Source organism: Pipistrellus hanaki (assembly GCF_964339955.1).
Source record: "Pipistrellus hanaki genome assembly, chromosome: 7".
NCBI lineage: Eukaryota > Metazoa > Chordata > Mammalia > Chiroptera > Vespertilionidae > Pipistrellus > Pipistrellus hanaki.
The window spans coordinates 6718693-6985654 of NC_140509.1; the positions used below are offsets into that span (position 1 = coordinate 6718693).

The window sequence follows — 266962 nt, forward strand, 5'->3', positions numbered from 1 at the left end:
AGGGCATCTAAAGAACTTGAACTTGAGCTATCAAACATTTTGCTTCTTTGGTGGGTGAGTTACTTACCAAAGTAGCATTTTAAAACTACTCCCATGCGAAATACTCAAACTAGAAGGGAACTTCCTGAGCTCATAAAGGGGTCTCACATCATGCCCCATGAGAAGGCTGACTGTCTTCTCTCCTAAGGGCAGGACCACGACCAGGGTGTCTGCTCTCACCACTTCAGCTCATTATTGTACTGAAGGTTCTAGCCAGGGTCATTAGCCAAGAAAATGATATGCAATGCATACAAATTGGAAAGAAAATTGACATTTAAAAATAAAAGCGTAACCTCACACTTTTTAATGCCATCCAATGGAATTTAAATATAATAGCAGCTGAAACCGGTTTGGCTCAATGGATAGAGCGTTGGCTTGGGGACTGAAAGGTCCCAGGTTCCATTCCGGTCAAGGGCATGTACCTTGGTTGCGGGCACATCCCCAGTAGGGGTTGTGCAAGAGGCAGCTGATTGATGACTCTCATCGATGTTTCTAACTCTCTATCTCTCTCCCTTCCTCTCTATACAAAATCAATAAAAAATATATATTAAATATAATAGCAACTCTATGCCATCATCCACTTATATATGTAAAACAAGTAATATCACTTTGTTAAGTATAAGAAATTTTATATTACTCCCCTTTCTCCTTGAACTTGTATTTCTATCGCATTTTCCTCCCACAGAAGTTTATCCTCAGGGAATAAAATTTTATGCTTGCAAGTCTATCATACTTCTACATTGAAATTTAATTTGTAGGAACATTTCCTGAGATCATGGTCCTTTAAAAACGCTTTTTTAACCTAACGTTGCAAGTATTATTACTGCACGATGAATCAAAATAGTATCACTTTTTGATAAAGGGAAATCTATTGCAGATATATCTCAGTGCAAGTTCTGCATCCTTCTATTCCTATTTTTTTTGGGGGGGGGGGCAACGGCTAAGAAAACTCATTCACATAAAATAAATGGGAATAGAAAGGCTTTTGCTGTAGCAATATCATTCCATTTTTTTTGGAACTCCTCCGAAATAATGTGCCAAAAATCTCATAGTAATCATCATCATAGCTTATTTTAAGCTGACAACTCCAGGAAGTCCTTATTCAATTTTGTTGAAAGCAAATGATCGGAAACCGTCTGACTTTCAAAAAGATGTGTTCCCCAGTCATTAAAGTTGTTTACTTTCTCGATCCAGATGCCCGCGTTTCTATACGTCCTTTGTTTGGACTCTGAAGAGGTTTCCGTGCTCCCTGGCAGAGCACCTGAGAGTGATCCTTTGGGGAGGGAGAGAGGCTTGGGTTTTTGTCTGTCTGGTGTGCCCACTGCTCATGGGAATGACAGTGAGTTTTGTTCACGACTCTGTCCTCAGGGCCTAGGAGAGTGTCAGACACACAGGAGGCGCTCAGGAACGGCTGTGGGTGCCATGGGAGAATGTCAGGGTGTGTGCAGAGGGGGCAGGGAGAGGATCTGGGTTTCTCCGTTCAGAGGCACCAAAAGGCCACTCTCCCCACGTCAGAGCAGCACTGAGTAGAGGAAAGGCCAAATCTTCAGCATCCAGCCTGGGTTGAATTCTGACATGGACATTAAATGGCTGTGACTCTGAGCAAACTCTGGGGCTTAGCCTCAGCTGGGTGAGAAGGATAATTTGGGGATGGAAAGAGCATTGGAGGAAATGACCAGGAAATGTGACACTGCCGGCACGGGAGCCGCACCTGGCACTCCCGCAGAACTGTGAATTGTCCTCATTCCGGCCCTGCTTGCGTCTTTTGGGGGCACCCCCCTTCCCTCTTACTGGGCCCGAAATTGGACTTGCCCTGAAAACCCACTGCTGCAAGATGTAGGCAAGATGTAGCTCGGGCCTCCGGTGGAATCTAGGCTAGAGGGACTTCCTGTACCAGTTTCCTCATCTGGAAAACAGGAGCGCAGCTCTCCCTCACAGGGCTGCTGCGCAGAAAAGGTGTTAACGTTCCTGAACTGTGTGGCAGAGAGGCTGGCACACAGGAAAGGGTTAATAAATGAGTGTTACTATTGTATTTTGGCCTGCCTGTAGGCCACTGGTAAATACATGTGCCATCTGAAAAGTGGCGTCCCAGGTAAACGGGAGTGGGATCTTCTCAGTTGCTCTGTCTCCCACCCACCATTTATGAGCTGTGTGGAGATGTCACCGAGACCAGCGTCTACCGGAGGAGTGGAGACCGGTGGGCAAGTTTCAGTGTGTGCAGCAGGTTACGGACACCCGGGGTCACTGGGGTCAGAGGAACCACGCATTTCTTTCAAGTCTCTCCCTCCAAAGCCCTGCCTGCTGTTGGCCCCAGCCTTACAATCAATGGATAAAGCAGGGAAAACATGGGCTAACTTCAGATACAGGGGCCAGAATGTCCTCAGCCTGAGGGAGGAAGCCGTGGCGAAAACGTGGACATGAACCCCAACAGGTGTTTGTCCAAGATCACATCAGTAGAGGAGACTCGGCTCCTCAGCAACAAAGCAGTCCGTTACAGACAATGTTCTTTCCTGCTGGGAGTCGGCCCTTCAGAGGATTCTTCAAGGAGACACCCAGATTATGCCACTGAGATTCCTTAGATTGGCGAAATAAGCATTGATTCGTGTGTCAACCCGGAGCAAGACTTACAAGAAGAGATGGCCACCCTGACATGCTCCATGGCGTGGGGAGAACATCATTCCTGTTCTACAGGGACTGAAGCTCTCTGGACGCTGATAAAAGGTTTGGAAGAAAAAAGTGCGTCAAAGGAGAGACCACGTGGCGTCAGCTCCCCAGGTGTGGGCGGCGTTCCCAGCACACCCGCAGGAGGGCGCTCTCTGAGGCAGAGCGGGCAGGAGACTGTGGGCTGTGTTTCCCCACGAGAACGTACAAGCAATCAAAGCCCCGCTTCTAATACAAGGAACACACGCCTTTCTCAATGAATGCTTGAAAAATGTCTTTTTCCTGCCGGCTCAGATTTTGCCCCCAATGGCACTTGGTTAAACAGCACTCAGCTCCTGTGAGCCCACATTCAACATTTCTTGATACATCTGATCCACCCTTGGCTTCTACAGAAGATGAAGATAAGCCGAGAGAGAGAGAAGGCAACGTATAGAATGAAAGGTCTCAATGCAGAAACACATACGTTTGAAGCCACCGCACGGGGTCATCTGTTACAGAAACTGGAACCCGCGTTGGCTCCTGGAGTGACTGTAATACGTGGGACAGTTTCCAATCCCACGCGCTCCCTGTGACTCAGGAGGACACCGCCGGCAGCGCTGGAGTCACGTGGGCAGCAGCCCCTCAGGTGCCTGCAGAGGCCATGCCTGCGCCCGCACACAGGACGCCTGGAAAGCTGCACACAGACTGATCACATACACTTCCTGTGCCCGATTTGCTTCAGATCACAGGCCATTCCTGTAGCTGTGGAGTGAACGTGACGTACACATTTGCTTGGGGACGCTGCAAAAATCCTCTTCTCTGAGCTCCCGCACCACAGCCGGTCCCCGCCAGCCCGAACTGGACAGTAGAATCACAACTTTAGTTCTGATGTCCATCGCCCTGTGCATTTCACTCCTCCACGGTGGCTTTTGGAACGTTATAAAGATCCCGGCTCCTGCACCATCAGTTGCTGTGTCACCCAATAGGACTTTCTCTTTTGGCCCCCAGTCTGTCTGCGGTGGGGTAATCTGCAGAGGCCCTGCGTGTGATGGACGGAGGACTGCCTTTGCCATCTATGTTATAGGACTTTTAAAAAGAGGATCATTATACACAATAAGTGAGTGTTCACAGGTTAGAATGAGAACCAGTTTTAAAAAGTTCAATAACTTTGGGAGGAGAGAATCCCCCAGTTATGACAAAGATCTTGCCTACTAGAAGTATAAGGAAGTACCCAGAATGTTAACAGGATTTATCGCTAGGGAGTAGAAATAGATTCTTTCCCCCCCTGATTTTTTTTTGTGTGGTATTTTATAGATTTTTATTAAGGAACAAGTATTCTTATAATGAAAAGCTTTATTTAAAAAAAATCCATATTAAAACCTCAAAATGTCTCCATTTGCTGATTTATAAAATAATAGAAAATTAATTGAGATTGAGGCTCCTTTGACTATGTTAAGTCCAATTTTCAGAGTACTTTGTGTAGTATTTAGAAATATTTTGTCTTGCCGAAGCCTGTTTGGCTCAGTGGTAGAGCGTCGGTCTGCGGACTGAAAGGTCCCAGGTTCGGTTCCAGTCAAGGGCATGTACATTGGTTGCGGGCACATCCCCGGTAGGGGGTGTGCAGGAGGCAGCTGGTCGATGTTTCTCTCTCGTTGATGTTTCTAGCTCTCTCTCTCCCTTCCTCTCTGTAAAAAATCAATAAAATATATTTAAAAAAAAAAAGAAGAAATATTTTGTCTCAGTTTTGAGGTGGGATTAGCCCTGGATTAAATGCCTCTCTGTCTTCACCTAACAAAGCGTAAAAGTTTTACCTGAAGTGATCAAACTCTTTCCTGGTAATTTAGCCGCATCCCAGAACAAAGTTCAAGAATATTTATAGAAGCCCAGCTGGCATGGCTCAGTGGTTGAGCATTGACCTATGAACCAAGAGGTCACAGTTTGATTCCCGATCAGGCACATGACCAAGTTGTGGGCTCGATCCCGAGTAGGGGGCATGCAGGAGGCATCAGTGATGTTTCCATCTCTCTTTCCATCTCCCTTCCTCTCTGAAATCAATTAAAAAATATGTATTTTTTTTAAAAAAAGAATATTTATAGGAATACACTTGTATCCCATTCTCAAATGTACAATATCTAGCATGATTGGTCAAGTGTCCAATAAAAGTTAACAAGTTTGGCCAAAGCCGGTTTGGTTCAGTGGATAGAGCCTTGGCCTGTGGACTGAAAGGTCCCAGGTTTGATTATGGTCTAGGACATGTACCTTGGTTGCGGGCACATTCCCAGTAGGGGGTGTGCAGGAGGCAGCTGATAGATGTTTCTCTCTCATCGATGTGTCCAACTTCTATCCCTCTCCCTTCCTCTTTGTAAAAAATCAATAATATATATATATATATATATATATATATATATATATATATATATATATATTTAAAGGTAACAAGTTTGCAATGAAGCAGAAAAATATGACTCTTAATGAAAAGAAAAACCAGGCAATTGAAACTGACATAGAATACACATTAATGATATAATTAGTAGAAAAGAAACTAAAACAACTTTAACTGCATTCCATACGTTTAAGAAACTACAGAAAATGTTGAACATGCTAACTAGGGACATGAATAATATTTTAAAAAGGTCAAAATTGAACTTCTAGAAGAGAAAAAAAATGTCTGAGATGAAAAGAATTTACTGTGTGGGTTAACAGCAGATTTAGACATTGTGGAAGAAAAAATTAATGGACTTGAAGATATAACTATAGAAGCTATTCAAAAGGAAACCCCCCCCCAAAAAAGACTAAAGAAAAAACAAAGAAAAGGGGAAAAGAAAAACAGAATGTATCAGCTTGCTAAGGGACAGGTTTAAGTTCATCGCTATACATGTCAGTGGAGTTCTGGAAGAGAAGGGAGAAGGAAAGAAGAAATATTTGAAGAAGAATGGACAAAAATCTTACAAATTTGATGAACACTATAAACCATAACACCTCAATGAAACCCAAGCAGAAGAAGCATGGAAACTACATCAAAGTACAACACAATCAATTTACATAAAACCAGTAAAAATAAATAAATAAATAAAAATAAAAAAAGAGCAATTCTTAATAAGACTGGGGTGGGGGAGGGGGGAAGTTCTGTGATTCTTTAAGAAAATAAAAGAGAGTGAGTCTTGAAAGCAGCCAGAGGTAAAAGACACATTACACACAAAGGACAAGAAAAAGAGGACAGCATCTTTCTCATTAGAAACCATAAAAGCCAGGAGAGTGGAACAACCTCTTTAAAACACTCACACTGACAACCTAGATTTTACTTAATTAAAATACTTTTCAAAAACAAAGGTGAAAATAAGACTGGTTCTGACATAAGAAATCTGAAGGACTTGCACTACAAGAAATGCTCAAGCAGAAGGCAAATGATATCACATGGAAATAGGGGTTGACACATAGAATGAAGCGAAATAAAAATGCAATGTGAGTATATAATAGATTTTTTTAATTTAAATATTCTTGAAAGATAGTTGACTGTTTAAAATAAAAATAATAGCAATGAATTTGGGGGCTCTAATATATGTAGAAGTAAAATGACCAAAATAGCACAAAGTCTAGGAGGGAAGACATGAAGTGTATAGTTGTAATGTTTTTATACCATATATGAAGTCATATAACATCACTTGAAGGTAGATTGTGGTAAGTTAAATATGTATATTATACCTGAAACAACCACTAAAACAATCCCACAAAGAGTCAGAGCCAACAATCCAACAAAAATGATAAAATTGAATCACTAAAAATATTCAGTTAATACAGAAGGCAGCAGAAAAAGAAAAAAAAAAAAAGCCCCAGATGATACAAATAAAAAACAAATAACAAGGTGATAGATTTAAATCTAACCATATCAATAATCACATTAAATGCAAATGGCCTAAATACCCCAATTAAAAGTGAGAGATTTTCAGACAATGAAAAAAAAAAAGCAAGAACCAATTGCATGCCACCTACAAGAAAATCATTTTAAATAGAAATACAAATATGTTAAAAACAAAAAAATAGAAAAAGATTTACTATGGTAACACATTTTTTTAAAAAAAAGTGGAAATAGCAATGAAAATTTCAGGGCAAAAATATCATCAGTCACAAAGAGTATCCTTTCCTTAGGAGTTGAATGGGTCCATTGAAGAAGACGTAACAAAGCTAATGTTAAACACCTAAGAGTAGAGCATCAAAATACATAAGCAGAAGTGACAGAATGCAGAGAAACAGACAAACCTTTAATTATACTTGGAGTTTTTAATACCTCTCTTTCCATAACTGATGGAACAAGCGACTAAGAAATCAATAATGATTTAGAAAATTTGAACAACAATATCAACCAACTTGACTTTATTGGCATTTGTAAAATCATTTTCAAAACCACAGCAGAATACACGTTCTTTTCAAGTGCATGTGGATCATTTGCCAAGATGGACCTTTTCTGGATCATAAAACTAGTCTCAAAAAATGGAAAGGAATAAGTATGTTCTCTCACTATAAAGGAATTAAGTTAGAAATAAATAAGAAAAATATATCTAGACAATCCACAAAATATTTTGAAACTAAATAACACATTTCTAAATCTAGGGTCGAAGACAAAACCAGGAGTGAAATCAGAAAGCAAAGAAGCAAGGTCTCAAGTCAATTACCTCAGCTCCCACTTCAGAAATCTCACAAAAGAAGGGAAAGTAGCGCTAGCCTGTTTGGCTCAGTGGCTGGAGTCTCGGCCTATGGACTGAAGTGTCCTGGGTTTGATTCTGGTTGAGGTAGCCAATCAATGATTCTCTCTTATTGATATTTTCTTTCACTATCTTCTCTCTCTCTCTCTCTTTCTCTCTCTCTCTCTCTCTCTCTCTCTCTTCCTCTCTAAAACCAATAAAAAAGAAGGGCAAATGAAACCTAAAATAAGCAAAAAAAAAAAAAAAAAAAAAAAAAAGGATAAATAAAGATCAGAGAAGAAATCAATGAAACAGAAAATCATAGAGAAAAATCAATAGAACTAAAAGGTAATATGGATATCAAACAAGCATCTGAAGGAATTTTCAACATTATTGATCATTAGAGAAATACAAATTAAAATTACAAAATTACAAAAGTACTACATCTATTAGGAAGTCTCAAATTAAAGAGACTGGACATAAGTGTTGATGAGACTAGAGAGCAACTGAGTTATCATACACTGCTGGTGAAAATATAAAATCATACAAACATTTTGGAAAATTCTTAAAACGTTAATCATATACTCACCTTATGACTCAGCCATTCTGCTCCTAAGAGAAATGAAAGTATATGTTCATACAAAGACTTTCACATCACTCTTTATGGCACCTTTATTTGTAATAGCCCCAAACTGGAAACTACCAATGTGTCCTTAAGCAGATGAAAGGATAAACAGATTGTGCTTTCTATACAACGGAATACTACCTAGCAACAGAAAGGGATGAATTCTTGATACACGCAGCAACATGTATGAATTTTAAAATAATTATGCTGAATGAAATAGCCACCCCTCCCCAAAAGAGCACATACAGTATCATTCCATTCCAAACTCTGGAAAAGGAGAGCCAACTGTAGTGACAGGAAGCAGATCAGTGACTGGGAATGGAGATGTGGTTGGAAGGGCCAGGAGGGGAGATTACAGATGGACGGACACAAGGGAACTTTTGGGGGTGATGGATGTGTCTATGAGAGAGCAACAGCCCTTGGTTGCCTTCCAATGCACCCGACCAAGGATAGAACCCAAAACCTGGGCCTGTGTCCTGAACAGGAATCAAACCAGTGACCTTTGGTGCAGGGAACAATCAACTGAGCCATACCGGCCAGACTGTGTTCATTATGGTGACTGTGGGCATGGTTTCACGGGCACATCAAACCGGGCCCTTTAAAACTGTATTATTTATTATGTGCCATTTATGGCTCAATAAAGCTGTTTTAAAATAAAAAGCAACCTGAAGTCCAGGACAAAAAAAAAAAAAATCAAACAAACAAACAAACAACCCTTTGGATCAGTATTGATATTAGAAATCTCTGAGGTAAGTTCTTTAAAAAAGAAAGTTGTCAAAAATATTTAATAACCATGTGGCCAAGAAAGGGGGAACTTAAGACTCTATGTTCATATATTCATACTTACTTCTAGTTTTACAAAGAAGAAGCCATCACTATTGTCTGAGAATAACCTGGAAGCACACAAAAGAAACTAAGGATAGTGGTTATCTGAGTGGGGTGGGGTCAGGGGAGGAATTAGGGAATGGGATTGTGGAATAGGGCTAGGAGCAAGATTTTTCACTGACTGGCTTTTTAAATAGTTTTTATTTTTATTTTTATTTTTAACTCTAACTACTTTTACTATTTTAAAAGATAATTAAACAATAAAGCAGAACCCAGTTCAGGCTGAGAAATAGAAAAGAACAGGAACTATTGAGGAATATGAGATAATGGAGTGTGTGTGTGTGAGTGTGTGTGTGTGTGTGTGTGTGTGTGAGTGTGTGTGTGTGTGTGTGTGTGTGTGTGTGTGTGTTGTGTTATAAAATGTGGACTAACGTCAAAAAAGAATGCAGTGCACTGTTCAGGAAAACCTGGTCTCTCTCTCTCCCTCCCTCTGTACCTTTTTTTTAATTAAGTTTTGTGCTGTATATATCATATCGTATTGTTTATTCTTCTATCCATCTGTCTTCTCGTCCACATTATGAATATCTTCTGGCAAGGACTATCTTGAATGTTTGACCTATGCATGCATGGAGGATTAAGAGAATAAGTGAATGGGCCGGTGAATGAATGAATGAAAAGATTCAGATACTGCATGTGGAAAGCTGATCCTCACACTCTGCTTGAGTAGAGATGAGAGAGTGGTGGGCTAAAATGATTTTTCAAGGCCTTTTTCTTGGACGATGCTCACAAACAACCCTTTGGAGTCAGTCTGAAACCTCAGAATGAGTGATATGTGTTTGATCTTCAAGCTCAAAGTCATCCTTCAGCAAATGTGTTCTGAGCACCTACCATATGCTAGAAACTTGAGAAGATTGACTCAATGAAAGGATAGTCAGACTCTGGATTTTTCTGACTCCCCAAATGGATATTAGGTCGTCAGCAGATGTGGCTCCCCTGCTCATCCTTGGTCCACTGGGAACCGTGGGTTTATCTGTGCTGGGCTCAGCAGTCCCATTGAGACTTACATTTATCCAAACTAAATAATGTATGAAGCATATTAAGTTTTTCCCCCTTCCTTCCCCCTCCCCTATTTTCCCCGTTAGCGGTTTGGAAATGACATGCTTTGTTTATTTTAGTGGCTACCTTGAAAATATTGCTACACATATTTAATTTGAAATATGGAGTTAATCACCATTTCTATCTTCCTCCTGAAAAATACAAGGAATTTGGAATGTTCTGTTTCTGCACTGAGACAGTTGTGTTAAAAAATCTCCAACCGTGCTCATAGATTTGCCTATTTCTCCTCTTATTTCTGTCACCTTGCTTTATATATTTTGAAACGATGGCAGTAAACGCACGGAGTTAGGATTGCTATGTTCTAACTGACCCCTTCCATCGCTGTGCGGTGTGGCCTCTGACCCTTACGGATATTTCTTCTCTCACCACCTGCTGCATCTGATGTTAATACGGCCACCCCAGCTTTCTCTTAGTAACTATTTGCTTGGCATATGTTCTCCATCCTTCTGCTTCCTGCATCATTGCATACCGGTTATTTATTTTTAATGATTAACAGTAGATTTATTAAACAATAATACATAGAGTCATCATTGTCAGACAATCTGTTAAATGTTCCATCCAATTTTCCTTCTCAGGTAAGCTTTTCTTTCCTAACTCTGTCCGTTTTAAAAACGTAACACCAGAAGGGGAGGGGCCCAATTCCCACCAGAACTCCTAAGAGTGGGTTCTTGGGAGTCGGGTCTGACATTGGGATAGACATTTGCTGACCTTAGGTAGGTCCAACGCGTCAAAGCAAAATCTTCGAGGGGCCTGGCGGCTGCGGTCACTGCACAGACGCAGGCACCTCCTTTAGCTGGGTCTATGGCCAACCTCTGGCTTGTGCTTGCAGGTTTTCAGAGCTGGGTAGGGGCAGGGTGGCCAGGTGCGAGGGATGGCACTGAGGGAAGGACATCTTGGGAACCTGGAGCACAACTGCCTGCGTATTTATATTTACCGTGTGGCTCTCATAAATCGTATACATGCAATTGGATTAAAAAAAACAACCCTTCCTTCAGAAAAATCTCTATCTTTACATTGGAATGCCTAGTCTTTTTAGTTATTGATATAGCTGAGTTTAAGACTGCCATCTTGGTATTTCTTTCCTATTTGTCCCATATGTTCTTTGTTCTTTTATTCAATTTTCTACCACTTTTGAGTTATCGAGGGTTTTTATTATTCCATTAGTTTCCTCTATAACTTTTTTCTCTATTAATTTTTTAATTATGCCATTAAAATATGATTTTAGTAGTTTCCCCAGATATCATAATATGCATCTTTGACTTATTTTAATCTACCTTAAATTAGTTCTTTACACTTGATGAAAAACTTAACTCCATTTACCACTATCTTGTCTTTCATATTTTTGTAGTCGTATAAGATATTTTTACTTATGTTATAAAGTGCCCGAGATAGCTATTATTGTTGCTTTAAGCAATCACAGACAATGTTCTTTTATATGGATCCACACATTTAACCTTTCCAATGTTCTTCATTGCTTTGTGCAGTCCTCAGCTTCCCTCTGGAGGAGTTCTTTAACATTTCTCCTAGAGTGAATCTGTAGGTAATGAATTCTCTCCGTTTCTGTTGGTCTGACATCTTTGTTTTCCGAGGATATTTTCACTGGGTACAGGATTTTAGGTCGGCAGATTATTTTTTCTTTCAGAACCTAAACAATGTCATTCTGTGGTCTTCCGGTTCTCCACAGGTTGCTTAAAGTTAGCAATAGTGTTGTTGTTTCTCTGAAGGTATGTGTATTCGCTCTGGCTGCTTTTAAGATTTTTCTGTTCATCATTGGTTTTCTGCAATTTGACTATGATATGCCTATGCTTGGTTTCCTTTCTATTTATCCTTCTATTTGCTAACCTTCTTGAATCTTTGAATTGTCGCCTTTCGTGTTTTGCAAATTCTCAGTCATTCTCTTTAAATATTGCTTTCCCCCCTCTCTTCATTCTGGGACTCCTAAAACACAGGTACAAGGCCATCTGCCTATGTTTTACATGTCTTGAATGCTCTCTTCTGTTTTACTCCCCTATTTTTTCTGCATGTGCTTCATTTTGGATATTTTCTATTTGCTGCCTTTGAGTTATATAATCCTATCTTTTGCTGTGTCCAGTCTGTTATTAAACCTGTCAAATTAGTTTTTATTTTCCAATATTTTGTACTTCAGTTCTAGAATGTCCATTTGATTCTCTTTCTGTAGATTATAATTCTCTTTTGAAATTATTCATCTTTTCATTCGTTTCATCCATCTTTTACTCTACTTTCTTAAACGTATTTATAATAGCTATTTTGAAGTTCTTGACTGCTAACTCCAACAACTGGATCATCTGTGGGACTGCTTCTTTTGTATACTTTTTCTAATTACCAGACACCTTTCCTGTCTCTTCAAATGTCTTGTACTTTTCTTCTTAATTATATGATGGATATTGTGCAAAAAATAAAGACTGAAGTCAATATTATTTCTTCCCAGATAGTACACACATTTCTCATTAGGCAAATAAGGTGAAGGACTAATCATTTCAATCCTATTAGAAACTGAGCTGTCTTGTGACTTTGGTTAGACGTAGTCCACCTTTAGTTTCAAATGTCTCAAGATCAGGATCCTTTCCCTTCAAGAAATGGAGATTATTTGAATCAAGGCTAGACTTGTTACTTACTTTGATCAACAGAATGTGGTTGGTGACACACTGCCTTGGGTGGCCATGCAAGGTCCAGGCATTCTCCTGGAGAAACCATGGAGAGAGAGAGAGAGAGAGAGAGAGAGAGAGAGAGAGAGAGAGAGAGAGAGAGATGCCTGGCCAGCCTCCAGCTCTTCCTGCCATCCCAGTTGAGGTGTCAGACATGCTGAAAAGCCATTTCAGCTGAAACCAGTTTGGCTCGGTGGATAGAGCATCAGCCTGTGAACTGAAAGGTCCCAGGTTCGATTCCGGTCAAGGGCATGTACCTTAGTTGCGGGCATATCTACAGTAGGGGATGTGCAAGAGGCAGGTGATCCATGATTCTCTCTCATCAATGTTTCTAACTTTTTATTCCTCTCTCTTCCTCTCTGTAAAAAAATCAATAAAATATATATATATTTTTAAAAAGCCATTTCACTCTCTAGCCCCATTGAATCTCTAAATGAATGCAGCCTTATGAATGGGTCCAGCTAAACCCAGCCCAGATTGCAGAACTATGAGCAAATAAATATATGATTACTGTTTTAAGCTGCTAAATTTGGGGGTAGATTGTTATGCAGCAATAGATTATAGAAACACAGAGTATTTGAGATATGCAGAATCTTCCAAGAAGTATTTGTTAAATTGTAAGAGATTAGATGGGTAGTTAGATTAGAAGACCCTCATAGTCCTTCCTCACACTGAGATTCTATGATCCCAAGATCATTAATGACCTTGTATTATGCCATTACTTCCTCTGTTTCTGCTGACAAATGAAGAGTTGAATCTAGATGCAGTATAGTTGAGTTCTTGAGTGTCTTAGTTCATGAAGGCTGCTATAACAAATATCCACACTGGGTAGCTTATACATGGCAGAAATTTATTTCTCACAATTCTGGACACTGAGACGTCTAAGATCAAAGAACTGGCAGATTTGGTATCTGGTGAGAAGCCATTTCTTAGATGGCCATTTTCTTGCTGGGTCCTCATATGGCAGAAGGGAAGAGGGATCTCTCTGAAGAGTTTTTCAAGGGCAATAATTCCATTAATTATTATAAGGGTTCCCTAATCATCTTCCAAAGATCCTCACCTTCTAATATCATCACCTTGAGTGTTAGGATCTCAACATATGGATTTGTGAAGGAAACGAAATTTCAGACAATAGCATTCTACCCCCTCCCAAATTCATGTCCATCTCACATGTCTTCAACTCAAAGGTCTAAGCCCAAAGTCTCATATAAATATCACCTAAATCAGATAGGGGTGAGACTCAAGGTGTGATATATTTAGAGACAGCAACCTAGGGTAACCTATTTGATCTGTCTCCTTTCCAAACTTACTCTTCTGTAGTTCTGTTGATTGTACTTAGTTCTTCACATATAAAAATTATACCCAAAGCCCATTTACTATCCTATATAATAAAAGGGTAATATGCAAATTGATCCTAAGAGTGGAATGACCAGGAGTGACTGGTCGCTATGACGTGCACTGACCACCTGGGGGCAGACACAGAAGCCGGCTCATGGCTGGTCATCATAGCAGCAGTGGCGGGAGCCTCTTCTGCCTCCACAGCAGCGCTAAGGATGTTGGACATCCCCCAAGGGATTCTGGGCTGTTTGAGGAATGTCTGACTGCCAGCTTAGGCCCAATCCCCCAGGGAGTGGGCATAAGCCGTCAGTTGGACATCCCCCGAGGGGTCTCAGTCTGCGAGAGTGCATGAATTTTCATGCACCGGGCCTCTAGTAGAATATAAGCTGCTTTGAGGTTTTTATTCAGTAATGGAGAGAAATTTATACTAAGATGTTTACATTTTCAGATCCAGTCTGTACTAGTTTTTCAGTCTTTAGAATTTTTCTTCCATTTCTCATTAGAGAGATAAAAGTTTCAATGATGACAATGTTATGAAAAGGGAGCTAACCAATCCAATCATGGCATTTTGTAAAGTTTAAAATTTCTTAGAATTTTGGGTGATCTGTAATTTGGAAGAAAACTTGGCCTTTTAATTGTTACTCACTTTACTAGTTACTATTTACAATCAGTTAGCCATTTTTCTTTATTTTATTGCTTTGGAAGAGGCTGGGTGCTATGGGTTTATAGCAGAATATTATTTAAAGATAGACCTTAGTCCAAGCATCAGGTCGGTCTTTCTGAGGTCAAGCACCAAAGCCAGGATTGAGATATGTTGCAGTTGTAGCAGGAAGGGACAAATTCTAAATTCTACCACTTGCTGCCCAAGTGTCAGAAGGCAAGATTCTGTGCTTGAACACCTTCCTCTGACAGCAATGTGGGAATAGAAGGGAGCTGGAATGAGAGGGCAGCAGCCCACAAAACTGGCTCTTCATGCACTTTCTCATATCTTGTTTTAAATATGAAGTGTGTTCTTGGTTTTGACACATTTCTGTGCCTGTCCCTGCCACTCTGACAGTTCATTCGTGGGTTGACCCAGTTCCTGGTTGAGCCCTTTGTAACTACCCTTAGGCTAATTATCCGCAGGCTCCATCTGGTTGTGTCCCTGGGTGACCAGCTTCTGTCTTCACCCATGGTTGCCACTCTTGGTCCACCATTTGGCTCTGCCCTCCTGGCAGTTATTGGAACTTGCTTTAAGCCTAATTCCTACTTATCCTTCAGATGCCAGGTCACGTGTCATTACCATAGGAAGATAGTTTCATGCCTCCTGATGTTTGCCATCACAACTTATCATTATTTTTGCCATCTATTCTGCTCATCTTGCATTTTTGACACCTGTGACATATGTGGCATATAGTAGGAGTTCAAAAAACTTATTAAGCATGGAGAAGCTTGTGACTTAGACCTCCACTTTTTTAAGCATACAAACTTATCTGAGTTTATGTATATATAAAATAGGGATAGTGCTATTTTATCTACCCCACAGTTTGGGGTGCTATGTATGTAGCAGGTGACTAGTACATGTTTGTAGAATGAGTGAATGTATGTTTTCTCTGTGATAAGATATATATTAGAGGCCCGGTCCACCAGTGGGGTCCCTTGTCCTGGCCTGTGGGATTGGGCAAAACTGGCTCTTTGACATCCCCTGAGGGTTCCCCAATTTCAAGAGGGTGTAGGCCAAGCTGAGGGACCCCACTGGTGCACTATAGGGACTGGGGAGGGACCTGGGAGGTTGACCAGTGGGGGAGGGACTGCAGGAGGGCTCCAGGGCATATCCGGCCCAGTCCTGATCAGCCAGACCCCAGTAGCAAGCTAACCTACCAGTTGGAGCGTCTGCCCCCTGGTGGTCAGTGCACATCATAGTGACTGGTCAATCAGTCGACTCTCTGCCCCCTGGTGGTCAGTGCACATCATAGCAAATGGTTGAGCAGCCTTAGCATATCATTAGCATATTACACTTTGAATGATTGAACAGACAACTGGATGACTGGACAATCAGACACATAGCATATTAGGCTTTTATTATATAGGATATGTGTGTGTGTGTGTGTTGTTTATTATTGACAGTATTACAGATGCCCTGAGACACCTATCCTATATAATAAAAGGCTAATATACAAATCAACCAAACTGCAGAATGACAGGTCGCTATGACATGCACTGACCACCAGGGGATAGATGCTCAACGCAGAAGCTGTCTCCCTGGTGGTCAGTGCACTCCCACAGGGGGAGCGCTGCTCAGCCAGAAACTGGGATCATGGCTGGTGAACACAGTGGTGGTGGCAGGAGCCTGTCTTGCCTCTGCTGCAATGCTAAGGACCCCTTGCGGGATGTCCGACTGCTGGCTTGGGCCTGCTCCCCAGGGGATTGGGCCTGAGTTGGACATCCCTGAGAGGTCCTGAACTGTGAGAGGATGCAGGCTGGGCTGGGGGACCCTCTCCCTCCTACCCCCCCAGTGCACGAATGTTGTGCACCGGGCCTCTAGTAAATATATTTTTAATTAATCTTTATTGCTGAGATTCTTACAGATGTCCCTCTTTCCCCCCTAATCCCTCAGTTCCCCTCCACCAGGTTCCCAGCCCATCTCAGGACCTTACCACACCATTGTCTGTGTCAATAGGTAATGCATTCATGCATATAAGATCTTTGTCTAATCTCTTCCTGCACCCTCCCACACCCCCTTCCCTCTGAGAATCATCAGTCTGTTCCATTTCCATGCCCCTGATTCTATTCTGTCACCAGTTTATTCTGTTCATCAGATTTTTTATTCATTTGATCTTTAGATTCAATTGTTGATAGTATGTATCTGTTGTCATTTGTTATGAATTTGTTGTACATATTTTTTATCTTTACCTTTTTCTTCTTCCTCTTCTTAAAGAATACCCTTCAGTATTTCATTATACAATACTGGTTTGGTGGTGGTGAACTCCTTTAGCTTTTTCTTGTCTGTGAAGCTTATTGTCTAACCTTCAATTCTAAATAATAGCTTTGCTGGGTAGAGTAATCTTGATTGTAGGTTCTTGCTATTCATCACTTTGAATATTTTTGCCACTCCCATCTGGCCTGCATAGTTTCTGTTAAGAAATCAGCTGACAATCATATGGACACTCCCTTGTAGGTAACTAAATGTTTTTCTCTTGCTGCTTTTAAGATTCTTTCTGTCTTTTGCCCTTGGCATTTTAATGATGATATGTCTTGGTGTGGTCCTCTTTGGATTCCTCTTGTTTGGGGTTCTCTGCTCTTCCTGGACTTAAAAGTCTATTTCTTTCACCAGGTAGGGAAAGTTTTCTGTCATTATTTCTTCAAATAGGTTTCAATATCTTGCTCTCTCTCTTCTCCTGGCACCCCCATAATTCAGATGTTGGTATGCTTGATGTTGTCCCAGAGGATCCTAACACTATCTTCATATTTTTAAATTCTTTGTTCTTTTTGCTCTCTTGGTTGGGTGTTTTTTGCTACCTTGTATTTAAAATCATTGATTTGACTCTCAGGATCTAGTCTACTGTTGAATCCCTGTATATTACAGTGTATGCTCAATTACGACTGATCCTATCCATTTTTTATTTATTTATTTATTTATTTTTTGGCATTCTCACTAAGATCCTTGAAAGTCTCGCTAAATTCCACTGAGGTTTCTAGAAAGATTCTTGACTAACCTTTTAACTGTGGTTTGAACTCTATATCCAGTAGTTTGCTTTCTTCCATTTCTTTCATTTGTGACATGTTTCTTTGTCTTCACATTTTGGCTGCTTCCCTGTGTTTGTCTCTATGTATTGGGTAGCTGCTAAATCTCCTTGAGTTGATAGAGTGGCCTTGTGTGGTAGGTGTCCTATAGGGCCCAGTGGTTCAGCCTCCCCAATCACCTGAAGTAGACATTCGTAATGTACCCCTTTATGGGCTGTGTGCACAGTTTTTGTTTGTTTGTTTGTTTGTTTTTGTAGTTGAGCTTGATTGCTGTTGGTGTCACTGGGAGGAATTAACCTCCAGGCCAATTGGCTTTGAGGACCAGCTGAGACTACAGTGGGAGATCTGCTGTGCAGGAGACACCCTTATGGAGCAGGACTTGCTTCAATGGGGCTTTGGTACTTATTGAGTCTGTCCCTTGAGTATGTCGCTTATTGATGTGAAGAGTTGTATTCTCACACTGACCATTGCGTATACTGGCTCTTGGATCTCCAGGGAGTTGCAAAGTCAGTCACTGCATGGAGCCATCCAGCAGGAGCTACAGAGAAATTTGCAGATTCCACCTCTTTGTTTGGGGTTTGGAAGTGCCCAGATGATGCCTAGCTATGAAGGCAGGCTGGTGCTGGTGCTGGGTCTTGGGCCTTTTATTGATAGGTTTGGTGCTCCCTGACCCAGCTGCAGTTTGACAGATTTTTAGCCTGAGAAAGAACAGGCCATTCATATGCAAAAGCTACTGTGCATAGCTTGTGTGGAATTATAAACCGGATGAGGCAGGGTCTTAGGGAATCACCAGGTGGAGCAAACAGAAACGGCTGTCAGTCAGCCCTGCACTGAGGAGGTCCCATAACAGGAACAATGACCACTGTGAGTACCTCCATCTGGAAGAAAGCCACCCGAGTTCCTGCCCCAATGCCAGACAGTCCAGTTTCTCTCCATTTGTGTCTGCGTCCCCCAGCGCCTCACCCTGGTGCTGGAGTTCAGAGGAAGCAGGACCTTGTAAGTTCAGTTTGTGGTGCTGGCTTTTTAAGAGGAACAGCTGGGCCTCTAGCAGCCTCTGTGTCACTGAGCCCCAATCCACAAGGTATTTACAGTCTGAAGTTCTTACTGCCCATAGGGACTTCTTTCCCCAGCTCTGGAACCCTGGGCTGGGGGTCTGGTGTGGGGCTGGGACCCCTTGCTCCTCCATGCAGCCTCCACAGAGGTGATCTCCCTCCCAATTAAAAAAGCGGCACACCCAGGTGCCAGCCCAGCCCAGTCCGCGTCTCCGCAGCTCCTACCAGCCTCAGTGTGCCTTCTTCTTTTCTTCTCTAGTTGTAGTACTTCGATTCAGCCAGCTTTCTGGTGGTTCTGGATGACAGTTGTTCTATATTTTAGTTGTAATTTTGATGTTCTTGTGAGAGGCAGCAAGTACAGGAGTTTACCTATGTCACCATCCTGGTTCTCTCTGAGACACCTATATTTTAACAAGGATCTCTTTAATCTAACAGAAGAGAGAAATTGACTGCCTGAGCAAGAGAAATCTTGTTTATTTAGTGTAAAATAAAATTCAGGACTCCATATACCTTTGCCCAGGGATCAATATTTTTCTTCTGGTTATAACTTGATACTAGATTTGTTTTTTGTTAATCCTCACCTGAGGATATTTTTTCATTGATTTTTTGGGAGAGTAAAGAGAGAAGGAAAGACAAAGAGAGAAACATCAATGTGAGAGAAACACATTTACTGGTTGCCTCCTGCATGAGCCCTGACCAGGGCCCAGGCCAGGAAGGAGCTGGCAAACGAGGTATATGCCCTTGAGCAGAATCGAACCCAGGATCCTTCCTTCCACAGGCTGATGCTCTATCTGCTGAGCCAAACCAGTGAGGGCAATACTAGATTTTTTTTTTTTAACAGAGGAAGGGGAATTTGATTTTTGTTTGTTAATCCGTATCAGAGGATATTTTTCCCATTAACTTTTAGAGAGAGTGGACGAGAGGGAGGAAGGGAGAGAGACTGCCTCCTGCACTTGACCCAACTATTGCGGGGGTCAAACCTGCAATCCAGGTACATGCTCTTGACCAGGAATCAAACCTGAGACCCTTTGGTACACAGGCCAAGGCTCGATTCACTGAGCCACACCAGTCAGGGCTTTTGTTTGTTTGTTTATTGGGAGGGGGGGTTTGAATGAATGGGTTTGGACCAAATGTGTAATGATTAACTTTTCCAACTCCTAAGGGGTTTGTATCTGTCAGATTTTAATTTTTTAAAGATCTTTAAAAACTGATTTTTAGAGAGAGAGAGAAGGATAGGAGGAGTGAGAGAAACATCCACGTAAAGGCAAAACATTGATCGCTGCCTCCTGCATGCCCCCTTGCGGGGATCGAACCTACAACCTGGGCATGTGCCCTGACTGGGAATGGAACTGGCAACGTTTTAGTGTGCAGGCAGGACGGAATGCCCAACCAACTGGGCCACACCAGCCAGGCTGTCACAGATTTTAACTACAGTCTACCCAGAGTACAGACTAGATCAGCGCGCCAACCTTTCGGGCCTCACAGACCTACAGTGGCCCACAGACCACCAGCTGGTGACCACTGCTCTAGAGTGCATGTACCTTAAGCACCCGTGGGAAAGAAGCAATGGTGACTCTGAAGCTGAAGACCAGGGAGAGTTCTACAGAGCTCACATTCTCATCAACTGGTGCAGATGCCCGGCCTTCTGAAACAGTGGCAGTATAAGAAGCTGACCTTAGAGAGGTGGCAAAATGCTTTCAGCCTAACAGTTCCTTGTATTGCATGCTTCAGAGGCTGGCCTGGCTTAACCTGCCTCAGTAAAGATACCTTGCATATAAAATACAAATGCTACCCAGTTGTTGTTATTTTCCTAGTTCATCTCTTCTCCACCACATCTACTTACTTCTGGTATTTTTCCTATACCCATTTCCTTAGATGTACAGTATAGAGAGAAAGAAGAAAATGCAGGAAGGGTCCAGAGGTAACTAGAGTTATATATTTTATTTGAGCCTCATTTCTTTGAAGAAAGGAAACAAACTGAGAGGAGTAAGTTAGAGATGATCTGATAAAAACACGAGAAGTGCAGAATGTACAAAGAAGGAAATCTTTCATTAGAATATCTGCTGAAGGTGAAATGAGGTGAGCCTGGATAGGGAATTCAGAGACAATTCTTGGTATTTAGCTTTGTGATCTGGGAGTGAGATCACACTGAGCAAGGAAGAAAGACAGCAGGTGGAGTCCCAAAGCAAGTACTGCTGGTTTGTAACTATTCTAGGGCTTCTGACCAAGCGACCCTATCTGGGTAGGAGGATTTGTCAAGGGAATTTGACCCTTATTCCAAGTTCATCTCCTAGAGATCGTCAGTGTCACTCTCCCGAGATGGATATGGAATCATACTTGGTTGCCTCTTTTCCACTGACCGTGTCCTAGGCTGATTCTGACTTGGGGTGCTGGGAGGCCAGTACTGCTGCCGAGGATAAGTCTGAGGCCTTGGTATGGATTTGGGTATAGGCTTGGGCTTGAACTCCAGGTCCAGCTCATTCTCAGGTTTGGGTTCAAGTTCCAGGTTGGGCTCAAGCTCCGTTTCCGGCTCCAGCTCAGACTCAGCTTCCAGCTCTGACTCACGCTCCTCATCCAGCCCATTGTCTGAGCCCAGTATGGGCTCCAGCTCTAGGTCCAGATCTGAGTCCTCTAGTATGGGCCTTTGTATCCTGGCATAGTTGGGACTTGTATTTTTGGGACCTTCTAGAATACTGCTGCTTATTTTTGGTCTTTCATCTGTATCCTGAAATACATATAAATAGATGGGTTAAAATTTCCAATTAAATTTAACTTTTGAATAGTCAAGGAACTTCAGAATATAACAGAACTCTAGGTCCCAGAAATCATGAATTCCTAGGAAAGTAGAAAATATTTCTGGCCTAACTCTGCTTTTCATCTTCTTTGCACCCTCTGGTTCCTCAGTTACTCACTATTTTTTAGGCTTAATCAATCCGTAACTCCTGATTTCTCTGGATTTTCTAACTAGTCTGGGTTTCACAGTCAACCACTTGAATAGCAATGGTCTTGGCAGCATTATGAAACATCCTGTCTCCCTGATCTTACTTGTCTTTCCAACCCCCTATAATCCTTAGCAGGGCATGTGAGGCCATTGTGACGTGGCCTCTTGTAACCTTCTTTAGCGTTAGCTCCATCTGTAGCCCCAACCTTTGCTCTAGCCATAAAATTAACCAAAGACGCCTGACTCCTGCTTACCTTTGCTCATGTGACTCCCTGTGTCTGCGCTGTCCTTCTCCATCTCAGCCACACACACTTATTCAATGGTCCAGATTCATATCAAAGATCACTAACCAGCATCGTAGCTTTGTGTTCCAACTGTGCCTCACGTACACCTCTATCATGACCAGTGATGTACTGTCCTATTCATTTAAAAATATATCTCTCTTTAGACTCTAAGCTCCCCGAGGCAGGGCAGCGCCTGGTTCCTGATATGCCAGTCCCAGGCACTCTGCCTGTCAAGTAGCAACATTCCACAGAATTAACACCTTTCATCCCTCTCAAAACATTCTTCTCTTCTTCCATATGACACCCTTTCACTTTTCATTCCTTCCTGGCTGCTTCTTCTTGGACTTTCTGTTGTCTTCTCTACTTCTTCTGGACTTCTGAATGTTGACATGCCACAAGGCTTGGCCCTGAGACCCTTCTCTTCTCCATCTACACTGTCTCCATAGCAATTTAATTTAGTCCCATAATTTTTGTTACAGTAAAACCTCGATAATAACAAACTAATTTGGGCAAGGGGGTGCCCATGAAAGCGGGAAGTCCATTATATAATAATATAGGTTTTCCCAATGCACATGCTAAAAATTTGACAAATTGGTCAAATTATTTTTACTTATTTGGTCACATTTGTGTAATTAAAATTACTAAGTATGTATGAAAAGTTTAATTTCATAGAACATTTTTCTATATGTCTTACAAATGCACAGGGCTGGGCTGTGGTTTAGCACATGTGGGAACAGTGCCAACAGCCTTAAACTGCTGCAAGAAGTCACACCAGGAGATAACAGAACCACTCACCGCCCAACACGGTGTGACCACGTGCTTTGTTTATCGGCAAGCAGTGACTCTTGGATTTGAGTCTGTAGGCTATAATTGTAGATACGTCATATTTATGCCAGCAAAATTACTAGTGGTTTTTCCAACATTTGGCTTATTCACTAAAATTTGTTAAAAATAACAAAAAATAACTTTTAATTTAACAATAACCAAATCTTGGTTATATGCATTTTAAAATTAATAGGGTGTTAATGTTCACATAGGACATATGGACTGGAAATTTTATCTGTTAAATCCAAAGTATGTTTATCGAGGTCCACAAAATTGAGAATTTACTGTACTATCTGTCTATGTGCTGTTGACTTTTTGGTTAAAACCATTCCCCTGATCTGCTGGCTCATATATTTATTTCCATTCTTGACATCTCCACTTGGATATTTAATAGACATCTTGAATTTAATACATTAGAATGGAACTTTTCCCCCTTCTAGTTTTCCCTAGTTTAAGTGATAGGAAAAATTTGATATATTCAATACCAAGTCTTAAGTTCTGACAAGCTTGTTAATGAACTAGAAAAATACTTTTAAAAAACATAGCAAATATATAAAGTATGTCTTAAGCCAACTATCATTATCTTTATCCTTTTTTTAATTTTATTTTTTATTAAATTATTATCTGTGTACATATTTTACCATTGCCCCTCCCCCTCCCCCATTATCTTTATTCTTAATAAAGAGACATGAGAAGTTTTTATCATTAAATTCAGGAGTAAGACAAGACTTGCCATTATCACTTAAATTCTTCTGGGAAGGCTAGTTAATACCATAATATGTAAAACTGAAATAATAATTCTAGCAACTGGAAAAGAAGAGATACACACTGAGTGGCCAGATTATTATGAACTCTGAACGCATAATAATCTGGCCACTCAGTGTATATCCTATATAATAAAAGGCTAATATGCAAATTGTCCCCTTGACTAGGAGTTCAAACAGCAGGCAGGCCGACCAACCGCCCATGTCCCCTCCCCCTGGCCAGGTGGCCAGACCCCACCCATGCATGAATTTGTGCACGGGTGGGGTCCCTCAGCCTGGCTGTCTCACCCAGTCCAGAGGGAGGGACCACGGGAGATTGGCTGAATTGGGGGAGAGACCATGGGAGTTTGGCTGTCGGAGCACACTGACTACCGGGGGAAGCTCCTGCATTGTGCATCTGCCCCCTGGTGGTCAGTGTGTGTCATAGCAACCAGTCATCCAGTTGTTCAGTCGACTGGTCATAATGGTTGCTTAGGATTTTATATATATAGTATTTACATACACACACACACACACACACACACACACACACACACACTGAGTGGCCAGATTATTATGTGTTCAGAGATCATAATAATCTGGACACTTGGTGTATATTATTTGTGGAAAATATTTTTTGTCTGGAAAACTCAAGAGAATTAACAATGAAACCTTTTTGGCTTAGTAAAAGATTTACAAAATGGCCAAATAATTTAATAAAAATCAATAGGTTTCCTTTATACCAGCAGTTGCCAGCTAGAAAATATAATGAAGAAGATTATTCCTTTTAAGTAGCAATAAAAATGTAAAAGAGAAACTATAAAGTATCTAGGATTTGTCTATATGAAGAAAGGCACTGTCCTAACTGGTTTGGCTCAGTGGATAGAGCATCGGCTTGCCGACTGAGAGGTCCCGGGTTCGATTCTAGTCAAGGGCATGTACCTTGGTTGTGGGCACATCCCCAGTAGGGGATGTGCAGGAGGCAGCTGATCAATGTTTCTCTCTCATTGATGTTTCTAACTCTCTATCCCTCTCCCTTCCTCTCTGTAAAAAATCAATAAAATATATATTTTTTAAAAAAATGTCAAGGCTGCCCATATAGAGAAATTATGTTCAAATCTAGCTATTGGGGAAAGCTATTCTGGATAGGCAGAGGCACCTAACCTATGAGAATTCTCAGCAATGGTAGAGGAATTCTTGGTAATATGTTACTAAGAGGAAGAAAAGGGTTATGTTTTACAAGCTTGGCTTTTACTTATTAAAATTTTTATAAACACTTGTTACTCCAGTAATTTCTTTTGTCATAAAAAACTCAAGTATTATTGAAATGTAGTAAGTTGACAAATTGAGGATTTAATTAAAAATAATTTCTACTCATTAAGTGAGATTTTGGTGCCCATCTGTGTTTTAATTTTCTTTTTGGGAAAAAACCTTCAAAGATACTGGTCTGAAAACACTGGGGTAAGCCCAGGTCTTTACTTAGTATTAACAAATGGCTAAATGTGTTGACTTGTATGTCATTCTCCTTTGCATTTGGTCAGGTTGAGTAAATTACATTATTCACAATAGAAATATAACCAAACTGTTAGACTGGTAGATCTTTCCCTCTGTAAGTTCATCAGTTTTACTATTCACCCTGAAGGTGGGGTAGGGAGGATTCTAAAGGCCTAGCTAGAGATGTTTAAAATATTTGATATGACATTGGCACTAGCCTAGCTTTCAGTCAAAGGGCTCTTGAAGCCTCAGCAGGTTGGGTAACCATCTCTTCAGTTGGGAAAGGGCCCTGGAGTTACCAATTGATAAGGGAGCATTTCAACTTTGAAAGTCTGGCACAGCCATACTCAGTAAATGTTGAATATACTCACAACCCTTTCCCGAACGTGCTCATCTCTGTCCGATCAGGGGTCTTCCCCTTTCTCTCCCCCCACTTTTCACCCCACTTCTCCCCTCCCCCTAGATGTTTCACAGCATCCAACCTTATCTGTTTCTGAGTAGGTTTCCTGTATCACTGTCTCAGACTCATCCACGCTTAAATCGGAGGAGTCTGTATTCTTCCTTTGCAAGGCAAACAGCACAGCATCATGGAGGGTGAGGAACAGTTGGGTCTTGGTGATGCCAGCATCAAAGAATTCATTCCTCTCCAAGGCCTTGACCACAGAAGCTACAAGCCAAACCCAGAACATACACAGGGTCAGACACTGGGGAGGAGGAGCACCCAGGGTGCAAAGCACAGCCCTCTCGAAGGGTGAAGCATACTCACAGTGAGTCCCTGCAATGAGCACCAGAATGTTGGCATTGTGGAAGGCATTGCACATCTGCAGGGAGGGAGTAAACCAGTGTTAGGAACCCCTATACTCCCCAGGAAAGTTAGCTGGGCTGTAAAGTCCCTTTGGTTATTCCCTTGTCTGGGGTAAATGTACCTTTATGTCCAATTCAGCTCTGTAAACATTTGATGGGTGGACTTAATAAGCTAGGAAGTGTCTAAAGTGCTGAGAATTCAAAAGAGAATCAGACCATCTCATGCGGGGTGGGGAGTGAGGAGGAGGGCAGCCCATGGTCTCAAGGGGAAGACAGTTCACTTAAAGGGAAATGTTAAGGATACTCATCCACAAATGGCACTTGGGCAAATAGTGCTTCTGTGAACCTAGGGATACATATATTCTTTCTGATTGGTGTTTTGGGATTCTTAGGATAAATTCCTAGAAGTAGGATCACTGGGCCTTGGTGATGCCAGCATCAAAGATGTCATTCTTCTCAAAGGACCTGACTACAGTTCCATTTTTTATTGTTTGAGGAAACTCCACACTCTTTTCCATAGTGGTTGTACCAGTCTGCATTCCCTCTAGCAGTGTACTAGGGTTCCTTTTCCTCCACTTCCTCAGTGGTAATTGTTGATGGTAGCCATTCTGGCAGATGGGAGGTGCTACCTCATTGTCATTTTAATGTGCATCTCTCTGATGATTAGTGACTTGAAGCATTTTTTCTTGGTCATCTGTACATACTCTTTGAAGAAGTATCTATTTAAGTCTTCTGTCCATTTTTTAAGTGAGTTGTTTGTCTTCCTTTTGTTAAGTTGCATGAGTTCTTTATCTATTTTGTGGAAATGAACACCTTATCAGATGTATCATTGCCAAATATGTTCTCCCCTACAGTGGGAACCATCATTTTATCGATAGTTTCTTTTGCTGTTCAGGACCTTTTTATTCTAATGTAGTCCCAATCCCCGCCCCCCCCCCCTTTGTTTCCTTTCCCTAGGAGAGGTATCAGCAAAAATATTGCTACAGGAGGAACCAAGATGGTGGCCTAGGTGAGTGCCTGTACCTGTTGCCTCTAACAACCACATCAATACCACAACTGAACGGCAGAAAAACCACCACCCAGAACAGGGGGAAGCCTGGCTTAGTGGAAGTTCCACAATTAGAGAGGTGAAGAAGGTGCACTGAGACTGGTAGGAGGTGCAGAGGTGTGGAAAGTGCTGGCACCTGGGCGTGCTGCTCTTTTAAGCTCCTGCTTTCTCTGAACTCCAGTTCTGGGAGAGACTCTGGGGGACCCAGGCACATATGGGAGAAACTGGACTGTCTAGCATCGGGACAGGAATGTGACGGCCACATTTTCTTTGAGGGGCTCGCCGCGATCACTGTTCTTGCACAGGGGCACAGGACACAGAGAACCAGAGAACCAGGGACTTCTCTGGTTCAGGCCTATTGCAGCCATTGCTGTTTGCTCCGCCCTAGTGATTCCCAGAGACTCTGCCCCACCCAATTTACAACCCCACCCAAGCTGTGCACATCAGTTTTTGCATATGAATGGCCTGTCCTTTCGCCTAAAATCTGTGGAACTGCAACTGGGTCAGAGAGCCCCAGAGCTTCCAAAAGAAGACCCAAGGCCCTGCTGGCCTTGCTTCACAACTAGGCTTCATCTGGGCACTTCCAAACCCCTTATAAAGAGGATAAATATGCAGATGTCTCTCTGGCTCCTGCTGGGCTGCCCCGGACAGTGGCTGACCTTGCACCTCTTGGAGATCTAAGAGCCAGTGTACCCAGTGATCAGAGTGAGACCATACCGAAATACTACTCTTCACATCCATAAGAGACACACTCAAGGGGCAGACTCAGTGAGCACCAAAGCCCCTCTGAAGCAAGTCCTGCAATGTCTCTTGCACAAGAGATCTTCCAGTGTAGACACAGTTGGTCATCACAGCCAATTGGCCTGGAGGTCAATTCCTCCCAACAGCAATCAAGGGTTAAATAAAACAAGACTGTGCACACAGCCCACAAAGGGATGTACCAAGAGCATCCACCTCAGGTGACTGTGGAGGCTGAGCCACTGGGCCCTATAGGACACCTAGCACACAAGGCCACTCTATCAACTCAAGAAGACTTATCAGCTACCCAGTACATGGAAACAAACACAAGGAAGCAGCCCAAATGGGGAGAGAAAGAAACAAGTCACAAATGAAAGAAATGGATGAAAGCAAAATACTAGATATAGAGTTCAAAACCACGGTTATAAGGTTTTTCAAGAATTTTCTAGAAACCTTCAAGAAATTTAGTGAGACTCTCAAGGATATGAAAAAGGACCAATCAGAAATTAAGCATACACTGACTGAATGATAAATAATATAATGAATATTATACAGATATCCAACAGCAGCCTAGAGGATCCCAAGAATCAAGTCAAAGATATGAAATATGAAGAAGAAAAAAAAACAAAACAAAAAAACACCCAACTGGAAAAAAGAAAAAAGAATTAAAAAATATGAAGATAGTGTAAGGAGCCTCTGGGACAACTTTAAGCATACCAACATCTGAATTATGGGGGTTCCAGGAGAAGAGAGAGAGCAAGATATTGAAAACCTATTTGAAGAAATAATGACAGAAAACTTTCCCTACCTGGTGAAAGAAAAAGACTTTTAAGTCCAGGAAGGCAGAGAACCCCAAATAAGAGGTATCCAAAGAGGACCACACCAAGACACATCATCATTAAAATGCCAAGGGCAAAAGACAGAAAGAATCTTAAAAGTAGCAAGATAAAAACAGTTACCTACAAGGGAGTACCCAGATGATTGTCAGCTGATTTCTTAACAGAAACTATGCAGGCCAGACAGGAATGGCCAAGAAATATTCAAATGGATAGCAAGAACTTACAACCAAGGTTACTCTACCCAGCAAAGCTATCATTTAGAATTGAAGGTCAGACAAAGAACTTCACAGATAAGAAAAATCTAAAGGAGTTTATCACCTCCAAACCACTATTATATGAAATGGTGAAGGGTATTCTTTAAGAAGAGGAAGAAGAAAAAGATAAAGATAAAAAATATGCATAATAAAGTGACAACAGATACGTATCTATCAACAAATGAATCTAAAAATCAAGTGAATAAAAAAATCTTATGAATAGAATAAACTGATGAATATAATCAGGGGTATAGAAAAAGAGTGGACTGAATTCTTGGGGGAAATGGGTCTGGGAAGGTGCAGGAAGAGATTGGACAAAAATCTTAAACCTATGGATGAGGACAGTGGTGGGGGAGAGTGAGTAAGGGCATGGGGTGGAATGGGAACCAGGGAGAGGGGAGCTATGGGAGGGAAAAAGAGGAACAATTGTAATAATCTGAACAATAAAGATTTATTTAAAAAATACTGCTATGACAGGCAAAGTGCCTATCAGTAGATGAGTTCATAAAGAGCTGTGATACATTTATACAATGGACTACTATGCAGCTATAAAAAAGGATCTCTTACCCTTTGAGACAGCATGAAAGGACATGGATAATATTATATTAAGTGAAATAAGCCAGTCAGAAAAAGACAAGTATCACATGATCTCACTTATATGTGGAATCTAATGAGCAAAATAAAGTGACCAACAAAATAGATCCAGAGACATGGAAACATGCAACAGAATACTGAATCTCAGAAGGAAAGGTGCGGGGATGGGTGGGATGTGGTTAACCAAAGAACATATATGCATAACTCATGGACATAGACAGTAGTATGGTGAAGGTCTGCGGGGTGGGGAGCCAGGATCAGGGTGCAGGGGGTCAATGTGGAACAAACAGGCGAAATCTGTAATACTTTCAATAATGAAGATAAGCCCGGCCAGGTGGCTCAGTGGTTATCAACCTATGAACCAGGAGGTCACAGTTTGATTCTCAGTAAGGGCATATGCCTGGCTTGCGGGCTTGATCCCCAGTGCAGGGCATGCAGGAAGAGGCCGATCAATGATTCTCTTTCATCATTGTTGTTTCTGTCTCTATCTCTCCCTTCCTCTATGACAGCGTTTTTCAACCGCTGTTCCGCGGCACACTAGTGTGCCGCGAGATGTTGCCTGGTGTGCCGTAGGTGCAGACAAGACAAGAATTTTATAATTTTTCACTATTTTGTTTACTTAATATTTCATAATAAAGTAATTATAAAATACTTTCTTTGTGTTTATTTGATTCCTATTCAAGAGAATTACTTTATATATAGTCAATATAGGCACAGAGTTAAATTTTTTAACATTTTCTAATGGTGGTGTGCCTCGTGATTTTTTTCATGAAACAAGTGTGCCTTTGCCCAAAAAAGGTTGAAAAACACTGCTCTATGAAATCAATAAAAATATATTTTTAAAAATAATAAAGATACATTTCAAAAGAGAGAGAGAGAGAATGTCACATGAGCTCAGTACTGGGATAGGGACACGCCAGAAACCGAACACTGTCACTAGTAGTAAAATGTAAAAAGAGCTGGCCAACCTTAATTGCTCTGAATGGTCGGAGCAATTGTATAGTTGTATAGTTGAGATAGTGGTAGTTAAAGCAACTTTACTTTGTTAATCATATGTAAATTCTTGCTGACTTTCTGTTGTTGGAATTTCTGCCTAAAGGATGTCTTTATCTCAGAACCTCAATAAAAAGGAGGGCAAAAGGCCAGAGCATCAGGTAGTCCTCCCCCTAGAGGACTGCCTGGCCCCCATTTTCCCAAATTAACTTTTCTCCAGTTTTTCTTCATTTAGTGTGCGGCCTCTCCAGAAACCGGACTCTGAGTGGACCCTGAACCATGTGGGTAGTGTTAAGGGATCCCATAGGGACAGGCACAGGTGTGATGGAAACACACTGGTCAGTCCTCAAGGACACAAACTATATCTCTGGTGATTGGTGTTTGCATGTGATCCCCTTCTCCATACAGCTCACTAAACAGGGAAGGCGAAACAAGGCCATAAAGTAACAACATGGCACAACTAGAGACGGCCAAATGATATAGTAGAAAATGGAATTCAAGGAGCCTGAGGGTCATATTCAGAGCTGCTCTGCAAAGTTGCATTTGACTTTAGTAAAACATCAGAAATATAGTGGTATCAGATTAACAAGCACCTGACACTGACCTCAACTTTACTTCAGCCAATATATACGGTTTGCTCTGGGGCAATGAATAAAGTTCAATACAAAGCAAGTCAATTAAACTTAATACTCTAAGATTAAATAGACCAATCCTGAGCACTGATTTAAAGGTGAAACTAAAAAAACAAAAAACAAAACACAAAACAACTGAAACAGACAGACTCTACTTCTTTCACTTCCAAGAGGAAACAAAAAGTCATTCTTGATCACATGGTAAATCATAAAGTCATTTGGCAAAGAGCCACCGTGGGCATAGGATAAGCCAATGAAATCCCATGAATTAGGGAGAAGCTTAAATTGAGTGGTTCCTCTAGTGAGAACTGCTGGGGGGGTTTCTTAAATTTTCAATTATAATGCTCGAAATTATTTCCTGCAATATGGCAGCAGAGAACAATTACAAAAGGAATGAAGAAACCTGTATTTTTAAAATGTATAAGTGCACGGTGAATCTGAAGGCTGTAAAGGCAGAGGTCTGGGGCTGGAGCAGAAAGCCATCAGCACAGGCAGCTGTGGATGGGTCATGCCTAGAACCAGACAGCAAGAGAGGAGGCGGGGGAGGAGAGGACGGAACAGAAGCCCTAAGTTCCAGTGATGGACAGGTCAAATAGTAGCTGTGAGCCCAGACTCTTAGGGAGAAACATGGCTTGTCTCTCAGGGCTGTGTGGGAACTAATGGGATCATGTATATAAATGTACCCACTCAGTGAGGCATACAGTAGGCACTTATTAATGTAAGAAGAATGTACTCTAAAGTAACAACTAGAGCACAAGCCTGCGAGAAGAGAACAGCCCAGTAGGACGACCTAAGATGAAAAAGCCCACAAGATGACATTATCATATACTTGCATCTGAAAATGGAGTGGGAAAAAGGGTCTCATGGATGGGGAGCCCGGAGCATTAGTTTCTCCATGCCTCTCACTTTATAGATGAGGAAACCAAGTCCGGATACAAGTTAGTGAGTTACCCCTGGTCAGATGAGCAGAAACCAGGGCAGAGCACACATCACAGACCACCTACCAGACATTCTTGCTGCTTTTAGAAGCTTCCTGTTGCCTCAGGCCAAGGAGGAGCTGGACTCACTTAAGAGAGAATCGTTTCCTTCAGGAATAAGAAGGTTTGATGATATAGGATCCTGGAATTAAAGGTGGAAAAACTGCCAAACCAACCTATCTCAAGGAAAGGTGGAAGTAGTCAGAGCAAGAAGTGGGCATTCAGGATGTTTAAAAAGGGGCAAAGAGAGAGAGAGGGCTGGAAACTGAGATAAGCTGACTGGAAAAAAGATACTGTACTATGAGACATTGAGCAATAAAACCAGCATGGTTAGTTGTACATCTCCACCGTCCATAGTGTGTAAGAGCGAGAAATGAAAACTGTCAGAGAAACCAGAATGGGAGAGAAGTCAGGACCTAGGGACACAGACCTTTTCTTTTAATTGATTTTTGTTTTTTATTTTTTTTAGAGAGAGGTAGGGAGAGAGAGAAATATCAATCGACAGCCTCCCTCAAGCACCCTGACCGGGGACTAAACTCATACCTGGATATGTGCCCTGACTGGAATTGAACTATCAATCTTTGTTGTACGGGATAACACTTTAACCAACTGAGCCATACTGGCCAGGGACACAGCTTTCCCTGCTCTGATCACCCAAAGATGCTGGTGGAAGAGAGAACTGGGGATGATCCTACAGGAACTGGACCAGACAGCCTCAAGCCCCAGGCTTGGGGCATCTTTTCATCACAACTTCTTCAAATTTGAGTGCCTCTTACAATGAGCAGCTGAAGAGAGGAGAATTCTTGGTGAGCTTTTGTTCTGTAGCATTCAGACCTATTCTTTAAGATGTGCAGCTAACTCCCAGGTACACTACGAGTTGCTGGGTGAGGCACAGATTGCTATTGAGAGGGCAGGGCGGGCGAGGATGGGCTCCTGACTCCACTGTGGGGCAGGGCGGAGCTATCCTCCGTTCTGTAACTGAACCCTAGCCCTCACCCAACCAATCAGGGTTAGCCGAGGCAGTGACATCACCACCGACCGGAGTAAAACCCCTGGACTGGGCGAAATTTGCTCTCTTTTCCGCCATGCTGCCAGCGTGAGTGGGACAGAGCCCATGCTAGCATGGAAAAGGCTCTTTTGTTTATTGCATCGGACTCGGCTCCCTGGTGGTCCTTGGGGATCATGAAGTCTGGGCGTAACACTGTTTCAATGGTTTTAAGAGTTTTCCATTTCTCATCCCTCAAGCAATAATATGCTATGCTTAGGTAGCCACCTCCGGTTCAATAAATCAGAGTTGGTTAATTTTCTATTTACTCTGGTTGACCTTGAACTATCTTCATTGTCCACATTTCTAGTGGCCCAGGAGTCACATAGTAGCTGATCAGTGACTAATAGGACTTGGTCAGGGAGGGGCTGAGAGGGTGGTGGTAGGTGAGGATCAGAGCTCTTGTTAAAGCCTCCTCAGTACCTACCTGTCTTAATATGACCACAGCCTTTGCGTCCACAAAATGTACCATGGAGAAATCCAGGATGATGGTGTGGGTGGCGGGTATAATAGACGACGCATCTGATCTAGTCCTGATCTGACTTCCAGAAGCGTCAGGTGGCCTCGAGCTGCTACTAGAGATTTTAGTAGGAAGCCAAACATTCTCATAGCTTTGCGTTCGATTTTTCTGAAACGTGGGAGACGCCCTGTAGGGTATTTGTTCATCAGGTGAATATGGGCTCATGTTCTCACTGTCTATACGTGTGCAGCGAACCAGGCTCAAAGAGGATGGCTTGGAGTTCTCTTTAGTTTCGTATCGCTCGGTGTAAACAACCTGTGACAAGAGGTAGGGGTGGCTATGAAAAGACTCGAACAAGGGTGGGGAATGCTAGCAACTGTGCTGTCTCTAACTCCCTCCCTCTCCCTCAGGGAACTTCTGCACAGACCAGGCAGCTACAGCTTTTCCTTGGGTACCTCACGTCACTTCGAGCTCCCCGACTGAAAAACAAACGACATTCACCATCCCTTACCCTCACCTCTCACAAGCCCCGCTCCCCCCAACTTCCCTACGCGCACTACTGACGTCATCATGGTCCCGGTGAGCCGGAGTGAAAATCATCTTTGATTTATTCTTTTCCCTCATCCCTGGGTTCTAATTAGCCTCCAGTGCCTTCTCATGCTTTGAAGTATTTCGCCCATCAGTCCCCTTGCTCAACACCACCTTCTTTTATCAGCGAAACGTCTTCTGTCAGACTTCCTTACAAAGACAAAAATGCGCTTCTCCCCGCAGGCCTGGAGCCTGCATGGCCCGGCACCCTGCGCAGCCCGCAGAGCACAATGGCAGGGACCAGTTTTTACCTAGGGAGCGGGCACGCGTCCATTCAAAAGATAAGTAACCGCCGAAACCGGTTTGGCTCAGTGAATAGGGTGTCGGTCTGCGGACTGAAGGGTCCCAGGTTCGATTCCAGTCAAGGGCATGTACCTTAATTGCGGGCACATCCCCAGTGGGGGGTGTGCAAGAGGCAGCTGGTTGATGATTCTCTCTCATCCATGTCTAACTCTCTATCCCTCTCTCTTCCTCTGTAAAATATCAATAAAATTATATATTTTTAAAAAAGATAAATAACTACATATATGAATAAAAACCCTGCAGCCCATTGGGAAAAGGGGAATAATTCATATGCTAATGAGGTATAATTTGGGTTGATGTTTCTTTAAAAATATTGTTCTAATGATGTTGTTCATAAAATAAAATTTAAAAAATAGGAAAAACTGAAAAGATAAAAACTACATAAGGTAGTGGATATTGTACAGCAAAAAAAGAAAAAGTGGCGTGGGTAGATAATAACATTCCAGCTCAAAGGAGAGCTGTTCCCCAAGGCTTCTGGGTCGCCGCGGCCAGGCTGACTCAGTGGCGGGAGGCGCAGGGTCCCTGGCAGAGGAAACCTCAGAGAGCCTTCCTTCTCTCGCCTTCATCTACGCTGCAGCCCTGTCCTTCACGGGCTTTCCTAATCCACTCGTGCTGTGACTGCCTGAACTTACTCCCCAGATCAAGCCTCTTATCCTGAGGCCCCCATACTTAATGTGACCTTGGTGTCTTTGTGCAAGCCTGCCATGGACTGGGAGTCCTTTTTTTTTTTTTTTTTTTTTTTTTTTTTTTTTTTTTTTTTTTTTTACCAGAAAGCCAAATTTCTCTCTCCTGTCCAGCTCAAACTATTGCTACCTAAGTTCCCCTGACTTTTTGAGCTCAAGCTGATCTCTCATTACCTGGAGTCTTGGAGTTGTTAGAATCTAAACACACCATTTCAAACATAATAATATACTGCATAGTATGATTTACTATCCTATTTCATCATTTTTAAGAGGCATCACCACTTTCTGTATTCTCAAGGGGAAAAAAACTGCAAATTAAACTAAGACTTGTCATCAACTTCACAATATATCCAAATTTCAGAGATGTGAAAAAATGTCCATCTTAGGATTGATAAAACACAACAATGGCCTTACATGTCACATTAATAGAATCGTCTCCCTAGTTTGATTTAAATCTCTACGAACTGCTTTAAAGTAACCCTGTGATTTTGGGGAGTGCAGATGGGTGGGGTAAAGATGAAACAAGACTGGCTGTTAGTTGTTGAATCTTTAAGTGGATGCTAGGTGCACAGAGGCTCATCATACTGGTCTCTACTTTGGTGTGTGTTCAAAATTTTCCTTGAAAAAACATTTTTAAAAAGAATAACCTGGATGGACCTTGAGGACATTATGCTAAGTGATATACTCCAGCAACAAAAGGGCAAATACCGGATGATTCCAGGGATATATGAGGTGCCTGGATTAGTCAAATTCATAGAAACAGGAAGGAGAATGGTGGCTGCCAGGGGCTGAGTGGAGGGGGGATGGGGGTGTTACTTAACAGGTACTGAGCTACACTTTTCCAAGATGAAAAAGTTCCAGCGATAGAGGACAGTGTGAATGGATTTAACAATACTGTACACTTAAGTATGCTTAAGATGATATATTTTATGTATTTTATACCACAATGGAAAAGAAAGGGAAAAAAAAAGAAGCAGCCAGGGACCCTTAAAAATTATTTTTCTTTTTCAGAGTGTCATAGTTGTGGGCACATATAGGAGCTTCATAAATACCAGATGATCAAACTCTACTCTCGAGTGCACTTGCTGATGTCCCGTGAATGCCCTCTGCAATACTCAGTGCAGTGTGGATATCACATAAAAATTAAATAGAGAGTTAATTCTGTCCTCTTGGCAAGAAAGCTGGTATTTTCAGGGAGCTCGTGGAACCTACACTCATTAGCAACCAGAGTGGGTGACCAGAGTGAGTGCCTGGTGTGCCTGGTGTTTGCAGGGGCCTGCGTAGGAGGCGGACAGGAGGTGTTGCGTGTGGGCATCCATCTGTGTGTGTGTGTGTGTGTGTGTGTGTGTGTGTGTAGATAGAGCTGCCCCTCCTAAGTGTGGGTGTAGTCTGGGAAGTGAGTAGGGGAAAAGGAATATTTAGATCAAGTCTGAGTTGAAGTAATGAGCACTTAGTTCATCAGCTGAAATAACCTTCAGATGCTGTGAAACCTCCATCTGTGCTTGCCCTCCCCTCACTGCCATCGTCACCGCCCTGGTCCAGGCAGATGGCAGGAGATCCTTGAGAACCCAGCCACCTGGCCCTCCCCTAGTGGGAATTGTAAGACAATCTTCCAGTCCCTTATTTTCAGGAAAATAAGGTCAGGCAGCTAAAGGTCTGGGAAACAGGCACAGCTCAGGAATTACCATTGAGTAGGGACTCAAGAGTCACCATCGCTTCCTACCTGCTTTCAGTTCAAGATCTGACTGACCCTCAAAGGGGAAGCCATGTCTTCATTTCTGAGTAGAACTCTTTTTTAAATATATATATATTTTATTGATTTTTTTTACAGAGAGGAAGAGAGAGGGATAGAGAGTTATAAACATTGATGAGAGAGAATCATCGATCAGCTGCCTCTTGCACGCCCCCCTCCCCACTGGAGATGCGCCCACAACTAAGGTACATGCCCTTGACTGGAATCGAAGCCCGGACCTTTCAGTCCGAAGGCCGATGCTCTATCCACTGGTCAAACCGGTTTCGGCTGAGTAGAACTGTTTAATTTCCAATTACCTGTGGTCCATCTAAGAGTCAAAATCCCTGAGGGGGGTTTCTTTTCTTTTTTTAAGACAACAACAACCAGCTGCTCTTGTACTTCTTTCTGAAACGGAGAGGGAAATGCAGAAGAGAAGAGGTGCTAACCCTGGGCGGCGGCTCCAGTTCGTCACAGTCGCAGTAAAACTGATAGCCCCTTGCTGCCCGCGGGCCTCTACTGCTCGGGAACAGCCTGTGCATCTCCTCTTCCTTCAGAGGCACCCGGGTCATTTCCACCTGAAAGGCAGGAGGAGCCTCAATGAGGGCGGGCAGGTGGCAAGGGGCAGGAGAGAGGGCCCCTTGGGGGGGCGAGGGGAGCAGGTGCAGAAGCGTGGGGCGGGCAGCCCTTACCTCCTCCAACACCCTGCGCTTCAAGTCGTACACGTTGACAAAGGTGATGGAGTTGCAGCACTGGAAGAGTTTCAGCCCAGGAAAGGTCAAGATCTGCAAGACAAAGGTCAAGTTCGGAGAAATTTCTAGCTCCTTCATGGAGGGAGGAAAATTCTTCAGAGCCTCCTGGAGACTATATGCTTCCTTATAAGAGGCGAGAGCCAGCAAGGTCCTTCCTCCCATTTTCACCCCTGCTTTTCCTGCTTTCTTCTTTCCCCCTCCGATTTCCTCACTCCCCTCTTTTGGCCTTCCACCCCCTAGAGCACATTTTAAAATTATCCTTAACTGCCTGCGGGACTCTAGGACCTACCTGCCTCTTTAAGCGCTCGCCCCTACCATTGTGCATCCCTCTCCCCACCTTTGTCCAGCGGTGTCTCCAGTGCAGCAAACAATAGCAAAGGGATTTTGTAAAAAAAAATCTTTTAGGCAAAGAAGTAGGACTAGTTTGGATTCTTACCTCCCGATAGTCGTTGATGCTTCTATAGATGTTGGTGTTAGGGATCTGACCCAGGAGGAGAATCTTAGTTCTGAAAGGAAATGCATTTGCCTGTAGGTCATAGTTGCCCTGCCTGCCATGGCTAAACTTCTCTTACCCGAGACTAAGTACCTGTGTGACTGCACGGTGATTATGAAGAAGGCAAAGGACACTGAAACAAGGAGTCCGACATCCAGTCCCAGCACAATTGCAGCTATGAATGTCATCATCCAAATAATCTTACGGGAAGAAGGGAAGAAGGGAAACGGAAGACAATGTAGCAGGCAGAGATGAGCAAGTCACCAGTCCTATCTCCCAGCTCGCCCTCCCCTCTCCCTCCTGACACCTGGGTTAGCGGACAAATTAAATGCCGCGTGAACTGATGCCATCACAAAGGGCTGGCCCAAGGCTGCCCGCAGTTCTCCCACGCCTCCTTGGTCAGTTCTCTCTTCAATTCTCTCTTGAACCTTTCGTTTCCTCGCTTGTAACACGGGGGTCTTAATATCTCCTTTATAGGCTTTGCTGGGATTAGGGGTGCCATTTGGAAAGCAGCCCCGGACACTCACAAATGGTAGTTGCTGTTTTAAGACCTGTAATAGTTACTGGGAGTCTTTGACATCACTCTGGGCAGGAGACTTGACTTTAACCTTCACAGATGACAGGCTGAACCGCCCTCAAATGTTTACTTCCCCTCCCCCCGCCACTGGTGAGTGAGCTGGAGCTGCTCCTCAACTCCTGGACCACAGACCCTCTCAGCGCCGCAGGGACCCGAGTCCAAAGCGTAGCCCCTTCACATCTCTCTGCCTCTGTCGGGTCCTTCTCCCCTCATCACATCCCCCATCTTCTGTTTCCTGCTGTTTCCCCTCTCTGTCCCCTAGCTCCGTGCTTGAAAGAGGAGGATGGTGCTCCGTCAGTTCCTCTGATAGGACACCTCCCTTTCTTTTCTTTTTAAAAAATATATTTTATTGATTTTAGAGAGGAAGGAAGGGGAAAAGAGAGAAACATCAATGATGAGAGAGAATCATTGATTGGCTGCCTCCACACGCCCTCTACTGGGGATCAAGCCCGTAACCCAGGTATGTGCCCTTGGCCGGAATCAAACCCGGAACCCTTCAGTCTTCTATCCATTTGGCTCAATGGATAGGCTGACAGCTAGGGCGACACCTCCCTTTCTTATTAAAATTTGTATCTCCAGGTTAGAAGTCAATCAAATATGCAAGGCATGACAAAACCTTGTTATTAAATATGTATATAACTATAACCACTTAATTAATTATTTCTTATTTAATTTTGCGTAGTTGGAGTGAGGTTTCAGTATTTCTTTGCATCAATAGCTTTGACTCCTTGTTTGAAGCAAAAGTTAGGTACGAGGCATCAGAGTTGCTAGTGTCCTTCATGTTGATGTCCTTTGTTCTCTTTCCCTCTGTCCAACCTTTCTCTGCCCTTGCCCCTGCCCCTGCCCCTCCCCCTTCCCCTGCCCCGGCCGCAGCCAGTGCATCTACACTCACAAAGTCATATTGGCTCTGCCTCCACAGACTGGGTAGGTAGTAAATATTTTCAAGGAAGGGTAGGACGTTGCTCACAATAATACCAGCCAGCACAGCCTGTGTGGAAAAGGGTGGACGTACAAAATTGCTCATTGTTATGCTATTTATAATGAAAATTCAGACAACCTAATTTTCTTTTTCCCCCCAATAATCTAATGATCAGAAAATAACTAAATAAGTTACAGTATGAGCTATCATGCTATATAGCAAATACAAACAAGAATACAAAGTTGTATGCCCGGTTAGGTTGAAACTATACAAAGTAAATCAATTCATAGAAAATAGTATTGATCAGATATATGCCAAAATGTTAATAGTCGTTCATTTGTAAATGTGGATGACATTTTTATCTCTTAGGATTTTTCAAAAGTTTTAAAAAATAGGCTTGTCTACTTTTCTAATGGAAGGAAGATTTCTTAAATATGAGAAAATGAAAATTTATACTCAGATGTAAAAATCATCAGGGCCTTTAAGTAGAACTAAGCTACTCTAAGAAACACTTTCTTGTGTTTGTGAAGTCCCTGCACTGGCTTAATATTTCTCAGCATTTCCCTTGTCACCCTCTTCTCTGAACGCTCTGCCTAGGGATTAGAACCGACCCCCCACCAGGATGGCAGGACCCAAGCGCAGTCTGGATTTCTGAGGTTACTCAGTGACAGTTGCACTCCACAGCAGAGGAGGGAAGAGCAAAGATAAAGTTAGCAGCAATCACTTCTTCTCCACTTGTATCTTCTTTCCAGTCAGGAATCTCCAAACTTCCTGCAATTTGCAGGGAGATGTGGTGGAAAGGAAAAGAATCTCAACTTCATAGGGTTTTTGCAAAATGTTTGGCTTGAGGGTAGGAGTGTAAAGAGGAAACATATATTTTTATAAAACAATGTACAATAAAAATTACCTTCTGAACATTAAGGTTAGAGATGCTCATGTGTAAAGAAGAATTAATCTCAGATATAATTCCCATCATCCAAGAGATAACAATTATTAACATTTTGGTATGTTCTATTTTTTTCCTCACACAAATCAAAGCAATATTGAATACACTAATTTGTATCACGTTTTCTAAATTTTTGTATTGGTCCCCTTGCTATGTAAATGAGATCCTAGCCAGGAAGTGCCAAAAATTCCTCCAATAAGGGTTTTGCCACGAGCCATTCACAGCCTTTCAAGGAAGGAAGCAAAGTTTAATGCTCATAGAGCCCCATTGGTATAGTACTCAGATGCTCCACTGGACAGATTGTGGTCACATTTTCTTACCCAGAATCACCCTAACCAGATGCTGTAAAAACAATGTGACATAACATGGGAAGCCAAAAGCAGGGGTGTTCTCTCTCTAACATATTTGCAATAAAGGAGTGCTACCTACTTCTAACACTAGCCTTCAGCGAATTCAGACAGACTTTTACATGTTTGGAGTTTTAAAACATTCTGATTCTTCTAGCTATAAAGCCAAAAATAACTCTGTTCAAAGTAAATTAGTGAGTGGCTTTGCTAAAATAGACTCCATAGTGATTGCACCAAAGGTGCTACACAAACTCAGTTCTGGAGATGACTTATGCTGGGAATCGGAGGACAGCTCATGTGATAAGCACAAGCTTAATCCCATCTCCAGGCATAGATTCCTTGGCTGGGGTCTAAGGTCCCAGAATCCCAAGGCAGCCAGAGTCTGGAGGTAGCCTGCTCTGTGGCAACCTGATATTCACCAGGTGCAATGGACATGTTCAAAAAGGATGGAGGTAACGGCCCGGCTGGCGTGGCTCAATGGTTGAGCGTTGACCTATGAACCAGAAGGTCACAGTTCAATTCCTGGTCAGGGTACACGCCTGGGTTGTGGGCTTGATCCCCAGTGTGGGGCATGCAGGAAGCAGCTGATCAGTGACTCTCTCTCATCATTGAGTTTTCTATCTCTCCCTCTCCTCTCCCTTCCTCTCTGAAATCAATAAAAATATATTTTAAAAAAAGATTAAAGGCCGAGACCGGTTTGGCTCAATGGATAGAGCGTCGGCTTGGGGACTGAAAGGTCCCGGGTTCGATTCCGGTCAAGGGCATGTACCTTGGTTGCGGGCACATCCCCAGTAGGGGGTGTGCAAGAGGCAGCTGGTCGATGACTCTCATCGATGTTTCTAGCTCTCTATCTCTCTCCCTTCCTCTCTGTACAAAATCAATAAAATATATTTAAAAAAAAAAGAAAAAAAGAAAAAAGGTGGAGTAACATTTACAACCACTCCAGCTTCAGGACTGCCACTCAGCGTGTAAACAAGCTGCAATACCAGGAAGGAAACCTCCTCCCACTGTCTTAGTACTTATCTAGAAATGGCTAACGGGAACATGAAAGAAATTTAACAGCACGTCATGGTCACTGAGCATTGATCTCTACTGAGATCAATTCTGATTATACCCAGGAATTAATGTGCCTGGAACCTCTCAACACACGGTGGTCAGTCTCACAAAAGGGCAGAAATGGCACATGAGCATATAGGAGCACCCTAGCTGAACACAGTTATAACCCACCTGTCAGGCCTGCCTTCTCGTACTGTAAGCTAACCAGAGCCAGTGGGAAGCAGGCAAGGGGTTGAGTGGGCATGTGTGCAAAGCAAGGCCCTCGGCAAGCGGTTTGGGAAGCCAGATGGCATGCATGCGCACTGAGGGGCTAAGCCTGTGACAGTAATGGGCGTTCTGGCATCCCAACTCTGTGTTGGCCTCTTTAGCTGAATCCTTACTGTAAAGCTTACTTTAGCGCCTATGCGATTAAAAGAAGATTAATGAGAATACTAATAATGGCTAATGTTTCTTGAGTACTAATTATTAGCTCAATGCTGTTCTCTCTATATTATATGTAATATCTTATTTGAATCCCGATCCTGAGAGGTAGATGCTATTATTTTGAAGGAAAGGCACTAGAGAGAGGCCAGGGCAGGCCGTGGGGGCATGCTGAGTGCAGTTCTGCTCAGAGATGCCCACCAAGATGCAATCTGGACACTGGGCTTTCTGGGCTTGGTTGTTCGATCGGTTCCACTTACATTTGGCAGTGCGTAGAAAAAGGACTCCACCTTCTCCATCAGGAGCAGCATCAAGCCTGCACCTACCAGAGATGCAAACTGAGGAGACAGAGCCGGTTAGAGAGAGACCATCAGGATCGTACTGGACCCTGCCTGCAACTGAGGCTTCTGCTTGGTGAGAAGCATGTCAGTTTTTCTTTATTTTTTTTCTTTTTTTAAATATATTTTGATTTTTTTTACAGAGAGGAAGGGAGAGGGGTAAAGAGCTAGAAACATCGATGAGAGAGAGTCATCGATCAGCTGCCTCTTGCACACCCCCTACTGGGGATGTGCCCGCAACCAATGTACATGCCCTTGACCGGAATCGAACCTGGGACCTTTCAGTCCGCAGGCCGGCGCTCTACCACTGAGCCAAACCGGTTTCGGCAGCATGTCAGTTTTTCTTAAGAGGAATTGAGTGAAACCATCCAGCATTAAGTGGATTTTTGTTGACCTGACACTGTCTGGTCTTGTCCAAGTGCCAACCACATGCTAGGTACTCCACACGTACTTGCTGAGTGAACCCATGGGTGCTTTCTAAAGGTCCAAACTGTCCTGGGTGTTTAATCTTTATTGCCTTAGCCTATTGCTGCGAATCCCAGGTCTCCTAAACCCCGGCTTGCACTCCCTCCTCCCCCCTCACTCTAACCCCTCCTTGGACAGTTTATAAAAGCCCTAGTAGAGCCATCACCGTCAGCCCTGAAATCACAATCATTCCTCCTCCCACAGCAATAAACACCCCTCACTCTGGGAGCGTAGGACAAGGCAAGGAGGCCAGGGCGTGGAAAGCAGGGAGTGAGGAGAAGAATCCACACAGGGAGCACAGTGGTCTGTAGGGAGCGGCTATAGGGTTAAGCCTCGGACTGACCTGTTGGCAAAGCCACAAACAAGTCCCAGCTTAGAGGGCAGAGCCCTCTTAGCATAATTAAGCTTGACCTTATGAAGCTCCCTAGTTCCTGCCTGGGTAGCTAATGGGCTGTGGGAGGTGCAGCAAGTGCTGCCAAAACAAGTGAAACTCACAAGAACATTGTAACTGTGGTGACCAATACCTTGTTTACCTCTGGCCATAAAATAAAGTGTCAGCTTGCGGTCTGGATCTTTTCTCTGTGGCCTTAGCCAGGTGTAGGAGCCCACCTAGACCCAGCTTATTCTCTTTGTCTGTCTTTTCTATGTCCTTCGCTGCCCACTCAGGCTCACTGAACCCTTGGCTGTGCTGGCACGCACAGTGGTCAGGACTGAATAAGCAGGAAGACGGACCAGGAACAGCCCAACTGGCCACAAGCCCAGGGCTCTTCACACCCCTCTGCCAGGGGCTTGCCAGCATGTCCGGCCCAGGCCATGGCTGGAGAGCTGGCAGGTTTGGGTGTAACGAGTAAAGACAAGTGGATTCTAGACTGGGAAAAGTAAAGAGAAATCCAAACACTTATACACAGTTGTATTCATGCCAGACAAAAAACAAAGCTGCCTGGTAGGAGGGCATGTGTGAGAGGTTCAGAGCCGGATCTGAGCTGGTCTGCAGGCCTGGGGAGCATTGAAGAAATAGAGGAGCTGGTGGGCAGAGTGAACCAAAAGGCCCCAGAGGAAGTGGTGGAGAGAACACCCTGCTGTGGGATGAAGGGCCTTTGACCGTCCGGATCAGAAGCCAAAGGGGCGGCTCCAAGGGTAGCTCCCAGTGTGTGTGTGTGGGGGGGGGGGGAGGGGGGGGAGGGGGGGGCAGCATTCTCTGCTTGAACCGCTGATGTGCACTGCGCAAGTCAGGGTCTCCGGGAAGTTCACCAGCATCCCCAGGACATGCCCCCACCAGGGTCCCTGCGCCGCCATTGGTAGGAGGGTGTGCTGCGTGGGACAGCAGTGCAGCAGCAGAGAACAGGATGGGACAGGGGCTGCCTTGAGGCAGGCACTTTGTCCAGCAGGCACTGGCAACTCGCAGGCTGAAATGAAGGCCTCCTCCTTCCCTCCATCTGTACATCTCTAACCCCCTGCAGCACTCCACAGAAATCCCGCTTCCTCCATCGTTCTCCTTGCAAAATTGATGGCACTTTTTATTATACTTATTGTACTTATTCTGCACTTAATTTTACTTACACTCTGATTTAGTTTTTTCTAATTGTGTGCATCTTTCTCGCCAAGTTTGTGCTTGTATACTGAATCAACAAAGTGTGTTGTCAAAAATTACTAGAAACTAAAACCTGGAATTGCCATCTCCATTTCTTTTTATCATAAAACCCTCTCATTATGATTTCAAAGTTCTTTTGCCCTTGCATAGAACAACCTTCTTTTTACATAACCCAACTTCCTTATTTCTGGTCAAGAGTGGAAAAGGGCTCCTCCTTCAAGCCAGTGTGTCCGGCAGAGGCTCTATGACCACAAAGCTCAGTCCACACAGACTGATCTGAATGGTCTTACTAGACACACGCTCTTGTCCCTGCCTAATCTTCTGATTTTATGAGCTTTCACCTTATATTCACAAATTTAGCCATGCAATGTGACACTTTACCTTTCCCCACTAAAATTTAGTTTTCGTTCTTCTTTTTTTTAAATATATATTTTATTGATTTTTGTACAGAGAGGAAGGGATAGAGATAGAAAGCTAGAAACATCAATGAGAGGGAGTCATCGATCAGCTGCCTCTTGCACACCCCCTACTGGGGATATGCCCACAACCAAGGTACATGCCCTTGACCGGAATCGAACCCGGGTCCCTTCAGTCCCCAAGCCGACGCTCTATCCATTGAGCCAAACCGGTCTGAGCTAGTGTCCGTTCTTCTGACATTTCTGTTTCTGAGCTGAAGAGGGTCTGCCCTAGATAATTTTCTATCATACAAAGGTAGAATGATCACAAATTCCCAAGGCTCATCTAAACGAAGACCTTACTCCCTATCATGGAAGCCCCTTGCCATACCCTTTGAGGAAGCAGGAAAGTTTCTGGTTTGGCTGCCGGGATAGAGAGAGTTGAATTACTGCTTTCCCAGAGTAGGACTGAGAATACATCTCCCATTAAAAAAAAAAAAGAAAAGAAAAGAAAAAAAAAAAAAAAAGCGGAAACTGGCTTGGCTCAGTGGGTAGAGCATTGGCCTGCGGACGGAAGGGTCCCAGGTTCGATTCCGGTCAAGGGCATGTTCATTGGTTGCGGGTACATCCCCGGTGGAGAGTGTGCAGGAGGCAGCTGGTCGATGTTTCTAACTCTCTATCCCTCTCCCTTCCTCTCTGTGAAAAATCAATAAAAATATATTTAAAAGACAAACAAAAAACAGTTTATAGGTGACTGTTAGTTCACCTGAATTATCTTTTAGCTTACATGGAAACGGTTGCCTGAAATATTATCTTTTAGGTTACATGGAAACGGTTGTTTTTGTTTGTTTTTGTGAACTTCTCATGTAGAATAAGACGTCTATAGAAAATGACTTTCAAGTTCCATATTGACAAATGCCTTTTAAGACAAAAATTTAACAAAAATGAAGGGAAACATGAGATCCTCCCCAATAAGTATAACATTGAAATAGAAATGTGATTAAACTAATGCAACCCCTTTCTATGAAAATGTATGAATTAACATCAATATTTTTAAATGCTAAAGATCAAATTCTATTTCAACATACCTGTTGTCTTCCTCCAGATTTATCCTGGATCACTGTCCTGACAATAGCACCAGTGAACACCCAAGATCTGAAACATGAGCTGATGACATTGCAAATGCCAATGACTATTAAATCCTATAAAGAAATGGCAAACAATTTAGGCCTACTATTTGTTGAAGAAATACTGATTTAAATTTGAAATGAAGGTATTGTGTCTGTTTCTTGTGCATGAGAATAGGTTGTTTATATCATTTCAAATTACACAGAAGTATTCTTAAAAGAACAAAAGGATGGCAAATCTGATTTCTAGATTAGGTTGAAACTTCATTTTAGTTAGTAATCACAAGGAAAGCACTTTTTCAAGTGAGAAAATGAGACTTTTGCCTTATTCTCTCTCTCATGATCACTAGGACTTAGAATGATGGAGAGAACACAGTCCTATTTTTCTCTCTTTCTTCTAAATCAGTGGTTCTCAACCTTCCTAATGCCGTGACCCTTTAATACACTTCCTCATGTTGTGATGACCCCCAACCATAAAATTATTTTCGTTGCTACTTCATAACTGTAATTTTCTACTGTTAATGAATCATAATGTAAATACCTGTGTTTTCTAATGGTCTTAGGTGACTCTGCTAGCAGTTGTCAAGTTATGAAGTAGCAATGAAAATAATTTTATGGTTGGGGGTCATCACAACATGAGGAACTGTATTAAAAGCTCACAGCATTAGCAAGGTTGAGAACCACTGTTATAAACTATCTTAAAGGTAAAAATGGGATACCTCATGCATCCATATTTCCTTTTTGAGTACTAAGGAAAGTACTTAACTCAGAATGGTTGGAGATATTAAAAAAAAAAAAGATAAAAACTAATTCTGGGAGATTAACTTAATTATATTAGTAGCCTGGTTTTGCTATTCCATATCATTTCTTATTGCACCTTAGAATGTGCTTGACTTCTAAAGACTTGGTGGAAAGGAAGATAAAATTAAGAGGATAAGAACTCTACTAGCTCACCAACATGATGCTATATGCTACTTCTTACATCCCTGCACCATATCTGTTCTAGGGAAATATCACTCATGCTAATTCAGATGGGTTCAGAACTAGGTGTGCCACACTTCTCAAAAGGCCTTTGGTAGAATAGAGTTCAAATTATATTCTAAAAGGTTCTCTAGTTACAAAAGAACCCAGGCTTCCTGTTAGCAGGAGGCTCAGATTAGAATACAAATACTTAAGGGTCAGAGAAGGTAATAGAAAGGCCTGTCTGCTCACCTGGTTGGAACTGACACTATAGTTATGGAAACTGGCAATCTTCTTGCCCAGAAATATAAGCAGTGAGGAGCTCACTAAAGCTAAGGAAAAGGCATTTACAACAACGTCCTGAAAATTGCCCAGGTCTGGAAATACAGGAAACAGGAAGCTGGAAAAAAATGGCAGAATTATTCCTGGAGAGCAAGAGTCATTCATTGGCATCTCCCCCACCTTTCATCCTTATTATACAGATCAGACTTCATACTTAAAAAACAAACAAGCAAGCAAACAAACAAAACAAGTAAGATCTATACTAATAAAAGGGTAATATGCAAATTTTTCAGGACACCTTCACAGTAACAACCGGACAGCAAGCTGAGTGGGGCAACCAGGCTAACAAGGGGGTTAGTGAGGGACTACCAAATGATTAAACAGCAGGCTGTGTGGGGTGACCAGGCTGGCAGGGGGGCAGTGAGGGGCAACCATGCCAGCAGAGGGGAGCAGTTAGGGGCAACTAGGCCAGCAGGCAGAGGTGGTTAGGAGTGATCAGGTAGGCAGGCAGGTGAGCAGTTAGGAGCCAGCAATCCCAGATTGTGAGAGGGATGTCCGACTGCCTCTTTAGGCCTGATCTCCAGGATAGGGCCTAATCTGCCAGTCGGACATCCCCCAAGGGGTCTTGGATTGCAGAGGGTGCAGACTGAGCTGAGGGACGCCCCTCCGCCCCCCGCATGAATTTCATGCACCAGGCCTCTAGTATAAAAATAATTGAGGAGCCGGGACCGGTTTGGCTCAATGGATAGAGCATCGGCTTGGGGACTGAAGGGTCCCGGGTTCGATTCCGGTCAAGGGCATGTACCTTGGTTGCGGGCATATCCCCAGTAGGGGGTGTGCAAGAGGCAGCTGATCGATGACCCTCTCTCATCGATGTTTCTAACTCTCTATCTCTCTTCCTTCCTCTCTGTAAAAAATCAATAAAATATATTTAAAAAAAAAAAAAAATAATTGAGGAAAGAGTTTGCCAAAACTGTCAGCAAACTAAGCCAAATTACAAAAGCCAGTAGGAGAACATGCTCTGCTATGTTCTAAGTTCAAGGATTCTGCCATGTAGTAAAGAGAACAGAACAGGTAAAACCAAAAAAGATGGATAAGAAATGGTTTATTTATACTATTGGAGAGCATTAGTAAACAATAGGCAGATATCATATCTAAGATGGTTTATAACTAAACAGCTCAGTGAATTTCCTTCTATTCACATGCAAATCTTTTAGATTTGCAAATCTTTTCTCCTATTGTATGGGTTACCTTTTTACTCTGTTTATCGTGTATTGTGATGCACAAAAATTTTTAATTTTCATTAAGTCTAATTTGTCTATTTTCTTTTGTTGCCTATGCCTTTGGTAACATATCCAAGAAATCACGGCCAAATCTGATATCATGAAGCTTTTGTCCCATGTTTTCTTCTAACAGTTTTATAGTGTTAGGCCTTACATTCAGGTTTTTGATGGATTTTGAGATAAGTTCTGTATATTGTATTAGGTAAGAATCCAACTTCATTTTTTGTGAGAATATCCAGTTTCCCCGGTGCCGTTCATTGAAAAGATTGTCCTCTCCCCATTGAATGGTTTTGGCATCGTTGTCATTTGACCATGTGTGCAAGGGTTTATTTCTAAGCTCTCCATTTCATCTGCATTCTATATATCTGTATTTATGATGGTACCACACTGTTTTTAATTACTGTAGCTTTGTGATAAGTTTTTAAATTAGGAAGTGCGAGTTCTCCATCTTTTCAGGATTAATCTCTTTCAGAATGGCTTTGGCTATTTGGGCTTCTTGTGATTCCATATGAATTTTAGGGTTTTTAAAAGTTTCTGCAATAAACCTGTTTGGGATTTTGACAGTGATTGAATTCAATCTGCAGATTGCTTTGGGTAGCATTGACATCTTAATAACATCTTAACAACATCTGAACATGGGATGTATTTCTACTTATTTCTTTAATTTGTTTCATCGATGTTTGTAGCTTTTATTGTGTAAGACTTTCATCTCCTTGGCTAATTCCTAAGTATTTTATTCATTTTATTAGGAATTTGTTGAGCTTCTTAGGTGTTTATATTCATGTATTTCAAAAATTTTTGGTTTTTTTCAGCTATTATTTCTTCAATATTCTCTCTACCCCTTCTTTTTCTCTTTTGCTTTTGAGACCATGATGTGTATGTTGGTCTTCTTGATGGTCTCCCACAGGCCCCTTAGACCCTGTTCACTTTTCGCTAATCATTCCCACTCCCCCACTGCCCATTCCTCAGATTTAAAAATTTCTATTAAGATACTGTCTTATCTTCAAGTTCATTGATTTTTTTTGACTGCTCAAATTTGCCTATCTCTACAGCCATGTGTTGCTTAATGATGGGGATACATTCTGAGAATGTGTTATTAGGTGATTTCATCGTTGTGCAAACATCATAGAGTGCAGTTACATAAACTTAGGTGGTATACACCTAGGCTATATGGTGTAGACTATTGCTCCTAGGTTACAAATCTGCACAACTGTTACTGTACTGAAGACTGTAGGCAATTCAAAATGGTATTTGTGAATCTAAATATATCTAAACATAGAAAAGGTATAGTAAGAATATGATATAAAAGATAAAATATGGTATATTTTAAAATATCTTATATAGGGCACTTACTATGAATTGAGCTTGCAGGACTGAAAGTTGCTCTAGGTGAGTTGGTGAGTGAGTGGTAAGTGAATACAAAGGCCTGGGACATTTCTGTACACTACTGTATACTTTATGAAACCTGTACACTTAGGTTGCATTAAATTTATAAAAAATCCTTTTTTAAAAAATATATATTTTATTGATTTTGTACAGAGAGGAATGGAGAGAGATAGAGAGTTAGAAACATCGAAGAGAGAGAGTCATCGATCAGCTGCCTCTTGCACACCCCCTACTGGGGATATGCCTGCAACCAAGGTACATGCCTTGACCGGAATCGAACCCGGGACCCTTCAGTCCCCAAGCCGACGCTCTATCCATTGAGCCAAACCGGTCTCGGCAAAATCCTTTTCTTTTTTCAATGACAAATTAACCTTAACTTTTTTACTGCATAAACTTAAAATTTTTTAACTTTTTTACTCTTTGTAATAACCCTTATCTTAAAATACAAACTCATGGTATAACTATAAAATATTTTTTTCTTTATATTATTCTATAACATTTCTGTAATTTTTAAAAATAGTCACCTGAGGATATGTTTTATTGATTTTAGAGAGTGAGGATGGGGGAGAGAGAGGAGGAGGAGAGAGAGAAATATAGATGTAAGAGATGTCGGCTCTCACAAGCACCCCAACTGGGGATCAAACCTGCAACTTTTTGGTGTATGGAACTATGCTCCAGCCAACTGAGCCATCTGGCCAGGGCTATAACATTTTTATTTTTAGATTTTTAAAAATTTTGTAAATGTTTTGGTTAAAAACTAAGACACAAACACACATTAGCCTAGGCCTACATCGGGTAAGATCATTAATATCACTGTTTTCCACCCTTACATCTTGTCCCACCGTAAAGTCTTCAGGGCAGTAACAAGCATTAAGTTGTCCTCTCTTATGAGGACAATGCCTTCTTCTGGAACACTCCCTGAAGGCCCTGCCTGAGGCTGCTCTTGAGGAGGCAGTACTCTTTTCAGAAATATGTCCATGGTAGTTTGCTTGGTGTGTTTCTTTTTCATCATAGTTTGACTGTAAGCAGATAATGCACCATGGATATTTCTCTCTATTAATGAAAACATTTTCGTGTTGAGTCTAGGCCAAGCATGTCAAACTCAAAGGCTAATGGGCCAAATAAGCAAGGTTTAAGTGTATGTGGGCCGCAAAAAAACACACAAAAGCTTCAGTTTTCATAGAAACGTAGGTTTATTTCGATACGAGACATGCTGAATACAAAGGGCTGAAATAGGTGAGTCATCGTTAACATAAAATAATAGAACATTTTATTAAAAATTAATATTTTTTTCTTGAACATTAACTTACCAGACACCGAATAACTGCACAAATTATTAATAATAAGCATAACGCAAATAAACCTATTTTTTTTTGTTCTCTGCAAGTGAAATATTTCCTGTTGTGCACACTAAACAAGTCAGTCCAAGACTAATGACATGGCAATCGGCTGCTAAAATATTCGCTGCTAGTATTAGTGGAGAGAAATGGTGTGCCTTCATGTAAGGTGCATGAGGGAAATGAATGCAACACGATTATAGTACTCAGTCATTAGCGAACACTGCAGTTTGTTATTAATAATTATGTATAACAGGATATTGTAAAAATTAAGTTTTATTAAAATTTTCATTAAAACATTCTTCCATACCATTATATGGGCGAGGCTGCAAAAATATTCGTTGTGGGTTGTGAGTTTGACATGTTTGGACTAGGTTTTCAAACTTTTTAAGGATTTTGTTGAGGTCTTCAAAAGCTTCTTTTAAACTTTTCAGTGCTCATTTTGTTGGGGGGGGTCCTTCTTTTCTCCTGCAGTTTCTTTCACTTTTGCCTATTCTTCCTGTTCCAGTTCCAACAATTCCTCATTAGTCAATTCCTCAGGAATTGTGTCTGCAAGCTCATCAATGTCACCCTCACCCACACCCAGGTTAAAACTGTTTGCCATCTCAACCACAGCCTTGTTGATTTTTACAACCTCCTTATCCTTGGCAAAAACTTTGAAGTCATGGAAAAAAACTCTTTTTTACCCTATTACTTTATCTTGTTTGATTTAAATTTGAAAAAATCTCTGGAGTGTCTTCCAGATGCCATTCATACACTCCTCAGTGACATCACGCCATACACACGCATGGCGCAGGGTTCTTATTGCGGTCATAGATGTTGTAATCTTTCCAGAGTTGCATCAGTGTCTTCTTAGTATCTAGGTGCAGCAATAGCCTGGGCCAAGGTCCTCCTCAGGTCGTAGGCCTTAAATGCTGCTATAACTCATTGATCCACTGGTTGGATGAAAGAGGTGATGTTTGGAGGGAGAGACACCACTTTGATATTGGAATGAAGATCATCAATAAAAGGAGAATATTCAGGAGCATTATCAACAACAAGGAAAATCTTGAAAGATATGCTATTCATTATCAACAACAAGGAAAATCTTGAAAGGTATGCTATCCTCCAAACAATGCTTCCTCATTGTGCTGGCAAAGCAATTCAAGAGGGCATCTTGGAAGAGGAGCTGGGTCACCCGTGGTGTATTGCTCCTGCAGAATACTCAGTGTGTGCTTATGATATGCTTGAAGGGCCTGAGGTTCTCTCTGTACCTGATCACAAAGAATTTCAACTTCCAGCCTGCAACATTGCCCCCAAGCAAGACTGTGATCTTGAAAAGTCCTGAAACATGGAGTTGCTTTGCCTCCTGATGGATGGAAGTCCTTTCCGGCATCCATTTCCAGAATAAGGAGGCTTCATCCATACTGAATATATGTCCTCTCAAGTAATTTTCCTCCACTATCAGCTTATCTAGAATTTATAAAGGTTTGTCAGTTGCCTTTACATCAGCACTCACAGATTCACCACTCACTTCCACATTATGAAATGAATCTTGAATCATTTAAACCACCAAGAGCTAGTAATAAATGCAAAACTATAGTTGGGTCCAGTCTTTTCTTTCAACATCACAAACAAACTTTGTTCTGTGGCTGTGACTGCCATGGTGCTGAGAGGGGTATAATTCTGTCTGGTGTTCAATCCAGATCATTAGAAGTTTCTCCATGTTGGTTATAGCCCTTCTCGAGTTTTTGTTAGTCTTACTGCCTTCAGTGAAGTAGATCCTTTAATACCTTCCATCATTTTGTTCTTGCTTTCCAAGCTGTTGTATAATGGGTCATGTCTGACTTGAGAGCAATTTTTTCATCGTCATCCCCCGAGGACTCCCGGACTGTGAGAGGGTGCAGGCTAGGCTGAGAGACCGCTCCCTCTCCACCTCCCCCCTGCCCTCCCCACCTCAGTGTATGAGTTCCATGCACTGGGCCTCTAGTACTTTCATATGACTGGCAAGCAGTAGGTTTGTTTATACCAGTGTCACCACAAACACATAAGTAATGCATTGCATTATGATGTTAGGAAGCTATGATGTCATTAGGTGATAGGAATTTTTCAGCTCCATTAGAACCTTATATGCAGTCTGCTGTTGAAATGTCATTATGTGGCACATGACTAGTGAATTTTTAATTTCAGTTATTATACTTCACAGCCCCAGAACTACCTCTTCTTTCTTTTTTTTTCTACCTCTCTTTTGATATTTTCATTTTATTCATCATTTTCTAGACTTTCTCCACTTTTTCCTTTAGTTCTTTGAGGATCTTTAAGACAATTATTTTATTTATTTGTTTATTTTTAAATTTCTTTATTGATTAAGGTATTACATATGTGCCCTTATCCCCCCATTACCCTCCCAATCCCCTCCCCCACTAATGCCCTCACTCCTCATTGTCTGTGTCTATTGGTCAGGCTTATATGCATGTATACAAGTCCTTTGGTTATCTCTCCCCTTACCCCCACCCTCCCCTACCTTGCCTCTGAGGTTTGATGGTCTGATTGATGCTTCTCTGTCTCGGATCTGTTTTTATTCATCAGTTTATGTTGTTCATTATATTCCATAAATGAGTGAGATCATGTGATATTTATCGTTCTCTGACTGACTTATTTCACTTAGCATAATGCTCTCCAGTTCCATCCATGCTGTTGCAAATGGTAAGAATTCTTTCTTTTTTACTGCAGCATAGTATTCCATTCTGTAGATGTACCACAGTTTTTTAATCCACCCATCTGCTGATGGGCACGTAGGCTATTTTCAAATCTTAGCCATGGTGAATTGTGCTGCTATGAACATAGGGGTGCATATATCCTTTCTGAATAGTATTTCTAGTTTCTGGGGATATATTCCTAGAAGTGCGATCACTGGGTCAAATGGGAGTTCCACTTTTAGTTTTTTTGAGGAAACTCCCTACTGTTCTCCACAGTGGCTGCACCAGTCTGCATTCCCACCAGCAGTGCACTAGGGCTCCTTTTTCTCCGTATCCTCACCAGCACTTGTTGTTTGTTGATTTGTTGATGATAGCCAATCTGACAGGTGTGAGAGGGTACCAGACTGTCATTTTGATTTGTATCTCTCAGATGATTAGTGACTTTGAGCATGTTTTCATGTCTCTTGGTCTTCCTTCTGTCTTCTTTTGAAAAGTTTCTATTTAGGTCCGTTGCCCATTTTTTTGATTGGGTTGTTTATCTTTCTTTTGTTAAGTTGTATGAGTTCCCTGTAAATATTGGAGATTAAGTCTTTATCAGTGATGATATTGGCAAATATGTTCTCCCATGCAGTGGGATTTCTTGTTTTGTTGATGGTTTCTTTTCTGTGTAAAAGCTTTTTATTTTGATGTAGTTCCATTTTTTTTTCTCTCTCTCTTTAGTTTCTATTGCCGTAGGAGCAGTATGATTGAAGAAATTGCTTTGGCATATGTCTGACATTTTGCTGCCTGTGGATTCCTCTAGTATTTTTATGGTTTCCCATCTTACATTTAAGTCCTTTATCCATTTTGAGTTTATTTTTGTGTATAATGCAAGCTGGTGGTCTAGTTTCTTTTCTTTTTCTTTCCTTTCTTTCTTTCTTTCTTTCTTTCTTTCTTTCTTTCTTTCTTTCTTTCTTTTTTTTTTTTTTTCATGTATCTGTCCAATTTCCCAACACCATTTATTGAAAAGACTGTCTTGACTCCATTGTATGTTCATGCCTCCTTTGTCGAATATTAATTGAGCTTTGGGTTGATTTCTAGTTTCTCTATTCTATTCCATTGATCTTTATGTCTGTTCTTATGCCAGTACCAGGCTATTTTGACAACAGTGGCTTTGTAATATAGCTTGAAATCTGGTATTGAGATCCCACCTACTTTGTTCTTCTTTCTTAGGATTGCTGTGGCTGTTTGGGGTCTTTTTTAATTCCAGATGAATTTTTGGTAAGTTTGTTCTAGGTCTGTGAAATATGCCTTTGGTATTTTAATGGGGAGTGCACTGAATCTATAGATTGCTTTGGGTAGTATGGACATTTTAATGATGTTGATTCTACCAGTCCACGAACATAGTATGTTCCTCCATCTGTTTATGTCTTCCTCTATCTCTTTTTTTTAGTGTTCTGTAGTTTTCCGCATATAGATCTTTTACCTCCTTTGTTTATTCCTAGGTATCTTAATTTTTTTGGTGTGATGATAAATGGGATTGCTTTTTCAGTCTCTCTTTCTGTAAGTTCATTATTGGTGTATAGAAATGTCATACACCAATGTCTATGGCATTAATTTTGTATATTGCTCCATTATTGCATTCATTTATTAAGTCTGATTTTTTATGGAGTCTTTATAGTTTTCTAGGTACAGTATCATGTTATCTGCAAATAAGGACAGTTTTTCTTCTTCTTTTCCAATTTGGATGCCTTTTATTTCTTCTTGTCGTCTGATCACAATGGCTAGTACTTCCAGTACTATGTTGAACAGGAGTGGTGAGAGTGGCCATCCCTGTCTTGTTCATGTTCTTAAGGGAAATGGTTTTAGTTTTTGCCTATTGAGTGTAATGTTAGCTGTGGGTTTGCCATATATGGCTTTTATTATGTTGAGGTATGATCCTTCTATTCCCACCTTGCTGAGAGTTTTTTCAAGAAAGGGTGTTAAATTTTGTCAAATTTTTTTCTGTATCAATTGATATGGCTATGTGGTTTTTATCTCTTAATTTGTTTATGTCATGTATCATGTTTATTGATTTGTGGATATTGTATCATCCTTGCATCCCTGGGATAATTCCTACTTGGACATGGTGTATGATCTTTCTGATGTACTGCTAGATCTGATTTGCTATAAATTTGTTGAGGGTTTTGGCATCTATGTTCATGAGGGATATTGGCCTGTAATTCCCTTTCATAGTGTTGTTTTTATCTGGTTTTGGTATTAGGGTGATGTTGGCTTCATAAAATGAGCTTGGAAATGTCTCTTCCTCTTGAATTTTTTGGAATATTTTGAGGAGGATAGGTTTTAGTTCTTCCTTGAATGTTTGGTAAAACCCCTGTGAAGCCGTCTGGCTCATGCTTTTGTTTGCTGGAAGCTTTTCAATGACTGCTTCAATTTCTTCCATAGTTATCAGCCTATTGAGAAACTTCCTGATTGAGTTTTGGAAGGCTGTATTTTTTCTAGGAATATGTCCATTTCCTTCAGGTTGTCTAGTTTGTTAGAATAGAGTTGTTTATAGTATTATTATTATTATTATTTTTAACAATCCTTTGTATTTCAGTGGTGGTCTGTTGTTATTTTGCCTCTTTCATTTCTGATTTTTTTTTTTTTAAATTTGGGTCCTCTCTTTTGCTCCTTGGTGAGTTGGCTAGAGTTTCATAAATCTTGTTTATCTTTTCAAAGAACCAGCTCGTGGTTTCGTTGATCTTTTGTATTATTTTGTTTAGTCTCAATGTCATTTATTTCTGCTTTGATCTTTATTATCTCCTTCCTTCTGCTCGGTCTGGGGTTTTCTTGTTGCTCTCTTTCTAATTCTTTGAGTTGTAGAGTTAGATGATTTATTACTTTTTTAAAAATATATTTTATTGATTTTTTACAGAGAGAAAGGGAGAGAGATAGAGTCAGAAACATCGATGAGAGAGAGTCATCAATCAGCTGCTCTTGCACACCCCCTACAGGGGATATGCCTGCAACCAAGGTACATGCCCTTGACTGGAATCGAACCTGGGACCCTTCAGTCCCCAGGCTGATGCTCTATCCACTGAGCCAAACCGATTTTGGCTTTTTTTTTTTTTTTTTTTTTTTGAGGTAGGCCTGTAGAGCTATAAAGTTCCCTTTCAGGATTGCTTTCATTGTGTCCAATAGATTTTGGATTGTTGTGCTTTTATTGTCATTAGTTTCCAGGATGTTTTTAATATCTTCTTTGATCTCTTTGGTAACCCAATCATTGTTTAATAGCATGCTATTCAGCTTTTTGGATTGTTTTTATTGTAGTTTATTTCTAATATTATGCCATTGCGGTCTGAGAAGATGCTTGATATGATTTTAATTTTCTTGAATTTGGGGAGACTTTGCTTGTGACCCACAATGTGGTCTATTTTTGAAAATGTCCCATGTGCACTTGAGAAGAACGTATATTCCATGGCTTTGGGGTGAAATGTTCTGAAGGTGTCAATTAAGTCTATCTGATCTAGTAGTCATTTGGGATTGCTGTTTCTTTGTTGATTTCTTTTTTGTCTAGAGGATTTATCCAGTGATGTCAGTAGTGTATTAAAGTCCCCTACTATGATTGTATTGCTATCGATCTTTCTCTTGATATCTTCCAGGAGTTTTTTTGTTTTTTTTTTTAATTTCCATTTGCTTAAAGATGTTTTTTCCATTCCTTAACTTTCAGTCTGTGTGAGTCCCTTGTTCTGAGGTGGGTCTCTAGTAGACAGCATATATATGGATCATGATGGGGTTTTTTTTTGTTTGTTTTTTTTTATCCATTCAGCCACTCGATGTCTTTTGATTGGAGCAGTTAGTCTATTTACGTTTAAAGTTATTATTGAAAGGTACTTGTTTGTAACCATTTTTATTTTTTGTGCCTGTGTTCCTTCTTACTTTTTTTTAAAAAATATATTTTATTGATTTTTTACAGAGAAGAAAAGAGAAGGATAGAGAGTTAGAAACATCGATGAGAGAGAGACATCAATCAGCTGCCTCCTGCACACCTCCTACTGGGGATTTGCCTGCAACCATGGTACATGCCCTTGACTGGAATCGAACCTGGGACCTTTCAGTCCACAGGCTGACGCTCTATCCACTGAGCCAAACCAGTTTCGGCCCTTCTTACTTTTTCATTTCTTCTTTTTATACCAGTCCCTTTAGCATTTCTTATATTGCTGGCTTGGTAGTAATAAACTCCCTTAGCCTTTTTTTTTTTTTTTTTTTTTTGGCTGTGAAGCTCCTTATTTCCCCTTCAATTTTGAATGATAGCCTTGCTGTATAGAGTATTCTTGGATTCAGTTCCTTAATTTGTATCACTTTACAAAATTTTCTTCCATTCTTTTCTGGCCTAATGTGTTTCTGTTGAGATATCACTTGATAATCTAATGGGAGATCCCTTGTATGTAACTTTTTGTCTCTCTCTTGCAGCCTTTAAGATTCTCTCTTTGTCCTGAACATTTGCCATTGTAATTATTATATGGCTTGGTGTGGGTCTTTTCAGGTTCATCTTGTTTGGATTCTCTGTGCTTGTGTAACTTTTTTTCTTCTCACATTAGGGAAGTTTTCTGACTTTATTTCTTCAAATAGGTTTTCTAACCCTTATTCCTCTTCCTATATGGCACCCCTATTATTCATATGTTGCTTCGTTTCATGTCCTATAGGCTCTCCTCCTAAAAAAAGACAATTATTTTAAAGTCTTTGGCTGGTATATCTGTCACTGGGTCTTTTTCAGGACAGTTTCTGTTGATTTCCTTTTTTTCCCCCATTGAATGGGCCATACTTCTCATTTCTTTGTATGCCTTGTGATTTTTGTTGAACACTGGATATTTGAATATATAATGTGGCAACAGTGGAAATCAAATTCTTCCCCTTCCAACAGTTTGCTGTTTTTGTTATTATTGTTGTTATTGTAGGCTGTAACTGTGCCAAGGATTAGCCTGAGTTATAAATTTAAGGTATTTTTTGGTCTTCTCTGAGTCATTTTCTGGGTATGTGTAACTTTCTAATTTTTCCTGTATATGTGGGCTTGTGAGAGGGTATTTTTTTTTTATGTCCAAATCTTTTATGTCTGAATTCCAAAAGGGGGGGGGGGGGGGAGAGGAAAAAAGGGAGTTCTGGCCCGTTAGATCTCATGGAAGTCATTTCAGCCAGAGGGGAAAGGGCTTGCAACAATGCAATTTACCATCCAACCCTTTTTCTAGAAATTGTAAGCCTTCAATAGGCTCCGGATTTCCAAAATATAATTTAGGTGCTTCCCAAACAAATAATTAATATTCATAATCTCCCAAATGTCGGACAGATTCTGCCAGAGCAGTTGTTTAAGTGGAGGGACGGATTCCTGGTGCTTCCTACTCCATCTCCCAGAATCCTCTCTACCATTCTATTGTTTTGAAGTCACTAGAATTTTCAGACTAATTCATTTTGCTGATAGTCCTGGTTACTTAATTCTACTAAGTTAATACATTGTTTTTATTAAGATCATATTGTTACAAAACATTGCCAATCACACATAACCATGATCAGAACTTTCCCCAGGTATATCTCCTACCATACTGTTAACTAGAAAACTCTCCTTGAGACAGCAAGCTTTCTTCTTTGCCGGTACTTCCATCAGGGTGCTAACCAAAGAGTGAATGACCATCCTAATTTTTATAAGAATGATGCTTGTCTGTTTGTGTATGGGTTTAGTAATGTTATCCAGAGTATCTGTTAAGTCAGCTTCTATGTAGTAAATTTTAGGCTATGATTTCTTAGGGGGTCAGAGTCTATGTTTTGGGTTCCTTTTATATGTGAGCAGTACAGTACCACTCATAAATATTTGATCTTTTATTTTAAAAATGTAAAATTTTCAAATATTTTCAAAAGAAAGGATAGTATAATGAACCCTGGTATACCCATCACTCACTTTCAACACAATAATTTATAACTAATCTTATTTTATTTTGAAGCAAATCCCAGATATTATATAGGTTTCATTGTAAATTTTAGCATAACTTTCTAAAAGATGTACACCAAAAATTGTTACAAATCTCTTAATATTATCAAACACATAATACTCAAAATTTCCTAAATGTCTCATAAATATCTATTTTATGTGTTCAAATTTTAGTTCAAATTTTTTCTATACACTAAAATTGGTTTCTAAGTCTCAAATCTCTTTTACATTATAGATTCCTTCTTCATATCTTTGTTTTTCTTCCCTGCAAATTTTTTAAAATATATTTTATTGATATTTCACAGAGAGGAGGAAGGGAGAGAGAGAGAGAGAGAGCTAGAAACGTCGATGAGAGAGAAACATTGACCAGCTGTCTCTTGCACACCCCCTACCGGTGTACATGCCCTTGACTGGAATCGAACCTGGGACCTTTCAGTCTGCATACCAACACTCTACCACTGAGCCAAATCGGCTTCGGCTTCCCTGCAAATTTTTTGTTAAAGAAACGTTAATGAACAAAATAGGTCCAGAGATATGGAAGCATGGAACACACTGACAGATCTCAGAGGGAAGGAGAGGGGGTGGTGAAGAGATTAACCAAAGAACTTATATGCATACTAGAGGCCCAGTGCATGAAATCTGTGCACATTAAAAGGGAATCAACTAGAGGAAATATTTTAATATTGCTAATTTGCCTTTCTCTATAATAGAAGTGTCAGAGATGAAAGAAAATTAGTAAAATGTATATGAAAATCTCCCTCCAGTCAGAGCCTGGGGTGCACCGTGGGACCCAGAGTTAAGTCCCTGCCCACCTGTGCGTGCCTCGAAATAGGGTGGTGAAGGCATGGGGTGGGAACCAGATTGAGTGGAGGGATGGAGGGATGAGGGTAAGGAGGACATCTGAAATACTCTCAACAATAGAGATTTATTTTAAAAAGGAAAAACTAGAATAAAAAAGAATAAAGAAATTATAATTTCCTATCAAAAGCAAGAGTGATGCCCCATAGTCACTGGTAGGAATTATAATGCAAATCAATTGTGAGTCTATAGGAAATTGATATGCCAGACTATTTGAAGAGAGCTTTCTACTCAGAGTAATACCATAATGCTGCTTAAGGACACTGACTCAGTCCAAGTGGCTGAAGATAGGAGGAATGCTCATCTCTTGAGCACGGGGCCTCAGGAGAGGCAATGAGAGCAGAGGCATCTCTCGTCTCATCCTTGAGAGTTAACCAGATAGGTGCAGAGGTTGAAAGGGGCCACAGTGTATTGGGGGGAAATGTGTGAGTCTCTGGTATTCCATATATCCAACAATTCACTTGGGTATGGGGATCAGTTCAACTATGGGAAGACAGTTGGAGGCTGGTCAGAGAAGAAACGGGGGTTGCCTTGTCCTGCTTCTTTCATGAACCTCTCTGTTCTAAAATGAATGTGAACCAGCGACCCAAATGTGGCTGTGGCTACAGACTGCTCGTGGAGAATGTCAATCAAGCTCAAGCTCTATGGTCAAGGGCCGAGAGAAGGCCGCAGAAAGGGCAGAGATGGTCTTGAAAAGTGAGATTACCAACCTGTAGGGAATCATATCCTCGAATGTCTGGCCGCTGTCTGTGGCAATGCTGATCTTGCTTGCAAGTGCGCTGAAGACAACAACCTGTAGGAGTTTACATGAGGCAAACAATCAGCTAAATATTATTTTAAGTATTGCTTCCAGCAGGGGAGGTGCCTTAGACGCCGGCAGCACCGGGGTGATACATGTTGGACTTTGGACGGTTGGAGGGAGAGGTTCAGTGCAGCAAGGAAGGCAGAAGCCCACCCTGACCGAGTCCCCGAAGCTGATTTTAGCACTGGAGCCAGAATGAAAGCAACTCCAGCCTTGCTCTCTGCCACATAATGGGAGCGAATGGATGCACTGGGCTGCTTTTCCTCACCAGCTTTAAACATCCAGAGCAAATATAAACCTGTTTTCAGGTTATATCTGTATCAAGGCCTCCATTTTAAAAGTTTTCAGATCGAGGTACATTGTGCCAATCTGAATAGGTCTGTTGGGGGATTATTGAGGTATATTGAGAATCATATTATTGACTAACCCTATGGAACAACAGTTGATAGCACAAGAAAGCAGGTCTTCAGCAAGGTAATCACTTGCTGTTTTTCCTCCCCATTCATTGATTTCTAAAATGGCAAGTCTCCCTTGCATTACAACTAGAAGGAAAATAGATAACCTGGCAATTGTTATACCTTATAAAGATCTCAAACCAAAGCAAATTAAGCCAGAGACAATAAAACTTAATGCCTAGGTTAAATTTTTTTTTTAATTTATTGATTTGAAAGTGAAAGGAAGGGGTGGGGTGAGGGGAAGGGAGGGAGGGAGGGGGAGAGAGAGAGAGAGAGAGAGAGAGAGAGAGAGAGAGAGAGAGAGAGAGAGAGAGAGAGAAAGAGAGATCCGTTGTTCCGCTTATGTATGCACTCACTGGTTGACTGCTGTAGGTGTGCTGACCCAGGCAAAAATAACTTTTATCTGTTAAGACCTCATGGTTTGTATGCTGCTACAGTATAAGGAGCATATTGTCAGTTTCAATAAGCTTTGGGTATAAATTAAGTCACAACAAGGTTTACTACCTAAATTGCAATGATTCTAAGTCTTCAACTCCTTGCATTGCTGGGCCTCAGATTCTTCTGTTGCTGCACATAATGGTGCATCCTACTTATTTACAGCATTCCCCAAAGGAATGTCTCAACTGTGGCTCACAGACCAACCCTCAGAATCCTCTACACTCTTACTTTCCTGTCTGAATAGCCCTGGCTAATGTTCACTGCCTTTGAGGCTGCTTGAAGGAATAGCACTATGATTCCTGTTGCTGATGTCTCTTAAGGGAGGGTTGGTTTGTGACAACATGGATGGGTTTTGAAGCTATTAGGGTAAGACAGAGTAAAACAAATACTGCCTGACATCACTTACAGTGTGGAACCTAAAAACAAAACCAGTCTCGCTCAAACAAGAAAGTGCAGAAAAGCGGTTGCCAGGGGCTGTGAGGTGGGGAAACAGGAAAAAGTTGATAAAATGGTATAAACTTTGAGCTATAAGATGAATAAGGTCTGAGGAACTAATGTATAACATGGTGACTATAGTTGAGAATTCTGTTGTATAATTGAAATTTGATAAGAGAGCAGAACTTAAATTTTATAAGAATAATGCTTAAAGTATTCTCATCTCCTACCCCCCAGAAAGATAAACGTGTGAGGTGATGGGTGTGTTAATAACTTCACAATGTACATATATGTCAAATCACAGTGATGCACACTTTAAATATCTTGCAATTTTATGTCAATTTTACTCTAAAAAGCTGAAATGAGTTGAGAGAGAGAGAGAGAGAGAGAGAGAGAGAGAGAGAGAGAGAGAGAGGATATGTTTGTCACAGACGCCACCTGCTGGTGGCCCCAAAGCCTGGTTTGCTAAGGTGCCAGGACGGGCGGGTTCCATGGAAAGGATTTGTGTACAGTGTTTTGGAAAGTCTTTTGTAAAAGCAGCCTTTCAGCTCTGCCCTTTGTAAATTAATAGCTTTTCAACTGTTCTAAGGAAGAGAGAACATGCACCTCTATAAGAGATGGACAACAGTGAGAGACAGAGCTTGGTTTCCATTTCCAAAGCAGTTCGCATAGTCTTTTAATCATGAACTCTATAGACCTGAATTAGAAAATGTAGGGTAGATATGCTGTGGCAACATACAAACCATGAGACCTTAACACATAAACGTTATTTTTGCTTGCACAGAGTCCACATCTCTCTAGGGTAGCTTCTTTGCAAAGGGTACTTCAGGGATGCAAACTAGTTCCATCTACTAACTATCGTCTTAGCAGACACTCTATGATTGTTGCAGCAGGGGAAGCAGTACATGGGGACTTATACCTAGTCGTCTACATTTACCTCCAAAGTCACATAGTCTTGCCTAACTACAGGGGTGGCTGGGAAATACAGGGGGACACATGGATATTTGGTGAACTTTAAGTATCTCTGCAACAGAACACCTCTAAAGGGGAAAAGAATTTTCAAAGACATCCAAGAATTCAGCAATCCTAATATGAGAAATGCTGACTTTAAAAACCCTTAAGCTTTATTTATGAAAATGTCTTTATCATTATAAAATGTTAGTTATAACTGCCAAAGATAAATTTTATCAGTGGATTTTTAAAAGAAACAAGAAGTGTTATTATTAGACAGTAGTGAGGCCAGCTCTACCACTAACTAGGTAGTGACATGAATTAGGTAATGCATTTCACAACGCCTCTCCCTCAGTGTCTTCACTGCAGCATGGTGGAAATGAAAGAGGCTGGATCACAGTATGAGTGCAACCATACTAAAGTAGAAACACAACTTCTGCATAGAAGAAGGTGGAAATTTACCAACACTGAGCATAGGCCTCTCATGTGTGTGTTTGGAAGAAAGAGGGAATAACTAACAATCTAGAAGTATCTACCCATTGTAGTTGACTTTGGCTGGGTGCAACTATAGGGGTTTCCTCTCTTCCTTTCATTTTTTCTTCTTTATGTTTTACAAAATTGTTAGGACGAACCTGTATCACTTTCACCAGTGGGGAAAATCTTATTTTTAATGGAATTTATTGGAGTAAAATTGGTTAATAAAATTATACAGGTTTAATTCTATAATACATCATCTGTAATTATTATTAAATAGAATGAAAAAGGCAATAGATGAAAATCATTTGAAAATAAGTATGTTTTTTTGCTAAGTGAAATAAGTCAGTCAGAGAAAGACAACTATCACATTATCTTATTTACATATGGAATCTAAATTAACAAATCAAACTGATGAACAGAGTGGATCCAAAAACATGGAAGCATGGAACAGAGTGGGGAATCTCAGAGGGAAAATGGGGGAGGGTGGGTGGGTGGGAGATAATCAACCAAAGACCTTGTAATCATATATACATAACCCATGGACACAGATAATAGGGTGGTGAAGGCCTGGGTGGGGGAGGAGGCCAAGGGCGGGCTGGAGGGGGCCAATGGGGGAACGGAGGGGGGGGGGGAAGGCATATATAATGCTTTCAACAATATAGAGAAAAACAATAAAGATTTATTTTAAAAAAAGAAAAGTATGTTTTACAAATATAAGCTAGCACTTAAAACTAAATGCATTTAAAGCTTTGTCACAATTCAACATATATATATTTTTTAAATCATTATTTTTTACAGTGTTTTCTTTCCTAGTTGCTTATTTATATTTTTTAAAAGACAGGTATTTTAAATGATCTGAATCATGAATTTGGGACATCAGAACACCTACCAGGAAAGCCTCCATGGGAAACTCAAGTGGGTAATGATGGAAGGAGATTCTGATACATTTGTTGACTCTCAGAATGACAACAGCAGCTAGAAATAGCAGGATGCTGGTGGAATTGGCTTTTGGGAGAGATATACAGTAGCTAATTATGTTCTGGAAGAAAACAAAATTACAGAGGCTTAGAAAGGGGTATATAATTGTCTAAGTCTAGAAAATGACACTCTTTCTAGATCAAAAAGAAGTTCTTGGCCCTGGCCATTGTGGCTCAGTGATTAGAGCATCTGCCTGCGAACCAGAGGATGGGGGTTTGATTCCCAATCAAGAGCAAGTATGTATCTATTGTAGATCCCAGGCCCCAGTTGGGCCACGCAGGAGGCAACCAAATGATGTGTTTCTCTCACATTGATGTTTCTCTCCCTCCCTCCCTCCCTTCCTTTCTTCCTTCCATTCTCTCTCTCTAAAAAAGAAAAAAAATCAATGGAAAAAATATCCTTGGGTGAGTATTAATAACAACAGCAAAAAAGTCCCTAGCCCTAGCCAGTGTTTCTCAGTGGTTAGAGTGTTGGCCGGCTCGTGGAAAGGCCAGAGATTCAATTCCTGGCCACGGGCACTTACCTGGATCACAGGTTTGACACAACCAACTGATGCATCTCTCTTCCCTTCTCTCCCTCCCTTCTACTCTCTAAAAATCAATGGGGGAAAAACAAACAAACAAACAAACAAAAAACAAAAACAAAAAAAAAAAAGGAAGTCCTTATGTAGTATTGCTAGACAAAAAAGTCTTGACCCAGTGAGTAGATATGTGTTTTTTAAAGTTGAAAGTGACAGTATTGTCCAATAAAGAAAAAACAGACTTTATACATTTCAGTATAACACAAAGGACCCGGGAGTTCTGTTTGTTAGCTTATTCTTTATTAATTCTCCTAGAAGAGTGGTCGGCAAACTCATTAGTCAACAGAACCAAATATCAACAGTACAACAATTGAAATTTCTTTTGAGAGCCAACTTTTTTAAACATAAACTAACACCACTTCTTCAAAGTAAACTTGCCCAGGCCCTGGTATTTTGTGGAAGAGCCACACTCAAGGGGCCAAAGAGCCACATGTGGCTCGTGAGCCGCAGTTTGCCGACCACGGTCCTAGACCACATATGTACTTTAGCTTGGCTCCTGTGCCATTTTTGCATTTGGGGATTACTTAGCAATTTACATTTTTTAGATGTCTTAGGGATACATGTCTGCTATGAGGCATGTGATGGGAAGAGTTATGATAGATATGGTATCTTAAGGATCAAACTTTTTTGTAAGTCATGCAAGTTTAAAAGGCTGGGCAGCATGGTTAATGAAACAGAAAAATGGTCCAACTGGCACCTGTAATTAATCAAGACTGTAAATCTAGGAGAGACAGTATTTCCAGGGCCCTCCTGACCCGGCTGCCTGTGCAGGAGTTTCTCCACTTGGGTCCCGTCTGTTGGAGGACAGGGGATGGGGCATCTGTAATTTGGGTGAGAGTAGAAATTACTCACATAGAAGAAGGCGACAGGACCAGCGTTGAAGCTAATCATGATCCCGAGGATGAAAGTCATCTGGGACACTATGATGTGTAGGCCCACGGCTGTCAGGTAGGCATTTATTGCCGCCTCCGGAAGGTAGGTTGCTATGAAGCCAAAACCTAATATGCCCATTATTAGCTGCAGGGGGTTCAGAGGAAAAAGAAAAACAGAGGCAGAAAGTCATCAGACCAGCAATGGCATCGGTTAAGTTCTCTCCAAAGGGCTTCCAACAAGAAAGTTAGGCGAGGCCCCTCTGATAACTCTCCCGTGTCTCTCTCCCTAACCAGCTGCAATTGGTCCTGGTGTTCATTCATTTGGGGCTCCCTAGAGCACTAGACCACACTCTCTCTTTTAAAATATATTTTGTTGATTTCAGAGAGAGGGAGGGGGAGAGAGAGAGAGAGACATCAATGATGAGAATCATCCACTGGCTGCCTCCTGCATGCCCCCTCCGGGGGATCAAGCTGCAGCCAGGCATGTGCCCTGACTGGAATCAATGTGTGACCATTAGGTTCCTGGGTGGACATTCAACCACTGAGCCACATCAGCCAGGTCTTCTTTCTTTGCAAGCACTTAAGCTTAATATATTGCCCTAGAATCTACTGACTTAAGGTTAACAGTCACAGACTAATCAGAATAAGCCATTGCCTTTTTAAAATTTATTTTTTCCAAGGCGGAAATGCCAGATGGCAGAAATCTATGGTTTTATTAACACAAATACAATGTGTACACAATCGGTCGGCTCATTTCCTTCGCTGCGCAGCCGGCATTGGGACTGGAGACTCGGGGGGCCAGCTGGGCCGCTCTTCCCACAGTGGCTTGCGTTCTCCCAGGAGGAAACACTGTGAGCGGTCTCAGCACAGTAAGGTCTGTGCACATCAGCAGCACTTCACGTTCTTTGACGTTATGGACCAGAAACTTCCGAAAGCCGCTGGGCAGCATGTGCTTTGTTTTCTTGTGGCTCCCGTCACCACTGTTGGGCATCAGGATCTGGCCCTTGAATCTTCTCCGCACCCTATTGTCAAGGCCTCTGGGTTTCCGCCAGTTCCGCTTAGTTTTGACTTAACGGTCTGACTGGTGCGGGGTGAACTTCTTGGTCCTCTTTTTGACAATCGTGGGTTTCACGAGGGGTCTGAGGGCAGCCAGGGTGCCGAGTAGGAGATGGCTGCCACCCCCGTAGGCAGCGCCGAGGAAGAGAGGGGCAAGCCATTGCCTTTTTAAAGAGCCATTTCATTAGTCACTCTGAGAACCTTTTCCAGGAGATATTAACATTCTTGTGAGGAAAGCAGCTTTTTACAAAGGAAAAGACAATTTAAAAACCTGAGTTCCAGGTCACACTTGGCCTTTCACTCTTATCTTTACTAAGAATGATTCAATTGAATTTTTGTCTTCAGGATTTTATATATATATATGTGTGTGTGTGTGTGTGTGTGTGTGTGTGTGTGTGTGTATACATATATATGTATATATACACACACATATATTACATATTTATAATATATAACATTTAAAATATGTATTTCTATGTTATATATGCATATGTGCATATAAAATACAATGTTTTGTATTACATATATGTATAAAACGTATTTTATATACACATATGCATATATAACATAGAAATACATATTTTAAATGTTATATAATATATTATAAAATAAATTATACATATATTTCTAGATAAATATGCAAAGAGTCTAAACTAGTGACATCAAAATATTAACAGAAGTTACCTTTGGGGAATGGGATAAAAGTTGGTGGCAATGCCCTAGCATATTTGGCTCAGTGGATAGAGTGATGGCCTGTGAACTCAAGGGGTCCAGGTTCGATTCTGGTCGAGGGCATATACCTTGGTTGCAGGCACATCCCCAGTAGGAGGTGTACAGGAGGCAGCTGATTGATGTTTCTCTCTCATTGATGTTTCTAACTCTATCTCCCTCTCTCTTCCTCTCTGTAAAAAAAAATTATATATATATATATATATATATATATATATATATATATATATATATGTTGATGGCAATACTTTATCATTTATACCTCGTTATTTGAGCTTTTTGCAGTATATATGTCCATCTTTTAGAATAAAAAACACAGCTGGAAAGTTGATGGATAAAGTGTGGGCCCCATGCCGGTAAGAGGGTTGGTTAGGAAAACTGGCCCCGCCCAGTGAGGAAAAGGAAAAGGAAAACAAGGCTGGAAACCCATTACTGTCACCATTTCAGCTTCCACTGGACTGTAGGGCTCAGAAAACAAATTTTGAAGAGTAAATCTTTTACCTTTAAAAGCTTTTTGTTTCAAAGCTTCCTGTCAGTTGGGGCTGTGTCTCTCCTTTAATCTCCTGTCATTACAACTCAGTACTCTACTCTGGTCAGGCCAATCTGCTTCCCGTCTTGTGTGTGAACGTCTGATTTCTGTTTCTGTGCTCATGCATGAACCTCTCCTTTTTTTTCTTTTCTTTTTTTTTGCCATCTCTGCCAATCTATGTCCATCGCCTCTTTCAAAAGGGTAATGAAACTCCCCTTCTTTAGGAGGTGTGATGAAAAAAGCAAGATTCCTAGTGATGGAGAAATGTGACTTCAATCCCGGTTCTGACACTCACTGGCTGTGTGAGTTTGGACAAATAAATTCTTATGAGCCTCAGTTTCCTAACCTGTAAATTGTTAATAATACTCAGCACGGTGTTTTGTATGGATTACATTATACAACACATGGAAACACTTAGCTCAAATCTGAAAACAGTGACAGATACAAATACATATCACCCATCTTCATGCCATCCTTTCCGCCCACCTGGTAAATGGCAAGTATCTATAATTAACCATGGAGCTGTTTCATGCCCAGCTGCTATGTGGTATCAGAGTCTGTGTTAACATAGTTTTCTAGGCAGTTAGAATTGTCCTGTGACATTAATACTACCTGTCATTCTTATAGAAAACAAGAACTAAATGTTCAATGAAAGAAAGTCTCAATAGTTATTTCCTTCCCAGACAACTCAAATCCAAATAAAGATTACTTCTTTGTTTCATATTCATTTATACCAAACCCTTCACTTTTATTAATGTTAGTTTCCACTTTAATTATCTAGAGCATAAATTCTTGAGGTAGAGCATCCTGAGTCTGAATCCCAGTTTGGGATCTTACTATCTATGTGACTTTGGGCAATTTACTTAATCTCATTATACCTTGTTTCCTTTATAGTAATATCCACACTCAAAAAGCGGGTCTTGTGAAATCAAAAGACATCTTATCTAATAAAAGAGTAATATGCAAATCAACTGTCACTCCAGCACATATGATGACTGCCCCCATGTGGACACAAGGTGGACACCACAAGATGGCCAGCAGGGGAGGACAGTTGGGAGGGACCTGAGGCTCAGGTAACCAGGGGCAGCTGAGGCTTGGGCTGCTGGCAGTGGCAGCAGCAGAGGTGTGATGGGTCATCGCCTTCCCCTGATCGCCAGGTTGCCTTCTGCCCCTGAGGGCTCCTGGACTGTGAGAGGGGACAGGCTGGGCTGAGGGCCCCCCCCACTCCAGTGCATGAATTTTCATGTACCGGGCCTCTAGAATGTACATAACTTATTACAGTATACTAATGTCAATACCTTACCAGTTCAAGCAAAGTATAGAAACCTTAGTTATTTATAAAACAATAGTTTTAAATATTTCTATATAGATATTTTTCTACAATCATTTTTAACTACATCAGCCAGTGTTATAATTTTGCTTCAACTATCAAACATAATTTAGAAAATCCAAGAGAACAAGGAAAATCTATCATATTTATCCATATTTTTACTCTTTCCATTGTTCTTTTTTCCTGATGTTTCAATATTTCTTTCATCATTTCCTTTCTTTTTATGAAATTTCCTTTAGTCATTTTTTAGGGTCTACTTGTGACAAATTCTCTTATTTTTCCTTCATCTGATAATGTCTTGACTTCTCCTTCATTCTTATTATTTTTTTAATATTTTCTTTTTCTCTCTTGCTCTGAATCCCAGAGTATTATTTTTAAATATATATGTTTATTGATTTCAGAAAGGAAGGGAGAGGGAGAGGAAGAGATAGAAACATGAAAGATGAAAGAGAAATCATTGATCAGCTACCTCCTACATGCCTGTCAATAGGGATCGAACCTGTAACCTGGGCATGTGCCCTGACTAGGAATTGGACCACAACCTCCTGGTTCATAGGTTGACACTTAACTACTGAGCCATGCTGGCTGGGTGTCCATTCCTGAATGGTATTGTCACTGAGTATATAATTTTGTATTGACAGTTCTTTTCTTTCAGTGAACAAGAAATATTGTGCCACTTCATTCTGGCCTCGATGGTTTTGATAAGAAATCTGCTGTCATTTGAGTTGTTTACCCATGTAGGTAAAGGGTTTCTCTCACTGCTTTCAAGATATTGTTCACTGTTTTTTAGTTTTCAGAAATTTGACTATGATTTGTGTTGGTATGGATTTTTATGGATTTATTTTCTTGGGAATTTTCTCAACTTCTTGATTCTATAGGATTACATGTTTTGCCAAATTTGGGAAGTTTTAAGAAGACTGCTTTAAAATCTTTCCAATTCTAGAATCTCTGTCATCTCAGTGTTGGAATCTTTTTTGTTGTTGTTATTGTTTTTATTAATCTTCACCTGAGGATATTTTTCACATTGGTTGTTTTAGAGAGAATGGTGGGGAAGGAGAGAGAAAGAGAAATATCAATTGGTTGCCTTCCCACATGCTCCAGCCAGGCCAGGGATCAGATCGAGCCTGCAACTAAGAAACATGCCCTTGACCAGACTTGAACCTGGGACCCTTCAGTCCCCAGGCTGAAGCTCTTTTTACTGAGCCAAACCCACTAGGGCTTGTTATTGTCTTTTAATTCAAGTTGAGCCCTAACTGGTTTGGCTCAGTGGATAGAGAATAGGCCTTTGGACTGAAGGGTCCCAGGTTCAATTCCAGTCAAGGGCATGTACCTTGGTTGTGGGCACATCCCCAGTAGGGGGTGTGCAGGAGGCAGCTGATTGATGTTTTTCTCTATTGGTGTTTCTAACTATCCCTCTCCTTTCCACTCTGTAAAAAAAAATCAATAAAATGTTTTTTTTAAAGAAAAAGTGTGACATTTAAAAATAAAATAAAATTCAAGTTGAGACTTTCCTTGTCTTTGGTATGACAAATGATTTTCAATTCAATCATACATTTGGGTTACTATGTTATAAGACTCTGGATCTTAGTTAAGCCTTCTGTTTTATCTAGCTTATTTTGACAAAGTGCTGGTAGGGGAAGGAGAGGGTGCCACCTTGTTTTGCCTGGTAGAGGTAGAAGTCCAGGTTCTCCTCCCATCCTCCACTGACACGGGTGGCACTAGAGATTCTCCAGTATTGCTGGGCAGGAGTGGGAGTTCTGGCTCCTCACTGGGCCTCCGCTGATACTACTCTGGTTGGGATAGAAAGGAATGCCTTTACTTCTCCCCACCTGGACCTCCCAGCAGAAAGCGTTCTTCTCATGGTGAAAGACCTGACTCTTCACTAGGCCTTCTCTGGCACCACCCCAGCATGGCGTAGGAAGGGTGTCTCACTACTTCCCAGTGGGTATGAACGTTCTGACTCTCCACTTGGCCTTCTCTGACAATGCTCCAGTTGGGACTGAGTAGGCACCTCATTTCAGCTAAGTCACAAGGCCTTTGCTGATATAGATGGTGTCGATATCATAATTCTGTTTTTTCATGGTGTTTGTCTGGAGTAGATAAGTTATTGTAGAAACATTTTCAGTCTTTTTTTTTTTTTTTTTGTCTGCACCTGTTGGTACTTTGGGTTTCTGGCCTCTTCGGCACCAAGATGAAAATAAATGAGTTGAAAAGAAAACCCAGGGAATGCACTTCTGTGTTGGTCTTATGTCCTGAGGTTCTGGGCCTGCTGACCCTCTCTCCATCAACCAGTCTTCTTACATTTGTTTTATATATAATGTCCCAAGATATTTTGTTGTGCTTAGCTGGAGGAATAGGGAAAAAGTGCATCTATTCCATCCTCCTGAAAATGAAATGTCTCCTCCTTTATGAAAGGGGAAAAAACAACAAAAACCACGAAAGCTTTAAGAAGGGGACAGACATGTCCTAGGCCACTTAGCTAATTAACAGGTTACTGACATATTGCCTGTTATTTTGCCTTCTCCTAAAACATTGAATTTTTTTGAGTACAGAGCTTATATCTTCTTTTAAAATTTTTGTTTCTGTTCAAGTATCAAATTTACTTCTTTGTATCCAGTAATTATAATTTTTTAAAATATATTTTATTGATTTTGTACAGAGAGTAAGGGAGAGAGATAGAGAGTCAGAAACATCGATGAGAGAGAGTCATCGATCAGCTGCCTCTTGCACACCCCCTACCAGGGATGTGCCCGCAACCAAGGTACATGCCCTTGACCGGAATTGAACCCGGGACCTTTCAGTTCCCAAGCCGATGCTCTATCCATTGAGCCAAACCGGTTTCGGCTCCAGTAATTATAATTTATTGATACTTACTAAGTGACAGGCTCTGGGCTAAATATTTTACATGCATTTTCTCACTTAATTTTCATAAGAACTTCACAAAACTAATGTTATTATTTCCACTAGAGGCCCGGTGCATGAAATTGTACACGGAGGGGCGGGGGTGTCCATCAGCCCAGCCTGCACTCTCTCCAATGGGTTTGGGCCTACATGAGCAATTGGACATCCCTTTCACAATCCAGATCTGCTGGCCCCAACCGCTCACTGGCATGCCTATCTGATTGTCCCTAACCATTTCTGCCTGCCAGCCTGATCACCCCCTTACCACTCCCCTGCCAGCCTGATTGATGCCTAACTGCTCCCCTGCTGGTCCAATTGCCCCTAACTGCCCTCCCTTGCAGGCCTGATTGCTCACAACTGCCCTCCCCTGTCAGCCATTTTGTGTACACATGGGGTAGCCATCTTGTGTTGGAGTGACAGTCAATTTGCATATTACTCTTTTATTAGATAATATTTTATGCATGAGAAAACTAAGGCCCACAAAGGTAACTTAATTTATGTTCATACAGCTGACAAATGGGTCAGCCCACTGTAATAACTTGCTTTTGCAGGCTCCCAATAAATCCTTACCGAATGAAAGATGGTTCCAGTGTAGAACAGTGACAATTACCTAGGGAATGGGTTAGTTGAGAAGAAAGAGAAATAAATCTGAAATGTGTGATTTTAGTTAGGTGGATTTAGCTTTAGATAGTAGAGTCTCTGAGTGAAGGGAAAGACATTGTCAAAAATAAATTCTGATATTTTAATGTCATTGATATTATTGTGCTTCAGCTGTGGTTCTGTCATTGCAGAAAAAGGATTTCAGGTAAAGCTCCAATGCTTACTAACCCAAAATATAGTATTTGAATCTATCAGTGCTATTCTTGTTGAAAGAATATAAAGAAATTTTTTTAATATATATATATTTTTATTGATTTCAGAGAGGAAGGGAGAGGGAGAGATAGAAACATTAGTGATGAGAGAGAATCACTGATTGGCTGCCTCCCGAAATCTAGCATATACCCTGACTGGGAATCAAAATGTGACCTCCTGGTCCATAGGTCAACGTTCAACCACTGAGCCAAGCCAACGGGCTAAAGGAATTTTTAAAACATGAAATCATGTCTAGAACTCTAGCTCATAGTTCCTAGGACCCCTTAGTCTCAGAGAAAGGACTGGTGAAAATGTTTTGTGTCTCATCCACAATCAGTGGTGGATGGCTTTTCCCTCTTCCGGGAACGGTGACTTCAGGCATTCAGAATGGTCCAGCATTTGTCATATTAGTGGAGGCTGTCCTACAATACAGCCTCTAACAAAACTAGGCTGTTCCGAACCCCTGGTAATAGAATTATTTCCCTTTACACCAAGAAGATTGGAGAAGCGCAAAATCTGCATGTGGCGTGTGCCTAGTCCAACTTCACAGAGTTTGTGCTGTGAGGTTACCTAAAATGAAAAAAAACATGTCAGTAGCACCTTGTGTGGATCCATGTGCGCTGAATGTGTCCATGACAGGATCAGGCATGCTTTCTTCTTTGAGGAGCGAAGAATTGTTGTGAGAGTATTGAAGGTATAAGCATAGAGTCCGAAAGCTAAATAAAAAAAATAAGGCCGCTTTGCTGGCTGGAGTGGCTCAGTGGTTGAGCAGTGATTTATGAACCAGGAGGTAACAGTTCAATTCCCACTCAGGGCATGTGCCTGGGTTGTAGGCTCGACCCCCCAGTGTGGGGTATGCAGGAGGCAGCCAATCAATGATCCTCTCCCATCATTGATGTTTCTATCTCTTTCTCCCTCTCCCTTCCTCTCTGAAATCAATAAAAACACAGTTCTTTAAAAAATAAATAAATAAAGATGTTTTGAATAATAAAAATAAAACATAAACTTCCAAAATCAATGGTTGATGGTTTCTGACATGGGAGAAATTTTGTCACAGTCTATACACAGATCCTACAAGTTTTCCAGAAATAAATCACTGGAGTATTTTAATGGACAGTGTGAGCAATGAAAGGGAGGGGTCTATTTGTAGCCCCTTTATTTAGTTCTTCCTCAGAGGTTCAGAGACTCAGATCCTACCTGAAAAACCCCAGTAACAAATGTTGTGGTTGCCACCGCACTCAGGGATCGGTTGTAGCCCGTGAAGAAGAGGGGATCAGAGAAGTCCTCTTTGAGGAAAGTTCCCAGGACAAGGTGGCCACTGTTGAATGGGTATAGATTCAGGACATCCATCATCAGAGCACTCACAAGAAAGAAGGCACCTGGGAAAAAGATGTGTAGGCAGAAGGTGAGGTTTTAAGTCCAGGTAAACTGAAGCTATTGACAAAATCAAGGCATGATCTTATGTTGTTTTTGTCCTTGATCCGAAGAACTTTTCTTATTTGAAAGTGGCCATTGAGAGTAAGAAAGAGCACGGAAAGAACTCTGGCCCCACAAACTGTGACCAAGTCACAGAATTTAGATCTTGGTAGTCCAGGTATTAACCTCTTTCATTATGGGCACATAGTGTGGGCTGCAGAGAGAAATTGACTGGAAATATGTATCAGGTTCAGCTGCTGTGCTTACTCTTAGAGTGATGAAAAGTGAGGTGGTGGTGAAAATATCAGAAGACAGTAATAATAATAAGAAAAATAATACCCAACACTTAGGAAGGATTTATTTACTAGTGCAAAATGACACTCAGCTAAATCTGTTTCAAACATAACTTCATTTAGTCTTCACATCAACATATAACGGGAAGCAAAGGCAAACCTTACTCTTAAATTACCTGATAGCCCCGGCTGGTGTGCTAAGTGGTTAGAACACTGGCCTGCACACTAAAGGGTTGTGGGTTTGAATCCCTGTTAAGGGCACATACCGAGGTGGCGGGTTCACTCCCTGCCTCTGGTCGGGGTACATGCGGGAGGCAATGACTTAATGTATCTCTCTCACATTGCTTCTCTGTCTCTGTCTCTGTCTCTGTCTCTGTCTCTGTCTCTGTCTCTGTCTCTCTTCCTGTCCCCCTTCCTTCTACTTTCTCTGAAAATGGAAAAAATATCCTCAGGTGAGGATTAAAACAACAACAACAAAAACAATAAATTACCCGATAGACACAAAACTCTAATAGCTCTTATTACCAGTCTTTGGAAGTGATTGTAATGTGCCTTGGGAATGAAATTACTCTCTAAAGTTTAAAAGTAAAATCGACACAATGAATTTTAGTAAAAACATGTGCTATTGTCCTTTGAAAAGGCAGAGTAGCACTCCGTACTTAGAAGAATGGGATGGTCCCAGATTGACAAACACCCGGAGAAGATATGCCCGTCAGATGGTCAGGCTTGGTTGTGTGGGGAAGGCCAGAAAAGGCGCTTCACGGGTGAAGGTGGCAATGCCCTTCCTAGACTGTTGGGGTATTTCCTAGTTTGATTTCTATGCAGATTCACCTAGTATATTTGCTGATTATATGACCTTTAACTAGCTTGGTTCCTGTAACAGTCATTTCTGATATAAAAGAGTAGATGGATTCTGACCCTGAGAAAGAAAGTGCTCCTCCTATGGATTTAAGTGCTTTGATTACCATGATGGCATTTTCTCATTGTAAAACTAATACAGTGAGAAAATGATAATTATGAATCAGGCCCATGGAGTTTGGTTATCCTGGGTCCAACGGAAAGATGGATCCACTCTAAAAGTATTGGCGGAATTGCTCCCGGACCTTTCTGGCTGAGGGCATTCAGATTCCAATGCGAGGTAATCTCCCAAGGAAAGTACTTCTGTCCTTTCATCCCTTTGGGAAATAGCTTCCTGGCCTTTTCACCTGGTGGTGACCTTGATAATGACATACTAAAAGTTTTCAATTTCTAAAATCTAAGCACTAATTCTGTGGCTAGAATGCCCATCTTCTGTCTCCTTTCTTTCTACCTTGAACAGAGCTTTCACTTGGGTTCCTTAGCAATAGGTAAATAATTGAGGTGGGGACTTCATCCACCTCCTCCGGTTCCAAAACTGAACTCACCAATAGACATTTGATGACATGATCCAAAAATTACATAAATTACTGAACTAGTGAAAGCTGCATATGAGATGTTGAGAGGAGGGATCAGTTGCCTTGACAGCAAACTATACGTCAGAACTGAAAGGCAAAATAATTTAGGTAAGAAAAGGTAGCCTGGCTTTTAAAAGTTACCTTACATAAAAACTGTAAAGAATATTTAAAATGAAAATGATCTATGTATATGGCTGACTGAGCATGACATACAGCCTTTAATTAGTATCTTTTATTGTCTCCTGTGATTCCTAGCTTCTCTTCCTATTGTACCTCAAGATTTTATACCTCTATTCTAAATCATAGGCTTAACCATCTTTCCCAGTGTGGTCTTCAAGCTAATCTTGGAAAGCAAACATCACAGCAACCAGGCTTCAACTTCGAACAGCTCAGAAGCAGCCCACTTGCACCCCAGCCTAGAACAGAGGCCCTGTTAATTCTCTAGGATGGAGGACAAAGCTGGGGAGCAAGGCAAGAATCCCACTGAGCTGACTTGACTCCCAAGTTGGTATGTGTTGGCTCTTTACCATATGCTCATCACTCTCATCTCTTCTTTTAACTCCTTCCTCAATACTTTCTTTTCTAAAAAGCACCCGGAAAATCAGGAGATTTGAAACTGAGGCACTCAACTTAGATCATTCCAGTGAGCCCACTGAGCTGATTTAGTGTCTTGGACAAGCAAAGATCTTTTATTTTATTTTATTTTTTTTAGTGGAAAAGTTAAAACATATACAAAAATAGAGTATAATTAGCACCCATGTATCAGACAACCCTTCAACAATGGTCAATTCGTGGCCAATCTTAATTTACCTATGCACCCACTCCTCTTCCACTCCATGTTATTTTGAAGCAAATCCAAAGACATGATCATTTCATCAGTAGATATTTCAGAATGTATCTTTAAAAGAATACCCTCTTTTAATGTAACTACAATATCATCATTAGACCTAAGAAATAATGGTTCTTTAACAGTATCAAATATCCAGTCAGTATTCACATTTCCCTGCTTATCTCATAAGTGGTTGCTGTGGTAGAGGGCCTCTCAGATGATCTGCAATGGCTAATTGGTTTTCATGCCCTTGTGTGATCCCCACCCCTTAAGTGTGGGATGGATCTTATAAGTTGCTTCCGATAAATAGAATACAACAAAAAATGATAGGATATCACTTTTGCGATTAGTTTGCAAGAAGACTGTGGTCTCTCTCTCTCTCTCTCTCTCTCTCTCTCTCTCTCTCTCTCTCTCTCTCTCTCTCTCTCTCTCTTTCAGGTCACCAGCCACCAGAGTTGACTTCAAGGGTGTGACTGATACATCACATAGAGTCCTGGGCTTAGAAGCCTCCACTCTTGGCTTCATGTTCTACTCTGACCATCTTGAAATTCTGAATAATTTTTGAACTAAGGGCTCTGCATTTTCATTTTGCATTGGGTCTCATACATGCAGTTGGTCCTGCCAGCTGTCATGTTGTGAGGACACTCAAGTAGCCACATGGCAAGAAAACCAGGCATGTCAGCAAACATATTGTTGGAAACTGACCCTCCAGCCTCAGTAGAGCCTTGAGATGACTGACACATTGACTGGAAATGAAATAGGTTTAAGTCTAAAAATGAAATAGGTATAAATCTAACAAAATATGTATAAGATCTGTGTGCTAAAAACAATAAATGCTAATGAAAGAAGTCAAAGAAGACCTAAATAAATAAAGAGATATACTGTGGTCATGAATTGGAAACTCAACATTATTATCTGCAAAGTTATCTATGAATTTAATGCAACAGCTATCAAAATCTCAGTAGAATTTTTTGGGTAGATATAGACAAAATATTTATATAGAAGAATAAGCTAAAACAATTTTGAAAAAAAAACAAAGTTGGAGGAATCACTCTACCCAATTGTAAGACTATCTATAAAGACATAATAATTAAGATATGACATTGGCAAAGGATAGACACATAGATCAATAGAACAGAATAGAGAGTCCAGAAATAGACCCACAAAAACATGGCTATATGATCTTTGACAAAGTGTAAAAACCTTCAATGGAGGATTCTTTTCTTTAAAAATAATGCTGAAAATGCAACAAAAATAACCTTGACCTACGTTTCTCACATTACACAAAGATTAACTAAAAATGGATCATAGATCTTAATGTAAAACATAAAACTATAAGACTTAGAAGAAAATATAGGAGAAAAATTTTGTGACCTGGATTTAGGTGAATAGTTCCAATATATGATAGGGGGGAAAAAATCTGTAAAAGAAAAAAAATTGGACTTTATAAAAATTAAAACCTTTGCTCTGTGAAAGAAACTGTCATGAATGAAAAGATAAGCTACAGACTGAAAGTATTTGCAAATCACATATCTAGAAAGAACTTATATAACATATCAGAATATATAAAGAATTCTCAAAAAAGAACAATAAGGAAACCAAAATTCCAATTTAAAAAATGGGCAAAGGACTCGAACAGGTACTTCACCAAAGAGAATATTAGGGTAGCAAATAAGAACATAAAAATATGTTTGATCTCATTAGCAATCAGGAAAATGCAAATTAAAACCACGATGATATACCACTACAAATCTCTTAGAATTACTAAAATAAAAGACAGTGAAAGCTAGGTTTCGTTAAAAAAAAAAAAAAAAAAAAAAAGTGTTTCTCTTTAAAATACTTCATTAAGACAGGCTACAGGTCTGGCCAGGTGGCTCAGTCAGTCAGAGCTTCATCCCTACACCAAAGGTTGTGGGTTTGATTCCCAGACAGCGCTCCATCCTGGGTTGGAGTATGTATGGAGGCAACTGATTGATGTTTCTCCCTTACATTGAAGTTTCTCTCCCTTCCTCTCTCTCAAGTCAAAATAATCATGTCCTCAGGTGAGAATTTAACCACACACACAGTCTCACAAAAGGACAGGCTACAGGCTGGGAGAAAATATTTGCAAAACACATTGACAGAGAACTAGTATCTAAAATATATAAATAATTATTAAAAATAAATAGTGAAAATGTAAACTATCCAATTAAAACCTGAGCAAAAGACAAGAAGAGCCATTCATTAAAATATATAGATGGAAAATTCCCCTTATGAAAAGATGTTCAACATCAGCAGCCATTAGGGAAATGCGAACTGAAACCACAGTGAGATCTATCAGAATGACTAAAGTAAAAAGTAGTGACAACACCAAATGCTGGTGAGGATGCAGAGCCACCAGACTCCTCACAGATTGCTGGTAGGAATATCAAATGTTGCAACCACTCTGGAGAACAGCTTGACATGTCCTTAAAAAAATAACATGCAACCACCCTCCATTCCAACAAATACACTCCTGACTATTTATCCCAGAGAAATGAGGACTATGTTCACCAACCTACACACAAATGTCCATAGCAGCTGTATTTGTAACAGCCAAAAGCTGCAAACAATTCCAATGTCCTATGAGGGTGAATGTTTAAACAAACTGTGGTACATCCATACCATGGAATGCTACTTGGAAAAAAAAAAAAAAAAAAAGTACACACAACAGCCTAGAAGAATCTCCAGAGACTGAAGATGTTGAAAAAAGCCAATCCCAAAACAAAAGTTTGCATATGTATGACTCCATTCATATAACTTTCTTGAAATGTCAATGTTATAGAAATGAAGAACAGATTAGTGTTTGTCAGCGGCTGAGGAGGGAATGGGGACAGGAGGCAATTAGGGGTGATCATCAAAGGACAACAAGAGGGATCCCTATGGAGGTGGAAATGTACTACGTATATCTTTATTGTATCAACATCAATAACCTGGTTGTAAGATTGAACTATAGTTTTGCAAGTTGTTACCATTGGGGAAAGCGGATGAAGAATATAAGGGATTGCTCTGGAGTTTCTTACAAGAGCATTTAAATCTATAATTATCTTAAGTAGATGGTTTAATGAAGAAATACTAACAGTATCAAGTGCTGACAAGAGTGCGGAAGAACTAGAATTCTCATACATTGCTGGTGGAGATGTAAAATGGTAGGTACAGCCACTCTGAAAAAACAGTTTGGCAGTTTCCTATAACGTTAAATATACACTTTACCAGCCCTAGCCGGTTTGGCTCAGCGGATAGTGTCGGTCTGCAGACTGAAGGATCCCAGGTTTAATTCTGGTCAAGGGCACATCTCGGGTTGTGGGCTCAATCCCGTACAAGATGTGTAGGAGGCAGCCAATCAATGATTCTCTCTCATCATTGATGTTTATATCTCTCTCTTCCTTCCTCTTTGAAATATATATATATATATATATATATATATATATATATATATATATATACACACACACACGCGCACACACACACACACACACGCACACACTTTACCATATGACCAACAATACCACTCCTGGGTATTTAATATCTGAGAGAAATAAAAACATGTTCACATAAAAATCTGTACTGTACATGACTATTCATAGCAACTTTATGTGTAATGGCCAAAAACTGGAGACAAATTGTCCATCAACAAGCGAATGACTAAACCAACTATAGTACAGCCATACAGTGAAATATTACTCAGCAATGACAAGGGACAAAGTATTGATGCACATAACCATTTGCAATAATTTCAAAGACTTAATGCTGAATTAAAGAAGCCAGCCCTCAAAAGTGACATACAGGATGAGTCCATTTATATGATATTCTCAAAAAGACAGGACTTGGTGATCGAGAACAGATCAGTGATTGCAGGGGTTAGAGCACATGTGTCAAACACAAGGCCCGCGGGCCAAATCCAGCCCGCCAGGCCTTGCAATGTGGCCCGCACCGCGCTGTCATCACTGCACTCCGCTGTCAGTTTATGACATTGTCAGTTTATGACTGTTCAGTAAACCATTCGGCCCGCGATTTAGGCTGGATTTTAGATTTTGGCCCCTTCTCTGGTTGAGCTCGACACCCCTAGGTTAGCGGTTAGGGGAGGATGTGACTAAAAAGGGGTGGCACTAGAGAGATTTGGGGCTGACGGAACTGTTATGTATCTTGATTGTGGTGGGGGTTACATAAATCTACATATGTGTTTAAATTCATAGAACTTACACCAAAAGGGAAAAAGCCAATGTTACTGTATGATAATTTTTTAAAAAAAGATCCCTTTCCTCAACTAACAGCTCTGTGTCAGAAAGCTACCACTTGGCCCTGTGTTGGTCTCTCCTGTGCTAAGAACAACCTGTGCAATCCCAAGCTTCAATCCTGCCTGGTTGAAGAACAGAGAAACAGAGCTGTTTAAAGGCTGTGTAGGGAGCTGTGAACCACTGCGAGTAAAAGATTAACAAAATCCTTTCCCTGTCTCTGCAAATTTGATAGTGGGTTAACTTTCTAGATTTTTTTTTTTTTGAAACCTGATAACAGTGGAATATCAGCTGTGTTACCAGCCAATGTTGGTTATATAATAAAAACGAGCCTGATTCACCCTGGTTGGTGTTGCGTAATGGTTAGAGCATTGGCCTGGTCAAGGAAGGATCACAGGTTTGACCTCTGGTCAAGGGCACACACCTGGGTTGCAGGTTTGATCCCTGGCCTGGGTTGGATGCGTGTGGGAGGCAACCAATTGATGTGTCTCTCTCGCATTGATGTGTGTGTGTTTATCTCTCTTTCTCTCTCTCCCCCACCTCCTTACCCTCCCTTCCACTCTCTCTAAGAATCAATGAGAAAAAAATATCCTTCAGAGGATTAACAACAACAACAAAAATAAAAACAAAAATGTAAAATGAGCCTGATTAGTATACTCCGTCTGGACCAAGAGGACTGAACGAAAACCAATATCCAGCAGAAGCCCTGGCTTCAGCTTCTCGAAGCAGTGATCTTATAACTGGGTGCGGCACTGTCGGACACTGCAAGCAAGAGTCAAAGAAAATGGCAAGAGAGCTTGGTTCCCATTTGGCCAGTGAGCTCCCTGCCTGTCTGCATGATCTAACCTTAAATCTGGACTGCCGTCCCGAAGACCAAAGAGTCGCCCGTGGGCTGTGAGCGTGACTCGGTGAAGAAGTGCCAGCATGCTATGTTTCACACCCTTCACCTTTCTAAGAAAAACCAGTGCCAGTAAGGTCTGCTGTAGTCATGTGAGTATGAAATGACCAGTTAAGCAAAAAATGACCATGAATGGGCCCTGTGGGTAGATTCAGGGTCCCAAACTAAACTGAGTCTTTTGAAACCATACTGAGTTACACGTCTGGCAGGTAAGGTAAGTCTGTGGGTGAAAAGGCTTCGATTCTTCCTTACCTTGGGGAATTTGCACAAGGCCAACACTTACACCTGCAAGTAAGTCTCCAAGAAGCCACTCCTTGAATCGATACAAACACATCCACCGTAGGAAGGGAAAGATTGTAAGCATGCAATTTAGGAACTTGTCCCATGAGCATCTGTGAGAAAGAAGAACAGAGACTTGGTTAGTTCTCCAAAGAGAAAGCCCACATAGCCAAGAAAAGACACGGTACAGAATTCTTCCCACACCGCGGAGTTCCTCATTCACATTGTCAACGCTCTGATAGACGTGGCCAGGCTGTCCCATAGGGACAGTGATGTTCATGGAGTTGTGAGAGTCAAACATACGTTAGTTAAATTACTTCTCTTCTGAGCATGAAAGAAACAGACATTGAAGCTGTAGCTATGCATTCTAGGAGGTTTAGCAGCATCGCACTAGATGCCCCCTCTTCTGGGTGTGACACCCAAAAATGTCCCCAGACATTGCTAAATGTTCCCTGGGAGACAAAATTGCCTCCAGTTGAGAGCCATTATCATGCCTATAACAAAATCTAAGTCTTATAAGTCCAGAGTATAAATCAAGTATGTGTTTTTATTGGATGTTTAGAAAGATATAAACTTACCAAGTTTCCAGTGGAAAATAGACGGTTATTGATTTCTCTTGATAAGGACAGGTTTTTTTTGTATGTGATATTGGTGGTGGTGGTGGTGGGGAATTAACAGATTCACATCATTCCCATATTCTAAATTTTTACTGAACACTGACTCTATGTGGCTTTGACCTATAGTATGTAGAAATTTATAGAAAATATAGGATATGAAGTTACCATACTTAAGGAGTTAGTCATGTAAATAAAAAGCAGTAAAATAAAGACTGTTATCCTTTACTCCAGTAGATATCAACCAGAAGTAATTCTGTTCCCCAGGGGACATTTGCAATGTCTGGACACATTTTTTATTGTAATGATGGGCATCAAGTGGGTAGATGCAAGGAATACTGCTAAACACCCTAAAAGGTACAGAACAGCTCTTTATGAGAAACAATTGTCTGGTCCAAAGTGTCAATGATACTGAAATTGAGAAAACCTATTTTAAACTTTAGATCATCTAAAACAGAAGAATGACTATCAATCAATCAATCAATCACTCACTCACTCAGTAAAACTAGTTTGGTTTTATTGTACATTGATTTTTGCTACCTACATTTTAGTATGAGCTGAAAGCTAAGAGTATGAAGATTTTCCATGTATGAGCTGTAGTTGGATAATTGGGCTTTGACTGTAGCAAGGCTAAGATGTATGCTCAGAAGAGAAGTAATTTAACTGACGTATGTTTGACTCTCACAACTTCATGAGCGTTACTGTCCCTAAGGGCCAAATAGGTCAGTAGTAAGTGTGAGCAGAGCGGGGGCTAGAAACCAGGTCTCCTGCTTCCTAGTTTAGTGTTCTATCCACTCAATTGCTGCCACATTTCCTATCGACAGCTGTCAAATTCTGCTCAGGAGCCAAGAGCAAGACCACTGGTTTGAAAGGAACATCATATTGCTATTTATATGAGTCCCTGGGTGTAAGACAGGTGCTCTGTCCTTCTATGGAAGTGAGTAAAGCATGGCACTGGGACAATTCGTTTCTTCTCCAAGTCCAGTCTGCCTTCCTCTCCTCCTCCCCATGTGCCACTTGGCAAAAGACTAGCTACCGTAGGCAAAGTCATCAAAGCTCTTTAGCATGGCAAAGTAAAATGAACATGGAATAATGAGGATCTAAGACTGAAGAAAATCAAGGTGGGTGTTAGAGGAACAGACATGGAAGCTATAACTAAGGCATCTTAAAAGTGAGGAATGTAAGTCAATGTGACAGCAAATGGGAGATTTTGACCAGGAAGGGTGTATTTTCAGTTGCTAACTAAGAGGGAGAAAATGGGAAAAGAGATTAGATTTGTTGCAGAAAGGAAGAGATTGAGTTAAAATATTGAGTTGTTGTGGGTTTTTTGTTTGTTTGTTTGTTTTAAACAAAAACTCCATGTATACTCCATGTGCTTTTTATTTGCTTGGTGCTTTACAAATACTTTTTAAACCCTCCCAAATTGAGAAACCTTTAGCATACTCATTGAGAAAATGAGAGAGAGGGGGAGGGCACAAATAAATAAAAACAGAAATTTTAAAAAAGGGGTTACAACCAACACCACAGAAATACAAAAGATGATAAAAGAATACTATGAACAATTATATGCCAACAAATTAGACAACCTAAAAGATACATTTCTAGAAACATACAAGCTTCCAACACTGAACCAGGAAGGAGAAAATCTGAATAGATCAATTACTAACAATGAAACTGAAGCGGTAATAATAATAATAATAATATAATAATAATAATAATTATTATTATATTTCCAAGAAACAAAAGTCCAGGACCAGACAGCTTCACTGGTGAATTCTACCAAACATTTAAAGAAGAATAATACCTATTATTCTCAAACTATTACCAAAAAGATTTGAAGAGGCAGAAACACTTCCAAATTCATTCTACATGGCCAGCATTGACCTGTCACCAAAACCAAAGACACTTTAAAAAAAAGAAAATAAAAAAGAAAGAAAATTACCAAATAGATGTGAAAATTCTCAACAAAACACTAGCAAACAGAATTCAACAATACACTAAAAAGATTATATATTTTGATCAAATGAGATTTAACCCAGGGGTGCAAGGGTGGTTCCATAGCTATAAACAATTAATGTTATGCATTACATCAACAAAAGCAAGGATAAAAATCATATAATCATCTCAATAGATACATAAAAAGCATTTGACAAAATTCAGCATCACTTATGACAGAACTCTTAAATAAGTGGATATAGAGGAAACTTACCTTAACATAATAAAGGCCATATATGACAAACTCACATCATACTAATGGTGAAAAGCTGAAAGCTTCTATAAGATCAGGAACAAGATAAGGATGCCTACTCCCATCACTGTTATTCAATACTAGTGGCCTGGTGCACAAAATTCATGCATGGAGGGGGGTTCCCTCAGCCCAGCCTGTACCCTCTTCAATCAGGGATCCCTTAGGGGACATCCCTCTCAAAATCTGGGACCTCTGACTCCTAACTGCTCACCTGCCTGCCTGCCTGATCTCACCCCCAACTGCCCTCCCCTGCTGGCCAATTTGGTTCTAATTGGTTGGTTTTCTATGCCAGTCAGCATCAAAAGCTCTGCCTCTGAGGAGAAACCAAGATGGCAGCATCAGTAAACACCTAAACTGCTGCCTAACACAACAATTTCAAAACTATAACTAAAAGACAAAACATCTATCACTTAGAACCACAGGAAAGCTGGCTGAGTGGAAGTTCTACAACTAGAAGGAAAGAAAAAAGAGCATTGAGACGTGCACAAGCGCTGAAAAGCTGAGGTATGGAGGCGCGGGAATCGGGCTGATGGCAGGCAATTGGAGGTGCTGCTTTTTTTCAACTTGAAGGGAGACAAGCTTCCAATTACTCTGAACTCCAGTTTCTGGGGAGACACTGGGGACCCAAACTCCTATGAGGAGAAGCTGGACTGACATCTATTAGGTCAGTGATGCCCTGAAACTCCGCCCGCACAATCTACATACCCACCCAAGCTCCAAGCAATGGCTTTTGCATATAAATGCCCTGCCCTATCGCAGCTTAACCAAACAAACTGCAGCTCCAGTCAGACAGCTCCAAAACCTCCAAACCCCAAGCAAAGAGGAGAAAACTGTAGTTCTTGCTGTAGCTCCTGCTGAGTGGCCTCAGACAGTAGCTTAATTGTACCTCATTGGAGATCCAGAAGCTAGTGTATTTAGTGGTCTGTGTGAGATGACACCAGATTTCAACTACTCTCATAAGGGACACATTCAAGAGGCAGACTCAGTGAGCACAAAAGCCCCACTGAAACAAGTCCTGCCCCATAAGTGTGTCTCCAGCACAGCAATTCTTTCATTATTGACACAGCGGGTCCTCACTGCCAATTGGCCTGGAGGAATTTCTCCCAGTGACACCAGCAACAATCAAGACTTAACAACAAGACTGTACACACAGTCCACGAAGGGGTGCACCAAGAGTGTCCACCTCAGGTAACTGGGAGGCTGACCCATTGGACCATATAGGACACCTAGCACACAAAGACACCTTACCAACTCAGGGAAGCAGTGAAAATGAGGAGATGAGGAAACAAATCACAAACAAAAGAAATGGAGGAAAACAAATTACTGGATATAGAGTTCAAAACCATGGTTATAAGGTTTTTCAAGAATTTCCTAGAAAAGTCCAATAAATTTAACGAGACCCTTGAGGATATGAAAAAGGACCAACTAGAAATTAAACATACACTGACTTAAATAAAAAATATTATACAGAGACCCAATAGCAGACTAGAGGAACGCAAGATTCAAGTCAAAGATTTGAAACACAAAGAAGCAAAAAACACCCAACCAAAAAAACAAAAAGAAAAAAGAATCTGGCCAGGACCGGTTTGGCTCAATGGATAGAGCATCGGCTTGGGGACTGAAGGGTCCCGGGTTCGATTCCGGTCAAGGGCATGTACCTTGGTTGTGGGCATATTCCCGATAGGGGGTGTGCAAGAGGCAGCTGATCGATGACTCTCGCTCATCGATGTTTCTAACTCTCTATCTCTCTCCCTTCCTCTCTGTACAAAATCAATAAAATATATTTTTTTTAAAGGGGGAGAGGGGGGAGAGAAAAAAGAATCCAAAAAGTTGAAGATAGTGTAAGAAGCCTCTGAGACAACTTCAAGCATACCAACATCTGAATTAAGGGATGCCAGAAGAAGAGAGAGAGCAAGATACTGAAAACCTATTTGAAGAAATAATGACAGAAAACTTCCCCCACTTGGTGAAAGAAATAGACTTTTAAGTCCAGAAAGCCAGAGAACCCCAATCAAAAGGAATTCAAAGAGGACCACACCAAGATACATCATAATTAAAATGCCAAGAGCAAAAGACAAAGAGAGAATATTAAAAGCAGCAAGAGAAAAACAGCTAATTACCTACAAGAAAGTACCCATATGATTGTCATATGATTTCTCAACAGAAACTATGCAGGCCAGACAAGAGTAGCAAGAAATATTAAAAGTGATGAATAGCAAGAACCTACAACCAAGATTACTCTACACAGCAAAGTTATCAGAAAAAGCTAAAGGAGTTCATCGCTGCCAAACCAGTATTATATGAAATGCTGAAAGATATTCTTTAAGAAGAGGAAGAAGAAGAAAAAAGTAAAGATAAAAATTATGAATAACAAATACATATCTATCAACAAGTGAATCTAAAAATCAAGTGAATCGAAAATCTGAGAAACAGCCGGGACCGGTTTGGCTCAATGGATAGAGCGTCAGCTTGGGGTTCGATTCCGGTCAAGGGCATGTACCTTGGTTGCGGGCATATCCCCAGTAGGGGGTGTGCAAGAGGCAGCTGATCGACATATCTCTCTCATCGATGTTTCTAACTCTCTATCTCTCTCCCTTCCTCTCTGTATAAAATCAATAAAATATATTAAAAAAAAAAAAGAAAGAAAATCTGAGAAACGAACAAACTGGTGAATATAGTAAAATCAGGGGCATAGAATGGGAGTGGATTGATAATTTTCAGGGGGAAAGAGGTGTGAGGGGTACAGGAAGAGACTGGACAAAAATCATACACCTATGGATGAGGACAGTGGGGGGAGGTAAAAACAGAGAGTGGAGTGGGAACTGGGTGGAGGAGAGTTATGGGGGGAAGGGGTAAAGGAGAAACAATTGTAATAATCTGAACAATAAAGATTTATTAAATTTTTTTTTAAAAAAGTTTCACTTCCTAGGCAGCCATTGGCTCCTCACAGTTCACCCAGATTTGATTCTGATTAGTTGGTTTGTATGCCAGTCAGCATCTCCAGGCTTGATGAGAGAGGCGGGGCTCATCAGCAGCCCCCATGGAGGTCTGGAGGGAAACAGAGGCGTGGTTGCTGGCAAAGTCTGGAGAGAGAGAGGCAACAGCTGATCAACAGCTGCCACAGAGACTGTGAATCAGATTCTGCCTCTCTCTCCGGGCCTCTCTGGGCATGATCTGCAGCCCCCTCGGCAATCAGTGCTGGGTTGCTGCATCCTCATCAGGGGCAGTCAATGCTGGGTTTCCATGGCAACCCAGCACTGACTGTAAGACTGACTTCCAGTTTCAGTTAAGCCTTCAGTTGGTTGATACGAACCCTGGGTTTTTATATATTAGGATGGCATTGGACGTCTTAGTCACAGCAATCAGACAAGAAAAAGATAAAAGGCATCAAAATTGGAAAGGAAGAAGTAAAACTGTCACTACTTGCAGATGACATAATACTATATAGAGAGGACCTTAAAGACTCTACAAAAAATACAATTAATAAATAAATGCAGTAGAGTAACAGGATATAAAATTAATATCCAAAAATCGGTGGTATTTCTATACAGTAATAACAAATTATCACAAGAAGATATTAAGAAAACAATTCAATTTATATTTGCATCAAAAAGAATAACATACCTTTGAATAAATCTAACCAAGGAGGTGAAGACCCATACTCTAAAAACTATAAAACATTGAAGAGGACACAAAAAATGGAAGGCTATATCATGCTCATGGATTAATATCTTTAAAATGTCCTAAAACAATCTACAGATTTGATGCAATTCCTATTAAAACATCAATAGCATTCTTCTCAGAACTAGAACAAATAATCCTAAAATTTATATGGAATCATAAAATACCATGTATAGTCAAAGTAACCTTGAGAAAGAAGAAAGTTGGTAGTATTATTCTTCCTGACTTGACCATAATCAGAACAGTATGGTAACAGTACAAAAACAGACACACAGATCAATGAAACAGAATAGAGAGCCCAGAAATAAACCCTCACTTGTTTGGCCAATTAATCTATAAAAGGAGGCAAAAATATACAATAGAGAAATTATATAGGTATAGAAAAACCTTGGTATATAACGGACTAGTTTAGGCAAAGGGATGTCTGTTAAAGCCGAAAGTCCGTTACATAATAAAGTATGTTTTCCAAATGTGTATGTTAGAAAATTGACAATTACACCTGACCATTGACATATATGAATCAGGAGGTCATGGTTTGATTCCCAGCCAGGGCACATGTCCAAGTTTCAAGCTCAGTCATAGTGGGGGGGGGGGGGGGCATGCAGGAGGCAGCTGATCAATGATTCTCTCTTATCATTGATGTTTCTATCTCTCTCTCCCTCTCCCTTCCTCTCTGAAATCAATAAAACATAAATCTAAACAAACAAACAAAAACCTGCTGCAGAAAGTCACACCATGGAAAAACAGAACCAATTACCACTCTGGCTGCAGTGTGATCACACACTAACTAATCATTCACCGAACACTGTTTACAAGTGGTGACTCTTGAATTTAAATATGTAGTCTATAGTTGCTGATATGTCATATTCATTTATGTAGGTAAAATTACTACAGTGTTGTTGTTTTTAAACATATGGTCTATTTGCTAAAATTTGTCTAAAATAAAATTAATAATAAAATATAGTCCTAGCCAGTTTGACTCCATGGATAGAGCATCGGCCTGCAGACCAAAGGGTCCTGGATTCGATTCCAGTCAAGGCCCCATACTTGGTTGTAGGCTCCTCCCCAGCCTGAACCCTGGTTGGGGTTCATGCAGGAGGCAACCAATTGATGTGTTTCTCTCACATCAATGTTTACCTCTGTCTTTGCCTCTCTCTTCCACTTTCCTTAAAAATCAATAGAAAAATATCCTTGGGCAAGGTTTAAAAAAAAATAAAAGCCTGTTAATAAATATAAGCAAATCTTGGTTAAACACATTTTAAAATTAATAAGGTGTTAATTTTCACATATGACATATAGACTGGAAATTTTGTCTGTTAAATGGAGGTTCAAAAAATTGAGGTTTTACTGTAATAAACCCTTGACATCAGTCTTAGTAATATATATATTTTGATGTGTCCCTTGGGCAAGTGCAACAAAAGAAAAAAAATTAACAAATGGTACTACATCAAACTCAAAAGCTGTACCATGAAGGAAGCCACCAGCAAAATGAAGACAACCTACTGAATGAAAAAGATACATATTCACAAATGATATAACCAATAAGGGGTTAATATTCAAAACTTTTGAAGAACTCATACAACTTAATAACAAAAAAAGCCTACAATTGATAAAAAAAAAATGGATGGAGGAGCCCCAGCCAGTGTGGCTCAACTGGCTGGAGCATTGTCCTGTGCACCAAAGGGTTGTGGGTTTGATTCCTGGGCAGGGCACATAAGGGAGGCAACTGATTAATGTTTCCATCAATGTTTCTCTGCCTCTCTCTTCCTCTTCCTCTCCCTTACTCTCTCTCTCAAGTCAATTAAAGCATATCCTTGGGTGATTTTTTTTTTAAATGAACAGAGGACATAAAAAGACATTTCTCCAAAGAAGACTTACAGATGGCCAACAGACATATGAAAAGATGCTCGACTTCACTAATCATCAGAGAAATGCAAACCAAAACCACAGTGAGAGACCACTTCATACCAGTTAGAATAGTTATTATCAAAAAGTAAACAAACAGCCGAAACCTGTTTGGCTCAGTAGATAGAGTGTCAGTCTGTAGACTGAAAGGTCCCAGGTTCGATTCCAGTCAAGGGCATGTATATTGGTTGCAGGCACATCCCCGGTGGGGTTTGTGCAAGAGGCAGCTGGTCGATGTATCTCTCTCATCGATATTTCTAGGTCTCTATCCCTTTCCCTTCCTTTCTGTGAAAAATCAACAAAATATATTTTTTTAAAAAGTAAACAAACAACAAGTGTTGGCAAGGATGTGGAGAAAAGGGAATCCTGTGCACTGTTAGTAGAACTATAAGTTGGTACAGGCATTAGAAACAGTATTGAGGTCCCTCATTAGACTAAAAATAGAAATACAATATGACCCAGCAATTCCACTTCTGGGTGTTTATCTGAAGAAAACAAACAAACAAAACATTCAAAAAGATATATGTAATCGTATGTTCATTGCAACATTATTTACAACTAGAGGCCTGGTGTATGAAATTTGTGTACGGGTCAGGTTCCTAGGCCGGGCCAGCAATCAGGGCCGATCAGGTTCCCCGCCTCCCCACCTACTCCTTTTTTTCCCTTGTCACTTGTGTCTGCTACCACCCCTGGATCCCTGTTTTAGCCTGGAGGTTCAGCCCTGATCTGGCGATCAGGGTCTACCAACCAGGGGGAGAGCCCAGAAGGTTGGTTGGCAAGCTCCATTGGCAATCAGAGCCCATGGCCAGGGGCAGCTCCTGAGTTGTCTGCCCCCTGGTGGGCAGTGCACGTCACAGTGACCAGTCGTTCTGGTTGTTTCATCCTAACGGTTACTTAAGCTTTTATATATATATATATAGATAGATAGATAGATAGATAGATAGATAGCCAAAATGGACACAACATTGGTGTCCATTGATAGAGGAATGGATAAAGACATGATGTAATGGAATATTACTCAGTTATAAAAAAGAATGAAATCCTACCATTAAAGGATTTCAACATTGTATTATGCTAAGTGAAATAAGTTAGACAGAGAAAGGCAAATACCACATGATTTCACCTGTATGTAGAATCTTTAAAAAAAAAAATAAACACACACACACAAAAACTAACAAACAAAGCAAAACAAAACAAAAACAGATTCACAGAAACAGAGGCAAACTGATCATTGCCAGAAGGAAGGTGGCTAGAGGGGGGATGAAAAAGGTGAAGGGGAATATCTATATATATTAAAGCCTAAGTGATGGTTCAAATGTTCGACTGTTCGGCAGTTTAACCAGTAGCTGTTATGTGCAATGACCACCAAGGGGTAGACGCTCAACACATAGGCATAGAAACATGGACAGACTGATGACTCTCAGAGGAAAGGGGGGAGAAGGGAGGGCGAGAGGAGATTAATCAAAGATCTTATATGCATACTAGAGGTCACTTGTGCACTGGGGGGGTCCTTCAGCCTGGCATGTGGGGACTGGGCAGAAACCGCAGTCTGACATCCCCCAAGGGATCCTGGATTGCTAGAGGGTAGAGGCCAGGCCAAGGGAATCCACAGGTGCACAAATCCATGCACCAGGCCTCTAGTAGTTAATAATACTGTGGTAACTTTGCCTGGGGACTTTGTAAGATATCTAAATGTAAATCACTATGTTGTACACTGGAAACTGATATAATACTGTATACCAACTATACTTCAATAAGAAAATGAGTAAATCCTCACAATCACCTTATGAAGTAGGTGCTATCACCATCGCCATTTTACAGGTGAGAAAACTGAGGCACAGTTGAATTGGATAGCTTACCTAAGGTCACACAGCTGGGAAGCAGCAGAACTGGGATTCAAACAAGGCAATCCGGCTTCTGAGTCTTGCTCTTAACCACAGTGCCTTTCAGGTTAAAATTCAGAACTGGCTATAACTGTGTGTTTCAGAAGTAAGGACTAAGAACTGCCATAAAAGCCCATGGGAGGCAGAACTGGTCAGATTTAAGTGTTCAAGGGCTGGACAGGGGAAGGAGAGTTAGAACCTGCTTATGATGAGGGATAAGTCAGGAAAAGACGATCCTTTTACAAAGACAAAGCCCAACTGGCTCCCAAATGCCCTATTCAACACATTCTGACCCATGGTGAAGCAGAGAAAGTGAGAGTAGTGGTGTAAGACTAGGAGGGGCATCCAAGACCACAACTTGCAAAAGGCAGGATATGGATAAAGGAGAGTGCCTCAGAGAGAAGGAAGTCTGCAACAGGGCTGTGTGGAAGCCTTCCTCATTTGTCACCCAACACATGCCGATTGTGGGTGATAAATCCAGAGTGTGAGTGAGGGCAGCTTGAGAATTAGGGTTGATATCATGATGTAGGTCACGAAAAAGGGATATGTGAATTTAGAAGAAAATATATCTTTATATTTACTAACTTCCTAATTGAAATTGAGCACTTCTCTCAATTATGAATGTTAACAACAAACCAGAGTAGTATCAGCAGAACTTGATTTTGTCACCAATAGAAATCACAAACATTTTCATATTACATTAAAATTGCTGCAAACATATTAAAAATGTTATTTGTATTCATGACCATTTTGAAATTATGATAGCTACTAGGTCTACATTATTAATAAACAACATACTTTTGGGATTTTCATATTTTGATAAACTATGTGTAGAAAAACTGGTTTCTTTATAATTTTTACTAGAGGCCCAATCAAAAAATTCGTGCAAGAGTAGACCTTCCTTCCCCCTGCTGCCAGCACCAGTTTCCCTCTGGCACCCGGGACCTGGGCTTTCTTCGCAGCCCCAGCTTCATCTGGAAGGTCGTCCAGAAAGACATCTGGCCTAATTAGCATATTACTCTTTTATTATTATAGATGTATTTTATGCATTGAAAATAATTCTGGCCAAGACCATTCAATGGGGAAAAATAGTCTCTTCAATAAATGGTGCTGGGAAAATGAGATATCCACATAGCTATGAATAAAATTGGACCCTTATTTTACACCTTACAAAATTAACTAAAAACTAATGGGTCAAGTGTCTAAATTTAAGAGCTAAAATTATAAGACTCCTAGAAGAAAATATAGGGGAAAATCTTCATGATCTTGGATTTCACAACAATTTTTAAAATATGATACCAAAGTCACAGGCAACAAAAGAAAAAAATAGATAAATTGAATTTCATTAAAATTAAAAACTGTTGTGCACCAAAGGACACAATCAACAGAGAAAAAGACACCCTACAGAATGGAAGAAAATATTTGCAAATTATATATATGATAAGTGTTTGATATTAAGAACATATAAAGAATTCCTACAACTCAACAACAGAAGAAAAACCACCTAATTTTTAAAAGGGCAAGGAAGTAAGTAGACATTTCTCTAAAAAAGGTACACAAATGAACAAGAAGCACATGAAAAAATGTTCATCATATTTAGTTGTGATGAAATGGTAAAACAAACAAATAAGCAAAATCCACAGTGAGATACCACTTCACACCTACTAGGATGTGTATAATTTTTTAAATGGTAGATAGCAAATGTTGGAGATGATATAGAGATATTGGAATATTTCTACATTGCTGGCATGAATGTACAATGGCGTAGCTTCTATAAAAATGTCTGGCAGTTCCTCAAAAAGTTAAACATAGAATTACCACATAATCCAACAATGCTACTCCTAGGTATATATGAAAAAAATTGAAAACAGGGACTCAACAGATACTCTAATGTCAATATATATGGCAGTATTATTCACAATAACCAAAACATAGAAACCACCCAAGTGTCCACCAGCAGATGAATGGATAAACAAAATGTGCTGTCTACATATAATGGAATATTATTAGCCATAAAATGAAGTACTCATTCATGCTACAACAAGACACTATGATAAGTGACATAAACCAGACATGAAAGACAAGTACTGTGTGATTCCACTTAAATGAAATATCAAGAAAAGGCAATTCACGGAGACAGGAGGAGGAGAGAGGTTACAGGGCTGAGGGGAGGGGCCAGCGGGGAGTTATTGCTTCACAGGTACAGAGTTTCTGTTTAAGGTGATGAAAAGTTTTGGAAACAGATAGTGGTGATGGTTACACAATACTGTGAATGTCACGAATGCTGATTTGTACACTTAAAAATAGTTAAAACAGCTATGTTAGCGTCATATATTTTATATCACAGTAAAAAGAAATTATGCAAAGGTTCATAAGCTTTACCAGATTGCTAAAAGTGTCACAGCACAGAAATAGGTGAGGTGCCTCTGAACTGTGGAGCCTGCATGGTCACAGCGGGTATCACAGGAGGAGGGTCCCATGCTGATGATCACAAGTACTACGTGGGCACAGCTGGGTATGAGTTTAGAAGGATGACATTCTCTATCACTAATTAGTCCATCGTGGTTGCTTTTGGTTGTTGTTGTTAAGAGACTGGTAATGGTGGTCAATCAAACAATATATTTACTAAATATCATCCCTAGATGCTATGGGGGACATCCAAGAAGTTTACAATCAAGATGGTGCTACAGCCGGGACCGGTTTGGCTCAATGGATAGAGCGTCGGCTTGGGGACTGAAGGGTCCCGGGTTCGATTCCGGTCAGGGGCATGTACCTTGGTTGCGGGCACATCCCCAGTAGGGGGTGTGCAAGAGGCAGCTGATTGATGACTCTCTCTCATCGATGTTTCTAACTCTCTTATCTCTCTCCCTTCCTCTCCGTTCAAAATCAATAAAATATATATTTAAAAAAAAAAAAAAAAAAAAAGAAGATGCTACAAACCCTAGTCAGTGTGGCTCAGTGGATAGAGCACTGGCCTGCAGACTGTAGGGTCCTGGGTTCCGTTTCAGCCTGGGTTGCGGGCTCAATCCCCACTAAAGTGCGTGCAGGAGGCAGCCAATCAATGATTCTCTGTCATCATTGATGCTTTTCTCTCTCTCTCTCTCTCTCTCTCTCTCTCTCTCTCTCTCTCTCTCTCTTTCTCTCCCTCTACCTTCCTCTCTGAAATCAATAAAAATATTTTTTAATAGAGATTAGATGCTATAAGACAAAGGGCATGCGTGCACACACACACACACACACACACACACACAAAACAAACAAAACAAAACAAAACAAAACATAACATAACAAAACAAAACAAAACAACAACAACAACAACCAAAACCTGAAGAGAAATCATGCTGTTCTGATGACAGGGATTCAGAGAAGGAAGACAGAACTAGGCACTAAAAGGAGTCAACTAGAGTAATGGTACTGTCAGTTTGGTGGCAGGTAAATGGCCACACACACGCACCTGCACTGGACATGGTGTTGGAAGGTGGTGATGTCAATGTCCAAGTTCCCAGAGGTGCCAGACTTCCTTCTGTAATCCTGTTGAAAGGTCTCCTCATTGTACACATCTCGCTTAACATCATACGAGACAGAACTTTCCCTGTATCTAGGTTCAAAACCGTGAGAGCTCCTTGATAGCTGCATCATTCCTGGACAGATGGAAACAGACAAACAGAAAACAATTTTAAAAAATATAGACCCCTTTAGTAAAATTTCCCTATAATGATACCTTACATTTGCATAACACATGGCAGTATTATAAAACTTCCTCATGTGTCTTGTAGTTTTATACTCAAAACTTACCTATAAAGAATGCAAAGTGAGAATCAGTCTAATTTGGAGAAACCAAAGCCCAGAAGTTTAAACAGAGTTGACTGTTAAATAATTAGAGTCAGAACTGGAACCCAGGTGTCCTTCTAGGAAGCCTGGTTTTCTTTATATGCAGTTATGTTGTAGAGAAATGATTATGATGTAAAAGTCAGTATAACTCCCAATTTTCACTAAACTTTCTAAGGGTTAAGTGGTCAGTCAATACAGTATCTTCTAACTCCTCGATGGGAATCACCCACATATCATCACCCCTTACCTTTCCTGTTCTTCCTAGCAACTGCTTATCTGACCATTGTCGGATTCCCATACTAAAATTTAAGTCTAAGGGCTGTTCATGCTGTATTCTCAGAGCCCAGAATAGTGCCTACACTTAGTATGCCCTCAACAAATATTTTAAAAATATATTTTATTGATTTTTTTACAGAGAGGAAGGAAGAGGGATAGAGAGTTAGAAACATCAATGAGAGAGAAACATCCATCAGCTGCCTCCTGCAAATGACTACACAGTATCCAATAGCAGAAAAAGAACTGCACAGATTCTCAGGAGAACGGACTTCTGGCCTTAGCTGTTTTCCTAACTAGCTGTCTGATTGGGGGCAAGTTTCTTATAATAGAAAATAAATTTCAGTTTCCTTGTCCATAAAATGACATAGTTGGACCAAATGATATCCAAGGGCCACTATAAGCTTTAAAACTCTAGTTTTAAACTCTCAAGACAATGAGGAGGAGGAGTTAATGATGGATATAGATCCACCTCTGAGAGAAAATAGAACCATTCTTGATAGTCTGTGTTTTTAAATAACAAAAAAGGCATAAAATCTAAAATTCTTCCACATAGCCCCATCAGTGTGGCTCTGTGGTTGAGGGTCAACCCATGAACCGAAAGGTCATGGTTCAATTCCCAGTTGGGACACATGCCCAGGTTTTGACTTGATCCCCAGTGCAGGTGGCAGCTAATCAATGATACTCTCTCATGATGTTTCTATCTCTCTTCCTCTTCCTTCCTCTCTGATGTCAAACAAATAAGTAAATAAGTAAGTAAATAAATAAATAAAATCCTCCCACATAAATGTAAAAAAGTATAATATAAAATACTTATGAGGTAAATGTCATATCTATATATATAAAAGTCCAGCAACCATTACAGCAGAATGACCAGAAGGCCGGATCCCTATGATGCGCCGGCAGCAGGGGCTGCCACCAGCACCGTTGCCGAGCACGAGGGCCCCTAGGCCAGTTGTGTGGCCATCGCCAAGGCACTGGTAAAGAATGCAAGGGTGACCAGCATGAGTGTGAAGCTTGAGATGAAGGCTCTGTGGGATAAATTCAATCAGCTGGGCACCGAGATGATTGTGCCCTTCTCCTTGCATGAACATACAATGAAGTCAAGACAGTCTCTTCAATAAATGGTGTTAGGAAAATTGAACAGAAACATGCAAAAAAAAAAAAAATGAAACTAGACGATCAACTTACACCGTACACAAAAATAAACTCAAAATGGATAAACAACTTAAATGTAAGACGAGAAACCAAAATAATATTAGAAGAATCCACAGGCAGAGAAATCTCAGACATATGCCAAAGCAATTTCTTCACCAATACCAGGGCAATGGAAACTAAACTTCACCAATACCAGGGCAATGGAAACTAATAAATAAATAAATGGGACTACATCAAAATAAAAAGCTTTTGCACAGCAAAGGAAACCATCAACAAAACAACAAGAAAGCCCACTGTATAGGAGAGCATATTTGCAAATGTTATCACTGATAAAGGTTTAATCTCCAACATTTACAGGGAACTCATACAACTCAATAAAAGGAAGATAAATGACCCAATTAAAAAATGGGCAATGGACCTAAATAGACACTTTTCAAAAGAAGACAGAAGGAAGGCTAAGAGACATATGAAAACATGCTCAAAGTCACTAATTATCCGAGAGATGCAAATCAAAATTACAATGCGGTACCATCTCACACCTGTCAGAATGGCCAACATCAACAAATCAACAAATGACAAGTGCTGGAGAGGATGTGGAGAAAAAGGAACCCACATGCACTACTGGTGGGAATGAAGACTGGTTAGCCACTGTGGAACACAGTATGGAGTTTCCTCAACAAACTAAAAATGGAACTCCCATTTGACCCAGTAATCCCACTTCTAGGAATATATCCTAAGAAACTAGAAACACCAATCAGAAAGGATATATGCACCCCTATGTTCATAACAGCACAATTTACAATAGCTAGGATTTGGAAACAGCCTATGTGTCCATCAGCTGATGAGTGGCTCAGAAAACGATGATACATCTACACCACATATGTCAAACACAAGGCCCGCGGGCCAAATCCAGCCCGCCAGGCCTTGCAATGTGGCCCGCACCACACTGTCATCACTGCACTCCGCTGTCAGTTTATGACATTGTCAGTTTATGACTGTTCAGTAAACCATTTGGCCCGCGATTTAGGCTGGATTTTAGATTTTGGCCCCTTCTCTGATTGAGTTCGACACCCCTAATCTACACAGTGGAATACTATGCTACTATAAAAAGAAGGAATTCTTACAATTTATAGCAGCTTGGATAGAACTGGAGAGCATTATGCTAAGTCAGTGGTCGGCAAACTCATTAGTCAACAGAGCCAAACATCAACAGTACAATGACTGCAATTTCTTTTGAGAGTCAAATTTTTTAAACTTAAACTTCTTCTAATGCAACTTCTTCAAAATAGACTTGCCCAGGCCATGGTATTTTGTGGAAGAGCCACACTTAAGGGGCCAAAGAGCAGCATGTGGCTCTCAAGCCACAGTTTGCTGACCACTGTGCTAAGTGAAATAAGCCAGTCAATGAAAGAAAAATACCACATGATCTCACTCATTTACAGATAATATAGAGCATTATAACCTGATGAACAAAAAGATAGATACAGAGGCAGTAAAGCATCAGACTGTCAAATTATAGCAGGAAGGTTAGGGAGATGTGGGGGACATAAGAGATCAACTGAAGGACTTGTATGCATGCATATAAGCATAACCAATGGACGTAAGACACTGGGGGTGAGGGCATGTATGGGAGTGGGGTCGGGGGACAATGGGAAGATATTTACACATGTAATACCTTAATCAATAAAAAATAGCAAGTGTTTGGGCAGATGTAGTAACATGCACAAAGACATGCTTTGGGAAAACAACTATGTTAATGATATGGTCTATAGCTATGCTATCCAAGACAGTAGCCATTGGCTACTTATGGCTATTTAACTTAATTAAATTAAAATTTCAATTCCTCAGCCATATTAGCTACATTTTCTTTTCTTATTTTTAAAATATGCTTTTTATTGATTTTTTTTTAGAGTGAGAAAAGGGAGAGGGATAAATAGAAACATTGATGAGACAGAAGCATCATTGATCAGCTGCCTCCTTCATGCCCCCTACTAGAGATTGAACCCAAAAACTAGGCATGTGCCCTGACTGGGAATCAACCCAGTGACCTCTTGGTTCCTAGATTGATGCTCAACCACTGGGCAACACTGGCTGGACACACTAGCTACATTTCAAGTGTTCTACAGTCACACATGGCAAGGGTTACCATACTGGACATAAAACATTTTCATAATCACATTAGTTCTACTGAACAATACCTGGAGTTAGAAGAGACCGGGGTAAAAAGACCAGTTGGAGACCATTACTATTACCTCTAGGGGGAGATGTAGTCAAACCATAACTCATAGGTCCACAGCGGACGTCCATAGCGGACGTCTAGAAGGGGCAGGTGGAAAGCTGTCGGTGAAGGGCTCATCCTAGCTAAAGGCAATCAAGAAAAACACATGATTTCCTTGTTGGGTTTCTTTCTCTTAGCAGTCTCCTCTGGAATTCCTCCAGCTCCATGTGTGTTTCTTGATGTGACAGAAGCCCTGGTGGTTCACTTTCATGCCCAGCAAGACCCTTCCCTTTCCCAACAAGGTACAGTGACCAAGGCTCCTGCTGACAAGTGGCAGAGCGCTTTGGTGTGGAGAAGGTGAAGCATCACAGAAGTCATCCAAACTGCATGATGGGAAGTGACCTTGCAGCCAAGACACACATGACAGGTAGGGTGTGTTGCAGAGAACTCATTATTGGGGTGGGGATGTTGGAGGCTTCGGGGAACACTGATACATAGATAGGATTTGATTAGAAGAGAAAGGGGCTCAGGAGGTGGGGGCGGGAGTGGGGCTCGGTCAGGGGGAACAGAATGAACATATGCAGGGACCTGTGAGAGTAGGAGGCACGCCTGGGCCGTGGGGTCTCAGGAGGAGATGGGTGGGTGTGAGGTGAGCCTGGGGCTTTTGACCTTTCAGACCAGCGAGTTTGAAAGGATGCAGCTTGCAAAACGCACACAACTGCTAGGGCAGCAGAGACAAGGCTTCATTCATTCCACAGGTTTTGACTGAGCGCCGGGCCCTGCGGCTTAAGGCGCTCCCCCGCCCGGGATGGGGCGCCCCGAACCCGCAGCCCCGGCTCCGGCAGCGGCTCACCGGCGCAGGGGGCGCGGTCCCGCAGCTCCGGCCGGGCTGGCGGCGCTGCCCGCGGTCGCCGGCGGTTCCCGGGGCCGTTGGGGCCGAGCCCACGGGCGTTCCGGCGGGGGGGCGGGCGGCAGGAGTGGGGCGAGGTGGGGGAGCAGGGGCGCGGGGGTGGGGGTCCTGGGCCGCCCTCCCTGCACCGGGCCGATGAAGCCCTTCACCTGCGCCACCCAGGTTTTCCCACTGGTTTACTACCCTTTTTTCCCCGGAGAGGAAGGGAGAGATAGAAACATCATGATGAGAGGGAATCATTGATCGGCTGCCTCCCTGACCAGGAATGGAACCGTGACCTCCTGGTTCATAGGTCCACGCTGAACCACTGAGCCACGCCCGCGGGGCTGACTACTGCTCTGGATGGAGGGCCCAGCTGATGCCAAGCCTGGTGCCCTGCACCTCACAAACAGTAACCCACTGTCTCCCCACGACCACATCAATCAGAAGAGGCTGAGGGAACTGGAGGCGAGAGAGCCACCCAGGCTTCCAACCCTAGCTCCCGGCCCCACAAGCTGGCTCCCTCGCCCTTCTCTCTCCTCCCTCTTCCCCCTACCCACCTCCCCCTCCACGGCTGCCCAGGCCTCCAGCTCTGCTCTCTCTCCCTTTACCTGCCTCAGCCGCCTCCTCCGAAGCTGTGGGCGAAAGGGGCCACAGGCTCGCCTGACAAGCTCAGGGAAGGCCTGCTTGGCGGCCTTGCAAACTCAGAGACCTACATTAACCACAAAAGATGGTCTGAAATAAAAACGTTTTTAACGAAAAGCAATTTATGGTGGGTAGTCATGTCCTCGGTCGGTATCTTCCCTGACAATCTTTACCTTAACTAAGCCTGCCTATTGTCCTCTTGCATCTATGATAACATATTAAAATGTCAAAGTAGTCTAGCCGGTTTGGCTCAGCAGATAGCACGTGGGCCTGGAGACTGAGGGGTCCTGGGTTTGGTCAAGGGCACATGCCTGGGTTGGGCACATGCCTGGGTTGCAGGCTCAATCCCCAGTAGGGGGCGTGCAGGAGGCAGCAGATCAATTACTCTCTTACTGATGTTTCAATCTCTCTCTCCCTCTCCCTTCCTTTGCCACTGAGTTAATTGTTGACTGTTAACTGTCCTATACTCACCCATGTAAAAGGAGTGTGTCTGTCATTTTACTTTTCTTTTTTCTTTTAAATATATTTTATTGATTTTTTTTACAGAGAGAAAGAGAGAGGAATAGAGAGTTAGAAACACCGATAAGAGAGAATCATCGATCAGCTGCCTCTTGCACACCCCCTACTGGGGATGTGCCCTCAACCAAGGTACATGCCCTTGACTGGAATCCAGGACCTTTCAGTTTGCAGACAGATGCTCTACCACTGAACCAAACCGGTTTCGGCTGTCATTTTACTTTTCATCCAATCCCAAAGGTTTCCCTGCTTTGCTTTCTCCAGCCTCCCTAATGTATCACCAGTGGATTTCATGCAACCCACTTATGTCACCTCTTTTGAATGCAACGCATAAAATAAGATGCAAAGCTGCCACCCTAGCTGGCTTGGCTCAGTGAATTGAGCATTGGCCTGTGGATTGACTGTTCCAGGTTTGATTCTGGTCAAGGGCACATGCCCAGTTTGCGGTTTTGATCCCCAGTGGGGGACCTGCAGGAGGCAACTAATCAATTCTCTCTCATTAACGTTTCTATCTCTCTATCCCTCTCCCTTCCTCTCTGAAATCAATTACATATATATATATATATATATATATATATATATGCGCAAAGCTGCCATTCTCCAGAGCATTATCTCAGTCCATTGAGATTCTGCTTCCCATCATTTGTTGGCAGCAAACTCACAAAAATTCTTCATAGGTTTGAATGTTTATTAGGTTATCAAAGTTCAGTCCCAGCCCCTGCTTCTTTTTACAATTTTTAAAAAATATACTTTATTGAATTTTCTACATAGAGGAAGGGATAGAGAGTTATAAACATTGATGAGTTGCCTCCTGCACTGCCCCTTCTGGGGATGTGCCCGCAACCAAGGTACATGCCCTTGACCAGAATCAAACCTGGGACCTTTCAGTCCGCAGGCCGACACTATCCACTGAGCCAAGCCAGTTAGCTAGCCCCTGTTTCTCACTACAGCCTTATATTTCTAATCAGCCATTGCAGTTTTACAATCACTGAATTCCTGTATTCATGTTTAAGACAGTATTCACTTTACCCATTCCTTTTTATAACTGTCTCTCCCCTATGGGGGCAGGGATTTTTATCTTTCATTTAATGAATCATCAGTGCCTAAAACAGTGTGGGAGATATAGTAAATGCCCAAGAAATTTGTGTTGGATGATTGAATGATTACCCTCAAGTTAATTGTAAGCTCCATGTAGGTACAACTGAATTTGCTTTTAGACCACCCTTTCATCAGGAATGCATGGCACCTAGCAGGCATTTAATACATATTTGTTGAATGAGTGAATGTAATGCTCACTCCATCTTCACCCTTTTGGTCACCCTCACCTCATCATCCCAATTTGTTGGATATATTTATGATTTTCTTAGGATTCCTGCTTCCAAGTTTCCTCCCTCATCTCAATTCTTCCCTCCAAGACCTCATTTTTTCCCCCACAGTCATATTTTTGCTCTCACTTCCTCCTTCAACCTTCATTATTTCTTTGAAAGCTCCTAACCTGCAGGTTGGCTTGAAACATTTTCAAGCACCATGTCTTTGTAGGCAAGAGAATCCAGGCTAAGCCACATTGAATAAAAAAATAAAATAAAAATAAAAATAAAAATAAAGCTTTGCACGAATCACCCATGAATCACGTTTCAGGTTTTAGGTTTTCTCATTTTTTTCCTAGAGGAGAATTGACATTCCTGTGCTACCTTTAGCACAGGTGCTCTGCTGGTGGTGGTGACTAATTGCAGTTCAATGGTCATAGGTCATAATTTGTTCAACAAATATTTATGGGGTATCTTTTATGTTCTGGGCACTGTGTTAGATGTGGGGACAAGATAGGCAAAATCTAAGCATTCCAAGGAATGCATAACACAAACTGGATAATCATGGGAAGTGATGAGAATTGGCTTGTATCTTATTTCTTTTAGGGTCCAATTTTGCCTATTGGAACAAGCTTGAGCATAGGAGTAGGTTGGTAACAGTGGGGATAGGCATGGGATTATAATACCTTGCCCATTCATATTTAATACCTTGTTCAGCTTTACAAATGACCCTATCAGATGAGAATGTAAGAAAGGAGTTATCTTTTGCACTAACTGGAATTAAGGTCTAAGGAAGATCAATTGACTTGACTAATAAGATGACTCTCTGCTCTGGTCTTCTAAGTCTGAGAGGCATGAATTAAATGCTTAACGTCACCTTCAGTGGAAGCTCTTCATGGCAGGAATCCATTTCAAACCACCAGGGAAGCGTTTTTGTTTTATTTTGTTTTGTTAAATATATTTTTATTGATTTCAGAGGGTAAGGGAGAAGAGACAAAAACATGAATGAGAATCGCGGAAACATGAATGAGATGGGCTGCCTCCCGCACACCCCCTGCGGGGGATCGAGCCCACAACCGGGAATTGAACCATGACCTTCTGGTTCATAGGTCCACGCTCAACCACTGAGCCGCACCAGCGGGGTCCTCAGGGTAGTGGTTTAAAAAATACTTCTCAAAGGCAGATACCAGAGACTTTCCTTCATCAGAACTGGCTGGGCGGTATTGTAGAAATTCACCTTCTTGGTGCCCATCACAGACCTATCCAACCCGGCTCCCTGTCTGGGAATCTGCGTTTTCAAACTCCCAAAGTGATTCTTATGCACATGAAACTTTGAAAACTACTAGGAGAGTTAGGGTGCGAAGCGTCAGTCTATGAGGCAGGGCTGAGAATTACTTTGGGGATAGATTTAATCAGAGTTCCTAAGAGTAAGCCGTCTGTCCTTGAGTGGATAGGAATGCAACAGCTTTCTGGACGGAACCTTCTTTTTTTTAATGCAATTATTTCTTGGAAATTGGGGGTTCGGCTGCGCAGGTTCAAACAGGCTAGCCGCAGTTCAAAGATCTTTTGGCTCTTTTCCCCGACAGTCACCGTCAATTTCCACCAGGCATTTGCCCCGCCGGCCACGGTGGGGCGCACACGGCCCGTGTTGCTTGCTTACCTTCTCCTTCGGGCCGCCTTCCCGCCCTTAACCGACGCCAGGCTCCCCTTCCTCTGGCGTCCAGCTGTTGCTCTCTTCTCGCGAGAACTGCTCCTCCCGTCCTCCTCCCTCCTCTCCCCCCTCCCCTGGGCGGGTTCCATATTGGGTAAAATCTCGGTTCGCGGAGCGTCTCGGGAGCTCGTCTCGCGAGAGTACGGCGGGAGGCTCCTGTTCTCTGGCTCGGGAACGGCGACCACTGGCAGCCCAGGCGGCGCAGCAGCTGGAGCTGGGGTCCCGCGGCGCCGCCGGAGTCGGCCTGACAGGGGAGAGGGTGCAGGGGGAGCTCGGCGGGCGCAGCCTGGAGCCCCGGAGCGCGCCCTGCCCCTAGCTGGGCTTGCCCCCGGCGCCGAGGCGCGTCCAGCCTGCGGCTGACAGGGGCCGCGCGCGCGAGTCCGCGGGGTTGCGGCCGCCGCACCTGCGCGGGCGTCCGGTGCGGGGTCCCGCCCTACCGCGTGGGCACCGAGGGCCCGGGAGCGGGTGCGGGTGCAGGCGGGGCCCGGAGGGCCACCTCCTCCCCCCGCGGCCGCCGCTGGAAGATGTCTCAGGAAAGGCCCACGTTCTACCGGCAGGAGCTGAACAAGACCATCTGGGAGGTGCCCGAGCGCTACCAGAACCTGTCCCCGGTGGGCTCCGGCGCCTATGGCTCCGTGTGGTGAGTGTCCCTGGGCCTGGGGCCGCGGTGGCTAGCTGGCCCTCTCTGCCCCGGAGCCAGGCCTGCCCCCTCGGCTCAGCGATGCACCAAGCGGCAGGAATTCTCCTTGGGGGAGGGCATCGCCGCCCTTCCGACCCCTGTCCTGCACTCCCCGTGCCCCTTGCACCCCTCACCCTGCACCCCGAGGTGGGTGGTCAGCTGTGTGCAGGATGCAGGTCCAGGCGGGCGGGAGGGCGGTGGTAATGCTGGAGCTCGGCCCTGGCTGCACCCTGCGCATTCCCTCCTCGGGGGTTGCTGCTCTGGGGCCAGGCACGAGGTGAGTGTGTGTGTGTGGGGTGTCTCCTGCTGGCATCCAGCAGAAGGACCTTCTCCAAGGTGCCCCCACCCCGGGCGCCGGAGCCTGCCCTCTGAGCACAACAGCCCGGGGAGCTGCCGGGAGGAGCAGAAGGGCAAAGCCCGACTCGGAGACTGAGGACGGAGGGCGTCTGTCCGGGCTTTTTGCAAGCCTCTGTCAAAATCCCATTTTGAGAGGCGTCCTTTTTGAATGTGCAGTTGCATTAGCAGCGACCCACAGAGCTTAAAATACTGACTTTATCTCGGAGAGCGCTGCGCCAGCTTGAGCGGCGTGTTTCCGATCCGGTGGAGAGCGTGTTTCCTTCGGCGGACGGGGTGGGCGATAGCGCCGGCGGGAGCCTGCAGCCGCAGGAGCCGGCGGCCTGGCCAGCTAGTCACATTCCGCTGCTCATTGAAGTATTGTTTGACAAAGCAGTTTTCTCACTTGGAGCAAGTGAGAATCAGACCCGTTGTGCGCCCTCAAGATCAAAAAGTTCTTAACAATGCTGGGAGATATTGTAAATATTTTTTTTAATTGCGACAATTCTTGTGAACAGGACCGTGTTTTTAAAGTCCCCGAGCGTTTGCGGGGGGGGGGGGGGGGGGACGGGGAAGAGAGACTTATCTACATTTATAGCCCGGGAACACCATGGTTCTGCGGGATATATCAGCTTTAATTCCCACTGAGTGTGTTTTAAATGAAATGAAATTAATACCATAAAATTTCCAGATCTAAAACATTTCACTTAACTTCGCTAACGTCCAAGGCTTTAGACATTACATTTTAGACTGACTGTAATTCGAGAGCTCCTGATCTGAAGCTTATCCATGTAATTCATGCCCGTTGAACATTTGAAAAGGGGTCTATAAAATGATTTCTTGCTTTGGAACAAATTCCGGGCTTTTGAACGTATTCATCTTTCAGTATGATTCCTGTATTTCTTAAAGTCACATCATGAATTTCCTGTTTGGTAGAATCTTCTGGGTAATTGAGATTGTGCAATTGTGTCCAACAACAGATCGTATTGCAATAGCTATTATAGTTCAGGCTGTGAATTACGTTGCTAATGGCACCATACCTGACATCTTTTCCACGTTTTCGCAGTACAGCAGGCTACATTTTAAGGGACTTTGCAGTATTTTACTGTATGTACAGTATATGTATTGTTGACTTGCTACTTTTCAAAGATGTATTTGGATCATTGCTCCTTTAAGAGCTCATTAGTTTACTTTGTTTTTTACTCTTGAATTGACACATTAATTTTTGTAGTTCCCAGTTTTTGTTTCCGATGATGTGTACTTTAGTGCAGTGATTCAGTTCAATAGTCCAACTGTGATGAGTTTAGTGGCTTGCACTGCTTGCAGGCTTCCCTGCCGTGTGTGTGAATGGCTCTGCACTGGGACTGGAGGTTCAGATCCACAGTGGAGTGACGTTAAAATGAATTTCACAACTCTTTAGTGCTAGCATTGTTTTCTGGCTGGGGAGCCAGAAATATCTGACACTTGGAAATAATTTTGTTAAACAGGTTTTGAAAAATTCGTAATGCATTCACATTGTATAATGTTCCAAAGGTATAAAAAATACTCAGTGAAAAGTCTTTTCTTTCTGTTCCCCAGCCGGGCTGTTCCTTTGCTCAGAGATGGCCCCTGTTAAGTTTCTTTAGTGTCTTCCCAGGAAGGCAGAGCTTGTTGGTTTTGTTCTTTAAGTAGTAGTTCTGTGAAGGCTGTTTAAGGTGTAACCTTTAGCACATTAGTGGAGGAAAGCACAGCTGATCTATGTAACAATTGACTGTAGACAAATGTAACTGATTTTGGATTAAAATATCAGAATTTAGATTTAGAAGTAAGTGTATCATTCAGAGTAGTTATTTGGAGTTCTTCCAACTAGCAACTTTTCAGGTTTGGCAGAAAATACTCTATGAACCTCTCTTAGAATTCATTTTTGAGCCTGCGTTATTTTTCATCATCTTCATCCTTTGAGTGTAGATTTGGGGAAATAACAAAATGAAATTGTATCCAAATAATTTAGAGAATTTGTACTAAAGTCTGGTGAAGAGGATTAAGCAGTCAGGTTAGTGATACTGCTTTATGTCTAATAGGAGTCTCAACTAAAAAGCAATGACACAGAATTTCTTGTGTGACTTGTAGAACTGGATCTGAGGTCTGTTCCCAAAAAGAATCTCTGCAAGTACTTTAAGGAATGCAACCTCACTGAAATATGTGTCAGCTTCCTAATTTGATTATAATGAACTGCGATATGCTTTGATGTGTAACTTAAACTTTTTATGTCAAGGCTATTTTTATTATTTTAATTTGTGCACAGTATATAATAAAAATGCAAATAGAGCTAGTGTGATAACCAACCACAAATCAAAGAGCAAGGAATCAGACTAGAAATCTGAGAATTGATAAAGTTTTACAAATATGCCTTTCCTTTTTAAGGGATAAAGGGAACTAAACTAAGCCTTGCAGTTTAAGGAACTTTGTACATTGTCTGTGAGGGGAAATGAAGCAAAATGGTTTAAGTATAGTTGTTGCAAAGCATTGATTTTGTGGGTTTGGGACAGAAACGGGGGAGGGAATCTTTGTGGTTAGTTTAAGGAAACACAAACAGGAACTTAAATGCCTTTTTCTGGGGTATGGTTTTCAGACTCTTGCTGTTGATTAGAGAAGGTGGGGCACTGGTAACCATAAAATAGGTGAGAATTGAGAATTACTCTTAAAACATATTCAATTACTTAGTCAACGTATTTATTAAATACAAACTATGGACCTGATAGTGGGCTGGGTTTCTTGGGATACAGTGCTGAATGAGACAGAGCAAGATAATACAGTCCCTCCTAGAGCCTATAGTCAAATGTGAGTAGAAACCACATTTTATGCATTGCTTACTATGACCCAGGCATTGTGGCAGGAGATTTATATTTATCATCAGTATATAGAGGATATAACAAGACTTAGTAAAAGTTTGGCAACATTTCTTTTTTTTTTTTAATATATTTTATAGATTTTTTTTTACAGAGAGGAAGGGATAGAGAGTTAGAAATATCAATGAGAGAGAAACATCGATCAGCTGCCTCCTGAACATTCCCTACTGGGGATGTGCCCTTGGCCAGAATCGAACCTGGGACTCTGAGTCCATGAGGCCGAAGCTCTATCCACTGAGCAAAACTGGTTAGAGCAGCATTTTTTAAATCAAGTCCAGTTCCCTGAATGTTTTGTGGAACAGTTGTATATTAACAAATATAATAAATAAATTAAGCTAATTTTTTCAGTATAAATGCCCATTCATTATTTAAAATCTTTCATTTTTATTTATTTACTTTGAATGAACTAGGACACAAATAAAAATATGTTATCGTTGAGTATATAAAGATGACTTTCTTCATATATATACTCAACAAGATAGACTTGCCCTTTTCTAGTGGTGACAAATAAGCCCATGTTGATCTTTTTTTCCCATTTGTTTTTGTTAGTAATCAAAAGTAATGTGATTGGCTGCATATAATTAGTGCTAACCAATAAATATTTAAACACAATGGCAAGTATTGATAAAGACTTTTATATTTTATTTTTATTTTTTAATGTCTTTATTGATTTTATAGAGAGAGGAAGGAAGAGTGAGAGAGAGATAGAAACATTAATGTGAGGGAGTCATTGATTGGCTGCCTCTTGCATGATGGAGCGGGCAATCCTGGCATATGCCCAGGAATCGAACCGGTGACCTCTTGGTGCAAGGGATGACGCTCAACCGACTGAGCCACGCTGGCCTGGCTATCTATAAAGACTTTTAAGAAGAAGTTCAGTTAAGTTGATTATGAAGCCATTTTACTTATCAAATCCCACTTTTTCACTGGTAGTTTTCCAGTGGTTCCCATTTTAAAATAAGGGTATTCTGGACCTCTAGCTTTTCAGTTCTGCCAGTTTAATTTCCTGACACTGAGGAGTACTCTGCTTTTCATTCCATGCTAACTGTGTTGTTTGCCTCTTCCTATCCCTCCTTTTTGAAGAAAGGGGCTGCTGGGGCCCTTGTCATAGAGCTGTGACTATATAAAGCCAATCCCACCAATGCCATTGCCCAGCTAGTCTGAGGGGTAATGACTTAACTTATTGAAGTCGCATCCCTTCCTCAGAATTGATAAAACAAAAATGAACTTACTGTCCAGATTAAATTTTCTCCCCAGAGAATTATTAGGCAGTGCATATAGTTAATTCCTGAACTTATGAATCTTGTCGATTTGAAATTCCTCAATGTGCATTTTGTAAAGTTGGGACTTCTGTGTATGTTTGTGTTATAAGTATAGGACATAAATAGAAATAATTGCCTCTCTAGACCTTTAAAAAAACATTGGATTTTTTCCTCTTTACTGTGAAATTTGGTATTGAATTGCTCCTGTCCAAGAGGTATAATTACTGTAGTGCTTTAAAAAAAAAAAAATCTCATCGTAAAGTTGGTTCCCTGACTTAGAATCTAGGGATCCCAAGATTTCTTTAAACTTGAAATGCGTGTGTGTGTGTGTGTGTGTGTGTGTGTGTGTTAATAAAGCTTTCAGTATTAGAAGTAGTTTGTCTTTGCATAGTGCTTCCATAAATTAAGTATATATGTGTTAAGGATTTATAAAGTTGACTGGCTTTTCAGCATTTCGTTTCTTTTTACAGTTTTAGGGAAGAAGGAGATGGTGGTCTGTAAGTTCTGCATTTGAGAAATAGGTCCTGGCTTCAGACATGCTTGGCTCCCCGGCTGAATGCGGGGAGAAAGAGGCACAGAAGAGAAGGGACTCCAGGATGACCCCCTAGTTCTGGCTTAGGACAGATGGATAGATCTTAGTGCCATTATCTGAACTTTGGAGTGTTACAGGGCATAGGATGTGGAGGCAAAGAGAGAGGAAGATGGGTTCATGCCAATCTCTTTGAGGATAGGACTCTGAATATTATACTTTGAACAAATACTTTGTCATTCTTCAGGTGCTGGAAATGGAATATGAGCAAAACAGGCAAAAATTTCTGCCCACAAGAAACTATATTCTAAGGGGGTGGAAGTAGAAGATGATAAACAAGTAAAAATTAGAATATGCCAGGTGATAAGTACTATGAGGAAAATGAAGCATGGAAAGGAGGGAATACTGGGTTGGCTCTTTGAAGCAGAGTAGACAAAATGATATAGAACACCTGTTGGACATGAGTGGGGAGAGAACATTTCAGGGTGAAGGATCAGCAGGTGCAAAGGCCCTGAGACAAAGGCCCCTTGCTCTCTAGGAATAGCTAGGCCAGCATGGCTAGAGCTGAATGAACCAGGGGCCAAACAGTAGGAGAAGGAAGTAGAGAGGCTGCAGATGGGCAGGGATCATGAAGAGTCCGTTTTGCCTTTTATAAGAACTGGCCTTTTACTCCGAGAGGGGAAGCCATGGAAATCATGACCAGAGAAGAGACACGATTTCACCTTCTGTTTTTAAACATCACTCTGCTCTGGTGGGTCCCTGCTTTTTCCATTTCTGCGTTTTATCCATTGGAGGTATTAATTGTGGTTTAGGTTGATGGGGAGACTCAGATGAATTGGTGCACAGCCCGGACTGATGCTCGCAACTGTCGTTCCAAAAGACTCGGGACACCAGAGCCAGTACTGTTGGGGGGCCCTGGAAATGTGGGGCACTCAAGCTCTTCAAATAACGTGCTTCCCTGAAAACAAAAGAAAGGGAACAGAGATTATCTTCAGGCTTCTGTAACAAAGGAAGATTAGCCTTTTGGCAGGTTGTTCAACTTTCTCTGGGTTTCTAGGTGTGTATGTTTTGTTTTTGCTGCCAGGTCATACTTAAAAGTCATTTTTGCCTTCCTTCAGCATTTAATTTCTGTTGTATTTGGTCCTGTATCCCCTTTACATTCATCCGCCTTATCCCCATTACAGTAATTGTAGTCGAGGTGGGATTGTTGTTACCAGTTACTAATATTTTGGCTATGAGGTTGAGTTCCCACAACCTCTCTCACAAGTTGATTATATTTTTTAGATTAAAAGATTCTACACTTATATGACCCTATAAGAGCCCATGGGAATGCTCGTCCCCCCACCTTTACCCATACAAGTCTCTCCTCTTTCGGGAAAGCTGTGCCCCCTTCGCGGCTCTGACATATAGTGGCAGAAAATGTGTTCCTAAACACTGATTCCCATGGCAACATAACAAAAGGTTCCAGGAGAAATGTTTATTCTGTTTAGATCTGCTGGCAGAGTAACTTTAGACCCTGAGCATGCCAGCTCCTGGTACTTGGAATGTTGTTAACAGATTTCCTTGTTTTCCTCTGCACCTTCACCCTTAGGCCTCCGTGGTAGTCACTGTGCCTGTGGCATGAGGAAGGTGTGTGAGGATGTGTGCTTACCGCCAGTCTACTCACAAGCACGCTGTGGCTGCTTTTCCAAGTTTATGATCCAGAGTGTAGGCATCACATAACACACACAGGACCATGCAAAACAAAAACAAAAACCCCACAAGCACACCGGCTGTCCCGTTTGTTTTCTTAAACCCATTAATTCAGTAGTGCCAGTGCATATAAAGATTAAAAAACAACAATAAAAAAGCAGCAAGGATCTGCTTTTGAAAGTATCATCCCACACGGGGCATGTCTATGTCGTTTCCTCAGGTTGCTTTGGAAATCCCCCTTCTCCCCTCCATTTTTAAAATATATATGTATTTTATTGATTTTTTACTGAGAGGAAGGGAGAGAGATAGAGAGCTAGAAACGTCGATGAGAGAGTAACATCGACCAGCTGCCTCTTGCACACCCCCTACCGGGGATGTGCCCGCAACCAAGGTACATGCTCTTGACCGGAATCGAACCCAGAACCTTTCAGTCCGCAGACCGACGCTCTACCACTGAACCAAACCGGCTTCAGCTCCCCTCCAATTTTTAAAATTTAAATTGCCATCTCAAATCTACTTTTATATTTCTAATGCTTCCTTGAAATCTTTTAGATCTTTCTGTGTCTCTCGAATCCAGTGACACACTGGTCACTTTACATCTAGGGTAACTCCATGTGGGGCTGTGGGTTGAAGATCTGTGTCAGAGAAGCCTTTCCATCTGATGACTCACATCTAGAAAGTGGTGACATCAGTTGTGCCCACAGAGGTCAGAACTTCTCCTTTTGATCTGCCCAGGGCTCAGGGAGGCTATGATTTAGGGGGAGGAAGGGACGGTGAGGGTAAAGGTCCTCTAAATCCTTAGCCCAGCCCTATCCCGGCACTTGAGCAGCATCTCTGTGTGACAGTGTCAGACCTACAAATTAACCTGCCTCTAATCAGGCCCTTAGTCTGTCCTGTGACTCTGGCCTGAGGTGTCTGGTTTATGCAAATGTATATTCAACTCATATGTTTCCTCAGCCCTGTAGTAGATATAACTTTGTTCCCAGAAATAATTGCCTTATTCTTACCATCCCTAATAGCTATTTCTTTATGTCCCCTTCTGTCAAATCCTTCATTTAAGGCTTTAGCTAACTTGAACCTTCTTGTACTCAGTCTTTTGAATTCTATTTATTTATGTTTTCTTCTCCAGACTTCCAAATGCTGGGGAAAATCTTAAGTTATCTTCCTAATTTGGTATAATAAAAGATGACTCCCTAACACTCTCTTGGTATTAAATGTAAGTGAAATATTGATGTTGGTATCTCAAATTGATATATTTCTAATAATTTCCTCATCTGACATAAGTTTAGCTTGCTTCATTTTCCAATTCCTAGTTTGGTATTCTAAGTGCCTTTATGCTTTGATGATATGCTTTGAAATGAACCATCTCAATACATTAAATGATATAGATGCTAAAAGCAGCTAAAGGGGGAAAATAGCAAATGAAGAGAGCAGTAAATACTATGAGTATCTATCAAGCTGTGTTTCCATTTTCTAATTGACATAGTATTCCCTAGGATTATACAATCTATTGATATTTTGAGTGGGATAAATTTTTTTGTTGTGGGACCTTCTTTTGCATTATAGGATATTTAGCAGCGTCCCTCTACCCTACCCACTCACTAGATGCCAGTAGTAACCCTCAGTTGGTACAAACCAAATATCTAGACATTGACCCATGTCCCTAGGGGCAAAATTATCCTTGGTTGAGGACTACTTATATAATCCTGTATATTTAGATCGATTGGCCGTGAATAAAAATGAGATTGGATAACTTGAGTCTTCCCCCTGCAAAAAGGATCAAAGCTATATACTTTCTGTGCACATTTCTTTTGAACTCATTACTTGTTACAGTCTCTGTAAGGTTTGAGGCACAGGAGCAAGACAGAGTCCAGGCAATTAAAGAGGTTGGGGGGGGGGGGAGGAGATTCTCGCTGGTCCGAGGGTGGGCTAGGGAAGTTCCCGCCAAAAAAGCGGCATAGGTACTTCTTTTACACAGCTGTTTAGGGAGGGGAGGGTGGAGGGCATGAGAGGTGTGGGATTCCTGCCCGGGCCAGGGGTCTAGGAAGGCGCCAGCTATCTTTGTCCCCATCTACCTTGCAGATGCTTGCATCGGCTCTGGGCTTCCCCCCTGCCGCCTGGACCTAACAGTCTCCACAGTGGCCTTGTTCCTATACTGTGTCCAAGAGTGTACTTACAAACTTAATCTTAAGAATTTATCCTCCTTTGGATTTCAAGTCTATTGAAATGTAGAGTTTCATGCTTTCCCTGATTTCTTCCCTACACATTATCACGGACAGAGCTCTCAGAGACATAGCACTGACTACCCTAGGAATAGATTCATGTTGTAAAATCGCCTTAGATACGTGGAGCTGATATTTGAAGGAAGCTTATCATTAGATGAATGACAGTAGTCATGAAAATTACAATCAGGGAGTGAGCTGATTACCTGAAGATTTCTATTAGTCTAGGTATTTAAAGCAACATAATTTTGAAAGTTTGAAGTGTGTGTGTGTATTTATGTTGGTGTTTTATACTTATGGTAAGGAAGGAAATCTGTTGGTCATCCATCATACAGTATTAAGTGTGTAAAAGAAGTAGATATAAAATGTTAGTGAACTGTACATAGGTATTGATGTGTATAGAGGTATGGGGACATTGTGGGCTGTAGTAGTGAGAATGGTTCCGTGGAAGGAGAAGGATATGAAGATTATTTTGAAGGATGGGCAGTATTTGGAGAGGAGGAAAGGGAACGTTTTTAGATTAACAGGAAGAAACCATAACTAAAGGAATTAGATATGAGATGGACTGGCCTGATGGAGGAATATCTCAGGAGGGTGTGCTGGTTTGTGCTTCAGAATCCCTTGTGGGACTTTTTAACATGCAGGTGCTGGGTTCTACCCTCAGAAATGAAGAATTAGGTCTGGAGTAGGGCTAAGACAACTACAATACATTTTTCTAGGCAATAGAGAGCGGCTAGAATTGAGTTGTAAAGTACAAGGAAAAGTGTTATTAAATTGGTCTGACTGGAGGTACAGAATGGATTGGAGAAAGCAAATGCGTTGCTTTGTAAAAGTCTTCAGTAACTTGTTTGTGTGTGTCTGTTCATTCTGACTCCGCAGCTAGATTTCTCAGTTCCTCTAGGTCAGGAACCATCTGCGTAGGTATGTATTAATCTTGCAGTAGTTTCAGGCACTGGGCTAGGTTCTGAGGATAAACAGGAGCTTCTGCTCTCTCTCACAGTCTAAGTTGGGAAACAAATATATAAAGGAATAGTTTTTGGCAGTTCAATGTCATGAAGTATTGGTTACATTATATTGCTGTTTTTAGTAGTTCTTAGATCTCATCTAGTAGTCACTGAATAAGTATGCATACTATCGATAACTTATAAAAGCAATATTTTAGTTATCTGTAGTGTGACAACAAATGATCGAGGATTTGAGCCCTCAATTACATTTTAATAATCTGCCTTATTTTACCTCAAATTTGAGAATAAGAGATCTAAAATTAGATATTGAAAATTGATTATGTAATAAGCCCCATACAGCTTCATTTCAACTTGGGACATTTAAAATTACCTGCCTTATCTCTATATAGAAAATGTTAATATGGAAAGTGTCTCCTCGGGTGTTCGACCGAGAGACCGGGAGTTCGATCTCTCACTGTGATGTGTGCTGACCACCAGTGGTCGGCGTGGAGCGAAGGAAAGCCCTGGCCAGCAGCTGGGGAAGGAAGGCCCCAGCTGGCAACTGGAAGGCCCCCATCGGCCCTGATTGCCGGCCAGGCCTAGGGACCCTACCCATTCACAAATTCCATGCACTGGGCCTCTAGTATAATTTATAAAGTACTTTCACCTAATTATCTTGAGCCTCAAAACAGCATTCTGAGACAAGCAGAGCTGGTGATACTACCATTTTATTTTGTATTTTATTTTTGTGCGTTGGTGGGGTCCCAAAGGCCTGGCCGGTGATCAGGGCAGATCAAGTTCCTGCCTCCCTGCCTCCCTACCTCCTCCTTTCCTCACCACCGCGTGCCACCACCGCATGGTTCCCCACCTCCTCCTCCCCTTGCTCCCTCAGTGCCCATGTTCCATGCCACCCCCTGGTGGTCAGCACACATCATAGCGAGTGATCAAACTCACAGTCGAACTCCATAATAGCCTTTTATATATGCATAATAGCCTTTTATATATGTACTTAGAGAGTTTGCATAATAGCCTTTTATATATGTACTAAGAGAATTTGCATAATAGCCTTTTATATATGTACTTAGAGGCCCGGTGCACAAAATTCGTGCACAGGTAGGGTTCCTAGACATGGTCGGCGATCAGGACCAATCTGTGGGGCGATCGGTGGGATGACGGGGACGGGGGCTTGCTGGCACCCACCTTGGCCGGCCTGGCACTGCCCCCCTGCTAACCCCGCCTCCCTCCCTGCTGGTTGCCTCCCTCTTCGGGGTAACTGGCCCGTGATCGGGAGGCCCCCTGCTGACACCTGCCTTGGCCGGCCTGGGGTCTGCGGGCTGGGGGCAGCTCCTGTGTTGAGCATCTGACCCCTGATGGTCAGTGCACATCATAGTGACTGGTTGTTCTGCCATTTGATCCATTTGCATATTAAGCTTTTATTATATAGGATATCAATTTTACTTTATTATTTTGTTCTAGTTTTGGTTAATCGTCACGTGAGGATATTCACCCATGATCTTTAGAGAGAGTGGAAGGGAAAGGGAGAGAAAGAGAAACGTTGATGTGAAGAGAAACATATCAATTGATTGCCTCCCGCAGGTGCTCTGACCAGGGCCAGAGATCAATCCTGCAACCCAGGTATGTGCCCTTGACTGGGAATTGAATCTGAGACCCTTTGATCCAAGGCTAATGCTCTGATCACTGAATGACTTTGGTCAAGGCAACACCACCCTTTTATTGATTTGGAAACAGGCTCATAGAAGCTTTGGCCAAGATCACTTGCTGGGAAATGCCAGAACTGAAACTAGAACACAAATCTTTTCACTCCTAGTTTACTTTTCTCTGCATCAGACTGTATGTGTTTGTGCTTAATAGAATTTTTTTAGATCAAGTCCTCAAAATACTGCAGAGACCTTTCACTAGGGAGCAAAAGTAGCTTTGTTAAATGAAATTTCAGTGATTTTTCTAGAGCACTAAAAAGATTTTATCTAGCATTCCCAAACGTAAATGAATTATTTTGGAAATTCCAGTATTTCAATTTAAAAAAATCAAGTTGCTTTGGGGAGATGAACACACAATACAATATACAGATAATGTATTGTAGAATTGTACACCCGAAACATAATTTTATTAACCAATGTCACTCCAACATATTTAATTTTTAGAAAATCAAGTTGCTAAGTGTAATGATTTAAAAATATGACTATAAATTACTTGATACTCCTCCCTTCAAGAGGTGGAGCTTAATTCTGCTCCCCTTGAGTACTGACTGTGTGTAGGAACCCACCTCTCTAATGTACAGAATGCGGCAGAAACGATGGAATGTGACTTCTGAGGGTAGGTCATAAAAGACATTGTGGCCCCTATCTTGTGCTTTCTCTGAGATCAGATGCTCTAAGGCAGTTTCTCAACCTCAGCACTATTGACATTTAGGCCAGATAACTCTTTGTTGTGAAGGATGTTTAGCGATATCCCTGGCCTCTACCCACTAGTTGTCAGTAGCAACTAGTGCCTCCCTGCCCCCCCCCCCCCCCCCCTCACACACACACACCAGTTGTGAAGCTAAAAATGTCTGACATGGTTAGATGTCCCCTGGGGTGGGGTACAGTTGCTCCGTGTTGAGAACCATACTGGGGGGAAGCCAGCTGCTATGTTGAGAAGACGCTGAAGCAGCCCTATGGAGAGGCCACAGCGTGAGGACAGGCCTGCGAGGCCATGGGAGTGAGCCATCTTAGACGTGGAGGATCAGCCTCACTCAGGCCTTCAAATGACTGTAGCTCTGGGCATCCTCATGAGAAACTGAACCAGAAACACCCAGCTAAGCTGCTCCCAAATTCCTGTCTGACAAAAACTGTCAGATCAGACATGAAATTTGGTGGTAATTTATTATTCTGCATGAGATAATAATGCACTAAGTAAGTGTTGCTGTAAAAAAAATATGTACATGTCATTTAAGATGGAGAATCACAGTCTGAGCAAAACACAGAAGTTTTGAAGACACATTAATACCTGTTGAATACTTCTGCAGTCATGTTCATAATATTTGTAGGGTGCTTTTCTGGACATAAGCTTATAAATACTATTACTGTAAAAGCCTTCTATTTGTAGCAGCAAGGCAAAGTTGATTGGTGGTCATATCATTGCTAAATACTTACAATGTAATATATTGTTAGTCTATTTCATATTTCAGATTTGCTTAAAGGAGTTATGATAACTTCAAAAACATTTGTTATTTAAATTTTTAAACACCTAAATGTAAGATCTACCAATGGTGACAACGTTCTCACAGGGATTTGGAAAATCCTTTTAAAAGAAAAAATAGTCCTGGCTGGTGTGATTCAGTAGTTAGAGTGACAGCCTGTGCACAGAAGAATCTTGGGCTCAATTTCTGATCAAGGGCATCTACCTGGGTTGCAGGTTAGAACCTCGGCCCCGGTCAGGGTATGTGCAGGAGGCAACCAATTGATGTGTCTCTCACATCTATGTTCCCTTCTCTCCCTCCGTCCCTTTTTCATTCCTTCCCTCCCTCTGTCCCTCTTTCTCTAAAAATCAATGGAAAAAATTTCCTGGGGTGAGGATTAACCAAAAAAAGAAAGAAAGAAAGGAATACATGGATTAAATAAGAATCCCCATGTTGCAATATTTTTGCAATCAATATGGGTTGGCTATTGTTCTTGATGTAGATATATCACTTCACATTTGCAGTCAAATATGCTGACTTACCCCCCACACACACTATAGCTTTTAAAGTTTCAATGAAGAAATACAAAATCATTGTATTTTCAAATGAATCCTATAGCAAATAAAGATGAATTGCATTTTAACCGCAAATGGTTTGGGATTTTTAGATTGCATGTCTGAGTGAGTTTCTACATTGTTTGGATGTTTTCATTATCTCAGTAAAAATTGAAGCAGTTGTGAAAAACATTTTGCTCTAGTAGTTTAGAAGCTTTTGCAGCAGGAACTGGACCAGATCAGGAATGGCAAGTATCTAGTATGTTTTGCCATTCTCTGAGTCCCTGCCCCATGGCTAATGTCCCTAATAAATCCCATCACAAATGTATTTTTCTATTTGAATACGATTTTCATGAAAAAACTAAATTTGCCTAAGAGTTCTTGATCAATTAATAATCCTTTCTAGGGAGAGGACCAATATTTTAAGCCTTTTTAAGAAATTTTAGAAACTGAAAAGCTGGAAATTGGTTGCATTGCACTTACTTGTATTAATACCATTTTATGTTCTTCCAATCAGTAAGAGAGTGCTATTGTTAGAGACTAAATTCCATTTTAAAATACCATGTATAGTGCAAATAGTAAATAATTTTTTTATTTTTGAAAAAACTCAAAGTGGTATGTAAACATTAAAACAAGGTATTTGAGAACTAGTGGTGATATTAAAAGAAAGCTCACAATGTTTTATAAAGTCAATTTTAAATCCCTTTCTACTCTGAAGAATATATATTTTTAAAAATATATTTTTATTGATTTCAGAGAGGAAGGGGGAGAGAGAGAGAAACATCAATAATGAGAGAGAATCATTGATTCACTGCCTCCTGCACACCCCCAACTGGGGTCTAGCCTGCAACCTGGGCTCTGTCCTGACCAGGAATCGAACTGTGACCTCCGGGTCATAGGGGAGTGCTCAGTCACAGAGCCACGCTGGCTGGGCTGAAAAATACTTTTTGAGCTTCCTAAATCAAAACTTGAGCTCTAGTTTTTGCATAAAGTTGCCTTTATTTTCATGTTATTTCTAGGAAGGGGCAGAGCATAAGCATCAAACATACATGATACTTGCATCTGTGTCTGAATTTAGAAGAGAGAAAGTAGGTTTCTGTAGTAGTGGGATATTTGTATGAGAAATATTTCCGGTGTGGTATTTATTGTAATTTATATTAAGTATTACTAGGTAAAGAGAAGGTACCAAGTTAGTAGTCGAATTACTTAGTTATTTAGGAGGCACATTTTGAAGGCAATTCATAACTGGAATTCAATTGGAAAAAAGCCTCAAATTGTATGATCTGTGGAAGAGTAAATATTTCCATTGATTTCCCAAAATAAAATTGTGTTTATCTTGTTAACCATTATTGAGGGCTCATTTTTCCTTATTAACATCACATGGGGATTAGAAAAGTCATCTGTGACCATTGAAAGAAATGGTAAAGTTACTTAAGATCCCCACACATTATTCAGAGACTTGCCAGGTGATTATTTTTCATTCAGTCAGGGAAAATCCAAATTGTTTCCTGAGGACAGTCCTGGCGCCCTCATTTGTCCTCATGCTTTGTGGACGCGGCACTGGTCCGGGTCCGGCAGCACGTCACCTTTTTAAGAGGCTGTTCCCTTCCTCTACCTTCCAGCTCAGCTTCTACCTTCCAGCTCAGCTGACAGAGCATATTGCTCTGCCTTTATCCTGCAGCACATCTGCAAGCCAGGGGCCATCATGGAACAAACACAGCGTCTCTGTACCTATCAGAGGCTTTGTTGATGGGAATCAGCGTCTTTGGAAGATTGTCTAAGGAATATGGAGTTTAGTAGTCTCTTTTTCTAAACGCACTGAAGATTTCCTCTCGGATTAAGTCTGTCGGAGCAGCATACCCTGCTGTTTTGTACTCACTCTCCTTTCTCCTTTGTCACAATGAGCTGAATTTTGGAAAGAACCACCTGAAACACACGATTATATTTGTGTAAAGATGTTGATAGGACATCTATGCCACGTTATAAGTGTCTTCTTCATAAACATGCACAGGAGGAGGGACTTTTCTCCAGTTTTATTGCAGGAATAATTATGCCTCTCCAGTTCTCCTGAGTACCTGGTTTGTTTTTATTTTATGGCTCCTGTGACACATGTCTTCACTGGTTGTTTTTGTGTCGTAGCTTTAGTGGACTCCGAACCACATTTGAGGCCCACCTCTAACCATATTTAAAAAGGTCCTCCTGATAAACATTTATGCTAACCTCACCCATAGTGAATTTCTTACTTATCTTATTTTCTCTTAATCACAGTTATGGGTATATATTTCCAGGCTGCTTTAAATTCATTGTGGATTAAAGCAGGGTGGGATATATAAATAAATTTAGAAATTAAACAAAATTATATTAGTATTTATGAAGAACCTAGTAAGCCTTTTTTATTTTCTGGGCAGTTGCGGGGGAGGCAAGTCTGAATGTATAACAAAACATTCAATTTTCTTAATGACTATTATTGTGTCCTAGGCACTGCATTTATGATCAGCAGTAAATGAGTGACAGTGACATCCTAATGTTGTAATAACTGCTTTTAATGAATTTTATATTTCTTTATTTTGTTTAACCTCATCAGTGATTTTATAAAATGTGAATCAACTATAACTTTGGGAGACCTCATTTGAATTTATATTCAGGGGAAAACTTATTAAGCAATGTGTTTTGAATTTTAGTTTGGAGAATGTGATCATCATAAAGATAATTCCATTTTATGATGTTGTCAATGAAAACAAAGTTTTATTTGTAGTTTTTAAAATATGATTTAAGAGGATTCTTCTCAACTGCTAATATTAGTAAGTGAGTCGTATAATAAAGGCAAAGTCAAAAGTTGGTCCTAGGGTTGTCCTTATTCTGGCAGCTTGGCATCCTGGAAAAAGAGAGCATTGGCATAGACAGATTTGGCTTTGAATCCCACTGCGTACTACCTACATGACCATGGGTGAGTTGTTAATATAAGTAGGTATTTCTGCCTTTGTTAATTACAGTGTTCAATTTAGAATGAGATACACGATTTCTTCTGTCTCCAAATACCGCTTTGATTAGTGGTCGAAACAGGAGGCTGGGTCAGAGCAATTAATTGCTTAAAGAGATAGGGGTTGGAATGGATTGTATATTCCTTGCTTCAGCAGCTTTTGCTATAATGATTACTAACTATTAAACAGAGAGCAGTTTTTCTAAACAATTTCTACTTATTCTCTTTTGTGAGTAAAATGTGTTTTAAAAAGTGGGAGTGGCCCTAGCTGGTTTGGCTCAGTGGCTAGAGCGTCGGCCTGCAGACTGCAGGGTCCTGGCTTTGACTCCAGTCAGGGCACAGGCCCAGGTTATGGGCTCGATCCGCAGTAGGGGGTGTGCAGGAGGCAGCTGATCAGTGATTCTCTCTCATCATTGATATTTCTCTCTCTGAAATCAATAAAAATTATATTTTTTAAAACATTGGGAATGTGTGTCCTTTGAAAAAAAGTATTCATCTGTTCTGAGGAAATGATGCAATTATGGAAGAAATAGTGTAAATTATGCAGGCAGGGGCAAAAGTAAGTTTATAGTTGTGAGTACATGAAACAGTTTATTCTTGTATCATTTACTTGTTTTACAATTGTAAGTCAACTTTTTTTTTTTATATAATATTTTATTGATTTTTCACAGAGAGGAAGAGAGAGGGATAGAGAGTTAGAAACATCGATGAGAGAATCATCGATCAGCTGCCTCTTGCACACCCCCTACTGGGGATGTGCCTGCAACCAAGGTACATGCCCTTGACCGGAATCGAACCCGGGACCTTTCAGTCCGCAGACCGATGCTCTATCCACTGGGCCAAACCGGTGCTGGCCAATTATAAGTCAACTTTTGCCCACCCCTTTATATTAGGAGGATAGCCATGTATCATTGAAGGGAAAATAATTGTTAATAGCAGTTTTATTAAAGTTTGAGTGTCTCCTTTGTTTTGGGGTAACAGAACAACACAGATGACTTATGCTTCTAACTTGAATGCTCCTATTAAAAGGTAAAGCTCACCCTGCTAGTTTGCACAGTGGTTAGAGTGTCTGCATATGTACCAATGGGTCTCGGGTTCGATCCTGGCCCCGGGTTCGATCCTGGCCCCGGGTTCGATCCTGGCCCCAGTTGGATTGCATTCCTGAGGCAACCAATCAATGTGTCTCTCTCACATCGATGTTCCCCCCTTTCCCCTCCCTCCCTCCCTTCCTTCCTCTCTCTGAAAAGCAATGGAAAAAATATCCGCAGGAGAGGATTAACAAAAAACACACCTCTTGGATTTGAATTGCAGCTCTCCCAATTTCCGTCTATTCCCTGAGTACATTACTGAACCTCTGTGTGCCTCATCAGTTCTCTCATGTATGAAATGGGAATAATAATAGTGCCTTCTCATAAAGTTGTGATAATTAAAGACATCCATTCATGTAAAGATCCGAAAACAGTGACTGTCAATAAATGTAGTTAAAATTTTTTTTTTATCTTCATTTCAGGATATTTTTTCCATTCTTTTTCAGAATGGAAAGATGGTAGGGAGAGGGGGAGAGAGAGAAAAACATCAGTATGAGAGAGACACATCAATTGGCTGCTTCCTACACGTGCCTTAATAAGGGCCAGGGATCGAACCTGCAACCCAGTACATGCCCTTAACTGGGAATCGAACCCGAGATCCTTCAGTGTTCAGGCCAATGCTTTAACCACTGAACCACACTGGGCAGGGCAATAAATGTAAGTTTTTAACATTAATATCAGTTTCTTATTAGATGCTATTAAAATTGATCAAAATTGAGAACCAAATGAGCAGTTAAAAGTTTTTCTTTAGCCGAAACCGGTTTGGCTCAATGGATAGAGCGTCGGCTTGGGGACTGAAGGGTCCCGGGTTCGATTCCGGTCAGGGGCATGTACGTTGGTTGCGGGCACATCTCCAGTAGGGGGTGTGCAAGAGGCAGCTGATCGATGACTCTCTCTCGTCGATGTTTCTAACTCGCTATCTCTCCCCCTTCCTCTCTGTACAAAATCAATAAAATATATTAAAAAAAAAAAAAAAAAAAAAAAAGTTTTTCTTTAATATTTCAGGTGACTGTTGTAAAATACTCTTTTGTATTTTGCTAAGCATTTATTGAGATTGTAACATGTGCCAGGCATTCTGCGGAGTTTTACATAGTACAATAGTGAGTAAAACAGATGACGCTTTTTGCCCTGGAGATGTTTACGATGAGTGGGGCAGGTGGACGTTAGTAATGTCTAATACTGGGCTCTATCACGTTTAGTCCTGACAAACACCCTACAGATTGGATATAAACGTTGTCCTCATTTTATAGTGAGGCTGCGAGAATTTAATTAACTTCCTCAAGATTATACAGCTACTCCGATAGTCCAGTACTGAAGCTGAAGCTCTCATTTAACCACTCTGCTGGGTTGTAAATAAACATATGGTAATAAACTTTATTATTGGGGTCTGTAGGTACTGATTAATCCTAGCCTGCCTTGTAATGACAGATACAGGGGTCAGATAGAGATTGAAACGTGTATTGCTGTGAAGCTGGCAGAGAGAGGGCCTCCCAGTGCTTGGCTGTGCTGCTCCGGTGGGCTTCTTCCTCCCCTCCCCCCCTGACTTTACCTCTCCACTAGGTCCCAGGCAGGCTAGCTGGAAAGCTGGGGCGTCCTTGCTCCAAGAAGCCCGGCGGGCTTACAGTGGGACAGAGGAGGAACAGCCGAAGGGAATGGGCCAGACAGGAGCAATGACCGTTGCTTTCAGTCTCACCAGAGCCAGTGAGGGATGGAGAGCGAGAGTAAAATTACTTGGCACCTCCAAGAAGGAGATCACCTTGGATGGGTTTGTAGGAACAAGGGGAGTAGAAGAGGAGAGAACCAGGCCCCTCCCTTTCTGTGGGGTAAGGCAGGAAGCAATGAGTGTGCTGTGACAGGGACTGGCTCCTAGGGGCCTTTAAGCCGTCTCTGAAGGGGTGGCTATTTAAGCCCATGCTTCAGGGGCAGGGATTCCGCTGTGGGGGGGGCGGAAGGGTAGAGATGGAACCAAGGAGAAGAGCAGTTCAGGGACCAGGAACCTCCTGCCTGAGGCGCTGAGGGCACTGACGGGAGCCAGTGTGTCTGAGGGAAGGAGGGACCAGGCAGGAGCAGGGTGGGGTGGCCTCTGGTGGTCAGATCACCTGAGCCTTGTAGGCTGATGGGAAATTTGCTTTTTTTTATATTTTATGCCAAGGAAGTTCTTTGAAGCATTTGAAGCAGGGGAGTGGTGTCACTAAGGTATATTTTTTAAAGGTTGTATTAGATGCTTGTGGAGGGTATATTAGAAAGTAGCAAAATAGAGGAGGTGGGAGACCAGTATAAGGAGCAGTCTGGTGGTGAGGATGGCTTGGGCTGGTGTGGAAGCAGTAAAAAGAGGAGAAGTTGAATTAGCCCTGGACAGTGTGCTCAGTGGTTAGTGTTGGCCTGAGCACCAAAGGCTCACGGGTTAGATTTCAGTTCCATTCAGGGCACGTACAGGAGGCAGCCAGTCGATGTGTCCCTTTCACACCAATGCTTTTCTCTCTGTCTGTCTCTTCACTCCCTCCTTTTCTGCTCCCTGCTTCCTCCCTCCCTTCCGTTCTCTCTAAAAATCAGTGGAAAAAATATCCTCCAGTGGGGATTAACAGAAAAAGAGAGAGAAGTTGAATTAGAGATGTGTTTTGGAGATGGAAACCATGAGACTTTCTGATAAATTTGCAGGAAACAAGGAAAGGAAGAATCAAGGATGGCATTCAAATGTCTGGCTCGAGCAACTGGATGAAAACTTCATTTGCTGAGATAAAGAAGACAGGGAGAAATACAATAGTTCTGGGTGTTTTGAACTTGCTAAATTTAAATGCTTATGTGTTTAGAGGCCCAGTGCATGAAAATTCATGCACATGGGGGGTCCCTCAGCCCAGCCTGCACCCTCTCACAGTCTGGGACTCTTGGGAGATGCCCATCTGCTGGCTTAGGCCTGCTCCCCGAGAACAGGTGATCTAAAAGAAATAATCATGTCCTTGGGTAAGGATTTTTTTAAAAAGGTAATGGTCACTGCCGGCGGGGCTGAGGGGACTGGGCGCTGCCATCTTGTGAGGGTGTGAGGGTCAATTAGCATATTACCTCTTTATTATATAGGATGCCAGGTAGGCAATCAAGCGCAGAGGAGATTTCAGTGAGTGATGTGGATTTTGGAGTTTTCAGTATATAGATGTTTTTAAAGTCATGGTAGAGATGAGATCATCGGGAATGAGAATGTGAGAGAGAAGAGGGCCCAGTGCTGGGCCCGGAGAACTCCAGCCTGCAGAGCCTGACTAGGGAGGCAGAAAAGGTGCTGCAGCAGAGGACATAAAAACCAGCCGAATGCACTGATGTGGATTCCAGGGTGGGCCGTGCTGAGAGCGGGAAGGTGGTCACTCTGTCCGTTGCTGGTCTAGAAAAGTGGCCATTGGACTCGGTAATGAGGCCATTAAGGGCACCGAGAAGAGCAGTGGGTAGCTTGAGGAAAGATGGGGGCTGAGGAAATGTCATGTAAATATGTGCTTCTCCAACCTTAAGATGCAGGTGAATTACCTGGAAATTTTGTCAAAATGTAGATTCTTTTCCAGGGCCTGAGATTCTGCACTCTAAGAGCATCCAGATAATTCCAGTGCTGCTGGTCCATGGATTAGTGTATGTTAAAATTACACAGAGGGCCCTGGCTGGTGTCTCAGTTGGGCATCGTGCCATGCACTGAAAGATTTCTGGTTCCATTCCTGGGCACATGGCGGGGTGTAGACTCAATCCCCTTCAGGAGACAGCAGATCAATGTGCCGCACTCACATTGATGTTTCTCCCCCCCCCCCCCCCTTTTCCTCTCTCTCTATAAAAATCAATAAAAATATTTTAGAAAATTATGTGGAGGGCTTGATAAAAGTACATATTATTGGACCCACTTCAGACTTTCTGATTCAGTAGATCTGGGGTGGTAGCTGAACATTTAAATTTCTTCTAAGTTCCTATGTGGTACTGAATCTGCTGGTCTAGGAACCACACTTTGAGAACCACTGGGAAGGTTTTAACTGTGATGGGGAGCTGTCAAGAGAGATTTTTCTTTTGTTTGTTGAGGGTGGCAAATAACTAGAGCATGTTTATGCTGATGAGAATGATCCATTAGGGAGAAACTGATTATGTAAGAGAGAAAGAGAACAAAGGAGTTAGTCCTTGAAAGGATGAGGGAAGATGGGCTTTTTATAAGAAAGAGCATGCGCCCTTCACTCTGGCAAGAGAGGATGCAGAAAAGATGGGTCCATAGCTTTGTAGATTTAATGATAGGCAGATGGAGTTCCCCTTTGATGGTTTTTATTTCCTCAATGAGGGCTTCTCCTGAGAAAGGAAGTGACGTTGTCAAAGGCTGACTTTGAGTAGGAAAATCAACTTTAAGAAAAACAAGGTAGTATTGAGAGGCTTATTTGAGGTTAAGGTAAGAAATTAAGAGTGAAACCGATCTGTATGATTGTGATTTCTTTTTTCTTTTTTTCTTCAACCACAGTTTTTCGACCACAGTCAGACATGAAAATTAAATAGTTGAGATCTCCAGGGGTAGACTATCTACAATAGGAGAAAGAGAGAGGCAGGGGTGGGGGAGTTGGGGGGGAGAGAGAGACAGTCAGACAGACAGACATGAGAGGGCGCAGGATAGAAATAAGCAATGATGAAGAGGTTAATGAATTAGCATAGTTAGGGTACAAGTAAACTGAAACTAAAAGGCACAGGTTTGTGATGGAAAAGCAGTGCTGGCATTCAGAATTTGGTAGGCAGGGCAGCTCTTGGTGGTGACAGAGGTCCAGAGTGTGGCACTGAGGTGGAGTTTCCTGGAGAGGTCAGGAAACTGAGACCAGGATGTTGGAAGTGCCCTCCACCTGGATGTTGAGGTTGCCAAGAATGATGACAGAAGTTGGGAGTGGAGCGAGACTTTGAGATAGAAACTAACTTTTCAATGAATGATGGAAAATCCCAGGTCAGTGGATGACAGCAGCAGAGAGGGTTGTGAGCAGGGACTTTTATAAAACAAAGGGAGAGTTAGGGCTGGAAGTGGTAATGCTTGGCAAGGCGGACATCTACCCACCCTGCTAGCCTTGAGGAACCTGGGGTGCTAGGGAGAGGGTGCCCTCTAGATGTCAGGCTGTGAGGGAAGTAGCATCTTCACGGTACAGCTTAGTGTTAGTTAAAGCAGAGATGGAGGGGAGGTTCAGAAAAGGGGTTGAAGATGTCCATGAGTTTATCACAGAGAGGGAGCTGAAGAGCAAAGACAGAGTGTGAGCATTTGAGAGTGAAGGTAGGGAGCTTCTGGAGTAGGCCCAGAGTCTTATGGGAAAGAGCGTTTGGTGAAAATAAATTATCTGAAATCTTGAGCGCCCATTCGAGACTGACAGAAACAGGAGGATGAGGCATGATGGAGTTAGCCAAGTCTCTAAAAATACTGAGCATGCATAGTAAGAGTGTTGCTGCAGATGTTCTATGCGGTCAGCCTCTGCCGTCTAGTCCACCTCTGACCTCATTCTCTTCAGCTCCACCGGCTCCTGTGCTCGCCGCCGTCTTCTCTCGGCCACCTCAGCTTCCCCTTGGTTTGTACCTGCTCTTCTGAGAGGCAGCACAGCAGCGTGGCTGATAGCGTGAGCTCTGGTTCCAGACTTTTTCTGCCGCTTTCCATCTTTGTGAAGGTTATTGAACCTCTCTGGGCTCCAGCTTCCTCCTTTGTAAAAGTGATAGTAGTACTTACTACAGAGGGATGTTGGGAACTAAAAGAGTTAATTTTAAAAATGTCATGCTGTCAGTGGTTTCTGGTATTCAGTGAAGATTCAATAAGTATTTTTTTTTTTTTTTTTTTTTTTTAATGCTTAAAGCTCTTTTTTCCTATTTCTTTACATGGTTGCTACTTACATTCAGCTGTCTCAGCTTTCCCAGACATCCTGGCTAAAGTAGCATGACTGCATTGGTTCTCTTCACCCTGTTTACCATTATCCTGTTTTATTGAGTCATAGCATTCATCACTGTATTTTTAAATATGTTTCTTGGACTTTTTATAGAGAGGGATAGAGAGATAGAAACCTTGATCAGCTGTCTCCTGCATGCCCTCTACTTGGGATCGAGCCCACAACCTGGGCATATGCCAGGCGGGGAATCAAACTGGTGACCTCTTGGTTCAGGGGTTGACACCCAACCACTGAAACACTGGCTGGGCATTCATCACTATTTGAAGTTATTTTATTACTTTGCTGTTCCCCTCTCCCTGCTTCCTCTGAGGGTGGGGGTTTGTTGGCTTGTTCCCTGCTGTATCTCAGCTTCTAAAAAGTGTCAGATACTTTAAAGGTGCTCAAAAAGTTTTATACCAACTTGTCCCGAAAACATGGTGGTTTCCAAGGCGTCTACTCGGAACAGCCAGCTTATTGTGGCAGAGGGACGGCGAGACCAGGCAGAGGCCAGCTGGAATCCTGCTCTTTGTGTATCAGTCTGTTGGCTTCTCTGGACAGGTGCCTCCTTTCTTGAGCTACTGGGACATAGCCACGTCCATTTTTCACATTTATTATCTGGCTGCTTTTCAGCTACAAACACAAAGTGGAATATCTCTGACAGACACTCTGGGCCTCACAGAGTCTAAATAATTACTGTCCAGCCTTTCACAGAAAAGTTTGCTGACCCCTGATTTAGATGCGTACAATAAAAAGGCTAATAGGAAACACCTAAAATAATGACAAGTTTTATTTGGGTAATGGAATTACAGGTTATTTTAGTTTTTATCTTTATACTTTTCTGGTATTTTGTTATAGACCCATTTAATTTGAAAATGAAATAGCCTTGTAAAAGCTAAATTTTTAAGTATTTAGAGCGCATTTAATGATGTTTTTTTTGTGTGTGTTTTTTTTCCTTAGTTCTGCTTTTGACACAAAAACTGGGTTGCGTGTGGCCGTGAAGAAGCTCTCCAGACCGTTCCAGTCCATCATTCACGCCAAAAGGACCTACAGAGAGCTGCGGCTGCTCAAGCATATGAAGCATGAAAACGTAAGTTCTTCATGCCCTTCTGCTCCGAATGGACTAGAAGAACTTGTTTTAATCCCTGTCGATGGCAGTGCATTCCAGGGCATCGGACTGTGGGCCATGCTCCTTTATTGGGTGTTAGTGGCCACTGCTTTATGTCAAAGCTTTGGGTGCAATTGGTGCATCTTCTTGGAGTTCGGTTTTACTCAAAGATTTTTAGAGGGAAAACATTAAAATAATTTTTAATAAAAAAAGATATATTATGAGTTATAACAATTCATAGCAAGTTTTACGAGAAAATATTACTCACAAAAAGTGTGTTCTTTACCTGGTTTACTTAAGGCCACCTTATCATAATATAGGATCCATGGCTGTTTTGTGGTGTTTTGGATTATTTCAGTGGAGAAGTTTGAGGAAGGAGTACTTAGGCTCACTCAAAGTCCTATCAGAGGCCGAGACCGGTTTGGCTCAATGGATAGAGCTTCGACTTGGGGACTGAAAGGTCCCGGGTTCGATTCCGGTCAAGGGCATGCATGTACCTTGGTTGCGGGCATATCCCCAGTAGGGGGTGTGCAAGAGGCAGCTGATCGATGACTCTCTCTCATCAATGTTTCTAACTCTCTATCTCTCTCACTTCCTCTCTGTACAAAATCAATAAAATATATTTAAAAAAAAAAAAAAAAGTCCTATCAGAGATGGCTATTATTTTATGTACAAATTAATATTATAATTTTTATTTTCGGTCTGCAAAAGCAGCTTTACCAGATTTGGGTATTTTAATAAATATGACAAAAACATTATAAATATGACAAAAACTTTTTCTTTTCTATCAATTTGGAAATTTGAGAGCAATGCCATCCTACAGAGGAGTGCTTAAAAGTTCTAATATGGTAAATAAGGAGATGCAGTTTTAATATGGTAAATAAGGAATATAATCTGAAAATGAAAAAACAATTGACTGAGGACACTTATTTGCCTGTGTTTTGAAATCAGGTTAAAAAGAATTTATGTGGCCAAAACTGGTTTGGCTCAGTGGATAGAGTGTCGGTCTGCGGACTCAAGGGTCCCAGGTTCAATTCCGGTCAAGGGCATGTACATTGGTTGCGGGCACATCCCCGGTGGGGTGTGTGCAGGAGGCAGCTGGTCGATGTGTCTCTCTCATCCATGTTTCTAGCTCTCTGTCCCTCTCCTTTCCTCTCTGTGAAAAATCAATAAAATATTATTTAAAAAAAAAAAGAATTTATGTGATTGCTATGTGAAAGGAACTGTAAATTTTGTAGCATTGTAGAAACAATGACTATAGAGATTTTAGAGTCATTTGACACTATTGATTGTTACTGTGTAGAGGAAAAATTCAAAACCTAAATTTATTACTTGGTTATTCAGACTTTTTCTGCTTTAATAATTGAACTTGTTTTGTCCATAGTAAGAAGAAAAAAAAACCATAATAAGTGATACATTATTAATATACACTTGTTTCACAAAGTATGAATTTCTGCTACATTGAGACTTGAATTCAGAACTGGATTACAGGTGCTGTTATAATTTTTCCTAGGTATAATACAGACAGTTACGTCGGACTCGATGTACGTCATTTTGTGGTTACGTGCTGAAAAGTTCCATCATTTCAACATATGTACCTATGTGCTTTATGTTTTTTATTATTTTTATTATTTTTATTATTTATTTACCACAAGTAAAGGTCCCGGAATTGTTATCTTTCTAAGTTTTTTTTACTGTTTCACTTCATTACTGTTGTGTATGTGCTTCATGTGAGTGACGTAGGTGCTTATGTATGTGGGTTCCGACTTCTGGCGAAAATCACGTTACGTCCCGCCGTAGAAACAGATCGACGTAACCCGAGGACCTACTGTAGTTATAAATTTATAATTATAATTTATAATTCTCAGGTGTAATTTTATAAGAGCATCCATGTGCAGGCCTACGTTTTTAAAAATTTCAGTGCAGAGCTGCAGTTTTTCTAATCAGTGACATGTTTACAAGAAGTTGAGATTGTGGAAAAAGCTGGCAAGAGAAGCTCGAATCCAAGGTCTGTATAAAATCAAGGTGGCCTGGCAGCTTAATTGTTACATGTACAGGGGTTTTTAACAGTGTGTATGCTGTTCTCATTACATATTAATATGACAGAGACATTGTCATAGCTTTTTAAATATAGGGAATACTTAGAAAATGGAATGCCAGCAAACATAGATGGAACCCTAAAATACCTGCAAGAGGCCCCAGGATCCCACACTAAGTTAAGAACCTCTGGCTTATTAGTGCTATATACTTTATTGTTTCAAATTAAGCCAGTATTTAGGGCACAATTTATTTTGGATTATCTGAATCCGTGCCTTGACTTTCCTCAGTGATCATAAGCAACAACCTTATGTAGTTTTTTATGCTTTAATTTTCTGTAATGAGATCATTTGAAATGTGTCATGACATTGGGCTGGTTACATTTCGGTCATTTTGTATTTGTGAAATGAGGAGGCCACAGTGATGGATAGTTTTTCTCATCTAGGATGACTCCGTTTAAAAGGAGAGCTGAACCTGGCTAGGGTCGTTCGGTGGCTGAGTGTCTATCCATGCACAGGAGGTCTCAGTCTGATTCCCTGTCAGGGCACATGCCTGGGTTTCCGGGTCCATTCCAGCAGGGGGTGTGCAGGAGGCAGCTGATCAATATTGATGTTGTGTCTCCCTCTCCTTCTCCCTCTCCCTCTCCCTCCCTCTTTCCCTTTTCCTCTCCCTCTACCCCTCCCTTTCCCCTCCCCTTCTCCGTCTCTCTTTCCCTTTTACACTCTCTCTAAAACCAAATGGGGAAAAAAACATTTAAAAAGAGGGCTGACTGAATTAGAAAAACAGGGTTTTAATGTACATAAATTATTTTATAAACAACGAGCTTAATAGTCCATCATTTTTATATTAAGACGTTTAGATTTTAGCAGTATCAGTGTAGAGGGTCACCTTTGCTTAGATATTGGTGATTTTGTTGTTTTGAACAAAAGAAGGCAAATGGCTGAATGTTTCATAGTTCTCTGTTGTTTTGGCAAATGTTTGAAGAGGGAATGAGAAGAGACCAAAAGACTGACTCCATGTAGAAAAAGTCCTGAGTTTTAGTCTTGTCTACAAACAATTGCTAGGTGCTTACAATGTAAAAGTAGTTTTACCTGTAAAGAACCAAGACTTCAAGTAAGGTTAAGCAAGGATTTTTTGTTATTGTTAATCCTTACCTGAGGCTATTTTTTCCATTGCTTTTCAGAGAAAATGAAAGGGAGGGGGAGGGGAGAGAGAGAGAAACATCTGTGTGAGAAAGACATCAGTGTGAGAAAGACACAGTGACTGGTTGTCTCCTGCACACGCCCTGGGGAATGAACCCAAAACCCAGGTACATGGCCTTGACCAGAAATTGAACCTGCAACCCGTTGGCTCATCGGCCAGTGCTCTAACCGCTGAGCAACCTGTAATATTGGTAACAAAAATAAGGTCCTGGCCCTAACGGGTTTGGCTCAGTGGACAGAGCGTCGGTCTGCGGACTCAAGGGTCCCCCATTCGATTCCAGTCAAGGGCATGTACCTTGGTTGCAGGCACATACCCAGTGGAGAGTGTGCAGAAGGCAGCTGATTGATGTTTCTCTCTCATCAATGTTTCTAACTCTCTATCCCTCTCCCTTCCTCTCTGTGAAAAATCAATAAAATATATATTTTTTTTAAATAAGATGATGAATGCCCATGTGATCTTTATACAAAAATGCCTCTGACCTACAATCACTGCATAATTCATTTTTAGTTAGGTATTTATTTCACTGGTGATAATAAATGATAGGTGTACATTTATCAGTGGTTAATAAGAACTAAGGGATGTTTCCTGTGACTATAAGTTACTCTGAACAAAGTTAGCTTGCTTGCTCTGATTGAACTTGTGACCTTGGTCTCATTAACACCTGCTCTAAGGAAAGATTAAAGGGAAGCGGCCTGCCAGCTCATCCTTTTGCTGTGGGGGTAATTATTCAAAGACTGCCCCTGGAGATCTGTAAGTTTTGAAATTTAAAAATGACTAAGGGAATCCTTTCATAAATTTTATTCGGGGACCTTAGATTCAGTCTCACCATGGTAGACCAAGTGGTGGTTTTGTGGCTTGTGTTAAATACAGTAAATATTGTCTTTGATTGATTACTGAGTTAAAGTGTTTATTTTTTGAGTGTTTGCTAATTTTATAAAAATGTATTACCCTGTTAGCTATTGGACTATTGTAGGACAATCAGATTGATTATTTGTATTGTAAATGGTTTGTTTTTCTAAAAATTTGAATCCTGGCCTTTTAGGTGTCATATAATGGCACAAAGAATAAGAAAATAGGCCAAAATATGATGAATTAAAAGGAAATTTCCATTAAAGAAATGAGAATTTATTAGATTATGTAATATTCCTAAAATGTTCGCCTGATCTATTTTAATGCTGAGAAACATTTTTTACAGTGTTTTCCTTATGATTAACACTCAAAAATATGATTGATAGGGAAGGGATATTTTGTAAAAGACTACAAAACATTAAAAATACTTTGTTGTAAAAATAAACATAGTTTTAATTTCATAAAATGTGTTTCATTTAAGGAAATTAAAATTTGATAGGGCATTTATTAATATGATTTGTTCTATCTATACTTTTTCCAAATTAGTTAATTGTACTTTTTAAAAAATATATATTTTTATTGATTTCAGAGAGGGAGAGATAGAAACATTAATGATGAGAATCATAGTTCAGCTGCCTCCTGCCCGCCCCTACTGGGGATTAAGTCCACAACCGGGCCATGTGCCTTTGACTGCAATCCAAACCAGGACCCTTCAGTCAGCAGGCTGACTCTCTATCCACTGAGCAAAAACAGCTTAGGGCAAAGGATGGTGTTCTTGATCATTGCTAGTCTGGATCCCCTAAAGCACTGGTTCTCAACCTTTCTAATGCCGCGACCCTTCAATACAGTTCCTCATGTGGTGACCCCAACCATAAAATTATTTTCGTTGCTACTTCATAACTGTAATATTGCTACTGTTATGGATCGTAATGTAAATACCTGTGTTTTCCGGTGGTCGTAGGTGACCCTGCTAGCGGTTCTCAACCTACTAGTGGGTCTCGACAGGTTGAGAACTGCTGCTGAAGAGCCTGCCCTTTAAGAGGACCTGCTGGGTCTCCAGCAGCCTCTGTGTCACTCAGCCACAATCCTCACTGGTTTTTATAACCCAAAGTCTGGGGCTTCTCTTCCCAGCTCTGGAGTCCAGAGCTGGGGGTCTGGTGTGGGGCTGGGATCCTTGCTTCTCACCGGAGGCCTCTGCAGCCCAGATATCCCTCCCTATTGAAAACAGTGCCACGTGTCAGCGTCGGACCGACGTTCCTTGTGCACTTCTCTGCCATTCTCCGTGTGCTTTCTTCTTTACTTCTCTAGTTGTAGGGTTTCCATTCAGCCAGATTTCAGGCGGTTCTGAATGATGGTTGTTCTGTATCTTAATTGTTTTAAACTTTTCTTGTATTGAGATGGGGCCTCTCAGAACAGGAACCAGTGATTAGAAATGTTGGAACAGGTGGATAACATTGGCTTCTGCTTCTCAGCTGCCTAAATACAAGTGGGTCCAGGGGAGAGGAATCAAAAGACCAGAGGTTTTAAGGCAGGAGTATGTCAAACTCAAATAAAACGATTGTGATTTAGATGGAAGTGTGTAGCCCACATCCTGCGTGGGTCAGGGTTCAGGGTTTGGGCTCCGGTGGAGGGACTGTGCACAAATGACAGAGATGAGACAATCTGTAATAATGTGGAAATATTGGGGGCCCGGCGGGAAAGCCCACTGCAGGAGAAAGGACTTCCATGGTGCTCAGGCCTCGCCACCTTTCATTCAGTTTTGGAAACATCTAGCCCTTAGGAGGGTAATGGCGGTAACAGACCATCCTGAAGGTCAGTAAATATTAGAAAGATTTACTGTGAGACTCTTTGGTCAGGAAATGGCCTGAGCCCCATTGTCTGGACTAAACAATTGGTGCATAGCTCTGGCTCCTGCCAGGGCTCAAGGGTCACCAGTGTTCCAGGATCCTTGTTTACACCTCTCTTACAGGGAAGACAGTGGTGGCTTCCCACAGAGTAGGGTAAAGAAATTGATTTCACTTACATTTAAAGCACTGTTGAGCGCCATGGATACATAAGATCATGGATACACTATTGGTGAGAATGCAAGTTGGCCTCACTTAAGGAGGACAATTTGATAAGATTAAAATCCTTAAATACATTGGTGTCTTTTTCATGGAATAATAACATTTTTAAAAGAAAATGATACTGTAATAACAATTGTAGAAGTATGACTTGCTTCTGTTTCTTAGACTATTAGTGCATGTTAAGCCAAGACCCCTAAACCTTTTTGCTTCCTGATAAACTAGTAGCTATATATGACTAAATCCTAGGGAGTTGAATATTTTAATAGTAAATAAGATTTTTATGAGAGGTAATATTACAAGTAAAAACAAAAGCATAATTTTGATAGGAAATGTGTTACCCTGTGTATATATAATATTGTGATGTTATTGAACTCAACGGGATTTAGAATCAGTTCACAGTCATAGACCTGATGGGTGCTATACTAAGTTCAGTATTTATTGACTGTTTGACTTTTATGTTTTCTTACAGGTAATTGGTCTGTTGGATGTTTTTACGCCGGCAAGGTCTCTGGAGGAATTCAATGATGTGTGAGTAAAGCTTGTGTGCTTGTCTTCCTCGGCTGGGAGATGAAAACTAGCAGCCCATGTCTATTCCTGAGCCATTTAGCAGGATACAGACTTCAAAGGAGTCTTTAATTCTGTCATCCAGTTCTCCTGGGGGCCGGAATGGATACAGAAGAGGTGTATTATGGGTAGTGAATATATTTTCATCATTTCAGACATATTGTACTCTATTTGGAGAGTCGGCAGTGATCCTTGCAAATGTTCAATGGAGAAGAGTATAGGGAGTTTGGACTATGATTTTTGTTCTGAACTTGCCTGCCCCAGCTTTTAAAGGGACACTTTACCTTATTACATTTACATAAAGATATGTAATGGAGCCTGGGTTCCCTACGGGTTCTTCCTTCTCTCTTCTCCCACCGTGTGTGGGAACTGGCACTAGAGCTGCATGCTGAGCCTGAAGCATTGGATTTCTGCACTGGGCCGGGGTGGGCCTCGCATGTTGAGAAAGCTGATGAATAGTTCTGATTCCCCCAGTTTTGTGACCATCTCTGATTTTAGTAGTGGGGGCTAGGGAAAACGAGACAGGGAAGGAGAGAAAGCTGCTACAGGGATATGTTATTAAGTTGCTCACCATTGTGGGCTGGTGGGCTAAAAACTGCCAGGATCTTCTACGAAGCTGTACAGAGTGCACCTGAGATGGAGAGCATTTACCCACTGGCAGGATTACATACTCCATGGGGCATTCATGTCTCATGTGCCCACGTTACATATGTGTGAATGCAAGACACATGCATGCACAGGTTTGAGTGCAGGATAGATCCCGGCAGGTGTTTCTGTAGATGTACAAGCACTCCTGCAGCTTTCCCGCTATGGAATCGGCATCCCTCCCAGAGTGCTGTATTTTCTTTTTACCAAGGCCGAACCTACATTGACGCAGCATAATCACCCTAATACTAGCTCCCTGGTTATTGTGATATTTGTTATTGTGACATAGTTTACCTCAGGGCTCACTCTGGGTATTGTACATTCCTTGAATTTGTACAAATGTATAACAACATATTATTTGGATGTACACTGTATTTTCATTATCCTCAGAATGATGGGTCTTGATATTCTGCCTATATGTGGGAGAAATGCTGAAGCACTGTTTGTAAATTACTTTGGAAAACATTCGAATCAGGTCTGAGCTATTTCCCAGAATTTTAGGTGCAATGAAGATGGATTTATTTAACAAAATATTTTGGCTTAATCAGGCATTATGGAATTGGATTATTCTTATGTGAAAAGACCTTATTTAAGGCTGGTGTCTATTTGAAAGGTTACGTTTTATCTGTTGTAGTGCCTTTGGCTCCTTTATCCTTTTGAAAGCCTAACAACTTAAGCATACCCACTGAACCAAAGTTGTGTTTATTGCTTCTTTGAAGGAGTAGAAGAATTAGACTCATGGGTGTCGGTGGACATCATTCCAGGCAGAGAGGACAGCCAGTGAGAGGCTGTGGCGGAGGCTGCATGAAGCATTGGGATTGCAGCAGAGGCCTGTGGCTGGAGTAAGGCTAGCTGGTGTGGAGCTGAGTGAGAGCCGGGAGAGAAGTAGGTGATGAAGTGAGAGTGATAATTGGGACAGCCTACTGGATTATGTAGGATTTATCTGAAGTTGAAGGGATTTTTGCCTTTTGATGAGAGGAGGGACATGATGTGATTTTTATTTTTAAAGCATTATTGTCTGCTGTGTTGAGAACAGACTGTAATAAGGATCATTGAACGTATTTCAGAGGCTTGCAGTTGTCAATCCCGGTGATTATTTTAAATAGTTTCTTTAAATATGGAAGTGTTTTTTGCCTTTTCATAATTGTGCTTTATCAATTAGGGCTGGCAGTAGGAAAGATGGCAATCTGTAGATGTAAAAGTTTTTTTTTTTCTACATGGGTTCTTTCTGACTGTATTATGCTTTAAACATTAAGGTGGTAGGGTAGGAATCTTGACAGTTGGGTGTTACCCAAAAGTGCCTAATGACTGAAGTTGTAGAGTAGGGCTGTCTACAGAACTGAAAATCACTTACTGTAGACATGTGCCTTCTTGCCGGTACAATACAATTTTAGCATGAGCCACTTTAAGAAATGGTGGTTTATACTGTTAGTAGTTTGAATAAATTTAAAGGAGACCATTTTTACAAGAAAAGTGAAAAGCAAGCTTTGTATCAGCCCATGAAATAATCTTTTCTGCCTTTAGCCTAATAAAGTCCTATTCATTTACCTCCTTTTTGAAGATGGGAGAACTAGGAATAGATAGCTGTCCAGCTGTCCTCAAGTCAAACCTTTAATTTATTTGAGATATCATGAACACTGTCATGAGCACTGCCTTTACAAAATTGTAATTGCATTTGCTTTCCAGAGACAATTGCTATAGAAACTGGGATATCTATTAATGCTTCTTTTGGAATTGACTTGTTTAAAATGTGTTCACATACATTTTCCTCCCACTCCCTAGTTCACTACTTTTAAAAGTTGGCATGTCTTCTGTAAGCACTTGGTAACATTGCATGATGCTTGCTTTTGTCTACTCTTGAAAGATTTATTTTGGAAATATGTGATGAGTTGGAAATGGACAGTTGGTTGTCATGATTAGTCTTTGAGCTTCATGGAAACAACACACAGTGATTCGGTTAATTCTTGCAAGACACTTCTGCCAGGAATAATGCTTTTCAGTTGATTCAGTTCAGCCGAGCAGCAGTGGTTGGTAGTTATTACTGTGTAGACTGGTCTAATATACTTACATAGTGCATAGGCTGTCTCACCCTCCCTCCGGAGATTTCAGTGGTAAAATGATATGGTCCCTGAAGGGGAGGCTTGAAGGAAGTTACATGCTGGTGGGATATTCTAACTAAAAATATGTTCTCTCTCTCAAGTGAAGTCAGGGGTCTCCTGCCTGTATAGGATTCCTTGTCATTGGTAATCTTTAAAACACAATAGTTATACTTGAAATTACTGTGGTTGCATTGGTAATACTGATTACCACTTTTGTGAACTAGCAGACATTTTAGAGGATTAAGACTTTTAGGTTTTATTTCAAGACAAATTAAGGTAGAATCATCCAAAGCATTGTTTAGCTTTTCTCCTTAAAATTGTTTTTAAGTGGTAAGAGAATAATTCTCTTACTACCTGATGTCATAAAATAGAATTATTTGCAAAGCAGTCTTATAAGACATAAATTGGATTCTCTCTTTCTCAACCTGAGCTTTGCAAATTGTCATAATTGGTGTTTTGGATATTGCAGCCATCAGCCCAGGTTTTCTGGGGGAAGTTCTGATTTCAAAATACTAACCAATTATTCACAGTTTTATCATATTTGTCAGATTATGTGTCAATTTTGGGTTTAAAAAATACAGTGACTGATTAGGATAGAATATTTATTCATTGCTGCTTTGCCAGCTTTCTTTTTCCTTAAAGGTTAACTTTGATAATAAATATTGAGAATTGATAAGAAAATTATCAGGAAATACTAGTTCCCTGGTTATTGTGACATTTGTAAAATATTTTTAAAAGATCGTTCTCTCAACTTAGATTTTTTGTCAGCTGGAAGAATGCAGAGGCAGTATGTGCTGTGATTAAGATCACAGTCTCTGAGGTCAAATAGTTTTGAATGCAACCCCTGACATTTCCACTCTTTTAACCTTGGGCAAGTTGTACATTCTTGTTCTGTCTGTTTTCTCATCTGCAAAATGGGAATACTAATGGGACTGACTTCACAGAGTAGTAGAAAGAGTGCATGAGCCATGGGCATAATAATAGTGCCTGGTACAGAGTAAGCACTGCCTGCCTTTATGCTGTGCTGGGCTTGGAACATCTCTCAAATAAGAACTTCATTATGAAAAATTTTCAGAAGGCCCAATTTTGTTTGTTTATTGGTTGGTTTTGTTAATCCTCACTGGAGGAATTTTTACATTGATTTTTAGAGAGAATGGAAGAGAGAGGGAAAGACGGAGAGAAACATCGGTGTGAAAGGAACACACCGATTGGTTGCCTCCTGTACCAACCCCACTAGGGCCCTGGGCTGGGAAGGAGCCTGCATGCCCTGGACCGGAATCAAACCCAGAACCCTTTGGTCCACAGGCTGATGCTCTATCCACTGAGCCAAACCAGCTAGGGCACAAAAAGCGTAATTTATACTTCACATTACAGTTAGAGACCAACCTTCCCTCAAGGCAGTATAAATGTGCACTTTTAAAAATATGAAATGCTAAAAATCTTAGGGTCACATACATCTAGGCTAACTCCTTTTGATCTTGGTGCAATTGGGAACTGACCATAACAGCCCAATAGGAAAACTAGGAAACCAAAATTTCTACTCCTCTTTGAGGAAAGAAATTAACATAGTGGGGTGTGTGTGAATGTATAAAGAGAGGTCATACACACACTTATTCATATTCATATAATGCATTATAGTAGACTTAAATTCACTGGCCTGGCCTGGTTTCTTTCCTTCCAATTTATTTTTTAAAAAGAAACAAATGAAATGCAATCATTATTCTTTAAAGCTTAACTAGTCTACATTATTATTCAGCCTTAGGAATGGGTAATGTTCATACACCGTAGATGAAACCTAATTTTTAAAAATTCAGCCTCTTTAGTATTGATGTGGTTTTTATGTTCCCCTCCCCCTGTAATGCAGTAATGAGTGGGGAAGGCATTGCATCTAAAATATCTGTGGCAGACCTGTTGGACTTGAATGTAATCACTCCCTAATCTTACTGTGTAATAATAGGATAATTACCGTCACCACACCTGTGAGGAGTGCCTCTTCTTGCTTACAGATAAAATGTGTTCCTCCTTCCTTTAAAGTAAATGCTGGAATACCACCAGTGAACAATATTCTTTTACCTGTCATTTCTGGGGGGGTGGGGGGAAAGGTGTTAATAATTTGAAAATTTAAAGATACTCCCATTTTTTTTTTTAGAATCTACAACTTGGAGGGTTTATAATGAGATGCAAATACGATGGTAGATTTATTTTTTTATTTTTTATTTTTTAATATTTTTATTGATTTCAGAGAGAAAGGGAGAGGCAGAGAGAGAAATATCAGTGATGATAGAGAATCACTGCACGTACCCCACTCCCCCACGGGGATCGAGCCCACAACCCAGGCATGTGCCCTTGACTGGAATTGAACCTGAGACCCTTCAGTCTGTAGGCCAATGCTCTATCCACTGAGCCACACCAGCCAGGGTTGTAATGGTAGATTTAAAATACAAGATACTTATTATGGCCGGACATTTAGTTATATTGTACATTTCTATGCAATAATAAAATTTTTAAAGAAAAGAGATGCTAACAGATATAATTCTAATATCCATTTTTATTCTTTAGAGAACCTAGGAAAAGATATGTCAATTAGGAATGAGTATAAAGTTTTTAGAAAAATAGATGGCAGGAGATAAAAGTTAGGATAGCAGTATTAAAAATGAGTCCCTGTGAGAAGTTACTGAGCTATTAGGTATCACTGTGGTACTTCCTGGCAGGCTTTTTCTTAAAAGGATAAGAACTTCCTAAGGTTTCTGGATGATTGTGTAACTCTTCATTAATTTCTAGGTATCTGGTGACCCATCTCATGGGGGCAGATCTGAACAACATTGTGAAATGCCAGAAGCTTACAGATGACCATGTTCAGTTCCTTATCTACCAAATTCTCCGAGGTCTCAAGGTACACACAGTATAGTAATGCTTTTGAGACATGAAATTCTCTCTCTTCTCTTTAGGATTTAAGAGGGTTGTGGGGAGTGAGACCAAAAAAACTTGTCTCGTGAAACACTTAGAACACTCCCAAAATCACCGGTACAATCAGAAATACGAAGCCCTGTGTTTCCTCAGTGACCACAATTACCAGCATATGGCCAGTCTTGTTTCTCTTGTAATCCCCAAGCACTGGATTATTGTAAGGCAAGTCTAGACATCATCTCATTCCACCCAAAGATACTTCAGAATGCATGTCTGGGAGTGGAAGACTCCTCATTATTACACCTAAACAGTAATAATAATTTCTTGATATAATCTAATATCTGGTCAGAGTCATGTTGAAACTTTAAAAACATCCTTAAGGAGGCTAACTTATTTGTGAGAGAGGCAGATAAACAGTGTTTAAAATTAAATCACTTGATATTTAGTCGGTTTGAATCCTCATTGATCTATAGAGAACCAACTGGAAATAGATTGAAAGCACTTAATCACTCATTACTTCAGCTTTGAGTCAAGGTCATGGTGTGGAAATTATAGTTATGATAGATGTGCAGACTAATACTAATTACTTGTTCTGATTTCTAATCCCATGGTTTATACTAGCAGTTCTTACTGTTTCCTGACAATGTGTTTCAAATAAGTCATAATGTGGCAGTGGGAGGTTGGCAATGACTTATTTAACTGACTCTTTTCTATTTCACAGTATATACATTCAGCTGACATAATTCACAGGGTATGTCTTGTGTTTTTTATTAATTATTTTGGGGAACTGGTGGCGGAGATGGGGGGATGGGGGACTGTCATTTAGCCAAGATAATTGATTAACTGTAACTTTAAGTTTAAATTGATTAAAAAAAGATGTATAGTTTCAACAGTTTAAGGCTAATTAGGACTAGATAATGACTACAGAATGTCTGTTTATGACTGGGTGAAGTCTTAGTTTTATGTTAGGATCTGAAGAGAGAATTCACTGTGCACCATAAAGCTGTTCCTGTCCTCTGTGTCCTTCCTCCTAGGACCTGAAACCCAGTAATCTGGCTGTGAACGAGGACTGTGAGCTGAAGGTAAGGGGAAGAGGCGGTGGGAAATAGTTGTTTCACTTTGTAATTACAGGTTTGATAAACCAGGCACATTTATACAGGGAATGGTTTTATAAGCTATGACTTTTTATCTGAAAAGTCATTTTGTCCTCAAGAATATCAAACTTTGATATTTAAACCATAGATTTGGTAAGCTTTAGTTTTTGTGTGTATGGTTTTTTAATATGTTTTTATTGATTTTAGAGAGGGAGGGAGGGAGAGAAACATCAATGATGAGAGAGAATCGTCGATTGGCTGCCTCTTGCACACCCCACACCAGGGATTGAGTTAGCAACTCCGGGCCTTGACCGGGAATCAAACCATGACCTCCTGGTTCATAAGTCGACGCTCAACTACTGAGCCGCGCCAGCCTGGCAGCTTTAGTTTTAAATGACATTGAAGGTGGCATCAGGTATCTTGTTTTCATTCTAAAAGTTAAGTTTGAAATTTAATATATTAGCTATAATAAAGGAAAATTATAGTCTGAATATCAAGTAAGCAGTCCTGAAGAGATAATTATTAGATTAAATTGAAAAAAATGGCAGAAGCCTTTTCATTCAAAATAGTTCAAATAAGAGATAAATAAATTGTCTATAAAGAACAAGCAGCTCTGGAGTTTCTTTGTTTTATTTCTTTTTTTAATATATATATTTTTAATTTTTCAATTAAAGCTGACATACAATATTAGTTTCAGGTTTCATTTCATTATTTACTCAATTTTTAAAACATAATTTACATACAGTAAAATGCATTCTTTTAAGTATGCATTTGACAAATTTATATATCCCTGTAAGCACCAACTCAGCTATGATAAAGAACATTTCCATCACCTCAGAAAGTTCCCTGTCCCCCTTCCTCGCCGATCCTCACCCTTCTGCCCCTAATCCTGGCTACAGACGACAGCCAACCTGCTTTCTGACACAGGAGTTTCATGCAAATAGAATCATACAGTATTTGTGTGTGTGTCGTGTGTGTCTGTGTCTGTGTGTGTGTCTGATTTTTGCTTAGTATAATATTTTTGGCTTCATTTATATTGCGTGTTTCAATAGTTCATTCCTTTTTTATTGCTGAGTAGTATCCAATTTATATTCATGAATCTGTATTCATCCATCTGTCGGTGGACATTTGTTTCAGCTCTAGTTTGGGGCTGTGTAAAGCTGCTATCAACATTCATGTGTTAGCTGCTGTGTGACCATTTCTTTCCATTGCTCTTGGGTAAATACCTAGCGATGGCATTCTTATTTTGCTTTTTGTAGCTTATTTTTCATTTCTCAAAGTACTTGCTGTGTTTCTCATGCATTCTGAACATAGACCTGGATATATGTTTATGAATGTACTATTTTGTCCTCCCTTTTTATAGAATTTTTTCATCCTGCTTTATAAGTCTTAGGAGTTGAATCTTTCAGCACCTGACTTCTCTCCTTTTTTTAGATCTTGGATTTCGGACTGGCTCGACACACAGACGATGAAATGACAGGCTATGTGGCCACCAGGTGGTACAGGGCTCCTGAGATCATGCTGAACTGGATGCATTACAACCAGACAGGTACTGCTTACATTGGCTATTCAGGGCCCATTAATGCCATTTTGGGTGTATCGTATTTGGCATTCTCAGAAGTAGAGATAGTGGAGTAGGAGGAAACATCTTTTCTTCCCTCAGTGATCCTTTTAAAGTCCACAAATAGGAAATATTTCAGCACCTCAGGTAAAGTGGAAGTTTTAATACACAGTTTTCAAATTTTGTGATTTAGCAATTGAGTTTTTATTTATTTAGATTTTCAATTTATTCTGAATATTTCTACCTGAAGGCAATGGTTAGTAACCTTCACCTCTTAATATTGGGAGAATCTGCGATTTCTGCTAAGAAGAAACTTTTGCTCCTTTGTACACGGCTTATTTCTCTTGCCATAATTATGTTTGGCCTTAATCCTACCTATGAAGCCCTTTACTGGGGTGAGGGTCTTAATAAGCTTACTTATTCCTGTAAAAAGGAGTATGATTGTTTAAACCAGATGCCCGAAATATTCGCGTGAGTGTTTCGCCCTTAGTTACGGTTCCCTGGGAGCCAAGCCCGATCCCAGTGACATGTGTGCCCTGTGCTTCTCTTTCCAGTTGACATTTGGTCGGTGGGATGCATAATGGCCGAGCTGCTGACTGGAAGAACATTGTTTCCTGGTACAGACCGTATCCTTTGGAAGTTTGGGTTCTTGTTTTTTAGTTGTATCCCAGTGTCTGTGGGAGTATATGGCTTTTACCTGTCTCTAGGGAAGGTTCTCAGATACTTGCTTTTGTAGTCCAGATATGCACATGAGCTCTGCCCCTTTTGTGAGTTGGAAAAATTCTTCTTTAGCTGCACAACCCTTTAAAGCTTTCATCTGTCATCATTTTGCAGTGAGTTTAAGATCATATTCATATTCAGCAACCTGAAGGTATTAGTCTGCTTGTACAAATACTTAATGAGCACAAATACCCAATTTATAAATCAGGGGTGTCTCTTTATGTTTGCTTTACATATTAAAAAGGCTATACTTGGTCTCTGTAATGATATACCTGCTTGTTATGTTTGTTTTACCACAAATAATAACAGAGGAAGTGGTAAGGTCACCCTGTTTGTGTACCTTTTTTTCCAGCACAACTTAATTTTTATCCCAGATAGCAGTCAGACCTTAATTTACTTCCACACTTCCTGTCTAGTTTGTGATTTATCATGGCCTCTTTATTTTAGCCCTTTCCTGTCTGCTGCATGCCTGCTTCACGGTTTAGTACTAGCATCAAACTGTGCTTTGCTGGAACTCCCCGTGGTTGCACGGGGTGACGATGTGTAGGTGAGAAGGCATGTTGAAGTAATGTTCTAGAATTGGGGTAGAAGGTTTTTGTGAACTTGAGGGGACTAGCCTTGGGGGGTTAGGTGGCCTCCGGAGGCTGCGCTCACGGGCTTCAGTCACCTGAGACCCGGAAGCAGCTTGTCCCCTCACCTCGGCCAACTGTGGTTTACAACCCAGAGTGTCCGTTCCCTGGCGTACAGTCGGGATGTGCTGCTGTGGTAACCGATGCTCATGCTATCTGCCCACGTGTTTTGTCTCCTTCCGGAGGAGGTGTACTTTCCTGTGACCCTCGGGAAGCTGTTTTCCTGGGCCTCACTGGATGGATGGGGCTCAGCCTCCTGTTTAGCTCACTTACGGCTCCTCACCTCCAGATTTGTAGTTGGTTTAATACCCGTGTTTCTCCTTTGTCTGTGCTTCATTCACCTTGTATCTGTTTCTTCAAAATTTGGGGTGAACATTACAGCCCGAGCTAATCGGGAGAAATTTGTGTTTCTCCTTTTCCTCAGGTCACAGCTCAGAGTCCCGCCCTGCAGTCTGTCCTCCGAGCACAGCGCTCTAATGCTGCCTCTGCTCACCTCTCCGCTTCCTCCTCTCCGGCTGACTCTCCGGCTGCCGTCAGGAGGCACTGGCACCTGCACGCACACCGGCAGGGCAGGGCGCTGTGCTGGAGTTAGACTTCTGGGCTTTCCTGGGAGCTCTTTCACTCCAGCTGTGTGACCTGAGCAGGTTCCCTTTCTCTGTCTCGGTTTCCTGGACTGTAAATGCTGATGGTAATAGAGCTTCCAGTACCTCACACGGCGCTGTGAGAATCAGTGAGATAATGCCTGGCAACTGCTCAGCACAGAGCCTGCCGGGAGCGTCAGCCATCTTCTTTCTTAACGATCCGATCATTGGGAAACAGTTCCTCCCTTCGTCTTTGCACTCTCTTGTCTACCTTTGAGTCACTAAGCAAGACTTTGCTGTATTTAAGTTGGCGGTGGTAGTAGAGGATGGATCCGCTTGGCAGGCTGCTGGTCGAAAGGTTTCTAAGCAGCTGTGGCCGGGGCTCACCTCGGAGGGAGACGCTGCCTGCTCGGCCCTTCGGGAATGCTCACTTGCAGCTTCTGACTCCTTCCCTGTGTGCGTACTTCTCTCCTCCTCCAAACTTCACACAGAAAACCTGGCATTCCAACTTTTTACTAGGTGCTTCTTTTTGTAAAACATGCGAGTTTATTCACAATTCTTATGTAAGTAATGCACTGCTTCTATTTGGCTCTTTTTGAGGCGGATCAAATTCAGAAGGTTTATATTTGTAACATCCATTACTCCCTTGTCAGTTGCCATCTCTGTGGATGTAGCTTTGGTTGCCTGACAAAGAGAGGGAAGTGGTTTCTGTTATTTTTTTTCTTGCCTGAAGTGTAGCCGCTTCTGTTCTCGCACAGTGGTTCTTAGCTCCCCTTGTGGGTAAGAATACATTGGGAGCTTTAGAAACCTCCTGAGGCCTGGGCACCACTGAGACTCCCCTCCGCTGGGGTGGGTGAGTGCCAGGCCTTGCAGGAGTGAAGTTCCGCTTGATTCTTGTGGGCAGCTGGTATTGGGTGCGACTAGAATTTAACCCAATTGACTTTTAGTTTTAACCTTCTGGCTGATCCGTTTAGGTAGTCTTGCCTCATCTTTTTATTTTTTATTTTTTTAAGTACCAATGAGATCAGGAGGTTAAGAATCTAGAATTGCGGAGAAAGATGTTGGAAAACACTAGCTGTACTCCCTGTGTTTGTAGATGAGGAAGCTAAGACCCAGAGAGTGTACATACATCCAAACCTGTTTCCAGGTCACAGAGTCTCCAGGGCTCTGTTTGTTGTCTCGCCCCCTCATTTCTAGAACTCCTCTTAAACCCTTCGGAGAAGGTGCTGACTCCGTCTCTTCTTCCTTTGCCCAGAAAGACACGCTGCTACTGCCTGTTGGGATCTCTAAGTGCAGCCGAATGCTGAGGGGACCGCTAGCATGCTGTCTGTCTGAGTACACGGTTTTCTCTGTTTCCCTCATTTACTGATCATCTTGCTTTTGTAACTGGTGATTTTAGCTTTAGATAAGAACTAAGTGATAGACCTTCCTGTGGTGTTGCAAATGTTTTGTGTCTATGCTATCCAGTGTGGTGAGTGGTAACCACCAGCCACATGTGGCTAGTGAGCACTAAAACGTGACTAGTGTGACTGAGGAACTAAATTAAAAGTACATTTCTGGTAAAATGTATTAACATAAAAATTTATCAATTACACTTTTTTGTGGTAAAAATAAGCGTAACATAAAATTTACTATCATGGCCGAAACTGGTTTGGCTCAGTGGATAGAGCGTCGGTCTGTGGACTGAAAGGTCCCAGGTTTGATTCCGGTCAAGGGCATGTACCTTGGTTGCTGGCACATCCCCAGTAGGGGGTGTGCAAGAGGCAACTGGTCGATGTTTCTCTCTCATCGATGTTTCTGGCTCTCTGTCCCTCTCCCTTCCTCTCTGTAAGAAATCAGTAAAATATATTTAAAAAAGAAAAAAAAAATTACTATCGTGACCATTTTAAGTATAAGTATACAATGCAGTGTGCTAATTATATTCACAAAGTTATAGAACTATCACCACTCTCTAGTTCCAGAGCACATCATCGCTCCAAACAGAACATCTGTACCCGTTCCTCCTTCTCGCAGCCTCTGGTTACATCACTGCTACTTTTCATCTCTATGCTTTGCTTATTCTAGATATTTCATATAAATGGAATCCACACTGTATCTGTCCTTTTATGTCTGGATTATTTCACGTAGCATGTTTTCAAGTTTCATCCAGTTCTAGACTGTATAGAAATCTGTTCCTTTTTATGGCTGAATACTAGTGCATTATATGTATACTAGAGGCTCAGGGTGCACAGGTGGGGTCCCTTGGTCTGGCTTGTGGGGATCGGGCTGAAACTGGCTCTCCAACATTCCTCGAGGGGTCCTGGATTGTGAGAGGGCGCAGGCCAGGCTGAGGGACCCCACCAGTGACAATCAGGGCCGGGGAGGGATCGAGGGAGGGCTCCAGGGCATGACCGGCCCATCTCGCCCAGTCCCAAGTTCCAATTGATCAGACCCCAGCAGCAAGCTAACCTATTATACCTGTTGGAGTGTCTGCCCCTTAGTGGTCAGTGTGAGTCATAGGGACTAGTTGAATGGATGATCGGACACTTAGCATATTAGGCTTTTATTATATAGGAGATTACATTTTGTTTCATCATTCATCTGTTCTAGGCACAGGTGGTTTCTATCCTTCCAGCTATTGTGAATGATATTGCAATGAACATTGGCGTGCAAGTACCTGTTTGAATCCTCACTTTTAATTATTTTGGCTATATACCTAGAAATGGAATTTTGGGGTCATACGGTAATTCTGTGTTTAGTTTTTTTAGGAACTGCCAAATTGTTTTCCACAGCAGCTGCACTATTTTATAGCCCACCAGTGATGTATGAACAATTTCTCCACATCTTATCTTCACCAGTACTCATTTATGTCATTTTCCTTTTCTTCCCCTCCCCTCTCTTTTTTTCTCCCTCCTTTCCTTACTAGTATAGTCATCCCAGTAGGTGTGAAATGTTATCTCTATGTGGTTTTGATTTCCATTTCCCTTATGACTAATAATGTTGAGTATTCTCCTGTGTTTACTGTCCATTTATGTGTGTGTGTGTGTGTGTGTGTGTGTGTGTCTTTTTTGAGAAATATACTATTATAGTATATCAAATACTTTACCCATTTTTTAATTGGATTGTCTTTTTTATATTGAATTTTAGGAGTTCTTTATATATTCTGAATAGTAAACTTTCATTAGGTATATGATTTGCTAATATGTTCTCCCATTCTGTGGACTGTCTATTCTGTTTGTTTATTTTTAATCCTCACCTGAGGATCTGTTTATTGATTTTGAAAGAGAGAGAGAGGAGAGCGGGAGAGAGAAACATTTATCAGATCTATCAGTTGCCTCCATATTTCCCCCAACCCGGGATCAAACCTGTAACCTTTGGTGCATGGAGATGACGCTGCAACCAACTGAGCCACACCAGTCAGGGCTATTCACTTCCTTGATATTGTCCTTAGATGCAGAGAAAAAGCTTTTGATAAAGCTACAATTCATCTGCTTTTTCTTTTTCTTTTGTTACTCATGTTTTTGCTGTCATCTAAGAATTTATGAGCAGATTTAAGGTTATGAAGATTTACTATTTTCTACCAAGAATTTTATGGGTTTATCTGTTATTCTTGGGTTTTGGATCCATGTTGAGTTAATTTTCTACATTATTAGAGGTTAGGGGTCTATTTTATCTTTTGCTTGTGGAGATTCAGTTGTTCTCAGCACCATTTGTTGAAGTGACTATCCTTTCCCCCACTGAATGGGCTTGGCATGCCTGTCAATGATCAATTCTATGCCTTTGGTCTGAATATCATCTTTATAGCAGTACCATGCTGTTTTGATTACTGTAGTTTACGGTAAGCTTTGAAATCAGGAAGTGTAAGTCATTCAACCTTGTTTTGATTTTCAAGACCTTTTTTTGGTTCTTTGGGCTTCCTTATAATTCTATGTGAATTTGAGGGGGTGTTTTTCCATTTCTGCAAAAAAGCTGTTACAATTTTTTTAGAGATTGCATTGAATTTTTAGATCACTTTGGGTAATATTGACATCTTAACAATATTAAGTATTCTTTTCCAGGTACAGTAAGGTCTTTTCATTTATGTAGGTCTTTAATTTCTTTTCATGTTTTGTAATTTTTACCTCTTTTTCTTTCTCTCTCAGATGTTTCTTTCTAATGAATTGACCATTACATTTCCTAAGTTCTGAAATGGCCAACAGACCATAGAAAGACATTTTTTTAGGCTCCTGCTCGAAACCAGCAACTTCAGGAAACTGCTGGCTTGGTTCAGGGCCAATGTATTTGATAATTTTAGTGGACAAATCTTTCACCTCCGTGGTTAAATTTAGTCTTGGGATTTTATTTCTTTAGATGCTATTGCACATGGAATACTTTCTTTATTCCCTTTTCACTTTGTTCATTGTTGGTATTTAGAAAGACAACTGATTTTTGTTTGTTGTTCTTATAACTTGCAATTTTGCTCTACTTGTTTAACTCCAGTAGCTTTCTTGTGGATGCTTTGGTACCTTCTATGTCATCTGTGAAGAGATGGTTTTGCTTCTTCAGTTCCTATTTACATGCTTTTTCCCCCCTCTTATCAACTGGCTCTGGCTAGAACTTCCAAATACAGTGTTGAACAGCGGTGGTGAAAGTGGCCATCCTTGTCCTCTTCTTACCTTAGAGGGAAAACTTTTAGTCTTTCACAACTGAGTATGCTTTTAGTTGTGCATATTTTTGTGAATGCTTTTCTTCATGTCAAGGAAGCTTCTATTGATAGTTTTTTTGTTTGTTTTTGTTTGTTTTTTCTTTTCTTTTCTCTCTTCCCATTTTTTTTGTTTTTGTTTTAAAAATATATATATTTTATTGATTTTTTTACAGAGAGGAAGGGAGAGAGATAGAGAGTTAGAAACATCGATGAGAGAGAGTCATCGATCAGCTGCCTCTTGCACACCCCCTACTGGGGCTATGCCTGCAACCAAGGTACATGCCCTTGACCGTAATCGAACCTGGGACCTTTCAGTCCACTGAGCCAAACCAGTTTTGGCCTATTGATAGTTTTTTTCTGTTTTGTTTGTTTTAATCCTCACCCTAGGAAATGTTTTACTAATTTTAGAGAGAGGGGAAGGAGGAGAGAGAGAAAAATCGACATGTGATCGCTTGCCTACCATATGCATCCCCCCCTCCTACCCTTCCATCCCCACCAGGGATTGAACTAGAAACGTAGGTATGTGCCCTGACTGGGAATCGAACCAGTGACCTTTTGGTGTATGGGGACAATGCTCCAACAAACCGAGCCATACTGACCAGGGCTATTTATAATTTTATGAGTGCTTTTATCTGATCTGAATTTTAAATATCATTAGACTTTATTTAGATTACATTTAAATTTAATCACATGCTTTTATTGGTATTGTATTATACTGTGCAGTTTTAGATCTCTGCAAGTCTTTCCATTTCACCTTTTCATTTTTTTGTGATTAGTATTTTTCTTTGGTACTGACTGTTAATAATCTCTGGAGTTCTCCTTAAGATATAAGAATTATTAATTTTTGTCTTAAAGCTAATTATATATTGCTAGGTCAGAAATTATTCTCATTTGTGACTTTGCAGACCCGTCCAACTAACTCAAAATAGAATTGTAATGTTTTTTAAAGAATGAGTCTAGTTGATTGGGTACATCAAATGGACACAGCTGACAAAACTTTACACTAGAAGACAGTGAGGATCCAGAATGTCTCTTCAAGTATAGTATAGTTAGAAAAGGTTATTACTAACACTCGAGTCTGCAGCCTGAGGAAGAGAAATGAGAGCATAGCTCTGTTATACATCACGTCCTGCGTTCTCTTCCAGGGGCACAGCTGGTTTACTGCTGTTTTCCTTCCCTGGGTGAATATCCCACATATAAAACTTTTTCCTCCTTTTCATGTTTTAATAGAAATGGTTCTCTTATGACATTAACTGGAGGGTAATGGGACTTGCCATCAGCTAGCTGCTCTGCTCCATGTCACTTTCCCGAGTGTATTACATTTACTCCTTACTCTATTAATTTCATCTTTTTTCAGACACTTTATGAAATACTTCAGACATAAAGAAGACAATGAGTAGCCCAGTTAGCGTGGTTCAGTGGTTGAGCATCAGCCTATGAACCAAAAGGTCACCAGTTCGATTCCCAGTCAGGGCACATGCCCAGTAGCGGGCATGCAGGAGGCAGGCAATCCATGATTCTCTCTCCTCATGGATTTTTTTCTCTCTCTATCGCCCTTCCTCTCTCTGAAATCAATAAAATCTATATATTTTTTAAAAAGACAGTGAATAGTAAGTGAGCCCCTGTGTTCATCTGACCCCGATGATGAGATAAAACTTTGCCCGGGAGCTAGAACTTCTAGTGTACCCCTTCCCAACACTGTCCCCTCACTCCCAGATGGCTTCCAATGTTCTTTCTCGTTTTTAAAGAGCACTTGCACTGTAGACACTAAGAGCCAAGTGTCCTAATAAATGTTAGAGAAGAAAAATGCTAAGTTGTTACTTGCCTTTCCTTCTCTAATAAAAATATATTTTTCCAGAAAAAGCTAAAATCCTCAGGTTTGCTCACAAACCTAGAGTACCTTAAAGGAATTTTCTTTGTCCCTGGCTGGCTTGGCTCAGTGGATAGAGCATTGAATTGCAGACTGGAAGGTCCCGTGTTTGATTCCAGTCAAGGACACATGCCCAGGTTTTGGGTTCGATCCCTGGTTGGGGGCGTGCAAGAGACAGCCAATCAATGAATGATACTCTCTCATCATTGATGTTTCTGTCTCTCTTTCCTTCTCCCTTCCTCTCTGAAATCAATAAAAATATATTAAAAATAAATAGATAAAGGACTTTTCTTTGTATAATAGTGAAACAACTATTTTAATGACCAAGAAGAGAATCAATCAAGTTGCCTAGGGCTCGTTTTGGCCCATCCTGTCTGTCACAGGGAGGATTTCCCACCCTCCAAAGACCCATGTTCTAGCTTTGTCCCATTCAGAGTTGTTGTTTTTAATTGAAAACTGCTGCTCACAGACAGTAGGCCCTGCAACTAGTTCTTTTTTTCATTTTCAACTTCAATCTGAGGAGGTTTCTAGAAAATGCTTAGAACTACGTTCCCTCTAGTTCCCCCACTATTCCTTCTAGTTTCCTTTCACTTTTGTTACAAAGGACCTAAAGAATAATTGTAGGCAGAAGTCATATGTGCATCTCTTTATGCACAGTATTTTTATCTCCTTATGTTTTAGGAAGTATCGGGAAATTTATGGTTTAAATTTTGACAATATGGTCATTATAATTAAAATATATTTTTAACTAACAATAAAAATAACACTAGTCTGTTGGTGGGGGGAGGATTAGACCTATTAAGAAGGATGGCTTGCTGTGGAAATAACTGTCACATGTGGTAAATGTTGCTTTGCTTTGCTTATATAGCTACTTGAAGCTCCTTCTGGCCTTAACTGCCTGGACACATTGTAGTGGCCTTACAGTGGCTGGTACTGCTGAAGACTGACCTGGGTTTCAGTGGACTTGCCAGCTCTTGGAGAACCTATGGTGATGTCCTTTGAGGTTTGCATGCTTTGACTTCCTTCACGCAAGTGCTTTTAGCTGCTGAGGAGATTTCTCTTGGCGTTGTGTGTTTACTAATCTCCTAAGTGTTGGCTGCCATGCTCTTCCAGCTCTCTCTGTCCGTGGCCCTCACACACTAATGCACGGCATTTGTGTCTCTTTGTGATGTAAACACTTCAGGGGAGTGTTTGAGATCGTGTTAGGCCCCGCGTTAGATGATGCAATTTTTCTTGACTATTTTTCTGTGTATAGACTTGATACAGAGTCTGGTTCTTCTAGATTTTTGAGGGCCAGGCAGAGGGGTGACGCTGAGTTGAAAAGTATAGTATAGAAAATGTTTTCAAATCTATCCATATTTACTGAGCCTGCTTTGTGGAAGGCGCTGAGGATAAGAAGCTACCTGTCCCCCAAGCTAGATGGTCATACTCAGTGGAAGGTGAGTTACATGAACAAATTTTCACTCTCTGGTTATAAAACAAGACTGAGTGACTTAAAAAGTACTACATTAGAGGTATTACTAAGTTAACAAAAAGAAGCAGGGATTCATTTGAACTCAAGATAACCAGGAAGACTTCGTGGCAGAGTTGTTGTTTGAGCAGGGCTTTGAAGAGTAAGAGAAAAGGCTTGGTAGGAGGGGAGATGGAGAGTAGTCCTGCTTGTGCCTGGGGTAAGTAGGAAGTTGGAAGCTTGGGCGTGCCTGGGGCATTTGTTGTGGATTGAAGCATGGGTGCATTAAGGAATAGTGGTTTGAGGCAGAATTGGAAGAGAAGCCTGATGCCAAGTCAGGGAGGCCGTGAATGTGAGGCGAGGAACTGGGAGAAGGACACGTCCCGCCTCGGTGCGGCAGTGAGCGCTCCGGTGTGCGGAGTGAGGGGGGCGCTGAGAGCTCACACCGGGAGCTTCTGTCTCCCGGGAGCTGGAGCTGACTCGTCTCAGTAGTCAGCACTCTCCTGAACAAGACACCCAATCTCAGCGTTACTTCCAGAGGTTAGTTTTGATGAATTTATCATAAAAGTGCCTGTTGAGAGCTGAGGGAGTCTAGTGTTTTGTTTTGTTTTGTTTTTTCATGTGCAATATATTTTATCTTTTGGGGTAGCAGCCTAGTTAAATGTACTTCTGAAGAGTTTGAGCAAACTAACTGTAGGCAAACAATTCTTTTATGTGAGCAGAAAGGATTCTGTTTTAAATTCTATTGTTACATAGTTAATTTGATTATTTTAGAGCAAGATAGTATGCATTCTTTTCTCTGCTCTGTCTTCATTAATGTATGCTTTAAAAATTTGCTCATCAACTAAGAAATAAGTACTGAACATTTAACCTCCAGAGCACATTAACTTCTGCCATTTGCAGATGACAGAATTCTCTATTCTTAATTCAGAAGTAACTTGTGTAAGTGGACTTGTTTATAATTTCTAGAAATAAGTTTTTTGGGTCTAGGATGGTATTCTGCAAACCTTTTCTTAAAGGGGCAGATAGTAAATATTTTAGACTTTGGGGACCATGTGGCTTCTGTCGTGTCCAGCGAAAGCAGCCATAACCAGTGTCATTTTCAAAACAGGCAGCAGGTTGGGGTTTGCTGACTCCTGTCTAGAATTTTCTTCCACGTAAGCCAGTTTCAGATCTGGGGAAGAAAAAAAAAAAAAAGAACAGGGTAAGATGCCAGTGATATTGCATAAGTAATTCCTGTAACTTAGGCAACAACTGTGACTTGCTGCAGCCATTCTTTTCAAGTTACATTGTGTTACCTTTGGTTGTATAACCGTAAGAAGAAGTATTTCCTTCCTCCTCCTCTCCATCCTGTTCTACCTTCTCCGCAAACATTGAGTGCCCACAGGCAGCAGGCGTTAGGCTGAGCGCTGGAGATCCGTGGTGGACAGGCAGAGTGGCCCTTCCCCCAGGAGCTGCGGACCAGGAGAGGAGGCAGGCAGTGGTTAAAGTGAGCAAAAGGTGGCTAAAGATTGAGATGAGCACTAAGACGTTGGCATGCTGAGACAGATAGTGGGAGTGGGGGCTCCTTTATAAAGAGCGGGAGAGGCTCTCGGGAGGTGAAGTTTAAGCTGAGACTGAGGTTGAGAAGGACCCAATCAGGCAAAGCCTGCAGGGGTCAGAGGCGGTCATCCTCCCGTCCTGTCCCCTCGAATGCCAGTGAGATGGAGTAAACTACTCAGATTTTCACAGATTGTTAAAAGCTATTTTAGAAGACACCCCCCCCCCCCGCCCTCCTTTTCAGACAAGGCTAAAAGCAGGAAGAGCAAATGGGAGTTTTTGTCTTCTCATTAATATGTGCACACACATTCTGGGGGTTCTTGAAGACTTGGCTACCGGAATAGAGGTTTGGCACTGTGGCCTATGATTTAGAACCTTTAGAACCTTCATGTTTTTATAAGGTTAAACCCTCATCGGTTCTGCTTTGTACGGCACTCCTGGAGGTCGTTCAGGTGCGGTGTGGGGTGAGGCCTTCTGCTGTCTCTCCCAGTTCTCTGCCGGCTGTGGCCAGGGCAGAGGGAGAGGCATTCCAGCGGAATGCTCAGTGGTTGGGCTCTGAGTTCTGCACAGGCCCTGCCACATTACAAGCTCCTGGATCAGGCCTCGGGGATAGTTATAGGGCGGGGATAGTTATAGGGCGGCTGGTCTTTCCTGGCTCCTGTGCTCTGCTGCTTTGTTCTGTAGCTCTGCTCACCACTGCTCTGGCTTACCTGGCTCCGATGTTTTGGTGGAAGGTGAAGAGGTAGGTGTGGACTGAGCTTCTGGACGGAGGGAAACTCTTGTGTTTCGCCTGCTGTCTCTGAGCTCAGTGCCCAGCTGCAGTCGCTTCACTTTCCTGATAGGGGGTGTGGACAGAGGCACAGATGAATGTTTGTGGGGTGTGTGGCAGCATTTGAATCCTGTGCAGGAGGAGCATGTCCCACGTGAAGTGACCGTCCTGCAGAAGCCTTGACTAGACGGTTCACCGTTGGGCTTGGTTTTTCATTCCTGTCATTGGGGTATTTTGTTTGTGTTTGTTTTGTTTTACTTGTTGTTTGTTTTTCATTTTTATTTTGTCCCAACATTTTCCTTTATAGTCCACCTTAGATATTGATCAGTTGAAGCTCATTTTAAGACTCGTTGGAACCCCAGGGGCTGAGCTTTTGAAGAAAATCTCCTCAGAGTCTGTGAGTTGATGCTTTGATTGTAATTATCTGCCCTGTTGGGAGTCTGCAACTTGCCTTCCATCTGTACCTTGACTTGGGTGTGTTTCTAAGCACGTGTGCCCTTTGTGTGCTGAGTTCTGGATGAGGGGTGTGTGTGTGTGTGTGTGTGTGTGTGTGTGTATACACACTTGCACACATATACACCATCCTGCTCACATGCATGAGTGTGCTTTTTTTTCCTCTATCTGGGTATTTATTAGATTACGGGGTCTGTATTGGGCAGTGGTATCCTAGTGGTAGTAAATGAGATTTGAAATTCTAATTCATTCCCAGAGGTTAGTGGGAAATTTATGTCTTGGTTTCAGCCCTGACTTTATCGTTCTCAGAGGTTTCCCATGTAGTCAAGGGCTCTTCTCACTTTTGGACTAGAGTTTGTTCTCAGATCACCTGGTTCACCGTGGATTAGTGTCCCATCAGCACTAAAAGAATGAAATGTACGTTGCCCGTTAGTGCCCTTTTCCAGAAGTTCCTTGCTTTCTGTTGGCTGAGAATAGACCGCCTGCACACCTGCGTAAAGTGTCCCCAGACCAGCAGAGGTTGCTCCCCAGTCCTGCTGCCTCAGAGCCACAGGAATGGGGTTATAATCCTTCCTCCCACGGCCTGTCTTTGTGATTACAAATCGTAATAACCCGATAAAAGGCTCTGGCACAGTGCTTTCCTGCCTCCACGCAGGCGTTGACAGAGAAGCCACTCTGGCTTCCTTTGGCCACAGTTTCCTGCTGTTGGGCAGGAGACGTGAGCGAAATCGTGAAAGCCCAGCCTGCATCTCTTTCCCCCTGTCGCTGCCAGGCAGTGGGTAGAAGGGGGAAGGCTGCAGTGTGCCTTCCCGGGTTCTCCTAGCTGTCCCTTCGCCCAGTGGGGAGACTGCTGGGTAGCTGCAGGTGAGTTCAAACAGTTCATCATCTCCCTGTCAAATGCAGGCTGTTGTCATCTGGAATGTGTCTGGTACATTCCTTAAAAGGACCACAAAGCCCAGAGTATTTATGAATTTCCACTCTGACGATATGTAAGAGAATATAACAGCCCTATTTTATTTTACTTACTTATTTGGGATGATGAAGCAAAAGCACAGAAAGGCTGTGACCTGCCTGAGTCATGCGCTGGGTCCCTTGGCAGAGCCGAGCGTAGATCCAGATGCTCTGAGATCGAGAGCTGAACCTGAGTCTCAGGTGCCTGCACGTTGTGTGAGTCGCTGTCAGAGTTGCCTACCACACGGTCAGCCCAGGGCAGTGTCTTCTGCTTTATGAGACGCAGAAGCTGTATTGGAGCAGATCAGAGATGATACGAGGAGATGCTTAGGACACCTGCTTTTTTGTTTTAAATGCCTTTGCTTAGAAAGATTGGCTGGTAGAGAGGACATGAGGGAGGAGAGTGGGGTTGAGAAGAGTTGGGTTTATTAATGAGCAGCGCCAATGAGACTAAGAGAGCAGATTCATGCCACCTGGGGTGGCTACCGCAGCTCCTGCTCAGTCCCTCCCACTCGTACCCACCCGCCCGTAGATAAGTGCCGTTAGTCACAAGAATTTCTAAAAGAAGAGGTATGGGCAAAATAGTATTTACTTGTTATTAAGCCACCATTTATTCTTTTTAAAATATATATATTTTATTGATTTTTTACAGAGAGGAAGGGAGAGGAATAGAGAGTTAGAAACATTGATGAGAAACATCGACCAGCTGCCTCTTGCACACCCCCTACTGGGGATGTGCCCGGAATCAAACCTGGGGACCTTTCAGTCCGCAGGCCGGCGCTCTATCCAATGAGCCAAACTGGTTTTGGCAAGCCACCGTTTATTCTTAAGGAAGAAACAGCACCATACCTGACCTGATATTGAAATGTCCTTGTTTTGGGTGAAATAAAGCACATTATATATTACAAAGCTCTAGAGTTGGGCATAATAAATTGGGTACCAGCATACAGAATTTACTCAAGTAATATTGTACTGAGTATAGGAATAAGAACAGGTGGTTTGGTTTTTTCCTACATAATTATGGTGAGTGGATAAAAGTAGTTTAAGCATCCAGACGGGTAGGCAAGATTAATTTGATGTTTAGTGATATTGCCCAAGTGCCAATTTATTTTAAAAGCACGTGATGTGTGGAACACGTGATATGAAAATAACAAAGCCAGGTGAGTAATTATTTAAAGATTTTTAGAAGTTAAAAATTCTTTATTTAAGGAATGTAGTAAACAGAAAGGCAATAGCTATTTCTTTACTCCTGAAAAGCAGGAAACAGTGTTGAGTCAGTAAAGAGGAGGACATTCTGAGTAGGAGAACGCAGTAACAGATGAGCTGGTTGAGAACCAGTCAGGATGTGCCTGGAGAGACGGGATAAATGGCCCAGATGGATGGCTAGGAAGATAGACTCTTTGGGTTGGTGACCCAGTACAAATAGCAATTAGTGAAACAACAAAAATCCCATTAAGAAAGCAAAAGAGCCGTTTCACTGACTCATTCTCACACTTTCCCTAGAAATTTATTTTTCTAACCCCTGACAAAGGAATATAATAGCCTTTTGGCTAAAGAAGACGAAACAGACACTGTACAGGCCAAGTACATGGTGGGCAAATGTAGGGTTACAATTGTGAGTCCATGAAACCCAGTTTGTTCTTGTATTGTTTATTGTTTATTAATCATTGTGTTATTCCCCATGCGAACAGCCGTACACCCGTGTTTGCCCCACTCTGACTTATTCATAGGAAAGAAGAGAAAGGTGGCAGGATTTTAACATTTTAAAACCCAATTGGCATTCTTTGGCTGCTTCACTTACTGACCCCTTTTGTTATTTCTCTTGGCATGCAGAGAACTGTTTGCTCTGTCGTTTGTTTAGAGTAAATCTAAACTTGGGGTGAGAATGTTAAGAATCTTCATCCCACCTTTAGACCATGCTGGCGCAGAAGCGGCAGAGTGGAACCAGCTCTTTCCCGAGGCCAGCCTCACAGGTGTTTGCAGTGGTCAGGCCAGAGGGACACTGAGTTCAGGGAATGAGCTGAAGCAGAAAAATGGCTGCGAGAAGCCACAAAGCAGTGAAATCACTGACCAGGGTGCTTATGAAGATGATGCTGCAACCGAAGGAGGGGGTGAATGGTTAACGAGAAAGGGAGTATGACAAGGTTTTTACTGTATTGTGTTGAGGATTTTAAAAACCCCATCACCTCTGCTTTAACAGGAACTCAAGGTAAACGAACAGTCCTCCTAATATTTTCGAAGAGGGGAATTGTGTTAAAATCGATGGCACAGCTAAAAGGAGTGCGGCTTGTGTATGTGCTTGTTTATAGTTCTGCCTCTGTCGAGTGATTGCAGTGTTTTTGCAAACGTCGTCCCAGCTCTTTGTTAGCTGAGGTCAGTGTGGTCACAGGTTAAAACGACTGGGAGAAATCACTGTGATGTGCAGGCTGGGACTTCTCTTCTGTCTTTACCATTAGCTTCTAACCTCCCCCGTGTTTCCTTCCTTCACTTGCCTGTGTGTTTGTGGCATGTATTTTAAATGTACCACTACTAATGTCTCTGAAACTTGGCATTGCTTATCAACCCAACAGCCACCGTGTCTTACATTGGAGGGGTGGAGATCACCAGAGCCTGTGCCTCAGAATTTAACCTCCTCCTTAAATGGGCACACTGGGCATATTCTTCTGAACTGGATTGAGTCAGCATTTTTTAATCATCTCCATTGACCCACAAGCAAATGGGTTTTAGCCATCAGTACTTGGAATAGTTCTCTGGCTGGCATCCTGGATCAAGGGGCACCTCTTTCCAGGGATCCTGAAATATATAATGTTAAAGATGATGCTAAAACCACAGAAACTTGTCCTTATCTGCACGGCCAGCCACTGGCTACATGCCTGATAAGTCTCGTGCCGTTCACCGAATCATGCCTCAGTGTGCAGCCTTGGGCTCTGGCCTGGGAGGGTGGCACGGTGGGGATTAGGTTTTCTATTGCTTGGGGGTGGCTGTCGGTCTTTTAAAACTTGAGTTGAAAGTTATTTTTTGCACCGTATGTTTGACAATGCCCTTGACTAGGCATCTAAGATATTAACCAGCTTCAGCAGATTATGCGTCTGACGGGGACCCCCCCTGCTTATCTCATTAACAGGATGCCAAGCCATGAGGTGAGAACAATAGCTGCCCAGGGAATGCCCTCAGACGGCCACATTCTCGTTTGATGGCCACTGTATAACCAGCACACTTGTACTGTCCCTGAATGCTTGCATGTGCCTTGAGGCCGCTGAGGTACCGATGCCTGTGTGCTGCTGCAGGATGTTGATATTTGGGATAAATTCTCATTCAGTCCTGTGGATTGAGAATACAAGTTATAGACTTACATGTAGAAATGATGCCACTTTTCTACTTGGGTTTTATGAATTTAGTGCTCAAGAGGCTGTTCTGTCTTCTGGGTTCTGTGCCTGTGGCTAGGGCAGTGGTCAGCAAACGTCGGCTCTCGAGCCACATGCGGCTCTTTGGCCTCGTCTCCTGTCGCCCGACCGACCGACTGACACCCCCACTTCTTCTAACGCCACTTCTTCAAAATAGACTCGCCCAGGGTGAAAACTGACTTCTGCGCATGGGCCATGAAGTTTCAATCACACTGTACGTGTGTGCCCGCACATGGTACTTTGTGGAAGAGCCACACTCAAGGGGCCAAAGAGCCGCATGTGAATCGAGCCGCGGTTTGCTGACCACTGGGCTAGGGCATGCTGCCATCTGTTGACTTGCAGCTGCAGGAATAGTTCTGAAGGCATTAGCATACTTCCCCAGTCATCAGTTCTTTAATGACCAAAGAGGATTCTTCATTTAAAAAACACTAAAATGCCCAGTAAGTACTGTGTTCAAAAGAACACACAAATAATATAGAATAAATATGAATATCTGTGTAGGGTGAGGTGCCTTTTTTACCAATTCTTAGCTCTTGTCTAACTCTAGTCCCACCATCAGAGAGGGTTGGGGCACTTTTCTCTAAGGTGCCCTCACTTTCTGAGCCTGGTTGGCATCACAGAGGCCCTCCCCTTCAGCTACACGCAGCTCGTCTGTCTGACTTGTCCTGTTAGAGGGTGAGACAGGCCTCTCTGTCCTCTGGTGCCTCAGCCTTTCTGTGTGCTCAGGAGGAAGGGACTACCGCCATGCAGTATCAGTCCCTACACCTTCCTTCTCGAATCAGAAAGAGCCTCAGCCGCTTTTCACAGCGGCTCTTGCCTGCTCACTGCACATGTAATGAGAAGGTGAAGTTGCCCTAGCAGCCAGAACTTTTTCTAACCTTGTGTGTTTGCGCACGTGTGTGTGCGTGCACCCACATACATGAGTACCTTTATGTTGAGAAATTGTAAGGAGGCGGCTAAGATCAATTCAAAGAAGTTTAATCTCAACTATGCAGATAGTGGGATTTATTCGTTGAAACAGGAAGGTCATGGATATAGTTTAACACCTAATATCTGACGTTTATGTCATTCTCAACACCAGTTTTTGGTGTTGCCTTGATTAGAGCTGTCAGTCCTGAAAAGAATTTGGCACCTTACCTTCCCTAGAGTGTAGTTCGGCAGCCGGCAGTCAGCACATCCTTAGGACGGGAGGGCAGGCCCCCCACCCCCAAAGACAGCCACGGTACAGCCAGTGTCGCGAGCGAGCTCGGGACCCAGCGCTGAGCTGAGGAGCTGGTTCCCATTGCCAGGCCTCGCTCCTGCACTGGGGGCAGGCCTTGGGACTGATCCCTTTTCACAGCCGAGGACTCAATAAGTAACTTGCTCAACGGGTTAAACTCAAGATTCAAATTCAAGCCTGTCCCAGCCCAGAGACCAAACATAGACCAACCTATTAGTAACATAAATGTTGTTTGTGTCAGAAATATAGTCTGAAGCTCTTTCATGAGTTTTCTCTTGCTTGAGTAGCACAATAACCATATGATGTAGACAAGCCACATATCAGCTCCGAATATTAATATTTTGCAGATGAGACTTGAGACATGCTCAAGGAGATGAGGCTTATAAATGGCAGGAGAAGGATTTCTGCCTGGGCCGTGTAATTTATAATTCACTACTCTATTGCTCTCATTGGTTTAATGTTTTTAAAATGTGTTCTAGCCTCTTTAGATATAATAAGCTTAAGTTTACTTTTTACCAAGATTGCTTGGTAACAAGGTTCAATATTTATACTTCGGGTGTGCTAAGAGCACCCACTGAGACCAGCACCGTCGAAAGACTGCCCGCCAGTCTCGGACTTCTATTAGGGTGCCAGTTCCTATGCCCTTCTTAGCATTTAGGGAGGCTGTCTCACGAATGGCTGCTGTTTAGTTATTTTGACCTCATTTTTTTTTAACTTCAGATCAGAAAGCTAATGAAAGGGAACTTGATTAGTTGGCATTGCTGTCCACTTGAAATATAACTGAAATATAGCAGGGATATAAATAAGGTAGTGATCATAACTAAGGAAGTTTAGGACAGCACTAAGAGAGAAGTCTACCCAAGACGGTCATGAACATTGGAGCTAGCAGACTTGATCAGCTAACGCTTCTTCCTGATCAGGCCCGAGACTCTCTGAGGGCAGGAACATCACTGAACAAAAAGCCATTTTGAAAACGCTTTGTTTTTGCAGGCAAGAAACTACATTCAGTCTTTGACCCAGATGCCGAAGATGAACTTTGCAAATGTGTTTATTGGTGCCAACCCCTTGGGTAAGTTGACTGTGTCCTCACGTCATGGATATGAAATTGGTTATGACAGGTAGGGATTTGAAGTCTGTGACTTGCTCACAGCTGCTGTCGTTTCTCACCCAGGCTGAGGGGAAAAGCCACAGACGGTGGTGTGGGCCCCTGTGCTCCCCACCGTGTGCCCCGCTCACCTGTACCCTCAGGTGCTGCAGGCCGGTCATCCTCCCTCCCTTCCCCTTCCCCTCTTCTTCGCTCCTCAGAGACTTAGCCTTTCTCACGGGAGCGAATTTGCCGCCTCAGGCTTTAAGGAATGCCACATCCCTCCCAGGAACCTGGCAAAGGGACATGGCTGGCGCTGCAGGACGGATCTCCCTGGCTAAAGGAGCTGCCTTAGTCCCTAGAGCTGGGGGCGATGTGTGCTCAGTGGCCCTGCAGGTGGCCTCGTCCGAGGCTCCAGCACCCTCACTCGGGGCACAGTGGACAGTGGCGGACACACAGAGCTCAGACCGGAGGGAGCGAGGAGAGCCTATGATGGTGGCAGAATCAACCTTCTCGCTTTTCTCAAGAGTGTATGGTGGCCACCCTGCTCCAGGGTGGGTCCCAGCAGCTGTGCTTCAGAGTGGCGAGCACTCTTCAGAGGGTGGAGTGAGGCTGAGAGGTTTTAGCTTTTAAATACCACATCGTCACGGTGTTGGCTGCAGTCTCGGTGTCACTGTGGTCATTCTCAAGGTCGCACAGGTGCTCTCGCGCCGAGGTGTTGGGCAATCGCTGGTGAGTTACGCCCGCCCTGAAGGTGGAGGGTTCGTCAGGTCTCAGCTGGTCACGCTTCCAGGAACAAATCCAGACTCGGGGGCGTGCAGAATTCCCGGGCTGGCTAAGGTTGGCATCTGCCCTGCTGTGCTCTCATTGGCTGTGTGTCTAGTTCAGGGACCTGTGAGACGCTCTCCGAGTTGTAAGTACTCCAAGAATTTGGGAGATGAAGCTGTCTGTCATTCTGTTCTGGGTGTTTTTCATCACATCGATTCATGTTTCAGACCTGGCAGTGCTTGCTTTGACTTCCTGTTCTCTGACTCCAATGTGTTTATTCATCTTTTTGGGGGAGGGGGGGAGTGACCAGCAGCTTATTTAGGTCACATGCATCTGAATCAAAACATGTAAACATTCAAAAGGACTAGACACCACATAGCACTGCCGACTGCAAGCGAGGTGCGTGGAGGCGTTAGGCCATCTGTGCCCGCACTGCGGTTCCGGGAACCCAGCCCGGCACCCTGCCAGGCGCTGGTGCCGTACCGTCTCTTCTTGCAGGCGTCTGAGAACACGCTGTTACTGGCCAGGAACCTGTGCCCAGCTGTTAGCTGAGCAGGAATGTAAATATTGACACCTGTTGTGTCAGTCACCGATTTCCTGTTTCACGTTACCCTCAGCACACAAATCAAAACTGAAACTGCCCTTCGATGTAGTGAGGGTGCTTGTATCTGCCCAGATCTTAGACTGTGTTCCTGGTCAGGGGCTTGTCTGCAGGACATGGCACTCTTTACCCTCGGGTGGCAAAGACCATATGCTTCAAGCAGCGGCTGATGCGGTTTATTTTTTCTAAGAAGAGAAGAAGGACGTATTTCCAGGCATTTCTCCCAAGGCTTTACGTGTAAACAGAGCCTGAATCAACACATTCACTTTGTTTTCTATCCCTTGAAACCAAATTCGTTGGTTTCCCTGGAAGGCTGCGGAATGGGGTCTTTCACCCCCTCGGTGTACCCAGCAGTAACCTCTTCAGGAAGCAGTTCTCTTCCCGCCCCAGCCCCGCCCCCTTGGCCGTGAAGGAACTCAGTAATTTGCAAAGCCTCAGAAGCCTGGTTTCACAGGGGGTGCCTGTGATCATGCGGAGTTTGTCCTGCATCCTCAGGAACTCCGCACGCCCCGTTTGACAGAGTTAGGAAATCACCATTGTGTGGCCCTGAGATAACTGCTGAGAAGGAAATAGGGCTGCTGGAGCCTTCAGTGGACGGACCGGGCTTCCCTGTGGTTTCAGAGCCCGCAGATCGCCTGCTTAGGGCAGAAAGGAAACAACCCTGTGACCAAGTTTAGCGCCATTCACAACGGGCAGATCCTGCCGCTCCTGCAGGCCCACATTCACCCGGTGGTTAGATCTCACATGGTTTTAGGGGAATCACAGCGGGTGTGGATTCATGATGGACACTCTCAGGACCGCTGGGCTGAGCAGGAAAAGGGAGAATTAGTGTCTCTAACTAGGTCTTAGATAACAGGTAAGGTTTTTTTAGAAACTAAAGAAACCCAGTCAGACACAGTGTGTGGCCCTTCATTGGTCCTGGTTTGAACAAGGTGTGTGTGAAAGACAACGGGATAACTGGAGAAATTCTGACTTGAACTGGATGTTAGATATTTGGAAATTATTTATTTGTCAGATGTGATAGTTTTATGATTGAATAGGAAGATGTCTTTATGTGAAAATATTTAGCTGTAAAGTATCACGTGTATAATTTTATTTTAAAAAGGGGGCAACAAAAAGTTAGAAATAAAGAAATACAAAATGTTAATTGTTGGATGTGGATGGTCAACCTGAGTATTCACTGTATTGTTTAGTTATATTGAAAATTTTTAAAATAAAATAATCACTTTTCCCAGATACCCTGTCTCTCACCCACACACCTGTGTAAAGAAAGCCCTCGTTCTGTCCATTGTTTGAAGACCGGTTTGAGGAATAGTCATTTGTCTGATGTTGGTAAAAAAAACAGTGAGGGGGACAAAAATGTTGAAAAATTAAAAACTAGCCCTACTTACCTCCTCTAGATCCCTTTGGTTTCAGGCTTTCCTTTAGAAACAGTTGGGCTACAGTATAACAGTTTGGCACGGACATTCCACAGAATGTCTGCTTGTTCAAACGGAATCTGTTATTTTTTTAAAATTCTTTAGTAACCTATTTTTTAAAAATAATACAAAATACGCACACGAGAATAAAGTGAAAATATGCCCTGGAGCGGACGCCCTGGAGGAGAATCCTTTGTGTGGGCTTGAAGGGTCAGGCTGTGTGTGTGCTCAGTAAGGCGTAACTTTGCTAACATGTTAAACACTGAACTTCTCTTCCTGTGGGCTGGCAGCTGTGGACTTGCTGGAGAAGATGCTGGTCCTGGACTCGGACAAGAGGATCACGGCCGCCCAGGCGCTCGCGCACGACTACTTCGCTCAGTACCACGACCCCGACGACGAGCCCGTGGCGGACCCGTACGACCAGTCCTTCGAGAGCCGGGACCTGCTCATCGACGAGTGGAAAAGTAAGGCCGGCAGCACTGACGCCCGCCGGGAGCTCGGTCTGATGGTCCCTGGAGAGTGTGCCGGGAGAGGGGCCTGACCGGCAGCAGCTCGCTGACACGGTTGGGGCCTCGCCCAGGGGGGCGCCTCTGTCGGAAGCGAGAAGGGTGACACTCTCCGAGCTGGGAGGCCCTCACATGTGCTCTGATTTTGTGTGCAGCCCCTCACACCTGCCTCAGTCTCTGAGGTTCTCGGAATCTTTTTCTTTACAGCATCTTTCTGAGAGGAGTAAAGGAGGGAGATTTTTACAATTAAAAATCTTAACTTTATACTTTATACAATTGGGACAAACTATCTTACCTCTTACCTTAGACCTAGTTAGGGACACAGTGGAAATGGAATCCAGGTCTAATCTCAGATTCTTTCCGTAAAGTTCGGAACTCGGGGTAGCTGCCCAGAGCCAGGCTTTCCTGCCGCTGGAGCTTGTCTGTGGGGCTGCTCTGTTACTCTTGAGCTCCAGGAGGAGGCACTGAGCGGTGACAGAAACAGGAAGATGGGTCAGATATGTGTCCTTGAACTTCTGGCCAGTCACATGACCCGTTGGGACCCCACACACGCAGTGACTGGCTCCTTGGAGTGCCCTCCCAGCGCTGGCCAGGGGAGGCAGGGAGGCTCTGCGCAGAAGCACAGTGCTGGCCAGCCGAGAGCACAGCCTGACCTCACCTGGCTTTCCTTCCCCACCCCTAGGCCTGACCTACGATGAAGTCGTCAGCTTTGTGCCTCCGCCCCTTGACCAAGAAGAGATGGAATCCTGAGCACCCGGTTTCTGTCCTGCTGATCCCACTTCACTGTGCGGGGAAGGCCTTTCCGCGGGAACTCTCCCAATCTCATTCAAGTGCCTCCTGTTGCGAAGATCTCCTCCGCGGTGGAAGAGGGCTGTGTGCGTGCACGCATGTGTGTTTGTGTGTGTGTGTCTGTCTGTGTGGGAGGGGAAGAGGCTGTGAGCAGCAAACTGCGATCAGTGACTCCATGGCGTTCCAAACACCCCGTGGCAGCCTCTGCTCGCGCTTCTTCGTGAGTCGGCTCAGGCAGGCAAGAGCTGCCGTTCCCTTAGGGGTGTTCAGTGCAAAGTAAAAATATTCCGTGTCCTACTTCCCAGTCATGCTTTCACTATTTGGCCTCTCCTGTGGGCCCACCTTGACCACAGCGGCTGCTTCAGCTCGGGAGCCGTCCCTGGGATGCCTACAGCCAAAAGGACCAGCTGGCCCTGCGCTGGTCTAAGAACTCGCTCTGCACCGTCCTCAGAACGCAGCAGGTGTATCTCGGACTCTGACTCTGTTTGTGCCTTAAAGGGGGAGAAGAGAGTGCGGCAGTTGACGTTCTGAGCCAGGCGAGTGGTCAGCTGGGTGGACGACCTTGTGAAGCCGCCTCAGAGGCTCCGTGTGCATGTGGGCATGCGTGTCTGTGCTTCTCGCTCGCCCCGGGTGTTGTGCCATTTCTCTGCTTGCCCCCCCTCAGCGCAGAGGTTTCCTGAGTGTTGGACCCCGAGGCCGGCTCTTGCTGTCTGTGGACGTCCCGTGTGCTCTTTCTTCCCAGCGAGTGATGATGTCCTGCACGCCTTGCTGTTTGAGCATGCACAGCTGCTTGCCCTGTTTTTGGGGGGAGGCCCTGGCGCCAGGCAGGTGGGCCAGTGAGGACTTCTTGGAAGTTCAGAACTCGTGTCACCGTGGCTGAAGCTACGGGCAGGCGCCATCTCTCCGGCCCCCAGTGCTATTTTGTGTTGAACACAATTGATACTCCAGGTGCTTTTGATGTGAAAATTATGAAGAAATGGAACAGATGGGTATATATAGCATTTTCTTTCCTGCCATCTGATTTTCAATCAACTATTTTTGGGGAGCCATCATGGGAAAGATGGGGCTTTTCCCAGGAAACCTCAGCCTTTGGAAACAAGTCATTCTCTCCCCTCCCAATAACCAATGCTAAGAAATGCCGAAATCAAAGTGAAAAATAAGCGCTCTGAGGCCAGAACTCCTTTCTCTATTTTTGTCTAAATATGGTTATTTTTCTAAAAAAAAAAAAGTAAAGAGGTGTCTTTTCCACCTTCTTTGGGGTCTTCTTGGCAGCGTAATGTTGGCTTCTTGGTCTCAGTTTAGGGAGAAATGGATTTTGTATTTTGCAGGAATCCTTTGAGAATGTGATTCCTTTGATGGGGAGAGAGGGCAAATCATTGTAATATTTTGTATTTTCAACTTTGTAAAGATGAAATATCCTCAGGGGTGGAGAAGAGTCGTTGTCATAATTTTCTGAATTTCAGGCATCGTGTGCTACGTTAGGGCCCAGGTATTTAAACCTTCTGTGAAGTGAGAAAGTGTGAGCCACTTGCAGGGCTGGCCACGTGCAGCCTCACTGGCGCGAGGTGTTTCCATTTCTGTCACGTGCGGGGACTGCGCTCCCGGAGGACAGTGTAGGGCCGCATCCGCCGGAGCGAGGGAACGAGGCAGCTCAGGTGGTCATGCACACCCGGGCTTGTCCCCTCCCTAAGGACAATGCATGCAAAGGCCTCATCTCCTTGGCGTGCAGTTCAAACCCTCACAGCCCACGGCAGGGTGAGTTTTGTCAGCGTGTGGGTTGTATGTGCTGGTGTGATCTCCTCCGACGTGCTGCTCTGTGTATCTTCCCATCCGGTCTCTGCAGGTGTTAGGAGCTAAGCGACCTGGGGCAGGGCTCCTGTGTCTGAGAATCATGCTCCCTTCTCCTGACTTCTCTGAGCGGAACTCAGAAGAGAGAATGAGGGAAACTGCTATTTTATTTGTACTCATGAACTTGGCTGTAATCAGTTATACCATATAGGATGTCATACAATACCACTGGTCAAAATAAAGCCTATTTTTCAAATGTAGTGAGTTTCTCAATTTTATTGCATTTTTTTCTCTTGATCGTCTTTATTTAATGCTCAATATAGCTTTATGTCAATGTTCTTTTCAGCTGTGGCCTGGCATACTATGGCTCCTGACAGATCTGAATATTACTCCTAAAATAAAATTAAAATAAAATTTAAAAAAAAACATGTATAGAGCTCCTCAGTTGTACATTTATGGTGAAGCAGATCTGAGCCTTTGAAGCGAATGGGTAAAGCAACGAGCAGATGAGCAAGGCATCAGGAGGCAGGTGCTGTGCGTATTGCCCTTGGACGTCAGAGTAGCCTGGAACGGGGTCTGAGACCACGGCCCAGGGCCCAAATCCACTAAAAATGGTTTTTACATTTTTAAATGGTTGAAAGAAGTACGTGTTTTTGTAGCATGTGAAAAATGATGTCAATTCAAAGGTCAGTGCCAATAAATAACGTCTCGTTAGAGCACGGTCGCACACTGGTTAAGTGTTGTCTGTGGCTGCCTTTGGGCTGCCGTGACAGCTGGATAGTGTGGCAGAGAACAGGTGCTCACAACATCTAAACTACCTACACTTTTACAGAAGTCCAACCCCTGGCCCAGGGTTTCCGTTTCCTCATTTGTAAAGTGAAGTTTCTTAAAGTAGGTGTTCGTGTTTTGTTAGATTTGACATTCTAAGACTATCCATAGAAAGTATATTTTTATTTTCAAATTTCCAGAGAGAAGGATGGATGGGTACCTGCATATACACTGATTGTAGACTTTTAAGCAAATGTGTTTTATGACTCTTGTGAGTGGCCCTTGACAATATTCTTCCGAACGTCAGAGGATTTAAAGGGCCCGAGCTCTCACAGCTGTGTTCAGGGTCCGCGTTGGTTGCTTCCTTCTCGGGGGCTGGGCCTGCTGGCTGGTGCCCCAGGGTGGGTTGTGCTGTCCTGTGTCGTCTGGGTGCTGGCTGTCGTCAGGGGTGGTGGCAGCTGTAGGAGGCAGACCCAGCACAGGCTGTTTTCTTCACCCTGTTCTGTTCTCTGGCTTCTTAACGGGCTCCGAGAAAAGGTGCTCACCAGCCCCCGTAAGGACCAGGCAGTGGTGGGAAATGTTTGCCTCCGCGCGCTGGCCATGAGCGCCAGCACCACCTTCCCCAGGCTTCTGAGAGGGGAGGCCTCAGCTCAGGAAGAGAACTGGCGCCAGAAGAAACGCACCCGAATGAATCCACGTAGAAATGAGGACCAAAATTTCAGGATGTGGGGCAGGGAGAGGAAGTCTGCTTGGGACTTTTACCAAGAAACCAACGTTATAAAAGCAGCATAATTTCAGATTCCTCTACAGAGGCCCGATGCACAAAGATTCGTGCAAGAATGGGCTTCCTTTCCCTGGCTGCCGCTCAGCCGGAAGCCAGGCTCACCGCTGGCAAAAGCAGCAGCAGTGGCGGGAGCTCCTCCCGCCTCTGCTGCAGGTGGGCGGAAAGGAGTGAGGGGTCCTGGACTGAGAGCCCCAGGCTGCAAGAGGGGTGTGTGGGACATCCCTGAGGGGGCCCAGACTGGGGACCCTAGGCCCCCCTCCCCAGTGCACGAATCTCGTGCACCGGGCCTCCAGTATTCTTATAATGAACAAAGAATGAACCAAGTGTTAGGTTTTAAAGTGAAATTGTGTTTAGTGTCCTACAATATCCTTCCTGTTTTACTTTTGCAGCATTATCTTAGGTAATTTTTTGCAGAAATATTTGAGGTCTTCCTCAGTTTTCCTAAGGACCTCCGTCTTGATAGTCACATCGTTCTTTTTTATTGGCATCTGTTGGTGATCACTCTAGCTATGAACTATTAAGGTGTGTATACATCTTAAAAAAACATGAACGCGCCAAAACTGGTTTTGCTCAGTGGATAGAGCATCTGCCTGCGGACTGAAAGGTCCCAGGTTCGATTCCAGTCAAGGGTGTGTACCTGGCTTGCGGGCACATCCCCAGTAGGGGGTGTGCTGGAGGCAACTGGTCGAAGTTTCTCTCTCATTGATAGTTCTAGCTCTCTCTCCTTTCCTCTCTCTAAAAAAATCAATAATATATATATATATATATAATTTTTTTTTAAATGACCGCACTTCAGCATCAAAGACCCTGCAGTGAGGCGCTGGCTCCTAGCTCCTAAACCTTGAGTGTGACCTGCGTTGTGCTGTCCACTCACAGCCGTGACTGCCCGCTGCCCATCACGTGACGTTCTGACATTGGTGAGCAGCTCTTGGTAAAACGTCAAACAGAGCAAGTACAGCCATTTGTATTTGCTCGGTTGCTGTGGTCCTGGACATTGTAAGTGTATTAACACGGAAGGACTTTGTTTTATGCTTCTAACCGAGGCGCGGCCCAGGCTCCGGTCCAGGCTGGCTCCCTGGGGAGCAGGGTGTGTGTGTGGAAGCAGGCACCGCCCTTGGGGCTCCCACTGCGTGAGGGTCCCGCGTGCCCCGTCATTGTGGCCACGGCCCACGTGGCCCCACGGTTTCCAAAGTGACCCTTTGAGAAGTTCTGACTCAAGGGACGTGGAGCCCTGAGAAGTGGAACCTCCCAACTGAAGGACAATTGAGACTATTCTCTCTCCTTCACCTCCCCCTTCCCTACTAAAAAGTCGTCGTTTCATTGAATCCTACTGCATTGTTTTATTTGTGTACTCTTTTCAAGCAATGTGCCACGTTCTCATCCAGAGTCGCGTTACAATGGAGGCTGGACTCAGATCGTCCTGCTTCCCACATCGGAGGGCTCCCGGTTCCAGAGATCTGTGGCGCTGACATTAAACGTGCCTCACCAAGAAAAATGCATTCTTTCTGTATGATTTCCTGAAGGACTTGCTTCTGGCCAAGTACAGGTGTCAAAGGGGCGCCACTGTCCGTGGCAGCCACCGCTGGGCACTCTCCCCCCCAGCGCCCGCGGGGCCTCTCCCAGCCCCAGCCGCCTCCCTGCTTCCCTGCCCAGCGGGGATCCGGACCTCAGGCCTCAGGAGAGAAGGGGCCCTGTGGGCTGCAGCAGCTCTGATCCCTGTTCTCTGTGCTGCTCTGCACTGTGGGCTGAAGCCCCTCTGCCTGGAGCCGCCTGCCCCGTCCCCACAGCTGGCTGAGGGTCATATCACTCCGTCTGCCTGTCCTCGCTGACCATCCCCACGCTGGGTCAGTGTCCCCTCCGGTGCTTCTCAGACTCGTCGCAGGCTCCTGGTGGCACTGACCCCACCGCGTCGTCACTGCCTCGTGTCTGTATCACCTGCTCACGGATCAGGGCGCTGGCCCCGGAGCCCGTCCGCCTGACTTTCAAATCCCAGCCCCTCCACAGGGGTACAATCGTGGGCAAATACTGAACCCACCTCCTGGGGTTGTGAGGGTTAACTGAGTTGAAACCTGTGAAGCCCTTGGCACAGCTGAGGTACTCAGTAAACATGAGCTCAGGGCACAGACTGCCTGTTCACGCCTGTGGCCCCATCACCGCGGACCCGGGCCCGTGAGCATCCGATCGGACTCCCTGAGTCAGGTGACTATCTTTTCTTTTTTTTTTTACTTAAGTAACAGATTTATTTTCTCACAGTTCCAGTGGCTGGAAGCCCAAGATCAGAATGCTGAATGTTTGGTTTCTTCTGAGGCCTCCCTCCTTGGCCTGCAGATGGCTGCCTTCCCACTCCGTGTTCACATGGTTGTCTCTGTGCACCTCAGGGGTGTCATTCTCTGTGTCCTAATTTCCTCTCCTGTTTTGTCTCTTATAGCCGTTTTCAGCAACCTTCATGACTTCTGTGTCTTTAAGGCTTGTAACATGGCTTGACTATTGCCAGCTTTCTCTGAATTTCTGCAGGAACACATTCAGGTCAGCAGACTCACTGGCTGGCTTGACTGTCGTCTTTTAATCATTGCAAAACACCTTGTCCTCTGCTTCCTGTCTTTGCAATCAGCAATCTTTAGAAGCAAAGATTATCTAAGGGAAGAAACCGGACATGTTCAGATTATCTGTCCTGTCTGAGACGCGGGTTAAGAAGAGGCAAGCATCAGAACTGGATTCTCAGACTCTTGCCTCCATCTCACTGTACAGTTCAAGTTGGATGCACAACCGTTGGCTAAACTGGAACAAGAATCAAAAGATTTCTGGCCGAAACCACTTTGGCTCAGTGGATAGAGTGCGGCCTTCTGATTGAAGGGTCCTAAATTCGATTCCGGTCAAGGGCATGTACATTGGTTGTGGGCACATCCCCGGTAGGGGGTGTGCAGGAGGCAGCTGGTTGATAATTCTCTCTCATTGATGTTTCTAGCTCTCTATCTCTCTCCCTTCCTCTCTGTGAAAAATCAATAAAATATATTAAAAAAAAAAAAAAAAAAAGATTTCTGAAGGCGGCCGATGGCCCTGATCCAGAGAAGTGCCCCTGGTTCCCATGAAAACATGAGGGGGAAGAAGGGGCGCTGGGAGGCAGGGTGGTGTCTCGCACCTCCTTCAGCCGTCCCACAGACCGGGCCGCTGCTCCGTGGGCACGGGGAGCGTGGGAAAAGCAAACACGCCTGCCCTCGGCGTTGCCTCCTAAACGGGGGGACCGTTGGAAACAGCAGCTGTTGCCACGTTCCCGGCTCCCCTGGAACAGCCCTGAGCGCCGGCTGCTGGGGCGCTTCCGGGCTGCGTGCTGGGGGCCACCTCCCCGCACTCACCTGACCGGAGGGGATTTTTTCGTGGGAGACCCAGCCCTGGTGTCCTCCAGGGTGTTGCCTCCTCCTGGTCGGCCCGGTCGGCTGGCTCCACCTGCAGGACTGCCAGCGCAGCCACTGCTTCCGGCGTGAGGTGGGCAGCATCGTCCAGCACCATCGCCCAGGGCGCCATCGGCCGTCGCTCAGGCATGACGGACAGCGGGTGGCGGCTCTGCCCGGTGACAGGCCGTGACTGTCTGTCTACTCATGGCTGCTGACAAAGTGCTGTGGTGGGGCGTGGCCCCGTCGGAGGCTCTCTGCCCCAGCCCGCCGCCTGCCCCCGGTTGGGAAACACGGTCCGCCCCACCGCCCCGCCTCCAGGTGAGTCAGGGGCCCCGGCAGGCCTCCTGGAACCTGCGCCAGCCTGGCCGGTGTCACGGCACCGCCACCTCACTTCTCCCGATTGTCATGCTTTCATGACACACAACCTGTTTATTCCTGAAAATGTTAAGTGCAGGTAACATCCGTCACCCCACACCGGAAACGGCAGCTGCTCACAGGGGGGTCACCCCTAGAAAATCTGTGAACTTCCCAGAAACGAGCGGATAGTGTCCAGTCCACCATGTCAGTAAATGGTGGAGCCAGCGGGCACACTGCTCCCCGCCTTCAGCCACACCCACGTCAGAGACCCGGAGATGTGCGTGCGGTCGGCGGGCGTTGGAGACAGGTCCCCAAGCCCAGCACCCACAAAAGGAGAGTGTGACGGCTGTGCCGCCTCACAGACCGTCAGACCGTCACACGCAGCAGGTTGGCATAAGGTGACCAGATGTCCCGATTTTGGCGGGACAGTCTCGATTTTTAACAATTTGTCTTGCGTCCCATAGCGTTTTAAAAGTGAAAAAATCGGGACTGTTTTAAAAGCCGTGGGACAAATTGCTAAGAATTGGGACAGAGTGAGGCTGCCTGGTCCCCTTAGGTTGCAGCACTCCGTGCGGAGCTGCCCGCCTCCCGAGCCCGTGTTCCATTTCCGGGTAATTAATTATTCACCAGAAACGCTCCCCTGGGGCTCGAGGAAATGAGCGTGGGACTTCCCTTCAGTGTCATCTGCAGGCAGAACAGCCGGAACCACCCGCCCTCCGCCCCACCTCCCCCCCACAGGAGGAGACGTTCATTCATTCCCAGGAGGAAACGTTGAGCAGCAGCGAGAACATGCACCACAGTGACGGCGCTAACCCCGGGGCTGTCCGTTCCTCCTCCACCCCCCCACCCCCTCACCCCGGGACAGCGGGCAACGTGGAGACCTCTGGGGGTGGGGAGTGGCCGCTCGGGGTAGAGACCAGGGGTGCTGCTACAGTTCACAGGACACCCCCCAAAACAAAGAACTATTGGGCCCAATGCCATTGGTGCCGAGGTGAGAGACCGGAGCTAGACTGGGGTAACGTGCACAGATGTCACCGAGAATTCCGGGTGAATGGTGAAACCGGTTTGGCTCAGTGGATAGAGTGTCGGCCTGCAGACTGAAAGGTCCCAGGTTCAATTCCAGTCAAGGGCATGTACCTTGGTTTCAGATACATCCCCGGTGCGGGGTGTGCAAGAGGAAGCTGATCGATGATTCTCTCTCATTGATGTTTCTAACTCTCTATCCCTCTCTCTTCCTCTCTGTAAAAAACCTATAAATATATTTTTTAAAAAGAATTCCAGGCGGACGGGGAAGGACGGGCTGGTTGGTACTTGGCAGGTGCAGACACGGCAGCGCACGTGCCAGGCGCGTGTGGGAAGAACAGCCACTCCCTCTTCGGGAACAGTCCTCCCTGGCGCTTCTTTCACCTTTTTTTAATTTTTTTTAAATAAACAGCCTAAAACCAAAAATTAAATAAACAGCAGCCTGCTCTTTAAAAAAAAAAAAAAAATTATTTCAGAAAGGAAGGGAGAGGGAGAGGGAGAGGGAGAGGGAGAGAAACATCCATGATAAGAGAGAATCATTGATGGGCTGTCTCCTGCACACCCCCTATTGGGGATCGAGCCCACAACCCGGGCATGTGCCCTGACCGGGAATCGAACCCTGACTTCCTGCTTCATAGGTCAGTGCTCAGCTACTGAGCCACACTGGCCGGGCTCCATTACCTTTTCCCGTGGCGCTGGAAAGGCCTCTTTATCGCCGATGATGCCGTGGTGAGGGCGTGCCCTTGTCTGTGTCGCGTGGACTAACTTGTGGCCCTGGAATTACCAGGATAAACAAGATGCTCATTTTCACGGTTTGTTTGTTTTTTCTAAGATATATTTTTATTGATTACAAAGGGAGAGGGAGAGGGAGAGAGAAACATCAATGATGAGAGAGAATCATTGATCGGCTGCCTCCTGCACACTCCATCCTGGGGATCGGGCTTGCAACCCAGCATGTGCCCCTGAGCAGAATCGAACCCAGAACCCTTCAGTCCTCAGGCTGACGCTCTATCCACTGAGCCAAACCAGCTAGGGCCATTTTCACAGTTTCAATAACAAACGGTTCTGAAACCCGGGGCCCATTTGCCCGCCCACCTGCAGGGGGCAGTGTGCTGGTTCCTTTTTGCTCCCCGCCCTCCAGGTCTGAGCCTCTGGGACAGGGACAGGACGTTTGTCCGTGCATCCTCAGTGTCTTGACAAGGGCTCAGCAAAAGCAGGTTGAGCCGCTGACGGCTTCGCGATGCATTGCTACGTAGGTACAGAGGACAGAGCAATGAGCCACTCCGGCCCTCCAGGCACTTGCAGTTCAGTTTTGTTAGAGAGGTAACTGGCAATTGGGGTCTAAGCACCTGCTGTGCCCCAAGTCCTGCAGGAGTGGGGGGCTGGAGGGGGCGCGAGGGTAGGTCCCAGGGCCCTCCCCCTCTTGGCAAAGCAGAGGAATGGCATCCAGGCAGGCGGCACTCAGCACGGGCGTGGTGACAGGGATGGGGAGGCAGTCAGTGAGAGGCCGGAATGGAGGGTGTTTGCGCAGAGCCTCCCTGGAGGATCTGATGAGCAAGACCGGCAGGGTCCCGCCGGCAAGCCCTGTCCGCGGGCTCTGAGCGGGCGCCTGTCACGGCCGACCCGCCCCAGGCTGCCCCCTCCGGGGGCCGAAGCGGGACCGGGGCGAGGAGGAGGAAGGGAGGGGGTGGGAGGAGCAGGCCCAGAGACCTGAGTGAGCCCCCATTCCCCCTGCGGACAGGGGTGCGGGAGCCCCTTCGCTGTGGCTCCTGAGAACCCGTTTTCTTCTGAACTCCGTGCTCGGTGACTCCAGGTCCGTACCTTGAACTTGGCCACGTGGGGCTTTTGTGCCGCAGAAACCCACAAACCCGGCGCTTTAGGACTCCCCACCCCACGGCCCGCCCCGCACACCGAGCTGGTTCCTCCGGGAGGAGGGGCGGTGTGGTTGCCAGATTGGGAGGAGGCGGGAAGGGAGAACCTTGCTCAGGGAGGCCGGGACCGGAGGAGGACGGGAGTGCGCACCCTCCGGGGCAGGTCCGGTTTCCCGAGGCCACGCTGGCGCCTCCCCGGCACCGCCCGTGAGGCCGAGCTCAGTGGTTACAGCACTGACTGCGGGCGCACTGCCTGGGCTCACGTCCCGGCTCTGCCGTTCTCCGGCTGTGTGACCCGGGCACGTCCCCTGACCTCTCTGTGCCTCCAGTCTGCCACGTGTGAAGCAGAGGCCATGAGCGACCCATCTCACAGGGTCCCTAAGAGGACTGAGTGAGTTCCATGTGCATTAGGCGCTAGGACGATCTGGGGCGAGCAGTGAGCACTCTGTCCGTGCTGTTAACTGTGCCAACCGAAAACGGGAGCCCCAGGGGGGCAGGGCCTCCCCTCCCGGCACTCAGCACTCAGACAGAGCTGGCCCGGGCCCAGGCCTCTGCCGTGGCAGGCGGTCCTGGGTTCTGGTCTGGGCCTCCGTGACCCTGGGGGGCTGGGGCTCCGAGGATGAGCCCTGTGTCCTGGCGCTGAATGTTCACAAGAAGGGGAGGAGCCAGCCGACCCCGGGACCCCGTACTTGCTGTGGGCAGGCGCTGGAGCTGGGTCTGGTCCAGGCACGAAGGGGAGTTGGGGCCACCCGTGCACGGTGATAAGAGCAGCTTCCATTTATAAAGCCCCCACTACGCGCCTGCCATTCAGTCAGTCACTAGATGCCGCGTGGGGGTTTCAGGGTGGACGCAGTGTATCAAACCTCTGCCCGCACAGACCTGGCCTCCTAGTGGATGGTAGGCAGGTGATACACAGGCAAACGGGTATGAGGGCCTGAAGGGAGGTGAGGCTGGTATGGCGGGTGGGCGGGGCCTGGGGTGGAGTCGGGGAGGACTCTCAGAGGAGGTGGCGTCGGAGCACCGCGCACAGTGCCCGCGGCGCGTCAATCCAGCGTCATCACGTCCTCCTCCCCGGAGCCATGAGCGCCGTGTTCCTGCCCAGGAAGCTCGGAGGCGTGCACCTGCTCAGGCCACACGGCCCCGCTCTGCCCCGCGTCCTCGGCTCCCTCCGCCGGCTCCCAGGAGCTCAGGCTCCAGAGAGCGTGGACACCACCAGAGCCCAGAACCTGGGTGTGGGCGCCGGAGTCACGGGGGCGGGAGGGCAGTGCCGGGCCCCGGGGTGAGCCGTCTGGAGTCCAGGCCATCGCTCGTCCCAGAGCAGTGAGAGTGGAGCCGAGCTCTGAAGGCCCGGAAGGAAGGGCGATTCCAGCGGGTGGAACCTCAGCGCACAGGGAGGGCCGTGGCAGGGAGGGCCCCGCTTTGGTATGAAGTTTGGTGCAAATTCTTGGGGACAAAAGAAGTTTCCTAAATTTGGCTTGTGTCCCTGGTTTTTAATCAAAACCTCTCCCGCCACGCACCGGCCCGGCCTCCTGCCAGGCTGTGGAAGCCACACAGGCAGACGGCTCCCGGCCGGCCTCCAGGAGCGAGGGCCGAGCAGAGACCAGACCCTTCAGTCCGGCCAAGGAGAGGCTTCACGGCCCAGACAGTCCCCGGGACCGGATTCTGAGCATCGTCCCTGCTGCTCCTCAGCCCCACCACCTGGTCTTCACACCACCACCACCACCAGCACCATACCACCCCACCACCACACCACCACCACACCACCACACCACCACCACCACACCACCCAACCACCACCACCCCACCACCCAACCACCACCACCACCATCCAACCACCACCACACCATCACCACCACCCCACCACCACACCACCACCACACCACCACCACCACCCAACCACCACCATAGCACCACCACCACCACCCAACCACCACCCCACCACCCCCCAACCACCATACCACCACCACCACCACCACCACCCCACCACCCCACCACCCCTCCTGCCTTATGCCCACAAGAGACAGAGGTCTTTGGCTCCTCTCCTGTCCCTGGCCCTGGGGTCCTGGCCGGGGTGAGCAGGCCCGGAGTTCCCTGTGGGGCCTCCACACCCGGACTAGTGACTGTAACGAGCTGGGGGGCTGAACACACCGGCTGCACCCCCAGACACGGGCCTGCCGTGGGCTCCCCTGGACCCCCAGCCGCACCTGCCCCAGGACCGGCTTCTCTCCATAGCTTCTGCTGAGACGGCTCAGATGCCACCGCTAAAATGTGAAAACTCTGGTGCATCCATTCGCTAAGCTTTCTGAGCACCTGGGCGGGCCAGCACGGCTGGGGCCCGCAGCTGCCCTTGGCCTCAGCCCCCAGCCCTCCCCGAGCCGTGGCCCCAGGGGAGACGCCACCCGCAGCGGACGATGCGGAGCGAACGGGCCGGAGTCCCACACAGGACAGCGCGGGGTCGGGGCGGAGCCGGTCCCCAGAAGGGCCCAGGCCGCATCTCCCGGGATGGACCCCGGGCCAGCCTCAGCCGGGGGAGGGATGCGGGTAGAGGGGTGGAGGGGCGGGTGGGGAGCGAGGCCAGGGCAGTGTGCCTGGGAAGGGGAAAGTCTACCTTCAGGGGCCCAGCAAGGCAGCTGTGAGGGCCACCGGGCAGAGCTGCCCTTCCCCTGTCCTCCGCCAGGGGGTGCTGACGCCGAGGGCAGGAGCAGGCAGGTAAGGGCGGGGCCGGGCGGCGGAGAGGGAGCTCCTGCAGCTGCGGGGCCTGAGAAGACCTGATGTTCTTGGGATGGATGTGCTGCTCAGCGCTGCGTCGGCCCCGGCCCCAGAAGGGAAGAGGTGCTGGGAGGGATGGCTCCGGGAGCCAGAGGCCAGCAGGCTGCCCCGGTGTCCGAGCTGGGTCCCAGTGGGACTTACAGAGACGGCTGGCGTGGGGGGAGGGGGGGAGAGGGGGAAGGTGGAGGCTGGGTCAGATGTGGAGAAGTCTGGAGGAAATGCGCCTGTTCCCCCCCAGAGATCCGAGGGCTCGATGCTCGGCCACGCAGGTGTTGCTCAAAAGTCGCCTCTTCAGAGACCTTCCTGACACACGCCTGGGCTGGGGGGCAAAGCCGGACAACACTGGGGAGGAGCGTCCAGGGAGCACCTACTATGCGCCAGGCATGAATTGGACACATCTTGTGCCGTCTCTCTTAGTCCTCGTGATGACCCTGTGACGTGGGTATAACGACTGACTCCTGTTTTACAGACGAGGACACTGAGCCTTAGCCGGTCTGGCTCAGTGGATAGAGCATCGATCCATGGACTGAAGGGTTCTGGGTTCGATTCCGGTCAAGAGCATGTACCTTGGTTGCAGGTCCCCCAGCCCTGGTCAGGGTGCATACAGGAGGCAGCCAGTCGATGTGCCTCTCTCACACCGATGTTTCTCTCTGCGTCTCTCCCTCTTCCTTCCACTCTCTCTAAAAATCAATGGAAAATGCCCTCGGGTGAGGTCAGCTGACGTAACAAGCCACCGAGCGGTCCCCACGTGCAAGACTGTCCTTGCTGCTCCCGACCTCCCTGAGATGTTGACTGTCCGTGGGGCTTGGAAAGTCGAGGAGGAGCTGGGATCTCTGAGCTGGGCCAGAGCTGTGGCTCCGTGCTGTGTCCTCCCGGAGGGGCCCCGGCCGGCGTGACTTCTGTTCGTACAGGTCTCCTGGCCACCACGGTGACTCTGAGAGGCCGCAGTGTCAGAGACGAGATGGATCTGGGGGGTCAGAATGGGGACACGGCAGGTTCCAAGGAGCCAGTCACCACTCCCCAAACCTTGTCCTGCCCTCCAGGGGGCAGCCCTGCAGTGCCAGCCCTGAGCCCGCGGGCCCACTGCGGTGAGTCACACGCCCGCTGGTTCACCGGGTGCGCTCCTGGTGACCTTTGGCAGGAGGCACGGTGTCCCTGCCTCACCGGGTGGCGGCCGCACTGCACCTGGAGTGATACATCCCCGGGACTCGGTGCCATGCTTGGCCCTCATTTCCGTTCTACGGGACACACACACACACACACACACACACACACACACACTGGACTCAGAGGGGTGGAGCTTTGCCCGTCACCCAGCTGCAGAACAGCCCGGACGGAGCTCCTTCCCAAGCTGCTTTCCTGCCGCCTGGCCTCGGCATTCACAGGGCAGAAACCAACACTACAAACCCCGCCGATGTCGGGAAGGCAGGCAGAGCGGAGGGGTCAGGGCTCAGAGAAAAAGGAGGCCCAGGGGCTGCGGAAGGAGAGTCCCCGGGGCCGGGGGGGATGGGAAAGGGGGGAAGGCAGGGGGACACCACATCCACACCCGGACAGCCTCAGGGGCCTCCCCTCAGCCTCGCCCGCCCTGCTCCCTCTCTCCGGGCTCCGGCTGCTGAGCAGACGCCGGCCAGCGGGGGCCGAGGTGGGGTCAGTGTCAGCGCCTGCGCCTGAGTCACTTCCTGACCATTGCCTAAGAGGCCGCTGTGCCCTCGCAGGATTGCACCCACTTGGGCAATGAGCACTCCCTGGTATTCCTCACCTTCCGGGCTCGCTGCTGCCACCCAGGTTTGCAAGACCCAGCAGCGAGGCGCAAGCCCGCCCCTACCCTGGAGATCCGGATCCTCAGCCGGAAGGACACCAAGTCTCCAGAGAGTTCTCTCCTGTCTGCACCCAGCCCTAAACTCTGGCCCCCAGAAGTCTGCTCCAACTTAAGAACTGGGATTCCTTCCACCCCAATGTTCTGAGCCTCTCCAGTGCTCCAGGCACCCAAGCTTTCCCTTTCCCCCACAGGTCTCAGGGCCAGCGTCAGGGGTGGGAGGGAGAGGGTGGGGTATGTCAGGACAGGACGTGCTGAGGAGACATGTGTGTTTGGGCAGCAGAGAAGGCCTCGGGGTGTGCGAAGGCCGATGACCACACACAGGCTGCTCCTTCGAGGAGCAAAGCCTCTCAGCTGAGGCACACACACAGCCCCGGGGCCCAGAGCCTGGACCCAGTGCCAGCTTCTTCAGCCCAGCTCTGCCCTTACCAGCTGTGTGACCTTCAGCAAGTTACTTAACCTCTCTGTGCATCGGGTTCGTCACCTGTAGAATGAGGATAACAACAGTACTGACTCACAGGCCTCTCACCAGGATGGAGGGAGCCGTGTGTGTAAAGCACCTAGAGTAATGCCTGGCAAATGGCAAGCACTAGTGTTCATTAAATAAACATTTTCTAACTTCTAATGGGCTGACTCTTCCATTCTTTCTCCATGATTTTTATATCCTACTGTGTGCCAGATACAAACATTCTGCAAACTCATTAGTCAACAGAGCCAAATATCAATAGTACAACGACTGAAATTTCCTTTGATTCCCTGCCTGCACTGCCTGCTGGGTATTCCTGTGGGAGCCCTGTGCCCCTCCCCACAATGCCCTCTGGCCTGTGCCGCTCTGGGACTCCGGAGCAGGGCTGTGGCACCAGGTGTGAGGCCTCCTTGGGGAATCCCAGGCAGGTCCCTCTCCTCTCTCAAGCCCTCTTCTCTGTTTGACAAAGTGGTCCCCACCCCTCCCTCAGCCCCATTTCCCGGCCGGCCAGGGCTTGGACAAGTCGGGCTGGGCATCCGAGTAGTTATTCTCTGCCCCCTGTTCCTGGGAGGCCTCTGTGATTTATTTAAAATATATTTTTATTTATTTCGCAGAGGAAGGAAGAGGGAAGGAGAGAGAGGTAGACACAGCAACTACCGTGTTTCCCCGAAAATAAGACATCCTCCAAAAATAAGACCTAGCGCATGGAAAGATAAGACATCCCCTGAAAATAAGACCTAGCGCAACTTTGGGGGAAAAAATTAATATAAGACACTGTCTTATTTTCGGGGAAACAGGGTATTAGAGAGAATCATTCATCGGCTGCCTCCTGCACGCCCCCTACTGGGGATCAAGCCTGCAACCCGGGCATGTGCCCTGACAGGGAACGGAAGTGTGACTTCCTGGTCCACAGGTTGATGTTCCACCACTGGGCCCGCGGCGGGCAGGCCGCTGTGACGGGTTGAGCACAGAGTTCTCTCCAGGCCACACAAGCCACCAGACACAGGCCACAGGCGGCGGCGGCCCTGGGCGTGGCGTTGCTCGCTGGGCCATTAGGAGGCGAGCAAAAACTTCAAAACATTCAACCGGGACTGGGCAGCTGCTTATTTTAGGATTTCTGTTACAGCTTTTAGGTGTAAAAATTATCTTGTGGTGTTATTTCAAAATAATCCTTATCTTTTAGAGCAGTGGTCGGCAAACTCATTAGTCCTCAGAGCCAAATATCAACAGGACAACGATTGAAATGTCTTTTGAGAGCCACATTTCTTAAACATAAACTTCTTCTAACGCCACTTCTTCAAAATAGACTCTCCCAGGCCGTGGTATTTTGTGGAAGAGCCACACTGCAGGGGCCAAAGAGCTGCATGTGGCTCGAGAGCCGCAGTTTGCCGACCACTTTTTTAGAGACACAAAAATATTTATGCCTGAAATGATGATACCTGATTTTGTTTCAAAACGATGAGGGCGGAGGGGTGTAGATGGGATAAAGAGACACGGAGCGGGTGTAACTGCTGAGCTGAGGGTCTGAGTGTAGAACCTCACTGTCCCTGTGGCCCAGAGACCCTCTGAGCCTGGAGCTGGTGAGAAGTGCAGAATCCGCTCCACCGCAGACCGCCTGCATCAGAAGCTGTTTTGTATTATTTATTAAAAATATATATTTTATTGATTTTTTACAGAGAGGAAGGGAGAAGGATAGAGTTAGAAACATCGATGAGAGAGAGTCATCGATCAGCTGCCTCTCGTACACCCCCTACTGGGGATGTGCCCGCAACCAAGGAACATGCCCTTGGCTGGAATCCAACCTGGGACCTTTCAGTCCGCAGCCCATAGCTCTATCCACTGAGCCACACCGGCTTCGGCAGAAGCTGTCTTTTAATAAAATACAATTCCCAGGGGGTTCGTGTTCACAGTCAAGTGGGAGAAGCACCAGGCCGTTTAGCCTATTTCTGAATGTTTGAAACATTCCGTAATCAATAGATCCTGAGGTTTAGTTTTGTTTTTCCAAAACTGGCTTCAATTTCACGGAGAGATCTTCCCGCAGAGTCCAGGCTGCAGAGAGCGGGAGGCCCCCAGGTCCGGGAGCGCCGCCCCGCGCTGGCCCCGGAGGCCGGACGCACCGTCCTGCAGGGCAGGCACCTGCCGCCGGGCCGCGGGCGGCGGGCCCTGGGCCCTGGGCAGGGCGGGCGGCGGGCACCTGGGCCATGGGCAGGCCGGGGCTCTGGGCCCTGGGCCAGGGGCAGGCCGGGGCTCTGGGCCCTGGGCCAGGGGCAGGCCCGGGCGGGCGGCGGGCACCTGGGCGCCGCAGGTGGGGCCGCCGCGGGTCCCGCCTCCCGCGGGGCGGGGCGGGCGCAGGGGGCGCGGCCGGGCGGGAGGGGCCGGCGGGGGCCCGGGGCGCTCACAGCCGCGCGGGCCTCGGAGACGGTGCAGGGAGCGCGGGATGAGCCTCACGCGGAGGAAGGGCTTCTACAAGCTGGACGTCAACAAGACCGCCTGGGAGCTGCCCCGGACCTACCTGTCCCCGGCGCACGTCGGCAGCGGCGCGTACGGCGCCGTGTGGTGAGCCGGCGGCGGGGCCGCGGGGGGGGGACGTCGGGGCGGTCCGACGTGGGGCGCTCGGGCCCAGGACCGGGGGCCCTCCCGGCCGGCCGAGGCTCCTCTTTGCGCCCCCGGACCCGCCTCCCCTCCCGGCCGGGCTCCCGGGCGGCGCGCCTCACCCGGACTCCGGCCCGGCGCCCCGCGGCTGGAGGGCCCTTCGGGCGGGTCCTGGGCCAGGTCGGGGGGCCGGGGGCGAGGTGGAGGGAGGGCGATCTCCCCGGCGTATGGGGCGCTGTGGGTGGAACCGGGACTGAGTCTGGCTCCCAGGACCGGGAGTTACAGGGGACCCCCGCGTTCTTCCGGGTGCGCCCCCGTGGTTACGGACGGGCGCTGAGACCCGAGGAAGGAGAAGTGACTTGCCGAGGGGACGGTGCGGCTCCCGCGGCCGGTCCCGGCTCTGACCCCGGGGTCTGTCTGCGGGCGCCCTCCCCGGCCCCGCCCCCGCCCCCGGCGCCCTCCCCTCACTCTGCAGCCCGGCAGCCCGTCTCCTAGGCTGGCCCGCAGCGGGGGAGGGGGAATGGAGCGGCGGGATGGGCGAGGATGGCCCGGGAGGCACCCCCAGGATCACCTGCTGACCTCCTGTGCCCGCAGCTCCGCCATCGACAAGCGGTCAGGGGAGAAGGTGGCCATCAAGAAGCTGAGCCGGCCCTTCCAGTCCGAGATCTTCGCCAAGAGGGCCTACCGGGAGCTGCTGCTGCTGAAGCACATGCAGCATGAGAACGTAGGCCAGGCCGGGGTGCGGGGGGCCTGAGGGGGCGGGACCCCACCCGAGGGCGACCTGCCCTGAGCCGGGAGCGCCCAGGGCGCCAGAGCTCAGGACAGCGCCCGGGGAAGGGGACCTCCTCCTGCCCCCTGGTCCGAGCACTCAGCTCATTATGGAGATGGGTGCAGGGCCTGCCCTGCCTGCCTCCCAGGAGGGTGCAGAGGGGGTGTGGCGGTGCAGCGGAGCAACCTTTTGAGGTGCAGCCCACAGCCTCCCTGTGGGGAGGACAGGGCCCAGAGGAACTTTGTAATGCGGTCCAGATCCCAGAGCTGGCCAGGCTCCAGGTCCATGTTTGTGTGTGTGGCCTGATAACAATAGGCGCGCAGCACAGGCAGTCCTCGGTCACCTCTCCCGGCGGCAGAACGGATATCCAACGTAACCCGGGCACATACCATTCTAAGAGCTTTGCCTAAACCAGTGGTCCGCAGACTGCGGCTCCAGAGCCACATGAGCTCTCCAGACGTGGTTTGCCACTCTGTTCACTAATGAGTTTCTGCTAGACTAAATGGTACCGTGTAGTTGGAAGCTGTGAGGATTAGGCGTTTGTGGCATATTGTGTGCAAAGAGGTAAAGGGTAGTATATGACAGTGGTCGGCAAACTCAGTCAACAGAGCAGCAAACCTCGGCTCGCCAGCTGCATGTGGCTCATGAGCTGCAGTTTGCCGACCACTGGCCTAAACCAGCTTGTTTAATCCTAACAGTAGCACTTGAGATATGTACTATTAACTCCCATGTACAGATGGGGAAACCGAGGCAGGAAAGACGCACAGGTTGTGGCAGAGCTGGGATTTGAACGAGGGCAGCCTGGCTCCAGGCCTCAGTGCATTGGACTGTCCTATCCGACAGAAACAGCTAGAAAACAGGCGACCCAGCCTTGGGTCTGACAGCCAGGCTTTGCTCTGGGACACGTAGGTTGGAAAGCAAGCATTTCAAACAACATTCAGCCCCATTGCTCCTCAGCAGCCTCCCCGCGGCCTCCAGCCAGGGGTGATCTTGCCCTTGGCTCGAACTAGCCCTTTGGAGGCCAGAATCGAAGTGGCAGGAGACCCCAGGCCAAGGGCAGGGAGCCTGCTGGCTGGGGGCCCCTTCCCTGTTCCTCCCTGGATTCCCTCCGCCGTGGTGGGTCCCTGCTCCGCGGGAGGGTGGTTTTGTGCTGCTTGCCCTGAACAGTGCCCCCCTCCCTGCCTCTCCATCACTGGGCTCACCCCGGTTAAGGGGATTCCTCTTCGCCTCCACCCCTTACTGCTCCCCGGGACCCTGGGAACCTGCCTCCTGTTAGGAAAGGGCGGATGGTCCCAGGCCGGGCTGAGTGGGGAGGGGCGGGGTTTGGGGGACTCGGGTGTGGTGAGGCCTCAGCGCCGCCCAGCCCTCACTGGCACCGTCTCCCCAGGTCATCGGGCTCCTGGACGTGTTCACGCCGGCCTCCTCCCTGCGCGGCTTCCATGACTTGTGAGTGGCTGACGGCCCGGGACGGCAGTGCTTACTGCATGGGGAGCGCGTTGGGGTGGGGGCTTCCTGCCGGCACTCCCGCCTGCGGTGAGGGTGGTTCTCTCCGGAGAGATCCTCCAGCCCAGGGCGGAGGGGAAGGCGCAGGAAGGGGTGGGCGGGGCTCTGGTGCGTGCTTGGCAGGAACTGTCTGCCAGCTGCTTTGCTTGTTACTCAGCTCTAACGCCACCAAGACACCTCTGCCCGTGCTCACAGGGCATTCCCCAGGGGCCCAGGTACGGGTCTGGCCTTGAGGCTCCTTCCAGCATGAAGCAAGGGTCAGGAAGCCGGCTGCCTTGGCTAATGGGGTTGACAGTTACACAGAACCGAAACATTTCGTTGCTAAACGCCTGGCTTGGCTAGTGCAGTGGCTGGCTTAAAATTTAGAAACCTTCGGATTTTTTTCCCCCCAGTCCTGTTTCAAATGTCCTGAAAACCTCTTTGCTAGCATGCTTTGTTGTGAATGTAATACGGTGATTTTGAGTGGAGTGGGTGTTTGTTTAAGCAGGTAACATTTTATCTTTAAAAAATTTTAATTTTCAAATATAATTTATATTCAGTATTATTTTGTATTAGTTTCAGGTGTACAGCATAGTGGTCAGCTAATCATAAACCTCACTAAGTGCTCCCTTCCCCTAACCCCCATATTTCCAGTACCCATCTGGCACCATACACAATTATTGCAATATTATCAACTGTACTATGGGACTGGTGCACCACATTCGTGCACTGGGGCGGGCCCCTCAGCCTGGCCTGGCCTGGGCCTCTCAGACTCTAGGGTCCCCTGAGGGGTCCTTAGCGCTGCCACAGAGGTGGAAGAGGCTCCCCACTGCTGCTGTGCTTGCCAGCCATAAGCCCGGTTCTGGCTGAGTGGCACTCCCCCTATGGGAGCACATTGACCACCAGGGGACAGCTCCTGCATTGAGTGTCTGCCCCCTGCTGGTCAGTGTGTGTCATAACAATTGGTCATTCCTCTGGTCGATTTGCATATTAGCCTTTTATTATATAGGATATCCTATACTGTACCTTACATCCCCGTAACTATTTTGTTACTACCAATTTGTGCTTTTTACTCCCTTCACCTTTTTCACCCAGCTCCCCAACCCCCCTCCCCTCAGGCAACCATCAGTCTGTTCTCTGTATCTCTGAGTCTTTGTTGTTATTTAGTGAAATCATATGGTACGTGTCTTTCTCTGTTTGACTTATTTCATTTAGCAAAATAATCTCTAGGTTCATCATGCTATCACAATGGCAAGGTTTTGTTCTTTTTTATGGCAGAGTAATATTCCATTGTATTATATATATGCACACAGCCTCTTCATCCGGTCCTCTGTTGATGGGCACTTAGGCTGTTTCCGCATCTTGGCCATTGTAAACAGTCTGCAGTGAACACAGGGGTGCATAGATCTTCTTGAATTAGTGTTTTGGATTTCTCTGGATAAAAACCCAGAAGTGTAATTGCTGGGTTATAAGGTAGTTAGGTCTATTTTTAAACATACTGTTTTCCATAGTGGCTGTACCGTTTACAACGCCCCTCTCCCCCAATGCATGAGGTTCCTATTTCCCACATCCTCACCAGCACTTGCTGTTTGTTGGTTTATTGGTGGTGACCTTTCTGACAGGCGTGAGGTGTATCTCATGGTGGTTTTAACTTGCATTTCTCTGGTGATTAGTGACATAGAGCATCTTTTCAGATGTCTCTTGGCCATTTGTATGTCCTCTTTGAAGAAGTGTCTATTCAAGACCTCTGCCCATTTTTAAATTGCATTGTTTGTTTTTATGGTGTTAAATTATATGAATTCTTTATATATTTTAGATATTAACCCCATATTGCATGTATCATTGGTGAATATCTTTTCCTATTCAGTAGGTTGTCTTTCAATTTTGTCGGTTTCCTTTGCTGTGCAAAACTTTTTAGTTTGATGTAGTCTCATTTTTTTGTGCCTCTTCCCAGGTAGTCCAGATTTATTTGCAACTTCTGAGAAATCACTTGACTGGTCACAGGCTCTTCGAAAGTAAAGTGTCCAAAGTGGAGTTCAGTATCTTTCTCCCAAAATCTGTTCTTCCTCCACCTTGGATTCCAATATATGAACCTGAGATATATAGTTCGAATACTAAGTGCAGTGTCAGAGAATTTGCTGCTTATGTTTTCTTGTAAGAGTTTTATGGTTTCAGGACTTACATTTAAGTTTTTAATCATTTGGAGTTATTCTTGTATATGGTGTAAGAATGTGATCTAGTTCTTTCTTTCCTCCTTTCTTCCTCCCTCTCTTCCTCCCTTCCTTCCTTCTGTCTTTTTTGCATGCATCTGTCCTGTTTTCTTAGAATTAACCCTCCAGGTTAAGAAAACAGGACAGTTTTCTTAGTGAAAACTGTCCATGGAGGTTTTGAGCAGGGGTGAGACCGGGTTTGGGGGCTGTACTCTGGTGGCAGCAGGAAAGGGTTAAGGAGCTGCTCTGGGAGGGGGGAACTGGAGGGTGAGTTCAAGACCCAGACCTTGATCTGCACAGAGAGAGGTGATGGGTGCGCAGAACAGAGCGGAGCTGGGAGGGCTGCATAGGTCGGGGCGTGCCACATTCCCGCTTGGAATCCAAGGTGGAGGAGGAACAGACTGTGGAGAAAGACACTGAACTCCATTTTGGACACTTTACTTTTGAAGAACCTGTGAATGGTTAAGTGTTTACTCAGAAGTTGTAAAAAGATCTGGGCTAGGAACGGGATCTGAGTTGGAATAATCACCCATGGATGACAGCCAAGGCCCAGGACAGGCAGCGCAGAGCCCGCGCGGTGCTGCTGATGACGGTAGCATCGCTGAGGTCCCAGAGGATGAGCAGGTGACGCGCTGAGCCACCTGATCAGGGCAGAGCAGGTGGGCAGAGAATCTTGAGAGGCAGTCAGACTTTGCAGAAGGTCAAATAGGAAGGGAGGGAGCCGGCGGGAGGCGGGCCATATTAGTGACCTTGACCAGAGCAGCTTTGGTGGTGCAGCGAGAGCAGACGCCAGCTTGTGGGAGGCCTGGGATTGAAGGCAGTGGGGTCAGGAGGCGTGGACCACTCTGTGTAGAAGTTTGTGGGGAGAGAAAGGGAGAGAAGGGGCAGTTATTTAAGAAACAGGGCCGCGGGAAGGTAGTTCTGGCACGGTGAGACTTCAGCACGTTTGTGGGCCCAGAAGGAGGAACAGGGTCTCCGGAAGGGAAGGACACAGGCGGGAGGGGCTGTGAGGAGCAGGCCAGCAGGGGAGGGTGTGGTCGGGCAGAGGCTGCAGAGGGTCACAGGTTCACGCAGGTGCCTCCCCCGCTTAATGTTCCTTCTTCAGTCTGTATCATTTTTTGTTCTGGACTTTGCTGTTACTACGGAGAACAGTTGCATTTTGCTGACCTCGATCTGTTTTGCAATTCCTTAAGAGGGTGCAGCGCTTAGCCACCTCCTCCTTCCTTCTCCCGCCCTCCTGGGAATTGTTTTCTTGTTTCCTTCTTGGCGGGGAGACCTTTTGGTTGTTCCTAGAGCCATCTCAGCCAGGCGTGACCTCTGGCAGAGAGACTTTTTTTTTTTATTAAATAAATTTTATTGTTCATATTATTACAAATGTTCCTCCTTTTTTTCCCCCTCCATTGCTCCCCTCCACCAGGTTCCCACCCCACCCTCTGCCCTTTCCCCACCCCCCATTGTCCTCATCCATAGGTGCACAGTTTATGTTCAGTCTCTTCCCGCACCCCCCCTCCCCTTTTCCCTGATAATCATCAGTTCACTCCTCTTCCATACTCTGATTCTATTATATTCACCAGTTAATATTGTTCATCAGATTTTTTAATTCCCTTGGTTTTTAGTTTCACTTGTTGATAGTTATGTATTTGTTGTTCATAACTTTTATCTTTATTTTCTTCCTCTTCCTAAAGAACCCCCTTCAGCAATTCATATAATTCTGGTTTGGTGGTGGTGAACTCCTTTAGCTTTTTTTAAAATTTTTATTTGTGAAGCTCTTTATCTGGCCTTTGATTCTGAGTGATAGCTTTGCTGGGTAGATTATCTTTGGCTGTAGGTTCTTGCTATTCATCACCTTAAATATTTCTTGCCATTCCTGTCTGGCCTGCATGGTTTCTGTTGAGAAATCAGCTGACAATCGTATGGGTGCTCCTTTATAGGTAACTACCTGCTTTTCTCTTGCTGATTTTAATATTCTCTCTTTGTCTTTTGTTCTTGGAATTTTAATTATGATGTGTCTTGGTGTGGTCCTCTTTGGATTCCTTTTGTTTGGGGTTCTGTGCGCTTCCTGGATTTGTAAGTCTAATTCTTTTACCAGGTGGGGGAAGTTTTCTGTCACTATTTCTTCTAGTATGTTTTCGGTATCTTGCTCTCTCTCATCTTCTGGGACCCCCATAATTCTGATGTTGGTTTGCTTATAGTTGTCCCAGAGGTTTCTTACATTATCTTCAATTTTCTGGATTCTCTTCTTGCTTCTGCAGAGGAGTGTCCACTGGCTCTTTATGTTCCAAATCTTTGGCTTGATTCTTGCGATCTTCCATTCTGTTTTTCTGTATAATGTTCCCTATTTCAGATAATGTATTCTTTATTTCTTGTTGATCCCTTATTATTTCTAGTTAATCCCTTTTCATCTCCTTATAGGTCTCGTTTATCAGCCTTTTCTAGGAAATTCTTGAAAAACCTTATAAGCGTGGTTTTGAACTCTATATCCAGTCGCTTTTTGTCCTCCATTTCTTTCGTTTGTGATCTGTTTCCTTGTCTTGGCATTTTCACAGCTTCCCTGAGTTGGTAGGTGGCTTTGTGTGCTAAGGTGTCCTATATGGTTCAGTGGTTCAGTCTCCCAGTTACCTGAGGTGGACACTCTTGGTGCACCCCTTTTGTGGGCTGTGTGTACAGCCTTGTTGTAGTTAACCTGTTAACCGAGCGGGACCTATAAATGCGTCAAACATAAACACTATCGGGAATGGTTAGGACATATGAATACGTCCTTGAAATATATGTTGCGCCCTGAGAGGGATGGTATATATTTTTTGTAATCTTTATAATTGTTTGTAAAATTTATAATTTTTTATATTTTATTGATATTTTACAGAGAAGAAGAGAGAGGGATAGAGAGTTAGAAACATCGATGATAGAGAATCATCGATCAGCTGCCTCTTGCACACCCCCTACTGGGGATGCGCCCGCAACCAAGGTACATGGCTCTGACTGGAATCGAACCTGGGACCTTTTCTATTTGTTTGTAATTTTGTATTTTCCTTTGAGCTTTATATATAAATAAATGAAAAAATATATATTTCATTTATTTTAATTAAGTATAAATAAAAAAAATAATAATATAAAATTACGTCCGCTGGGCGTGACGTACTGACACGTCCTAGTGAAAGGGTATGCACCCGTTGTACGTTGCGTAATTAAAAAGGGAACTCCCCGGTTAACAGGTTAAGTCTTGATTGTTGTTGGTATCCCTGGGAGGAATTGACCTCCAGGCCAATTGGCTGTGAGGATCAGCTGTGTCAATGCCAGGAGACAGCCTTATTCGACTAGACTTGGAAAATTGTAAAAGTTTCTGTGCTCAGCTTGGATGGGGCAGAGTTTCAGGGAGGAGCCTATAGCCTTGGCTTCCCCTCAGACCCACCCTATGAGGCTCCTGAGTCTCAGTGTTCCTCAGTGTCCTTTGGTACTCGCTGCAAGCACCTCTGAGAGAAAGGTGCCCTCGAGTTTTGCCCACTACCAAACAGTCTAGGCTCTCCCCCAATAAGCCCAGAACTGGGGTTCAGTGCAGTTGGAAGTGGGGTTGGAAGTGGGGTTCAGAGCAATCTGGAGCTTTTGTCTCTTTCCCGCTAGGGCAATCTAGCAGTAGAGTCAACAGTCAGTCCTCTGTGTGTAATGTACGCGCCTCTGGGACTGCCTTTTGCCACTTCCCTGGATTTCCACCTTACAGCCCAGACTCCCTCTGTATGTGTCTGGGTCCCCAGGGTCTCGCCCAGAACTGGGGTTCAGTGCTGTTGGAACTAGGGTTCAGCACAATCCGGAGCTTTTATCTCCTTCCTGTTAGGGAATGCCAACCAGGCACTCAGCCGCCCCTCCTCTCAGGTTCCGTCCTCTCTGCGCAACATGTCTCCATACTTTAGGCTTTTACAGCTCCTCTGATTTTTCCTTCTGGTTTTCTCTTTCCTTCTCATTGTAGAATTTCCAGTCAGTCAACTTTCCTGTAGTTCTGGGTAATGTCCATTTTGTATTTTAGTTGTATTTTTTGAAATTGTTGTGTGAGGCCGCAGTTAGGCATTTACCTAAGCCGCCATCTTGGTTTCCACCAGAGAGTTTGGACGGAAGCAGAGGGAAATGTTGAGAGAAGTTCCTAGCGCACAGCTCTGGCTGCTATGGGGCGTAGAGGAGGCAAGGGGAGGGCACTGGGAGGAGAGGGAACCAGCTCCCTTTGGCTTTCCTGAGCGCGGTCCAGCTGAGATGCTCCCGCTGAGCTCCGCCAGCTGGGCGGCCCCTGCAGAGCCAGGAGGCCCGTGGGGTGGGGGGTGGGGAGTGTGGGGGGCTGGCTGGCTGGCTGTGGTTGGGCGGTTCTGCTCACACTTGGAGGGCATCGCTCGGGCCCGTTTTGCCCCAGCCCCTCCCCCTCCTCTGAGCTCAGACCGGGGCTGGGTGAGACTCGGAGGATCCATGAATCCCTCGTCCCTTGCAGCTACCTGGTGATGCCGTTCATGCAGACGGACCTGCAGAAGATCATGGGCATGGAGTTCAGCGAGGACAAGATCCAGTACCTGGTGTACCAGATGCTCAAGGGCCTGAAGGTGGGTGGGCGCTGCAGGACGGCGGGCAGAGGGGTGAGCCCTGAGGGTCGGGGGGCCGGGCCTGTGGGGCGGGCGGGTTCTGAGCTGATGAGGAGCCTGGTGTGAAGCAGCGCACGGACCCACCCTTCTCTCCCCCCCTCCCCCACAGTACATCCACTCGGCCGGGGTCATCCACAGGGTGAGTTCTGAGTCCGCGACGCTCCCGCCCCTGCCCCCGCCCTGGGCTCCCCACAGCGGGGAGGGGGAAGAGGAGGGCGGGCACGGTCCCGGGGACACGGGCAGTGGGTTTCCAGGCCCAGCCTCGGCCTGGGAGCCCGGCTCCGCAGAGCTGCTGTGCTCGGGGACCTTCGGGGGAAGTGGTGTGAGCAGGGCCAGCCGAGCCGTGTTCCGGGAGCCTCAGAGCTGCGGCCTGGGCCTCCTGTGCACACAGGGAGGGTGACCCCGCGGGGCGGGTGGGAGGCCGCACGCTGGGCCCGGCCACGGGACACGCTCCCATCGGCCTGTCGCCTGGTGCTCGTCCCGTCCTCTCCTCCAGGACCTGAAGCCAGGCAACCTCGCGGTGAACGAGGACTGCGAGCTGAAGGTGAGGGCCGGGCGGGGCCGGCCGGGGCGGGAGGGGGTGGGGGGTGGGCCCCCTCCATCAGACCCCCCACCCCCCGAAGCTGCTCCAAGAGCCTCCCTCCTCAGCGAGTGCCCTCCCGGTCCCGTCGTAGATCTTGGACTTCGGGCTGGCGCGGCACCTGGACGCCGAGATGACCGGCTACGTGGTGACGCGCTGGTACCGGGCGCCCGAGGTGATCCTCAGCTGGATGCACTACAACCACACGGGTCAGTGCTCCGGCCGGGCGGGGCCTGGGCTGGCGGGACCCCCGCGGCCCCCCAGGCGTCTGGCCCCTCCGGGTGACGCCCCCTCCCCCCCGCAGTGGACATCTGGTCGGTGGGCTGCATCATGGCGGAGATGCTGACGGGGAAGACGCTGTTCAAGGGGAAAGACTGTATCCTTTGCCGGGAAGCCAGCCTCCAGCCAGGGGCCCTCCCTCCCTCAGACGCCTTCTTAGTCTGTTTGTTCTTCTTTTTTTTTTTCTTTTTTTTAATATATGTTATTGATTTTTTACAGAGAGGAAGGGAGAGGGATAGAGAGCTAGAAACACCGATGAGAGAAACATCGATCAGCTGCCTCCTGCGCACCTCCCACTGGGGATGTGCCCGCAACCAAGGCACATGCCCTTGACCAGAATCGAACCTGGGACCTTTCAGTCCGCAGACCGACGCTCTACCGCTGAGCCAAACCAGTCTCGGCAAGGCTGTTTGTTCTATAGGGAAAGGGACGCCGCTCACTGCAGTACAGTCTTGCAGAACAGGTGGCACACAGTGAGTGGCAGCCCCCGTGTCTCCTCCACCACGCAGGACACACTTCACGCGTGGGCCCCGCACGCTCGCTGAGGGCCGTGTGCCTGAGGCGTGGGTGAGGGCCGGCCTGCCTGCCAGCGCGGGGTGAGGGTGGGAGGCGCGGGTCCTGTGGGCGTGCCCGAGTGGGCGAGGGCAGAGCAGGAAGCCAGCGGCACTGGGGGAGGGAGGGCCCTCACCCGGCCTGGCTGGGGGCGGGGGCGGGCATGGGGTGGCCGGGGCCTTCCAGAGACCTGTGTCCGGAGGACGAACCTCCCCCCAGGCGGGAGGAGGCGGGGAGGCGCCTGGAGCCGGGGGGCCGCAGGGCCGGAGGGGGTGCTGACGGCCGGCGGGGAGGCAGCTCCCGATCCGCCAAAAGCGAGTGAGGCCGAGCCTTAACCTGCTGCCAGACCTGGACCAGCTGACCCAGATCCTGAAGGTGACCGGGGTGCCGGGGGCGGAGTTCGTGCAGAAGCTGAAGGACAAAGCGGTGAGTGGCAGTGGCCGGGCGGCGGGGCAGGGGGCAGGGGCCAGGGGGCAGGCGGGGCAGGTGGGGCAGGTGGGGCAGGTGGGGCAGGGGGCAGGTGGGGCAGGCGGGGCAGGTGGGGAAGGGGACAGGCGGGGCAGGTGGGACAGGCGGGGCAGGTGGGGCAGGGGGCAGGTGGGGCAGGTGGGGCAGGGGGCAGGTGGGGCAGGGGGCAGGTGGGGCAGGGGGCAGGTGGGGCAGGTGGGGCAGGTGGGGCAGGTGGGGAAGGGGACAGGCGGGGCAGGTGGAGCAGGGGGCAGGCGGGGCAGGTGGGGAAGGGGGCAGGCAGGGCAGGTGGGGCAGGGGGCAGGCGGGGCAGGCGGGGCAGGGGACAGGGGGCAGGTGGGGCAGGGGGCAGGGGGAAGGTGGGGAAGCCTTTGGAGGAGATGGGAGGGGAAGGGAGGGGAGGGCTTCCCTGGCTCCTCTGAGGGGGCAGGTGCTCTGCCTCCATCCACTGTGGACTGACCGGAGCCCTCAGCCCTGCTGGGGCTTCTCCAGACTCCGCTCTCCCCCCTCCCCCTCCGGGCCTGAGCGCGGGGCTGACTGGACCACTCAGTGCTCCTCTGTCTCCAGGCCAAAGCCTACATCCAGTCGCTGCCGCAGAGCCCCAAGAAGGACTTCTCTCAGCTCTTCCCCCGCGCCAGCCCGCAGGGTGAGCCGGCGGCCTCTGACCTGTGTGTGTGTGTGTGTGTGTGTGTGTGGGGATGTGTGTGTGTGTGTGGGTGTGTGTGTGTGAGTGTGTGTGTGCGTGTGTGTGTGTGTATGTGTGTGTGTATGTGTGTGTGTATGTGTGTGTGTGTATGTGTGTGTGTGGGGTTGTGTGTGTGTATGTGTGTGTGTGGGGATGTGTTTGTGTGTGTGGGTGTGTGTGTGTGTGTGTGGTGTGTGTGTGTGTGTGTGAGTGTGTGTGTGTGAGTGTGTGTGTGTGGGGTGTGTGTGTGTGTGGGGGGTGTGGGTGTGTGTGGGGTGTGTGTGTGTGTGTGAGTGTGTGTGTGTGTGTGAGTGTGTGTGTGAGTGTGTGTGTGTGTATGGGGGGGTGTATGTGGGTGTGTGTGTGGGTGTGTATGTGTGTGGGTGTGCGTGTGTGTGTGCGTGTGTGTGTGTGTGTGGGGTGTGGGCGCGCGTGTGTGTGTGTGTGGGAGTGTGAGTGTGTGAGTGTGTGTGTGAGTGTGTGTGTGTGTATGGGTGTGTGTGTGTGGGGGGGTGTGTGCGTGTGTGTGTGTGTATGTGTGTGGGGGTGTGTGGAGGGGTGTGAGTGTGTGTGTGTGTGTGTGTGGTGTGTGTGTGTGTGTGTATGGGGGGGTGTGTGGAGGGGTGTGAGTGAGTGTGTGTGTGAGTGTGTGAGTATGTGAGTGTGTGTGTGAGTGTGTGAGTGTGAGTGTGTGTGTGTGTGTGTGTGTGTGTGTATGGGGGGGTGTGGGGGTGTGTCTGTGGGGGGCGGTGTTGGCCTCTCCCAGGCCCGGTGCCAGGCTCCGCTCTCCCGCAGCCACAGACCTGCTGGAGAAGATGCTGGAGCTGGACGTGGACAAGCGCGTGACGGCCGCGCAGGCCCTCGCCCACCCCTTCTTCGAACCCTTCCGGGACCCCGAGGAGGAGACGGAGGCCCAGAAATTCGATGACTCCTTAGAGCACGAGAAGCTCACCGTGGACGAATGGAAGGGTAAGACCGGCCCGCTCCCTCCTCCTTAACCTTGGCCTCCCGGGCCCTCCGCCTTTGGAGACCACCCGCGGCCCCGCTCCACTCTGTCTCCGCTGTGTCCTCCTCCCGAGCAGGGACGGCCCTCCTCCCTCAGCCCCCACCGCCCTCCTCCCTCAGCCCGCCCCCGCCCTCCTCCCTCAGCCCCGCCCTCCTCCCTCCTCCCTCAGCCCCCACCGCCCTCCTCCCTCAGCCCCGCCCCCGCCCTCCTCCCTCAGCCCGCCCTCCTCCCTCAGCCCCGCCCCGCCCTCCTCCCTCAGCCCGCCCTCCTCCCTCAGCCCCGCCCCCGCCCTCCTCCCTCAGCCCGCCCCCCGCCCTCCTCCCTCAGCCCGCCCCCCGCCCTCCTCCCTCAGCCCCGCCCCCGCCCTCCTCCCTCAGCCCGCCCTCCTCCCTCAGCCCCGCCCCCGCCCTCCTCCCTCAGCCCGCCCCCGCCCTCCTCCCTCAGCCCCGCCCCCGCCCTCCTCCCTCAGCCCGCCCCCGCCCTCCTCCCTCAGCCCCGCCCCCGCCCTCCTCCCTCAGCCCCGCCCCCCGCCCTCCTCCCTCAGCCCGCCCCCCGCCCTCCTCCCTCAGCCCGCCCCCGCCCTCCTCCCTCAGCCCGCCCCCCGCCCTCCTCCCTCAGCCCCGCCCCCGCCCTCCTCCCTCAGCCCCCACCGCCCTCCTCCCTCAGCCCGCCCCCGCCCTCCTCCCTCAGCCCGCCCCCGCCCTCCTCCCTCTGCCCGCCCCTGCCCTCCTCCCTCAGCCCCGCCCCCGCCCTCCTCCCTCAGCCCGCCCCCCGCCCTCCTCCCTCAGCCCCGCCCCCGCCCTCCTCCCTCAGCCCGCCCCCCGCCCTCCTCCCTCAGCCCACCCCCGCCCTCCTCCCTCAGCCCGCCCCCGCCCTCCTCCCTCAGCCCCGCCCTCCTCCCTCCTCCCTCAGCCCGCCCCCGCCCTCCTCCCTCAGCCCGCCCCCGCCCTCCTCCCTCAGCCCCGCCCCCGCCCTCCTCCCTCAGCCCGCCCCCGCCCTCCTCCCTCAGCCCCGCCCCCGCCCTCCTCCCTCAGCCCCCACCGCCCTCCTCCCTCAGCCCGCCCCCGCCCTCCTCCCTCAGCCCCCCCCTCCTCCCTCCTCCCTCAGCCCCCCCCTCCGCCCTCCTCCCTCAGCCCCGCCCCCGCCCTCCTCCCTCAGCCCGCCCCCCGCCGCCCTCCTCCCTCAGCCCCGCCCTCCTCCCTCCCCCCTCAGCCCCGCCCCCGCCCTCCTCCCTCAGCCCACCCCGCCCTCCTCCCTCAGCCCGCCCCGCCCTCCTCCCTCAGTCCCGCCCCCTGACCTCCTCCCTCAGCCCCGCCCCCCGCCCTCCTCCCTCAGCCCCGCCCTCCTCCCTCCCCCCTCAGCCCCGCCCCCGCCCTCCTCCCTCAGCCCGCCCCGCCCTCCTCCCTCAGAGCACATCTACAAGGAGATCGTGAGCTTCAGCCCCATCGCCCGGAAGGACTCGAGGCGCCGGAGCGGCATGAAGCTGTAGGGCGGCCCGGACCTGCGGAGCGGATGGATGCCGCGCAGACTCCGCCTCCCCCGGGACCGCGTTTGCCGTCGCCGCCGAGCGCTCCTGGACGTTATCCTCCCGCAGAGGACAGGGCCTCGTCGCCGAGGAGGCAGCCTGTGGGAGGCAGAGGGAGGGATGTCGCTGGCGGAGGGTGCTGGCTGGAGGAGACCCTCTGACTGCGCGGCCGCGTTCCCTGCCGTCTGGACAGTCCCTCCGGGGCCCTCGGTGGTGGGGGAGGAGGGCGGGCGGGGCCGGGGTGGGCCCACCTCGGCGATGGTGTATCCACTGCGAGGCAGCCATAAAAGTGACCACGGACTGGTGGCTTTGAACAACAGAAACGTGTGCTGTCCCGATTCTGGCGTCTGAAGCCGAGATGCTCCCTCCGAGGGTCCGGGAGGAACCTTACAGTCTCCTCAGCCCTGCGGGCGCCCTTGGCTGGTAGCTGCCTCGGCCCACTTTCCTGTCTTCACTGGGCCATCGCCTGTGTCTGACTTTCCCTCTTTTTTGTTTAAAAAAAATATATTTTATTGATTTTTTACAGAGAGGAAGGGAGAAGGATGGAGAGCTAGAAACATCGATGAGAGAGAAACATAGTTCAGCTGCCCCCTGCACACCTCCTATTGGGGATGTGCCCGCAACCAACGTACATGCCCTTGTCCAGAATCGAACCTGGGACCTTTCAGTCCGCAGGCCGATGCTCTATTCACTGAGCCACACCGGTTTCGGCTGTCCTCCCCTCTTAGAACACCAGCTAGCACAAGTAGGGTCCGCTCGTGTGATCGCATCTCAGGCCTTCCTCATTACCCCGCAGAGAGCCGTTTCCACACGAGGCTGCTTCCTGATGCCGGCGGACATGACTGCGGGGAGCGCTATGCAGCCCCTCGCGATGGCCCCGAGGGGGCCCTTCCGCCGGGCGCTGGCCTGCTGAGTTACGAAGGTGGTGGAGGGAGCGGGCTGCAGAGACGCTGCCTGCGGGCTATTGGGGGTCGGGAGCGGGAGGAGTGATAGGCCACAAGCCTGAGACGGCAGGCCTGCTGACGGAGCTGCGAGCGGACAGGGCTCTCCCAGGCTTTACTGAGCACCGCTCTGCGCCTCCCGCGGGGAGTGTCCGTCTGCCCAGCCCTGACCCCAGACGGCTGGGACCCTTCTGTTGAGGTCTGGGCAGCTGGTAGGACGCGTCCCCGCCCACAGTCAGGTGCTGGCCCCGCCGTCCCTGCCCTGGGCCAGCCGGTCTGAGCCGCCCTGTGCACAGGGGCCTGGACAAAGCTCCTTCCTGGGCCCGCCCGGGGTTCGGATTTAGGGGCCTGGGGGGACCCCCTAGATTGTCGGAATGCAGGCCCCTTCCCCCCAACCGGAGCCTAGTGGTTCCGATAGGTGTGGGGCCATGTGCAGAGGGACAGTTAGCTGATTTCTGACCCGTTTAATGTGCCCGAGGCCTGCGTTAGGGACCGCAGCAGAGGCTGAGGCGGAGGAGCCTCACACTCCGTCTCACAGACGCTAAGACGCGGCTCACAGGGGCCGTTGGGGCGCTCACGCTGTTCTGTGTGACGCCGCGATGCTGGGCCTGATGTGGTGCTTTGCCACAATCCACAGACTGTACACAGAGTGAGCCGTACTGCACACCACGGACTCAGTTAACGATAATGTACAGATGCTAGTTCATCGGCTGTAGCAAATGGGCCACACGCATGCGAGCTGCTATGTGGGGACAGGGAGGGAATATAGGGAACCTTCTGCCCTTTGGACACAATTTTTCCAGAAACTTAAAACCGCTGTGAAAAATGCCCCCTCCCTGGAGATGCAGCCAGAGCCCCGGCTGGGAGGGGTGCACTCGGCTCGCCCTGGAGCAGCCTCGGGTCCCCCACGGCTCTCGGCGGCACCTGGATTCCAGGGCCGCGCCTCTGCCCTGTAGCCTGTCTCTGGCCGCTGCTGCCTGTGTGCACGGTTCCTCTCCCCACGGAGCGGCCATCAGGAGTGGGTGGCGGGAGGGGCTGGCTGCCTGCTGCTGCCCTGACCTCGCTGCTCACTGAGCTGCCCAGGTGCTGAGTCTAACTCCCTCCGATGAGTGCCTTCTGAGGCTCCTCACTGGCCCCAGGGGCAAGTCCAGCCTTCCATCCTGGCATTCGAAGCCCCTTGCTTCTCTCTGACCCCACCTGCTCCCTGGCCTCCCCTGCCTCTGCCCGGGCCCCATGTGCATGTGCAGCGTCTACAGTGCGTGCTGATCTGTCTCCTCTCCCAGCCCACTGGGCACATCTGCAAATAAATGATTGAATGAATGAATGAATGATGTGTGGGCCCTGCCGGTCACTTCTCGCCTGGACCAGGCCAGCATGGTGGGGAGAGCGGCCGAGAACCGGAGCAGCAGCAGCGGCGGCCAGCCTGGCCTCAGAGTCGCCCGCTAGACCCTCTAGGCGCTTGGGCTCCCAGGCCCCTCGCCAGCACCACTCAGCGGCCCAGTCCCTCCCAGAATTCAGCTTCTGTGGTGGCTGCAGCCCTTCCCATACTTACCGCAGCCTGAGAAGTTTCCCGAAGGGAGGGGGGTGCTGAGCAGCAGGGGGGTCCCTGGCTCCCAGCCTCACCCTGTGGGCACACAGCCAGAGGGAGCTGGGGTGGGGGGGAGGAAGGAGTGCTCCAGCTCAGGTAGCCTCTCAGGGGGCCTGCAGGTCCGTGGGCAGGTCCCGTGGCCCTGGTCCGCGGTGGACAGGTTGGGCTTTGCCTGTGGCCAGTGACTGGGGACAGTTCGGTGACAGCAGTGCGGCTGGGCGCCCGCCGTGGAGGTGAAGGTCCTTGCAGGATGGCTCAGTGCCTCTCCCGGGGGCAGGTCACCCAGGGCGGGCATGCAAGTGGGTGCTGGGGGCCCTGCTCCGTGAGGGGCAGCGCACGGAGAGGCAGGAGGATTGCCCCCAGCGGAGGGCCTGGGGCCGAGGCCAGCTCTCACCTGGCACAGGAAGCAGAGCTACAACCACAGCTGTGTGTGTGTGTGTGTGTGTCTTTGGGGGGGAGGGGGAAGTCCCTGCCCCTTCCCACTCTGGGCTCTGTGTCCTTCAACCTTCAATTCTGTTGAAACAGCCCCGCTGAGAACCAGAACTGGGTCTCCGTGGGCTGGCAGTCACCCCCTCCGGCCCCGATCCCCGGGGCAGGTGGGACTCGCTGGGCTCCTCCTGCAGAGCCTCTGCCCGCGGGCGCCGCCCTCACTCTGGACCAGAGGTCAGCCAGGCCCGCTGGCCGGGGGCTCTTGACATTTTGGGGGCCATGGATCCCTCCTCAAGATACTATGTTCATGTGTCTAAAACAAAACACTCAGGGCTGCCGAAACCGGTTTGGCTCAGTGGATAGAGCATCGGCCTGTGGACTCAAGGGTCCTGGGTTCAATTCCGGTCAAGGGCATGTACATTGGTTGCGGGCACATCCCCAGTAGGGAGTGTGCAAGAGGCAGCTGATCGATGTTTCTCTCTCATCAATGTTTCTAACTCTCTTGTTATCTGTAAAAAATCAAAAAAATAAATATATATATATATATATATATATATATATATATATATATATATATATATATATCAACACTCAGGGCTGCAGAGCAAGCTAGGCATGCTGGGAGACGGTTGTGAACATACTTGTTAAATGTGTGTCGTTGAGAGACTCGTTAACTCGTTACCTAACGAGAGCTGGGGGAGCTAATACACGATGTCGGTGTGAGGGTGTGAGGTGGGAACGGTGACAGCTCAGGGTCCCTATGCACGGAGGGGCCACAGCTCTGTGCCGGCACCACCAGCACACGGGAGTCGCTGCCTGGGTTCCAATGCCCAGGTTGTCATATTTCAATCCAAGTTCATGGCCTCTGAATTGGTGTGCAGTTATGGTTTATAGACCTTGTTCTAAAATCAGGGTGTTTTAAAAAAATACATTTTTACTAGAGGCCCGGTGCATGAAATTCGTGCCCTGGGGTGGGGGTGGGGTCTTCAGCCCAGCCTGCATCCTCTCAGTCCGGGAGCCCTCCGGGGCTTAGGCCTGCCCCCATAACCATCAGTCGGATATCCTTGGTGCTGCCACGGAGGCAGGAGCGGCCCCCGCCTCCGCTGCTGTGCTCGCCAGCCATGAGCCCGGCTTCTGCACTGATCACCAGGGGGCAGCTCCTGCACTGAGCAGGATCAGGCTGAAACCAGCTCTCCCACCTCCCCCGAGGGGTCCTGAGTTACAGGAAGGCACAGGCCAGGCCAAAGGACCCCACCATGATCAGCGATGGGGAGGGATGCAGGAGGCTGGCCAGCTGAGGAGGGACACAGGAGGGGTCCAGGGCATGTCTGGCCCATTTCCCTCAGTCCTGATCAGCCGGACCCCAGCAGCAAGCTAACCTACGGGTTGGAGCATCTGCCTCCTGTGGTCAGTGTAGGTCCTAGTGAGTGGTTGAGTGGCCTTAGCATATCATTAGCATATTATGCTTTGATTGGTTGAACGGCTGACCAGCCACTTAGCTATTAAACTTTTATTATATAGGATTGATTTCAGAGAGGAAGGGAGAGGGGGAGAGATACATTGATCAGCTGCCTCCTGCACGCCCCACACTGGGGTTCGAGCCTGAAACCCAGGCATGTGCCCTGACCTGGAATCAATCCTCAGCTTCCTTGTTCATAGATTGACGCTCAACCACTGAGCCACACCAGCTGGGCCAGAACCCTTGGTTAGACCAGCAGGAGCCAGCCTTTCAGATCTCATGGACCACCAGTTGGCGACTGCTGCTCTGGCACTAGAATGAGATGCAGGATCCTCTGCGATGTCTTACCGCCCCGCCCCACCTATGCACCCGGATGCCTGCAGCACATGCTACCCCCAGGCCCTGCCTCCCAGCCTCCCTCTCCGGGTGGAGGGGTCTGACCGGGGCGTTTGTAGGGAATTTTCCAGCCTCTACATGTACTTGGCAAACTGGGTGGCATTCTCCCGCCCCCGCCCAGCACGTTCCTGAAACGTGTTCACTGGCCCAGGTCCCTTCCATTTACCACGCACTGGGCTTTCCGGCCACAGGGCGCCGCCACTTACCGAGATCCAAGTGCGGGTTCTCTCCCCACATCTGCCCCAGGGGCTCGCACGAAAGCCGCCGTGGCGCAATGCATTGGGTCTCCATCAGATATAGGGGTGGCAGCCAGCTCTGTCTGTCCTCACACTTCTGGCTGATTCCACAGGCTTGAACCTGCATTCAGCAATAACAGAAAATAACGTATGAGCATCTTCTCCTATGTTTGGCCAGTTAGCACACACCCACTGGCGACTGCTGCTCTGGCACTAGAATGAGATGCAGGATCCTCTGTGATGTCTTACCGCCCCGCCCCACCTATGCACCCGGATGCCTACAGCACATGCTACCCCCTCTGAGCCGGCCTCTGGGTGTGTGCTAACTGGCCAAGAGAAGAAGCTACCAGAAAAACACTTATTTCTCTGTTTTCCCCGAGATCTCACCCTGAGAATATTTTGCTAGGACGCTGGGAGGAGAAGGTTGGGAGAGAGGGAGGGAGGGAGGGATGGAGGGAGGGAGGGAGGGAAGAAGAGAGGGAGGGAGGGAGGGAGGGAGGGAGGGAGAGAAGGAGGGAGGGAGGGAAGGAGGGAGGGAGGAAAGGAGGGAGGGAAGGAGGGATGAGGGAGGGAGGGACGTTTGAAGAGCTGGGGTGTTGTCCCTGACCGTCAGAGGCGGAGGACTGAGTGCCCACGTCTTTGGGGCTGTGCCCCGCTCGCCCCGCCCCCCCCCCCCCCACACACACACACTCTGGCGAAACTCCGGGGTGGCTGCTGGGTCCCCTGAGGGAGGCTGGGCCTCAGTCGGGGCTCCTGATCTTGGCTGAGACTCCTGTGCCCCGAGGTGTCCTGGGCCGCAGAGCCATGGCCTGAGTGAGCCCAGAGGACCGAGACAGACACAGTGGTTTCCTACCCAGCTGTTATTTCCTCCTTCTTCCTCCCAGAGCCCACGGCTGGTTCGGGCTGAGCCTCTCCTCCAGCCCCGGGGCCACCCAGGGCGGCCCTGAACCAGCAGCTACGTTTCCTTGGCTGGTGATTGGTTTAGGGCTCAGTTCTGGCCAGGAGGGCTGGGGGACGGTAGGGGGAGGGCTGGGGGAGGGTATGGGGAGGGCTTGGGGAGGGTAGGGGGAGGGCTGGGGGAGGGCTTGGGGACAGTAGGGGAGGGCTGGGGGGAGGGCTGGGGAGGGCTGGGGGAGGGTATGGGGGAGGGTATGGGGAGGTCTGGGGGAGGGGAGGGGGAGGGCTGGGGGAGGGTATGGGGAGGGCTGGGGGAGGGCTGGGGGAGGGCTGGGGGAGGGTAGAGGGAGGGCTGGGAGAGGGTATGGGGAGGGCTGGGGGAGGGTATGGGGAGGGCTGGGGGATGGCTGGGGGGATGGCTGGGGGAGGGCTGGGGGAGGGCTGGGGGAGGGCTGGGGGAGGGCTGGGGGAGGGTAGAGGGAGGGCTGGGAGAGGGTATGGGGAGGGCTGGGGGAGGGTATGGGGAGGGCTGGGGGATGGCTGGGGGGATGGCTGGGGGAGGGCTGGGGGAGGGCTGTGGGGAGGGCTGTGGGGAGGGCTGGGAAGGTGGTCCAGGTGATCCACATCTGCTGGGTGCCCTGGTTTGGCGAGGTCGGTAGCTCTGGCAGCTCTGGCAGCCATTTAGGGACCATGCTGAGGGTAAAGGACCCACACATTCTCACAGAGGCGGCCGCAGTGGCGTTAAGTCCAGACGAACGGTCAGAGGGGCTTTGCTCGGATTGCAGGGTCCATGACACTCTGAGCTTCCATGCGGTTCCAAGGAGGAGACCGGGGAACTGGGTTGTGTTCTCCTGCCCAGCAGGATGGGCCTTGGCTCCGGAGCCTGCGCTTGGTCCTGGCTCTCCTGACTCCCTCCCTCCCAGGAGAGCCCCTCGGCCGACCCTGACCTTCCCCGTGCACTGTGCTCCGCAGTGAAGTGGTGGGTTCTTGAGGCGCCGCTGGCTGCTCTGCCATTAACAGGCGTGGGGTCTTGGGCCTTAGTTTGCTCATCTGTAAAATGAGGGTAAGAATACTAAAGAAGATGTAAGGAATGCACACAGAACAGTCCTGGCGCATCGGAAACACCCTACACGTGAACGGTTTCTTCCTTTCTCGGCCACGCCCCCTTCCCTCTGTGAGGATCACATCCTCCTGCTCCTCCACTTCCTCCTTTCCGCCGTTTTCTCCGCCCGCCTGGCCTCCATGTACACCCTCCCTCAGGCGGCCCTGCAGGCCTGGTCCAGTGGCTCCTGGCTTCTGTGACAATGCCGGGCAGGCACCGCTCCTGCAGGCCTGGGAGCCAGCAGCGCGGAGCGGAGAACAGGCTTTGTGGACAGGAAGCCCGGGGCCCGGAGAAAGAGGGGCTTGAGGAGTGGCTTATGTGACAGGCAGGGGGGAGGGTGGCAAGGGTGAAGTTTGCAGGGCACGTGCAAGCTGGATGTGTGTGCGGGATTTCTATGGACGGCCCTGAGGCGGAAATCCTCCAGAAACCCTCAGCCTGTGCTCTAAGGCCTTCAGCGGAGTGGACGAGGCCCACCACATTATGCTTCCAAGTCAGCTGATTGTCAATGTTGATCACATCCTCAAATTCTTCACGGCGTCCTCAGGCCAGCGTCTAACCCAACACCCGGACCACAGCCCGGCCGAGTTGACACATAAACTTAGCGATCACACCAGCGCTTGGGGGCAGGGAACTTCAGTCCGCTGAGGCTCTTTTTTTCCTCTAAGTGGAATAACAGAAGAACCCGCCTCATAGGACGGAGGGTGAGTGCCCAGAGGGCAGAGCAGAGGTTTGCTGCGGTGCTTTGTGCTGGCTGTGCCAGGAGGCGCTCAGGGGCAGTGACCACGCTCTCAGGAGCGCCAGGGAAGCGAGCCCTCTGTGCGATGCTCTCGGTGGGTTCCCCAGGCATCACAGAGCTGTTCCCGTCTGACGCCCCACCGGCTGGCCCAGAGCCTCGAGTGCACGTGAAAATCCCTAAAAATCAATCTCTAGGAATTCTTCACGCTCTTCTTCCTTTTGGAAAAAAAAAAAAAAAAAAAAAAAAAAAAAAAAATCTGTTTTATTGGTTTGAGAGAGAGGGAGGGAGAGGGAGAGGAACACTGATGAGACAGGAACATTCATCAGTTGCCTCCTGCACGTCCCCCCAGGGGATCGAGCCGGCAACCCAGGCATGTGCCCTGAACGGGAATCGAACTGGCGACCTCTTGGTGCCTGGGGCGAGGTCAGCTGACTGAGCCCCACCGGCTGGGCTTCACTCTCTTTTCCGGGGAGAGGAGGCCGGTGTCTCCACAGGCGTCTTCCTCTCTGGGACAGGGTGGGGTGGGAGCCGTACGTCAGAAAGAATGAAACTTTCTGTCTTCAGCAGCCATTGCATCTGAGCTGGTAAACAGCCGAGAGGAGCCAGACGACACTCAGTTTTCCTGGAAATCAGGAAATCAATCAAGCTGCCAAACTGAAGCATTGTGAAACACTGCTAGCGTTCTGGAGACTGGTTTTAATTTTAAAAAGGGAAATTCTTTTTCATGCTTTTTCTCTCCCTCCCTTTCTCTCTTCCTTCCATTTTGTACGCCCACTTAAAAACGTGGGTGTTACCCTAACCAGTTTGGCTCAGTGGATAGAGCATCGGTCTTCGGACTGAAAGATTCCAGGTTCAATTCTGGTCAAGGGCATGTACCTTGGTTGTGGGCACATCCTTGGTAGGGGGTGTGCAGGAGGCAGCTAGTCGATGATACTCTCTCATCGATGTTTCTAGCTCTCTATTCCTCTCCCTTCCTCTATGTAAAAAATCAATAAAATATATTTTAAAAAATAAGAAAAGAGTGACCCTATCGACGTGACTCACCACCCAGGTGACGTGGGCTCTGCCAGCTCCGCCCACTCTCCCCTCTGCCAGCTCCGCCCACTCTCCCCTCTGCCAGCTCCGCCCACTCTCCCTCTCCCGCTGGTCACTGAGCACCGCCCACGAAGGAGGGGCCGTCCCACTTCCTTGCGGAGGGAGCACCAGCGAAGCGATTTGGAGCTCTGTCCGGGAGATTCATTAAGCAATTTACTTCTATCGAAGGGACCCAGGGGACATTTCTTTACTACTTTGAGTTATAATCTAATAAATAATACTATCAATTAAAAGAGTAATATGCAAATTAACTATACCTCAGCTACACCCACAAGCCACCCCCACCAGCCAATCAGAGCGAGTATGCAAATAAACCCAACCAAGATGGCTACAGCCACAGAGAGCAGGAGGGAGGCTTGGGTTTCCCTGTCAATGGAGGAAGCCAAGCTTTCCACCTGCTCTTGCCAGCAGAAGCCTCCACTCAAGGTACAAAGTTTCAATTACAGAAGGTAAATAAATCCAAACAGAAATGGCTGCAGCCATGGAGCAAGCAGGAGGCTTTGCTCTGCTCAAGGCTACAAAGTTTCAATTGTAGAAGATAAATAAATTCCAGTTATCAGGATCTCCACTTGGGTCACAAGGGGGCATGGCCGGCCTGCAAACCACCACAGGCCCCTTGCCCAGGCCATCCCATGCCCCAAGGGAACCCTCACCCTGATCCGGGACACCCTTCAGGGCAAACCAGCTGGCCCCCACCCATGCACCAGGCCTCTATCCTATCTAGTATAATAAAAGAGTAATATGCAGATTGACCATCACTCCAACACACAAGATGGCTGCCCCCATGTGGTCAAAGATACTGCCCCCATGTGGACCACAAGATGGCCAGTAGAGGAGGGAAGTTGGAAGGGACCAGGCCTGCAAGGGAGGGCAGTTGTGGGCGATCAGGCAAGCAGGGGCTCCAGAAAAAGGGAAGTTACAAGTTACCCAGACATTCCAAGGGTGTGTTATCATGTGTGCTATCATAGATGCAAAAAGACAGAGAGGCTCAGTTAAGGTAAAGGTTGACCTTGTCAGGGAAGATACCGGCGTAGGATGTAACTGCCCACCATAACTAGTTAAAGTTTAATCTCAGACCATCCTTTGTGGTTCCTTTAGGTCTCTGAAGGAGCCGCCATGCAGGATCCCCTGAGCCTGTCGGGTCAGCATGTGGCCCCTTTCGTCCACAGCATGAAATAATACAGCCAGCCAAAACCAGTTTGGCTCAGTGGATAGAGCGTCGGTCTGCAGACTGAAAGGTCCTGGGTTCGATTCCGGTCCAGGGCATGTACATTGGTTGCGGGCACATCCCCGGTGGGGGTGTGCAGGAGGCAGCTGGTCGATGTTTCTCTCTCATCGGCGTTTCTAGCTCTCTATCTCCCTTCCTCTCTGTAAAGAATCAATAAAATATATTTTTTTTAAAAAGAAATAATACAGCCAAATACAATAAATAACACTCGTAGGTATTACAGATATTTCTAGGTGCACTGTTCTGGATACTTTAAATATATAATTTCTAATCTTCACACTAGTCACAAGATATTACTAATCCCATTTTACATCCATGAAAACTGGATCTCTGAGAATTTAAAACCTCCCCTCGAGGTTTCCCTCCTACCGTCCAGTGTGGCCCCTCTCAGTGGGCTCCTTCACTGGTCCCTCCCCCGCCTCCCTCCCCCATCACCTCGGCAGGCCCTGCCCGCTGGGCCTCACTTCCTTGTCTGGCAGCACTGTTAGGTGCATTCAGTGCGACGCCTGAAGACTCTTCCACACAATCAATGGCACCTGCTACTACTGTCCCCTTCACAAGGATTAAACTAATGCTTGTGAGTTTTTCTTAAACTCTCTTTCCTTGGCTCTCTTTCCTGCTTATGCTCCTTCTGATGATCGCTTCTGCTCTCCTGGCTTTACCTGCCATCTCCGTGCCAATGAATGCCAATGCGTATGTATCTCTACCTCCGATCTTTGCTCTAAGTTTCACTCCACACCTTCCCCTGAGTGTTTTAAAACAAAACTAGAGGTTCATCTTCCAGGAGTGGAGAAGTAGCCTGTATTGTAGTATAATAAGTATGGTCTTTGGGGAAAAAAATTTAAAAACAATTATTTGAAGGGACTGGTGAGAACAAAAAGAGACCGAAACTGGAGCAGAGCCAGCCCCGGCAGAGGGCACGGAGGGCGGGGCCGAGGCTGAGATCCTTGATTGAACGGTTTTGCCCGAAGGCGCAGGGAGCACGGTCGGTGCCCAGGATTCAAGCACAAACTTGCTGGTCTTACTGGTTCAGCAAGTCAGGGGCCGGGGCTTCGGAGGGAAATCCGAGAGAAAGAAGCCACGATGGCGTTCTGAACGCGCGTATAAACCTGGCTGACTCCTGGCCAGTGCGGGTGCGGGAGGCACGCCAAGGCCCCGCCGAAAACAACCAGAATGAACAGCCAGAAGCTGACAGGACTGAGCTGAGATGTTAGCTGCCGCCAATCGGAGGGGACACAAAATTAGGAATGTTATGCTATGCCTGCCTGCTTAAAAATAAGCACTCCTTAGAGGAAGATTAAAGAATCTAGATTTTCTACAACGTGTCATTACAATGCCCAGGATTAAAAGATTTTATCACCTGACACATAAATGTGACCCAAAGAGCCAGAAAAGGGCAGCCAACAGGAACCAATTCTGAAATAACTCGGCTATTGAATCAGTAGATGAAGATTTCAAAGGGCCCATGATAAATATGCTCAAGGACTTTAAAAAAAAATACCCACCATGCATAAACACCCAGGCAAATTGAACAGAGACTTAGACACTGTAACAAATAACCGGTGACAATTCTGGAATGAAAAGCACAATATGTTAGGTGAAGAATTCACTAGGTATTCTGAATAGAATATTGGAGATAGAAGAAAAGCGAACTTGAATAAAAATCAAAATCATGTGCACTAATCTGAAGAAAAAAATATTTGAAAAAATAAGCAAAGCTTCATTGACTTGTAGGACAATATCAAGTCAGCTAACATGCATATAATTCAATTTCTACAAGGAGAGGAGATAGACAATTGAACAGAAAAATCATTTGGAGAAATAATGGCCAAAAATTTACCAAATTTGATAATATATTCAATATTTAAATGAACTGATCCAAGAACAAACCCAAAGCTTGATAAGTACAATTAAAATCAATCCTGAAACACATCGTAATCAAATTACAAAAAAATCAAATGTAAAGAGAAAATCTGGAAAGTGACTAAGAAAACCTACAAAGTCCGGCTGGAGCATGCTCAGTGGTTGAGCATCGACCTATGAATCAGGAGGTCATGGTTGAATTTTTGGTCAGGGCACATGCCCAGGTTGTGGGCTTGATTCCCAGTGTGGGGTGTGCAGGAGGCAGCCAATCAATGGATTCTCTCTCATCATTGATGTTTCTCTCTCTCCCTATCCCTTCCCCTTTGAAATCAATAAAAGTATATTAAAAATATATACACACATTTATGTGTATACATTTTATTTGTTGATTTTAAAAATAATTTTTATTTTAAATTATAGTTGACATACAATATTACATTAGTTTCCATGCACAACCCAGTTATTAGATATAAATCTAGTATCCATCTGATACTGTACATAGATATTATAATATTATTGACGGCATTCTGAAACAGGACTTTTTAAGGGTGAAAAAGACAGGTTTGGGAAATTTTGGAAATTAAGGGACCTTGGAAGAAGCACAGGGCTGCAGAGCAGCAGCAGGTCTATATTTACAAATAAAGGGAAGGAAGCCCTTCATTCAGAAGGAGAGGAAGAAAGCCCAAAGGGAATAAGGAAGGAGGGAGGGAGGACTTCGCTTGTCCCATGTGAGGTTTGACTCTGAGCTCAGGAGTTACTATAGTAACCAGTCCAAAGAAATAGTGACCAATCAGAGGGCACAGAGATCTACAGCCTTTATAAGCCGTGGAAACAGGGACTTGGTGGGCCCCTTTCCCCCTCCCCACGGGGCAATCTGTGCTGTGGGACTCTTTCCCCTCCCCATATGGGAGCCTGCACTTGTTCTTCAATAAATTTTCACCTTTGCTATACCACCTTCCATCCATGGGTTCATTCCACGATTCCCAAGAATCCGGGGAGCTATCCTCCCAGGGGAGCACCGCGTGTTCCTGTCCAAAAATCCCGCTTCAGTTCTGTGTGCTGTGCTTTACATCACACGGCTATTAAATAAGCACCAATTTGTACTCTTTGATCCCTTCACCTTCTTCACCCATTCCCCCAAACACCTTCTGTCTGCCAACCATCAAAATGTTCTTTGTGCTGGGACCGGTTTGGCTCAATGGATAGAGCGTCGACTTGAGGACTGAAAGGTTCCGGGTTCGATTCCGGACAAGGGCATGTACCTTGGTTGCGGGCATATCCCCAGTAGGGGGTGTGCAAGAGGCAGCTGATCGATGACTCTCTCTCATCGATGTTTCTAACTCTCTCTCTCTCTCCCTTCCTCTCTATATAAAATCAATAAAATATATATTTTTAAAAATGTTCTTTGTGAGTAGGTTTCTATTCTCCTTGTTTGTTTATTTTGTTTTTTATATTCCACATATAAATAAAACAAGCTATCATTTGTCTTTCTCTGACTGACTTATTTCACTCAGCACAATAGCCTCTAGGTCAGGGGCATGTGCCTTGGTTGCCAGCACATCCCCAGTAGGGGGTGTGCAGAAGGCAGCTGATCGATGTGATGTTCTCTCTCATCGATGTTTCTAATTCTCTATCCCTCTCCCTCCCTCTCTGTAAAAAATCAATAAAATATATTAAAAAAAGAAATAAAAAACCTCAAACCCTTAATCGAAAAGACATATGCATTCCTATGTTTATTGAAGCATTAAGTGCCATCAGCAGCTGAGTGGATAAGGAATTGTGCATGCATGCAATGGAATATGACTCCGCCATAAAAAAGAGTGAAATCTTGCCCTCTGCAACAACATGGACCTTTTCCGCGCAAGCCTGAAGACGGGGCGCGAGAGGCCCAGCGCTTCTTGTCTTGGTCCCGTGGTCATCCTCGGATCATCCTCCCTCCCCTCGGAAGCACCGGGCGCCTGGGCACTGCGAGGAGGCCACAAACTTCATCATTTACATTAGGTTTCACTCTTTGTGTTGTATTTCCATGCAATTTGTGTGCTTCTTAAAATATATTTTACTAGTGGCCCGATGAACAAATGAAGATTCGTGCAGGAATGGGCCTTCGTTACCCTGGCTGCCAGCGTCGCCTTCGCTCTGGCTGGAGCAGCCGTTTTGCTCTGGCCCAGAGCCGCCTTTCTGCCTTCCCACACTGCCCAGAGGCCCAGAGCAGCTGGGGGGGTGTGGAAAGCCTGTGTCATCACCCGTCCCTGCAGCTGGAGCCTTTGCATGCAAATTAACCCACTGTCTTTGTTGGGTCAATTTGCATATTCATTGCTGATTGGCTGGTGGACATCGAGAAGGTACAGTCAATTATCATGTTACTCTTCTATTAGGTTGATTGATTTCAGAGAGGAAGAGAGAGGTTGAAACATCATTAATGAGAATCATTGATTGGCTGCCTCCTGCATCCCCCCTGTTGGGGGGTGGAGCCCACAACCCAGGCATGTGCCCTTGATGGAATCAAACCTGGGATCCCTCAGCCTGCAGGCCGAATCGCTGGCGCTATTCCCATGCATTTTGATGCATGAAGTCATGTATTCACATTACAGTTTCATGCAGAAATGTCCCCTGCCCTCTGTGCCCCATCTCCTCACCCTCCTCCCCTCCGCCTGCAGCTGGAGCCACTGATCTTTCACTGTCGCTCTAGTCTGGCCTTTTCCATAGTTGAGCTCACATCGTAGGTGGCCTTTACACACTGGGTTTTCCATTTAGCAACATGCATTTCAAGTTCCTCCATGTAGCCGTAACCAGTTTGGCTGAAAGGTTCCAGGTTTGGTTCTGGTCAAGGGCATGTACCTTGGTTGTGGGCACATCCCCAGTAGGAGATGTGCAGGAGGCAGCTGATGGATGTTTCTAACTCTCTATCCCTTTCCCTTCCTCTCCATAAAAAAATCAATAAAATATATTTTTTTAAAAACACCAAGATAAATAAATAAACAAAGTTCCTCCGTGTCTTTTTGTGGCTTGGTAGCACATTCCTTTTTCACCTGGATAATATGCCACAGTCTGGACGCACCAGCTTGTTTATCCATTCACCCATTGCAGGGCATCTTGGTTGCTTCCTGTTTGGGGCAATAATGAAGAAAGCTGCTATAAATGTGTGCAGATTTTTGTGTGCGCCTAAGTTGCCACGTACTACTGTCCCAGAGCGCCCGGGCATGCTGTCCCTGCTCGTAGAGATGGCTCTGTCTCACGGGTATTGGAAGAGGGCAGCTGAGCTGCTCTAAAGAATGGGAACCGAGCACCTCACCTGGTGCTAGGTGATGGCAAAGGCGTGTGGACTGAGGGACCCCAGCACCAGGCCCCCCAGCACCAGGCTCCCCAGCACCCGGCTCCCCAGCACCCGGCTCCCCAGCACCCGGCTCCCAGCACCAGGCTCCCAGCACCAGGCTCCCCAGCACCAGGGCCCCCCAGCACCCGGCTCCCCAGCACCAGGCTCCCCAGCACCAGGGCCCCCCAGCACCCGGCTCCCCAGCACCAGGCTCCCAGCACCAGGGCTCCCAGCACCAGGCCCCCCAGCACCAGGCCCCCCAGCACCCGGGCCCCCCAGCACCAGGCTCCCCAGCACCAGGCTCCCAGCATCCGGGCCCCCCAGCACCCGGGCCCCCCAGCACCAGGCTCCCCAGCACCAGGCCCCCCAGCACCCGGCTCCCCAGCACCAGAGCCCCCAGCACCAGGCCCCCCAGCACCAGGCTCCCCAGTACCAGGCTCCCTAACACCCGGGCCCCCAGCACCAGGCCCCCCAGCACCAGGCTCCCCAGTACCAGGCTCCCTAACACCAGGGCCCCCAGCACCAGGCTCCCCAGTACCAGGCCCCCCAGCACCAGGGCTCCCAGCACCAGTCTCCCCAGCACCAGGCTCCCCAGCACCAGGCTCCCCAGCACCAGGCCCCCCAACACCAGGCTCCCCAACACCAGGCTCCCCAGCACCAGGCCCCCCAACACCAGGCTCCCCAGCACCAGGCCCCCCAGCACACCAGCTCCGTCATCTCACCACTAAAGCACATGCTGGGCAGCATCTGAACCACCCGCCTCCCAGGGGGCAGGTGTCTGTGAAGCCAGCGTGGTGCGTCCGGTGCTGACCCCTTGCTCCGTGCCCTGCCAAAGCTAGTAACCTGGGCCTGTGCCAGCTTACCTGCCTTCTGAGGATGGACAAGCCGGGGCTGCCGCCCGCTGGCCCTGTGGTGTCTCCTACATGGTCGGAGATTCAATGGGTGTTTTCAAATGCCAAATGCTAGTGAGCAATTGCAATAGCAACAAAATCTCTCTTGAATTGACAGAGAATGTACAAATTTATTTATTAGTTCTGGTAGGGTTGTTTTTTATTTTAGTTTTGTCTACTCCTTACCTTCCATTTTATTATAAAGATTTCCTAAGTTTCCAGATGCAAGAAAAAAATAAAAAAGTATTACATATGCTTATTCTCACTCTTGGTTACACAAAATGTATAATGTACCCACTGACACATACTGCTAATCTGAATTTAGGAAAATGTACATCAAATCACACTTTAGTGTCCTTTGTCAAGTATCTTTTCCTTCAAATCCTCACCTACTAGTAAATATTGAATGTTATTATTTTTTAAAAAACTAAAATCTATAAGACATCCATAGGTATGCCTTCCCATTTGTTCAAGTATTTTTTTTTATTACTCAACAATTTGCATATTTCTTATTAAACTTATTCATAGAAATGTCTTTTTAGTTACTATTTTTTAAAATATATTTTTATTGATTTCAGAGAGGAAAGAAAAGGGAGAGAGAGATAGAAACACCAATGATGAGAGAGAATCATTGATCGGCTGACTCTTGCATGACCCCCACTGGGGATCAAGCCCACAACCCAGACATGTGCCCGGACTGGAATCGAACCCAGGGCCCTTCAATCCGCAGCTGATGCTCTATCCACTGAGCCAATCGGGCTGGGGCTTTAGTTACTATTTTAAATAAAACTCTTCTTCCTTTAGCCTACTGGTTTCTGAACACTAATTTTGTATTCAATCACCTGACTAAAGGTGATTGTTATATGTAGTAGTTTTCCGATTGTTTCCCTTAGGTTTTATATAATTTATAAATGATAATTTTTCCTTCTCTCTCTTTTTTCTACACCCCCGTTCTCCTGTTGTCATCTAGCAGGCACGGCTGGGGGGCTGCTCGGAAATGCAGCCAGGTTCTCACGAAGGTCTGGCATTACTCCGTCCAGCATTGACCTGCCTTTCTGCTCTGGACTGTCCCTCGTGATTACCGTGAAAAGGAACATCTGTGTTAGCTCTAAAGGACATCTCTGAGCACACTTCAGCTCTGCAGGGAGAACTTTCTGGGGAAAATTCACATAATGTAAAATTAACCATTTTAAAGTGAAAAATTCAGCGGCATTAGTGTATACACAGAACTATGCAACTACCACCTCTACCTAGATCCAAAACATTTTTTTTATTTAAATATATTTTATTGACTTTTTATGGAGACGAGGAGAGAGGGATAGAGAGCTAGAAATGTCTATGAGAGAGAAGCATTGACCAGTTGCCTCTTGCACACCTACTGGGGATGTGCCCGCAACCAATGTACATGCCCTTGACCGGAATCGAACCCAGGACCTTTCAGTCCGCAGACCGACGCTTTACCACTGAGCCAAACCGGTTTCGGCTAGATCAAAACATTTCATTACCCCCAAATTAACCCCACAGCCAGTAAGCAGTTACCCCCAGGGGTTCCATGGAGCCACCTATCCTGGAATCATACAATATGTGTGACCTTTGGTGTCTGGCTCCATTTACTTCACATAATGATGTGAAGATTGATTCATGTTATAGCAGTATCAGTACCTCATTCCCTTCTATTACTAAATGATATTTCATTATAGGCATATATCATAGTAGTTTATCCATCGATGGACATTCGGGCTATTTCCACCTTTGATTATTGTGAATAGTGTGCTGCTATGAATGTTGCTGTATAAAGACTTGAGTCCCTGTTTTCAGTTCTTTTGTGTTTGTAGCGTGGAGTAGAATTGCTGGATCATATGGCAATTCTTTGTTTAACTTTATGAGGACGTGCCAAACTGAAAGTTAAATTTTAACGTAATGTCAGCCACCGGGGAGAAAGCCTGGGGAGGGGCGAGTGGATGCTTCTGAACATGGAGAAGTTTCACTGCGGTTTCCTAGGAGTTAGTGCAGCTGCAATCGGAGTTGTTAGCTGCTTTTAATATTGGGAAAGGAGTGCAAAGTTAAGTGAGTTTAGAGATGGCATCAGAGGAAGCACCAAGCAAGACGGGACAAAGTGCAGGAAGGTGTCATGAAGCGAATGAACCATCAAGTGAGCTAATGTGATGGGAATAGAGTGTGAGCACCATGAACTCCAAGCTGTTCCTATAATGAGAGAACAGCTCTCAGCCACGAGCGCTTATCCTCCTAAGAAATCCCTCAGTGAGGTGTGAACTATCGTGCACGAGCAGGGAGAATATGGACAAAGGTAGAAAGTATCGGCCTGGGCACTGACGGGTCCCGGGTTCAGTTCAGATCAAGGGCACGTACCTCGGTTGCAGGCTCCTCCCTGGCTCCGGCCCTGGTCAGGGGCATGCAGGAGGCCACCAATTGATGTGTTTCTCTGACATCAGTATTTCTCTCTGTCTTTCCCTCTCTCTTCTGCTCTTTCTAAGGAATCAATGGAGCCCTGGCCAGTGTGACTCAGTGGGTAGAATGTTGGCTGCGGACTGAAGGATCCTGGGTTAGGTTCCGGTCAAGGGCACAGGCATGGGTTGCGGGCTCAATCCCCGGTTGGGGGCATGCAGGAGGCAGCTAATCAATGATTCTCTCTCATCATTGGCATTTCTATCTCTCTCTTCCCCTCTCCCTCCCTCTTTCAAATCTATAAAAATATTTTTTTAAAAAGAAGAAATCAGTGGAAAAATATCCTCCAGTGAGGATAAAAACCAAACAAACAAACAAATAAAATATGGTGTCACAGGCTAATATGGACAGACCACCCACACCATCTCTGGGAACAGCCCCTTGTGTCAGAGGGGAGCGGCCCAGCACTGGGGGCGCAGGCCTCTGATGAAACATCAATGTCAAATACTTTTTAAAAAATACCTGCTATTTGGCTTAGGCATACTTTCCCCTTCGCTATCATTGGGAATGTCATTATTACACAATTTTGTCTTTTATTTAAGACTTTTTCTGATAAAATGTTGTCATATTTCTATATACTACATTAGAGTAAAAATGTTTTTGATATCATGATAGTGGCTGTGCAAATATAACAGGATGATTTTTTCTTCTTCTCTCATATCTCCTCAAACTAACGAATGGGAGAATTGGGCCATTTTACCTCTCTAATCCCTACGGGGATCTCTAATAGTAACTTATACAAAATGCATTCTCTGGTTCGTTAACAGCGACAGACTGCCAAATATTGCGCCAGATAAAAAGGATCTGGAAAAATGAGAGGCTTGTGTCCTGGAACACCTCCCGTCAGAGCAGGGAACGGATGTGTGATTGCAGGGGGGTTGTGTGTGTTAAAATATAGTGAACACTTCTCGGACAATATACTTACAGGCGTGATAGAAGGACCAAAGGGGGCACATAACTGAACGCAGGGGTGGGTAGGAAGAGGGGATTCAGGTAGTACCTTAGGGAGAAGGTGATACTTGGACTGAGTCTTGAAGGACACACTGCTGTGTACCAGATGGAGCGGGGAAAGACGTTAGGTGTAGGAGGGGCCTGAGCAATGGCGTGACAACGACGCACGTTCTGGGAACATCAGGATGTGCAGTGAGTGCAGCACAGATCCTGAGGGGTGGGAGGGGGCGAGAGGAGGAGGGGGAAGTGGGCTCTTCCATATGTGGTTTTAAATTGTTTTTATTTTATTGATTGGTTGGTTTTAGAGAGACACATCAATTTGTTGTTCCACTTTTTTAAAAATATTTTTTTATTGATTTCAGAGAGGAAAGGAGAGGGAGAGAGAGATAGGAACATCAATTATGAGAATCATTAATCTGCTGCCTCCTGTACACTGGGATCGAGCCCGCAACCTGGGCATGAGCCCTGACAGGGGACTCAGACAATGGCCTCCTGTTTCATAGATTGATGCCCAACCACTGAGCAGGGTGGCCGGGCTGATCCACTTTTATCCACTCATTGGTTAATATTTATATGAGCCTGACCAGGGATCGAACGCACAACCTTGACATATTGGGATGAAATTCTAACCAATTGCGCTACCCAGCCAGGATTTTTTTTAAAAAAATCTTTTGTGTGTTTGTGTGTTAAATCACATTTTTGTTGATTTCATAGAGGAAAGGAGAGGGAGAGATAGAAACATCAATGATGAGAGAATCATTGATGGGCTGTCTCATGCATGCCCCCTACTGGGGATCGAGCCCACAACCCAGGCATGTGCCCTTGGCCAGAATGGAACCGGGGCCCTTCAGTCCACAGGCCGATGCTCTATCCACTGAGCCAAGCCAGCCAGGGCTTTTCACTGTGTCTTTTAATTAGGTTCCAATTTGTGTAAGATCTTTTATTTCTAATTTCTGAATTCTGTCACTTCATTCTGTGTGAGGGTTGTTTTTTTTCCTCCTGTTTCTGATTTAGGGGCTTTTCATGCCATACATTATTTTAATGTCTTTTAATTTGTTGTAAAATAATAGGTTACAGCTTTGATCTGCTGTCTGAGCTTGTCCTGGCACTTGTTCATTAGCCATAGGGATGTTATTCTGCCTATTATACTTTTTAGGATAATAATTTTGTGTGGGATTAATTTGATACTTTTTTTTAAAAATGTAATAATTTGCTCTTTTTTTTGAATTGTGGTAAAATACACATAAAATCTATCATCGTAGTAATTTTTGGGTGAACAATTCAGTGGTGTTAAATACATTTATACCGCCGTGCAACTGTAGCTGCCGTCTATGTCCAGATTCTTTACATCGTGTAAAACAAACGCTGCACCATTAAGCAGTGCCCTCTCCTCCCTCCCCAGCCCCTGGGGACTGTCTGCCTCTAAGTTTTGTGGCATTTTTGTTTGTTTAAGAGAACATTTACTGAGTAAATTACAGAGGTAGAGAAGTGATCCCTAGAAGAAGTGGGCGTAGGAGACAAGTTTTAGACAGAAAGGGCCCAGCTCCCGGGAGGAGCTGGGGAAGAGACAGCGAAGGCAGCTGCTCAGGGAGAGCCGGAGGGAGGGTTTGCAGGGGAGGCGCTGGGAGGGCTGGGGAAGACCTTACAGAACGCTCCGCAGTCTCCAGGTGTGTCCTTTCGGGGCTGTGGTCCGCTGATTGGCCAGCACGGGCAGGGCTGCTATTTAAGGCTGCTGATCCGGAAGCTGGTTTTGCTGCTTATCTGGGCCCGGAGCTGAAAAACAGCCCGATGCTATCTCCCGGGAGGAGAGGTCAGGGCGTCCAAACCTCTCAGCCAGCGATAAGCCCGGGAGGAAAAGTCGCCCTGGGGGAGGCCCCACCCTACAAGCGATTGTCCACTGCTAGGCACCCGGGGGTCCCGGTTCCATCCCCGGGTGAAAAATAAAACTCAGAAGACAATTGAATTAGAGTCTAATAATCACAACTGTGTATTACAGAGTCTGCTGAAACACGTTTCCCCCTAAACCATCCTCATTTTTATTAAAGGGCCAACTTAAGACCAACTTATTTACTGCATTAAGTCTAGTTCCAGTTTGGCCTGAGTGTTTGTAAAAACACAGTAAGAAGAGCAATAATTGCCCTAGCTGGTTTGGCTCAGTGGATAGAGTGTCAGCCTGCGGACTAAAGGTTCGATTCCGGTCAAGGGCACACGCCCAAAGTTGTGGGCTTGATCCCCATTGGTTGGTATGAAGGAAGCAGCCTATCAATGATTCTCTCTCATCATTGATGTTTCTATCTCTCTCTCCCTCTCCCTTCCTCTCTGAAATCAATAAAAATACACATTGTCCTGACTGGTTTGGCTCAGTGGATAGAGTGTCTGCCTGCCGACTCAAGGGTCCTGGGTTCGATTCTGGTCAAGGGCATGTACCTTGGTTTTGGGCACATCCCCAGTTGGGGGTGTGCAGGAGGCAGCTGATTGATGTTTCTCTCTCATTAATGTTTCTAACTCTCTCCCTCCCCTTTACTCTCTGTAAAAACATCAATAAATTATATTTTTTAAAAATACATATAAAAAATAAAGATCAACAATTATATAGGCTTTTTAAAAATCTGCTTTGCTGAGAGGATCCAAGATGGCTGCTCGGGTAGACACCTAACTGCAGCAGCACACAACAATTTCAATGGAATACAACTAAAATGTAGAGTGGACATTGCCCAGAGCTACAGGTAGAAAATTCTACAACAAGAAGGAAAGAGAAAATCAGAAGGAAAATCAGAGGAGCTGAAAAAAAGCCTAAGGTACGGAGACATGCAGACGCGCACAATGCATGCAGAGGACAGAATGTTGACTCTGATGCTGTATTGCCCTGGTGGGAAGAAACAAAATCTCCGGCGGTGCTGAGCCCCACTCTGGACTGCCCGGAACTCCAGTTCTAGGCCAATCCCTGGGGACCCAGGCTCAATCAGAGGGAGACGGGGCTGTGAGGTGGAGTCCTGGGGGAGCTGTGAAAAGCGGAGCCCCCGGAGTCACGCACACTGCGCGCAGAGGACAGTCTGTTGACTCTGATCCTAGACTCCCCTAGTGGGAGGGAGAAAGAAAGCTCCAGACTGGAGGAACGCAACGAGGAGCAGGAGCCCCTGCCAGACACCAGCCAGCCGGGCACCAGCAAGGAGCCGGGCGATGGGGGCCCCCGGGGTGGGAGGGGAGCCCCTGAGCCTTCGACTGCTGAGCGCAGGCAACGGAGCCAAGGCCGGGGGCTGCTTCCTGGGCGGCGCCGACCCCCGCAACAGGCTGGAGCAGCGCGGGAGCCCGCGGAGAACAAAGGGGTGCCACAGGCCAACCTGCTGAGCTCCCAGGACAAGGAGGAAGAAACCAAAGTTCTCAATGTGAAGAAATCAAGTGAGAGCAAAAGATAGTAAAATTACTTAAGAAAGAATACAAAGAAGATCTTGAAAAATCAAAGACTAAGTCAGAACTCAACTCACCAGCCAACATTGCAACATATATGCATTAAAAAAAAAAAAAGGACAGAATGTTGGAACAGCGGCAGCCAGGCCTAGAGTGGCCAGGCACAAGGCAGTGGCAGCCGGGCCTGGAGCAGCAACAGCCAGGCCCCAGAGCAGCAGCAGCCAGAACCAGAGCATCAACAGCCAGCACTGGAGCAGCCAGACCTGGGGCAGTGGCAGCCAGGCCTGAGGCGGAGGCGGCCAAGCCCAGGGTGGCCAGTCCAGGAACACCCAGACCCAGAGTGGCCAGGCCCGGAGCAGCCGGGCCCAGAGCAGCCGGGCCCAGAGCAGCCAGGTCGGGTGCGGCCAGGCCCGAAGCAGCAGTTGCCAGGCTGGGAGTGGCCAGGCCCGGAGCAGCCGGGTCTGGTGCGGCCAGGCCCGGAGCAGCAGCTGCCAGGCTGGGAGCGGCCAGGCCCGGAGCAGCCGGGCCCAGAGCAGCCGGGCCCAGAGCAGCCAGGTCTGGTGCGGCCAGGCCTGGAGCAGCAGCAGCCAAGTCCAGAGCAACTAGGTCGGGAGCGGCAGTGACCAGACCCGGAGCGGCAGTGACCAGACCAGGAGCAGCTGGTTGTGGAACAAACCAGAGCAACAGAGGCCAGGCCCGGAGCAGCCAGGCCCGAAACAGCTCGCTCCTCACCTGCCCCTGCCCCACGGCTGCCTCTCAGACATGGCTGGAAACTTTTGCGGGAACTTGAGGGTCTGCTGAATCAAGTGATGAAGGCTTAGATCTGGATGTGTTGAGTTAGTATAGGGCTGGGGTGTTGATCTGTGAGTGCCTTGCGTGGGGCCTGGATGAGGCTGGTTGACCTATTTGGAAATGTCTTTTGTGTGAAGTGTATCCTTGGGCATGTGGAGGTATTATTGATATGAGAAAATGCTAAGTAACTGATTTACTATCTGAAAAGGGATTTACTATCGGGGAAAGGGAGGGAGGAAGAGACTGAACATAAACTGTGCACCTATGCATGAGGACAATGGGGGATGGGGAGGGGGCGGAGGGTAGGGTGGGAACCTGGTGGAGGGGGGAAGAAATGAGGAACCTTTGTAATAATATGAACAATAAAGATTGATTAAAAAAAAAAAAATCTGCTTTGCTGGGGTTTCATAACTGAACTTTGCTCAGCCCCTCAAGGCGGAGAAGCTGAGCCTCCTCGTTGCCTGCAGAGCCTGCGGACTTGGGAGAACTCCTTCTGATCCTGAGCTTCCCACAATGTCTTCGGCCCCTTCCTTCCCTCTCCCCGGGGGGCAGCCGGGAAGTCGCCATGAAACACGTGACCCAGAGGGTACAGGCCGTTTCTTCAAGGTGCTCCTGTTGGCTCAGAGCCCGTCTTCACTCCTCCCAGCTTTCCGGAGACACTCAGACTGCAGGCCTTTCTCTCAGACCTGACAGCCAGGCAAAGTCCTGGCTGATAAGACCACAATCGATACTGACCCCGCGGGGAGGCTCCAGGGTGGGGACAGTGGCTTCCCAGGGCGAGGCAGCGCCGTTGCACGCTGGATGTGCTGACCCTGAGGCTTCCCCGAAGCGGGACATTATCTGCAGAGTGTGTGGCAGTGGGGGCTTGCGTGCTCGCCCCAAACAAACAAACAAACAAACAAATAAATAAAATAAAATTGGAAACTGGTCTTATTGAATTCATGCAAAGAAACATATTGCCATGACTCACTCATTAAGAATTGGCTCAGTGGATAGAGCATCGGTCTGTGGACTGAAAGGTCCCAGGTTCGATTCCGGTCAGGGGCATGTACATTGGTTGCGGGCACATCCCCAGTAGGGGGTGTGCAAGAGGCAGCTGGTCAATGTTTCTCTCTCATTGACGTTTCTAACTCTCTATCTCTCTTCCTTCCTCTCTGTAAAAAATCAATAAAATATATTAAAAAAAAAAAAAAAAGAATTGCCAAATTCTGGCCCGTGGTTGAGCGTGATCTATAAACCAGGAAGTCACCATTCTGAGTCAGGGCATATGCCCAAGTAGCGGGCTCCATCCCCAGTGGGGAGTACGCAAAACAGGCCTAACTGCAGGTGGCGTTACACTTAAAGGTGCCATTAACTGGCCAAACCCCTGCATTGTGCACTTGACAGTGGGGCCAGGCTATGTTACAAAAACGCGTGAGGCATCAGGTAAAACTTCACTCCAAGGGGTATGGCCAGGCACTGGGGGCTGGCTCCCATCTACAGAGAGACAGAAGAACCCCAGCCAGCCCCTTGCCGTCCTGGGCGTGTCCTGTGGTCTGAGGACCCTGTAGCACAGGTGCCTTCTACCCCGTGTCCCGGGGGCAGACGGGCCAGCGGTCGCAGGGATGGCCAGCACAGGGAGGACGGACTCATGGGCTCAGACAGACGGACTCCACTCGACGAAAATCCCAAGCGAAGCGTCCCTGCTCACCGCCCCCAGACTTAGCCACCTCCCCGGAGGCCCCTATCGGATCTGTGGGTACAAGGGGTACTAGCTTCTCCTAAAGTCTCCGTGGCCTCTGGCGGAACACTCGTGCTACAGCTCTGGTTTCCACTGTCGGCCAGTGACCTGCACCCTGCCACCCTGCCTTTCATGTCCCCGAGGCCCTGGCCCGAGAGGCCCGGGAGAGGGTTAACGGGAAACGCTGGGATGGGTCCAGGGAAAACAAGGCGGTGGGCCATGGGCGGGGCAGACAGGGCAGCGCGAGCAGCCTGACCACAGGAACCCCCACAGGAATAATACAATGTTCTGGACTCGAGGCGGGCGGCCTGGGAGGACAGGGCGCGCCTGCAGCAGCAGGTATAGAGCACACAGGAACAGAGGAGTTCCCCGAGGAACGGAGGAAGTCCCGCACAGGGACAGAAAGCGCGGACACGGGGGAAGCTCAGGCCCGTGGCTGGGCAGGAACAACTGAGGAATCAATCAGGTGACGACACAGGCAGGCACAGAGCAGGCTTGTACACACATAGACCCTGGACCACAGGCTTCAGCGGGCAGCCCACTGTCGGGCCCCTTCCCACTGGGGAGTCTGAATCTGCTTGGAATAAACTTCCCACACTTTTGCTTAAACCTCCTGGTCCTCGGAGCTCATTCTTCAACTTCACAAGACAGGACCCCGGGGAAAACACCTTTCCGTCATCACCGGAGAGCAGGCCCCTGCAGGGAAGGAAGAGCCCCTGCCAAGTTACCCCCGAGGCTCTCGGAGAAGCTGGTTTCAGGGACCAAGGAAGATTCCTGGAGGCCTCTGAGGCTTGGCTGGGCCAGCCAGCCAGACACACCGCAGGCCCTGAGGGCACGTCCTGTTGGCCTTCCCCAGGAAGATTAGAACCTGCCCAGTGGCCAGAGGTGGTGTGGCTCAGTGGATAGAGTGTCGGCCTGTGGACTGAAGGGTCCCACGTTCGATTCCAGTCAAGGGCATATGCCCCAGTTGCTGGTAGAGGATGTGCAAGAGGTGGCTGACCAATGATTCTCTCTCATCATTGATGTTTCTATCTCTCCCTCCCTCTCCCTTTTGCTATCTATCTATCTATCTATGTATCTATCTATAAAAGGCTAATATGCTAAGTGTCCTTCAACCAGTAGCTATGACGCACACTGACCAAGGGGCAGATGCTCAATGCAGGAGCTGCCATGACACGCACTGGTCACTTACAGAGAAATAGCCCCGCAGACCTGGCACTCACAAAGCAACACTTGGCTTCCCCCAAGTGGGACACAGGCCCCACCACACCCCAGAGCGACAGCCCCAAATCACAGCCAACACTGCCGAGACCCCGTGGAGCAAAATGGAGGCCACAGCCCAGCCCAGCCCTGGTCGCCGTGAGTGCCGAGTAATGATGTCATGTAGCAACGCCCAGCTTCCTCTCCCTAGTGACTTGTAGTTTCTTCAGTCCAGGAACATGACTTGCTTTATAGCCAGGTACAAACATTTTACACTTTAACCAAATATCTGTGAAGTGGTTTCCTATGCATGCCTCTTCTTATTTGATTCTCACAGAAGGTCTGGAGTAGGTAGATGGGAGACTTGGTGGAATCCTATTTTCTTTTCATTAGCCAGAAAACACAAATTTAGAAAGTTTAGAAACTTGACGCAACTGAAAAGAAGAAAGAAATGCTGGACCTTGAAAATGACCTCAGGTTTTCTCACTGTGCAGAATATGTCAAACACTGCTGCAGTTAAATATTTTATCCTTTGTTCTCCCTGTGTGATCTTTAATAATAATTTGCTTCATGTTGATATTTACTGCTGTGTTGCTGATAAGTACCTGAAAGAGAAGTTGGGGTGTTTCACTGGGCTAGAAAAAGTTTAGCTAAATCAGAAAGCAGGTCTAATTAAGCAAGTTTAGTCTATAACTATAAAAGGCTAAGTTGACTTGCACATGCATGATACATATAAAGTTCTCGCTGGCACCAATTGCACACGTGTGTTTCCATCTGTCACTGTCTATTGTAAATTTGGTTGACATTTCTATTATTTCTTCTAATTAATTAATGTGCACAAATTCGTGCACCGGGCCACTAATCTACACTAATAAAAGAGGAACATGCAAATTGACCATCACTTCTCTGTGCCCACCAATCAGAGCAAGTATGCAAATTAATGGATGGAGGTTAATTTGCATACTCAGGCACAGAGCAGACTGAAGACAGCGTAGAGGAAGAGGGAGGGAAAGCGGGAAGCGGGGCGGTGGTGGAGGGAAAGCACTGGGACAGCAGTGGGGGAGGGAAGCCCGCCTTGGTGAGCTTTGCTCCCTTCTCTGCTGCACTGAGGCTGCAGGAAGCCCTATTCTTACAGGAATCTTCCTGCAACGGGCCTCTAGTATTTAAATAAAAGAAAAAAGAAAACAAACTGCCGGGTGTCCCTTATTTTCCAAGCAAGATGAGTTGAGACTCTCCTTTTTTCAGCAAAAGGTCAAGTTCAGATCCTCAGAAAGCAATCCCAGTGGAAAAGCGAAAGTTAAAAAGCTGCCGTCCCTTTCCCCTTAGTTACCTCGATCCTTATCTATAGCCTAAGGTCTCTCAAGCCTTAACCTTGAGCTCCACCTCAGGGATTTCAAAAAGCTCAAAAAATGTCAGCCTGAACTTAACTCCAGACACAAAGGAAGGAAGAGAAAGGAAAGAAATGAACGTGCTTCCAGCCAAAGGGCAAGGATCTCTCTCTCTCTCTCTCTCTCTCTCTCTCTCTCTCTCTCTCTCTCTCTCTCTCCCCTCCCCCCCCCCCCCGCCCCCTCCCATTGGAATTAACTTGACAGGGAAAAGCCGTAGGGAAGGACCTTGTGTGACTTTACAGTGTTCCCCTGCATGGACATTGTCTTGCTGTCAGCTGGGTGACTTCCCCGGTCCATGACCTAGTCACCCTTTCACAGGAGTCCTCTAGCAGCAAGCAGCAATCTGAAGAGAGAGAGAGAGAGAGAGAGAGAGAGAGAGAGAGAGAGAGAGAGAGAGAGAGAGAGAGGACCCCGTGGCCGGAGGAAAAGATGCAGGGAGGAAAGAACACAGTCATGTCCTTCAAGCCAAGGTGGCGAGGACTTACTCCGCTCAGACAGGAGGACTCCACACACCGAAGTCCCAAGCGAGGTGTCCCTGCTTGCCCGCCTCCAGACTTCCATCCTTTACCTGAGCCCCTCCTCCCGCTTCACTATCTGCCCAGATTGTTTCAGTAATATGCTGAAATAGCGTTATTAAAATGACAAAGTTACAGAGATGGAAATGGAGCGGCTGCCCCTGGTTAGAGATGATGGAAGGAGGGGCAGGGGAGATCTGGCGGTGATGGACTAGCTCTGCATCAGTGATGAAACAGCCCGAGTCACAGGCACCAAGTAGGTAGGTGACAGGGATGGCACCAGGCCTCTGGCTGGTGGGGGAGGCCAAGCCTGGGCTCAGCATCCTCGGTGTTTGGGCTCTGGCTGTGGCTAGGAAAGAAATAGGAGCAGGACCCAAACGATAAGAGAACATTTATGGGGTAAATTACAGAAAAGGTAATTCCTAGAAGAAACGGGCTTAGGAAACAAGCTCTAGAGTAAAGAAAGGGCCCTTGGAGCTTGGGAGTGAGGAAGCTGGTGGTAAGGTGCCGGGGTGCGGGGGTGGGAGGCATGGGCGTGCTGGAGCGGGAGCGCTCTGTGCTGTTGTCTGTCCTAAGAATCTCATAAAAGTGGAATCATATTTCTCTCTTTGTGACTGGCTTGTTTCACTTTGCACAATGTCCTCAAGGCTCATCTGTGGGGTAATGTATTGCAGACTTTTCTTATAGTTTAAGACTGAATAATATGGCCCTGGCTGGTTTGCTCAATGGATGGAGCCTCAGCCTGCAGACTGAAGGGTCCCAGGTTCGATTCTGGTCAAGGGTACATGCCAGGGTTTCAGGCTCAGTCCCCAGTGTGGGATGTGTAGGAGGCAGCCAATCAACGATTCTCTCGTCATTGATGTTTCTATTTCTCCCTCTTCCTTTCTCTCTGAAGTCAATATTGAATATATTGAATATATACTAAATATTGAATATATATACTAAATATTGAAAACAATATATATATACTAAAATTTTTCTTATCCATACGTAACCGGACAATCAGGAGGTCCGTGCTGCCTGTCACACTTGAGCCCATTCAGCAGAGACAGGGTTGAGTCATATACGAGCATTTATTCCAATAATGTGGGCAGCATGAGAGAGCAGCAGGTCACCCATGAAGATCTGCTGTGTAGCCCCCATAAGCAAGCTGCTTATATAGGGTAGGACAAGTATGTCAAATTCAAAGGCTAATACATCAGGAGGTTGCTGATATCCAAAAATGTACAGAGAACTCCTTAAACTAAACAACAACCTGATTTAAAACATGGACAAAGATGCCGAAACCAGTTTGGCTCAGTGGATAGAGCTTCGGCCTGCAGACTGAAAGGTCCCAGGTTCGATTCCGGTCAAGGGCATGTACCTTGGTTGCAGGCACATCCCCAGTGTAGGATGTGGGCCGCAAAAAAACAAAAGCTTCAATTTTCATAGAAACATATGTTTACTTTGATAGAGACATGCTGAATACAAAGGGCTGAAAAAAATGAGTAATAGTTAACATAAAATAATAGAACATTTTAATAAAAATTAATATTTTTTTCTTGAACATTAACTTACCAGACACTGAATAACTGCACAGATTAATAAGTGTAAGGCAAATAAACCTATTTTTCTTGTTCTCCGAAAGCAAAATATTTCCTGTTGTGCTCACCGAACAAGTCAGTATGAGACTGATGACGTGGCAATCAACTGCTAAAATACTCGCTGCTGGAATTAGTGGAGAGAAATGGTGTGCCTGTGTGTAAGGCGTGTAAGGGAAATGAGCAACATGATTACAGTAATCAGTCATTAGCAAATGTTTTGGTTCATTATTAATAACTAGAAGCCCGGTGCATGAAATTCATGCATGGGTAGGGTCCCTAGGCCTGGCCAGCCATCAGGGCCAATTGGGACCTTCTTTCCAGGCTGCTGGCTGCCGGCCAGGGCCTTCCTTCATTCTGCACTGTCCCCTGGTGGTCAGTGCATGTCATAGCGATCGGTCGAACTCCCAGTTGGTAGAACTCCAGAGGGGACAATTTGCATATCAGCCTTTTATTATATAGGATGATGTATAATAGGATATTGTAAAAATTAAGTTACGACATTTTTATTAAAATGTTTCTTACATATCGTTATATTGGCTGGGCTGCAAAAATATTTGTTGTTAATCTTTCCATGGTAATAGGCAGTTGAATGAGAATGGCCCACATTCCCAGGTTGTGGGGGTGTTTGGGGTGGGGGGTGTTTATAACCGCCAGCCAGGTTGGAATGTTCTTTCTTTAACCAGAACAAGGCAATCATGACAGAGCATGGCTAATATTTCCCATAACCATAGCCAGTCCCCAATATTCTTTTGTCCCTAACACATTTGTTTATTGACAGATACTTGAGCTGCTTCAGTGACCTAGCTACTGTGAAAAGTGCTGCTGTGAACATGAGCGCACAAGTAATTCTCTGAGACCCTGCTTTCAAATGATTTGGGTAGATACCCAGAGATGGGATTGCTGAATCATGTGGTAGTTCTATTTTTTAATTTTTGAGGAACCAGCATATTATTTTCCGCAATGGCTGAACATTCCCACCAACAGTGCACAAGAATTCTGATTTCTCCGTCTCACCAACGCTTTTCTTTCTTGTTTTTTATTTTTGTGACAGTAGCTACCTTAAGGGGTGTGAAGTGGTATCTTACAGTAATTTTGATTTACATTTCCCTAATGGTTAATGTGTTGAGCATCTTTCCATGGCCTATTAGCCATTTGTATATCTTTTTTTGGTGAAATGTCTATTCAAGTTCTTTGTCCATTTTTTAAATTGAATTGTTGTTTAGTTTAAGGAGTTCTCTGTACATTTTGGATATTAATCTCTTATCAGATGTATTATTTGCAAATATTTTCTCCCACTCTGTGGATTGCCATTTTATTCTGTAAATAGTGTCTTTCAATGCACAAACTTTTGTTTTTAGAATAGTTTATTGATTTTTTTTGAGAGAGAGAAGAAGGGAAGGGGAGAAATGGAAAGGGAGGAGAGAGAGAGAGAGAAACATTGATTGGCTGCCTCTGTCAGGCCCCTTATCAGGAATCAGGTCAGCACTCCAGGCATTAAGGGGAATGGAACCAGCAACCTCCTGATGTATGGGACTGACACCAACCCACTGAGCAACACCAGCCCTGGCTGCACACAAGCTTTTAATTTTCATGAAGTCCAATTTGTTTATTTATTTACTTTAAAAAATATTTTTATTTTTTCATTGATTTCAGAGAAGAAGGGAGAGGGAGAGAGAGATAGAAACATCAATGATGAGAGAGAATCATTGATTAGCTGCCTTCTGCACACCCCCTACTGGGGATCGAGCCCACAACCTGGGCATGTGCCCTTGACTGAAATCGAACCTGGGACCCTTCAGTCCACAGGCAGACGCTCTATCCACTGAGCCACACCATCTAGGGCCAATTTGTTTATTTTTTCATTTGTTACCTGTGACTTTGGGGTCAAACCTAAGAAATCATTGCCAAATCTGATGTTGGGAAACTTTGTTCTATGTTGTTGTTTTTTTTTAGGACTTTTATAGCTTAGGTCTTTGACCCAGACTGATTCATTTTTGTTTATGGTAAGCTCCAACTTCCTTCTTCTGCATGTGGAGCTCCAGTTTTCCCCAGGACTGTGGAAAAATGGTCCTGTCCCCCACTGCACACATCTTTGTCAAAAACCATTGGCCATGCCTGGGAGGGTTTATTTCCGGGCTCTCACATCTATGCCATTGGTCTACATGTCTGCCTTTAGGCCTGTGCCACACTGTTTGGTTACTGCAGCTCTGTAGTAAGTTTTGAAATGTCAGTTCTCTAGTTTTGTTATTTTTAAAAATCGTTTTGACTAATTGGGGTCCTTTGATATTCCATTTGAATTTTAGGATGAGTTTTTCTATTTCTGCAGAAAATATCACTGGGATCGTGACAGGGGTTGCACTGAATCTTTAGATCCCTTTGGGTAATACTGACATTTTAGCAATATTAAGTTTTCCAATCCTTGAACATAACATGTATTTCTACTTATTTATGTCTTGATTTCTTTCAGCAGTATATTGTAGTTTTGTCTTTCACTTCCTTGGTTAACTCCTAAGCATTGGATTATTTTATGCTATTTTAAATGAAATAATTTAAAAAAAATATTTATAAGCCGAAATCAGTTTGGCTCGGTGGATAGAGAATCGGCCTGCGGACTGAAAGGTCCCAGGTTCGATTCCGCTCAAGGACATGTACCTTGGTTGCGGGCACATCCCCAGTAGGGGGTGTGCAAGAGGCAGCTGATCGATGACTCTCTCTCTCATCGATGTTTCTAACTCTCTATCTCTCTCCCTTCCTCTCTGTACAAAATCAATAAAATATATTTTTTTAAAAAGTTTATTTGAGTCAAATTGATGACATATACCCGGGAGCAAGATCTCAAATGTTCTCATGAAATTGTTTTTATAATTAAAGAAACTGCTGAAACCGGTTTGGCTCAGTGGATAGAGCGTCAGTCTGCGGACTGAAAGGTCCCAAGTTCGATTCTGGTCAAGGGCATGTACCTTGGTTGCGGGCACGTCCCCAGTAGAGGGTGTGCAAGAGGCAGCTGGTCGATGTTTCTCTCTCATCGATGTTTCTAGCTCTCTATCCACCTCCCTTCCTCTCTGTAAAAAATCAATAAAATATATTTGATTTAGGTCTTTGACCCAGACTGATTCATTTTTGTTTATGGTAAGCTCCAACCAAACAGAAACTTTTTTTCTTTTCTTGCCCAATTGCTCCGGCTAGGGCTTCCAATTCTATTTTGCCTTTGTGTTTTCTTTGCTCCTTATATTGTGCCTGTTTTGCTCAATTTTGATCCCAACTTCTCAGTGTGGAGTCTCCTGACTGAATAGTGCTTGGCCTCCCCGGGGATGGCCTTGCACTGACTGGCCACCTCAGAGAGCGAAATCCCTCCCGGCCTCTGCTCCTGTTCTCAGAATCCCCCACTTCACTTTCTAGCAATAATTTTAAGCACTATTTAGGTGTTTGTTTTTTTCTCTCGGGTCCCCCAGACACACCATTCCGTTCTCAGCTTCCCCTCACACACACGCTGGTACTGTGCAGATGTGGGGCTGCTGTCTCAGTCCCGCTTGCTGTTATTCTGGGGTTTGTAGATTAGTTTTGTTATAAGTGTCATCCATGAGATTTTGGTTTCACTATCTATCTAGCTACACTTGCGTGTGCTTTTTAACATTGGGCACAATTCATTATGATACTCTCAAGTGGTCACACAATGTGTGATTCCACTTATAAGCATTCTTGAAATGACAGTATCAGAGATGGAACGGGAGTGGCTGCCACTGGTTCGGATGACGGAGGGAGGGACGAGGATATCTCTGTGGGGATGGAATCGCTCTGCATTGTGAGTGTGGGAGCAGTTGTATGAACCTGCACATGTGACAAAATGGTGCACACGTTACGTACCAAGGTCAGATTTTCGGTTTTGATGTTGTCCTATATTTAGGTAAGAGGTAGCCACTGGGAGAAACTGGGTGAAGAGCACAGAGGATCTTTCTCTCTGTTCCATCCATGCAACTTCCTGTGCATCTATAATTATTTCAGAATTGAAAACATTTTGTAAAGAGGGATAGAGTATTGATGCACAGCAACATGGATAAACCTTAAAAATAGGAGACGTAGAAGAAGCCAGTCACTACAAATATTACTATTCAATTGCAACAAAATGACCAAACAGCCAGACCTAAGACAGAGGGTAGATTAGCCTTTGCCTAGAATGGAGAGGAGATGCGCAGCAATCTTGCTTTACTGTGAAGTCCTCCAATTCCAGGAAGAGACTGCTGATGGATACGAGGCGCTTTGGGGGTAATGAAGATAGGGGTGATGGTTACACAATTCTAATAGTAGATAGGGGTGATGGTTACACAATTCTGTGAGTATTCTAAACATCATTGAATTACACACTTTAAAATATATTTTAAGGTACATGCCCTTGACTGGAATCGAACCTGGGACCTTTCAGTCCGCAGGCCGATGCTCTATCCACTGAGCCAAACCGGTTTCGGCGAATTACACACTTTAAATGGGTGAACTTTATGGTATGTAAGTTATATCTCAATAAGGCTATTTTAAATATTAAAAAGGTGGCCCGGCCAGTGTGGCTCAGTTGGTGGAGCGTTGTCCCATGCACCAAGAGACCCCTGGTTCAATTGCAGTCAGGGCACATGCCAGATTTGCAGGTTTGATCCCCAGTAGGGGGTGTGCAGGAGGCAGCCAATCCACAATGTTTCTCTCTCAGCAATGTTCTCTCTCTCCCTCCCTCCCTCCCTCCCTCCCTCTCTCTTTCTCTAAAAACCAATAAAAACATATTTAAAGGAGAAACACTCATTATTCAGTCAGCAGAGGAACTCATTGAATCTCCCTCTTCCTTCCTCTCTGAAATCAATAATATATATATATATATATATATATATATATATATATATATATATATATATTTTTTTTTTTTAAGAGGCCTGACCTAACTTTTGGACATGATGGATGTGCTCATTATCTTGATTGTGGTGACGTTTGTTTGTTTTTAATTAATTTTTTAATATATTTTAAAATATACTTTTTATTAATATCAGAGAGAAAGGGACAGGGAGAGATAGAAACATCAATAATGAGAATCATTGATCAGCTGCCTCCTGCACTCCCCCTACTGGGGATTGAGCCTGCAACCCGGGCATATTCCCTTGACCAGAATCAAACCTAGGACCCTTCAGTCTGTGTAGGCTGACACTCTATCCACTGAGCCAAACCGGCTGGGGCTGTGGTGATGGTTTTATGGATGCATATACAGGTCAAAACTTATAAATTCATGATTTACACATGTGCACTTTATTTCAATTATTCACAATAAAGCTTTAATTTTAAAAACTATGCTGCTATCATCTTCCTCAAATCAGCAATCATATTTAAATCTTCAAGGTTGCTATTCTTTATTCCTTTCTTTATAGTATTATGGCTTGATTTTTTTTTGTAGGAAAAAAGCTATTAGAGAATATTATTTTTTGTTGTTGTTTCTATTCTGGCAGTTGTCTCTGTTGTTGGAAATTTTTTCTGTTTTTTTAATCTTGGTTTCCCACTTCCATGCTCTAGGCCTCTCTCACTGTGGTGCGATCTTTGGTTCTCTGTTCAGATGATAAAAACAGGGGAGAGGACCGCTCAGTCTGCGTTGCATTCAGTAAGGTACAGGGTCTTGTTTACAGCGAAGTCCTCAAATTCCAGAATTTGAGGGAGGGCTTTACTTGGGTGCCAAACCTAGCTGCCCCAGGTCCCGCTGGGCATTCTGCTCAGTTCTTCTCAGAGAATCACTCTGTGCTCTGAGCTAGGACTTGGGTGGAAGGGAGTGGCAATTACCCTCCTGCTTTTAACTCCAATGTGCACTTCCACGTGAGTTACCCATTGAAACCACGGCTCCTCCCTTATCTGATGGAGCTGTTCTCCCAGCTACCTCTCCCCCTGCAGGAGAAAGGAGTCCTCCGTAACTAGAGTCAGAGCGGGGCATGCTGTGGGAGGGAGAAGTTCAAATCAAACCCTGATACCCTGGCCGGTTTGGCTCAGTGGATGGAGCATTGGCCTGCAGACTGAGGGGTCCCGGGTTCTGTTCCAGTCAGGGGCATGTACCTTGATAGCGGGTGCATCCCCGTGGAGGGTGTGCAGGAGGCAGCTGATAGATGTTTCTCATTCATCGATGTTTCAAACTCTCTGTCCCTCTCCCTTCCTCTCTGTAAGAAAATCAATAAAATATATTTTTAAAATACAGTCTTGGAGTAGAAGGCTTCCGCACACACAAAATGATTATAGGGTTTACTAATTTACAGCCAGACTGGATTCTGTGTCCACCCACCAAGTTGGGAGGCATGTCATTTTAGACGGGAATTATGGTACTTGATGTGGTGTCCTCACTCAAGATTCTGTACTCATTGTGCTAACAGCTGAAAGAAGATCTAACCGTTCGATCAGTTGGTTAACCAAAACCCAGATCCACTCTGGTCTTCTCTTAACAATGGACCACAATAACTTGAGGTGACAGAAAAAAAAAATGTTTTTAATGCAAGAAAAAGAAACTTAAAGACGTAGGACGACAGAAAGGTTAGAACACTGTGTCCTATGTAAATACCACCAATACCACGCACATACAGTCATGGGCCCTTCATGAGCCCAGAATATATTCCCTTCACCGAAGGCTTAGGCACCATGAGTAAGGGGGGCCAGCATCTGTGAAAACCACTCTCATGTCTTTCTGTGGAAGCCACTGATGTTGCTGGAAATGCCTACATTTAATGGGGCCGGGGGCGTCCAGTGTGGCAGAGGTCACAAGTGGGTGTGGCTAGCAGTAGAGATCTTAGACGCATTTGCTTTGACTTTCCAACATCCTCTCCACCCCAAATGATTGGTCTCCAAACAAATTGTGGGCTTCTTATTCCTTCGCCACTCGCTGGCTTAGGACGGTGCATGTCCTCCATGTGGCCAAAGAGGCAGGAAGGGAATGGCCCCGAAGGCTCTTCATGCTGCCACAAGACGCCCACACCCACACAGGAGGGGGCAGGAGGGACCCTCTCTTCTTCCTTTGGACTCCATGACTGGATGTGACACACAGAGGGACTGCAGCCACTTCGGCATTTTGAGGGAAACCAGCTGAGCAAGGCCACCACCCAGAGGGATGGAAAGTAGAGCAACAGAAAGAACCCGTGTGATGACAGTGCTGCGTGCTGGTCATAATGAACCCTACGGAGTTACCGCCCACCCTGAAGCAAACTCACCCCACCGTGAACTTCCAATGTGTGCGGACGGCAGCTTTTCTTATCATTGAAAATCGCTGGGTCGGAGGTTTGCTTGTAGTCAGAAGCGTCCTGATAAGGCCCTGGAATGGTAGAAGGTGAGCAATACACTCCAGACTTTTATAACTGAGAAGCCTCAGTGGAGAGGCAGGGAATTCTCCCACTTACCCGTTAGTGGCTCCAGGGGTGTCCCATGCAGATGAGGCACCTTCTGCAGTCTGTGGCAGGCCTCGGGAGGAATCCGAGCAGAAGCCCCTAGAGTTAAGGAGCAAAATGGAGACCTTTTAGGTAAATGGTTATTTTCATTAGAGAGATTGCTCTAGCCTTACTCCTGGTTCCTTGGGGAGCCCAGAGGCTGGTGTAGGCACTGAAGCTGCCCACTATGAGTTACCTGAGCCACTTGACTATGAGGAAGGGCATTCGGAGCCACACGTTATCACTAGCCGGAAGAGGTATAGCATGCAGGATTAGGTTCCGGCCATTTCTAATGACAAAATGAGCTGCATGCGTATGTTCCTCATACCCCCTTCATGCCCAGACCGGCAGCTGGCCTCACAGAGCAGCAGTGACCCATTGAAGATCCAGTTGGTCCTCCATCTGGCACAACACCTCATGAGGTTGGGATGCCAGCCTACAGGATGAATTACATGTTTGGGATCATGAACCAATGTATCAGTATGTGTTGCTTTTCTGTAATTAGAATATGTAGGCATAGGAACCATGAGGTGGAAGTGGGATAGTGTGTTTCATGATTAAATCAAATGAAACTTAGAGAAATTAGAGATAATTGCAGGTAGGGGGGAAAAAACAATGTTTCCCATGCTGGTAAGTTTGGGCTTTTATACCACAAATGATTAGGCAATAAGGGGGTCATGCTGTTCACTGGGGTGACTGTTCCTAGTCTTGACCATCAAGGCGAAAATGTTTCAGCTTCAAAGTGGGCATGGGGAATCCTAACAGGTCTGCTGTCTGGAGCAGGTCTTATGCTAACTACCACATCCATTGGGAAAAGTTAATGGAAGACTACATATTCCTAAAGGACAGAATTGTCAAGGGCCCAGATCCCTATGATGGTAAGTTTTGATAAGAAACCCCAACTCACTGAGTGCCTTTGTGATAGCAAATTACAGAGGGGGAAAGTCATACATCATCATAAGAAATCCTATCTAATAAAAGGCTAATATGCAAATTGTACCCTTGACCGGGGGTTCGACCAAGAGTTCCTCCTGGGGCCGGGGCTGGCCCGCCAAACACCTGCAGCCCCTCCTCCAGCCAGCTGGACCCCACCTGTGCACAAATTCGTGCACTAGGCCTCTAGTTAGAGAATAAAGACTTCCATCTCTACCCACATTTCTTTCTCTATTGTATAGATATTTACACATTCTATTTTATTATTATTATTGATTGAGAGAGGAAGGGAGAGGGAGAGAAAGACAGAAACATCAATGATGAGAGAGAATCATTGATTGGCTGCCTCCTGCACACCCCCTACAATCAGGCACATGCCCTTGACCAAAATCGAACCAGAGACCCTTCAGTCCATAGACTGACACTTTATTCACTGAGCCAAACCAGCTAGGGCGATAATTATATATTCTGATGAATATTTTTCTTCCTTCCCCTTACCTACTTCTACTACTATACTTGGCATGTGAATAGTGATTAAACATGCTTCTAAAAAATATATATTTATTGAGATATAATTTAGTACAAAAAATTAATCCTTTTTAGTATATAGAGCAATACATTTTGATGAATGTACAGTCATGTAATCACTTCCACAATGAAGATATCAAATATTTCCTTTGCTTTCAAAGTTCCTTCATGCCCCTTTGAAGTTAATTTTCTCCCCAATTCCCAGTCCTTGGCAGCTGCTGAATTTTGACCTATACTTCTGCCTTTTATAGAATGTCATATCTATAGATTTATACATTATGTACCCCTTTGTGTCTGTCATCTTTCACTTGGCATAAAATATTTTTTAATGTATGAAATACTGTAAAAAATATAAATGCAACAACAAAAGACCCAAAATGGAGTACAGAGAAATAAGAAGTTGAAAAACTCTGAGAGAGAGAGAGAGATTAAGGGAAATAGAATGCAAAGGTTTAATGTAATCTAACCAGTTACTTCCTAATAAAAGAAGGGAGTAAAGAGACTAGAGAGAAGCAATCTTAGGTAAAGCAATTACTGAGAATTTTCCAGATGAAAGATATGAATCCTCAGATCCAAGAAGCAGAATGTATACAAAGCCAGATTAATTTAAAAAGAACCACTTCTAAGTACATTGTAGTAAAACTCAGAACATCAAAAAAAAAAAGGGGGGGGGGGAGAATCCAAGATGGCTGCTCGGGTAGGCAACTAGCCGCAGCCGCACACAACGATTTCAATAAAATACAACCAAAAAAAAAGGGAAGGCTTTAAAAGCAGCTAAAAATGATAAAGGCAGGTAATCTACAAAATCTACAAAGGAACAAGCTGACTAATAGCAGACTTCTCAACAGCAATAGCAAATTCTAGAATATTGAAATAATGTTCAAAGTGAGACAGGAAATAGTTATCAACCTAGAATTATATGTCAGAAATTTATCTTTCAAGAAAAATTATAGCCCTGGCCATTTTGGCTCGATGGATAGAGCATTGGCCTGTGGACTGAAAGGTCCCGAGTTTGATTCTAGCCAAGAACACATGCCTGGGTTTCAGGCTCAGTTCCCACTACGGGGCGTTCAGGAGGAGGATGGTTCTCAGTTGTCGCTGATGTTTCTTTCTGCAACCCTCTGCCTTCCAATAAAAATATATTAAAAAGAGAAAAAGAAAAAGAAAAATTATGAACTAAAGATATTTTCAGGTAAACGAAAAACAACTAGCCTTCTTTGAAGGAATTTCTAAAGGGTGTAATTCAGGTAGAGAGAAAACTATCACAATAGGAAGTTCTGAGATGCAAAAAAAGAAGAGAAGGCTAAAAAAAAAATTGTAAACATGGTCCGTTGGCGTGGCTCAATGGTTGAGTGTCAATCTATGAACCAGGAGATCATGGATCTATTCCCAGTCAGGGCACATGCCTGGCTTCGTGCTCGATCTCCAGTGTGGGGCATACAGGAGGCAGCTGATCAATGATTCTCTCTCATCATTGACATTTCTATCTCTCCCTCTCACTTCCTCTCTGAAACCAATACAAATATATATATTTAAAAGTAAAGGCTGTGGCAAAAAAAAGAATTACTAAGAGCAATTTTTCTCTTCTTAAAGATACCTTGCAAAAACTGCAAGACATAATGGGACAAAACCAAGTAAACCCCAATTTAGACTGAATGACAGACATAATCTATACTCAAAACTGCATAAGTGCTGCCAAGAGCATCACAGAAGCAGCATGGGCATCAAGTCCAATAGATACCACAGGGGATTACATAAAAAGAAAGAGACCATCAACTGAAGTGGGGCAAAGACCCTTATCCCCACCCCCCCAACTTTGCAGGGGCCTGAACCCTCAACTCTGCTGAGGGAGTCTCCTGCCCCCATGGCTGCTTACCTTCCCATGCCCAGCTCAAATCGGGACCCGGGTAAAAGACAGAGACTTGGCTGACAGCAGCCGCCCTCTCACTGCAACAAGACTTGTTTGAGTTGTCTTGTACCCATGGTATGGGGAAGTGGATTTTTGATATCTAAATCCAGCCTACCACCAGGAATGCTCAGGGCCTACTCAAGAAGGCAAATAATCCTTTCCGCTAATATTTATACAGTAAAATAAGATTGTTTTAGACGTAATAAATTTGACAGTAAATAGTAAACGAGATTTTAAGCTAATTTAAATTGGTTAATTGAAATAAGCGAAAATTCTAGAAAAATTAATTGCACTGGACAAAAAGCTGTGCCTAGTGTTAACTAAAATTTTTATTGGTAGTTCATCTCATGATAAAATCTCACAACAGGAAATTAACTTAAAGCAGTCATATTATAGTGCAAAAAAATAAAATTTAAAAGCTATCAAGACTACATTTTATTGCCAAGACCGGTTTGGCTCAATGGGTAGAGCGTTGGCTTGGGGACTGAAGGGTCCTGGGTTCGATTCCGGTCAAGGGCATGTACCTTGGTTGCGGGTATATCCCCAGTAGGGGGTGTGCAAGAGGCAGCTGATCGATGACTCTCTCTCATCGATGTTTCTAACTATCTCTCTCCCTTCCTCTCTGTACAAAATCAATAAAATATATTTTTTTAAAAAAGACTATATTATAAATTTTCAAAAACCTCCTAATATTTAAATTTAAAAAGGGGGGAAAGTAGAAGGATATCATGTAAGGAAGAATATCCTGTAAGTAAATTACATCTAGAAAATTTGTACTTTAGAAAATTAATTGTAATGCTAATAGCAAGACACCCATGAAAAACACACATGGTGTCAAAACCAGCCAGAGGAAAATCATTTGGGCAAAAAATGTAAAAGGACCCCAAATCTACTTTGTAAGAAATATTCCTTTATTAACTTTTGGTAGAGAATATGTTTGTATATTTTCAGAAAACAACTCTGAGACCATGTGGATTCCTGCAACAGAGAGGAATTGACAGGACTACTCCAACCATGAAGACAGAAGAGAAGCAGTCCAGAGATGGAAGACACTGATGATGTCTTGCCATACTAGCAGTCAGCAGCTGTGTATCACTGCAGGTTGCCCAGGACCAAACCAGAGAGGGTCTGGCCTGGATTACCACCATTTGTGCACCACCCAGAACTGAAATATCATTGCTGACATATACACATAAGGAACTGTTTGACATTGAAATTGGGTCTCAAAAGAACTGTTAGCCCAGAAAGAAACTCAATATAGACTGGTTCATATGCCTTTCAGCATAACCATAAAGAGAGAGAGAGAGAGAGAGAGAGAGAGAGAGAGAGAGAGAGAGAGAGACCGACCAGTGGTGGCACATCTCAGAAAATATTAGTACAGTAAAACTACATTTCCTGTGGATAGAAGGACTCACTCTAAAGTGAACAACCTACACCGCTTACACACCGCAAATGCTGAGAGAGCTGGAAATCACCGGGCAGAAAGCAGCCGGCCAGAAGCTGCGTGGGCGGAAATATAATAAAGATGACAGGAGGACAGAGAAATGAACCAGAGGTGGCAGGTCTCAGAAAATACCACGTAACACACTCACTGAAGGAACCTCCTACAAATAGTTGAGCCAAAAAACCCCCAACTCATTGCCTAAAGAGTAAGAAAAAAGGAACTGGCATTACAAAGATATAGGGTGGAACAAAAGTAGGCTTACAGCTGCTTGTATGGAAAATAATGCAATAATTAATAAATCATAATACAAAAATAAACTCTGTAAACCTACCTTAAAAAAAATCCTCTGCCGAAACCGGTTTGGCTCAGTGGATAGAGCGTCGGCCTGCGGACTGAAAGGTCCTGGGTTCGATTCCGGTCAAGGGCATGTACCTTGGTTGCAGGCACATCCCCAGTGGGGTGTGTGTGTGTGTGTGTGTGTGCAGGAGGCAGCTGATCAATGATTCTCTCTCATCAATGTTTTTGACTCTCTATCCCTCTCTCTTCCTCTCTGTAAAAAAATCAATAAAATATATATTTTTAAAAATCCTCACCTGAGGATGTTTTTATTGATTTTTATAGAGAAAGGAGGAGAGAGAGAGAGAGAGAGAGAGAGAGAGAGAGAGAGAGAGAGAGAGAAGAGACTAATGTGAGAAAGAAAGATTAACTAGTTACCTCCCATAGACGCCCCGACCAGGGATCAAATTCATAACCTAGGTATGTGCTCTGACCAGGAATTGAACCCACAACCTTTGGGTGTATGGGACAATGCTCCAACCAAGCCACCCAACAGGGCCTTAAGCCAATTTTTGCCACACCCTGTACTATAAGAAAAGAGGTGGAAAGGAATAGCAAAAGTTAAGAGATGAAGAACTAAGTAAGGAAGAGTTTAAAATTCTGACTAAAAATTAACTATAAGCAAAATAAAACAAAACAAGCAACTGCCTCAATGAAGAAAGGCTTCGTAGCAGAAATGCACTAAATCAAGAAAGAAATGGCAAGAAAACAGGTGGAACATGAGTTGGCCAAACTTAAGAAATAAATAAAAGAGGAAAAATAAACAATCTCTGAAAGTCACAGTAAGGGACATATCGGTAAAGGACTGATATGACAAAAGCAAAAGAAAATGAAATGGAAATAAGAAAAGTTCAGCCCTAAACGTTTTGGCTCAGTGGATAGAGCATTGGCCTGTGGACTCAAGGGTCTCAGGTTCGATTCCGGTCAAGGGCATGTACCTTGGTTGTGGGCACATCCCCAGTAGTGGGTATGCAGGAAGTAGCTGATTGATGTTTCTCTCTCATTGATGTTTCTAACTCTAATACATAAATTGATAGGACTAGCAAAAATGGGAGGAGAAGGGAAAAGAAAAAGGGAAACACATTAAGTTGGATAACTGCCTCATCTGTAACATCTGGGGATCAAATAATACCATTCAAAGTTGACCAATTAAAGAATAGAAGTGGAGCCATATTTAACACTTCAAAGGTAGACACAGCAGAAGATAACTTTATTTGCTAATGTTGGATTGTAGAAGAAAAGGGGGAGGGCAATGGGAAGGAAGACAAACACATTGATTTTAACATATATTTTAACAGGAGGAAATTCATGCTATTTAACTTGGAGAGAATTAAGGGTGTTATATAAACTTATAATCATAAAAGGGAACATTTGAACAAAAATAAAAACCTTTCTAAATATCAGAAGAGCCACACAACAAAAAGCAGGGCATAGTGAACATACTGAAAGATTTAAACAGAAAAATGTAATTATAATACAAAATATGTGACAACTCAAATCAAATACCTGTTATATTAATAAGTATAAATGAACTTAAATAATCCATTAAAAGAAAATGATTTATTTTTTTAACCTGTTTTATTTTTATTTTATTTTTATTTTTTAAATATATTTTATTGATTTTTTACAGAGAGGAAGGGAGAGAGATAGAGAGCTAGAAACGTCGATGAGAGAGAAACATCGACCAGCTGCCTCTTGCACACCCCCTACTGGGGATGTGCCCGCAACCCAGGTACATGCCCTTGACCGGAATCGAACCTGGGACCCTTCAGTCCACAGACCGACGCTCTACCACTGAGCCAAACCGGCTTTGGCTAAAAGAAAATGATTTACACAAAAAATAATTCAGAAAGGTAAAATATAAAAGAATATACAAAAGGTACCGTAAATGTAAAAAAAATACAATACACATTTTTAGAAAGTGGGGGTCTTTTCAATGTCAGAAAGGCGGAATTCAGACACAAAAAAAGTTAAATGATGCTAAGAAGATTGCTCCATAATTCTATAAAGCACAATTCACAACAAAGATATAATTTTGAACATCTTGTAATGAAATTATACAGCAGGGAAATTAATAAAGATATGTCAGGAGGTATAAGCAGAAATAGAAAGAAATATACTAGCAGAATGATACTTTAATTCACTCTCAGTATTTGTAAGATCACATGGACAAAAACACACACACCTAGTACATGCGCACATATAATTTTATATTCTGACATTGAGAATATACCTTCTTTTCAAGGGACCATGGGTACTCAACACACAGACACACACATGCACACACACAACACACAACAAAACTCTCAAAAGTAAAGATAACACAGAAGACATTCTCTGAATTCAAATGGAAGAATTAACAACGAGCCTAGCTGGCGTTGCTCAGTGGATGAGCGTCAGCTTATGAACCGGAAGGTCCTGGTTTGATTTCTGGCTGGGGGACAGGCCTGAGTTGTGAGTTCAGTCCCTGGTGTGGGGTGTGCAGGAGGCAGCCGATCAATGTTCTCTCTCATCATTGGTGTTTCTATCTCTCTCTCCCTCTTCCTTCGTCTCTGAAATCAATAAAAATATAATTTTAAAAGGAAGTGCTGGGGGAAGGTGCTGAGGAAAAATAAGACAGACAATCCTCACCTAGCCTAGTGAAGGAAATATTGAAGTAAGCACAAGTACACAAAGTAAGAAATAACCCCAATTATTATAACCTTGATAATAATTTAAAAATTACTTTAATGCTACGTGAGCAATTTTAAAAACCTAAATAAAATACATTACGTTTGAGGAAAATATATCAAAACAAACTCCCAAATAATGCGTTTTTAAAATAATGTTTGTATTGACTTTAGAGAGAAATGAAGGAAAAGGGAGAGATGGAAACATCAATGAGAGAAAAATATCATCCATCAGCTGCCTCCTGCACGCCCCTACTAGCGATGGAGCTTGAAACCCAGGCACGTGCCCTGACTGGAAATCAAACTGGTGACCTTTTGGTCCAGGGGACGATACTCAACCAGCCGAGACACACTGACTGGGCAAACAAGACAGTTTTTAAAGAACATTCCTTCCAAAATAAAAGCAATCCCAGATTTCACAAGGAAATTCTACCACACCTTTAAAAAACCAGCAGCTGTCCGATGTGCACTTCTCAAATACATTCTGAACTATTTCAAGGCACTTAACAATGAAGAAAACGTTCTAATTATTACTACAAATCAAGTATGAGATGAATACCAAAATCTGACAAGAAAGGAAATTACAGACCAGAATGACTTCTGAGAATTGATGCAAAAATAGTATTAGTTTTCTGTTGCTGTGTGATAAATTACCACAAACACGGCGGCTTAAAACAATGTGCATTTGTTATCTCACAGTTTCCGAGGGACAGGCGTCTGGGCAGCGGAGCTGGGTCCTCTTCCCAGAGTCTCACGGAACAACAGTGGAGGGTCCAGCCCAGCCGCAGTTCCTCACGTGGCTGGCGGCAGAATTCATTTCTGTGCAGCCGCAAGCTCAGGGCAGCGGGCCTCTGCAGAGCCCGCGGGAAAGCTTGAGTTCAGGGAAGGTCCTAACCCGCTCTGAAAGGGCTTGCCTGCTCAAGGCAGGCTCCTCCGAGGTAATCTCCCTTTCATTAACGCAGAGTCAGCAGATCAGGGATGTTAATTACACCAGCAACATCCCTTCTCTTTTGCCACACAACACAATCATGAGAGTGATATACCCTATCATATTTCATAGGACCTGCCCATATGCAGTTACCGTATGACTCAGCAATTGGGCTCCCGGGCATATATCCCAGAAAAATGATGACTTATGTGCACAGCCTGGCCAGTTCGATTCCTGGTCAGGGCACATGGCCAGGGTGGGCAGGCAGGAGACGGCCAATTGATGATTCTCTCGTCATGGATGTCTCTATGTCTCTCCCTCCCACTTCCTCTCTCTGAAATCAATAATAACTTAAAAAAAAGAAAAGCTTGCCCTAACCAGTTTGGCTCAATGGCTAGAGTGTTGGCCTGCGGACTGAAGGGTCCCAGGTTCGATTCCGGTCAAGGGCATATACCTTGGTTGCAGGTACATCCCCAGTAGGGGGTGTGCAGGAGGCAGCTGATCGATGTTCCTCTTTCATCCATGTTTCTAACTGTCTATCCCTTTTCCTTCCTCTCTGTAAAAAAATCAGTAAAATATATTTTACAAAATACTTATGTTCACAAAAACCTGTACATGAATGCTCATAGCAGCTTTATTCATAAAAGCCCCAAAATGAAACAACTCAGATGTCCTTAAACAGGTGAATGGTTAAACAAACTATAGTATATCCATATCAAAAATTATTACTTAGCAATAGTAAGGAACAAATGGTTGATAAAGGTAACAATCTGGATGTATCTCCAGAGAAGTATGCTTAGTGGAAAAAGCCAATCGCAAATGGTTACATACTGAATGGTTCCACTTACTTAACATTCTGGGGAGACCAGAACAACAGATGAGCGGGTGCCAGGACTTAAGAGGGAATAGACGTGTCTATAATGGGACAACAGGAGGGATCCTAGTGGTGATGAAATTGTTCTTTTTTCTTTGCTGTATCAATGTCGATATTGGGAGAAGTGGAGTTCTTAGGTTGCCATGAGGAAAAGAATTTCCTGAGGCCCCCATGGGAGGATGGGGTTTCATGGATGAAGTAAAATTATTTTATTGATGATGTAAAATTATTTTATTGATGATGTAAAATTAAGGGGGTTCTCCTCCAAGGTACCATCTCTGTCCTGCCCACCGTGCAAGAAGACCTGTTTTGTCTTCAGCAGGGCCAGAATTAAGGCCACTGCCCAGAATTTCTGTTCCGTATTAAAGTCTTGTGTTCCCAGCTGCAGCCCGTTGCACCTGGGGTCCCCGAGGCCATGGGCCATACGGCTGCGTAAGCCTGAATGGCTATGGAGAGAACACCGGTGAGCGAGTGCAGGGGGCAAGAACGCGAGAGGGAGCAAGGAGAGAGGGAACTCTGGGATTTTACCAGACCAAGATTTTGGGTGCTTGCAGTGGTTCCTTCCTGCTAGCCAATGATCTCTTCCCAGGCTAGACTGACAGGCAGGCACCTTCCCTGTCACCCCGACTTCACTGCGCATGCACCCATTTCCCCCTTGTTCACTTCCTTCCCAGCGATTTACAGGGCATGGTTCCCTGGGGAGCATGAAGCAGTAGGTTCCTGGTGAAGCTGCCTAGATGACCATGCTTATAATGTTTGGCCTTCCCTTTGTTTTCGTTCTATTATTAATATTAATAAACTAGCTAATTACAACAATAACAATATGATAGGAGCCACTTCTAAAATGGTGGGGTAAGGACCTTCAAAAATCTGCTCCTCCACAAAAGCAATTGGTGGGGCAGAAGTAGACTATTGCGGACTAACTATAATTGTAAGAACATTAATCATGCTCTGTTAACCATGATTGTTTTGTTCTGATTAAAGAAGACACATTCTAACCTGGCTGGGAGTTGCCCCCGGGACCTGGGAGCTCACCTGGAAATGCAGCCCTTCCTCCCCATCAGGGAGCTGCCAATTATTACGGAAACACTATCAATCTCAGTGCAGAAACCAAAGCAGCTAGCCCTTTGGAGACCCCTCAGCCTTTGCATACCTGCAGGCCTTGCAAATCTCCAGCCTGCATTACCTGTTAACTGCCTATTTGGCCTACCCTTTTGCCTACTTCCCCATGTAATCTTTGTCCCTTTGTGAGAATAAACAAGTCATCTTTTCTGTCAAAGAACAGTTTAGACAGCCGCCATGTTGGACTGCGTTATGTGGCAGCCGCCATGTTGGCCACATGGCTTGCAGCTCCCCTGGGGGCCGCCATCTTGAAACTGCAAAGGCCAACCCCTTCTTTTGAATTAGCCAATCTCAAAAGATTATGTGCCTGAGCTCCAATCAAGAGCAAAGGACAGATCACGTGGGTAAGGGATTATAAACCCAAGCTGCCCATCTGCTTGGTGTACATGTGCTTCCAGACCATATATGTGCACCCTTCTACGTTGAAGTAAATATGTTTGCCTTGCTGCCTGGCTCCCGAGTGTTTTGTATTCTACCAGAACCCCTGACTTGGAGAGCTTGCCTTATCTCTAACACCCCTCTCCGATATAAGCAGCTGGCTATGGTGGGATATAGAGTAGATTTTTGTGGATGACCTGCTGCTCTCCCATATTGCCAGCAGTATTGGAATAAATGCTCCTATATGATTCAACCTTGTATCTACTTACTGTATTTTTCCATGTATAAGACGCCCCCCACACACACTTTTCCAACCCAAAATTTAAAAATCAATATTTTAAAATAAAACAAAACACATTTTTATTTAGTAATTATTGAAGGTAATGTTTACATACCAGTACTGATATTATGCAGCATATTACTTTATTCAGCCTCTGTTGCATCACTGCTCTCTTCTTCATCACTATTAGTTCAAGACAAAGCAATTTCTTCAACTTCTATTGTATCAGTACTGTCTGCTGAGTCACTATATATGTGAAATCATCCTCATAAACTGGCATTTTCTGAGCTAACTTTGTTCATGGTCTCATGGCCAACTCTTTTCTCCTCATGAAATGGAAGCACCATTTTGCCTTTCCTGTAAAATCAACAACTCATTTCACTTGCAAACATTCTTGCCTGACATTGAATAAGCTTGGTCGACACACATGCTGCTCTGGCGCTGCTCCATAATCCAAGTCTGAAGCCTCTGCTCCATTTTGCCCATTTTGCTGTTTTTGCTTCTTCAGGCCTTCTTCTTTTTTGGCATCTTAAGGAGTTGTTCTTCCTGTTTTCTCCACTGTCTGATCAAACACTCAGAGTGAGGAGGTCTAAAATGTCTCTCTGCAGCTCTATTTCCATGCTCTTTTGCATAGCTAATTACATTCAGTTTTAATTTTGCAGAGTAAGGTCATCCCTTACCGGTATTTATCTTTTTATTTTTTGACACTTTATGGGCTCAGAACGCTCTGGTCCCTGTTTGTGCATTCTCCACCTCCACCTCCAATTATGGCATCCGCTGACGTCAGTAACAATAAGGCTCAGGATTGGAGGACGTCTGTTTGTACGGGCAGCTACACACCAGGTGGCTCCCTCCTTGGCTGATTTCCATATTTAAGATCCCCCCTTGATTTACAGTCTAATGATTTTAGAAAAAAATAGTATCTTATAGACAGATGATATGGTAATTGACTTAAGTAGTGACAGGCAGCATGGACCCACTGATAGTTTAATTACACAATGAGATAAACTGGTAAAAATGGTCAAAATCAACATTTTCCGAACTCTGGAAATTAACCAAAGGCTCAGAACAGTCTGAGGAGTATGTTTTTAAATAATATTCTTACTGTTGAAAGTATTACATATGTTGCCTTCCCCTCCCCCACAGCCCACTACACCCCCCTGCCCCAGGCCCTCATTACCCATTGTCCGTGTCCAGGGGCCGTGCATATATGCATACAAGATCCTTGGTTGATTACCTCCCACCCACCTACCCTATCCCACCTTCCCAATCTGAGGAGTATTTCTTCTTCTTCTCTTTTTTTTTTTAAAGGCTGAATCTCAGTAAACAGAACTTTGTGGCATTTTAACCTCTCCTGTTCTTACCCATCTCTCCTGGTGGCCCTGTAAACCAACACCTTGTGCTCATGTACCATGAACACCTGCAGCCTACCTGTCATTAGAGGGCCAAAGTGCGTTTGGAGCTTCTCAGGGGCCCGTTCTCGAAGAATTGTCACTATCTGAACTGTCAGGCAGTTCGAAGTAAACAACCACCCTTAGGACTTGTGTTTATTTGAATTTCTTCAGAGATCATTCACTGTGAATACCATTTTCCCTGGGGTATTTTGAAACAAACAAACAAACAATAACAACAATAACAAAACAAAACAAAAAACCAACAGTGGCAATTGTTTACATCTCTGGTGTCTTAGATAATAACAATTGGGTGAGGCAAAGATGACAAAAGGCTTAAGAGGAAAAACTTGGAAATAAGATATCTATAGGGATCTTTGAAAAGTTCCAACATGTTCCTGGAAATCTAGGAGGTCACATGCATGTGCAGGGCTATGCACATATAAGGTAGAAGAGGGCCCTAATCTCTCTCCCCACAGATAGACCTTAAAACGGCACAGGCAGGAAGTAAAACTACAGCAGAGTTGTCCACAGTGTGCTGGAGTCTTAAAGATATATTGTACTTTAGCCTGGCTGACGTGGCTCAGTGAATTGAGTATCATCCCAGGAACCACGAGGTTGCTGGTTTGATTCCCAGTCAGGACATACGCCTGCAGTTGTGGGTTCAATCCCAGGTGGGGGTGTGTGCAGGAGGCAGCCGATAGATGTTTTTCTATCATGTTTCTCTATCATCAATGTTTCTATCTTCTCTCCCTTTTCCTTCCTCTCTCTCTAAAAAAATCAATAAAAACATATTAAAAAAAATAAAGACAGCAGTCTCAGGCCTATGATATCAATTATTTTCAAAAACAAAACAAAGACATACCCTAACACACACACACACACACACACACACACACACACACACCTTGGGAAAGGCTGGAAGATTAATTCAAAGCATCTAAGGAAATATCTGTCCACTCATTAACTGATCATTAAACTAACCAAGCAGAGACTATAGTGGCCACACAAGATAATACAGGCTACAGAATTAGTTCAGGAAAATCACTAAACAAGCAAATAGCAGCAGTAGCAATAACAACAAATAACATCAACAAACCCTGGACCAAAAAAAAAGAAGAAGAAATAAACAAGTGAGACTACAACAAACTAAACAGCTTTTATACAGCAAAGGAAACCATCAACAAAACAAGAAGACAACCTACAGATTGGGAGAAGATATTCGCCAATGATACTTCTGATATAGGGCCAATATTCAAAATTTATTTTAAAAATTCATACAACTTAATACCAAAACACACAAACAATCCAATTTTAAAAAATGGGCAGAAGACGTGAATAGACACTTCTCCAAAGAAATGGCCAATAGATATAAGAAAACATGCGCAATGTCACTAATTATCAGAGAAATGCAAATTTAAATCCACAATGAGATACACCTCACCCTGTCAGAATGGCTACTATCAATAAACTAGCAAACAACAATTGTTGATGAGGATGTGGAGAAAAGGGAACCCTGGTATACTATTGGTGGAAATGCAAATTGGTGCAGCCATTTTAGAAAAGAGTATGGAGATTCTCAAAAAATTAAAAATAAAACTACCTTATGACTCAGCAATCCCACTTCTGGGTACTTATCCAAAAATAATTCAAAACTCAAATTTGAAAAGCTATCTGTATCCCTGTTTATTGCAGCATTATTTATAATAGCCAAAATATGGAAGCATATTTTGGAAGTAAGATATCTATAGGGATCTTCAAAAAGTTCCAACATGGGTTCCAAGATGGCTGACAGGTAAACACCTAGCCGCAGCCGCACACAACAATTTCAATAAAATACAACTAAAATATAAAATGGACATTACCCAGAACTACAGGAAAGTCGACTGACTGGAAATTCTACAACGAGAAGCAAAGAGAAACCAGAAGGAGGCGCGGAGGAGCTGTAAAAGCCCAAGGTACGGAGACATGCGGCACGCGGAGAGGACGGAGCCGGAGAGGAGGGCAGCTGAGTGTCTGGCTGGCGTTCCCTATTGGGAAGGAGATAAACGCTCCGACTGTGCTGGGCCCCAGTTCTGACTGCTCTGAACCCCAGTTCTAGGTCAGACCCCGGGGACCCAGGCTCACACAGAGGGAGCTGAGCTGTAAGGCGGAACCCCAGGGGAGCTGCGAAAGGAGGTCCCTGAGGCGCGCACATTGCGCGCAGAGAAGGGATGGTTGGCTGTGCCAAGGGATTGCCCTGGCGGGAAGGAGACTGGGGCTCCAGACTGCTCTGAACGCCTCCTCCAACCCCACTTCCAACTGAACTTAACCCCAATACCGGGCTCATTGGGGGAGAGCCTAGACTGTTTGGCAGCAGGCGAAAATCGAGGGCACCTTTCTCTCATAGGCGCTTGCAACGAGTACTGAAGGACCAGCATAGGGCGGGGCTGACGGAAGCCAAAGCTGTAGGCTCCACCCTGAAACCCTGCCCCATCCAAGCAGAACATAGAGACTTTTAAGGCTATCAACTCAGGAAAGCTGTGAAAATGCCGAGATGAAATAGATCACAAACGAAAGAAATGGAGGACAAAAAGTGACTGGATATAGAGTTCAAATCTACACTTATAGGTTTTTCAAGAATTTCCTAGAAAAGATGGATAAGACCTATGAGGATATGAAAAGGGATCAACTAGAATTAATAAGGAATCAACAAGAAATGATAAGGGATCAACTAGAAATAAAGAATACATTATCTGAAATAGAAAACATTATACAGAGTCCTAAAAACAGAATGGAAGATCGTAAGAATCAAGTCAAAGAGTTGGAACATAAAGAGCCAGAAGACACTCCTCCACAGAAGCTAGAAGGCAAGAGAATCCAGAAAATTGAAGATAATGTAAGAAACCTCTGGGACAACTTCAAGCGAACCAACATCAGAATTATGGGGGTCCCAGAAGATGAGAGAGAGCAAGATACCGAAAACATACTGGAAGAAATAGTGACAGAAAACTTCCCCGACCTGGTGAAAGAATTAGACTTACAAGTCCAGGAAGCGCACAGAACCCCAAACAAAAGGAATCCAAAGAGGACCACACCAAGACACATCATAATTAAAATTCCAAGAGCAAAAGACAAAGAGAGAATATTAAAAGCAGCAAGAAAAAAGCAGGGAGTTACCTATAAAGGAACACCTATACGATTGTCAGCTGATTTCTCAACAGAAACCATGCAGGCCAGACGGGAATGGCAAGAAATATTCAAGGTAATGAATAGTAAGAACCTACAGCCAAAGATAATCTATCCAGCAAAGCTATCACTCAGAATCGAAGGTCAGATAAAGAGCTTCACTAATAAAAAAAAAAAGCTAAAGGAGTTCATCAACACCAAACCAGAATTATATGAATTGCTGAAGGGGGTTCTTTCAGAAGAGAAAGTAAATAAAGATAAAAATTATGAACAACAAATACGTAACTATCAACAAGTGAATCTAAAAACCAAGGAAATTAAAAAAAAATCTGATGAACAATATTAACTGTTGAATATAATAGAGTCAGAGATATGGAAGGGGAGTGAACTGATGATTCTTGGGGAAAAGGGGAGAGGGGGATGTGGGAAGAGACTGAACATAAACTGTGCACCTATGGATGAGGACAATGGGGAGTGGGGAAAGGGCAGAGGGTGGGGTGGGAACCTGGTGGAGGAGAGCAATGGTGAGGGGTGGGGGGGGAAGGAACATTTGTAATAATATGAACAATAAAAATTTATTTAAAAATAAATAAATAAATAAATAAAGAAAGAAAGAAAGAAAGAAAGAAAGAAAGAAAGAAAGAAAGTTCCAACATGTTCCTGGAGATCTAGGAGGTCACATGCATGTGCAGGGCTATGCACATATAAGTATAAGAGGGCCCTAATCTCTCTCACCACAGATAGACTTTAAGATGGCACAGCAGGAAGTAAAATTAAATTAAGTACCCATCAGTAAATGATGGGATAAAGATGTGGTGCATATATACAATGAAAGATTACTCTGCCATAGAAAGAATGAAATCACAGATGACATAATACTGTATATAGAAAACCCTACATATTCCACAAAAAAAACTATTAGGAGCAATAAGTGAATTCAGTAAAGCAGCAGGATAAAAAATAAATAATCAATTGTATTTTTAAAAATTTTTATTGATTTCAGAGAGGAAGGGAGAGGAAGAGAAAGATAGGAACAACAATGATGAGAGAATCATTGATGGGCTCCCTTCTGCACACCCCACATTGGAGACTGAGCACACAACCAGGGCATGTGCTCTCAATGGGAATCAAATCATGACCTCCTGATTCATATAGACAGATGCTCAACCAATGAACCACACTGGCTGGGTCAGTTGTATATTTATACACCAATAACAAACTATCAGAAAGGAACACTAAGAAAACAATCCCATTTACAATTGCATAAAAACAACAACACAAAATCCTAGCCATGGCCAGGTGGGTCAGTTGGTTGAAGCATTGCCCCATACACCAAAAGGTTATGGGTTCTATTCCTAGTCAGGGCACATATCTATGTTGCAGGTTCATGGCGTGTATGGGAGGCAACTGATTGATTTTTCTCTCTCACATTGATGTTTCTCTCTCTCTCTCCTCTCTCTCTCTCTCTCTCTCTCTCTCTCTCTCTCTCTCTCTCTCTCTCTCTCTCTCTTCCTTTCTCTAAAATAAAAAAACATATCAACCCCAGGTGAGGATTGAAAAAAAAGAAAATAATAATAAATAATATTCCTAGGAATAAATTTAACCAAGGATGTAAAAGATCTATACTCAGAAAATTATAAGACACTGGTGAAAGAAATTGAAGAAAATATAATACTGTGTTCATGCATAGGAAGAATTAACATCATTAAAATGTCCATACTAACCAAAGCAATCTATAGATTCAACACAATTCCTATCAAGATGCCAATGGCATATTTCACAGAACTACAACAAATATTCCAAAAATGTATACGGAACCACAAAAGACCCCAAACAGCAACAGCTATCTTGAGAAAGAAGAACAAAGTTGGAGGAGTCATGCTACCTGATTTCAAACTATACTATAAGCTCCTAGTGATAAAAAAAACACATGATATTCATATAAAAACAGATACATAGATCAATGGAACAGAATAGTGAGCCCAGAAATAAGCCCATACTTTTATGATCAACTAACATTTGACAAAGGAGGCAAGAACATACAATGAGGAAAGGATAGTTTATTCAATAAATGATGCTGGGAAAATTGGACAGATAAATGCCAAAAAGAAAAGAAAAAGAAAACTAGACTACCTTCTTATACCATACACAAGATTAAACACAAAACTTAAATGTTAGACTCAACACCATAAAACTCCCAGAAGGAATCATAGGCAGTAAAATCTTGTACATTTCTGGTAGCTATATTTTTTTTCTGCAATGCCTCCTCAGGCAAGGGAAACGAAAGGAAAAAGGAACACACGGGACTACATCAAACTAAAAAGATTTTGCACAGAAAAGGAAACCATCAACAAAATGAAAAGTCAACCTACTGAATGGGAGAGCATATTTGCTAATGATACATGATAAGGGGTTAATATCCAAAATATATGAAGAACTTATAAAAACTCAACACTAAAAACACAATCTAATTTTAAAATGGGCAAAGGACCAAATAGGCACTTCTCCAAAGGGGATATACACATGACCAACAGACATATAAAAAGATGCTCAATGTCACTAATCATTAGAGAAATGCAAATTAAAACCTTAAAGAGATAAAACCTCACACCAGAAGTCTATCATCAATAAACTACAAGTGTTGGTGAGGATGTGGAGAAAAGGGAACCCTGGTACACTACTGGTGGAAATGCAAATTGGTGCAGCCACTGCAGAAAGTGAAATTGTAGCTGTCAGAGGAGAGGGGGTTGGTGGGCTGTGCAAAAAAGGTGAAGGAATTAATGAGAGAGAGAGAGAGAGAGAGAGAGAGAGAGAGAGAGAGAGAGAGAGAGAGAGAGAGAGAGAGAGAGATAACTCATAGACACAGACCACAGTACAGTGATCACCAAAGGGAAAGAGGTGTGGAGTTGGGGGACGTAGAAGAGGTTAAAGGGGAGATAAATGGTGAGGGAAGGAGACTTGACTTGGGGTGGTGAACACACAAAAAAAATACAGATGATATCTTATAGAATTGTACACCTGAAATCTATGTGATTTTATTAACCAATGTCACTCAATAAATTCAGTAAAAAAAAAAAAAAAAAAAATCTTACTATTTGCAACAACATGAATGGACTTAGAGGGTATTATGCCCAGAGAAATAAGTCAGACAGAGAAAGACAAATACCATATGATTTTACTTCTATGTAGAATCTAAGGAATAAAAAAATGAACAAAAAAATTTGAAACACTCATAGATACAAAGAGCAAACTGATGGTTGCCAGATTGGGGAGGGGTCTGGGAGACTGGGTGAGAAAGCTAAAAGGATTAAAATACAAATTGGCAGTTACAAAATGGTCACGGGGATGAGAAGTCAATAGGGAATATAGTCAATACTGTATCAACTATAGACTGTATAGTGCCAGCTGGGGACTAGACTTACTGGAGGGATCACTTTGTAAGTTACATAACTGTCTAACCACTATGCTGTACACCTGAAACTAATATAAAATAATAATGTCAACTATAATTGGTGGGGGGGAAACACCTAGGAAGTGAGGGAATTCTGACTTCTAGAATTCTGATTTACATTATATTATTTAAAATGTCTAGTTTTCAATAAAAATATGTGAGAGTTGAAATAAAAAGGGGAGAAATGTGATTTTCATGGGATAGGAGGAAGGAAGCAGTTAACAGATTTGTCTTTTGGGAGCCTAGATGAACACACTTTATTAGATAGAGATTTTAAATCAGCTATTATATATATGTATTAGAGGCTCAGTGCACAACATTTGTGCACAGAAAGGTGCAGGGGTTCACTCAGCCTGGCCTGCATCCTCTCACAATCCAGGACCCCTCGGGGGATGTCAAGCCTAAACCAGCAGTCGGACATCCCTCTCGCAATCGGGGACGCTGCATGCACCAGTGACCATACTTTCCATACAGGTGAAAGGCGTCTTGCTGTTGTATGGGCAGCTACATTTTGTTGCCCTGATTATAAAGTAGTACATAACATGATCCTTCTGAGGCAGTAGTACCATTTTCCCCATCTTATGGGCAGAAAAACTGAAGCAGAGAGAAGTTAAGTAATTGGCTTTGTCACACAGTTATAAGTGGTAGAATCAGGACTGACCACAAAATGTGCAAGCCAGAGTCCATGCATGTCATCACTGCATCATCCTGTTTTTTCAAACAGGATGTTTGTTAGAGTAGCCTTGCCAGGTTTTAATTTTTAAATCTAAGAGACTGTTCCCAACATATAGGGTAGGCCTGGCCAGGATCAGGGCCAGCTGTTGGGTGACCAGTGGACGGGGTGATGAGGAGGCCCTTGCTGGCTGCCCGCTGGCTGGCACCCCCCACCCTCCTGCCGCTGCCAGGTGCCTTCCTGTTGGGGGAGCTGCTGTGATGCACACGGACCATTTACAAAGAAACAGCACCGCAGACCTGATGCCCACAAAGCAACACTTGGCTCCCCCTAAGTGGACACAAGCCCCACCACCACCCTGGAGTGACACCCCACCAACTTGCAGCCAACACGGCCAAGACCCCATGGTGCAAAATGTTGCCCACAGCCCAGCCCAGCCCGGAAATGGTTGCTGTGGGTGCTGGGTAATGACATCATTTACCAATGCCCAGCTTCTTCTCCCTAGCAACTAGCCTCCTTGCAGTTTCTTCAGTCCAGGAACACAACTTTCTTTATAGCCAGGGGCAAACATTTTACACTTTAACCAAATGTCTGTGAAGCATTTTCTCGTGCCTTATCTCATTTGATCCTCACAGAAGTCCTGGAGTAGATAGATAGGAGACTTGGTGGAATCCTATTTTCTTTTCATTGGCTGGAAAACGAAGATTTAGAACACTTAGAAACTTGATCTTAACTAAAAAGAAGTAAGAAATGGTGGACCTTGAAAATGACTACAGGTTTTCTCACAGTGCAGAATATAGTCAAACATTGCTGTAGTTAAATATTTTACCCTTTGTTCTCCTTGCATGATCTACAATTATAATCTGTTTTATGCTGATATTTATTGCTGTGTTGCTGACAATTACCTGAAAGAGAAGTTGGGGTGGTTCATGGGCTGGAAAAAGTTTAGCTAAATTAGAAAACAGGTAAAATTAAGCAAATTTATATAAAACTCTTGCTAACGCCAATTGCTGATGGTGAATTTGGTTGATACTTTTATTGTAGAGAAAGGGAGAATATTAAAATATTTCTTCTAATTAATTTTCTTTCAATGTGCATGAATTTGTATACCAGGCCTCTAGTAGAATTATAAAAGAGAACCAAATAGAAATTCTGGAGTTGAAAGGTACAGTAACTGAAATTAAAAAAAAAAATTACTAGGGGGACACCAATAAAGAGAGAAGAATCAGCAAACTTGGCAGGTCAATTAAGGTTTTTTCAGCTTGAGGAACAGAGAGAAAAAAGGAGTAAAGAAAAATGAACAGTGTGGCTTAGTTATTTGAAACATTGTCCTATGCACCAAAAGGTCCCCTGGTTCGATTCCTGGTCAGGACACATGCCCAGGTTTTGGATTCAATCCCTGACCAGGGTACCTGCAGAAGCAACTGACCAATGTTTCTCTGTCACATTGATGTTTCTCTCTCTCTTTTTCCTTTCCTCTCTCTCCAAATATCAATAAAAACAGTAAAATAAAAAAGAAAAGAAAAATGAACACAGCCTCAGAGACGTGTGAAACACTTTGAAGTGTACCAACATACGTAATGGAAGTCTCAGAAGGAGAAGTGAGATGGGAGTAAAAAGAATATTTGAAGACATAATGGCCAAAAACCTCCCAAATTGGGTGAAAACCATTAACCTATACACTCAAGAAGCTCAACACTCTCCAAATAAGACACTCAAAGAGAGCCATACCTAGACACATCATCAATAAACTGTCAAAAACTAAGGACAAAGAGAGAATCTTGAAAGTGATAAGTGATTCATCATATATAAGGGATCCTCAGTCAGACGAAAAGTTGGATTCTCTTCAATGTCAATATCCTGGTTATAATATTTTCTATCATTTTGCAAGATGTTATTACTAGGAAAAACTGGATAAAGTGTACATAAAATCCCTTTGTATTATTTCTTACAACAGCCTGTGAATATACAATTATCTTAAAATTAAAAATAAACACACTTCAAAAGCAACAAGATAAATCATAAGTACAAAAATATTTATAACTGAGCAATAATAATAATAATAATAACAACTATGTATCAAGACTTGAGAAACAAATAATAGTGGTAATGCAATGTGAACTTATAGACTTAAAGGCTTATATTAGAAATAAAGAAAGTCTGAAATTAAAGAACTAAGCACCCAACTTAAGTTAGAAAAATAATAGAATAAACTCACCAACAGTGGAAGGAAGCAGATAAAAATCATTAGAACAACAATTAAGAAAATAGAATAGAGATCAACAAAGAAAAAATAAACTGGTTATCTGGGGGTAAACTAATAAAACTGACAGAGTGATGGGAGAGGGAAGAGAAAAGAGTGGGAAGAAAATGTATTAGTCATGCAAAGGAGGACATTACAGATGCAGCAGAGATTTAAATGATAATATTTTACAAAATTTAGATGAATAGATCCTAGAAAAATACAACTCAATAAATAAAGATCTCACATATCCTATGCTCATTAAAAGAAACTGAAGATAGTTTAAATTTCTTACAAAGAAACCATCAGGATTAAATAATTTAGTAGGTGACTTCTACCAACTTTTCAAGAAAGTTTATTTCAATCTTATACAAATTCTTTCAGAAAATAGAAAAAGGGGAAATGTTCTTAATTCATTAAATGTGACTAGAGGCCAGAAGCATGAATTTGTGCGCTGTGGGGTTCAGTGGGGGGTGGAGGGGCCACTGGTGATTGGCAGGCCAGCCCTGCCCCTAGGTCAAACTCAGGAGGAGGGGACAATTTGCATTTTAGCCTTTTATTATATAGGATTAGAACTTAATTCCCCAAACAAATTACAGTCACTTTCATTTGTGAACCTTGATGCAAATATATTAAAGTATTAACAAACCAAATCAGTGATGTATAAAAGAGGCAATAAATCATGACAAAGTCAGGCTAATTCCAGGGATACAAGAATAGTTTAATATTAGAAAACCAATTCTCTAACAGTAAAAAAGAAAATCAATTATCACCCTAATAGATGCAGAAAAAGCAATTAATACAATTCAACACTAATTATGATAAAACAACTTTTAGCAGAGAAGGAATAGAAATGATCATTCTTAATCTGTTAAAAGCTGTCTAAATACTCCTAAAGCAAGCTTCATTTTTAATAGGGAAATATCAGAAGGATTCCCATTAAACTAGTAAGACAAGGGTGGCTACTACATCTACTTTTATCTTGCGAGAGAGAGAGAGAGAGAGAGAGAGAGAGAGAGAGAGAGAGCGAGAGCGAAGGGAGGAGGAAGAGGTCTGATGTGTGAAAAGGAAAGATCAGCCCTGCTGGTGTTGTTCAGCGGTTGAGCATGGACCCATGAACCAGGAGGTCACAGTTTGGTTCTTGGTCAAGGAATACACCCGGGTTGGGTTTTCTATCCCCTGTAGAGGGTGTGCAGGAGGCAGCGGGTCAATGATGTTTCTCTCTCATTGATGTTTCTATATCTCTGTCTCTCTCCCTTCCTCTCTCTCTAAAAAGAAGAAAAGGGGAATATCAACACTTTTATTCAGATAATATAATTATCTACAGATAAAACTCTTAAGAATTGTTAGAAATAATAAAAAAGTTTAGCGAGTTGGCTAAATATAAGATGAACATACAACAATAAATTATATTTCCAATACTAGCAACTAAAAGAAAAACATTTTAAGATACTATTTACAATACAGGCTCTAGTGGCAACAACCTGGCTACATTATATTTGATTTTTAGCTTGCTTGCTCCTCCAGTCTTCTATCAATCTATGAGTCTTCCTTAAACCCTTCCAATAAAGTATCTTTTTGCCTAAGACAGCTGGAATTGGGTTTTGTTGCTTGCAAGCACACATTCTGTAATTACACTACTATATTTTTAAATATACATTTCTTTATTGATTTCAGAGAGGAAGGAAGAGGGAGAGAGAGAAAGAAGCATCAATGATGAGAGAGAATAATTGATTGGCTGCCTCATACACGCCCCCTATTGGGGACTGAGCCTGCAACCTGGGCATGTGCCCTGCCGGAATCGAACCTGGGACCCTTCAGTCTGTAGGCCAACGCTCTGCAGGCCAACTCTGAGCAAAACTGGCCAGGACTACATTTCTATTTTAATGAAATTCTTGAAGTAAAGTGTTAGGGCTCTGCAAGATCACCCCCAAATTTAATGATTCCCTAGAAGGAATCACAGGACTCCGCATGCAGCCATGTTTATTGTTATGACTTCTTACAGTGGAAGAATACAGAACAAAATCAGCAGAGAAAAGGCACACACATAGGGTGAAGTCTGGAGGAAACCAGGCCCAAGCTTCCAGAGTCCTCTCCCAGTGGAGGCACGCAGGCAGACACAATTCCCTCAGCAATGAGAAGCAACAACACGTGCCCAGTGCTTACCACAGAAGCTCATTAGAGATTGTGCTGAGTTTTTGTTGGGGGCTGGTTACATAGTCACCCTCTGCCTAGTGTGTACTCACATCCACCCTTCCAGAAGGAAAGCATAAACCATATATTGCACAAATAGGTTAGGCACAAGGAGCCACTTTTATCAATTGGTGAGAACCTTCTTGAAATTCAAGTCCCCAGATACCACCCACAGGCCAACCTTGTAAGCAGGTGTTTCTGCTATGTTAATCCTTTCTGCAGAAGCTGCATTCTTTCTGCCACATTGCACTGGAAAGCTAATTTATCATAGTCACTTTTCATTCCCTTAGTTCTGGAATAATACCTTTTCAGTTTAGATAGTTTTCATATTAATTTTTATAGAATTATAGTCTTAAAAAGTCAATAAAACTATGAGGCTTAAAAATATATAACCAGAGATCCCCTGCTTAATCTCAACTCAGTTCCCCGATCCAAAAGCAACTATTTCAAACTGTTGAGTAGTTTCTTCCAGAGTTTATCTTTTATTTCTAAACTAGAGACCCATTGCAGGAAGGTTCCTGCAAGAATAGGGCTTCCTGCGGCCTGGGCGAAGCAGAGAAGGGTGGCTTCACTCCCTTCTCTACTGCCTTGCTCCTTTCTGCAGCACTTGACTTCCTTCTAATCGGTCTTCAGTCTTTGATCCTCATCTGCATATGCAAATCACCCCCATCTTTGTTGGGTTGGTTTGCATACTCATTCCTGATTGGTTGGTGGATGTAGTGGAGGGACGGTCAATTTGCATGTTTCTCTTTTATTAGTGTAGATAAAGTGCTTTTACTGTTAGTTTTGTATTTTTCAATTTTATCTATCATCTGCTTTCCTTCAACTATGATGACTTTATATTTTCCACAACTCACCTCATAGTTTCAATATTATTTTATCAAAAATTTTAGTTAAATCTCTATTTTTTCATTATTTCTATATATAAAAGGCTAAGTGACCGGCTGACCATCTGACCGGCTGGTAGGTATGACACACATTGACCGCCAGGGGGCAGATGCTCAATGCAGGAGCTGCTGAGCTGCGGTGAGTTGGCAGTGGCGGTTCTCAGGTGATGCACCCTGGAACCAGAGAGGAGGAAGCCTGATTTCTTATAGGGCTGCGTGATTCCACCTTTGGCCCAGCCGTGAGTTATATTGTTGCTGGACTGTGGGAGGTTGGCAACAGGGCTTGTCCAGCCTGCCTTTCCCAGTCCCGCCCCACCAGCCACCTTCTAATTAATTTCCTTTCAAAGTGCATAAATCCGTGCACCGGGCCACTAGTTATGATTATAATGAAAAATAGATGTTTCCAAATGAGCCACATAGGTTCAATTGAAATTATACTTCTTTTTCCTGTGAGTTATTACATTTCCTGGAATTCATAATTGCCTGCCTTAATATTTTCATCTTCTATGTACATATTATTTATTAAATGAGGAGACCTGACAAGAACCAGCTGCCCTTTTTACAGATTTTTCAGCCAATCCAACTTTCAAGGTCTATTCTCCATTCCTCACCTCCTTTTGAGAAGTACCTGTAGACTCCTATTTCTAAACTGGTCTTTTACAGGCTTGTTTAGTTTTCTCTGATTTGTTCATCCATCCACTTCCATTCTCCAAAATTTGACAAATCTCATCTGCTGTTTTCTTTGCTCCATTCTCTTTGTTCTTATGAATTTTATCTTGTGTTTTTTAATCCTTTACTAACATCTTAGTGAAGTTTAGGGGATAAATGCATACTTAATCCACACATTTTAGCCATCTATCATCAAACTTTCCCAGAAATGTCTCTCTCATTATGACTACTACAGTATATTATGTAGATTGAGTTTAAATCTGCCATCATTTCATTGCTTATTTGTTCTACCTTTACTATGTTCCTTTTTTCTCTTGTCTTCTGACTTATTCCTTTTTCCTGTTTGTGAAATATCCTTTTTTGTTGTTGTTGTTGTTGTTCTCTTCATGATCAGTCTAAAAATTACAGTCCTAGCTGGTTTGGTTCAGTGAATAGAGTGTTGGCCTGAGGACTGAAAGGTTCAGGGTTTGATTCCAGTCCAGGACACATGCTGGGGTTGTGTGCTTGATCCTCACTCAGTAGGGGATGTGCAAGAGGCAGCTGATCAATGATTCTCTCTCATCATTGATGTTTCTATCTCTCTCTCTTCCTCTCTGAAATCAATAAAAATATATTTTAAAAAATTACAATAGGTATGCTCTTATCAACTTAACTGAGGTATAATTTATATAAAACAAAACAAACAAAATATATATATATATATATATATATATATATATATATGCTATCCAGTACATCAATGACTTTTGACAAATGTATTGTATATACCTTTTGCTTCTCCATACCAAAGTCAACTGACAGAATTTGTCCATCATCCGCAAAGTTCCCTCATGCCCCTTCAGCCAGTCCTCTCCTCCACACCTCCAGACAACCACCAATCTGTTTTCTGTCACTATAGTTTGCATTTTCAAGAATTTCATAGAAATGGAATCACAGATTATGTTACAACAGGTATTGTTGACTAATCTACAGGTAATGTTATCCCTAGAACTTTACCCTTTTTCCAGACAATGCAAGGATCTTAAAATACATTAATCCTTTAGTTCTCTAATTATCCTCTAATCTACCACTTCTTAACTTTAATATGCAGGATTCTCCAAAGAAACATGTTATAGATAAAATGTGTAGACTGAGCATTCACTTATCTCTCAATCTTCATGATATCTATAATGCAGATATTTATTATCAGAATTGA

The 266962-nt window shown here is 44.7% G+C and overlaps 3 protein-coding genes and 1 pseudogene across 5 annotated transcripts; 2 read left to right on the forward strand and 2 right to left on the reverse strand.

Annotated features, from left to right (window-relative positions):
* Window positions 1-20993: 20993 nt before the first annotated feature.
* SLC26A8 (solute carrier family 26 member 8) lies at window positions 20994-106498 on the reverse strand (the record flags this gene model as incomplete). The annotated part of the gene is made up of 20 exons (XM_084890365.1): window positions 106443-106498; window positions 97400-97586; window positions 83588-83727; window positions 77326-77442; window positions 75411-75592; window positions 66797-66961; window positions 65276-65425; window positions 61539-61621; window positions 47316-47463; window positions 46065-46178; window positions 42448-42525; window positions 39392-39487; window positions 38016-38122; window positions 37866-37935; window positions 37370-37462; window positions 37127-37255; window positions 33342-33689; window positions 25757-25811; window positions 25473-25657; window positions 20994-21428 (listed from the first exon to the last, which is right to left on the reverse strand). The coding sequence occupies exons 2-20, from the start codon at window positions 97582-97584 to the stop codon at window positions 20994-20996; spliced, it is 2880 nt and encodes a 959-aa protein (XP_084746491.1). The 5' UTR covers window positions 97585-97586; window positions 106443-106498.
* On the reverse strand, window positions 67521-68033 carry LOC311625677 (large ribosomal subunit protein eL32-like; annotated as a pseudogene). Its single transcript has one exon. The product of its transcript is annotated as a large ribosomal subunit protein eL32-like (transcript).
* Window positions 106499-106589: 91 nt separating the features above from the next.
* On the forward strand, window positions 106590-172325 carry MAPK14 (mitogen-activated protein kinase 14). Of its 2 annotated transcripts, none has more exons than XM_084890048.1 (12): window positions 106590-107133; window positions 131691-131820; window positions 138463-138521; window positions 144083-144194; window positions 144930-144959; window positions 145243-145290; window positions 146737-146851; window positions 147418-147489; window positions 163549-163628; window positions 166102-166180; window positions 169273-169446; window positions 170171-172325. In XM_084890048.1, exons 1-12 carry the CDS (start codon window positions 107018-107020, stop codon window positions 170236-170238), a joined length of 1083 nt encoding a protein of 360 aa, XP_084746174.1. In that variant the 5' UTR covers window positions 106590-107017; the 3' UTR covers window positions 170239-172325. The 2 variants fall into 2 exon arrangements, with proteins under 2 accessions (XP_084746174.1, XP_084746173.1); XM_084890047.1 differs by lacking the exon at window positions 163549-163628 and adding an exon at window positions 159402-159481 and having other exon boundaries at window positions 106592-107133.
* Window positions 172326-187666: 15341 nt separating this feature from the next.
* Window positions 187667-202390, forward strand: MAPK13 (mitogen-activated protein kinase 13). Its single transcript, XM_084890046.1, has 12 exons — window positions 187667-187867; window positions 188498-188627; window positions 190060-190118; window positions 196833-196941; window positions 197090-197119; window positions 197477-197524; window positions 197655-197769; window positions 197865-197936; window positions 198738-198817; window positions 199427-199505; window positions 200340-200513; window positions 201960-202390. Exons 1-12 carry the CDS (start codon window positions 187749-187751, stop codon window positions 202037-202039), a joined length of 1095 nt encoding a protein of 364 aa, XP_084746172.1. The 5' UTR covers window positions 187667-187748; the 3' UTR covers window positions 202040-202390.
* The last annotated feature ends 64572 nt before the right edge of the window (window positions 202391-266962 follow it).

What these genes read in the sequence shown, in the direction of transcription:
- MAPK14 (XM_084890048.1), top strand. Translation starts at nt 107,018, where the DNA reads ATGTCTCAGGAAAGGCCCACGTTCTACCGGCAGGAGCTGAACAAGACC. An exon ending in GATGCATTACAACCAGACAG is followed by an intron (nt 146,852 to 147,417) that starts GTACTGCTTACA and finishes TTCTCTTTCCAG; the next exon opens with TTGACATTTGGTCGGTGGGA. An exon ending in GCTCATCGACGAGTGGAAAA is followed by an intron (nt 169,447 to 170,170) that starts GTAAGGCCGGCA and finishes CCCCACCCCTAG; the next exon opens with GCCTGACCTACGATGAAGTC.
- MAPK13 (XM_084890046.1), top strand. Translation starts at nt 187,749, where the DNA reads ATGAGCCTCACGCGGAGGAAGGGCTTCTACAAGCTGGACGTCAACAAG. An exon ending in AGAAGCTGAAGGACAAAGCG is followed by an intron (nt 198,818 to 199,426) that starts GTGAGTGGCAGT and finishes CTCTGTCTCCAG; the next exon opens with GCCAAAGCCTACATCCAGTC. An exon ending in CACCGTGGACGAATGGAAGG is followed by an intron (nt 200,514 to 201,959) that starts GTAAGACCGGCC and finishes CTCCTCCCTCAG; the next exon opens with AGCACATCTACAAGGAGATC.